This window comes from Anopheles bellator, chromosome 2, assembly GCF_943735745.2.
Source record: "Anopheles bellator chromosome 2, idAnoBellAS_SP24_06.2, whole genome shotgun sequence".
Taxonomy (NCBI): domain Eukaryota; kingdom Metazoa; phylum Arthropoda; class Insecta; order Diptera; family Culicidae; genus Anopheles; species Anopheles bellator.
The window spans coordinates 23,534,653-23,782,534 of record NC_071286.1 but is presented as its reverse complement, the minus strand read 5'-3'; the positions used below and the strand labels follow the sequence as shown (position 1 = coordinate 23,782,534).

Below are 247,882 nucleotides of genomic sequence, written 5' to 3'. Positions count from 1 at the left end.
GAAGGCGCGCTATAGATCCGTTACGGAAGTATGTACAGCACCACTAACCATCTGTCACATCTCGCCCTCCTTGCCGGCCAGGTTTCTCGCCATCTGGTGGCCACTGAAGCTGCAGATCACGAAACGCCGGGCCCGGTTCATGATCGTGTGCATCTGGATCATTGCGCTCGGCTCGACCGTCCCGTGGGCCCTGTTCTTCGAGCTCGTCCCGATCATCCCGGAGGCGCCGGACATCAAACTGTGCGTCGAGGTGTGGCCCCCCGGCACGGACGGGGCGCTGTACTTTCTGCTGGCGAACCTTGTTGCCTGTTACCTGCTGCCCATGACGCTTATCACCATCTGTTACATCCTGATCTGGATCAAGGTAGGCCGCGGGCCACGCCGTGTGTGACCTGACTGACCTGGTGACTGGGAAGCTGACCTCTGTCTCTCTCTCTCTCTCTCTCTCTCTCGATCTCGATCCCACTCCCCCCCCCGGGTGGCAGGTTTGGCGCCGCTCGATACCGGGCGACTCAAAGGACGCCCAGATGGACCGGATGCAGCAGAAGTCCAAAATCAAAGTTGTTAAAATGCTTGTTGTCGTTGTTATACTGTTTGTCCTCTCCTGGTTACCTCTGTACGTTATCTTCGCCCGCATCAAGCTGGGCGGTGCGCTCGAGAGCAGCGAGGAGGAGCTGCTGCAGATCGCGACACCGATCGCCCAGTGGCTCGGGGCGTCCAACTCCTGCATCAACCCGATCCTGTACGCGTTCTTCAACAAGAAGTACCGGAAGGGCTTCGCCGCCATCATTCGGTCGCGCAAGTGCTGTGGCCGACTTCGGTGAGTTTCGCGGGAGCGGGAGTCCTTGATCGCTAATCGGTAACTGAACGTTTGTTTGTCTCTTGCACTGCGACAGGTACTACGAGACCGTGGCGATCGCCTCCTCGTCGACCAGCACGCGCAAGTCATCGCACTACCACAACAGCCAGCGGCGGGCGGGCGGCAGCCCCTCGGTCAAGTCGGCGGACGTGGTGTCGTACATCTACGAGGAGAAGGGCGGCCGCAGGCACCACGCCATCTCGAAGCAGAACAGTGACCTCTCACGGCACATGCTGCTCAAGCAGGACAGCAGCATCTCGCGCCAATCGCTGCTCCTGAAGCAGGACAGCGTGGCGTCGCGGTCCGGTAGGGTCTCGGGACGCTCACGGGCAGCGGCCAGCCCACACTAACTTCTTCCTCCACTTCCGCAGCTATCCTGTACCGCCAGGACAGTGACAACTCGCGCCAGATGCTGCTGAAGCAGGACAGCAACGGCTCGCGGGACATGCTGTCGAAGCAGGGGTCCGCGTCCGGGTCGATCTCGCGCCAGGACTCGCAGATCTCCTACATCGATCCACCGCTGCGCCGGGGCATCCTGTGCAAACAGGACACCCAGATCTCCTACATCGAGCACAGTGTCGGCGGTGGCACCGGTGGTGGTGGTGGTGGTGGCGTCGGTGGCACCGGTACACCGGGCAGCAAGAAGTTCTCGGCGTCCCTGTCGTCCCAGGACAGTGTCCTGTCGATCATCGAGCACAAGCGCCACAAGCTGGTCAAGCAGGACTCGATCTTCTCGTTCAACGAGCCGAAATCAGGTAAGCCGCGCGTCGGAGCGCCGTCGGCCATCCGGCTGCGGCTCGGCGCGCTTCCGCCCCCGGCGCGCGCCCTGGCCCCGGCCTCGCTCGTTGTTGTCACCTCCTCCGATGTATGCACGCTGTCCCCTGTCACCTCCGCACCGACGGCCCCGCATCCGCCCCCGGCGGCCTGTCACATTGCACGATTGCACGTCTCACCCTGCACGCCTCATCCCCCCACGCCATCCTGCTCAGGGCCCTCGGGGCCGCCCGGGACCCGCCTCCACGCGTGTCACTCATCCACAGGCGCTCACACCACGCAGTCCGGCGCATGCAGTAGTAGTAGTAGTCGTATTGCCTATCGTAGTGTCTGTGATGCTTGTCCGGTCCCGAGTGTCCCGGCGGCAAAAGCGACGGCGGCGGCGACGACAGCGACGGCGGCGGCGACGACGACGCGACGCCATCGGCGGTGGTGGTTCCCGTTCGGGTCATCGCCGGCGCACCACCGGCCACGGTGGTGGCCCCTCCAGCAGCAGCAGCAGCAGCAGCGGCCCGAGGACCCGGAGCACCCGGAGCACCGCCGGCGGGAGTTGTTGTGCGCCACTAATCAGCGGCATCCGCTGTTGTTCTTGCTAATTGTAGTGTACGAAAGTGCGACCCCGGCCCCGTTCAAGCGGCACCAGCTCGTCAAGCAGCACTCGGTCATATCGTTCGCCGACCAGAAGCGGGGCGGTAGCCTCACCAAGCAGGACTCGGTGACCACCATCCACCGGGCCGGCAACGGCGAGGGCCCGTACATTTCCTCCATCCTCAAGAAGACCGACTCGCAGTGCAGTTCCGCGTCGCCGGTGCGCAAAAACATCGGCTTCTTCGACGGCTAGACCGGTGCACACCACCCCCCGGTGCGCTGGTTCCCCCCGTTCCTTTCTTCGGTACACATAAACACACACACACACTCACACATCATTCGAAGTGTCCTTAAAACATCAATCCCCGTAATTGTGCCCCGGCGTGCACGGGTTCGTCGCTGACCCGTTCGCCGGAGTCTTTCGTTTTAGCGCCTGCGACTGCGTGGTGCTCCCTCCATTGTTCGCATTTGTTCGTGCGTGCAGCCGTAGCAGTCCCAGCAGGCCCTTTTAGCCAGAGCCTCCTTAAGGCTCTGGCAGGGTGCGCTGCCAAAGATCCCCGCGATCGAGAGCAGGCCACGCCTAGGGAAGGGGTAGCAAGAATGGGTTCGCATTCGCCCACCCCACCCCAAAACCACGCACACACGACCTCGAATCGACATTCATCCCCTCCCCCCCCTTCCCCCCGACCCCCGTCTGTGTGTGTCTCTCTCTCTCTCCATCCATTTGTCTCTTACTCTCCTGTTTAGGTTCGTTAATTGTTGAAAACCTAATCGGTGTGTTTTGCTGTGCACCCGCGGCGATAGGGTAACCAAACGGAGGAAGAAAACTTTAACAAAATAAAAAAAAAGGAAGGTAACTCCCACGGGGTACCGTTGGGCATTTTCGCGGTAGGCCGACGACCACCTGCCAAGAATGAGCGAAAAGAGAAACAACAAACGAAGTAAAGTACCACTATTTTGCAGATCGGTTGAACGGAGCAGTAGGTAGCTTAGCATGTCGGTAAGCTGGCCGCGAAGCGAAGAGAAAGAAGCAAACATGGAACAACAATGGCAAACAAGGCCAAATAACCCAAATAACAACTAAACATAGTCAGTGCATATACATATATCAAAAACATATATTATATCTATATACAAAACGGAAACCATTTGAAGAGGCAATAAAACGAAGCACAAACAAATTAATTGAAAAGAATATGGCTGTTTTTATGTGTGAAGAAGCTCTTTCTGCGGATCGATCGCGTTCGCGATTCAGAACGGACCGCAAAACACAAAACAAAGGGAATAGGAAATTTATAGACTCCGGAGTTCCAGGTGTTGGTGTGCACGGCAGGCAGCAGGTGCCACTATAGGTTGACTAGGGTTAAGCTGAGTGTTGTTAAAAAGCATAGACGCAGACGCAGACGACCGTATCTACTCACAGCAGCACGCAACCTGAACCACCATCCTCCATCCTTCGCTTGTTGCAACGAGACTTTTGTATCGATGTGGGAGAGGACACACGCGGCCACCAGTACTAGTCGCACGCGATAAAAGAAGATAAAAGGAAGAAAAACAAAAAGCCCAATAAAAAAAACGAAACCCCATCACCGTGTTAATACCCGAAATAAAAAAAAATCAACCCAAAGGACCAGTGTTAGGAACATAGCGTAACGAAGGGTAGCGGAAGCCGAGGAAACCCGTACACGCGCGCGTATCATACGTCTAGTTTGCTGCTGGTGCAACGGAAGGTGGAGTGGAACAGTGGGTGGAATTGGGCAGAGCCTGCTGCTGCTACGTGGTACTCCGAAGTGATGAAGGTTTACGAACAAAAGCGCACACACTAAGCACAAAGACAACAACTAATAAACTTATAAATGGCTGTAGCAGAGTGGTTATATTGAAAGGTGGTCGAGCGGGAAGGAGCGGCGTATGAGAGAGGGGTAAACTGAAAACTGAACTGCAAACCGGAGTACAGAGAATGGATACATATTCTTATATATATTTTTATATGGAACTAATCCTTAAAGAAACTAAACGTCGAAACAGAACTAAATGCTGGAACTTTAAGCTAAAATTGACAAACCAAAATACTACCAAACGTACACACAAACACTCACACAAACCAAACGAAATCGATATCTTTAACAGAACAAGCAAAGACGGTTCTATAAAACGTCTTGCACACCTGACGCGAAGGCAGCATATTGAATAGTAAACAAAATCATCAGCAAAACAAAACAGAAATAAAAGTCCGAAAGCATCTAGAAGAATCTATGAAAATAATAATAATCACACTAATAATAATAATAATAATAATACTATCGATAATAATAATAATAATAATAATAATAATAGTACTATTAATACTGAAAGTAATAATAATAATAATAACAAACAAATTGGTAATAATGGTAAGCGTATACAGTAATAAGCGTAATACTTCTGTTGACTAGTTTCTCATTTCGTTGTGATCGTTATGTGAGCAAAACTGAAACACAAATGAACGAGCAACTCATAATTGTGATAAGAATAGACCATTAAATGTATTAAGGCATAGTGTAACTCAATGGATGCACACACAGGTCTCTCCGAGATCGTGCACGAGCAAACACAGCTGATCCGCAAAGCTGTGACTTTGCTCGGAAAAACGTGCGCAGCTACAGCTACTTGAGCAGCTAGACGCGCAGACGCGAGTGTACACGCCGCAACGGGCGCATTGAGGGACATTTGTTGCAAATCTTGGAAACCTCCGCGGAACTGCACCGCATGGGAGAGTGAGTTTGAAATTACCGCATCGATAGCGTATTTTTAACGGATTATCTCTTATACACAGCCGAACCACGGTTCTAAAACTTAACGCAAGAAGCAGCCAAAGAGTGTTAAGGAGACCAGCTGGCTGGCAAACCGCGGGCTGGTGTTTTGTGCTATCGTACCAAGCAGAACATAACCCGCTAGCGCTAGTGAAACTAAACACAAAACCGAAACCAAACCAATTGTCCATATGTATGTACAGCCGTCAAAGGGAAATAATGCAGGTTTTTAATCATCTATTTTACGAAACATGTGCGTGCGGCTTGAAGAAAATAACCGACCGAATAGTGATCTTCGCGTTCGATCTCCTTTCGTCCAGAGCCCTTTCGTTGTTGTGCTAAAATAGAACAAAGGTTATGATTTTTCCACACTCTTACTTCAATGCTGATGGTGCAGGAAAGAAGTACGCTGCGTAAAAATAACCAAGACTTTTAGAAGCTGGTGCGCATCGTGCACATTTGTACGGCGTAACGTAAACAACGAACGGTGGACGGGCAAAACGGCCACTGGAAATTCATTAACTTTACACACAACACATGTTTGCTGCCAGAACACGGACACACGTGCTCGTGCGGGCCGATCACAAATGGCGGCCGATCAATTTTAGCGAAAACGAACCGAAAGAAGCTCGCGAAGAATCGTGAGCACACATTTTAACATTCTTCTACAAAAAATTACGATCGCACCCACTTGATTCACAATGTCTGAACACTGTCTTATGCTTAACGGTGCTCTGCCACTGACACATTTTGGCCACCCTCAAATCTTTCTCTCGATGACCCTACCTTACTCGTCCGGGCCGGCCCAACATGATTCTGTGAACGATTCTATGAACTTCAAACGTCCCAGCTTTCCTAAAACAAACCGGCCGGCCAACTCATCAGATTGCCGTCAAATACCTTCACCACACGAAAACCACGCACAATGAAGGTGGAAAACTAATGTGATGCCCTTGCGCCATGCCACGGGGAAACAGGCGCGGGAAGATAAGAAAACCCTTAAAGCAATATTGTTGTAAGAGAACAGGGGAAGGCCGCTACACGGTTGAGCCGTGCCTACGTTCGGTGAACGCACAGATTTGAACTTTGCTCATTTGGTTTACATTTTTAGCGTCCTTTTGTGTTCACTTTAAGGCGATGAAGTAATAGGTCTGACGATAATCGGTGGTTAACAATCGATTGGTTTGGATTCTGCTTTCATCGCTGTAGCGCGATGTCACTCGAAGCACAAACGGTACCGGCGGAGGCCGCGTTGTTGGGGGCTGCGCCTCTGTTCGCAGGGTTCGCCACCAACCGTACGCGGGCCGCCGGTCGACGCAACAGAAGCACAAATTTACGCCATTTTACAACGTAGCGGTACGTACAATAAAGTCATTTTCCTAGAAAGATATTCATCAACACTTCGCTTTGTGGGCCTTTTTGGAGAGCAACTCTACTACTAACAATCGACTACTTAATCCGCGCAAGGCGGGCATGCTGGCAGAATGTTGCCGATCCATTGTTACTACACTGCTGTCGGTAAGGGAACCGATCACCCGCCCGTTCGGGGGGGTTCCTCGCTTTGAGTCTTTCGTATCATATTTGCTTTGTTTGCGCGCCTCTCAACATTGTGGGGAACTAGGGAAGCTGCTGGAAGTAGTGAAAGCCATCGAAAAGCACCAATTTCTCAAAATCATCACCACTGACTTAGGATGATAGCCGAGCGAACTGGGCGATCGATGATAAGCAATAACACACACATCGCCTAGGCATGTGTAAAAAATGCGGTCCGATGTGTTGGTGGTCAAGCGATTGTCGGGGGTTTTTCGGAATACTAAACTTTCTCGAACCTGGCACAAGTTTCCAATAAACAATTGTTAGGAAGAGTGCACTGCAATCGTCGCGCAACGGAATTGGCTGATCCTTGTAGAAGATGGCTGAAGAGAGTGATCGCTGAGGCACTAGGTACAATAATGTAGAGCATACGTGTAGCTAAATAACAACGGAATAATTTATTGACTGACGCCTGCCGCGGAGATTGCAGAAAACGGCCGGCCTTCGGTGTACCACACAATAATTGAACGGGCTGCAGTGAGACAGCAGTTAGTTATAGGGACGGCAACGCAAAAAATCGTAGGACAGCTTCCACGTAAGGGTAGTAAGAAATAATCGGAATGTAACATAGGCTTGCCAGGGCCAAGGACTGGCTTGCAACGCTTAAGCCAGCCCGTTTGCAGGGCTGCAGGGCTAGGAATAGGTAGCTACAATTGTTTAAGCGTGCATCACTGCATTATGGCCATATGGGAAATGCGGCAAAAATCAATAAACCAACCAACGGCCAAGCCCGCAGAATGGAGTGAACTAAACACGTATTGGCTTCTTTTGGGACGGGTGTGTATAGTTATTGTAAAATATAGGGCACCATCCACCAGTAAATTCCCGCCCGAAACCCCGCACCACAAACGGCCATTGCACCCGTCGGCCCACTGGCCAGCGGTTGTTTGCATAGTTATCTGTTGATGAATGTATACCCTTGTAACTGAAAATGCTGCGCATGTAGCAAATAGCCGAAATAGAGTCGCAAGCAAAATTGAACCGGTAAACAAAATAGTGTACTAAACGCATATATTAGAGCAAGCAAAAGAATAATAAAAACATAAACATTTAAAAAGTGAAACTTAACTAAAGTAACAAACAAACAAACGAAAACAAAAAAACACAAATAGGAACAGTACGGGAAACGGTAGGTCAACTGCAACCACGGACGCAAGGACCCGGTCACGCGGTCAGTCCAGTCGCAGACTCTACGCTACTATAGTTGAAATAAATAAAACAAACATCACTATACAAACTCATTCTAGCCACATTAGAGCCCCTCAACAAAACCGGCACAGTCATGTGTAAAAAAGAAACACCCAGAAATTAACTGGACCGCTTTGGACCCATTCAATCGCCCATCAACCACATTCGGCACGAAACCCTCTGTAACTGTAGTGCCATGTTCAGAGTAGGAAACCGGCAGACACCGCGATTTTATGTTTAAGTTTAGGTGTTGAAGATTCGATTCCATCGTCTATTGTAAAAAAAAATCGATACGAAACAATATCTCACCAAAGCGAACTCAACTGCTTTCCTCTGTACCCGATGCCCGATTGTATCGAGAGGCCGATATAAACCGAAATGTAGCTGTAAGAAGCTGTGCAGTGCATTAACAATAGGCAGGGATTGGTAGTAATCCTTTCACCCGGTTAGTACCGGTATTGCAGAACGTACATCACAAGAAAAACCAAAAACAAAGAAACATTACGTCATAAATAACTTGTCTGCAAAGGCCCCCTTGTTATAGCCGAAAATAGGGAAGCATTATTCATGTGTGCATGTGTGCATGTTCAAAACCCTCGTATGTATGTCTGTAATGTGTGACTGTTCGTACATTCAACCGTATTAGCAGCAGGACAGTTTTACTTCGTTCGGCATCCCACCGGAGCGTTAGGAGTCTAATTTATCATTGGTACCCTTTCGAGCAGCCCATTTTCTGAGGAGCCCGAGTTTCTTCTTCCCATCGATGGCCATCGTTTTAATCTCAACCCGTTGTATGTGTGCATATGTTGACGAAAAAGGGGGGACAAGGCACAATAAGCCAGCTAAAAGTAAAACGAACATATGCAAATCCACCACCACATTAGTACACTATTTGATAATACGTGGCTGCTTCGCGAGTTCGAAGGCGGTATGGTAAAATTGTTATAGACATTACCGGTCATTAATATAAATATCCATCGAAGAATCGACTTTGAAGCGCACATAATGCGCAAAACTAGGACCTGGGCCCTGTGAGGGACATTAGCCACGTGGCATCTTTATACGTTTGCTTTGAACGGATAAAAAATAACTAACCACAACACATCACTTACTCCTGAGCGGTAACAAACAGTGTACAAAACATTCGTGTGTCGTGTATGTACAACAATACTCTAGTGACACCATACTCCGAGATGGAAAAATGGTGAATAAAATACAAAACAAAAAGAAACAAATGCTACGTGAAGGAAGCGCTGAGCAACTGGCACAAAATATGTGAGAACGGCTAGAGAGAAAGTGATTAAAGAGATAAATAACGATTATAAAAGAAATCGGTAGCTCATCCGGTTGAGGTTTTACCACGAGGCCGTGGTTTGAACAGGTTTTAAGCGGCTAGAAAAGACTTAGAGGAACGTATGTTTTCACATTCCATATTTTAATCGATCCATTGCGCGCATTGTCCACCACTGTGAGAGTGTGCATAAATATCACTTTTGAGCCGGTTATTTAATCAACAACAAACAAACGAGCAAACGTTATATGCACCGATATACCGCCATGCGACGGTGGCAGCCGGGCAAACCCTACCAAAGGAGGACGATCGGGTCAGTGGTTTACTGGTCGAGCAACAACGAAATACCGAACACTATGCCGTCGAGTTACAATGTGTCCATTTCAGACTGATACGCGTTGGAGGGCGTTCGGAGCGCGCTTGTGTAGAGCTGCACGTGGAGACGAATATAAAATACGAAACATAAAGCATCTTACACCACCGCCATTAGAACGGACTATCGCATTCGGATCGGATCCGGATCCCGGCAAGGCACGGTTGGATTTTGAAAGCAAAGCTACCGAACGAAGCGAGTAAAGTGAGCGAGCGAAATCGTTTTGGTGGTGGACAGTTATCGGCAGAGTATATGTATGATCGCAATCATATCGTGGCGATCGGAATAGTACCACAACTCCGGGTTTGTGCCAGGGATGCGATCGTAGTGCTCATGCAAAACAGGTCCTGTCCGGGACGAGAAAGGGACAAACGGCTCGGCAATGGTTTGGATGTATGATTGAACGACGGGACACGATTGTGATCTCGCCACCTGAAAGGTGCAGGACACGCAGTGTATGGTGTATGAACATGCAAAATGGAAATGTTTTTAAATGTAACGTAAAAAAGAACAATAAAAAGAGAAAAATATCTCAAAATCTTTAAACAGAGCAACGAGTGGTATTGAATAGACTACTATGGCGGTGTTTGTTGGTTCCATATGAAACAACCAGTACGATTTATTCCATTAAAGGCAATCCCATGCTCTGCCAATAAATTCCCTGCCCGTTATTCGACTGTCGTCTTTCGGACTGTCGATGCGAAGGTTGAGAAGTTTAAATTGAATCAGTTATATTCGAAAGCTCAAAAACCCTGAGTTGGACAGCATGAGTTAGTAGAATGAGCCCAAAGTAGACTTCTCGTTTAGTAGTAGTCTCCTGAATACAGTGAACTGGGAACATGCAAAGCAACAGAATCGAACCTTTCAAAACGTACTGGCAATTTCTAAAATAAACCTAACCCATACCTAACCCTAACCTAACTCATACCTAACCCATTTTGAACAGAAAAGTAATTGCTTCTCTTTAAACGAACAATCACTCACAGTAAACCATCAGTGCGGTTAACACATTTTCAAAAAGATCTTCTCATTACTCAGAACCTTAAAAGTGGAACGTACGCAGCCTTTTCCTTAAACACCACTGGAACGTACGCAGCCTTTTCTTTGTTTTGATCACTAAACGTCAAAACGCACTAACGTCAAAGGCAAATTTATTTGGCTCGCTGAGAAAGGAAACTTTTACACAGTTTATTTACACGTTGTTTTTGAACATTAAGCCGTGAAAACGTCCTGAACAGGATTCTAGATGAATAATAGTGGAACCAAACAAGACACTTCCAAGAGTGACGACGAGCAATTCGAGGACGCACGGAGTAAACATGATTCGAACGAGCGGTCCGTGGATGAAGTCATTGAAAAGGTAACCGGAATGTCCATGAAACTGCCCAACGAATCCGATACGGAAGAGTTTGTAGATTGCGTCAGCGGTGACGGGGCAGCTGGTTCAGATGAAAATCTTTCCGCAAGCAAAGCGGTCCAGACAGCTGCTGAAGCAGATGATTTCATAGATGATGAATCACAGCGTGACTACGAGATGGGCCTGACGGAAGAGGAACTGGCAGCGAACAAAGCAAAAGCGGATGAACTGAAGCAAGAAGGCAATGAGCTGTTCAAGCAAAGCGACCACCATCAATCGGCGACCATGTACACGAAGGCCCTGAGGCTTTGTCCCGTGGACCGAAAGAACGATCGTGCAATTCTGTACGCGAACCGTGCTGCAGCCAAGAGTAAACTGGACCTAAAGGCTTCCGCCATCGAGGACTGCACCAAAGCGATAGAGTATAATCCGAAATACCTGAAGGCGTTACTAAGGTAAGCGTTGATTCCGGCGAACAAACGATTGCATCCTAATGTACCTTCCATCGGTCACCACAGGCGAGCCAATCTGTACGAAGAGACTGATAAACTCGACGAAAGCTTAGAAGACTACCGAAAGGTGCTAGAACTGGACCCTGGCAATGGTGAGGCACGGGCAGCGCAAGTCCGATTGCCACCGAAAATAACGGAGCGAAATGAGCGTCTCAAAGAGGAGATGATGGGGAAGTTGAAGGATCTGGGCAACATGATACTGCGACCTTTCGGGCTTTCGACACAAAACTTCCAGATGCAGCAAGATCCGCAGACCGGCTCGTATTCCATCAACTTCAAACAGAACGCGGACCAATGACCAATGGCGCCCGATCGCCAGTTTTTGGCAAGTGATACGTGACGAAAGGCAGCGATGCGTGATAGAATCATGCCTGTTTGTGGGTTGTTGGCTACATAAATGGAAAGGAATGAATACTATCGATAGTAAAAACAATTCGGGCATTGTCTTTAATATAACCGTTTTTTTACAGCACATGCCCATGCACGGTGGGGCGTGCACCCAACAGAAAAACATTGTATAGCCGTTCCACTTTAAAAAAACACCGTGAAGTCCAGTCAACGATAATACTTGTACTCTGTTACAGCCGATGCATCCCCCAACGTTCCTTCCTCAAGTTCCTTTCTCTGACAGCATTCCGAGTGGTTCAAGCTTCCTTCGGAATATCGAACAAACCACACTCCCGATTGGCCGGCACAGCTTTGTCTGTTAAAAATATCAACAATGAATTAGTCTGTGTGCTGGTCAACGATTTGGCGGTTTTTCGACGGTTGCCACTCCAATTACCAATCATTTTCGGGTACGGTAAGTTCAAGTTGTTCATCAGTTCTACAAACGCCTCGATGTCTTTAGTGAGTCGTGGATTGTAATGCTTTTCTTCCGCTACGGTCGTTTCCATGTTGCCCCTAGAAGATGATAATGGAATGTAACGTTCGATTAGAAACTGCCAACACTGCTGTAGGATCACCCTTTCCACTCACTTGTAATCGTGGGCCGGAAAAAGGCGAAAATTTTCCGGCAGCGTAAAGATTCGCTCGTGCACGGAACGATAGAGCGATCGTGAATCGCCCTCCTGGAAATCCGTACGGCCGCAGCCTCGTATCAGCAGAGTATCGCCCGTGAAGGCAACCCCCTGCTCATCGACCACGAACGTCATACAGCCGTTAGTGTGGCCCGGGGTACATAGCGCACGAAGCTTATGGCGACCGAACTGCACCGTTTCGTTGTCCACCAGGTGTCGGTCAGCCTTCGCGCCACTGTTCTGCGAGATCACACTGACGGTTCCCGGAAGAAGCTGCTTCAGATATCCGGTGCCAGTCACATGATCCGCATGCATGTGTGTGTTTACTGCAGTTCACAAATAGTTTTCTTTTATATCCGCTAATCACCCAAGCTACAAACTAGTACTTACAGGCATATTTGAGAGTAAAGCCCAGCTCCTCGATCAGTTTGGCATCGCGTTTCGCCTGCTCCAGCACCGGATCGATCAGAATGGCCTCCTTGGATGTAATGTCAGCCAGCAGATACGAATAGGTGTGCGATTGTTCATCAAACAACTGAAACGAGATCAAGAATTGGAAACATAGCAGTAATTTGCATTTTGCAGCAACCCGTTTGTCACTACATGACATTGCGGTTTAATAGTATCTCCAACATCGTGATAACAGTTGCATCAGCCTTTGAGTGCATTACAGTTGTTGTTTATCAACCATTTCAAATGGAAGGCCTTGGCTAGTGACCAAAAAACACGTTTTGGGGTGATATTTTCTGAAGATACGCTCAGTAAACGCGATACAATTGACGATATTTATTATCGTTTTTACTGTGGCAAAATATAGCATCCGTTGAAATTGGAAACTACCATGGCAACGTAGAGGCCCACAACTATTCGTGCCTTTGGCTACAGATAAATCGTCAGATTTACCTTCAGATAGTTGCGTCACACAATCAAGGTCTTGAAGCATGACACAGCACAAAACAGACACAAATTACCAAAGAGTTCATTAAACCGTTATAAGCACGGCCTGCTCGGACGCCCAAAACCGAAAATGATGGCACAAACATGAAAATAGTTCGAAATTCGTGTGGAGAAACTTACTTACAACTTACCTGCCGGAAGAAGAAATCGGCACTGAACGGCTTGCGGCATTGAACTGTGTCCAACATTTTAACACTCCTCGAGAGAACGGAGGTCTGATCGAGAGGACACACTTTTGTGTTACTTATGTATCGCTGCCCACCGCTAGCGATCAATCGTCGAGTTGGCCACGAAACAACCGCGGCCGTTACTGTTGATGCTGATGCTGGCCGCAACAGTCTGGTTACTAATCTCATCGTCGGCTACGTTTTGGTGGTGATGCAGGGTCGGGAAAAAGAACAAAACAAAAAGTAAGTGACGAAGGATATGCACTTGCGTCCTACACCTTATCGCAGGCCTGTGCTATTTAATTAAAAAGTTATCTATAACCGCACGCTCTAACTTATCGCTCCGTGGGTAACGATAAGAAATACCGAAATACTGAGGCTCAAACTTGGACCTCAGACCCATCAATCTGTCGATTCGCAAACTCCGCGATGGATGGAAAGCTATGCGTACAATGCAACTTATACATACATTAATCTTCGACAACAGACCTTTCTCTATTTGTCATTGTAACTTTTTATACCACACGCAATTTAGCATCTTCTGTTTGATAACGATGATGTGTGATATCGTTCATTGGTCTTGTCCTGAAAAGCACCACAAAAGAAACCCACAAACAGACCAATTCGTGAACTGATTCCTTACTTGAACACTTATTAACACAACACCAAAATTGACGAAGAACCAAGCAACCTGCGCAACTTTCGACAACGAAGTGCAACGACGCAATGATGCAACCGAAACTGAGCCGGATTCGTGATCATTCGACGTTAAATCAATCGATTCATTCGCGATAATTCGTTTGCCTCACCTAATCCCGATAAGAGTGTGCACTGAGTGCTGCTTTGGAATCAATCTTGTCGATAACGCAACTTCGCCTGGACAGCTGATTCAATCGGCAAACCTAGCCGTGGACGAATATTTACAAACCTACCGGTTCTGCGATCAGTCTGTTCTAGCTGAACTGCTCAATAACTGCTCGAAACAAGAATTTATAACCAATTCTACGCTAAATTCGTGGTTAATGCGGCAAACAGCGGTACACATGCATTTGGTGCATCAAAGCACCAAATACAATGGAATTTTCAACTGCATCTTGTATCCTTTCTGTGCCGTCGTCATTATCAAGAGCCAGGCGTGATCGTTGTTACCCTTGCATCCCCTACCGACTGCTCGAGTCCAGAGAACCGTCAAAAGCTGGAAATGTCAAAATGTCGAAATGTCAAACACACAACCCACTTGAACTGCTAAGCAGCAACACAAGTCGTTCTTCCCCCGTATTAAAACCGTGGCCATATCAATGGTTTAGTTAATCTTTTCGTTCTTACGTGCGGTTATTCTAATTTACGTGTGACCCATTTGTTAGCTAGTGTTTAAGCGTTGCGTTCTGTTGTGTAGTGAAAGTCAAAGTTTACGTGTCTACTGTAGGATCCACTTTGGCGGAGAAAAACAAAATAACCCAGCAAAACATACATAAGGTTGGTTACCAGCGCAAGGCTGTCTTGAACATTGGGCCAGAACGGACAAAACCAGTGTGCTTCGCCTGCAGCGTGCGGCTTGTGTGCCATAACTAGGCGCCAAACAATTTATGTAATGCAGTCGTAATAAAATAAATGTCTCACTGCGTGTGATTAGCAAAGTCGCCGATACTGTCTCCGGCTGAGCGGCACAACGCATGTGCTATAGCCGCAATCTATCACGGGTCTCTGTTTCTCTTTCTTCCTCTGGCTATCTTTATCGCTCTTCTGTCTGGTATCATCCCGCAGCGATAACACAACAATGCTCCGTATCTTTCGCAATGCCATCCTTGGCGAACGCATCATCCGGAAGACCTTCTCGTTTTCAGCCGTCGCGGCGAAGCGCTTCGTCATAAAAGATCACTACGAGTTCGATCAGAAGGTAAACAATGCATCAGCTGGGCGAAGGCCATCCTGGTCGCCGGTGCTCTTAGGACCTTGAAAAGTTTATTAACACCGCAGTGTTGTGCTTTGCCACTCGCAGGTAATCAACAGCGACAATCCAGTGATCGTGAACTTTCACGCCGAGTGGTGCGATCCGTGTAAAATATTGACGCCCAAAATGACGGAACTGTTGGAACCGTCGGAGGAGATCGATCTGGCAATCGTCGACGTGGACGATAACGCGGAGTTGGTGCACACGTTCGAGGTAAAAGCAGTTCCCGCAATATTGGCCTTCCGTAACGGCGTCGTGGTGGACAAGTTCATCGGTCTGGTCGACGCAAATATGATCGAAAATCTCATCGGAAAACTAACGAAAAAGAAGACATCGTAATACGTCGTAGGGATGCGTTATGTGCCAACACCGTGTAAGCCTTCGTATGCTTGGGCGCTATAGTTTTGGTGGGTGGATTGGGAGCGTGCTAGTGCCCCGGTTGAATGCGAAAGGCGTGTAGCAGCACGCTGGTTTAGTGGGACCGAAGAACTTGTAATACCATTTCTCCTCTAGACATTGTGATGTACTGTTATTGATTTTTTTGTTTTCCCCTCGCACGAGAGAGAGCGCCTGATGAATCGATTTTATTTTGTAACGACGAATGAGAAAATATATTGAAAGCATAAGTAAGACATCATAACTACGCTTTTCTTTTCATTAGTATGATTGCTTTGCCAACCGAATACATTTTTTTAGTCTTACACGCATGCCTTTGCGACACATCCTAGATACCGGAAGGGTTGTTGTTACCAGGGACAACGATGTAGTTACCGCTACTGTTAGTGGCAGTTTCGTTTTTCGCAGTGGCGTTGCCGTTCAGAGTGCAAACAGTTTGAATATTTCAGGATTATTCATCAGAAAAATCAACTCTTACATCATGTTGCGCTGTTCGGGGCTACCCTTTCTTCCTGGTAACACATTCCAAGATGTAAGTTACTTTCAAATACAAAAAAATCCTTTTTAACTGTGGTACTTTTTCACAACCTCTTTTTAAAGATTGGTCGCAGAAAGTTTCACAAGTCGCACCACTTTGATCAGCGCAATCGCGTTTGCATTCTAGTCGATGCAAAACGGCCTGGCATCGGTGGCAACCCGTTGCTAGAAACGGATAGTCCCGACTACGAGTTGCCCTCACTCTATCCGCCCCGTTACGCGCCATCCCGTCCGTCGTGGCTCGAGTACGATCGACAGGTACTCTGCTTCCACGGTTACTTTCAGGAGACACTGACCGAAGTCGATCGCATACCGCACCAGGTGCGAAAGGTGCGCATTCTGTACTACCTCGAGGATGAAACGATGCAAATCAGTGAACCGCGAACCCTAAATTCGGGCATCCCACAAGGTTGCCTAGTGACGCGTCAGCGTATACCGAGACCACCACCGTACGACGGGGAATTTACTTCGCTACTCGATCTCAACATCAATCACACGGTGCAACTGTTCGATCGCGTTTACACCGTTACAGGGTGCGATGAGTTTACGCGCCGCTTTTTGAACCGATTGGGAGTGTCGGTGCCCGGACCGGTCGAGCAGCCGACGTAAGTGTGCGTTACCGGAATCACGAACGCCCTATAATTTACCACCCCTTTCTATTTTATCAGTGATCCCGCAACCGAACTACGCAAGCAACAGGACTCGGCCAAACTGGCAAAACTGCCGGCTTACAAGATCGACACATTGGGTAAGTTTTTGCAGTACGACCGGAAAGTGCTTCGCTTCAAGGGCCTGTGGGACGACCGAGCGAGTGTGTTCGGTGGTGTCCACGAACTCGAGGTCCTCTACCATCTGAGCGACGAGACGATTGAAATCAAGGAAAAACTTCCCGTAAACTCGGGCCGTGATTCAAACGGGATGTTTCTGCGTCGGGGTCGGCTCCCTCGCACATTCGAGCGGCTTCCAACAATGGGCGCCAACATACCGGTGACGGTCCTGAACGTGATCGGTGGCGGATTGCGCGGTGGGCGCTATCTTACCGATTGTGTAGGGATCGGTAAAACGGAGGGCGACTACTACCGCGATGCTGATCTCCGCATCGGAGCACGCATTAACGTCTACGGCCGGGCGGTGCTGCTCACGGGATGTGACCAGTTCACCGAAAGCTACTACCGTGAGATGTATGGATTGGAGGACTTTACGCCTATCTACGGATACAGTGCGTCCCGGGAGCAGTTCGTCAGCTCTCGTCGAACCGACCGCGAGCTGCCACCGTTCAATGGCTGGGGTACGCACGAAGACTCCGAGGGTAATTGTTTAACGCTGGAACCGAAACCACCCAAGATTGATTTCCGCAAGTTCGTCGCTTACGATCGATGCAGTCTACGGTTCGGAGCGCAGATGATATCGAACGTGCGAGAAAACAATGACCGCTTCTTTGTCATCAGCTACCACCTGAGCGATGATACGATCTCCGTATATGAAATACCGATTCGTAACTCTGGCTTCCGCGGAGGTGAATTTATTAAGCGGCGCAAACTGGCCCTTCCCAGCCAAGAGCGGTATAGTGCGGCGCGTCCCGCATGCTACCGTCCGGAACACTTTTATCTCGGAGCGACTGTGCGGCTCCAGGATCACCAGTTTCGCGTTACGAATGCCGACATCTACGCACTGCATTTCATGGAGCAACACTGCGAGGAGTTTCCCTTGTCCAACGTTGGCAAGATTGTGCAGAAACTGCGGGACGCGCTTCAGCCACAATACAAGCAATACATCGCGCGTCACATGGGCAAAGTGGTGCAGACGAAGATTGATGGACGGCCAGTCAGTACGGTGACATACGAGTCCCTGCGCGATATGCTTCTGGAGCTCCTGCAAGACGGTATCGTCGAGCAGGAGATTGTTACGCTGTGCCGCATGTTTTCAGCCGAATCAATCGAACCGGCTCGGTGCGATCGAGAGCTCGTTCGTTCAGCTGTCCATGCCCAGCTGACACGGGCACTCTGGAGCGATCTTGAGCGCACCAAGGAACACATCTACCATCTCGAACCGATTAACCCGGATTGGGTTACGCCACAGCGACTATGCACTATCATAAAAGCATGCAAACTGCCACTGGATAACGCACTGATTGACAAAATGCTACAAATGTAAGAACGTTAGCCATCAACACAATCTGAACTAAAGGTTTTAATTCTCAATACTTTTGTCTTCAATTCCACAGTTTAAACAGAAATGATGCCGGATTGATTTCGGTGGAGGACTTTTTGACAATGATAGATCCATCGTCGGTGGCTAGCAAACCGATACAACCGCTCAACATTAAGCATGATGTGTGCTTCTTCACACCGTACCGGGTAACGGGAAAACTCGTGAACTGGGACCAGCTGTTGGTGCACATCGATCTCGAACGGACGCTGACCAATCAAACTACGTAAACAAAGGACACGGATGTCGCGTGTATTTTTGGCCCAAAACTTTTCTACACAAAGGATAAATTAATGATAGGAGTGCTCACAGTTAATAAATTGTATGTTTGTGTATGTTTTCACCATGACACAAAATATTCTTAACACAAAAATTGTGCATAATTCAAAATGTTCTCGAAAACGCTTAATGGTATCACCCAAAACTTTTCATGTACGCACATTTTATAAAACTGGAAATATGACCGAGCGAACCAAAGTGCCCCCTCATGAAGGTGCGTGTGTTTACGACTAAACTAAGCTTTCGAAATGACCAATCGAATCATCACACGACAACGAATCTAGACACCATGAGCATTTAAACGTTTGATGGACATGAATATTTATCCCTGCACAAATTTTGGCAGTGAGTGCTGGAATAGGAAATTCCATTCGATTTCCGTTTGCCCATCGGCTAGAAAGAAAGCTGCTTTTCCGTTAGCTCATCCTCGTCCTCGTCATCGTTTCCATTCGCCACTAAACGTGCGACATGCTCATGATCAGGACTAACACATAGTTTTGCTGGAGGACTTCGAGGCGATTTGCCGGACTCACTGCCAGTAGGTGCGTCCATTTCCTCTGCTAACTTTGATATCGGATCATCACCACTATCGCCGGGTATGTCGGCGCCGTTGTCCTCCTCGTCTAATATCAGATCTACAGCAGCTCCAATCGATGAGAGTTCTTCATCCGATAACTGAGCAGCAAGATGGTCGAGCAGATGGATCGCCGAGTTGGGGCCAGCGTGCTGGTGTTCGCGTTGACTGAACGGCTGATGAGGACCATTGCCGGTTAGCCGAAATATATCACAGGTACGTTCATACGACGTTATGCTAATGTCGTTGGTTGAGGTTACGGAAGTTCCAGTCAGTGAGTGCTTCGTGATGCTACTTCCGCCGTCCATATCTGAAACTGTTGGGAAGAAGGTATTGAAGCTGACAACTTTAGCGGGAGTTTTTAGCATTTTAACGTGGTCCTTACTTAAAATGTAGCATGTAGCTCAATGTAATTTTCAAGCAAAAATATATCAAAAAATATTACGAACCAAAAAAGCTAACACACTGCAAATTCGAAAATTTCGTGCAAAGATCAATTCAATTACAAAAAAACTACGTTATGTCAAACAAAACGGAAGAAATCACGATTTTGATTTTCATTTAAATTCTAAAACGGTCATGCAAACATAATTTTACAAACAAAGTTCCTAACTACCGTTAATTTAATACAACAGTTATAAAATTACAACCGTTACTAATTTTATTCAATTTTCCCACTTTGTTCAGTTTCTCATCATTTGATTACAAGGCAATATTGCAGCGTTTGGCCTCAGCAAACACTTCGCGCTTCATAGCAGAGACACTCCGAAATCGGTAGTGGAGGAAACGGGTTCTTGTAACTTTCCGAAAACGACGGTACCGGTGCTAGCAGCCGCTTGCAGTCCCGTATCGGAATTGGTGCATCACATTTCGGAGGAAACTTTACCTTCCCACAGCCTGGTACCTGCACGCGCATGCACAGATCTTCCTTAATTTTGATGCAATCCGGTGCCTCAATGCTCGGTGCCGGTGAGGTGCAGCTCGTCTTCTTCAGGACCGGTTCCCGCTTTCGTCTTGGCATCTGAAGGATGTTCGCATCCTCACATCGGAAGGCAGAAGGTTGCGGTGGTTCCGGGCATGGACGCCACGTCTTCGGGCTAGACACCATCACCGACTTTCCAGCACCAATGTCTGCGGCGGCACTGTCTTGACACACCTTGTGCTTGCAATCGTTCTTACCACCGGATCCGGAGCGGCGATTCACCATGGTACGGGAAACCATTGCCCTTACTTTCGGGATCGGGCTGGCTTGGCCCATGATTTCTTTCACAATGCGAAACATTTTTCGAATAAATCCAAACGCTGCAAAAATGTCAGCAAATAGTGTTACAAGTGTTCACAAATTCTGTGGGGAAAATTGCTTACGAATTTCTTTTTTTTAATTTTTCAAAATTATCACAAAAAATTTAGCTTCCGCACTGAACGGCAGACCAAACCACAATGGCAATGTTCAAAAAAATAGCCGAATAATTTAATCATTTTAATATGGTTACTACGATGGCAACACTCGCTGTAGCAACAAGAATACAGAGGGGACCAAAAGTACGATGTTCTTTGAGTGATTTATTTGAGTATTTTCATGGTTTTTGGATGGAACAACCGGCCAAAAACTTAATTTATAATAGTTTAGCTAATGCGTTCCACGGCGCGAATGCTACATTTTCCTACAGTCGAGTGCTTTCTTCAATAATATTATCATTATCACAATACTCATCAAACGAATCGATGATGACGAGAGAATTTAAGCTGGTCGCCAGTGAAGTTCCGGTATCGAAGGTGGTGAAACTCTGGATCGTTCTAAGCGAACCGGTGCTGACGCCTGTTCCGGGAGTCGGGCAATTTAGGTACGACCAATCGGAGAACCAAACGAAAAAGACAAAAATACCCCAACATTTTGGCATCCGGAACACGGAGTAAGCAAACAAGTTGCGGAACATAAAAATAAACAAAGAAAATAAGAACAAAATAAACATAATTCACGATTGGTAATTAGAGAGGACAAAGAGCAGACTGTTAGACGTCACGATGGTTAAGCGGTGATCGTTAGACTGTTTACCTTTGCCGATTGGCGAGTGTTTAGGCAATCTTATCAAGCCTTTAAAGAAGTTCCATTTCATGGTATTAGGAGAAGAAGAAAACATGATAGGAATTAGTTGAAGCCGCTCAACTTGAAATGCTTTCTCATGGGATGTTGATATCGACATAAAATGTTGGTCCTATTGCTTAGGTTGATTAAAAGATCAATGGTTTAGGATTACGGAATTCTTCTAGTAAAAGCAACTGCTAGTCTAAGCAAGTAAGAAGTAAATTACATATCGGAGCGTAACAGAAGCGAATTCTTCTATGATCGTTACAAGCAATCGTCTTTCTAATTATTCATCGACCCAAGATACAAAGAGTGCATAAGCCGTATATAAGAGATTCAGCACGCAAACTGTGCAAACACCAAACATACTAATCACCTTAAATTATGAATGGATCGAATCAACGAAAGCAACTAAAAACTACCATGCCGATACTTCTGTAACAAAAATAATTGGTTCAACACTAACCTGTGTGCAGCTGACTTACGGTGTCCTCCGTAATATCATCGTAGTCCTTCTCCGTGCGCTCGTCCTCGTCCTCTTCTTCCGCATGTGCATCGCCATTGATGTTATCATTATTGTACTGTTCTTCTTCGTCGTTCTTCGACTCGCTACGATACAAAACCTTCTCCTTTAGGACAATTTCACGATCCGTGAACTGTTCGTTTCGATGGCCAATCTAAAATGGAGAACAATGCAATGATGTTACAGCACTTTTCGCCCATACGACCACAAACACTTACCTTCACTTTCGTCGATAGTTCAACCGATTGTCCACGGGGTAGGGATGGCAGTTCGTTAGGTGCGGCTGGGGGCTGCAACGTTAGCAGTTTCAGTCGCTTCAGCTCGTCCATCGAGCTTTTCAGCATTCTTATCACAGTGTCATCATCAAAGCCAAAATGTTTGTGTAGTGATGTCTGATTGCGATAGAAACATGAAAGTTTCAGTATTATTTACGCGATGATTATTAAAAAATTACACCCTCAGCCAACCTGCAGGAAATCGGTTATCTGGTCCATGTCCTTCATGCGGCGAATTTTCGTTTGGTGCATCTTAAGTATCGTGTAGGCCATTCCCGTAAGTACACGCTCACCGAACATCATGTAGATATCCCAGACGCGCAGGCATAAGCTAAATGGTATCTTCGAAATAAAACAAAGCACAAACTTCAGGACGTTTCGACAATCCCTTTTTAGTATTTTCACACCTACCCGTTCGACAAAGATGACAAAAAACCACTTTAACGAGTATAGCACGGAATGTACCTCATGTTTGTCGAGATGCTTCTTCAGTTTTGGCAAACACTTGGTCAGTATCCGGTCGTGGTGCGCCAAAAAGCGCATCAATTTCGGAAATCCGACAATATACAAACCGTGCATGGCGTACCTAGCGTTCGTCAATAGTATATCCAAAGCCCAGAATGCGTCCTCCTCGTCGAAGTACATCAGCAGAACGGCTGCCACAGTCGACATACCCTGACAATAGCCCACCTCAGTGTTGTACATGCTATACGCGGCCAGCACGCGAAATAAGCTCTGCTGCTTCACACTGTACCGTTCGCGGTAGAAGATGTGATTGCGAAACTGTCGATTCACGTCGAAATCTATCTGCCGAATGTCGGGACTACACTGACGCGCCAGTTGCAGCATTCTTTCGTAGACGTGTTTATTTTCTCCAACCACCTGTTCGACGTCCAGCAAATTGCGCCATATTGCTGAACGCATCCGATCGGGAATACCTTTCATGACGCGTCTCTGCAAGTTTTCCTTCGTGCTGGCACTGTTCCAGTTCCGGTGCATTTTGATCCACTTCTTCACCCGTTCCATCTCCAGTTGTGTGTGGTGTTTGTCCGGCAGCTCGCCACTTCGGTTGGTTGCTGGCTGCTCGGGATGTAAAAACCCATATCGATCCGCCTGCGTGTACACCTCAAAAAGCGGGTCTTCCCACGAATCAATGTTAGGATTCTCGCGACCACGATCATATCGCTCGAATATTTCGTCTCTTTCGGCGTTGGCACGCTTCAACAGTAGTGACTCCTCGTCAGTCATCGACGCTGTCGTTGTGGCCATACATGCATCTCCGTTCATCATTGTCGAAGAGGCCTGCTGATCTTCGCTGGACACTCCGTACCGATCGTATCTGGTCATGGACGGACAGCTGCAGACAGTAGATTGCCGCTGGTAAAGGTACTTTGCTCAATGGATGGATCTCTAGAGAAGCGTTGCTCAAAAACTTCAGCATCGCTCGATCATACATTTTCCCATTCACCGTGCGTTTCTCGCCACGAGCAGCTTGTGCCTACGCGACGGATTGATCAGGCACCGAGCTCTGTACTGCACAACAGTTATTTGTATTTCAGTCTGAAAAAAATAAGCATTCTTTAGTATATTATTTTTCACCAAGGCTTATAAAAGAAAAAAGGCCAAACCCCATAAAATAGAAAAACTAATTAAAATTACACGAATTAGGTTAAACAGTAAATTTAAGCATGCGAATATACAGAAAATAGGCTAACAAAGTATTATTGAATGCGGCCACAGCAACAGTGTTGCATTGTTTAAACCTTTATGAAGAATACTTCATTTTTTAGCCTATAGCTGCCTTCGCATTCGCTGGCCAGTGAAGCATTCATTTCGAGAATATTACAATGAGTCAACAAACGAAGTATGCATTATTTATTACTAGTTGACGCATCAAAAACAGCATCGCACAGCTTATTATCGTATGCAAAACGACAATGCTGAGACGATTAACAAACGATAAAACGTTAGAATCAAAAGTGAAAAGACCATAAAATATTAAAAATAATTATAAGATGATTTTTTATTTATTTAGTACATCTATCCCATTTTGCAATTTCTTCAAGACAAACTGGGCAATTTGTATCCATAAAAATATGGTAATGGCTTGAATAATAAAAGTAACAGTAAACTGTAACTGTTACTTTCCTGTATTACAGTAAAGTTAACTGTAAAAAAGAAATCACGACGAACCATAAAATGTTTAATTGTCTTCATACGATAATCTCATATGGTCTGAAGTTACAACAAACAGCTCAAATTTTCTTGTATATATAAAAAAATCATCTTCAACTCCGGTGGCACGCTGTGTTCCCTCAGTTGGAACATCATCCATTATTCATCAGGTCAAAACTTCGTTTTTTCGTTGTTTTAAGCAAGGTGTACAAATAATTAGGCTTCCCAACTAAACAACTCATCTGAGACGGTCGCATCGCAGTCTACAGATGCTGAAACTATCGGTGAACGAGCCGCAACAGCGCGAGTAGCACTATGACCTATCCTTCCTGTAACTCCCTTTCCACATAATGCCTGCACCGAAAGAGTTGATTTGAAAGTAATTATCTTTTCCCCCTGCAAACAAGCCCACAGCGTGTGTTTCTGGTGTAAAAATAGTGCCCAGCTAGCAGCATAAGCGGTCACCAGTTGCTACCTTTCCCGACTTTCCCGGCCGTCATTGGCAGTGGGCCAAGATTATGCTTTGCACTTAAACGAGTATCACTTTCGTTTCCGCCTGTCGTAGCCGCCCAAAGTCGATCTGGGTAGTCGGCTCTACCTAGAGAGACCGTCGGCGGCGAGATTTGTAATTTCATGATTCGCACGTTTGGCGTTTGGCCGTTTTTTGTTTCTTCTTTTCGGTCTTTCGCAGTGCAACCCACCGGACCGTGAGAGCTTTACGCCAAACGGATTTGCTGCATCGTTTGCTAGGTGTGCTCTATTCCATACGACTGAGCTGAACCGGGTCGGCTCGCTCGACCGACCGCTCGCTCGTGGACACCGGCCGCCAATTTATCATGCAGTAACCTTGACTGCAACGGAGAAGGAAAATGGAAACGAAGACAGCGTGCTGGGAAAAGCGCCAGTCTGCAAAGCGTTGGAAAAATGTTTAACACCAGCAGTTGTACGATGATAACCGGTAATGGAAGCCTTGCCACGCGACGTGTTGGATTTATGAAAGCATCTAAAAAAAGAATCTTAGCAGCCGGTTGCTGACGAGTTATTGGGAAGTTGAAAGTACCCACAAAGTTGGCTAGAAAATGATACCACAGCCAGTGTCAACTTCTTTAGCACAGCCATCGTAAGAACGCTATCTGTCTTCTCTCATATTCAGCAGATTTTCGCCACAAAATCGACCACTCAGGAGTAAGAAAATAATATGGAATTTGTAAAAGGCAGAGGGGTAACATATTTTATCAAAACTTAACGAAATTAGAAATCAAACACGAATAGCGGGTCCGATCGTGGATGCCTTTACAGCCTGCGGTCCGATTGTAAACCTGTGCTCCGATTGCTGAACGGTGTCCATCAACTTATCATCAAGGGATCGAGGGCGGGCTACGGCGTTTGCTACGAAAAGGTAAACACACTTTCAAGGTAATGCGCGTGAAAGCATTTTTTCTTACGCATCGCTTGGCAGACTTCAATCATAAATATCGGCCAAAAGAAATAAAGGCCTCAACCGATCCGGCTTTGGAACATTTTGGTAGGTGATGGCTTCCATAGTCGATGGTCTCAATGTTTACGCTGCTGTCGCAATAACGCGATTCCACGTTCACTGGTAAGCTTCTCCAATCAGAGGAGACGTAGAAAAATGGTCGGAAAAACCAATGGTGGCACTGCTGGTGCGCGCGATATGCTACGTGTTGTTCGCTGTGGTAGACACCGTCTCTATGTAGGGATTCAGCGAAATCCGTGCCACAACACGTCCCCGAGCACAAGGCCGGCTACTTGGTCTGTTTTTCTATTGAGTGTTGCAAGATGTTTTTGTTTACTTCACACAGTAATACCGGAGCACTTGTGAACATTTAGTAACTCGCACACGTACACATCACCGACCATACCACCTGCGCATGGGATTTCTCTCGTGAGTCGTGCCGCGAAGAATGCTTATCTTATCGGAAGCCGATAGCACGACGCACGACTGGCAGGTGGAGCAAAAAATGCGGAAACATATGATTGACGACAAAATGCCTTCCGCTAATGCCACCACCGCGTGATGTATGTGTATCATTACCGTGCACTTTCGTTTCTTCGAATTGAAATCTTACATCCGGTTATGTAAAGTTCAATCTAGGAAGCCGTATCACGTATCGGAGCACCCCCGGCGATCTTTTCGCTTGAGAAGTTACCCAACCGATCCGTGGGCTGCCCCTTCGGCGAAGCTCAGGTAACAATAACTGGTAGCTCGCACTGGCAGCAATAACGCACCACGGCGGATGCTAAGCATTCCCGCTTCCGTTCCGCAATCCCCCACTCAGCTTCCAACAGAGGGTATTTTAGAGCACACGGTTCGGTTCGTTTCGATGGGGAACAAATTGTGGTACTTGTGAGTGGTCGTGTCGCTGCCTAGCATCCTAGCAACCGCATGATAAACCATCGCGTTTTGCAACCACCTTCACGGCCGTGCTTACCTCAAAACGAGCAAAATCGTGTCGCTTCTGCTACTTCAAACTTCCACTATTCACTGTGGCGTGTGCCGTTTTTCTCTAACACGACACCCAATGCCGTTTCGGTGGTGCACCACCACTCCGATTATCTTACGGCATTGACACGCACTTTTCACAATGTCATCACATCGTAAATGCGGTAGGATAAACAGCGGTAAACCACCAGTATATTACACTGCTAAAACCTTTTAAATTTGCTCAAATGCTTCACCTTTCTCCACTGTTTGGCACAAAATCTTTCCGCACACCGTTCACGAGAAGCGAACGCCAAATAAAAGCTTGTTTGGCAAACGCGCAGAGCTGCCGCTGCGAATCACTCACCACAAGCCACTCATCCGATTGTCAAATGGCCGAGGTACACATATGAACGCCAAACACTGTGGAGACTTTTCCACCAAAGAACGCACAAACTCCGATCCTCCATAAAAACTGTATAAATGATGCCGTTTGAGTTTTCAATGAAACAACGGAGAGTGTCGGTTTCGCCGAACCATAACACAGCCTCTTAACCGTTGCCCGTACTTAAATTCAACTTTCTCCCCAAAACAATGGACCTCCACAAATCTAAACTTGTTCCATGTTTCAATCAAAGTTTGGCGCCCTTTTTGTGTTGCGCGACTGTGTGCGTGTGGTAGAGTGTCGGCCGCATCAGATCGGCATCCTGGCGTCCTGTAATTTCTTGTTCAGTAGAGTGTGTTGTGTTTTCCGTTCTATGCGAAGCCGGCAGATTTCTTAGGTTCGCAGAAAATGAGTGATGAGGAAAAAGATGTTACCCAGAGCGAGGAAGAAGAGGCCGACTTTTCGGCCAGCAAAGACGAATGGTTACCTTCGAAGTCGTCCCGAAACCGCGGTAAGAAGCGTGGCATCACCGTGGATGGGAGTGATTCCGAAGGCGACGGTGATGAGGATGATTCCGATCTAGAGGACTTCGAAGTGGGTTCAAAAAAGCGGAATAAAAAGAAGTCGTCGTCCCGAAAAAGGTGTGTTTTGGAGCCAAGGGAAGCGATCGTGCTTAACTTACGTGTCGGATGTCCTTTTTCAGGCCCACTCCTTCATCATCGTCAGCATCACGACAAACCAGTGGACAAGCCGGAAAAAAGAAACGTCTCTCACCCGGTTTGCGCGATCGTCTCTATCAGCAGTACAAAAAAGATCTGCTCAAAGAGTTGCACCCCGCCAAGGCTCCTCTCAACAGCAGCGTGATGGAAATTTTACAGAAATGTCAGTTCAAACGGAAACCAACGATTGGCAGCAGCGAGAAAAAATCTGCCGGCGCCGAAGACGATTACGATTCCTGTAGCAGTGGCGACGATCATCTAGTCGATGCGGAAAAGCTAGACTTGCGATCCACTTTCTTCAACAAAAAAGAATCCAAACAAGCGAGCGGCAGCGGCCAGGCAGCGGCCGCAGCCACCGCCACGGCACCGTATTTCGATGTGAATGCAGGTATGCAACTGTCCGATAGCGCCGAGGGTGAAGATGAAGAAATTGGTGAGGGTCCACTGCCAGCCTCGATTCCGAAGCAGGCCGCTGATAAGCTGATCAGCCACATTAACCAGCAGTCGTGTGAATTTATGAATTTTAACAATCTCGATCAATTTACGGCGAAGGTGGAAGAGGCGAAAAGGTTGCTGAGAAACTACCAACTGAGGGAAGCATCGGAGAAACGGCAGATGACGGATGAGCTTACATCTGCTTCCGAGCGGCACCAGGAGAGCATTTCGAACCTTCTGGCCCAAGGTGAGATGACTGACGGTATCTCGCCGTCAAAGGTAACACAATCCGGCGCTAGCACAGACTCCGAGTGGGAAGAGGTGGAAACTGGGGAAGCCGCAGATGAGCGGAACGTTGAAAGCGAACAGAACCCGGGAAAGAACGAAGAAGGCGGCTGGCAGATTACGATTGAGCTTGATAATGCACAAAGCAGGAAAAAACGTAGGGAAGAGCTTGAAATGGAACTGTACATTAAGCGACAAATTAATAAGGTGAAGCGAGCGAATCAATTGAACTATCACAAGGTTAGCGTGCTGTTGGCCATCGCCATTGGGCAACGGTTGAACCGTACCGCTGGCAGTGCCCGTGTCCGGGGTCTATTGTTATCAACCATGCATGAAATAGACTGTTCGCTAAAGGCGAAGTGGAACACAGTGAGAGTAGAAAGGTTGGCCGATCGGTTCTGTGAAGAATTCACCTTACAGTCTTCCGATATGGTCGAACCATGGACGGGAGTTGACACGCGTTTTGCGCTGTCACTAGCGATTTACACGCGGAAGGTACAGTGTGGTCGGGACTTTATACTACTGTTTCTGACATATCTACGCCTAGCGGGAGCACAAGCCCGTCTCGTATTTTGCGCCACTGTACCATCAAAGAGACCAGCGATGAGCGATCTTTGTCCCATGTCCGAGAGACAGATAAAAGAAAAAATTGAAAAACGCGTATCGGCTGGTACCGAAAAGGAGCAAGTTAAAACGGAAAACGGTTCGACGATTAAATCGACTTCGCCGAGAATACCACCAAGTAAGAAAGATAAAAATGGCCAAAAGTCGTTCGACGATGTGAAAGAAGAAGACGGTTCAATTAAACCGACAATGGAAAACTCGGCAGTACCGAAACGATCGGCCCGTAATGTTAAGAAAGCTGAAGAAATTTCCCCTCCTCAGAAGCGAACCACCCGAAAGGCACTAGCAACTCTCAATATACCACAGCTTGACGGTGGGGATGATATGCAGTGTGGAACGGGTCAGATTAAATCTCTACGGCGCTCGACACGCGCTAAATCAGCAACGGAAGCAGCATCTCGTGGAACATCCCCATTCGCCAAGCGAGAATCCAACACAGCGAAAGCCTTTCCAGGAGCGAAAAGCATTTCTACGTCGCAAACAACGACTGCAGCACGAAAAAAAACACTTTTTCCAAAAGAAACAGCTGAAACCGAGAAAACCCACCAAGGTGCGGGAAAACGAATTACTCGATCCAGCAGTCAGCAGCAGTCGCAAAACATGGATGATGGCACGGCCAACAAGGAACCACCGGCTAAGCGAAGAATCACACGACCTCGCGAACCACCATCTGATGATGAAGCTTTTGAAATACCCGTTCGAAAGCAGCAAAAAAGCCTCACGGAAACGATGGTCACGGTTGAAGTATCCAAATCCAAAGAGGACCATGCAGATCAAAAAGACGATAACAATAATGGCAAAATTCCGGTGGTTGTCCTAGAAAATAAAGCAACCAGAGGCAAGTCAAAGCGAACAACCATTTCTGCCAAGACACCTCGGAGAGCCACGACTACACAAAGAGGAGCACGAAAGAGAATCAGCGTTCCTGCACACAACTCGGATGCTGATAGCGATTTTGACGTAGCAAAGGTATCATCAACTCGTAAACCGAAAAGAAGCACTGCCACCGTGGCGAAAGCTAAGAAATCGCCCATCGGCAAGCGCAACAAGACGGGCGAACAAGGGGGACCAAATAGCAAGAAGATGGACCTTTGGATTGAGTTTTACTGTGAACAGTCCAAACGATGGATCACCTACGACATTGGAAGCGGAAAGATGGATTGCATCGATTATATTGTGGTGAGCAAAACGTAGATAAACGAAGATTCGTCAACAAAAATTGTTTTCAATGTTTCAAAATGTTTCCAACTATTCCATTCCAGCGAAACGCACCTAGCCCGATTTCGTACGTATTCGCCTGGAACCACGAGGGCCACGTGAAGGACGTGACCGCTCGGTACGTTCAAAAGTGGAACACTGCTTGTCGGATGCTGCGTGTCGAACAGAGCTGGCTCGATCGTGCCCTCGCATCGTTAATTGGACCCAAAACCGAACAGGATCAGCTTGAGGACGTCGAGCTAAACAAATTCGATGCCAATAAGCCATTGCCAAAGACTATCGGTGAGCTGAAAAACCACCCTCTGTACGCTCTGCGGCGCCATCTGCTCAAATTTGAAGCCATTCATCCACCGGAACCGCCAACGTTGGGGTTCATCCGTGGCGAGGCCATCTATCCGCGTGAATGCGTGCATACGCTTCAGACACGAGAAAAGTGGTACAAGCAAGGGCGCGTCGTTCGCGCCTTCGAGACGGCATACAAAGTGGTGAAGTGCTGGAAGTACGACCGACCGACCAACACGTGGCTGAAGGATCAACCGTGTGACATTTTCGGCCTATGGCAGACGGACGAGTACGACCCCCCGACGGCGGAGAACGGTATCGTGCCACGGAACGAGTATGGCAACGTGGAACTCTTTACGGAGAAAATGCTACCGAAGCGCACTGTGCACCTGAAATGTAAGTTATGGCCCTACTGACCTGGTGAAGTGATGTCGTGAAAAATTTCAATTTCGTTTTCTCTTCGTTTCTTACTCTCTTTGTAAAATATTAGTACCGGGATTGAATCGAGTTTGCAAACGCCTCCGGATTGACTGCGCTCCAGCACTAACCGGATTCGATATGGCAAAGATGCGCATGGTGCCTGTGTACGATGGGTTCGTAGTGTGCGAGGAGTTTGCCGAAAAAGCGGTTGAAGAGTGGTACAAAGAGATGGAGGAAGAGGAGCGGCGCGAACAGGAAAAGAAGGAAAAACGGGTATACAGCAACTGGAAGCGTTTGATTAAGGGGCTGCTGCTGCGCCAGAAGCTTCAGAACAAGTACAATTTTGATAACATGGCATAAAAAGACAGGCATTTAAAATGTATGTATCTTTGGAAAAGGGAGAGCATAGAGAGAGAGAGAGAGAGAGAGAGAGAGCAGAGAAAATGAGAAAGTTTACCATATTCATACAAGTGTGTAGAGTACAATTTTAATATTTTTTACAGTTTTAGGTGTTGGACATTTTTACTACTAATATTGCAGCCAAATAAACTTTTAAAGTTTTAGTATTAAACTTCATGACTTTTTGACCCAGTTCCTGTTCAATCTATATTATTCTTCTCCAAAACCATACATTGTTATCGCAACCATACAACCATACATTTCTTGCTCATTGTAACAAATGAAATTCTGCTTCACTTTCGTGACTCAATTCATGTCAGCTACACGTACCGAATTGGAGATAGCCTTATTTGACCACGAAACGAATGCTTCTTTAGTGGACCATGGTCACTGATAAGCAAACGAAAAATTTTTGTTTTCCGAAATTCAACAAAAGGCATTAAAGATAGCCTTATTGGTGCCGCTACTCCATCAAACCAGGCACAACTAATCTGCCACGTGCACCGCTGGACACGCATACATATAATATCGTCGTAAGCCTTAGCAAGACGTATGTTTTGTTTGCAATTGTTAGGTGAGATTAATTTCATCTGCCATTGTAACAACATTTCGCATAGAAGCAATGAAAACATAAGAGCATGCAGTACGATATCCGGCCTCTTTTGAGACAGACTGGAATTTTCGGAACTTTTCGCGATGCTCCTCAAGATTACGCTTCTCGTAACAGCGTTAACGTTTATTTACTTTTATCTTTCATGGTACCGTACCTATTGGGCGAAGCGAGGTGTTCCAGGCCCGGCACCAATACTGCTATTCGGAAACTTTCCCAGTTTTTTCGTACGCCATCGTCCATTTGTTGAGGAGTTCCACAAAATTTACGAGTTAGTTGTTGGCCTCGTAGATCTGCGACATTCACATATATTGACCCCTGTAATATCTAATTCTAGCAAATATCGTTCCCGAGGTAATTTTGTTGGAGTTTTCAACGGCCGGCAACCGGCAATAGTCTTGCAGAATCCTTCTGTTATCAACGATGCGCTGATTAAAAATTTTAAGAACTTCAAAGATAACGAGGTCGCTGATTCGATCAATAAGGAAACAGATCCTATTTTTGGTCGCAATCGTTTTGTGCTGAAAGGCGAACAATGGAGGCGGAAGCGCTCGGAAATTAGCCCAGCATTTACCAGTTCTCGTATAAGTTGGATCATCCAGCAGTCGTTACTTGGACTAATTCGTTTGTATGTTTCTCAGATGGAGGCCCTTTTTCCACTCGTAGAGGATGTGTCCCATCGCATGAAGTAATGCATCGATCGGAACGCGAAACAACCCATCGAGACACGCGAAATGTGCGCCAAATTTACGGGCGGCTCGCAAAGTAGACGGTTCCATCGAGTACAAGACACTGTTGGAATTGCCTTATCTCGATCGCGTGCTGAACGGTAACCTACACCTAGAACGGTTGTGACATCACAGATTAACGTAAACTATTGCCTAAATTGCAGAATCCTTAGGTCTTTGGCCTCCATTGGCTTTTCTATCGAAAGTATACACCGTACCGACGGAAATGGAGCTGTGCCACGGTAAAACTGTAACGATCGAGCAAGGAGTACCTGTAATGATCCCGCTCTGGTGTATACATCGCGATCCTGAATACTTTGACGATCCACAACATTTTAATCCAGATCGCTTCGCCCCGGAGGGTCTGGGTACTGCCCTTTATCGCGAAAAAGCATGTTTGTTGCCTTTCGGCGAAGGGCCTCGTCAGTGTTTAAGTATGCGCTTTGCCCTAATGCAAGTAAAACGCGGATTGTTTGAAGTTATAAGCAAGTTTGAGATTTCCGTCAAACCGCAACCTATTAAATAAGATTCAAAAACATTCATTGTGTGCTCAAAGGATGGCTTGTGGCTAGATTACAAACCCTTCGTATCGTAAAATATTCGTAAAAAATATAATGGAAGTCAGTATGTAATATTGTATTCTTTCGTAGCTTTTAAAATGTCTTGTATCAAATTAATAGTCACAAAACAGATCTTCATCATCAAAGTAAAAAAAGTCGAAGTAAATGGGATGCGAGTTTTCGACAATTAGATGAAATTGGTTTTTGAATTCGGTTCCGGCAAATATATTTATTGCCGATGCTCACACCACAGGGGTTTTAATCCGCGACGGTTTTACTTAGAATAAAACAAATAAATACTCTGTTATACCAATCTTACCTGAGTTCGATTAACGAGAGCTAGAAATATCCCGAAATGCAGATAGCCATATTGGTAGGGCACGATATAATCATGTAATGCATAAACACACCAAGGTTTCTGAATAACGATCGACGGCGATAAGACCTGCAAGTGATAACGAAAGATAGCCATATTTGCCACAACGAAAGATAGACATATTTGTAAGCGCCAAGAACTCCGTTGGGCAAGGTGAGGTAATTCTGGGCCAAATGTACCCTTCATGTGTTGTTGCAATCACAAATCACACATACACACATCGACAAATTTGATCAATCACTAGACCGCGAATAAAGCATTCATCGAATTTATGCGACGGTCATTTGGAACCTAACTGGAACTGAGATTACACTCACCATCGCACAAACGCGCTACAGAGCGATATTTAGACGACCTCGGCACATAGCCAGCATAGAATCGCGCAGTACGCGTCCAGATCTTCATTGAAACAGACCGCAGTCTTCGGACAACCGTCCACGATGTTCCTTACGATAACCTTGCTCGCGACAGCGCTCACGTTTATTTACGTTTACTTAACATGGTACCACAGCTATTGGACGAAACGGGGTGTTCCCGGTCCGACGCCAGTGCTGCTATTAGGTAACTTTCCCAGTTTTATTCTACGCAATCGACCATTCGTCGAGGAGTTCCAAGCAATTTACGAGTAAGTAATGGACGTCAACAGCCTCTTTACCATCGACTCTAATATCCTTCGATACCTAATTCCAGTAAATACCGCGCTCGTGCCAATTTCGCCGGAGTGTTCAATGGTCGGCAGCCGGCAGTGCTGCTGCAAAACGCTACGTTCGTCAAAGACGTGCTGATAAAGAACTTTAAGAATTTTCAAGACAATGAGTTTGCTGACTCAATCAACAAGGAGAATGATCCTATCTTTGGTCGTAATCCTTTCATGCTGAAGGGTGAAGAATGGAAAGAGAAACGTGCGGAAGTCACCCCAGCATTCACCACTTCGCGGGTATGTTTTAGCTTACCACTAACGGTATTGGCTTGGTCGTTAACACAATCCTTTACATCTATGTTAGATGAAAGCCCTTTTTCCTTTCGTCGAGGATGTGTCCCAGCGCATGAAGCAGTACATTGATCGTAATACTAATCAACCCATCGAGACCCGCGAAATGTGTGCCAAGTTCACGACGGACGTCGTGTCGAGCTGCATCTTCGCGGCAGACGCCCAGTCGTTCACGAAGGAAAAGGCCGAAATTCGGGAGATGGGCCGGAAGCTGACCGACCCTAGCTTCAGAGTTGTACTAATATTTTTGCTGATCGGAATTGTGCCCGCTCTTAAAAAACTCATTCCAATCGCTTTTGTGCCAAAATCGGTAGAGCGATTCTTCACCAAGCTGATGGAAGATGCTGTTGAGTATCGCCAGAAGAACCACGTGAAGCGCTCCGATTACCTCGAACACCTAATCAATTTGAAAGCCAAAAAGCAAATAAGTTCATTGGATATGGCGGCCCATGCAGTGACATTTTTCATCGATGGCTTCGAAACATCCAGCCTAGCGATGAGCTTTGCACTGTACGAACTAGCCCGGAACCAAGCCGTACAGGAGAAACTCCGTGGTGAACTGTTGCAGGCCCGTAACGATGACGGTTCCATCGAGTACGATACGCTACTGGAATTGCCTTACCTCGATCAAGTGCTGAGTGGTACGTTGTGTGTTTGCCGATTACGATTGAACGAAAAGAACACAAGAATTAATGTTAATCGTATTCTATCTTTTTGTAGAATCACTTCGCCTCTGGCCGCCAGCGGCATTCCTTTCCAAAGTGTGCACAGTTCCAACCGAGATGGAACTGTTCCATGGCAAAACGGTATCAATCGAGCAGGGAATGCCCGTAATGATTCCGGTTTGGTGTCTACATCGCGATCCGGAGTACTACAATGATCCCGAGTGCTTCAATCCGGACCGCTTCGCACCCGAAGCCGGGGGTACCAAGTTGTACCGTGAGAAAGGATGCTACCTACCATTCGGTGATGGGCCCCGCCAGTGCCTAGGCATGCGGTTTGCCCTAATGCAGGTTAAGCGGGGCCTATTCGAAGTCGTGACCAGGTACGAGCTTTTCGTCAATTCGAAGACACTGCAACCATTAAAACTAGACCCCAAAACATTCATCACGGCTCCTTTGAATGGATGTTGGCTAGATTACAAACCGGTGGCAGCATAGATAAGGTTTACTGATAACTGTTAACAGCAAACGATAAGAGACAGTCAGTCAGTAAGTCAGTAAATCATCGTTTGCAGAAACTGTTATGGACAGTTGACAAACATCCGAACTGCGTTTCACTGCAACGAAACTTATACACGTATCAGTTACCTCTATCATGGAATAAATATAACGTAATGGTTTGAAGAGCTCCATTTGGTAATGGCTTTATCTTCGAGAATCAACATGATGACACCCAGAGCCATCACTTTAAGTGCAATGGTAGTCATAAGTTATTTACCTAAGGGAAACAAAGTACAGGACGGGAGTCACCTACAATACCTTACGAAAAAGCTGGTCAATTAAACTCAATTGAAGTGGCCGTATGAACCGTGAATGACTTGAACGATGATGAGGCAACTTTTTCGACTGCAGCACATTTCAGTTAACACACCGAACTCGTAAAGGTTTCTCAATTTGTGAATTTTGTATTTCATAAAAAAGGGAAAATTTTAATATCACTCATTGGATAAGTACTTAACGTTGGTAAAATATTCTGGCTTTTTTCTCGAAAGAGCTACAACTTATCTCTCCTAGCTCTTGAGCGCGTCATTAATGTTTGCCAACAGCATTGGTTCGAAATACTCCACGATTACGCCATATGAATACGACCTTGAACGTGACCGGCATCGCGGTGCGGTGCCGGTTCAAAAAGAAGCAACAACAGCAATGAGCCATCACGAGATTAAACAAAACTTCATCAAAAGAGTTATATCATTGTGCATTGTAGAATCGGTACGATAATTCAGTCCAATCAAAATGTTCAATATTTCAATCACATTGTGAACAGTTCCGTTTTTCTACTCTCAATTTTCTCCTTTAGACAGAAAAGAAGTAATTTCCAGTAAAAATGTCGGCTTTGAGCTCCTCCGATTCAAATACGCTGAAATTCTATATATAGAGCAGCACGGTGGTCACCGATAAGAAACCAAAGTATGCGACTCAACATTCTGGACTGTGCCGAAATCTGGCACGTTCTCTATGTGTGAGTAGTGCGCTATAGAAACATGATTTACTGTTTACTCGGATCGAAAATGAAATGTATATTAAAAATGAAATTAAATGCAAAAAATAGCGAGACATTAATTATTATATGTCTATCAAATACAAACAAATATCCTTGTGAAAGAAGAGAACAGTGTTACAAAATGCAAAGCGCATTACTTTCGCGCCGACAATTAAAAATTAACTGACGTGTCTACGCCCAAACGAGACAACCAATACACCAACGCAGTGGCAGGTTGATCTCGTGTGCTGAGGTTAAGCAGATGCCAAAATCGTAGAAACATGTGTAGTGCGGTCTCACAGCTCTCCGTTGATTCCGGCTAGTCGCAGTGAAACCGCTGAAAATGATCCTCACGATAACCTTGCTCGCGACAGCGCTCACGTTTATTTACGTTTACTTAACATGGTACCACAGCTATTGGACGAAACGGGGTGTTCCTGGTCCGCCGCCAATGCTGCTCTTTGGTAACTTTCCCAGTTTTATTCTACGGCATCGCCCATTCGTTGAGGAGTTCCAGAAAATTTACGAGTAAGTCATTGCACCAACAGGTCATCGACATCCCGTCCGAAGATGCTGACCTCTTCCACATCCGATTCTAGCCATTATCGTTCCGGTGGAAACTTTGTCGGTGTGTTTAGTGCTCTTAAGCCAACGATTTTAGTTCTGCATCCGTCGCTCATTAAGGATGTGCTGACGAAGAATTTTAGAAACTTCGGCGATAACGAGTTTGCTGATTCGTTCAATAAGGAAACAGATCCTATTTTTGGTCGTAATCCTTTTGTGTTGAAAGGTGAAGAATGGAAACAGAAGCGGGCGGAGATCACCCCAGCATTCACCAGCTCTCGTGTAAATTGCAACATCCAGCCATCGTTGCTTGGGCTAACTAGTTCTTATTTTCCCCAGATAAAAGCGCTTTTCCCCCTCGTAGCGGATGTGTCCCAGCGCATGAAGCAGTACATCGATCGCAACCCAAAACAACCCATCGAGACACGTGAAATGTGCGCCAGGTTCACAACGGACGTCGTTTCGAGCTGTATCTTCGCAACGGACGCACAGTCTTTCACGAAGGAAAATGCCGAAATACGAGAGATGGGACGAAAACTGCTTGAACCGAGCATGAAAACCGTAGTGATGTTCGTACTGATGGGTCTTGTGCCCGCACTTAAAAAACTCATTCAAATCGCCTTCGTACCGAAACCGGTCGAGCAATTCTTCACCAAGCTGATGGAAGATGCTGTTCAGTATCGCGAGAAGCATAACGTTCAGCGGTCCGATTACCTCGAGTATTTGATCAATTTGAAGGATAAAAAGCAAATAAGTTCGTTAGATATGGCGGCCCATGGAGTGACATTTTTCATCGATGGCTTCGAAACATCCAGCCTGGCGATGAGCTTTGCACTGTACGAACTAGCCCGGAACCAAGCCGTACAGGAGAAACTCCGTGCTGAACTGTTGCAGGCCCGTAACGATGATGGTTCCATCGAATATGATACGTTGCTGGAACTGCCTTACCTCGATCAGGTATTCAACGGTGAGTAATGCTTTGGCAATTAACATGAACTAGACCAAACACAGCTTTTTTCATGATACTGACCCTGATTGTCACGCAATCCAAAGAATCACTTCGTCTGTGGCCACCAGGGTCATTTCTGTGGAAGGTATGTACTGTTCCTACGGAAATCGAGCTACACGCCGGAAAGATGGTGCCGATCGAGCAGGGAATGCCCGTAATGATGCCGCTCTGGTGTATACATCGCGATCCGAAATACTTCGATGACCCAGAGTGCTTCTTTCCGGACCGTTTCGCCCCGGAAACTGGTGGTACCAAGGTCTACCGTGAGAAAGGCTGCTTTTTGCCATTCAGTGAGGGGCCACGTCAGTGCTTGGGTATGCGATTTGCCCTAATGCAGGTTAAACGGGGGCTCTTCGAAGTCGTAACCAGGTACGAGCTTTCCGTCAACGCCAAAACGCAGCAACCACTGAAGCTCGATCCCAAACACTTTATCTTGTGTCCGCTCAACGGGTTTTGGCTAGATTATAAGCCAATACCACGAACAACTGAACTGTGAAGGAAAGCAGGTAACTAATAGATAAGATACAGTCGGTTGATGATTGATTCTGAAGAGTGTTATTCAAATCCGGACCCATTTCTATATAAGGCACGTGTCAAAAGACAATCAATAAAAAATGAACATAATGAGATATGCTGTTGTTGCGTATTAATTAGTAGATTAGGGAACACCCGTCAATGAAATTGGACTAAGGAAGGAAAGTAGCGTATGCATTGGGGAGTTCATCAAATCAAAGGCTTTCAGACTGAGTGGAGAACCTGCTGTCCTGATTACTTTCACAGGCACATGCAAATGGCGCTCTATCTTTCGTTAACCTTACTTTCATGTTCAGTTTGCGCGCGTATCATGTCCTTACGTGTTTGCACAACCGAAAAGAACCGCCGAAACGTAACATCAGCGGTCCCCGATGTCGCTTCAATTGAACTCAATTGGAATGATGCCCACTGTGCCGACGATGATGCTGCATTTATTGTGGCAACAGTAGAGCCGAATGCTAAGGGACAATGATTTAGCAGAAAAGAATGCAAGAATATGAAATTCTGTCATCAAGAAATTATTGTCGACTCCATTTACCAATTTTGCAGTTTTTCTTATTTTTGGCTTAGGACACGCACTTTAGTTGCTTTAGAAAAAAAAAGAATTGCTGAAAATACGGCTAGAGATTTGCCACATTACAGTGACTATAGCGCTAACCAACGGATGTTTGCCATATAGACTTCGAGCAGACGGTAATCTTTCCTTTTACATTAATTGCTTCCCATGCAACCGAAAGATATGTGTTAATTTAGCTTATACAAGAATGTGGTTTGTATGGCAATGATAGGTTTAATCGTTTAAAATACACCTTTGGCGGCCCCACAAAAATATTTTAATTCAATATTGAATTCCAATCCAATCCATGTCCTTATGTCATCTGACCTTATTTTGCAAAATGCAAATTTAATTACTTAAAATAGTATAACCTTGCGTTTCAGTGCGATTTAGTGCGAGTGCGCCAATAAATCAAAAATATTAAATAAACAAAACGACCAGTCACAGATCTATCATCAACGTATCGCCTTTGCAACGTTTCGTAATGTGGAATGGCAAAAAGTTATTACTTCATCTGGAAGAACGGGCCGTGTAGAAAAACTTTCACTGACATAAATATTTATTTTCACATTAATACACTGGCATGGTTCGATTCGCTAAGTTCACACATGCTGAAGGTTTGGTGCAAGTATCTGTTCGTTACAAGGTCCGCTATCACTGATTGCGCATCCAGCCGTTGCCGGAACGCGGAGCCGACTTTGGGGCATCGGTCAGTTCAAATTTAGCGATCGTTCCGCACAGAGGCAGGAACGATGATTCTCATTGTGCTCGGTGCCGTTGCCGGGCTGCTGGGAGGGTTGTACCTGTTTCTAGCCTGGGAATTCAACTACTGGGAGAAACGTGGAGTGAAAGGACCAAAACCGAAGCTGCTTTTGGGCAACCTACCGTACCTGCTCACCCGAAAGCGCAACATGGTCTATAACTACGAACAGTTGTACAAGTAAGTGATTTCTAATGTTGACGTGGCCAGTTGCTCAAATGTTTTGTCAGTGCAAGAGAGGAGATGGAAATGATTAGTGTCGGAGGATGGTGTCAAATTTTAATGTGTTTAGTGTAGCTGATTCTGCTCTTTTTTATGTCCACATAGTCCACAGTCCACATAAAAGTCCACATAAAAGTTCACATCTTTCTTCAGCGAACTGTTTCTGCCAATCAATCGATTACGATTTCTGTTTCGTCGAAATTTTTCTGCTCCTGATGTTGCTCAATTTGCAACATCAAATGAATCGTTTTTCTCAAAACTGCTACAACAGGACTTCTCTCGCCTGGGCCTCCAAAATTTACCCAAAGATACAATATTGCTGTGCTGTGAAGGTGTTCTCACGTTCTCAATGTTCTCACGTTCTTTTACGATAGTGACTACACAAATGAACCCGTCATCGGTTACTTCAGCATTCGAACTCCTCAGCTGCTAGTGAAGGATCCGGAGCTGATCAAGGAGGTGCTCAGCAAGAGTTTTCATAATTTCGCCGCCAACGAGTTTTCGGACACCGTGGACGAAAAATCGGATCCGCTACTGGCACGAAACCCATTCAGCTTAAGCGGCGAAAAGTGGAAAAATCGTCGCGCAGAAATTACGCCAGCTTTCACCAACAATCGGGTAATTCAATAATGAAACCATCAAACAAGGAACTGCATGAGACGTGTATATACGAAAAGTGACTTTCGATTACCAAACATTTTCTTGTGTCTGGATAGATTAAATCACTCGTGCAACTCATGGATGAAGTTTGCCAAAACATGACGAAATATGTTGTTGCTCAAACCGATTCTATTACCGGAGTAGCCAAGCTGGACACGAAGGAGGTAAGATCGATAGGATACGAATCTTGTCGTGTTGGCGGAAAGGTACCCTGTCATTCGTATTTTAATTCGCTCTCAGCTAACGGCCAAGTACACCACCGACGTTGTGGCCAGCTGCATCTTTGCTATCGACGCACAATCCTTCGAAAAGGAGAAGCCAGAAATCCGCGAAATGGGAAGAAGCATAATGAACTTTAGCTTCGTTGTTCAGCTTGTACTGCTGACGACGACGTTCATTCCATCCATAAAAAAGTTCTACAAGTTCACTTTCATACCGAAGGACACCGAGGCCTTTTTTATCCGCATAATGCGGGACGCGATTCGCTATCGGAGGGACAATAAAATCAACCGCACGGACTATCTGGACTACCTGCTGAATCTGCAGGACCGGAAGCAGATCACCGACATTGATATTGCCGGGCATGGGGTCTCATTCTTTGCCGATGGGTTCGAGACGTCTAGTTTGGCGTTAACCTATTGCCTCTACGATTTGGCCTCAAACCGCGACGTGCAGGATGCCCTGCGTAAGGAAATTATTTCGGTGAAACAAAACAAAGAGGGAGGCATGTCCTACGAGAATTTGATGGAAATGCCTCTGCTGGAACAGGTACTTTGCGAATCGCTGCGCATGCATCCGATCGTCGCAGTCATGTCTAAGCAGTGCACGTCGGATACAGTATTGGTCGCACCTAACGGTCAAAAGATTCCAGTGGAACAAGGAACTACGGTTGCAATACCATACCATGCGATTAACTTCGATCCGAAGTTCTTCGACGATCCGCATCGCTACAATCCGGAACGGTTTTCTCCGGCAAATGGAGGCAGCAAGGCGTACCGCGAGCGTGGCGTCTACTTTCCGTTCAGTGAAGGTCCCCGGATGTGTCTCGGTATGAGGTTTGCTCAAGCGCAGGTGAAACGGGCGATCGTCGAGATTATTGAAAAGTTCCAACTGACAGTAAACAGGAAAACGCAAGAACCGTTTGAGATGGACCCGACGAATTTCCTACTCTATCCAGTAGGCGGCATTTGGCTGGACTACAAGCCTCTCGCCTAGAAAACTAATTCCCCAAAATGATGCCTTCGTAGCCTCCTTTAGGAAAATTAAGTGTCCTGCGCCCCTTTTCAGAGCGAGTAATGGATAAATATTTGGACGAATAAAAGCTTGTTTTGAAATATTTGTTTTATTGCATTTCTTATATTTGTTTAAAACAACAACATGTTTTATAAATACGACCCGGTCCGTTCTTCTAAAATTAAAAAAAACAACATACTTATTGAGAAAAAGTATTATAACAACAATATTTGATAAAATAGTGCATGTATTTAGTAAACATGGCAGATTCGCACATTTGAGCGATTGCAGTTTAATCTACACACATCAAGTTGAACAGAATAACAACATTTAAAATCAGTCAACAAATTTGAATTCAATCTAATGTAACTCAATTAATTACTAATAGTTATTTGTTTTGTTGCAAATACATTTCCCTTATATAATTGATAAGTAGAGTATCGAAGCTCTTCTATAAGACGTTTTTTGATTAGTACGATATACGATATTGTACGATATTTGTTCAGTCAAACATTTGCTGCTGAATAAGGGTTTTAATAATAATAAGGGAATAAGGGAATAAGGAATTGCTATTGAAACTTTCAAATCAACATTTACACAACTTCATCAGAGAAAAAAGAATTCAAGCAAACATCCCGAAGAAAAGTGCATCGTTATCGCAGCCTACCTAGTAGGTCGTTTTAGACACAACGATACCATCAAATGTATTCGCCCCTTTAAATTGACCACAACGACCTAGTCAAAATCAACGTTAATTGATTCGAATGGCCTATGCATCTGCTGGGTGCACAACCCGGTACAGTTCCAGCCGTTCATCGACGTGTAACCCAAGTAACGATCGGAATCGAATATGATCGTCGAATGGAAACCCCGGCGATCAGAAATCACACCCGCCTTCACCAACAATCGGGTAGTTTCGTCGATTTTTTTGCGTTGTTTGATTGAATTTTTTTCAATTACTTATTGATTTCGGTTATGTTTAGATTAAAGCAGTCGTTCATCTCATGGATGAGGTTTACCAGCGGATGACGAATACGAATACGTGAATAATGAAACTGATCGAAACACCGGGGTTGCCACATTGGACACCAAAGAGGTACAGTATGAGGAGTGGCGCAAGTATCTACACTAACGTATGCGCCTTAATGTTTCCACTAGCTTACAAATAAATATACTACGGACGTTGTGGCCAGCTGCATGTTTGCCATCAACGGCGAATCGTTCGAGAAGGAAAACTCAGAAATTCGCGAGATGGGCAAGCGCATTATGAGCTTTAACTTTGTTGTCCAGCTGGCTCTCCTTATAGCAGCCTTCTGTACGTCGTTCACGCGATTCTACAAGTTCACTTTCATCCCGACTACTTCAAGACTACGGAAGAATTCTTCATCCGTATTATGCGAGATGCGATTCGCTATCGAAAAGACAATGAAGTAAACCGAACGGACTATCTGGACCATCTGCTACAACCGGAACCGGAGCAGATCACCGACATCGACATGACTGGACACGCTGTATCGTTTTTCCTGGATGGCGTAGAAACGTCTAGCTTCGTACTGACCTACTGTCTGTATGATTTGGCGTCCAATCCTCACATACAGGATAGACTACGAGCCGAAATCCGTTCGATTAAGCAGACAAAACAGGACAATATTTCGTACGAGAGTTTGATGGAAATGACAATGCTGGAGCAGATCGTTTGCGAATCGCTCCGTGGGCATCCCTTAATTTCCGTGCTTCGTAAACGATGCACCGCCGACACAACGTTGATTGGACCAAAGGATCGCAAAATAGTGGTTAAAAAAGGGCTGACGGTCGTTTTGCCATACTATTCGACCAGTTTTGATCCCAAATATTAGTGTATAGAGCGTGGCGTATATTTTCCGTTTGGAGACGGTCCCCAAATGTGCCTAGGCATGAGGTTCGCACAAGCGCAAATTAAACGGGTAATCATTGAAATTATTGAGAATTTCCCATTGACAGTAAACCGGAAAACCCAAGAACCGCTTGAGATGGACCCAAAAATGTTCATACTTATGCCGAAAGGAAGCATTTGCCTCGATTATAAAACCATTCCTTAGGTTAGAAATCGGCTTCAATTTTATGAATTAAAATCGATGTGCACTAAAATCATTTGGTAGTATTCTGTATTTTAGAGTTTTTTTCTTGATTTTGGCATTACAACGAACGTTCAGCGTTCAGAAACATAGAATTTTATTTCAAACTTCAGGTTTAACTTCAGGATCAGCCTTTCGACTCACAGTCGAGTAAATCAACACAAACGACACAAACGAATGAGTAAATTAAATTAAAAGCACTCCACCCTCTGGTCTACTGACTAAGGTTGTCGAAATTGTACTTATTTTGCAGCCTCTGGCGTATCAGCAGGCCCTTAATCAGCCGCTTCCAATTGCCGTAAACACGTTTCTCGTACTTCTCGCGAGCCCGTTGCTGCTCCTGATGCCAAGCGTCCACCACCAAATCGCGGTTCTCTTCGCACACAACGAACCCATCGTACACCGCATGATTGCTGCCACCGTGAAAATCGAACCCGGTAACTGCATGTGCGCAGTCGATGTGCAATTTTTTGCATATACGATTCAGGGCAGACACTAGCAGAAAAAAGAAAAAAAACCTCAAATAGGATGTTAAATATGGCATGGTTACGTGCAACATAAGTAAACGGGACGTACAGCGAAGATGAACAGTTTTCTTCGGCAACATGCAAGGTTTGAAGAGTTCCACGTTGCCGTATGCGTTGCGCGGAACAATGCCATTTTCTGCCGTCGGTGGATCGTATTCCTCCGTTTGCCATAGGCCAAACAGTTCCAAAGGCTGCGACGGTAACATTTGACCGGAAGACTGCAAGAAAAGCCGTGATTCAAAATTTCCGAATAATTGCGAATAGCATACACGTACCCTGTCGTACTTGGGACGGCCGGAAACTATTTTGTACGGCGCTTCGAACAACTTCACGGTTCGAGCCTGCTTTAGCCAGGTTTCGCGTGCGCGAAGTGTGTGAACGCATTCTCGCGCGTAAACCGGTTCCTTCGTCGAGGTGAAGCCAAGTGTTGGAGCATCCGGTGGATAGATTGCTTCAAACTTGAGCAGATGACGTTCCAATGCAAAATATGGATGACACTTGAATTTGGATATTGTGTTCGGTAGCGGACGCTCCTCCAGTATGCGATTCAGCTCGCGATCCTCAACGGTGTCGCGTGCGCTCTTATCACCGCGAAACTGCAGAAGCGTGTTGTCCATCCACGGTTGCATTATGCGCAACTTCTGTGTTACAGTTGAATACTGAGCACAGTAGCGTGCGGATACATCCTTAATCGAACCATCGTTATTCCATGCCAGAACGTACAACATTGGACTGGATGCGTGCTGAACAATTTCTTCTACACACTGTAGTTTACCACAGAGTACATCCATGGGTATCCAGCGTTCTTCTTCCTCGGCGAACGCTTCAACCCACTCGTTGATCGCTTCAGAACCTTTGCAGGTTCCATCAGCGGTCGCTTTTGCTCGATGTTGCTCATCGTCCGAGGAAAGAACACGGCGATCGAGTGCGCGCTTGGTTTTTGCACTAAGCCTTTCTATTTTAACGATCTTTGATCCAGGGGATGGTTGCCAAGGTTGAGTGGCTCCATCCAAGCTACACTTTGTTTGGATGCCCGATGGGTTGGCACTATTGATAGAAGCTTGATTCGATATTTTGTCATAATCTTTTCGAACCATTGTAGACGTGGAGGGTTTCGCAGGTACCGGCGGGACCTTTTTTACTCTGTTACTTTCCTCAGATTTCCTTCCCGCCTCTGTTTTCGTAGAAACCTAGAAGTAGGGAACGAGTTGGTATCTTTGATCATTTGAGCAAAAATACTTGAACCGAACTTGCCTCAGAAGTGACTGTCTTTTGAGACATTCCTTGCAACGGTTGTTTCCGTGTGTTCCTCGGAGAATTATTGACTTCCGGATAAACTGCTACTGTACCACCATGAATTCCGTTCTCTCTCGCTGATCTGTTGTCGTCGTTCTGCTTCCCCAGTTGCTGTTTCGTATTTTTTCTGGGCTGTCTTTTGCTTTCCTTGACTCCATCATCGGCCCCATCAAGCTGAGGTAGAACCACTGGAGATGATTTACGCTTCCTGCATGTAAGTCCGCTTGCACCCGCATTCTTCGCGACACTATAATCATGATCATGCTCAGAATTGTCCTGTGTGTCTTCCAAACTTTTTTTCTTTTTCGCACCGTTCTTAGCAGGTACCTTGAGCAATTCCGAAGTAGGAACCAGTTTCGGTGCCACTTGTAGCGAAAGTACCAACCGGCACTGGATGCCAATGGAGCGGAGCACTATGATGAACAGATAAACAAAGTCCCGCTTGCAGTTGGCCATTTGAGAGATTAACTGCAAGCGAAGTGTTTGCGGTAACGTAAGACGCTTCCAGCTGCGACAAAACACGCGTGTATCTTTTAGCGTAACAATTTCCCGGAAGAATGTCATGATTTGCTCGAGGTATTGAAGATTCGTTCGGCCCTTCGGATAGCATCGGTTGGACGGTATCAATCCGTTGCCGATCGTCAGCAGTGTTGGGTCATTGAGCATACGGTTAGCGTAATTCCCGTGTGCAATGCCCATGATGATCGTCATTTTGTGCAGTACGAGCTGATCATCGCGTTTGTCGCGGTTGATCTTGCGTTTGATGCAAGCATCCATATCTACTTCGGCAGATTTTCGCTTCTTCCTAGTAGTGGCTTCCGGATTGAGTGTTATCTGTACCGTATTCGGAACAGGAGTGCTAGCCTGTTCGTTCTCTTCCACCTCTTCCCAATCGGAATCGGATTCTGCAACTTTCTTACTCTTCCGTCCACCTTCCGGAGCCTTTTTGTGTGCAACAGGTTGCTCGGTAGCAGTGTGTTTCGCTTCACCCAGTGCCAGCAAATTGGAAACATCCTGTGCGCTGCCGCTAGCTGCTTCGGAGAACTGCTTTTGCTGCTGCTGCATCGCTGCGCTCTGCAGATTACTTTTAGCCATTTCAATAGTTTGAGTAAATTTCTGGAAATTCACGTACGACGTTGACATTTCGTTGATTTTACTGATCAATTCTTTGCCCCCTTTTTCTTTCTTCATGCCATGGTGAAACTGTTCGATAGCGTCGCCAGCCTGATCATCACTTTCAGCCTCAGAACTATCGGAAAGCTGACCAATACCGGCATTGCAATCGAAAAATGGAACCACATCGTGGCCGCTCATCGCACTTTGCGTTTGTATTGCAGATACTCTATCGAAAAATTTGGAACTGAAATCCAGCTTTGCCGGATCGACCAGGTGCTCATCGCCGCTACTGTCGGATTCATATCCATCATATCCAACAGCCCGATTTACCGAACTTGGCCTGTTCTTCGATGTTTGTGTCAAGGTCAATATGTTTCTAAAACAATGACAAATACGGCATAAAGCATAGAAAGTAATAATCTCCAACGGGAAACAATATTCAAAATAGTTTTACGGTGTCACGCACACCTTTCACAGGTTAATAGGAGGATCAGAATTTGAACCAAGGTTGCATGGAATTCAAAAACCCGAATTAAACCGGTTTCTTCTGGCCCTTACCTTTTCTTGGCTGCGATTCCTCTGCGAGTTTTTCTGTTTTTTGTGCGACCTTCGTAAAGTTCTTTCTCGCAATCGCTGTCGGAACCACTGCTAGTTTCGCAAGTTTCGGTTTTCTCATCCTTAGATTTGGCCGGCAACCATTCCTCTTCAATGGTGGAGGAATCGCCGGCATCACCCTCAGACATTAACACATCGCTCATCTCGAAGACCAAGGTAAGTCTCCTATCAACAGTCTATTGCCAATGCAGGAATAAGTATTTTCAACACGTTTTTCACGGCACAAAACAAGTCCAAACTTGTCCGAACAATGCAGGACACAATTGTGCCAGTTTGTAAACACACACTATGCTGTCAGCTGTCAGTTTGCTTCGCGGCATTAAAATTAACAAAACGCAGAGTTACGCAGTGTGACTGCGGGGCCAGACGAAGCGCAACGTAACATTTTTGGCATTTCAGATTAATGGCAAACTGCTGCGCTCCTGTCAAAACGTTTATGTGTCAGCCGACCGCAAATTCGACCGCAAAACCCGTTAGCAAACGCTTTGTATACAAACAGAGGATAATATAAGTTCTTATTTGCTGGTATAGCGACAAAATAGAAAAAACAGAAAAAAATATTCAGAAATCATTTTATTTCTCTTCTGTTTCTGTTTTCTCGGACAAAAAACACGAATGTAAACACGTTTGACATCTTGTTTTTATTTTTGCTGCCACACGAAGAGCAAACGAAATGACGTTTTTGTGGTCCGACTTGCGCTTCGTCTGGCCTCGCAGTGAGCGCTTGATTGAGTGCCCGTCACATCAGCTGTTGTTTGTCATTTTCATTTGTAAAAAGTCCTTATGGCGCAATTCACTGAACCCTTGCTTTATTTTCATCAACTTAAATAGTAGCGTTTCTGTTTAATCTTAGTATAACCTTTAGTATAACCTTAGTATAACCTTAGTTTTGATTTCACTGTGATTCATTCACTTTGTTCAATCCTGTGCTTCAGTTGAATATTGTTTGTTTCAGTTGTTTTTTCGCGCCACGCAATGCCGGTGTGTCTTATCAACGGGATTTCGGTGGAGTTCCCATTCGAACCGTATCAAGTGCAGAAGAACTACATGGAAAAAGTAATCAACTGTCTACAGAATGGTACCAACGGTGTGCTGGAGTCACCAACCGGCACCGGCAAAACGCTCAGCTTGTTGTGCTCCTCGCTGGCATGGTTACTACAAACGAGATCAAATGTAGGTTGCAAACATCTCGTCGGCTGATCGTGTTACTGATGGAATTTCGTTTCAGCTCCCTTCATTCGATAAGCTGGAGCCTCAAGTGGGGATCAATCCATCACGCAAAAACTCCAATATGTCGACAGTTCCTAATCAAGCGTCCCACTTCGGTGAGCCTGAAGGAAAGAATGTGATGAAAATAATCTACGCGTCCCGGACCCATTCGCAACTGTCCCAGGCAATGCAGGAGCTGAAAAACACCAGCTACAGCACAGTTCGGGCCATCATTTTAGGGTCGCGTGTGCAGCTTTGCATTCACCCGGATGTTTCGAAATCTGAGGGCAACGCAATGACTACAAATCTTTGCAAGGCCAAGGTGAATTCGCGCAGTTGTTCCTTCTACCGGCGTGTCGAACAGGTCAAGGATAGTGGCGAAATCGTGAAAACGCCGATACTGGACATCGAGGATCTGATCACGGTCGGTACGAAAACAAAGTCGTGTCCGTTTTATCTCTCGAAGGAGCTTGTCGATCGGGCGGACATTATCTTCATGCCGTACAACTATCTGCTCGATGCCAAGGCGCGTAAAGCGAACAACCTTAACTTGCAAAACACAATCATCATCCTGGACGAGGCACACAATGTGGAGAAAATGTGCGAAGAGTCCGGTTCGTCGCAGATCAGTTCAACCGATATTGCGCTCGCAATTACGGACATCACGTACGTCATGGAAGCTATGAGCGATTCCGGCGGTCTGCCGGGTATGGATGCGGAGGACGAAAAGAAGGATTTCACTTTGGAGGACTTAGTGCTTCTGAAAGAAATGATTATAAGCTTGGAGAAGGAGATCGATGCGATTCCAATCGAGTTTAGCAAGGGCACTAGCTTCGCTGGGACGTACGTGTTCGATCTGCTAGAAAAAGCCAACGTACGTATTCCCGCGCCAAACGTGCCACTCTCTCTGTTAAATTTCCATTTTTTGTTGCAGATAAACTTTGCCAACAAGAGCGTGATCCTGCAGGTAACGAATGCCCTCATCTCCTATCTTGCCACCGTATCGGAGAAGAACCATTTTTCGCGACGCGGTGCTGGTTTGCAGAACTTGGCAGATTTTCTGGAGATAATTTTTTCGGACAGTAATCCCAACTACCGTGACGCGGTGGAGCGATGTTTCAAGGTGCACATCAGTCCCGAGGACTCAAAACCCGTGAAAGGCAACGCGAAACGAGCGGACGGGTGGACCTCGAAGAAACAAAGTGACACCGCAGCGAAGAACAATGCGAAAATCGTTTACTTCTGGTGCTTCAATCCCGGTTTCGGTATGCGGCAACTAACCTGCAGAAACATTCGTAGCATAATTCTTACCAGTGGCACACTGGCACCACTGCGGCCGCTCATCAATGAGCTTAACATTCCTGTCGGCGTGTCGCTCGAAAATCCGCACATTATCGATCGCAATCAAGTGCTGGTAAAAGTCGTTAGCCAGGGTCCTGATAAGGTAATGCTCAACTCGAGCTACAACAATCGGAACAACCCGGACTACATCCTATCGCTTGGTCGTACCGTGCTTGCGTGCTGCCCCGTTATCCCGAACGGATTGCTCGTGTTCTTTCCCTCGTACACGCTGCTAAACAAGTGCGTCGAGGAGTGGCAGAAGAGTGGCATTTGGGCACAAATAAACCGAAGGAAACCGATTTTTATCGAGCCACGCGGCAAAGATTCGTTTAACAGCACGATGAACGAATATTACGCCAAGATCAATGACCCGGAAACGAAGGGTGCCATTTTTATGGCCGTCTGCCGAGGAAAGGTTTCGGAAGGGTTAGACTTTTCCGACAATAACGGACGCGCGGTAATGATCACCGGGCTGCCTTTTCCGCCACTGATGGATGCGCGTGTCGTGCTGAAAAAGCAATATTTAAACGTGAACCGCACGCGGGAAAATGAAATGATTACCGGGGACGAGTGGTACTCGTTGGAGGCGGCCCGGGCCGTTAATCAAGCGATTGGACGGGTGATACGTCACCGGCACGATTTCGGTGCGATTTTGCTATGCGATTCACGATTCCAAAACTCCTACCAGCAGATGCAGTTGTCGTCGTGGATCCGTGGCCATCTGAATGCTGCTACCAGCGGTGGAGGTTTCGGTGTTGTGATCGGCGAGCTGGCTCGCTTCTTCCGCGCTGCGACCATCTCACCGGCTGTCAGACAGAAAAGGGAAATTTGTTGCAAACAAAAACCCGAAAGTAATCAACCAGACGAAGGATCCACGAGCATTCAACGGACTCAAAGTGTAACCCCTTCGGTTGATACCAACGCTACAACCGGTCAGCTACAAGAGCTTTCGCAAAATTTATTCAACATAGCAGAGTATCTGGAACGTCCCAACGCGACGCAGTCTGTCAACGGTGACCAAAAGATTATTTCGCACCTTGACGCTCACACACACTCTGTGAACTTTGGCGACGCGCTTTCGTACGACAGCCAACCGCGGGGCGGTCCAGCTGGAAGCACGTACAAGCGAGATCGCGAGACCCCCAACGAAGGAGCCTCTAATTCGAGGACGAAAAAACCCAAAATGGTCCTTGTACCTTCGCGTGGCATTAAATATGAAGCAACTGAGCCAGAGGAAGCTCACAGTGAGGTATCTGCTTCCGGTGAACCATCAACATCAACGCAAGTGGCACCAGAAGATCGGACGGAGTTTTTGAAAACCGTTAAAAGCTCCATAAACACAGAACATTATAAACTCTTTTTGAAAGCGATCGTACTGTACAGTAAGGACAGTGACTTCACATCCTTCTACGCCAAGCTCAACGACTGCTTCCAGATGTCCCACGTACACTATCTACTGAAAGGTAAGTTTAAGTACTCTGCAATCTACATTGTCTAAATCGGACAAAACTTCCGTATTTCCCACAATCCGTACCCATTTTCTTGTTTTGCAGCGATGCGACGGTTTGTCAAAGCAGAACATAAACCACTATTCGATGCAAAATTCGCTCAATCGACAATGGGAGACAATTTGAGCACTACTGGTGGCACATGATTATAAATAAGATCTGAAAATACTATACGATGAAATTAGAAAATATGTAGAACCTTTGAGCATCCGACGGTATAGCGTTCTATCGATAAGTACTTACCATGTTAGTTCTTTCATTTTTTCATAATAAATACAAATAAAACCGAACTTGTTTCTTCTCGGCGAGCCGATTAAAAATTATACCAATAGTGTCAGTGCTTTCATTATAAGGTTTCAGAAAACATGCTTTTCCTTAAAGTGTCAGCTTACAATGCACACACAAGAACTGGTTCATTCTATCCGCTTCCTGCTCCAGTTCGCTGACAACTCCGCGATAGTAGTGAAGTCCTAATCCTACAACACAGACCTTTCAGCGCATCTCTCTCTCGCTCTCGCTCTCTCTCTCTCACGTACACACTCTTTCTTTGCTACGCTCCACACTCTCTATGTCTTTGTGAAATTGGTTCTCAAAAGGATGGCCTTATCATAGAGGATGATCAAAGGATCTTAAAGGATGATTTAGTTTACTCGCAGACGCAATAGAAAAACATGTTGAAAGTCCCCTATCTGCCTTCTATTCAAGCGCGGATTGAGATGGCCTACGCACTCGTTCTTTTATAAAATGGACCCCTGCGGTAGCGTTCACCTAGGAATCAGTGATCGTGAGCTTAATTGTATGTGAGTAGGTATGCTGCTTCTAATCCTAATGTAATTACCCACTACTGCTGTGAGTGTCCCGGTTTGCTCTGTGGCTGCTCTATAACATTGATCAGGGTGTAAATCTAACGAATGGAGAAGCTTGAAATGTACCCATCCAGGAATGCCCTTCGAATCATGCCATACCGCCGTATGGCGGCTTATGGGTTGGTCTACTTTAGGGTGTAAAAGTTTGCAGCAAACACAAGAAACCTCCTTCTTCCATTGCAGTGCCACACTAACAGTACACTCAACATGACTGATAATTTTTGATCGCAATGAGACACCAGTGGGCGCAGTGGGTTAGAATACGCATAGCAAATAGAACCTTACACTAGCACCCTCTTGCACTGCGTTGCACTTTGTGGCAATATTTAACCTGGCATTACTTCACGAAGAAAACGTCATTAAAGGATCTCGTCCCTTTGTATCTTAAGCTATGTCTTGCTTTCGCTTTTCTCCTTACAATTAGCATCGCCTTACGGTGGTTCGCACTCCATTCAGCGAAACAATAGGGATACGTACTGCTCTGTCATCTCCTCCAACGATTCGAACGCCGTGCTCTGATCTCTCGCGAGTCCTAACCCGATCGTGAATCCATCAATGCTCTCTTGTCATCTTCGTTAGTCACACTAATCCACCTCATCGTCCTCGGCGTTGCCGATTAGCTCACCGCCGTTGTAGCACTCGTTAGGAGTTGTTGCCGCGCTGGGAAGCTCGTCTGTGACGTCGCAGGTGTCGGTCAACAAGTGCGCTTCGGTGGCTGATGCTTCCAGCGCCGGTTAGCTGGAGTTATTGCCGCCGGTCGCTATTTCCGTGCACTTGTTGGCCGCCAGTTGCTGCAGAAGGCTAATACTGTTCTCGTGAGTCGTCTTCAAAACGGCTCCCTTGCCTCGCCCATCGCCAACTTCTTCAGTATCCTCATCATCTTCTAACAGAGCCGTTTTGCTGCTGGTCACTACCTTGGGTGAATGTTGCTGCAGATTGTACTCGTTGTTAAGTGCAGCCTGTATCGGTTGGAAGGTGTTTTCTTCGCCCGAAGCCGTTACCCGCCCGCCGACTCCACCGGTCAAGTGATCCGGCGACGAGGAGGTCGACGATGTAGACCGTTGAACGTTCTGTAGTGCCGCTCGCAGCGAGTTTTCTAGCAGTGAATCAATGTTGGCGCGAGTCTGCGGCACGAACGTGGTCCACTCGTTGGTGCCCGGATCCAGATATTCCACCGTGCTGAGGAACGTTTTGCCCGAAAACCCGCCGATCGCATACAGTCGATTCTGGACGACGGCGACCGACACGTTCGAGCGGGGCGATGTGAGATTTGGGCCGGCAATCCAGCATTTGCTCTCTTCATCGTAGCACTCTGTGGAGTTGAGCGAATGCGTTCCATCGCTACCGCCGACGGCGTACAATTTGCCGTTAAACTCTGCCAATCCACACCCACGTCTGAGTTACGATTGAAAAAATAAGGTTAATTTACCGGGACAACTCGGGAAACAAATGATTAGTTACCTCGCTGTTAATAGTGACGCCGTATAGGTCCATTGATTCACTTCCGGGTCGTATACTTCCACCGAGCCGAGACAGTTCCAAGCGTCACTACCGCCAACGACCCACAGCCGACCGCCGAACGCTGTCACTCCCGCCTGATAGCGTCCCGTGTTCAGCATGGCAATCGACGTCCAACGGTTCTCCTCGGGCCGCAGCACATCGCACTGTTTGATGCCGCTTTGCCCATTCCAGCCACCGATGCAGTAGATCTGTCCCTGCAGTGCGCACACTCCCGCGTTGCTCCTGGCCAGAGGTAGTTTGCACATCTTTTTCCACTTCTTGTCCTGCTTCGAGAGACACTCGACCGAATCCAGCTCGGTGGTTCCATTGCAACCGCCAACAGCGTATACGGTTCCATCGATAACGGCGATCTGAACGCGTCCACGAGCTTCGCCCATGTTGTTCTGCTGCGTCCAACAGTTTGTCTCCGGACAGTAAACTTCGACCGATCGGAGGCATTCCGCACGGTCGTACCCGCCACAGACGAGCAGCTTTCCGCCGAACTCGGCCACACCAAGACCGCATTTCGGCCCGGACATGGTTGCCACCTCGCAGAACAGCTCCGGCTGCTGACCCTCATCTAAATCTTCGTCCCGGCTCACGCTTGTAGTCATGACATCCGGCGTGTTGATCGGGGATGGTGTCGTCGGTATGTTGAGACGCAATTGGATCGACAACCGTGTCAGATTACCGTTCAGCGTAACGAGTGCCACGTAGGAATGATCTATAAAGATGGCGGAAAGACTCATTGGATAAGAGGATCGCCACAGAGCGGGTGTTGAGCAGCACCCACCCGACAGCTTGCTGCATCCGATCAAGTTCCAGTCCATCTCGATCGTCGCCTGATCGTTGGTCTCCACCCGTTCGCCGATATCGCGGTTATAAAGTATCATTCTCGGACGGCCCGGTGTCTTGAGCGCTTTACGATGCTTCTTATTGCTGGGACACTTCAGCACCAACCGCTTGTAGTCCTGCACGAGGTCACTTTCCGACTCCTGGCCCGGCGGCAGATCGGCACAGTCCTGCAGCGTATTGTCCAGCGCCAGATACAGCATGTGGGAACGTTCCAGCAGTGAAGAGACCTGCGTAAAGTGGAATGAGTGTTAATAAGGAATGTTTGGAAAGGGGCTTGGCCCCGGACCGCGGACCGCGGTTGCTGCTTTCACAGTATAGCAAGCTTACCGAAACATCTTCCTCCTGGATCTGTCGCCGGATCCAGCCAATTACGAGCCGACCGAGCGACGACTCCGCTACGAGCGACATCTCTTGACGGGTCTGGTACAGTACCTCGATCAACACGCAAGGCAGCTGAAGGAAGCCTGCCGTCTCGGACACGAGATGAAAGTGTTTCGCAATGTAAGTGTCCACTTCCTGCACGAAGCGCCGGTTGCGCTCGATGCCGGGCAGTGAGCGCGTCTCGATACAGATTTCCGGCTCCAGTTCGCCCACCAGATGGCGGGCGCACTCCTTCACCACACTGTCGATCTTAAGCTGCCAGGCAGCGAGATAGACATCGCGGATCTATAGAGAAGATGGCCACGTAACAGTTCCGTGTCGTTTGTTTTTCGCGGGAGAATGTGTTTTGGCATTGGTCGAGATTGTGTGAGCTAGTCTGTGATTCTGAGAGTTACGGAAGTTACTCGTTCGGCAGCCGAGTTAAACAAAACTGCCCTCAGTGCGGCATTATTTTCACATTCACGTTTTCTGGCTAGAGTTTGTTCTCCAACAACCTGGCGCTCCGGAGGCCTCTAGGTGTCTGGTGTCCTGAAGGAGGACGCTCGCTCGCTCGTTCCAGTTGGCTGTTGTTGTTGCAGCGTTAACGTTGGTCAGCACTCAACAACATCAGCACTCAACGTCTCCCAAACGCCCCCTCTGGCTGGCCACAAAGTGCCAATTGCAAATGGGTATGCTCTCTAATGCTCGGATTTGCGCCTTCCTCGAGCATTCGGTACGATCGGTTCATGCGCGCACGAGACGCAACCTATGGGGCTGTCTTAAATGCGGTTCGTGCGCATTTTACCACTCACCATCTCATCTGGCACTTCCAGTGAACCGGTGTAGGCGTACTCGACCAGAAACTTCAGGCCGTGCTTCGTGACGAGCCCGTTCAGCCGGTAGCACGGCAGCTTGCCATCGCTGGCCGCCGCAGCACCGTTCAGGGTGCCCTGTGAACGCAAGGAACAAAATGCGGAGTGATTAGAGCTGTTTACTCCTCCACCCTCGCACGATGGTTGGTTGGTTCCGTTGGTCTCGGCTCAGCACTTACTGCATCCGTGCTGAACAGTTCCATCAGGTGCGGCGAAATACAGGCCAGCACGTTTCGATGAGCGTGAATCTCCGTGTTGTCGACCTGAAAGGATAGAGCGCATTTGCAATTAAGCTCATTGAGCCACAGGGAACCCCCAGGTACCAGGCCGTTCCGGTCACCACTCACCAACAGGATGACGTCGCAGAAAAGACGATTCTTCCGCATCGTGCTAAGACTTTGCAGGAAGTTGGACTTCATGGTATCGTCCGTAAACTTCAGGTAACCGCAACTCTCCATGGCATCATCTGCGAAAGGGAGAAAACGGCACAAAATATAAATTGTGTTCAATTCATTACATAATATCATTTACGTTTGCCAATTGTTATCTGAACCTTGCGTTTATTTATCACGTCTGAAGAATTCTTTATCGAGAACGGGAATGAGGTGGAAAAAAAACCGTGACTCATCTTCCGATGGGCCGCTAGACCACTCTAATCGGCTTCCAGTGCGGGCTCTCAAGCCAACGCGGTTTACACATTGATTGCGAAGTTTCAGAGTGATTTATTTCAGCTCCGTGCCTTATCTACGGCACGATAACGATGCAGATACATTTGCATTTGAAAAAATGCGCTGAAAAATGGCGTGCCATGAGTAACGTGGGCGCGCTGTGAGGTCTCCTGTTGATCATGTGTTGTTTTGGGGTAAAACAGACGTAAAATGTATATTTATGAGACTGTTTATTGCCATACTCGACCCTAAAAAGCACAACTGCACCAAGCTACACAGCACGTGGTCAGTGGCTGGTCTAAGGTGATGATCATTCCAGACCCAGCGTTTTCTCCGCAGTGCTGCTACGCACGTGAATGGCCGCGTGTGCAGTTCACAATCCCTTACATGAAGTCTTACAAGTCTTACAAGTCTTACACCTAGTCTCACCTCGTCTTGGATCGTCTTGGAACTACGATCGGTGTTGAAACTAACAAAATAAAGCATCTTCCAGAAGCAAACAACAATCCAAACCAGAGTTGCTTCGTAAAATGCACTACGCAATAGCGTATTCTTCGTTGCGTTTCGCCTGATCGACAGTTGACCTCGAAAATTTCTGATTTTTACGAGTTTGGTGGCCTCTACTTTGGTTACCACATTATGCTTCCCTTTTCCGCTCCACAAGCGCGAGGAAGGAAGGCAAACCATAACGTTAACGGGAAGGAAAAAAACACTCAGCGCCATGTTTACTTCCACAAAACAACAGCCCAGGGCCGGACGGCGGTTAAAACAACCAACTCGACTCAAATCAAAACAAAACACGCCCCAGAGGGTTTCGCGGTAAAGATAAATGGGTTTGTGCGCCTCCCGCGGCCCGAAAAGTATCTGACCGTTCCCCGTGGCCAACGCACGTTCCCAACCCCCGGAGGCACGTGGACCGGCCCGAAAGTGCAATGCAATTTTTTAACTTCACCAACCGATTTAAGATTATTATTCTAAAGCTGACATTTGCACGATGCAATTGACGTGCCGTTTTGGCGTTCATTGCCTTTTTTGCCTCAGAAGGGCCCGAGCAGGGGGACAGGTGCCAGCTTGTAGGACCGACAACCGAGCGGGAAAGTGTTTTTTCGGTGTCCTAAAACAAACCGATTAGATAACATGTACCAACCCCGGGCGAAATAGATAGCAAGGGGCGCAGATAGGGCAGTGAGGTCCCTTCGGTACTGCCCAACCCGTCACGGGATCTTATCGATTAAACAACTCGCTCGAGCTAGGGAGCACAAAATTCACCAAATGGTTCGATCGTGCGATTTGTTAGCGCAATTCCCCCGTATGGATTGTTTTTTACTTCTTCGCTTTTTGTTACCCTTTTCGAAGGACTTTAAACTAAAAGTTTTGCCAACGAACGAACGGAACGAATGATGGATTCTTAGGGCTACTTAATGGAACTTTTACGACGACCGGCTGTTTGGCGGGGGTGGCTTTTGCGTGATCGACAATCATAATGCACGAACGCTGGAATTATTCCTCCTCAAACTGTGCACCATCGGACTCGATTTATGTTCCCAATTAAGCAACATTTTGGACATTTTAAAGTATACAAGAACTTTTTCTACATCGCCAAAGACGACCAGACAAGTGCTAGCAACGAACTAGAACTCGGATGTCGGTTGTGTTTGCTTATATTTATGCGCTGGCGTCGTCCTTGAGCAGTTCGATTGAAACATGATGACCTCACCGTACCTCGCCCGACTTTTCACGGGAAGCGGCTTGATTGGTACTTTCCCAAACTGCGACGCGTCGTGATTAGATGCCGCGCCGTATCACCCAAATGCTGACCAATCTTGATACCGAATTGGACCAAAAAGTGTGGTACAGTCATGTGGTAATCAATTAAACAACAAGTCCCCAATTGACCAATCACGCACCGACAAACGAAGCACAACTCATTCAGCACTCGGATCTGGCACCGGGGATCTGGTGTTCACATTTCTTCCGCAAGCCTCTTATCAAGAGCTCAACAAGGGTGGCCCACCCTCGAGATGATGAGGCGTGAGGTGACGAAAGCGTCACGCGGAAGTCACGTTCCTGTGACGCCGTGGCGGCTACCGGCTAGCCGGAGAGCAATACAGTTGACACAGATAGTGTTGGAGTGCCGGTGGTAAAATCATAAATCGTACTCATAAAGTGTAGACATTGATGACGCGGATCCAAGGACCATTTTGGATACATGTGTTTGTGCCTGGCGCCGATCAGATAACTATATCCGTCGTAGAAGAAAAAGTGAAATATGGACGATTGCGCAACTCAATTAAAATGTGAAGCGGTTTAAGCACTTCCGCGGTGCTACAGTGAAACGTGGGCACCGCCCAATGGGACACATTTTCTTTCCGATGTCATCCAAATGTGCAATCTCACCGAAGCTATAATTATCCCACCGTTAGACTACCGTCCTGTTCGGCCTACCGCACAAATCATTAGTCATGCCCGTACGCACTTGCGTTCTACACGGCTCAGAACATAACGCCTTGAGCGTGTGGGTTGGTTCAGAAGATGCACTTGCACCGCCGCAGCAGACGACAGCATCGTACAGCATCGTCGTGATCTGCCTTCGGTCGTTGAACTCACGAGTGGACTTTTTTTCGAAAGCTGCCCCAAATTCGCCAAAAACGTGTTACGAAAACGATTTTTTGCCAGCCCACGAACGGGTACCACAAAATTTTTGGGGCCATTCACTGTGTTTCTTCTTTTGGCAACCGCGCATTCTGGTGTAACATTTTATGTTTCTTCTTCTTTACTGCGTGTTTTTTTTTTCTATTGCATTCCAACAATCGCTTGACAGGGTGCAGACGTCCCGCGCCAAAAACAGTGTCCCATTCGGCAGACCGTCAATCTGACCGATTGGAACGATGCCAAACCTGCCGCCGGACTTACCGGCAGTCTGTGGCCACACGCTAGAAAGAAATGACGGATGGGAACACGATTTCAGTGACAATTCAAAATGAAAAATTTCAAAATCATCACCCCGGCACGTCCAACCGACGGTAACGATTTACTGCTACGTTTAGTGGGCACTCAATCGGGGGTTCTATCAAACGACGGATGATAGCTGCCGCGTGTCGCACGAGAAAAAGAACAGCCTGTCACAGGGGGGTCACAATTTTTCCGTGTGTTTTCCGAACGCGTCACGGGAAAGACTCGGTATCGAAGACTAACGAAACCTTCCATTTCGATACATCATTGGCCACTGTGTCTCTATTTAGCAGTCCAAAAACCCGCAAAAGAACAGTTCAAGGCACGTAATAAATCACGTGGCCGAGCATGTTTATTCGATGTTTCCCATTCAGTTTAACACCTTCCTTGTGTGTGTTCGTTTCGTTTTTTCCGTTTTTTACCACTGTAAATTCCGGCCATTCGCTCCGCGCCGATCGATGAGTAATTTTATATTTCCAGTATTGTAAACAAACGCGGGGCTGATTGTTTAATTGGCAAGACCAACGGCAAGAACCGCCAAGATATACTGCAACCCGTGCAATGATCCGCTGACGCACGTGTTGCGCCGTACGTTCGGAGCGGAGCTTTTGGCGCAAATTTTCCCCAGCCTCTGCGTATAACGGGGCCACGTGGGCCGCTTAATTGAATTATTGGTCCCTTTTTTCCGGCGAAACCAGTCGTGAAAATTGCTCCCTAATTGGGCCTTTGGCGGAAAGTTACAACTGATAATGTCGCGATTGCGCCACTGAGGCACTGCGCTATCTAACCTTGCCATCAGAACAGCACTCGGTGTTTGGTGCGCTGCAGCTGGAACTGGTTGATTCCGGGGTCGAGGGGACTAGACCGGTGCACCCATAATTACCCCAACACTTACTCCCTTGTTATAAGGTGTCTCCACTGATAATGGTGCACCTGCAACAGCTTCCATCGCAACACCGGCTGATCCAATAAGGAAAAGACTAGTTGCGAGTGTGTTGTTTCTACTTAAAACTTTCGCTTGTCGTGGAACTAGCAATTGAGAACAAACAATTGTCACTTTGTGCACATTCCGGAAATGCCCCCGACGACAACACGTGCCATCGCACACGCTGGCACGCACGACGATCGCCATCAGAGTTTGTTTATTGAAAGAATGTTGGGCGGTGATTTTTCCTCTTCAACCACCATGTAACCATAATAATTTACAGTGACTTTATTGACTCTGGAAACCCGTTCTTGATCGCCCAACGTTTCCGCAAGCTGGAGCAGACGAAACTGTCGGTTCACCAAAAATAATGATGACCTACAGACATTCCTTCACAACAAGACGCGTGGGTACAAAACAACCCGATAATGGCGCGCTAATGGAGAGCGAAACGGAAAACATATCTACTTTAGCGTTTCTGGGGAGCGCGTGTTTATAGACCTTCTCCACAATCAGTGCCGGCCTCGAACAAGAGCGTGGTCGCGGCGACTTCTGGTTTCGGTTAGAACCCGCCTTGAGTCGTTGCGCTCGCCGTCCTCCATCGAGAGTGTTTACAAACAAACATCTTGCGATCGCAGAAGATCCAGCTCTCCAGCTGCTGGGAGCTACGAAAAATTTACCAATTAAACGAAAACTGCACGGATTTCCAATTTTCGTGCCCCTCTCGTGTTTCATTTTGGGCCACCACCAATCTCGCGCCAAATTACTGTTCCCCGTGCGGACTGCCTCTGGCCAAGTGGACGCCGTTTTTGACGTCAATAGATAATCTACGGCTGGCCGAACCGTGTTCGTGTGGAAAGCGTATGCATGCACCGCATTTTTCCGTAATGCAATTAAGGCAAATTGTTGTGTGCCCTTCGAGCGGTGACGCTACCGCGACACTACCGATTCGCTGAAGGTTATTGCAAAGAAAATGATCGTAGTGGGCTAATTAGAAGTAGTAAATTATTAAAGTTAAAAAATTCGCAATTCGCAGTGCGAATCGTAGGGAGATCCAACGTTCACATTTACTCACCACTGTCGTACGAAACTCGGATGATATTTTTTCGTGTCATTTTGCTTCACACGCAAAAAAACTAGCAGAAAATGTTAATCTCACTGCACGCACCTTCGCAGTAAGCGGTATTGTCACTTACGACTGGCCCTTCTTCGACAAACTTAGTAGCCGTTTTAATTTTTGTTTTTGACGAAACGACACCGACGGACGGAAGATGGAAGCTAATTAAATTGCATAATATCACACGGTGGCGGCCGACGACGACGCGCTTCGTTTCGCTATCACAGATCATCAACGGTTTCTCAGCGACTTGCGTCGATCAGGACGCGGCCTAAGGCGCTCCCCAACAAAACAGTGTACTTCAACCGTGAAGACACCTTCACCACAACCGGAACCGGATTGCGGTTGTTTTTCACCAACGGGCCAAGATCCATTCCTGGAGGCACACGGTTCGATGGGGAGACACCGTCCTAAGTCCGTTCTCTGTTGTCTATCTCTGAACTGCTGCACGATCAGAAGCCGACTGACAGGCGGGCGCACTGTCGAACCTACTTTTGGCGTTCACCTTGGACACAACAGTCACAGCCATAATCCCGCACGTTGCTAAGGGCAACCGCAACGCAAGGATGTCGAACGTCACAAGAGCCGTGCTGCCTCTAATGCCACACAGCGGCCATACGCCGATTCGGACAGCAGATCGAGCCGCTTTGAACGATTGTTTTGGTTCACCCGTGGTGACACGGCAGACTTCCGCCGGCACAACGGACACCTTGTACTGCTGCCTATTTTCGGTCTGTTTCAAACGTAGAATGAGTGCGCCCAACCGAAACTCGGCGGATGCCGCTTCCGGAAGATTCGTTCGCGTAACGCCGCTGCCGCACCAGTCTTCCGCTTGGAGCGGCGTGGAGCTTGAGCAGAAAAGTAGGCCACACAGCCAGCTACTGCTGTTCTGTTCGGAGGCCACCTATCGACTGACACACCGGCTTTCGAGCATTCGCGATTCCCGGCGCTCCTTGAGGAAGTGTATCGGAGAACCGCCGGTAATTTGCTGGCCCTCCGGGTGGGGGCAGTAAAGCTGTGTCGGTTGTCCCGTCTGTCGGTTACTGTATTGTTGTTACTACGACTTGCACCACACACACTGGGTCAATGGTAGTGAGAGCTTAGAGATGGTTGTGGTTATCAACGAACCAACACACAGACACAGGGGCTTAAGTGCCTATTGGCATTCGGTTGATTGGAAGCACGTCATCTATTGATTCTTTCACTTCGACGTCGGTGGCAGTGAACGATGCTATCTACCACTACACACCACCCGACGGTACTGCCAGCCACTGCACTCGGTTCTGGATTCCGTGCGCACTGGTGCGAGGTCAAGTACACGCGAACCGGGCCGCCCGTCATCTCTCGTGCCGTACCACGGCAACTGTGGCGCTCCTTTCCCCGGAAGTGGAGCTCCTGCCAGAGGTCAAGAAGTTTGACAAGTCTTACGGTAGTGCCGCTCCTAAGTTCTTTAATTGCTTCCATCATGCCATGCCTTTAGCCGCGAGATGCACTTAATCAATTTTCTCGCCTAGTGAAAGGAGCGTGTCCTTGTCAGTCCCTACAGCTGCCAAACGCTGCCGTAGGGCCACCACAGAGGCTAGCATGGTGGCCTCTGGGTCCATTTAGCTTTCAAAGTAGCAATTCTCGAGTGACAGAGGTACAATTATCTTCCTTTTACTTTCCTTTGGGAGGAAGTCGTCCATTTTTTTTTTGTGAGATAATTGCTGAGCTGACGGATTTCTATGTCGCTCTGTATCCGTCACTTTTTGGATAAAATATGGCTATAATTTCAATGGATATAACTTTAGCTCATTTGCTTAAAGTGGTCTTTAAAGCATTCACACCGCCACAGTACGTAACTTTTCAACCTTCAGGTACACGATTCCTCAAGGACGTTACGTATACTCTTCCTGAACGAGGCAAATTCTGCGCCATTGTGCTTAACTTAATTAAGAAACTGCACGTGCTGTGCATTCTTGGTGTTCTTTCCGTCTTTATAATCTTTATTGTACAGGCCATGATTTGCGGGAGCCTGGTGGCCGTAGTTTTACGTAACGCTACGCAAAGGAATTTTGCTATCCTACATTGAACGGATTCAATGCCTGGTGGTGAACCTGTTTCGCTAAAATCTAGTTGATTCTCGTTTCTTTTTTCTGAAATTCATGATTTTTTTTAGATGCTTTTCGCATGTCTCGCCTCCCAGCGTTTCACGTACCATCGGCAAAACTTCAACGGACACGCAAAATAATGTAGTTTCCATTAGCAAACCTATGCTAGATCGAGCGTTACTGAGCGTGACATAAAGGTGGACACAAAATTAATCATACCATGCCCCGAATTCGATGCCGCCCGGTAAGTCCACCGTTAAACCGGGTGGATATTAGCAACAAGTGATAATTTTATTCGTGTGTTGAAAGGAAAAGACCAAGAACGGGGGCTTACAGATAAGAAGATTAACACTGCTTAGCGAATTCAGCGAACTGCTAACAGTCGCTTTGCGGTGTGAAAATAAAAATAAAATTAACAATATATTCGTAAAATCAAATGGACCTTTTCTTGAAAAAACCTTGGTGGTTCTTTAACAAAAAAAAGCACAATTGTGCTGTCGGACGGAGCAAATGTCGATCAAACCTTGTGACGCGAAGCGACCACGTGGTTCTGGTTTTTCGCCGCCGCACATTCACGCGCGTTCCAAGAAACTTGCCAAAGGGGCTTAAGTGACGCTACACACCCTTTGCGCATTAACAGCACTTCCTGCTATCTGTCGTCACCCGATACGCTACCCGAGCGGCGGACCCCGAGCGTGGATCCCACTGTTGCGTATGTGTCACTGGGTGACATGTTTACACCCTTCCACATGACGCAAATCACGCGCAAAACGCTCAACGGGAACAACGGAGCGGCTATCTAGAACGATCAACCAAGTCTTGCTTCTCAGGGCTCTAACATGGCGTGCGGTGAGAACAAAGATACGCAACTCACTAGACCATCATGAAGCAGGGAAAGAGTCGTCCGAATTATTGTAAGGCACTGTCTAGAGACGCTAGTGCACGTGTTCCCGACCAACAGCAATGGCCGCGCAATCAATGGGTCCCCAAGGACGCTACAATATGCTGTTCCGAAAAGGATAACGAACACGCCCCCAGCATTCGTGAGGCTCTGGGTCGCCTGATCTGTAAGTGTTATTTTACGGAAATGGCTAGATTGGTTGATCAAAGCGGAGCGTTGAGTGTAGAATTAGGTCAACGTAATGGACCATGATTAGTGGCAAATAGAGAGTTCACACAAAATGGCAAAAGGCTTGAGTAACGTGTATAGAAACGGAACTGTTGATTACAAATGGGAAACATCATCATTTGATGATGCCCGAAATGTCAAATGTGACTTGAGGTCTGCGAAACCGACACCGTGTGCCATCTATTTTTACCAGTTCAAACTAGCCATCTTATGTTTGACCCACAAACTATTCATAGCATTCCTTGCGATGCTTTGCTACGAACTCAGCTGTTAGACCCAGATAGTATTTTACCTAAAGCATACAAGCTTTCTAAATAAACAGAATATCACAAAACGAAGCTAGCTTCGGAAGAGATTTGGGTTTTAAATCGTTGACCGTAGATTAAGCAAAATTGCTATAGCCAGTCGGCGGCCCGATATCGGCTAAACCACGCCAGTTCATCTCTTGGAGTGGTCCTGTCGCCAGTCTGTTACAACCGAATCCGTCATCATCTCAAACGTTCTGGCTCGACGGGCTCGCAAATGGAACAAGAAAGGCCCATTTGGCAGGCATTTTCTACTACTTTTCGTGCATCACGTGAGCCAGTGTGTTCTGCGAGTGTTAAAAACTGTGGCAGACGATGACAATAGGTAAGCAAATTTTTGACCACGGATACAAGACTGGTGATCAGTCAGCGAGCGGATCAGGGAGCACATTGTTGAAATACGGCCCCTTTTTTTGTGTGTCTTCTTCCCCGCCAACTTATCTCGCTTTCTTTCTTCCTCAAGTATGTTTCCGGACCCCAATGCCAACGCATTGTGGGTGATGGATGGGTGTGGCACAATTGTTGAAATCCTCCGCCGGCGGATGTTCGTTCATCTTAGCAACTAATCTCAGCCGTCTTTCTTTTTTTTGCGATGGGTCGACAGAAAGAAATCCGTATTTTTAGTCGGTCGATGTTTCAAGTTATAAGGTATGTTGTCCCCAGCCGGGCACCAGATTGAAGCAGATAAATGATTACATTCATTGAGGGCGGTCGGCAACAATTCAAGGCTTGACCCCTGCGCTCAAGGTTAACCTGAACGGGCTCGGAAGGACAGAGAAGCGCTATCATCGGGATGATGTAGTTGGCTAGCGGATGCCACACTTTACGTGATCGTCGTCCAAGAGAAGATGGCAGAGAGTAGGTAGGTTTGCGCTTTTATAACCCTTCACATGACGGTGGCAATATTAACCGCACGCGATCAATCATAAAATGGTCCGTTAAATACATTTGTTAAACGCACGTAGGTGAATTGCAAACATAAACCACCACACTCAACGAACCGTAAACGTCCATCAATCGGATCTTGTGCGGTGAAGCTTCCTACTTCAAAAGTATGAATTTTTGCAGCTGAGTTGTCTTCCTGTGTCAGCAGCAGTCAGCAACACATGTCGATGGGGTAGAAACGTGCCCCTAGTACAACCCAGCGCCAATGTGTACAACAAATAAACATTTCCAACTGGCCTGATTGATCGACCAGCGCTCCCTGGCGCCATTGCCGTAATTTTTGGGGCAACGGTTTTGTGCTGTCCCGCATTTGGTCGCCTTTTTGGGGCTCCTTCATGTGTCCGGAAAGCATGGTTGTCACTTTCCCAAGTCACCCAAGGTTAAAATACACGTTCAGTGAACGAAAAAGGGTCTTACGATGAGTGGTCAATCTACTAAAAATACTGCAAGCACGCCGTCGTACGACAGCTATTCTCGCGACTCGTCCGCCGTAACGCCAAACGCTTCGTCCAAAGATAGCTCTTATCTTGGACCAGTTACCCGCCAAAAACGGTTCACTCTCGGGGCGAGGGATCGAACAGCGCATAACAATGGCGGTGGTGTTCGCGCCTCGATCAGAGTTCGATCTGAAAGAGAGCGATTGAGAACAACAACAACCTTCCGTCGATCAACAATGGATGCTGCAAATAGAAAGTGCACGTGCGTTGTGAGTTGTTGTTCCGTTCGTTCCGAGCACGATCGATCGGTCGGTTTCCGGTTTGCTGCGCCATCGATGCAAAAACACCGGCCACTATTGCCAGCAGAGGACGTGCATAGAAAACTACTTCCCGCGAAACCCCTGTGGGTGGCGCTGATGAGGTACCGGCTAGCGCGTTACGACAAAACAGCCCCCTACGCCCCGATAGCGGGGATCGAGGGCACGAGGAAGCAGTTTAGTGACGCAAGAGCAGACGGTTGAAGGTTACGAAAGTAAAATCGTTGACACACCTCCAAACGCGTCACCAAAGGACGGCTCAACGTGGATACGCAAAGAACGCAGTGTTGGCGACTACGTCTGAAGGCGCACCATGCGGTTTAGAACAAAATTCACCACTAGACACTTCAAGGACTAGTACATTAACGCATGTTCGACACTTACCGCCAATGGAGCACTCGACCCGGGGACGCATTCTTCGGGGAATCGGCGAAATACCGTTGACCGAGGACGTTTTGGAGGAGTGATTCGCGACGTTCGATGCGTTCGGCGACCGTAGGGAGTAAGGATCGTATGTACCGGAAAGATGACCGCTGAAAGTGATTGAAGGTAAAGAGAAATAGTTTTAAAACATCCCGCTGAAAATGAGAAACTTTTTCGAACCATCTATTGAAATTCTTATAACTTATTTTTATTCTGCATTATACATGAAAACGAATGCATGAAAAATTGAAATATTTTTTTTGAAGTAAACGAAATTCATTAAAATTTAAATAAAACATTATTCACGTAACTACGGCCATGTAAAAATCTCCCCTCGGCCTATAGCGCTTTTGAATCACACCTACAGCAGAGCGATTACTTCCGGGACGAACCCGTATTTGGCTAACTAACTAGAGAGCAAAAGCAATAAGAAGCCCAACCGTGGACGGCCATGGTCACATGAGATCTCAGCTTCTTGTTTGCGACTACACACGCAACAAGCGAACGCCATTTCGAGAGTGGTTCAAATTTGTAAACCAAACCCAACGTGACAGCGATAAACGAAACAGTTTATTGACCAACCTAGGCGGTGCTAATTTTATCACTTCATCATCACTCTCCTCTGACCTGGAAATCAAATTGATAATATCACACGTCGGAAAATAAAATATTTGCCTCAATGGTGAACACAGTGGACCTTTTGGACGATCGTTGAGCCATCGTTCGACATCTTCAACGTTCGGAGCGTCAATGTCCGTTATGCTAACAGTACTAGAATCATCTTCAACGTTTAGAAAACTGTGGCCACCAGGTTGATTGATTCCCGTGACCCACAGCACCAATGAAACCCGATGACTAATAACCCTCCGTTGCGTCACCATATGCTTATTCGGACTGTGTGAGTTGTGCTTCTTTCTTTCTTTCAAGTTGCTGCTTTGCATGAACATTTCTTCCTTCACCAACCTCCATTTAATGAAACTGCCATGACTTCCTGTCGGCAGTGTCAACGTGTTCGTATAATCTAACAATTTCTGTGCCAATCGGAATCACTGTAGCTCGGCTAATTCCAGGTTGCAGTAGACCATGATGATGATGATGATGACCGCATGATGCCTGCAGCTGCAGCGAGTTGCTCTAGTTTGGCTCAGTAAAATAGGTCGTTCAAACAAACTGAAACAAGCAACAGTCCTGACGACGTCGCATTTGTGGCCTGCTTCCTTTTCATGGAATAAAAAGCTTCATGGCTATTACGACTAGCAAGACACGGCCAAGAAAGATTTTTTAAAAAAAGTTGAAACAATCTAATGGTTCACGGGAGGTAAAGAAGGACAAACATAACTGTTTTTTGTTGCTTGAAAAGAACCATTATGGTGCAACGTACAATGCTGTACCGCGAATCAATCGATCGTCACGCCCCTGTAATGTGGGGATTTATCAGAAGCTCAAAGTATTGATCCCGCCGCCGTTGTATAACGTTGTACATCCTGGCAAAAACGAAGCTCCATCCTACGTGTCTCTCTGCTGTGCTTTACATCTTTCTCTGTGTCCCAGGACAAGGAACGTCACGATGTGCGCTGAATCCCCATGCTTATGCTTGCCTTAAATCCATTTCCTGCGGATGCTCGATGCTGCTGGACGGTGTTTTGTTGGAGCAAAACAATCAATGATATACTATAATCTACATATAGCCATCGAGGGTGTGATCCAAATGGTTCGTCCACTGTACACAGCGATTCTTACATTCAAGTCACAGACACACTTTCTTTACAGCTTCACAGAAAGCCAAGATGCGCAGAATAGGACCGTTCTGAGTTTTATTGAATGGACTTTTACTGAACACCATTGGGCATACTGTTATAGCTCCACGACGCAAAATATTAGCCACCGTGCAGCCATGCGAAGGCTCGCTGGTTCCGTAAGAAAAGGGAGTGTGTCCAAGTGCCGTCTAGTGCCTTTTTCACACACTTTTCTTGGTCGCCGTTCATTCATTCGCGCTCACTATTTGTGCCACCAAAGTCACGTAGGCAACCAGGCGGCTCCACCAGCGAAAGGACTCGGGTCCTGTTACTGCACACACTATTACCACTAGCACCTGAAAACGCACAACGGGCAGCAGTCTGGCTTGCAAGTAATTTGACACAAATAGCCTGACGGGTGGTTTACTAAACGAGGAATTTTTCTAAACTCGACGCACGCCAGGCACACGTCACGAGAAGTGCACACGAGAGACAACCCGAAAATGAGTGCAAACCGTAGTGCTCGGGTGTCGAGTGTGAAGGAAAAACCCAGATTTTCTCTCCGGGGAAAATTTCGTGAGTAAAATGAAGCACGAACGAGCGATACTGTTACGGTGAACCGTGGCGAGAGAACTCTGCAACGCGACTGGTCGCTCGATACTGTGGGCTTCTTTCTTTTTGTCGAGCAACACATGCTTTTATTGCTCAAATGCACCCCGATACGAGCGAGAACAAGGGCCGATCATTGAGTTGAGCATCAAGAAACATCCCACCCAATGTGAATATAATGGGACGGGTTTGGACTATATGGTACTGTGGGTTATAGTGGATTTAAAAAATTACCAACAAAACGCCTTCGAGAGCATTTATCGTATGAAGCAATTCGGTTTTGGGTTTGGCTACTATTTTTGCACACGCCATAATTTAATAAATTAAAACCAACTATTTTTTTCCCTTATGTCAATTTGCTTACAGTACAAACTGTCGCGACAATTCTATAAAAAAATTGTAAAAAGTCGCTATATTGGTACACTGACAAGAATTATCTTTCCAATCAACAACCCCCACATCGAACAGGAAAATCGATCAGAAGCAAGGACAAACAATTACACTTTCATTGGGCCGAAAAAGAGATAAATAAACAGAGAGACAGTCGAGGCACGAAGAGCTAAAACGCGAGCAGAGCATTGTTTATTTTCCACCGTGAGCATCAGGATCACAGTTTCGCTTACGAAACATTCGGCTAGGCTTACGATTGGGACTATCGCTCTTTTGCAGCGGTTTGAAGAGAAATAAACTATTCTTTATGAATAGAATTGAACTAAAGACAACATCGGAAGAGAAAAGATGATTACCATTATTAGAGATCAATGAGATTATACTTTTGAGAGCAAAGTGAAGATAATTCCATCTCACGGACACAACACTGTCTCACTGTCTAGCGGTTCGATTTGGTCAGTCCACAAATTACTGCCACTAATCATCGATTACTTTGGCGCGCATAATTCGCATATTCTGTTTAACGTATCACCATACGTAACCATACGGCTTACGGAAGCAGGCTAAATAAATAATGGCAAAATATTATATGTTGAAGGTGTAGGACAAAGCTAAAAGTTCCAGAATACCAAATGCTATAAAATGGGTGCGAAAGATTGTCACGTCTTCGTATTAAGAATTATGGAAAACGAACGGAACAGCTGCTGGGTCTGATCCGCTACCGCAGAGGACAGATAAAAAGCACGAGAAACTCATCTTAGCACAAGATTTATGGTTTCGGAAGAAAGTTCGAAGGTGGATGTTTAGGCAAGCAGCATCCGTGAAAAACGATGTTCGATCGAATTCCACACGAAGACAAATCGAGTTGAAAGAGAGAGATAGAGAGAGATAGAGAGAGAAGAGAGAGAGAAGAGAGAGAGAGAGAAAGAGAAAGGGAGAAAAAAGAATGAAAGAAAGAGATGCCATTCGATGACATACTTCAAAGCCGGTTCCTGTTACATGCCTGTGTAAACCAGAAGATCAGAGGTTATGCAAAAAAGGATCGTAAGGGAGTTGAAACTGAACAAACAATAATTTCTAAAAAGAGGCTCAAAACTATGCATTTCTGCAACTAATGCTAACTCTGCTTAGACTTAAACTCTTTTAATTATCCTACAGAGAAATCATTTTCCGTTTCATGTTAGATGCGCTTTACGATGGAGTGAAAGCCGGTCGCTGTCGAAACTAGACTCGATCAGCTAAATCTGGAAGATACCTGACGAACACCTTTCACTCCGACGAAGATCATCTCAGCAGCCGTCCACCAGATCAGCTACGAAGGTAGCGCAATAAAAATGCCGGAGGTTTGATTTACGACAGAACAGTAGGTCGGAAATTATTGTATCGCATCCTTCATGAAATAAATATCAGTTCCAAAGGAATCAACGAAGTGGTAACTCTAAAAAAATAGTCCAAATGAACGTAGGGGACTAAATTGTTGCTGCATACCATTTAGGTTATGCTATATTTCTAAGTATTTATTTTTCGAATTAAAATCCACTCCACTGTTGTGAAGGTGTTGAATATCATAGTTTGTCACCTAGCAACAGAGGCTCTCAGCTTTTTGCGACGTCAACTGGGGTCAAAAAAGGAAGCAGTGCGTATGGTACAGGAGAGAAATGGACCGAACCGGTCTGCGTGTTTTACGTCTTTTCTCGAGGAAGCCCAACTCTCTCTCTTCCGTAGAATAATGGTGGCCACGTGTTTGAGATGTATGTGTATGTCTGTAGAACAATAAACAGCACGCCAGTTGGTGAATCCGCAGTAATCAAAACTCGCGTCGACATCGTCATTGACTCACATCATAAACGCTTACGAACGCACAACCAAAGTGTGGCCACTGTACGCATTCGTGTATCGCAACCCGTTCCCTGCGAAAAATATGTGCAAATAATAATGGGGTACAATGCCTGGACTGGTGAATTCCGCACAACTCACGCACACACAACCGTTCAAGCCCACAAAACACACACGCACTCACGTCGATGCTGACAAAAGCGGTAATCTATCAAGGTAGTGTGGAGCCGCCAGACGGCCTCAAACGACCTCCACGGAACGCGGTGTGTGAAATCGAGATGCCCAATTAACCCTGGATCCACGTCCCGTCCATCTTGTCAATCGTTGCTTGGCTTGTTGGCATTTCTATCACTTAATTTTGCAAGAAAAATGCTTCTGCTTGGTACACAATTGTAACCGGAACATTGATATTCCCTTCCCGATAGCTACCTACCTGTTGTCTGTTGTTGGAAAAGGCGTGTTGCCGGTGTTGCTTCACGGGACCGTGGTGTTCGGCTCCACAATCGTCTCAACGGATAGAAACCAATAGAAAGCCAATAAATGCAATGTAAGCTGCGCGGCTATCGAATGTTACAAGAAATGTAGCATTTTCGAGAATGTTTGAGAACGATTCGGATGCCGGTTCGAGAGGATTCCGCCGGTCCGGGCGATAGTGTTGGTCAAACCACAGCGAGGATGATTCCTTTTTTACGATTTTCAAACGGTTTCAGAAACTGCGTAGACTTTAACAAATGCGGAACTGAAAACTGCAACTGATGCTACTGCAAGAACGAGTGCGTTCAAGCCACTGCAGCGCAAAATCCGCCTCCGAAGCGTACGGACACGCGTTCACGAATGGCGTACGCGTACCGGGTTTGAGAAGGGAAGAAGAAAAAAGATGGAAGTGGCGAATGGATGAACAACGCGTATGGTTGGCAGGTTGAGATGGCCGGCTCCCTGAGTTTCTGCCGGCCATGTGTCGTATCATTGCGATACCCTTTCCTATGCTGCGAACACTGCTGATCGTGTGAATGTGCCCGTGTTTTATTTTGCAACGCTTGGACATGACTTAATGAGCATACACCGGTGAAAATAATCATTTTTAAATCTGTCTGGTTCACGGCTTGGTCGATCGACTTGGTTGGATTTTTATTTCCGCGCTTGATAAATGTCGCCGCTGCGATTTTACATAAACCAATCGCACTAACAGTAATGTTCAAATTACGCGCCATCATATTCGATCGGTCAAGCTGATTGAACAGCTGCTCACCGTTTCTGCTTCGGTAATCCTTTGCCTACGTGACTTTTAAGAAGTGTGCCTATAGGCCGGCTTTCCTTTAGTTTTGCCGTCTAACCGATGGATTCGAAACGCTTGATGTTTCTATTTTTAATCCACCAAGGGAGAAACATTAGAACACGTGGAGCGTAGATAAAGGGAGCTTATCTGAGAATTTTCTAAAGTAATTTAGATTAAACACTGTAAGTGGGTCAGCAGATATGATTAATCTAAATCAGTTGCCCGTGCAACACAAACAATATAGACGGCACGATAACAACAATGAATCAGTTGTAACACTATTTCACCTACATTTGATTTCAAACGTTCAGCATCAGTACGTTGTCCACTGTAATTGTCGAGATATTTGCGGTTTTCATTCATAAACCGTCACCATTGCAAATTGTGGCTGTATCTGTGTGCGAGAGCTTGTGTACTTTGGTATACTTTCGACAGACAATTGGGAAGAAAAATAATATGTGGGTTTAACGACAGAATGTAGTTAGGCCAGTGAGACGAAACAAAGATCTCGATGATGATGATTTTTTTTCTTCAAATTTTGTTTTCTTAACATGTTTTATTTTCACTCAAAATACGCTCACAGAAAGGGGAGCTTCCGTCGCGAGGGATCTATACCCATCTATCATTTGCTGCAAAATGGATACAACTGAAAACGTCTTTCATCACCGAGAAAAAAAATTATTTTAGAGGACATTGAGCTTTGTGTCCAACTGGACCAAGGTACGCCCAGCTCACTCCTCGCGTTCCTCGTACTGGATATAAGATGATTGAAGGTACTCACGTAGAATGTGTAAGACCATAGGAGTTTATCACCACCATATATCGATTATCTGTTTCGGTGCACTGCAATTAAACATTACAAGAAAACAATATACAACAGTTCGGACTGTTTCCCACTGTTCGGAAAACGAAGTTAGAAAAAAAAACATTTGTCGTTTCGTTTTCTTTGGAATTCGTAGTAAACTTTGTAGTTTGTAGCTTTTATTACTTGCACATTTTTTAATGCAACTCAAAGAATGTCATCCTGACATTGGTAGCGTTTCTGGTAAGCATTAATGTCTCATTTTTCTCGCTCTTAAGTTGTTCTTTCAAAATTTCCTATCAATCACTCATCGCCGCGATCGTGCCCTCTCTACAAAACCCGTAATTGGTCCACTGTCTTCTTACGCGCGTTGCCCTTGCTTACGTGCTATGTGCTCTCATATCGTTTGCCGAAGAAAGGTAAATAACCCAAAAATGCTAGCCTTTGTAACACGATTGCATACATAAATTTAAAGGAAAATAAAACGAACAAAAACTAGAACATTACCCAACAATTCAAAAATGTTCAGAATCACAAGTGTACACATAAAGCAAAATAATAATAAAAAACATAAGTAAACCATTACTCTATTATTTGTAAACTCTTCCAACAGATGTCAACGAGCTATATTAAAGCACCGACTAAATCTATTTAAGGGGTGTCAATATGCGCACCCATACAACCCGGCACCTTCCTATATCTCGACAGAAGAAAGTAAGAAAGTTGATCAGGAGCGTTTTATAATTTGATGAACCCTATTGCTAGTACCAGCACCGATACCGATCAAATGGTGTGCTTTTATGTAATTCGTAATTGGTGTAATATAGTTATTACAATAATAGAACATCACCCGGTGTTTTGCTTTCTGTTAACAGTTTTTGGCTTCACTCAATCTCACAGAATAGCTTATCCTTTACCCCTTTCTCGTACAATATCGGTCTCTGTCCGTAACACAGGGTAACACGAGGTTTCATTGCTTACGCATTCATCCCGACTTCAGCTTTGCGGCGACGTACGGATTTCGATTTCATCAAACAGTCCCACATAATTTAACTGCAAACGAAACATATTCGAGCAAACTTGCATAAAACAAAGTGAAAAATGATGTCAACATACGCATCAAAATAACTTACTCCAGAGAGACGGAAAGCCAATCCGATTATTGCATTTCACTTAAAAAGAAAACAAAAACCATACTACTGCAACTTCTGCCAAAGCATCATCCGCAAAGAAATCCTCAGCAGGAGGCATAAATAACTAAACCCTTCCCCGAAACCGCCTAATGCTAATCACATTCTGGTATATGTTTACTGCCTGCTGCCTTTCTATGTTTCAAACCATTCACTTCGCAGCGAAAGCGAAGCGATAGCAATGGAATTATTCAATTGTCAACCTTCACCGTGAATCTTTACGTGCGCACCGCTCCCGAAGGATGGGAAATACACTGCCATTGCCCTTGAGCGGCCCGAGATCAAATCATATCCACTTCTAGTCGTGCTATCGGAATGATAGAAAGCGAAAACGATGTTGCCTGTCTCATTTCACCCCCTCACTGTGCTCACTGACACCATTCATGGCCACTACTCCAACTCCGTCAACAGAATCATCATCCGGGCGGCCGTCTACTGTTCCGTTGTTACGGGAACTGCGCGAACCACCTGCACGAGCGGCCAACTTTTTCATATATTTTATCTTTAGTTTACGCCGACCGAACGACATTCCGCCGCCTGATTTTTCAACAGCCCCCGAACCTTCCTCCGTTGATCCTCCGTGTCGTCCCTTGCGATGATGGTGGTGGTGATGATGGTGCGATTTGGCACTTGATGTCGTTAGTGACCCACTACTGTCAACGTTTCGACTGTAATCATCAGTCTCGAGGGTCGCCTCAGATTTTCCACCGTTGCCCACTGCTAGAAGTGGAACTACTTCCTCGCTACTTCTATTCGAATCAACTGATTCCGACTGATGAGAGCCAAAGGTGGGAACGGAGTAAGAGCTGGCCAATCCAGATGTCGTCGATCCATCGTTTATACCACCACCAGAGTAAAAAGATTGGTAATGGGAAAACGATTCGGTTCGCGGTACACCGGTAGTACCTTCAGGTGGCACCATGCTGTCTGTTTCGTCGTCCCCATTGGTGTAATCGTTCAAAGAACTTTGGTATTTACCTGCAAGATGTAAACACAAAACAAAAACATCAATGATAAATGAAGCATTTTACCGTCTACAAGATTATTCCAGTATAAATAGAAAATATACAAGATGCAGAAATATGTGAATCTGTCATAAGATTTTCCCCCGCTCCAACTCAGTTTACGAATGTAATTTACCTTCGGGACCAAAAAATCCGTTTGCCTTCATCTGGCTAGCCTTGTGGCGACGGTCTTTCTTGCTGCCGATTTCCAATCGCTCCAAAACGGGTACTGTAATTGCATTATCCAAACCGTTGATCAGCGGCGTACCAGCAGCATCTGGTTGTTTGCTCCCACCGTGCTGATGTTGCTTCCGTTTAGAGGGTCCCGTGCCAACATCGCCACCTTTGCCAGTATTTTCACTATTCCGTCGAGTTGAAGAAGTCGTGAACCCTTTGGAATAAGCTTTGCGCTTTGACGTAAAACTATCACTCTTCTGCGAGGACAATGGTACACCGGAACGATCCGATGGAGTCTCTTCATCCACCAGTGCATCCTCACTGCTGTCGCCGTCCCGATAGCCGTCGTTATCCTCGAACGATACACTTTTTTGTGGGCGCGTGGCAATGTTTCCATCGGAGGCCCCGACCGCAATCGGCACAGTATCGTTCGATGTCGACTCCGACACTGTAACTTCGATGGCTGAGTCACGATCCGCATGATTGGCCCCAAAGGAATCGCTACGCGAAACGGTTCCTAAACGATCCTCTTCGGCGACGTCCATCACTTCCGCCGAATGTTCCTTTAGGAAAAAACCACATTAAGATTCTCGATCTGCAGTTCTTTTTATCGATTTGTTGGCATTTATACACATACCTTCGGAGGTTTTTGTTTCGGTTCGTCAACCGTAACGGCAGGTACCGGCGGTGGTGGTATTGGATTGCCTTGCAGCACAATCTCTGGCCCTCCACCATATAAGCCGTGGAAGAAGTGCCACAGATTTGCATTGATTTGCGCATAGTCGGAGAATGGCCGCACGCTGCGCAGTGGCACACTGTTGTCACCCTGGATTGCGATCGTTCGGTTGTTAATAGGTCCAGGATCGTCCGTCGTTAGCCCACGAGCAAACAGTTGCCATTGCCGGAACCATGCCATAGAAATAGCGTAGATTGTAGTCGGTGTATCATTGAACTATAAAAAAGACCGAGAATTAGTTGAATCTCAAAGGCAGCTGGAGTGAAAAATCGATGCCAAAAATACCTGAAACTCGTCGTTGTACGCAGTGAATGTTTCAAGCTCGTGGCGTTGACGTCGCGACAGTAGTTCGGCCGCCTTCTTGCAGATGTGGCACGGAAAGATATGATTACAGACGGGGCCACCGCCAAACTTTTTGTACAGAAAGTCCCATAGCGTTTGTGGGAATGGCACGACCAGCTTGGAGAAATGCGACGCTTTGTTTGGCGGAAACGCACCGTGCGGACAGAGTAGTGTCCAGTTGTCGATTGGTCCCGGTTCGGCAAAAGTATTGAAACTACAAAATGGCAACAACGAAAGGATTTTATAGTTGATACTAGACAAACTAATAAAGATGAAAATAATCTACACACAGACCCCTAATTGGTTCATAAGCAACTATTATCTTACCGATGCAGCCAGTTACGCGACACGTAGAACCGTATGTCCGATGCTTGTTCCTCCATGGTGAGAATATTGCTTGCCTGGGCCCGTACCGTGACCATCTTGGCGTTGTTTTTGCGATAAAACAGTACATATGCCTCGCAACTTTGCACGTACTCAGGCGTAACTTGCGTCACGAGCTGATCATCAAACTCGAACCACTTTCCGGTGGGGTCATGTTTCGCGAAGCTCGTGTAATGTCCACCACCCACCGTACCATGGTGGCAAATCACTGCGCACAGATCGTACGACGTTACTTCTGACCGACAGTCCTTGTGCAAATACGGTCGCATATCGAGCCCGTAAAGCGGAAAGTGCACAGCGCTCGAGATCTTCGAGCTGTACGACAGATCGTGCCGGAACCGCTTCAAGTGCACACACAGCATCTCAGGCAGGGCGAGCACACGCGAATACTTGACACCATTTCGCAGCTTGTTGCATCGTTCGCAGCTGTACATATTGTCCCCCTTCAGTTCGTCGGCACTGAAAAACGCCGCCATACAGTCGTGCAGCGTGACAGCTGGACCCCAGAACCACGACCGCACCCAGCTCCAAAATGGCGAGTTCCAGAACCACCACAACCAAGTATCGCCATTCACAGAATAGACCGCATCGGAACATGTAATCCCTCCTACACCGCCACTGCTGCTGCCACTGCTAGCGACGGAACTAGCCGCACTGCTGGAGGGTCCTGCCGATGAAGCGCTACTTCCTGCAACCGAAGCTCCGGAAGCGGTAGAAGGGGACATACTTTGTGTTTGGTGTAGAACGGCCAAGTGATCCTTACCCGGGATGGGTAATGAAAGGTCTTGGAATGTTTCCTCACGTGTCGAAACTCGATCACACGTCAAACACTGCACTGAAGACAAAAGTTTGCCATCGAATATGTCGCTTATAATGGACCGCTGCGACGACTTCTCCTTCGGTGGGCTGGTGCCAGTACCCGTGTCTGATGGATCCCCGCCACCGCCGCCACCACCACCACCATTGCTGGCACCTACACCACCGGAAGAAATGGTGCTACCCGTGGTGGCAGATAAAACGCTACTCGCCCCAGATCGGCTGCTTCCGACCGGCGATTGCTGTCGGGGAGAGGTGGTGCTTCGAACACGAGTACCGCTAGCTGCTGTCCTTCGATTAGTTGGCGGGCTTGGTGTGCGGGAGGAAAGCGTTCGAAATCGATTACCAATCGATTGACCGTTGGGCGGTACACCGGGCGACAGTTGATCATCGGAAAGACTAGACCGTTCAGAAACACCACTGTCGCACGTTTCGTACTCTCCCTCCGACTGCGAAGGCGATGGCGATGAACACGGCGACGGATGACCGTCCGAAGCGTCATCATCGTCATCGTCTGGTCGAGTCGTAAGAACATCCGGCGGTGGTGGCGCCATCACTTCCTTCAGTTCTTCGTGAAGCTGATCCATGAAGCAACGTAGAAACTCCTGTGTATCGTGCTGTTGATAGCCGCGGAACATCGGATGTACGATGCGAATTCCACACAAAATGCTCCCAGGCACAACGTAGCGTCGATTTTTGCACCACATTTCGCGGATCAGCTTGTGGTACTGCTTCGCGAGCCCAGGCTTGGTACCGCTCGTGTTACTACCACCTCCACCAAGAAGATCGGTCTCAAGAATAGATCCGCAGTCGAGAAAAAAGCCGGTAAGCGGAGGACTGTTGCTGAGTGCCTGGAGTGCCGCATTCATGTAGCACGTGTTGGCAATGTTCTGAAGCCCCACCAAGCCGTTCCACTTTCCTTGCCGCTCGAAATCGTCGTCCTCGCCACTGCTATCGCAGGAATCACCCCCCATTCCAGCCCCATCAAAGGTGGCCGCTGTAACCAGCTTGTCGGCGTGCACGATCAACTTGTCAGTGTTCGCAGCCGACGATGAGTAGCGGCTGGTTTCGCTAGAATCGTTGCTTACGATCGACGTGCGGCGGTAGTGGTAATGCTGCTGCGGCTGTTGTAACAGCTGCTGCTGGTGTTGATAGTTTGTGAAAAACTGTTCCGATTCGCACAGATAGCACCAAACCCTTTGTGATGATAAGTTCATGTGGATACAGTGTGAGCGGTTCGCTTGAAAGTGTATCGTGCTGTGATCTTTGCACTGCTCGGAGCACCCTATGTGCAGGCAGCTCTTCTGTAAACATATCCAAAGGTTCGGCCCGTTCGCCTCACAATCCGTGCACGGTTCGTCCTGCAAAAACGGAACGAGATAGAAATAAATGAGACTACAAAACAAACAACAGAAGGACTTGTCAATACGAAACGCCGTTTTTCAGTGCCTCCGAATAAGGTATACGGATAGATATTCTGTAAAGTCCATAGTGTCACACTTCGAAAAGGAAGGAAAAAACTTATCGTTACATAGCTGTGCAGAAAGGTGAAACAAAAGAACTCAAGTCAGACAAAAACGATGCTTTTGAATCACAAGTGCATTGGACTGTCGAAGGGAATGAATCGGCAAATAAACTTTGACAACAAACTTAATTTTTCATTGACATTTTAATTCTGCATACTTTCCTCTATTCTTATGACTCAAGAGGTCCGAACAGCACTAAATGTACTTCAGAAACGCTTTTAACGAATAGTAAATATAGCGACTACATGTAATTAAAGTCTGCCTTTCTTCCGATTGAAAGTTGAATCTTCTTGCACCTTCTTTGTCATATGAAGCGAATTACTAGCAAAGGGAGTAACTGAGCTTGGACTTATACGCAAGGTGGTGCACAGGGATGAATGTGCGACCTTAGCTTTACCTTCTTCAGCTTGCAGAGCTCCGACAACGAAAGCTGCACGACGTTTTGCAGGTGAGTGCACTTCATGGCTGAAAGGTTTAGCGCCTTGCAGCAGGCTGCGGGTCAGCCGAGAGGAAGGTGTCTGCGAATGCTCTTCCGAGGCTACAATGAGCTGGACGTAGTAGGTGCAATCGCAATCGCAAGCCGCACGTCCAACGAGTTTCTTATGTAATGTTGGTGCCACTAATGTTGCTTCTGCAGACTGCCTACCGCCTCCGTCGGTGGTGGCGGCGGTGGTCCGGCCGACTTACGAAACATAATTTAACACCAACGACGACAAGAACCGTACTGCCAGTCCCCTGAGGAAGGTGGAGACACGTGGATGGGTTACTCTCGACTGTTTCTACTAGTTTCTCCAGCTTCCATCGAATGGTGTCAACTCCTGGCAAACGCGACAGCTAATTGGAAATGTTCGACGCAAATGCAACACTGCTCGTTCGTTCTCTCGCAGTTCAGCACTAGGGTAAGGGTTGCGTGCGATGGATAGGCAGAGTTTAATTTCACTTGTCGCTCAATTATTTTGATCGATTTCAATCACGCACATCCCACACTGGAGAAAAATCCGCAGCGCAAATCATTCACAGCCTATACAATCATCAACAAATCATCTTCGCCAGCTGACTACGGAATGTGACGTTTGGGTGATGTTTATGAAAATTATGATGACGATGACGACAAAAAAATGCACCACTAAGAACGCAAGTCACACAGGAACGCGGTGCCGGAGGATCACCGGAACTTCTTCAAGGGGCAACGAATGCTGCCGTACCAAAAATGTCCTTCCAGCAATCGTATCCTACTCTCTGCGTCGTTGCGCAAACATCACAAACCTCGAGCGGTAAGCTAACTTTCTTTGGAATGCACTCTCACGTTGCCTCTTCATGCAAAGATGTTAGACTTTCGGTACGTGTTCACACCTATAGGCTGCACACGCGCCAAAGCACCTCGTTGAATTGCGGACCAAAAGTACGGAATGAGCCCAGGACTCGGGTCGGAATCGAAGCTGACCGTGCGAAATTTATAAATTTATGACGAGGACGAAATGGTCGATTTTTCGTCTTCTGCATCACTCCGTTTGTCAAATGTCCGCACTGACAGGTGTCAGCTGGGGATGAATGTTCTTCTTCTTTTTCTTTGTAAGGTTCATTCGTGGCCATTTGAAAATCAATCATGTTAACGTTAAAACAATCATGATACTGAGGCGTTTTTCCTTTTTTCCTGTTCCTGTTTTGTTTTTACTTATCACTACCAGGATTCTTTTTTATTTTTACTGCACCTAAACAGCAATTGCTATTATTTTCTAATTTATTTTCAGGTGTTTGCAGTGTACGCCAGTGTTGCCAGTCGTAATGTTGATCTTTTATGAGCTGACAGCGACGAGCGTCGAGCGAGAGGGACGAATGGTCGTGTAAACAGTGCAGCAACAGTGCAAAGTAAGCCCGTGCCAGAGCAGAGTAGCATTAAAAACAAAGAAAACTGCGTAAAAGAGTTACGGAGTGCGAAAAAATCAGTTTTAGAGTGTTTCTAGCGTGCCAGAGCGATCAAAAACATTGCTGGTCGACATTTTAAAGGTGTATACTACAATAACTCAACAGTACAATGCTCGATCTCGAAGTGATTCCGGAGCGTTCGCTCGGTTCGACAACCGAGAATTGGGAGTTTATTCTCGGTAAGCCTTTCTTTCTTCGGAAGTACGAGCCAACCCAAAGCCTTGTTTATCGTACGAGACCCCGATGATGGGTACTTTGTCATTAGTCATCCAAGGATTGGAAAACAACATGTGTGATGAAATTATAATCGTTGGCGAGTCATGTGCGCCAAGGTGTGAAAAAAGTGATTAAAGTGCATGGTTGCTGTAACGAAGGACGACAGTATCTAACGACTTAAGTAATGTGCTCCTTTTTTGGAAAGCAGGAGCGCCAAACAACTCAATTTTTTTTGTTTAGCAGTGACCTTGGAAAAGGGAACGAATGCTTCACGTAATACGACTCTACGAATTTCGAAGACAACATTGGCATTGAACGATTCGCAATTGCGTGAAAGGAATCTTCGTTATCCATTTCGCATCTTCGTCGCTGCTACTCCGAATAACACGATTCCTTTTGTTGTGTGTTGTTTCTTGGCGATTGCTAGTGTGTGGGTGCTTTTTATTAAGCTCTTTGCTATGGTGTGCGTTTGCATCCAGTGTAGTTGAGTTCGCCCAGCATTGCATAGTAGCATGGGCGAAAAAGCATCAACATCGAGCACAGATGGTTGGGCTTGATGGTGTGCGTTGCACTGCGCGCAACTGCTTTGTTGTTTGGAGTCGCACGAGCACCAACGCAAAGAATCAGCTGACGGTTTGTTGAGATTGCGTGATGATTGCAAGGAAAATAAACACACTTGCAACGCGAGTAGTTTTTCGCGTTACTTCCGAAATTTGTTGACATATGATTAGAATCCTTTTTTGTTCAATTAAATATCTTGTCTTTGTACGAAAACATGCGATGCGTTGGAATTTTGATATAAAATGCTTTGTGTTGTTACTTTATTTTTGTTATTCATGTACAAATTAATTTCCTCTCAGGTATGCATTTCTCGCAAGCAGTGGCCATTATACAATCTCAAGTAGGAATTATTAAGGGTGTACAAGTACTTTACTCGGATACGGTAAGAAAGCACGCCCCGTTATTGCAGCGCTGCAATGAGTCACACAGAGTCACCCTTAACCTTACTTCCATTCGCAGAATCCGCTGTGTGTCGATATAATCATCAACCTGCCACAGGACGGCATCCGTCTTATCTTTGACCCGGTACAGCAGCGGTTGAAAACGATCGAAGTTTTCAACATGAAGTTGGTGAAGCTCAAGTACTGCTCGCTGCCCTTCAACTCGCCCGAGGTTGTGCCATCGATCGAAGAGATCGAACACTCGTTCGGTGCTACCCACCCTGGCGTGTATGATGCAGCAAAGCAGCTCTTTGCGCTGCACTTCCGTGGCCTAAGTTTCTACTTCCCGGTCGACAGTAAACTGCAACCAGGTTACGCCCACGGTCTTGGCTCGTTACACTTTCCCAGTGGTGCTTCGCCGATCGTTTCTAAAATGGCCATCTACTCGGGCGTTAGTGTCATCGACAGTCGTCCACCACCACTGCCCTTGTCCTGCTACCAACAGCAACTCTATCTAGAGGCGGCCACTGTGCTGCGAAACGCGCACGGTACGCGTGGCCTCCGGTTGCAGCTTTACACCGAGGGTTCGCTGCGTGCCCTCGAACCCCGAAAACAGTGTATGACGCGCGAAATCATGTTCGGGGACAGCTGCCAGGATGTTGCCAGCAGTCTCGGAGCACCGTCAAGGTAAAGAGAAGAAATATTACATACGGTTTCTGTTTCTTACTCCGTTTTAAACTGTTTTAGGGTGTTCTTCAAAAGCGAGGACAAAATGAAAATTCATTCACCGAGCGCCCACCGCCGCGTACAGTCAAAACGAAGCGATTTCTTTTTCAACTATTTCACGCTCGGTATCGACGTACTGTTCGATGCTCGTACACACAAGGCGAAGAAAATCATTCTGCACACCAACTACCCGGGACACTACAACTTTAACATGTATCATCGTTGCGAGTTTCAGTTACAACTTGCTGCCGACAAGTATGTAAAAAACTCTCTTCATATTGAGCGCGGGACACTGGAATAGGAGTTTGGTGGATAAACTGTCGCTATTTTTAGGGTAACCGAAGATGCGCCGCTCGATGCACCAGTGACGATAACAGCGTACTCAAAGTGGGATACAATCGCATCACGATTGGCTCCGGCCGAGCGGCCCGTTGTGCTGCATCGTGTCGGTTCAACCAACACGGCCAACGTTTTTGGTTCGACATTCAGCTATGGCTATCAGGACATCATTTTCGAAGTAATGCCTAACAACTTCATCGCCTCAGTTACGCTGTACTTTCCACCGACCCCCTTTCATGTGGTAGACTGGAAGTCTGCTAGCTCCGGTGGTAACAGCAGTAACGTAGGAAGTAGCAACCGGAATGTGGCACTATTGCAGGAGGCTAACAAACAAAGCAACATTCGCATAACAGCATGACCATCTAGAAACAGTGACCGCAGCTCATTGGTTTAGAGATCTTCGGTCTCCATTAAGCGTGGTCACCAACTAAGTCCACCGTTTTAGCGACCCCTCAAAAACATCGAAATCGGTTTTTGGCAGTGCTTAGAAGTGATCTGTTTTCCAAACAGCAACAGCATCAGCAATTTTCCGTTGAAATGTTCAGCCGGTACACAAAACTAATCGATCTGCCATTGGCGGGCAAAAGAGTTAAACACACTGTCAGTAACTGTATTTACGTTCATCCGTCATCCTTATCCTGCAGGCGACTCTACTCCTCCATGCCTGCACAGTTTTTGCTGTTGAAGATCATCCTGTAGAAACGATGTTCTATTTGTGTTTTTCTGTGTATCTTTATGTTAACTTTCTCCCTATCTTCTTTTTCTTATATTAATAATCGAATGCTAATGGTTAAGAAAGATTTTTTAAGTGTTACATCGCTTGCGGTACTTCTTTATGAATTACACCAGGCACGGGCTGAGATGGGTGACGTTGTGAACGGATTCTAGTTGATTAATTTCAATTTATCGGATAGCTTTAAGAGTGAAACAGCATAAACAAATATACAAAAAACACACGAAACGACAAAAAAACACACAAAAACTTGAAAAAATCTAAGTTATAGACAACATGGAAGAAAGGAAACGTAAACAAAAACAAACGGAATCAACTATGCAACCAAAAATGTACGTAAAAACATGTGTAAAAAGTTTCTAATGTAAAGTGAAAAAAGCATCTACACAACAATCGGTATGTTGTCGGGCTCCTGAACCGTTCAAGTTCTCAGCAGCGAGGTCTCAGGGCGTTTCCACCGGTTTCGGGGTGCGAGACGTGTTATGCGCTGACCACAAGTAAAACTAACACAAAACCAACACCGAAACGGAAAAAAGCGATAAATGTGATTTAAAATATCTTTTTATTTCCCCACTGGTAGGAAGATACCATAAAAATACGAAAAAATTAATAAAAGCAAAAAATAAGTTTATCATTTATAAGGACACTCAAAAAGCAGAGGTTTTATTCATTTATTGCGGCCCAAACGAACAACGGAGTGTATGGGAATGCTCACGTGTAGGAAGTAATCCCGGTGAGTAATTGAGAATATAAATAGAACGAAGCCGTCTTTTCCGTGTCTAACAACTAGGCAACTCTAACTTTATTATGTACACATTCGCAAATCGATCTAACGGATTCTGTGTTAACGTTTACTTATCGGACACTTCGAACGTTTTGCTAACCGATATCTGTTTCCTCATCAGATCGTCCTCCGTCAGACGAATGCTGATCGGAGGGATGAGCGCGGCCGCCACGACGCGATTTTCGGCGTTCAAAAAGTTAAAAGTAGCACAAGCCTGCTCGGTACCGAGTACCTCCACATTGATCTTGTACTGCTTCATGAAGTCGATAATTTTGCGCGAAAAGGCCGGTGTTATGGTTTGGTCACCGATACCAACCACCAAAACGTCGATCTTTGGCTCGATGGCACAGAACAAGCTGAGCGTTGCGTCGTTTATGTCCTCGTAGCTTTCCACATTCCACGAAAGCACAGTCCGGGAAAAGATCGCCATTGGACCCAAAACTACCATTTCGTTGTTCAGTCTAAAACCAAACTGACTGTACGAGTTGATCATCAGCCCGGCGTCGGCCTCCTTATTGAGAATCGTTACGGACGTTTTGCCGTCGCTTTCATATGTGGATCGTCGTGCGAGTGTGGTGCTGCCGACAAGGTAATCAAGCTTATTATTCGCCCAACCGCACTTAGGGAGAAAAGTGTATTTTACCGTACCAGATGGTCCTTCGAAGCGTTCGCTGCGCAATTTGTCCTAATTCGTGTAAAACGTTCATCTTTGCCAGGTAACAATATCCTTCGTTCCGTATCCTTCCTTCGTTGAAACCGCCTGCTAAAAATGATCAGTTTCAGAGAAATTGTTTACAGAATCCGCGGAGAACTGTCAACAGGCTATGCTCGGTCACAGCTGATATGGTTGGTCGATTGTAGTACTTTCGACGAAATGGAAAGAGAGATTACATTTATGCTCAATACATTTTGTTTTAGAAATATTTTAAATAAACGCGTATTATATTACCGCGTATTTTATCAATTAGATGTAAAAGCTATAAGTTAGTGCAGCATATCATTGAATGTTGGTCTTTAGCTGTGCTTAGCAGCTCTTGAAAATTCTTTCTCAACATTAAACTAGAGAATGGTTCGCAATTTTTATTACGTGATTTGGTTTATCCTGAGCAAATAAAATTTGAGCGGAATTTTGAAGAAAACAAAACACAATCGACGAAGCTAAAGTGACAGCGAACGACCGAATGACAACCCGTGAAGGAAAGCACAGAGAGCGCACCTGTGTGTGCGTGCGGCCAAAAACACTCCGAAGCATTGCGTGAAAGCCCATGAAACATACCGAATAAGCCGAAACAAGTTTTTTTTTCCTTCGCCCCAACCTTCCGTAGCGCTCTGTCGCTTCCACAATTCGGCAGCAACATTAGATTAAACATTAGGCATTAGATTGTAGGTCGTCCACGCTCGTGGTAGTAGCCGTGGTCGTCATCATCGTTTCTCTCTAATTCTCTCTCACTCGCTCTCTCCCTGCACGGTGTGTCAATCGATTCCCAGAGTTCGTGCCACGACAAGTCCCACAAATAGTAGTGATGGATGAGCATAAATAAAGTGATGAATGCAGCTGTACTGCTAGCGATGTGGTAAAATAGCTAGTGAAAACGGGAACGGAATGCGTTCGATACAAGGCAAAGATAAATAGCGCAGTTATCGGATCCACTAACTAGAGAGCTTGCAAAACTCAGCGTCCAAAGCTGTAATCTTGCCAAGGGTCCGTGGCACTGTGTGCGAAGAGAAAACTCAAAACTGCCCCCGAAAATCGTTCCCCAAAAACGGATGCAACGTCAACGTTATAGCACACCCGGGCAAAAGGAACGGTGTTTTTCCCTTTCTTTACACGAAAGTTGTCTTCATCATTTCACTCGAACCCACCGACGATGATGGTATTACCTCCGGTCCAACCGTGCAGGGCGTCCGGAGGCGATTTGGATTGTTTCCGGACCCGGCCCAAAATGGGTCAGTGGCTAGTGGGTTACACGGCTACCACGAAGCAAACGACGGTGGCCTAAGAGCAAGGCGTAAATAGGCGTGTGGCTCTCAGAAGGTGGCGCATCGGCGAGCATGCAGGTGATTTCGAGCCAGCAGCATAAGTAACGAGTTTGCCATTCAATCGAAAGCGCAGCGCGAACCACGTTAAGAAAGATAAGGACACGCGTCCGGTCCGGTGGCCGTTGCTGGTTGCGCTATAGTTAGTGTAGTCATTGTAGTTATCTCTGTGCTTTCACTGTCGCGAACGGTGACGCCTAGTTTGCTGCGATCTTTCGGTCTGGCCCCAGGTGTGGGCAAAGTGGCGCACTGCTGCATTAATTAAGTTTCGCTAAACGATTGGCGAGTGGAGTGATTCTCATTACTATGGGAGGCTGCAACTGACACTTTTCGCGACGATCCGTGCTGCAGTGTTCCAGCAAACCAGGGACGCTGATGAGTAGTAAAAGCCTGTTTATCTTCGTAGCAACCACATTCCAAGGGGAACATGAAAACCCGAAATGTACCCATTTTCGCGTAACATCATGATATTAGGCACTGGAACACAACGTAGCGCAGCAGACGCTAGAAGTAGAGATGTTTCAAGCCACCAGGAGCTGTTGATTGAGTAGTGACGAGTGCTTCGCTGCATGTAAAATCGGAAGGAACGTGTTAGTGTGGACGGGTTTCGATGGTCGCGACGGACAGTGAATTGTTACTCAAGCGGAAATCGCTGTGAATCATGAACTTCACTTTGTTCGAGAAGAACATTTGCCAACCGGAGCCCTGTAACAGTGATAACCGGAATAACACCCAAAACAAAAACCAGCCCAAAGCAACATAGCAAGCTTTGGTTTTTCGTTTTGACATTCGTTTTTGGCCCATCATTGTCCACGGGCTGGCACATAGAAGCGACTTGGTGGCCACACAAGCACCAGAGGCAGCAATATCTTCACGACACCAACGAAAACGAAAATGGACGAGAATGCGCTGATCGCCCGGGCGAAGGAGGAGCGGGAGAAAATTTTCCAACGCTACGAAAAGGGCCGGGAAGCAGGCGCCGAGATTGACCCGTGGGAAGATCCACAGTTCGAAGTATATCATCAGACCGATAGGTAAGGGGGTGGAATCAGTTCAAAGGAACAGAGAGGGAAATTCTACACGCCTCCGCTCTGCCCAAACGCCCACCTAGTCCCAGCATAGGCATACTACTACGAGGTCACGTTTTGCGTTTCGCAAGATTGGAATTGGTTAGTTCTTTGATGTCGTTGAGTTGTCGCCAACATGCTTGCCATCGAAGGAAAACAACTATGTCCGTTGAGAACCAACAAAATGTGCGTGGGTGGTACGTGTGCGTGGGTTACTATGTTTGCTGAACTGCACGTAGGATAGGCCCCAAACCTCCGCTGCCAGCTGCTTGTAGAGATTGCCCCACTTGACACTACGTTTCATTCACCGGCCTCCAATACGTGCGTTACGTGAATCATGTTAATTCATCGTTGACCTTTGCTTACACCAAAGCATCCCCGCACAAATTGTGAGTTCCCATTACAAACGCTATGCGTTTTTTTTCGCTTGAAATGTCTTCTTCGAAATTTCCAAAATCACACAAAAGATGATTTCTCTTTGTTTAGAGAGACTTATGCGTAACATTTTTTTTCAACAACACTAATAAGTTTCAAAGGAAACTAGATATTGATTCAAAACAGGTAACTTCTAATGCAATATTGTTTTTTTTACTGTAACCCAACACACATATTAAAATTCGGGTTTTAATTTTCCGTTTAAATTTCGGTGAAAGTAGCAGGACAACCAAACAAGGGGATAAACAACACGCAATCCTATTGCATAACGTCTAGGTATACTGGCAACACGTTTAGTTGTTTCGCAGATTGCCCCTATGTTGGTACAACTTCAGGAAACTTGTTCAAAATTTCATCGCCACTCATTTGACATAGGTACTCCAGACGGTTGTAATGAAAATTGTAAATGATCCCTTCACGTTTTCATCTATTTAAAGTTCGATTGAATATTCTGCTTCAATGTAATACGTTTGCCGAACAATTCAACCACTGTTGCGTTGGCAGTATTTGGGCATCATCAAATTCAATCAACCAAACTGGAAGCAGCTGCTTCCTTTTTCGGTGCTTCGATGGATTCGTGCTCACGTTCACTTAGCACTACCCCACAAGCCTTTCGCCCACGGAACTCTTTGTCTTTGCATGCCTACCGACAGTGCGGTCACTTTCAATTTCGATTGCGTGTTACCCTCTAAACTACGTAACAGCATCGATGGTGTACCGATTGGGAATCTAGTTACCGCCAACTGCTTGGGGCAACATGCAGAATAATTTATAAATTTCATTCCGGGCGTAGGTGCCTGAAAGCAAGTATACCGAACGGCGGTCATTTTGCAACCCGGAAAAACGGTTCACATTCTCGTTGCGCTTGGTTTACGCGAAAAGATTGGCTTCAATTAAAAGCACACGGTCAGAATATTGTTATTATAAGGCAATTTTACAACACCATGATTTCTGTACTCATTTTCAAAATACTTTCCCACCAAACGCAGGTATGGATTCATACACGACAAACGCCTACCACGAAAGCGCGATCCGCACGAAGCCAAAGCGACGGAGATCGAAATGGAACGGGTAAAGAAGTGGTTGAAGATGCTGGGCAAATCCCCAATAGACACGCTACCACCCACCAAACCCATCAAACGTGCCCTCCAGTGGGAGGATCGTGCGGTACAGGCGAAGGTACGGAAGCGAGTCTACAAGGGCATCCCGGAGAAGGTACGCCGGCAGGTGTGGTGCAAGCTGCTAAACCTCAAGGAGGTTATGGCGAATAACCAGGATAAGTACCGTGAGATGCTACTGTTGGCCCGCCAGTGGAGCACCGAGGCCCGGCAGATTGATTCGGACGTCAATCGGCAATTTCGGGAGCACATCGACTACCGGGAGCGTTACAGTGCGAAGCAGAAAAGCCTCTTCAATGTGCTGGTTGCATACAGCATGTACAATTCCGAGGTGAGGACGAAGGGATGGCGCGCGGTGTATTTGGTGAGTGGCGTAATGATTGATCCTTATATGGGTTACTCGCCCAACAGGTTGGCTACTGCCAGGGCATGTCGGGATTGGCCGGAGTGTTGCTGATGTACATGGAGGAGGAAGAAGCATTTTGGGCGCTCAGTGTCCTGCTGGCCGATAAGAAGTTTGCAATGCACGGACTGTTCATTGAAGGTACGATACCTTGTTGCAGTGAGACCCAACTGGATGATAATTACCCACCGATTGTCCCCGTTTTACGCAGGCTTCCCCAAGTTGACCCGCTTTCTAGCGCATCACGATAAAATAATAACCAAATTCATACCAAAGCTAAAGAAACACTTCGATCAGTACAATCTCGACTCGATCCTGTACTCGTTGAAGTGGTTCTTCGTAGTTTTCATCGAACGGGTAAGTGAGCGGCAAGAGTTTTCCGTACCTTCACGTCACCCCTTGCTCTTCTGTTCTAACTGTGGCGTTGTGTTTCCCGTTTTCATTCTCATTTGACACGCTAATCGGTATCGGCACCACCAATCCCATTCTTACACTCGGTTACTCGCTGTGCCAATAAATGTCATTGCTTCGCGTGGCACGTGTATGTCTGTCTGTGTGTGTGCGTTGGGTTGTGTGCTATGGCACCGTGTGGCGCTCCGGAACCGGGTGAACGTGGTGTGCAGATACCATTCAGCTTATGTTTGCGCGTTTGGGATGTGTATCTTCTCGATGGCGAAAAGGTGGTCACTGCCATGGCCTACAATATACTGCGTTTGCATAAGAATCGCATTCTCAAGCTCAAAGATATGGACCTCATACTGCAATACATTCAGGTAACCGACGAACGTTCGTTAATAGGTCCAATAGGCGGCACTACGGATTCTATCAATGACACGCAATTTGTTTTCCCCTTTTCCCCCGTAGACGAAACTGTACGAGGATTTCGGTTACGATGACGATATTGTGCTCAAAAATCTCGAACAGTGCATGGAAGAGTTGCGGAAGGCCGGTCTGGAGCTGCCGCCACCGGCCAGTGAAATAGAGCTGCCGAAGAAACCTTTCGGGGTGTTCGTGGAACCGAGTACCGAGGCCAAGGTTGTAGTGACCATTTTGATGTGTTGGGGCGAACGGTTCCCGATGCTGATTTATTTCCTTTCTCCACTTATCCCATCGTAGATCGGTCGACGGAAGCAAGAGTTCACCGAAACGGAAAAAGATGTTACGGAAGCGGTTAAGCTTAAGTATGTGGTACACGTTTTTTGTTGTGTTACGGAATCTAATCGATCGTTGTTGTCAAATGGTTTCAATTTTAGGCGTGAAATTACGGAACAGGAAATTGCCACCCTCAGCCAAGTTGCAACAACATCCGGAGGTTCCAGCCAACATCTTAATACGGGTATGATTGGATTCTACTAAGATCCGTTTGTTCTTTTTTCAAATAGGGATTCTCGTTACTATTTTACACTAAACACAGATGCACTGCCTTTTGGAGTGTTGGATGTTTGTTGCTTTTCAATTGCTTATCGTTGAACCTGCCGATCCTCACTGCCATACGTGGCACAAGATACTAAACAGGCACGCAAGCGGTGTATTAACACTCACCGAAACATTCTTTCCATTGTTTCCCCCAGTACTACCACGGGTTTGCATTTAAAAAGGACGAATTCCTGAACCGATCGTATCTTGACATCGTTACACATTGTGCTCAAAAAGAGAAGAACGATATAGCTTAATTCTTTCTACGGCAACAAAGAGTAACGAGAAGGTGTGTGTGTGTTTAGTTCTGTTTATCAATTTTGCCAGCTCTTCAATCCGACATTCGATTCTTGCGCTGCGCTGTGAACAATGCACAAAAGCACACACAAACAGAGCAATGTGTTGAAATGAGCAATAGATTCACCCCACCGCCATCAGCGTACTGGCCATTGATGCTTCTTAATTTTTGTTCTGCGTTGTCCACTATAGTTACTGCAGATGTGGAGGAGTTTGCACTTAAAAATTTCATTTGTTTTCTCCCAACCCGCTCCGCAGTGCACATTCCAGAGTCGGAGGATGGAGGTTCGCTACTGGGCAGTTCACGTAAATCGCTTGCCGACACCTCGGTCACGTCCACCGCCGATCTGAGCGTCCTTTCCGGTGGCCAAAGTCAGCGATCGCACCAGGCGTTCGATTTCTACGTCGAAGATCAGAAAGTGATCCCCAGCGAGGACGAAGGTGACGGTGGTGAAAGCAGTCCGGTGTAAGTAACATTCTGAATGTTGGATTGTTGAAACAATTTCGTCCGTTTGTTTCGTGTACTCCCAGCGTGATTTATTTTCCCATTTGGTATTCGAAAGTAGATAGGGCCGACGTACGCGGCAGTGATCATTCTAGCAATCCGTGGTTCCATTGTTCCTAGAAACATCGGTTTTATTCGTTCCTTTAGACGATCTAGCCTTTGCTTCTAGCCATCCTCGTAGCACGGTTTAGTGTTCGGTGTGTTTCTGGTTCGAGTTCCCTAGAATAGTTTAGCGCTTTCTGTTGGTACGCTAACCGATTCTGACCGATTGATATGTGCGCTAGCGCGTGTGTTATCGCCGACCACGGGTGCGGTTGACTTCAATCGCCAAAGGAGTATAATAATGCCCCTTTTTCTCTCTGTGCATTCTTTCTCTCAAGTCGTCGTTTTGTTTCAGATCAAAGCCAACTCAGTCTTCGGCATCCGCGAAGGTACGCTACGAGGCCTCCGTTGGCTGTTCCTCCACCGCCGCCTCCACGAAGAGGCAAACGAAGCTTAGAAGTGCCGCGTAAGTTGTGTGTTGCTTCTAGGCCACTCGCAGGCGTGAGTGTTTCACAGGTGCAGTGAAAATTGGAGCGTGTTCTTTGTCCGAACTCTTGCTAGTTCACCCGTCTCGCGCCACAATCAGCCAGATAGAGTTTAGCTAGAAATCGGATTCACGTTTTATGTTCTGATTGTCTCTTTTTTCAAGAATTTTCCTTGTTTAACAATAAGGTGCATTCCAAATGTAAGTCAAATGCTAAAAGTAGTACTTGGCGTGCCTAAAGAAGTCCAATGCTACTCTTTCTTAATACGTGTGACAGGTTTGGAATACATCTAATGTTTAGTGTTCAGTAATTAGAGCTCTTTTGGACTAAAACTTTTAATGTTTTAATAGAAATTGATAGTTTTGGAGTTGTCTATTGGTTGAACAATCGAGAATATAAAGTTGCGGGAATAAAACATGAGGAAGAGCTGTGTAAACTCCTTTTGGCGATCGGTAATTGGCATCTGGGCTTTGTCTGCGCACTTGTTTTGTGCTGCATAGCACAGTTTTCCTATAGTGCGTCCGCCCAAAACCGAGCATGAAGTTAATCATTTCTTTTCTTCTTGCTCTCTTCTCACACAAACTCTCAAGTTCTGCCATCGGTTCCACAAGCGTCGTAGAGCGTAGCCCGTCAACGCTGCAACTGATGACACCGCGGGCCATGTCACCGCATGATGTCGTGCGAATCTACGTGCCTCCAGCACCACCGGAAGAGCAGCGAATGGCGGCCGGAATCGCCAACGGTCGACCGTCGATCGATCGACAGAACGGTGAACACGACACGGCCTCAAACGAACAGCACGCGCGACGACACGATCGATCGTCAAACGGCGACGCCGGCGCATACGAAGGGGCGGTTGACGACGACGACGATGATGGCGAATCTCAAACAAGGCGAAATAGTGAAATTGATCTGTACCTGCAGCAATCGGCTGGTGCTCCCATGACCGGACCATCGGCACACGGTAGTGGACGGTACTGCAACGAGTACCCTAGCGGCGACTTCCAAAGCGTACCGGTGGCGGCATCATCAGTCACGTCGTCAACGCAGCATTACGCCTCGAACGGTCGTTCCAGTTCGTCGTCCCGGCGGGGTAGCATGTCGCGCAAATCACCCGCTCCTATGCTGGACAGCGAGTTCATCATCGAGTGTAGTCACGTGAAGAACCGCAAGTACGTTCCGGACCATCACAGTAGCCACAACAGTCTGGTGCTGGGGGGAGCAGCAGTACCTGGCGGAAGCCGGAATGGCTCGGAGAGCAACATCCACCGGATGACCTCGTTCGAAGAGTTGGCCAAAGCAAAACTGCAGCAGCACCTGTCGGGTAGCGGCAGCAGCAACAGCCTGCTGCGAATCACCTCCGACGATTACCAGCGAAGAACGGCGAAGTTGATCACGGGTGCCGGTGGTATGTCATCGCTGAGCCGGATGGCGCGGAGCGAAATGTACGATTCTGTCGACCGCGGTCAGCAACGGTGCGACGAACGAATCGAGCTGCATGCTGGAGGCGATGGTTCGATTCCGTCTCGCATCACCTCCCGGGGACACAAGAGTGACTATAACATCCAGTATCGCAACCTGTCGCCCCAGTTAGGTCCGGCTTCACCGTTCAGCGACGGTGGCACGGGTGACGGAGCAACGACGGAGTGGAGCAGCGGAGGAGGTGTCGAGTACCGGGCATTCAAGGGCTCGTCCCGACAGAACAGTGCTAACGATGATAGCTCACCCTTCGATTACGATCCACTCCTAGATTCGGGAGTTCCTTCGAAGCGCTACAATCGGTTCTTCAATAACGACGAAGAAGACGAGGAAGAGGACGAAGAGAGACCCGGAGTGGCGCTCGAAGAAACCAACGGGGGACGAAATGCTGGAGCGCACCGTGCCCGTGAACGGCGAGACGACGAAGATAAATTGTTGGGTAAATCCTCGGATGATTCATCGACGAGCCCACCGCCAAATGGAAGCTTCCGTCCTTCGCAGTTACCGCAGTACAACCGCAGTACACCCGGCAGCCAGGCGTTTACCGGCAGTCAGGGACGGCAGCAGCGTCCGCGACAGCGTCAACCGCATCAGAACGGAAGCAACACACCGACGAGTGAAACGGTTCCGCTCCTTCCCGCCTCCCCAACGGATGGGTCGTCCCCTGGAAGTACCTTTTCCTCACGCCGAATGCACCCTGCCACTGGTTCTTCCACTCCCATGGCGGCTTCCTCGTCCATTCCCGTTAGCAGCGCAAAGCGCAAGCAATCGGCCGATACTTCGTCGAGCCACCGCCGGCGAGGTTCGAACGCATCGGGCAAACATTCGCAGCAAGCCGCCATGGTCTCTCCACCACCGTCCGTTGTCAACCAGTCCCGCATTCCGGTCGGTATGAAATCGCCCACTTCCCCGCCCGGCTCGTTGCAAGGTTCGTTCCGATCCGGTTCGAAAACGAATCAACGACACACTCCGCGTCTCTCCGTTGAAACCGGTGGTGGCAGTACAACAGTGTCCCCAACCACAGCCGACAGCCGGTTGCCGCACTACCAATACGGAGGTCCTACGTCCCCAGAGGAACTGCGTTCGCCCACGTTGGGTTCGTTTTCGTCCGGCACAGGAAGCTACTCGTCGCGGCTTGGATCGTCCCGCTCGGCACACCAGATACAGTCCGACGCGAACAAAATACGTATACAAATCAATCCCTCCCAATCGTACACGACGGGCTAAAGACAGGCAGTTCTAGGAGAACTTTTGCTGCTTCCAAAGCTGTCCAACAAATGTGCATCGAATTAGTAGAATATGCCCGTTTTCCGATCCCTGGACCCTACCACTACTTAATACTCATAAGAAAGGGGTTATGGTTAAGGCCACGAGCGAAACGACACAACAGTAACCGAACCATTCCAATCGTTTTGATGATCTTTTCCATGCGACATATACAAAGTATAAATACGCTGAAATTGGTCCCAAATTAGAATCTTTTATTTACCAAAATCTGTACCTCTTACAGACTCCAAGAAGGCGGCCGTGGAGGAAAAGCCATCGCCGTCAACATTTACTTTCGAATGTTTTATTGTTACCTTAGAACCGACACTATCATAGTAAGCCGTGTGGCGCATCTCGGTTATCGAAAGAGGTACAGTGGGCAAAAAGAAACGAGGGAACCATAGTTTATGACCCTTTTCTGCAGCGTACCTTCTTCTTTTCTATCAGAGGATAGATAGGATTGGTGGTGAGTACGAAGCTCTCTCGACACCTGAATTGGGCATCGTTCAACGAGATCCCGTCCACTCGCCCTCTTACTGCACCACGAAGCAATAGAATTTGACTGATCGTTAATGTCGTGCTGCACGGTGGGCAAAGAACAAAACACGTGCATTTATGAGATTTATTTTCATTCCCATCGGAGTCGCGTAGCAACAGAGTGTACTCTAGCGACAATAGCATTTCAAAGAAAGGATATTTCCCCACAGCCTACTACCGTTGTTACGGCCCGAGACTTCGCCTTCGAATTCGATATGCCCAATCGTTTCGAGAGTATCGAGAACCGGAATAGCGAAACAGTCTGTGTGTGTGCGTGTGCTTGTTAGGCGACTGTTTATTGTTCGGTTTTGTTTGCTTGTTGACAGAACAATCGATAAAATGCGAACGTTGTAAAGATGCTATTGATTTTATGGGGCGGTGGTGGTTCTGATGTCGGAACGAAAAACAACACCACGAATAGAGTGCACGTTGTGCGGATTTAAGGTTTACAAACATATAGCTGTTGAAGATGCGCAACGTACGTAGCGAAAACGAAAACCAATCGATCGAATTCGAAATGGAAGAATCGAGAGACAAACAACCGGTACTTGTTAATCATTGCGTAAGCGAAGAAGTGGTGTAAGCGACAAAAAATATTCGATTAAAATCGTCAAAACCGAGCAGGTATGAAAAACAAATCGAAAGCCGTTCACATGAATGCAACGGTTGTCCAGTGCAAGGCATTTATCAAAAAATATAAACACAAAAATCGAAAGATATTAAAAGCAACTTGCCAAAAACATCCTTCTTGCTTGGAAGACTGTTTCGGTATCCAATCCTTATTTTCATTTGGTTCCTTTCTCGCCTCTCGGTTCACGCTATGGTCGTGTAAGATACCCGGTTGACAATTTCTCTGCTTTCCGCCAGAAACTGAATCTTCCATCATCCGCTCGCACATGCGCCCAAACTAGTGCGCCAGGATGTATCTTCTTTCAAATGTACGGTGGTGTGCAAAGTGCGCGCTTTTTTAATAAAACACAACTTAAAAACAAAACACGGTTGTCCCGGTTGTTCTTTCCGAATGATACGCAAACACAGGCTCGTGATTTTAGGGGTTTTATTATTAATACAATTTATTACGATGTTTTGTTCATTTTCATCCTTACATTGCTGTTGTGTGTGTGTGTGTGTGTGTGTGACCATTCCATTGATTTGCTTGGTTTTGTATGCTTTTACTGTATACTTTTTCTTCGCACACAGGTTCTTTTCTGCTACTGCGAACCGTGTTCGGCAACGCGCTATTCCTACATCCGCTTTTCCGACGTTCCATAGTTCGTTCTGGTCTTTTTCCTTCGTTCCGTCTTCGTATGTACACCGGATGGGGCACAGGGTCCTGTGCACAACACACAGCTTCTATCGGGTGTGCTTCTAGCCCATTTGTTGCATCACCATCGTTTCACTCAATCCTTACTTGCTGTGTACAATTCTTCGTCCCTTGTACGCGGTTTTGTAGGCTTATCGTTCCACACTCCAAATATCGTTTGTCCTCAGAACACCACGATTTTCCGTTTTATTCAGTGTGCCAATTCGCGTTTTGCACAATGCACACACTTGCTATGTTTTTGTCGAGAAAATCCAACTTATGCGAATTTGCCTTCTACCGACCGATCGAACGCGGTTCACAACCAGCGCCTACTGTTTGTTTCCGCCCAGTATGGTTGTTTTACTACTGGCGTCCGTTAATTATACTAACCTCCTTTAATATATTTGCTTTCCCAATGCATTTTGATCCGTGCGCGTCGCCGCTGGACGATCACTCAATCGTTGCGCCGGGGCCCTCACTTTCAGTTGTCGTCCATTTCGCGTACCGTAACTAATTGTGTTTACTCGCAAAGTTCGTGTCATCGCCCTTTTTCTATCATCTCGTTTTAGTTTCGCACATTATCCGCTCCGCGTTGCCCAGTTATGAATGAAGATTCAGTTAAACTACGCTGCAATCGCTCCCTTCCAGAAGCCAAACAATTACGCCCGTGATCATTTGTTCAAAGTTAATGCCTTCGATGGTGCCCCGCCAGTGAGAGAGTGTGCTGTTATTTATCCTTTATTATCGTTTAGATGTAACACGTATAAGAGATTGATCTATTGTGGGTTACACATCTTTCGTTTTTTGTTTCTCTGTTTAATCTTCCGCCCCTATCGGGCCCAGAAGAGATGACACGCCAAATGTCGTTTTATTTACTTTAATTAGGATTAAAAAATTCACTAGCACTGCTGTCGTTCGGTACTAGGCATTCGAGTTTCCAAACATGGGATTTAAAAATTAAAACAAAAGTGCAACCACACGTTTGATACTACATGCTTGTGTGTTTGCGTGGTGCCGCAACCCAAGCAGGCTGGTGCTGTCACTGATTTCCCAAAAAAAACTGTGCTCGACAAAGCATTTCTCTACCTTAATGAAAATTAAACAGGTAATGTTCAAACATAGCAGACAAAATTTCATTCGAAGGAACATTTCAATGGTTTTCTCCCTTTCCTGTACAGACTTTTCGAAAATTTGCGTGATGAGTGAGTGTGACGTGCAATAAATGGAATATAGTTTTCGGTGCACACCTTTTGGACCGTAATTTCAATTTAGCTAGCTCGTGTCATCGGGTCTTTCTCTGGGTGCCTCTGCTGGTGAGTGTTTAATTTCGAGTTTGCCGCAATTGCCATTGGTGTCACCACAAGCGCCATTTTCCAGTTCTTCATTGTTCGTGATGCGTCTTGTGTAGGACATTTTCGTACAGAGAAGTTGCCTGCTAAACTGTCTTTCTTGCGTTTAGGTCTATCGAGTTTCAGTTCGTCCTGAATCCGCGTTCTGAGCCTATTATGGGCACCAGCACCAGGCGGTGGCGGCTGTTGGCGAGCGACCGAAAGGCAACTTATATAATTGGCTAACGTGAAGATCAAAGCCGCGTCCGTACACTGCATCGCTCTCGCTTTTCTTTTTTGTTAGTTTTATTATCAGTCCCACACGTCGGTTTCTTAGTGTACAGCGTTACCAGAACAAATCCAATTGGGGTTGAAAAACGCACTAACCGAAACCATAAATCGTGAAGGTCGATTTTCTACGGCACTTTTAGTTGACGTCACAAAATCGGAGAACCAATGCATTTGCATATTTCCGTTCACGTTCACGTTTGCAGAGCAGGCCATCTATAGTTTTGAGATTTTCTCATACTTTTAGTGGCGTTTATTTGACGCGCGCACGCTCGGTGCGGGCGCAGACTGCTGTTTGTTTTAAACAAAAGCCTACGCAGCAAATAACCGAGTGGGCAGTGGGAGTGGGCGCCCAATGGCTACTCCACTTGCGTCGTCGTGGTGTTTATAGTGTTGTGTTGTTTGTTCAGTTTACGTTACTTTTCGCCTAAAATCATATTCTAGTGTGTGTAGCCGGTGGTGTAACACCCAATACACGTTTCAGTCCATTTGAATTCAATTATGTGCATAACCGTAATGCTTTTGTAGCAAACTTTGTTTCCTATATTTGTTTGTTGCTTTGTGTCGTCTCTCTCTCTCTCTCTTCTTGTTCTGTGTTTGGTCACCTCCAGTGTGAAAAATGATGGCGCGCCGTCGATGGCAGCGCAACCCAGTGACACACACCCGGGCTTAACTTAGATAATTTAATTTTATAACTTAACAGAATATTCTAATTTATTTATATATATATATATATGTATGTTATGTTGTATTTTTATTCTTTTTCTGCTTATCATTTTTGGGTATTATATAGTTTTCGGGCGTGTGTTACATGTTTTCCGTTATACTTTTCAATATAATTGTTTGATGTTTGTTTTCATTAGCGCATTAGCCATTTGTATTCACGCCACATCTTTCCCGGTGGCCAGTTTTACCACTTTCTCTCTCTCTTTCTTTATCGCTCGCATTTGTCTGATTTTCTGCCTTTACTCTTCAGCACTTTTTGACATACATTCTTAGTATTAAAATGTAACTTTTATTCACTTTTGTTATCTTGTTTTCATTTGATTCTGTACATCAATGTTCTCTTATTATTTTTTCTTTTGAATCCAAGATGTTCAATACACTATTGCGATCACTTTTTTACCATTACCGTTCGCAACTACATTTGTCTCAACAGATTTGCGTACTGATGAGATGGGTGTAACTGTAAAAAAACAAAACAATCCTGTTACATTCTAGTGGGCAGCATATTTGTAATGATGGGACCTCTCATCTGTTCCGTGCCATGCGCGCGCGGTGCAACTGTCAAGTTTTGATTATACAGATATCTCTCTCTCTCTCTCCGTCTCTCTTTCAAAGGTTACGGCCGTAACGAGTTTCGTGTGTTAAAAGTTGTGTGGGGTTTTGTTACTTGCACGAAGGCGTCTGCGGCGGCTACTTATCTTACGTCTTCTCATTTTCGGAAACGTGGTTCGATTCCGCACAACAGCGTGCCGAGCGGCTTTTTGTGAAGAAGCGCAGGTGGACGAACGGAGGGCGGCCACGTGAGGGGGTCCCACCACCACCTCTTTTGATGCAGAACCGAACCGTACTCTCTTGATTACTCCAACAAGGTTCTGCTTCTCCATCGGGAGAGTGGTAATCAGTAGTCGGCATCGATTGTCGTCCATCTCCGCTGCTTACGCGACGCACTTTAGTTTGGGTTGCGATAAATATTGGAGGCACTACCACCGGAACCGCTGCCACGGTGCTGTTGATTATTTGTGGCCGGCGCACTGCGCACGTTACGGTCCTAGAAGTTCGGGGAAACGAAATCGATAATTTTAATTCTAGGAATTAAAATTAAAGTTGAAAGATAAGAATACGTTTAATCATCTACTTTCATCGTCGGTGGTGGTGATGAGCTCATGTATGATAGCAATGTGATCACAACAATTCGAATCGATTCGAAATTTCGGCGCCACTTTGTTGCGCGCGCGTTAGAATGGACACAATGGATGCATAACTCACCCTGTAGTGATCTCTCGAAGAGCCACGATCACGATCGCCACCACCGCCGCCACTCCTGTAGATACCACCACCATCGCCACTGTCGCGACCTCCGTCGTAGTCGTTGTTGGAGGGCCGCGGACGTCCGTAGTCATTCGGGCCTCGCCGTTCCTCGCGGTAAAAGTCTCTCGGGCGGTTGTTGTAGCCACCGCGCGAATGATATCCACCGCCTCCGCCACCATTGCCCGCTCCATTGTCGTGATGATCTTCTCCGTTGTTGTTGCTGCCGCCTCCACCGCTGCCGTTATTGTTACGGCGGTCATAGCTCTGATAACCCCGGCCACCACCGTTATTGTCGTGATGGTTGTAGTTACCCCGATTGTTGTAGCCGCCTGGTGTCAGAAAAGATCGCAAAAGGTTAAGCACAAAAAATTTCTGCCGACTCAAAACAACGTACCGTAGCTGCTACTGCCGCCCTTGTTATAGCCTGAGCCACCATGGTAGCCACCTCCGCGACCGTACCCATCGTAACCGTCATCCCCTCCACCGCGATCATTGTACTTGCCGTACCCGCCACTACTTCCGCCGCTGCCGTGATACTTTCCTGGCCCATCATAGTACTGGCCCTGGTTTTCACGGCGATTGTGGTACGAGTGGTTCGACGGTGGTGGTGCTTCGTGTTTGCGCGTGTCCTCCTCCAGTTGGCGCTTTTCGTAGTGCTGAAAGTCATCGAATATCGATGACTGGTGCTCGAAGCTGTGGATCACCTGCAGCGCCTGGATTCCCTTGGCGTTCGGTACCTCCTGCGTATCGCGCGAGTTGGTCATCGATTTGTTCTCGTTGTTTTCGAGCCGAATGTGACGCAGGTGCGAGTTCGGCACATCCTTTACGTAGATCCACCGCACCTTGAACGTGCCCTTCCACTTGTCTTGCGACCAGACGCTCGAGTTGGAGTTGTAGTCTACGGCGGTCATCATTTGCGCCACGCCGCAGAAGTGCCCCGAGCCGTTGACGGAGAAGAACAGGTACACCATACCGTCCTTCTCTTCCCGTTCGCGGAACGCCTGATCCAGCCGCTGGTTGCCGTGCTCGGTCGAGCACCAGATTTCGTACTTGATGCTACGGTGAATGTCGTCCTCCGAGTACGATTTGATGACGAAGAATCTGTCGAAATAGGAAGTGACTCGTCATTCAGGAATTTTTCGAAACTGTCGCACACCGTCCCCTGGTCGAATGTTCTTCACTGGCTGACGATTCCGTCACATGTCTTACCTAGCCAGGTCCGCCGTTTTCAGAATGTCCAAAGTAGAAGGGTTGTAGTTGTTTTTGGTTTTCAACTGATCGAGTATCATCTGCGACTGGAGCAGCTTGCTGGCGAGCTCGGCATCGTTCGACGGCGATGGCGAGCGTGCATGGCCGGACGAGTTGGCGGATACGGATGGTGTAAGGCCTACGCCACTACCACCAGCACCACCACCAACGCTAGTCGAGCTGCTGTTGTCCACACTGTCGGATCCATATCGGACACGTTCGGTTGTTGCCGGAGGAGATTGATAGTTACCTCCCGGACCACCGTGATGATTTGGGGGGCCGCCAGTCGGACGTCCCGATTGGTTGTGGTACGAAGAACCCACGCTAGGTTGATCCATATGATGGCGCTGTTGTGGCTGCGACGACGCACCACCCCCATGATGATGATGCTGGCCACCGTGATGATGGTAGCCACTGTTGTTACCAACACCACCGCCCATATGGCGATCACCCATCGCCGATCCACCGGCAGGTCCGCCGTATCCTGCGTTGCTGTGGTTTCGAGACAGGCTATGGCTATTGGTAGGATGTGCTGGACCCTGCGGATGCGACTGATTGTAGCTGTGCGATCCCAACGAGTGTTGCTGTGGCGCATGCGGCGGATACTGCGACGAGTGGTTGTTGCTTCGCGAGTTTGGCGCCTGTTGCTGCTGTTGCGAGGACATCGATCCGCCTGCAGTGCTGCTGTTGTTACCAACGGAAGATCCCGCTCCACCATTGTTTCGATCGCCACTGGATTGCTGTTGTTGTTGATGCTGCTGGTGCTGGTGCTGGTGCTGCTGTTGCTGCTGCGACGCGTGCTGTTGCTGCTGGGGTTGCTGCTGGTGCTGTTGCTGCTGTTGTTGTTGCTGAACCTGTGCCTGTCCGAGTGTTGGCCAACGAGAGCTTTGCATTCCTGCCGGTCCCGTGTTCTGACGATGCGAATCGTGATGAGATGGGTGATGCAGTTGCGATCGATCACCTCCTGGACCTCCTCCTCCCGACTTCAGTTGAGCCGATTCGGCCAGCGGCGATGGTTCGATCACCGGTGGTGGAATGATTGGCGGTGGCGTCGGTGCCACCATGGCCGAACCATTCTTCGACGGCGAATCCCAGGTGCCAATGTCCATATTGTGCTTGCCGGGAATCATTGGTGGTGGTGGCATGCCAGGGCCCTTCTTCTTCACCGTGGTACTGATGGTGTTCACTTGCGGTTTTGCCGGCTGCGAAGCGATCGAGGCCCAGGTCATCTTTTTGGGAGCTTCCTTTTGCTGCTGCTGTTGCTGATAGTGTTTCGATGTGGAGTTGCTGCCCGCCGAATGGTTGCTACTGTGCATGGAACCGACTCCAAGTCCTTGCATACCGTGCTCGACATTCTGTGGAACGACAACAAAACTCAACAGATTTAGCACACGATTTTAACGAACATCGATGCCTCACTCACCTTGACACTATCGTGGTAAGCCCCATGATTACGGTAGTAGTCATCGTTCGACTTTTTCTGATGTCCGACGCCACCTGGTCCGTGATTCACTTGCGCACTCCAAGAATTATAATCGCCGTTTCCTGTTTGCAAGAAAAGTAACATACAATTCGCTTGTAACGGCCAACGAACCCCCGTGCATCTTCCGTTTTGTATAATTGTTGTCGTGTCTTGTACACGATCGAACCGAACGTGAACCGAAGAAAGGACTCGTCACCTTCGAAAACACGGAATGCAATAAAAGTCCTATTTTTGGTAAATAAACAGTTTCAACAAAGCAAGGCGTGGGTGACACGACATCGACATGTGCAGATCACAGCGGTGCGGTTCGCAGTTGGCACACGATCAACCAAAGCCAGTCATGTGTATTGATCGGTTGTTTTCATCAATTAACCACCCTTTAGTCGGAGGATAAACTAAGCGTCAAAATTACAAAAAAAACATGAACACACCCTTTTTATAGTACCGGCACAAACGAGACGTGCGTAAAAAATGCCGGTTCCCGCACGGTGTCGGTGAACGTTCGGCAACGCCGAAGCCAAGGTCTGAGACCCTCAAACTGGTTCAAAACCCAAGTTCATCGTACTTTTCTTCTCCGCCCCGTTTCTTACACCGCAAACGGCGGCGGCCACATAACGACGCAACGATCTCGTATCTCGCGGAAAACTCCAATCGCACCAACACGACAAACAACACACGTAGAAGGCTTATGGGAGTGCGCGCGTGTTGCCGTGGAGAGGAAGATCGCGATGGGTATTATTCTCTTTCATTCATGCTTCCGCTCATTCGCTCTCGTTATTTCTCTTTCTTTCTCTATGCATTACAAATTTCTCTCTTTATCACTCTCTCTCTCTTTCGTGCATTAAGGCGGAATACTAGACAATGATTTTATGTAGTGATGTGGCGCGCCCCGTTCTGATCGTCGACTCGCGATCGATACGTTATGTTCCGGAATGGATAGCCGGCAAATAAATGCGTAGAATAGTGGGGGGGCTCGCAATGCACGGTTTGCACAATCGCACACAGAAAAAGGTCCTTATCACCCATCGGTGTCTCGCGGTCATCTCACGACTGGCTCTTTTGATAAGATCCAGATTTCATTGGTTAACGCTCCGAAACAAATAGGCAAGGCACGCGACTCGGCAGACGTCTGGCAAACATTCCTACACAAACACACGTGCACGAAAATGCCTCTTCAGCACTCTGTGGGGATCCGCTTTGTTGTAATGTATTTCCGCTCTATGCTGGCGGCGGGCCGTGGAGCCGCTTTGTGCATGTGTGAGTGTGTATGTTCCTCGATCGCTGCTTGCTATGGAAAGTTCAATGAAACATGCGAACTGCGTAGTGAAACAGTCTACTGTCTGCGCGCACGACAAAGAAGAAACAACGGTATGAATGAAGAAATTCGACCATTAAACATTCTCCTGGCAATCGACATTTCTAGTGACAAGCTTGGTAATTCCATTCATTCATGATTTTTTCTAAACATTAAATGGACAGTCTCAAAGACCAAAACACAAGTCTGGCCAACAATAACGCTGTATCGTACGCCAAAGGATCGTTGTTTACCATTCTACGCATTCCGTGGCGCAGTAGCAGAACCTAATGGTTAGCAAACAAATACATAACACACACACATACACGGGAAGGCAAGCTTTGGCCCAATGTGGCACCGTGTTATCACAAACCAAAGATTGTGTGTGGGAGTAGAAAAGGTAGGTGCCGGTTGAAGGAGGGTTGTTTTTTGGGTCATGGGCAAGTGATACATTTTTCCCACTTTCAACAAGACGAAGCCGAAAACTGGCCGACAGTTTGTCATTTTCCATTCGCCATTCGATTGTTGTGTCGAATTCTGCCAAAAATGTCCGAATAGTACACGCTTGTGGTGGCCACGCATCTGGCGAATCCTCCCCACACGAATTGGAAGATGATGGTGGAAGGTTGAGCTGAGACAGAGTAGCATCAAATAGCTATTTACCATGATTTCCTGATCCTTTCATCCGCTACAGGGAGAGAAAACGAAACAACGGAAACAAAAACAAGAGTTTAATTAGAATTAGATTTGCAATGGCCGGAGAGATAGTGGCTGTGGCCCAGATCTCATTTCTGGGCGACCTCTTTTTTATCGTCAGTTTTTCCGTACCTGATCTGACACGGTTGACATTGGTAGTAGTTGTAGTAGGCTGCTGTTTTGCACTCAAAGCTTCTAACCAGTTGCCTCTAACCCAATCAAGAGCAGTAGGAGAGTCACAATGCGCCGGGAGCTGCACTGGACACACACGCACGCAATCGCACACACAGTAACACACACTTACACACCGGTGTGCACACTGCAGAAGTTCCGTCTGCCGCTCTGTCCCCTGTCCCGGCAACCGGTCTAACCACGCAACGCAGGAACGCGTCCGGAAGAGATGCTTTCGAGTGGCACGAGATGACGCTGGATGGGATGCTGCTGAAAACTATTGTTTTGTAGTATTCTGATTTTTTTCGCGATTCTTTCGCGCAACTTCGGCGGGTGTTCTAGCACCTGAAAGAAAGTTGTGTCGCTGCTGCTTTTTTTTCTTGACAAACTTCCAGCGAAATGCACACCTAGGGGTGCTGTGGCGCAGCCAATCACGATGGTGTTGGCGGCGTCACGGCAGGTGAGTACAAGATCGAACCCAAAACCGAAGCGGGATGCGGTCCAAGAATAACCCCGCTTACTACGCGACGCACTCGAATGGCGATGCTGGTGTGGTGGTGGTGGTGATGATTTTCTTTGCTCTCCCTTCGCCACCGCAACAATGATCACTACTCCTTTGAGCACGCTTTTGTTACGCTTTACTCTTTGCACGGGGCTGCACAACGATTCGCAATTCTGTTGCTGCCGCACACGCGCCACCTCCTGCACAGCGGTGTGGAAAACTTTTTTCTTTTCAATATTTTTCGACACCTGCACTGCACCGTCTACTGAGCCGTACGTGGATCTTTCAAGCTAACTAGACTGGCGGTTCTGCTGCTTTCGATTTATCGCGAACAATTTAACTTACTGTGTGGCGTCGTCGGGTGAAATCTCACTTAGAACTGTGCTGGTCGCAAAAGCAAGAAAAAGAAGCCCTTTCTATCCCCGTAATGGGGATCTCTGTGCACCGAGAAACACACTTGGCTTCCGTATGCGCCGCTCTTGGCTAGAACGGATCACCTGTAATCTCGTCCGTGGGCGGAGAGCAGGCACTTTCGCTACGGCCAAGAAGTCCTTTCGGCAAAAACGCAATCAATAGAGAAAAATTGAATTCACGGCACTGCCACTGTCTCAGTTCAAGTCTTTTTTCCGGCAACGACGACGACGACGTTTCACAATATGGCCGAGCCAACTGATGGAAGGTACCAGCAAGCTTTGCCAAAGCTACAGAGTGCAAGCGGGAAAGAGGGACAGAGCGAGAGAGGCTGAAAGCAAGACTGCTTCGTGTTGCTCACAAAGCCAATCGAGCGACAAGGATGGCTAGCGAGAGCGTTGTGCAGAGCTTAGAGTTAAGCACACTTGACGCTCCATGTGTTTAGTATGCTGGATTCACTGTAGTTTCGAGCGCTTTTTGCTGCAAGGAACGCAAGCAACATTTCATATACGATAGTAGAGCGCTTAGAACGGACAGAATAGCCGTATGTTGCTATACAGAGATTAGGTTACCCCAAACATAGCCATTGGCACGGACGCAGATGCAAACACACTAAGATATTACACGATTTTTCTTACGTTTTTCGCGGCATGGACAGTCGCACTGTTGAGAACTACTCGATCGAGCAGCCGCAGCGTATGTCAAAACGCTTTGTTCCGGCGTCGAATGGACTGTCATTCTGATGGTTTCTTTTCCGCTAAAGCTGTTGATCGGGTAGGACGTTTCTCATGGGTCTCGCTCCATCGGTGCTGGCCACGTGCCAAAGGGGATTTTCTAACATGATCTTTTTACAATTATTTCAGGTATTAACCGCATTCATTCTTCGTTGATTGTCCACAATGGTGACTGCCAAGAAACAGGTGCGTAATTTCAATGTGCCTAGATGTACGAACCCGCTGAACGACCAAACCCTAACCTCACTGTTTCTTGTTCTACAGAAAAAAGCTCTGGAGAGCATCAACTCCCGCCTGGCGTTGGTGATGAAATCCGGCAAGTACTGCCTGGGTTACAAGCAGACCCTGAAGACCCTCCGTCAGGGAAAGGCCAAATTGATCATCATCGCCAACAATACGCCGCATCTTCGGTAAGCTATCTGAGGACGAGCGATTACTGAGAAGTAGAGTTTTCCATTCACGCTCGCCACATTGCCTGTGGAACCATATGGAGTCGATTGAGACTGAGAAGTATGTTTCTGTGGCGGCCACGATGCATCTGCCTCTGTGCCCTGCTGGAAAACCTATGGAGTAATCTCATACTCAGTATTGTGCAGTAGCACCTGGTATCGGTTGCGTTTGTCGACGTCCAATCGTCCAAATGGTTTGCAAAACGGTGTGACAAGATTGGAAACAAGAAAGCTACTCTCAGGTAAGCGTTTATAGTTAACGATAACAATTGTTCTTTCATCATTCTGCGCAACAATAGCAAATCGGAGATTGAGTACTACGCCATGTTGGCCAAGACGGGTGTGCACCACTACAATGGCAACAACATCGAGCTCGGAACCGCGTGCGGTAAATACTTCCGCGTGTGCACCCTCTCGATCACTGATGCGGGAGATTCCGATATTATCCGCAGCCTGCCGGAGGCCCAGACTGGTGGACAGTAGAAAACATTTTACTGTAAATATTCCGCTTCTCGGTGCCAGAAGTTACTCATACCGACTGAAATCACCGACGATGTATGAAAATAATAAAGTCTTGGTTAAGACGTAAAATCTGCCACGATTTCACGTAAAACCACGCTGAGCTGCCTACTGTTTCCACTTAAACGTTCGTGATGACCCCATGTTAATGAAGTGATCTTGGCTATATCTTGAAAGAATCGTCTGAAATTAATGACAAGATTGCACAGCAAATGAGTACTAAGTGCTTAGGCAAATAGTGGCCTCTCGAAGATTTGTTCCCAATTTAATAAGATTTCGTGTGGGGTACATGTTAGTAGTCACAATCTACAATATTAAACTCAAACATACGGGTTCAAAATAAATGTTTTTATATCGACGCGAATAATAATGTCGGAAGCACATTGCTAATACTGTTTCAAATATTCTGACCACCTTGATAGATCGGGGACTATTAAACTATTATACATAGAAAAGTTTGGCTGAATTTGAATTAAAAGAAATGCAAATGTTTCCATGCCAAAAACGTTCATATTCACGTTCTCACCAAATTCACTCGAGTTCATTCTTTTGGTGCCTTCATTCATTCACAAATACTACGATGAGTTTGAGTTATCAATCGGATCTTCCTGCCGCGGAACCGGTAAACTATTCATTGGCAACAAATGTTGGGCTCGCCTAAGTACACTTTTCGCGATTCAGAAGTAGTCACACACAGAACGATATCGGACTCGGCAGGAATATGGCTCAGCATAAGAAGAACGAAACATCGCCTGCAGTGAAAGCGTATCTTATCATCTACAATTCGACGCAGTTGGCTGGGTGAGTTAATGTTAATGTCCTTTGCCGAGACGGATCGTTCTGCTTCGCAAAAAAAACAACATGAACTACTGCATTCGTAATTCGCTTTACACCCTTTGGACTCTTGCAGATGGTCGTACATTTTTGTTCAATTCGTAGCGCACTTCCTGCTGCACGGTCATGGATTGGACACACTGTGGCGCGAGGTGGGAAGCGCAACCTTCTTTTTCCAAATGCTGGCTACACTCGAGGTATGGTTTCGTTGGTTTCGTACGTCGATAAGGAATTATAGATAAACTTCTGGTTTAGGTTTTGCACGCAGCTACGGGTATAGTGCCGAGCAACGTACCAGTGACGTTTCTGCAAGTTTTTGGCCGGTGTATGGTTGTCGCCGGAGCTATCAATGGAACCCCGACTGGCCAGCGATCGCCAGGGTTACCATTGGCATTGTTTTGTTGGAGTTTAACCGAGATTGTACGTTACGGCTATTACGTTGCCCATCTGTTACTGGCCAGAGTACCACGGGTGCTGGTGTGGCTTCGATACACTATCTTCATTCCCATGTATCCGTGTGGATTCATCGGAGAACTTCTTTGCGGCTACTGGGCCCAAAGCTACATTGGTGAAACGGACATGTGGAGCCTGAAACTGCCGAATTCGGCCAACTTTACATTTTCTTTCTACTACTTCATCTGGATAATGGCCATCGGCTATTTGCCCGTGTTTCCCAAAATGTACCTCTACATGTTTTCGCAGCGACGGAAGATACTTGGAAGGGAAGCTGCTGTTTCTCAGGAGAAATCTAATTAAGTGAAGTGAAGAAATAAAATGGACGTTTACACATAGTCAAACTGATGACGGATGTTAAATAAATTTTACTTTTTCAATCCTTCAACAACCCAATCCACAAATGCACTCTTTTAACACATTGTAAAGAAAGGAAAGCAAACTTTCACCACGTAGAGCTTAGCAATAAATTAAACCGTTAACATTAAACCATGCCTCGTTGGAAAATTATCTCTAGTTCTCAGTCTGTAGTAGGCCCTGAAACAAAAACAACTGGTCGCTCGCTCATATGAGTTCGAATCAAACAGGAAATCCGAACGCCGCTAGTCACTTGGCTTTCTGCTTGGTGCCGGAACTGGCCGGTGTCTGAAGAATCTTCTTGCGCTGAGCAAACATGTGAAGATAGAGTTGAGGGAAGAGTGGAATGTACAGCAGCATCACCAGCCACAGGAAGTAAAGGTACGAGAAGGTAAAGTTGTACTTGTTCGGCATCTCGATACTCCACTGCTTCGTTTCGGCCACATGTGACTGGGCCCAGTAGAAGCACAGTAGCTCACCGGTCACGCCGGTCGGATAGAGCGCGATGAAGGTAGTGTAGCGCAGGAAAATAAGCAAATGCGGTACAGCATCGACGAGATTGAGCGCATAGTAGCCGTACCGGATGATTTCGGTGATCGACCACGCCAGGATGGCGAGCGGCAAACCCGGAGAAACTTTTCCTGTTGGCGTTGCCATGACAACGCCACAAACTACCATCACGCGTGACAATACTTGGAATGTGGTGATGACGGGGTTGCTGGGCACGATACGAGTGAAAGCGTGGACGATCTGTTGGAGGGCATAAGCAAAAAACGAAACAATCTGTGTAATCAACCTCCAACTTGGTACACAGCCGGGAACCTACCTCAAGGACGGCTGCATTCTGGAACAGGATTACAGTCGCGCCCAGATATTCCCAGAGCGTTTTGTCGGTACCTTTATCGACGGTATAGTACGCTATAAGCTGATACAGCATATACGACCAGCTGTGAAAAGAGAAAGTGGACAGGTTTTCGCTGAGCTCGCTACACAACGTTGGCAATTCTGAATCTTCTTACCCCAACACTTGTGCGGCATTGTAGAAAATTAGATAAAACTTAACTATTGCCGATGGTTCCTTGGCTGCCATGACGTGTGCGTTCTTACGTAAGCAATCGAGTAAATAACTCGATTCGCACTTGAGGTATGAGCGTGATCAGCAAAAAGTTGGAACTTCGCTACCTTTGCGCTGCGATCGCGAACGAAAGCGTGATGGTAAAATCGGGTATTCGACCGCGGTATACGATTTGGTTCACCTTTGACAGCAGCCAATGCACGCACACACACGCGCATTCAATGGAAACGCTTGCCAATTCACCAAAGCGGCAAGCGTGTAACCGTTTCCACCAAGCGTCCGAAGTACAACATAAATAACAAATGAATGACCTGAAAGAGTTCGAATTAATTGATCGCCTGAGACACCCAGATCACTGTTTTTCATCGATGAAACAAATGATTGGCAACGGCATTATGATTACCGGTTTTTATTACAGCTATTCAACTTCGGTGCAGCGAAGTGGCAACAAGGCTCATACAAATTTAAGGGATTGATAAAACTCTTTCGCCGTACTGTCCACACGGTCGGTATTGGTAGTTTCGACTTCGACAACGTTTGCGCTTTCGGTCTCTGCTTGGTCTACTTGCAAAATTGGCGCATCGAAAAGGGAGCGGTATCGGCGTATTAGACTGTCTCGATTAGCTTCCAGCATAGCATTCAGTGCGACCGTTTGCTCTTTGTCTTTGCGCTTGTACAATTTAAACTCGTAATCGTACAGATCGTTCCACTTTTTGCTGAACTCTTCGCTGTTATCCTTATGCGTCTTGGCCAATTTATTCATTATTTGACTCCGGATTGTTTTCGACGCACGGCCGCGCCGCTTCTTCACAGGTGCTGCGAGAATACCAGAAGGTTGAGTATGATTGCTCTCGCCATGTTTCACAGCAGTACAACTTACCGGGTGTTCCGTCTTCCAAAATTAAGTTTTCTTGAAAACAAAAGCGGACATAGATTAGTGTAATATTGATTTTTATGCGCGTATGAGTCGGACATACCTCGTGCCTGCTCCTCTATCTCTTGCGGTGTGACGTACTTCTTTTCGAGTATTTCCTTCAGCTCGTCGGAGAATTCGCAGCATGCTCTGCCTTTGTTTACTTTTTTTGATACGAAAAAGCTTCTCTTCAGATTTTTCCACTTATGATATATCTGGTTGGCGTCTTTGTCAAGGAACCCGTTTTTCTTCATTTCGTTTTCTATTTGCTTGTAAAGATCGATATCTTTTCGATGGCGGTTGGCAACAAACACTTGCATTAAGTTCTTCTCCTTGATGATTTCCAGCAGCTCCATCGTTTCTTCCCCCGTCCACACATTTCGTTTCGACATTTTACTATATGGTAGATGGTTTCGTCGATGATTACTTTAACTAACAAGCTCCTCAAATCAGCTTCTGCGGTTGATTCATTTGGAAAGCGGCATTGTTTACGGTGCCCTTGTTTACAGTAACGGATATTTTCACCACTGTTTCACCACGGTTGTCATTGAAGTCATCGACCACTTTTAATCGCGCGGTGTCCTTTTTCTATTATAAAACACAATTCGCTTGTAGACTGGAAAGATATAGGTAAGTTTCTTTCTCAGAAGATAAATTCACAAAACTCGTAGTAAAAATACGCCATTTGGCAATATAATTGTGGCTAATCTCAAACACCGAGCAGCGAAAACTTTTGACGTTTATTTCCCCACCACGGCAGCTGGGCGAGTTATGAGCCCTGTTTCAAGTGTACGCTTCCTTTTCGACCGAGTGAAAACATTGAAATCCTATTGAAGCTCGAAGCGATATTCCGCCTCGTTTATACATCGTAATTTAGTGAATGGGTTCAATGGCCAATGAGAAAAAACGGCAAGCGATCGAGAGTCTCTTTGCACTGTACGCGGTCAAGCAGGGTGAGCTAACGAAGCAATACGACTCGAACCGCAAAAAGCGGTGCAAAATTTTCCTCCAGCGTCTTCGATACACACTAAAGCGCAATGGCGAGAGCCACCAAACGGAGTGGAACCAAATGCTGGAAAATGTCCTGCTCGATAGTGTACCGACCCGCAAGTTTTGGAAGCTAACCCGAAACGACAACTGGTTCCGGAGTGTGTTTGAGTGTGAGGACAACACCGAAGTAATGCTGCAGAACTTCCGGATGGATCGGGAAACGTTCGACATGCTGGTCGAGACGCTGAAACAGGATATGGCCCCACACCCGCTGCTTGTGTCGCAGTCGTGCAGCACCGAGAAGAAGGTTGCCGTCGGTCTCTACAAGCTTGCGATGGGAGGGGATTATGCCACGATCGGGGAGCATTTCGGTGTGCACAAAGCGACGGTGAAAAACTGTGTCTTTCAATTCTGCAAAGCCATGGTGAAGTACTTCATGGATTCGGAAATCTCGTTGCCGCTGGGCGAAGAGATGGTGGAAATAGCTCGCAGCTTCGAGGAGAAGTGCGAACTGCCCATGATTATGGGAGTGCTCGGCAAAATTCACATTCCTATCACACCGTCGGCGGCTGATTCCAAAAACTACATCAATCCCAAGAAATGGCATTCTCTTATACTTCAAGGAGTGGTCGACAACAATTACGTGTAAGTGTTTGGCTCCTAGGTAGGTGATTGGATGATCCATTTTCCCGATTGACTTGTTTAGCTTTAGGCATATCACCTGCGGGCATGTAGGCTGCACCGAGGAAGGTTCCGTACTGGGAGACTCTGGCCTTTATCAGCACTTCAATAACGTTGAACTGGTGAGTATTGAATCGGCAAAGGGCACTGACTGGTGCGTAACTTCCGAACTTCCTTCCGAAACAGCCCTCACAGGTGATAAATGAGAACGTGCTGCAAGCGTACATCGTCGGAGAACCATCCTACCCGTTGCTGCCGTGGCTCGTACACGGATATATCAACACACCGCTCTCGCAAGAGGAGGAAACTTTCAACGAGCATCTTGCGAAGGCTCGCCGAGTCGTGGACGATTCGTTTAATCGGTTGCGTGCCCGTTTCAAGATCCTGCAGAAGAAAATAGACATCGACGTCAACTTCGTGCCACAGATTTTGCTAACGTGCTGCATACTGCACAATATAATCGAAAAGCGCAAGCTACCCATGAAGGACGAGTGGCTGGAGGCGGTAAAGCTGATGGAGCCAAAGTACCCCCAGCCTGACAGCGTCCCCCTGAACAACTACACCACCACACTCGAGGGCGATGCGGCTCGCGACGTACTGAAAGATCATATTCAGTCCAAGTATATGCTCTTCCGAACTTTCGAGTACGGTCAGGTGTACTTTATTAATGAGTCCAATAACTGAAGTGCAGCAATTATATGTTACAATAGTTTGGCATTGAGTTAATTACATAATATCACCATTCACGATTAAATGAAAATGAGTACCTGCTTTTTTCGAAAAAGTTCGGACTGCGCGTAATGGTTTGAAAGACAGTTCAATTCCGGCGTCCGCGGATCACTCGTCATAAACGCGCGAATGTTTCCGTTTAATTTTCACTTTTTGTACCGCTTGTTTATAACTTATGTTTTGGATTAGAAACGATCTCCAACTAAGCACAACTAAAATGTTTTTTGCAAGACACGACCATCGATTTTTTCACAAATTTCGGTCATCTTTTATGCTGCCCAGTAGCTGCTTTGTAGTTCGAACAACGAAATTTGATTTTTATCAATGAAACTGGAATGTTGATTAATAGGTGTTAGATACGAAAGCTAAACCAATAAATGCGGTCCTGCCGATTACTCTATAGAAAATAAACTAGCACCTGTGCGGTGCTAGGATTACTTTATTATCACTTCAACCTTCCTCTTCCTTCGTTGATCTCAGCTCTGTTAATGGTGTTGCGCTCTGATTTTTTGAAAAATGAACTGATCGTTTGTTCCATCGAGCATCCGTTCGAAATGGCGGTAGGACGAATTCTTGTTTCTGAGTAGCACTTTGTTGAACCGACTTTTGCGGCCTTGCGACAACATTCCGGACAGTGTGCCTGCGTACTCGTTCAGTTGTTGGCATCGCTTGTAGTAAGTTCCGTCGTTTGTGTTGCGAAACTTTTTGATTTTCCTCATCACGGCATTGTGGCATGTTTTTTTCGAAGAGTGGGATTCTTCGTGGCCTGAAAGGAGCGAAAAGTACATTCAACAGTGAAAGAAATCTACAGTAATGATAGCTCGTACCATTCGCGGATTCTTCCGGTGATTCCCCAGTGGTATTGCTGTCATTTGTTGGGCTCTCCCTTTTTCGCTCGCCACTTAGCAGTTCATGGAGCTCCTCGTAGAACGGCCCAGCAAAGGTTGAATCTCCCGAGAGCTCCGCCTTGATGTAACAGCGCTGCAATTTCTCCCAGCGCGCCTGTATATCGTGCCCGTTCATATGGATGTGTCCGCAGAGCCACATTTTTTTCGCGATATTTTTGTAGACGCTTTCGAAGTTTTGGCGTGCCGATGGGCCGCCAATCAGGAACTCATCGGTCACAGTTTCTTTGGCTATGATTTCTAACAAATCAAAAGTTTGTTCATCACTCCAAGCGAGCTCTTTCGGCTTCCGGTCCATCTTTGAGCACAGAGATTCAAGACGTACACGACGAAAACAACACCGCGGAAGACTGAAACAATTGTCAGGTAGGAATGAATGGGTTTGGCGGCGCTTTGACAGTTCCGTTTGAATCGTTGTTTACAAACATGCAGATTTTCGTGGATTCCCCCGCTGAAAAAACTTTAAAACTGTGAATAACGTTTGCGATTTAGAAATGGACCGCTTCTCTGGCAGCTCCCGAATGGCTCCTTTGCGATTCCGGCGCGAATATGGTTCGCTGGCCAGAATGTTCGACAGTGAGCTGGCAGAGCTGTGCGAAAGGTTTGAGTCTCAGCGCCGCCGCCGGCACATAATATTCTACAAGCGCTTGCGCTACAAGCTGAAGCGCAATCTTGACCAGCACCGGGAGGATTGGATTGAAATATTGGGCGGCACGCTGCGGCAAAACATTCCGACGCGAACGATTTGGCGCGTGAAGCGTGACGATAGCTGGTACCGCGAAGTATTCCAGGACGGTGACGACGACACGCTGCTTGCCACCATTCGCATGAACCGCAACACGTACGAGTATCTGGTGCGACTGTTACAACCCGACTTGGCACCAAATCCGCACCATCCTCGAACGCCCCTCGAACCGCTGAGCGTCGAGAAGCAGTGTGCCATCGCGCTCTACAAGCTGGCCACCGGCGAGTCCTTGGAACCGGTGGGACGGCGGTTCGGCGTCCACAAGCTGACCGTTTCGAAGTGCTTCCATCGGTTTTGCTGTACGCTGATGCGGCGACTCAGGCGTAACGTGATTCGTCTTCCAACGGAGCAGGAAAGTGCTAACGCGGCGACATGGTTCGAGGCCACCACCGGGTTGCCGCGAGTGATGGGACTAATCGGAATGACGCACATACCGATCGTCAACTGCACTACCGATGCTGCTGACTACAAAAACGCGGCCGGTTGGCCCTCGATCATACTGCAAGCGGTCGTGGACCACAGGGGACGGTAAGTAGCATCTTCTAGGTGGATCGGTATTGGGCCTCCTTGTCATGCCGGTTCACTTTCGCAGGATCCGGTACGCCACTAGCTCACACAATGGCAGCACAGACACGTACACGGTGCTCGAAGATTCGGAGGTACATGACCACCTGGAGAACTCGGAATTGGTAAGCTGTTCGAAAGTGCGCCCTGGCGATAAGTGCAACTAACATTGACTTCTCCCCACCGCTAGCCATCCGATTTTTATACTGACCAGTGTAAAGAAGCGTCGGTGAAACCTTACCTGCTCGGTGGCCGCGAGTATCCACTTCTTCCCCGCCTAATCACACGCTACACGTTGCCAATAACGCGAGAGGAGCACCTGTTTAACGCACGCATTGAAAAAGCAATGCTCGCCTTCTACAAGGCTATAGAGCGTTTGAAATCGCGCTGGCAAGTGCTGCGGCGCCGCATAGACACGGACATTGGCACCGTTCCGCGGACGGTCATCTGTTGTTGCATTCTGCACAATATGCTCGAGCGGCGCTCGATGCCGTTCGACCAGCAGTGGCTGATGGAAAACCTCGACTCGATGAAACGTTATTCTCAGCCCGAACCGATACTGCCGGACCGCACGGTAACGCTGCCCGAGGGAGAGGTGATACGCGACTGGGCCAAGTTGCAGTTGGCGCGACGGGTGTTCTCCTCGTGTCGAGGTAAACAATAAAACAGGGCGTGGAACGGTGGCGGTTGCTTGGATCGCTATCCGGTTCACTCGTTCACACTGGGTCGGAGCACCAGATACAAATGCGCTTCGATGACTGCCAACGGTAAAAGATATCGTTTTCTTTCTATCATTTCATTTTATATTTCCTTATTATTATGCATGTTTGAGGTCGACGAGTTTTTGTGACCCGCGGAGGTAGTTAAATAAAATGATTCACTGCGATCAGATCCAATCGGCATAATTTATTAACGTTCCAAGTTTCACACAGTTTCAGGTGTCAAAGTTTCGTGGGTGATACGATTCAAAACTGCTCCTCTTCTTTCCAGGTCTGATAGAACTCCTTGACAATTTCTTTCTTCTCGTACACTTCCTCCTCCGCATCCTCTTCCACGACCTCATCAACGGTATCGACAGTTTCTTCCTCCAGCTGTTCAATGATTTGGTCCGCTGGTTCCTCCATCTCCAGCACTCCATTATCTTCGACAGCATCGGATTTTTCCGCTTCCGCCAGCCCCACTTTCTCCGCTTCCGCCAGCTCCAGTTTCTCCTCTTCTATATCGACCTCCGGCAAGGTTCCCGCGATCACGCCTTCTTCAATCAGTATCCGCTGGGCTCGGTTACAAAAGTCTTCGGCGCTCTTCTCGAGTAGCTGGGACAGTTTCTTCGCGAACAACCGCTCGTCTTGCGTGTACAGCTCAAACTCGTAGTTGACCAGATCCTTCTGTTTGCGGAAGAACTCTTCGTTGTTTTCCCGCTCGATGACGGCTACCTTTGTCAGGAGTTTGTCAAAGTTTTCCAGCACCGCACGGGGTCGTTTCGTCTCGCTAGAAACTGAAAAAGAAACCCCCGGTCAGGAGTGTTTTTCCTACGTTTGCCAATAATCGAAACGAGGCTGACCTGGCCTGGCATACCTTTCGCTTTCTTTACCGGAGGTGGTTTCATTGACATCAACTCGTCGAGCTCGTCGAAAAATTCGCACGATTCCGTTAGGTAGTCTTCGCGTTTCGTTTTGTAGTAAACCCGCTTCAGATTCTTCCACTTGTGCTCGATCTGGAACGCGCCCTTGTCCGGGTACCCGCGTCTACACATTTCTTCGTGGACGAGGTTGTACAGTTTTTTGTTTTGCTCCTCGCCGAACGCTTTGATCAAATCTCGTTCCTTGACTATCGACAGCAGCGTTCTGGTTTCCTCCGACGTCCACACGTTGCGCCGTGCCATTTTCTGCCAGGACGAGGTGGTCGATTGCTTACGCACCAACGCACATAAATCCGCTTCTCGGGTGCAAAATCTTCTGTTTTTACCAACGCGAAGTTCGCGAAGTTCGGCTTCCAAAACAATGCGCGGATAACCAAGTTGACAGTTGTGCCAAGGTTTATAGAAGCATTGGTGAATAAATTGTCGCAAGCGCTATTATGGTGCCGTAGTCGTCGCCACAGTTTCACAACACAAAAACAATATTTTCTCCCATTTGATTTGCGTAAAATGTACATTTGTTGAATTGTTTTCTTTGATTGTAACGAAAAGTGTTTTCGTGTTGTGCGGCGCGGGTTCATTCAGTGGTTCATTCGCGCCATTCATCGATGCTGCGAGCGTCCGAATTCAAGCAATTCCAAATAGTCTCATCGCAAACGTCAAAATGGGTGCAAGCACAAGGACGGCAAAGTTTGCGGTCGGTTTTACGGTGTTTGGATTTTTATTTATCCTCATTGCCTTCTGCTCGCCGTACTGGCTGCAAACCGATGGCAAGCTCACGCATCCCAAGTTCACAAATCTCGGTAAGTGCCGCGGCCAAACGCCCCCCAATCGGAGCACCCCCTTCGTCCCAGCACCGTATGGGGTGTGTCATCACCACGCTTGGCACGTTTGTCGGGCGTGTTCGCTGTGTTTGTTGGCTGTGTAAACAAACATTGCCTGCTAATATGTTGATCAACGAATGCGATCGAAGCGTACGAAATGACTAATTATGGCCGCCTTTCGTTTGTCTTCTCCGTAGGATTGTGGGAATTGTGCTTGAAGAATTTCCAGGACATACACCGATGGTACGATTACCCGTTTAATGGCTGCATGTGGATCTTCGAGGAAGAGTACTACATAATCCACGACTACATCCTGCCCGGGTTTTTCATTGCGGTGCAGTTCTTCTTCACGCTCTGTTTCACGCTGTTGCTGATGGGTGTCATCATGACGGTGATGTTTTTGAGCTGCTCTCGGGACAACGACCGGTACATCATGTTGCTACTGACGAACGGCACGGTGCTGTTGCTATCCGCTTTCTGCGGCCTGATCGCGGTGGCGACATTCGGTTGCTACGGTGACAGCCGTGACTGGATGCCAAACTGGGAGCACAACGATATGGGCTGGTCGTTTGCGTTCGCCGTCGTCGGTACGTTTGCCCTCTTCCCGGCCGGTGTGCTGTTTATCGTCGAAGCGCGCCGTGCAACCTACAGGCGCTTGAACAACATTGCCAACTCCGAAATGGCCGCGGCGTACACGATGGATGAGCGCAAATATCACGGAGGTCACACGGATATCTAGACGAGGCCGCGAAGGCCCCATTCATTCCATCCCAACTCTCTGACGACAAATCTATCGTTCGGGGGAATAGATTAAGTTTGCTTTTTATACAATTGACGTAGACCAACGGGCTTTTAAAAAAGGAACGGTAAGCATTACATCGTCCATATCATCAGTACTCGAAGCGGCAAGATTGGGCAGGGCAACTTTTGTACGATAAAAAGAATCGAATTCCGTCCACTAGCACTAACCATTTCCTCCCATACGAGCGCGGCAGCGAGTTTTGAAATTTAGCTGCAAATGGAAGCGATAGCTCATTAAAAGCAAATTAGCGTCTCATTAGGGTGCACACGAAACCATTTGGCACCGAACCGATGGAACCTACGATGATAAAATATGCACAACGTTTTGGTCGAGCAGCAGAAACAATAGTGAAACAACACAAATGCGAAAAACTTGGTATGGTTTTCGCCTACTGCAAGTATTACAAATCGAGAAGATCCGGAATTTTCTTACAGTACGACAATAAAGCTTTTAATAAAATTCAGTCGCATTGTGTTTTCGCCAGTTCTGTGTTCGAAACAGTGCAGAAAAGGGTCAATAATCCTGCGACGTCCAACAAATATATGAATTTGAACCGGATAGGATGGATTTCGTCGGTGAGGAAAATTCACTCGCACGGATCATCGTCTCACGCCTCACGCTGTGAGAAGGCATCTCCACGCTTGTGTATGTGTTAAATACGTCATTTTCGCCCTCTTTTTCTTTTCTAGTGACGTTAGGACAGGGAGGAGCGAGAGAGAGATACATTCGTTTGTCGACAAACGAATGAATGACTGTTCTGGGTCGACAAACGAATGACCGATACATAACTTCGTTTTTCGAAAGCTTGTTTATTCTTCGAGAACGGGGTGAACAAAGGAGCGTCGCCCAAATCGCTTCTCAGTAGGCGAACGATCGCAGAAGGCGGGCACACGCACACACGCAGACGGTCCCAAAGTGCGTTCACCAGCGTGTTCGTCGGCCAGCTTCTCATTCTCACGCGCAGTGTTGGCGAAGTAATGCAACAAAATTCGGATCTATTATCTGGGCGCGCCAAGACCACAGCAGTGTAAGTGTTGACCGGAGGGGCGCGGTGAATGGTGGCCGATTGTTTTCCCACCAGCCGCCGTTCAGTTCGTGCGTAGGATAGTGCGGGATCTTGGTGGCGTTTAGCTGGGAACGTGCCGTGCGTGAGAAGGTGTGTCGCTGGCGTACGCCAAGTCGCCAGCCACTAGGGGCGTGTGTGAGGTGCGATAGTTGCGTTCCGAGCTCGGAGACCAACACCAACAGTGTCCCGCGGAGACGAAACACAAACGACGCGCGGCGATTGTTGCTACCGAAAAACCAATAGAATATTTCTTTATCGGGTTTGTCTTCTGTTTTGTGTAATAATCGCGCTTGCAATATATTCCCCCTGCTCGGGGAACTGGTGCTTGTGAGAAAGCCGACGGTGGAGGTGGTAATGCGGTGGCGGGCGGTGGCCAATATGGCGTTTCAAATGGATGTTTAATGAGTTTGGTCCTGCAGAAGACGTTACGATTTGTGAGTGGCAAGAAGTGCGAAGGCAGCATTCGAAGGAAAACGATCAACTGTTTGGCGTCCGCAGACCCAAACGCGGTTCATCGCCGTGTTCGCATACTGACGACAGTCGAATTAACATCCAGGCAACGTAATCACAGCGCCAGAGATGCAATGGACAGTCGAGTCAAGCACCCGGAGGGAGGGGCCCATAGCTCTGAACGTTTAGTCGAGACACGTCACCGGAGCGATGACTAACCGATGATGCTGGGGCCAATCGTAAAGATCGCACTCGATCGGAATACGAGCATTGCAGAAAAGCCGCACCATACGGGCTTCAGAGATTGACCGCTTTTCGCCAGCAAAGTGGGGACACTTGAGATGCTTCCACTGAGACGACTTCACGTTACGGTATCTCAAGAGACGGGCTCGAACGAGTTGTAACGGTTTGGGTAGCCATTAGGCGAGGTTTGTTTTATCAACAGCCCAGCAGTTCGGGAGCGGTGTGCCCGTTCGCGTTCGGTCTGGCTGTGCGCGCTAATTACCAGAGACCAGCCCGCGGAATGTGCTAAACAAAACAAGTTGCAAATGGTCGCGGTGGCTCCCAAAAGTGTCGGTGGCGAAGTACAGCAAACAGAAGTGATGGCTTTCAGTGCGAGAAACAGTAAACACACCGTGCTGGACCCACCTTGCGCAATGCGGGTTATTCCCCAACCGGGTTCCCCAGCAACTATGCGAGTGGCTCATGGAAAGTGCATGAACTTGTGTCACTATGGAATTCTTCCCCTATACCCAAATTTGTCCCCGTTCACACTATGTTTCGGCGAGATCTGGCGAACCGCAGAAAAATGCTGCTGCAAAGTGTTCAGAGGCAAACACAAAACGTGTTTGTCTTCTACCGTGAGCTAATTGGAGGGCCCACCAGTCCCTGGGCTGAGTTTTTGTTTACACGCAAAGTATATTTACTTAAAATTTACATACTTTCAAAACGTCCCCACGTTCCCCGGGGGCTTCACGCTTGGCCTTTTGTGAGTAGGAACAGAGAAACCCCCTTTCTAGTTTCACGCTGAAAAAGCGCACCACACGGTGCTTTGTACTGTTTCTGATTGGTTAGGCTATCGGTATTTTGTTAAAGCTGTTCCCCCCCACGATACTATCTACTAGTGAACAGGGAAACAGCAGACTTCCGGCGTGGCGTGTCTTCGCGATTGCGACAATTTGTGTATGGCTTTCAAAAGAGCAGTCGTCTTACTGCGGGCAGAGTCATACCTTTTTTCTATTGCTTTTATGTCCCTTGGGTGATAAATTCCGTTCCGTTATAGTCATTTCGTTTATCGTAAGTAACTTATTTTAAAAACAGTCCCACATGCGGTAGTCGTAAAACCCCAGGGTAAAAGTATGAGGTAGAATATGAAGCTCTTGGCTGCTCTGGGAACTCATGGAAGAATGATGGTGGTGGCGCACTGGTGCCGTGTCGAAAACCTCCAGTGGTCGTAATTTATAGATGCAAATTATATATTGATCCCGCAGTCTGGATGGTGCCGGGCTCTAGGGCGCGATTGTTTGCCCTACATTCGTGACAGCGTGGCTCCTCCTAGAACATCCTGAAGGGAGCTCCGTTTGCGGTCGTCCAGCAAGGGTGCGTCGCGTCGAAATAGCGTTCGGCAACGGCACCTTGCGTCCCCAGCGCGCAATTGGCAGCCTCGAGTGCAACACTAATGCACACTGGTTCCGGCTGGCCCGCGATAGCTGCCACGATGAAGCCGCTCGTAAAACTGTCACCTGCACCGGAAACGTTCACAACCGGCAGCGGCAGCTTGCGGGCAGGATAGAAGCGTGCCTGAGGGGGCTGGTCCTCGGTGGTCCGAAGCATCCGATAACTGCCGTCCGGCACGTTGAAGAATGGAACGGATGCCGAGCAGCGCCGGAACACGGCCACTCCATGCAGACCGAGCGTTACGAGCACGTGATCGATGCTTTCGCACACGAAGCTTCCGAGCGGTTTGATGTCGGCCAGTAGATCCTCCACGGAGCGGTACTTCTCCAGCGGGGTATCCGCAATCGGGTGCGGGTAGCCCAGCACCTTAGCCAGCTGCCGTAGTTCGTACAGATTGGGCGAGCTGAATCGAATGGCCTGACGGGCGGCGTCCGTTAATGCTGCGCTCCCGCTGAACGGTTTGGCGGCAATCCTCATGTCGGTTGGTTCAAAGAAAACTGCAATTGGCGTGCGTGGAGAAAGGGAAAGATACATTTTAATTGCCGTTTGTGGCCATTTATTACGGTAGCTCGATGCAACAACAAATAGTGAAACGATCCTCTATCGCGTGATCACCGCGTGTCCTTGGTAGCCAGAGTCCTTCGGGATAACAAGTAGGTTAAACGAACCGTTTCGGTTCAGAGTACCGGGAGAACCACGGAGGTGGCCGACACACGTGGGTTCCCGTGTGCAACGAAGCATTGCAACAATCGACAGACGCTAATCGCTACGCGATCTCGCGGACCTAATGCGCCTTGCGCCGTAAAAATGACGGTCCCCGCCATTTGAGGTTAACCGGGGGCCCGTAGGGGACCGGCGGCAACGTGAAATTGTTTTGCGGTCATCATAATAGTGAGAACAATACGTGTGCCGAGTGGTCCACGTGGTGCACGTGTCGTTCATGCAGCGTCTTAATTGCGGGGCGCCACTCGGAAACAATGGGACATTGCCGGGTATATCGGGCGGGCCGGATCTCGTATCACTAACAAACAATATTTCTTTCGCCATATGATTCACATGCTGACGGACGTACGATTGTCTCTTTGCGCGTGGTGCAGTGACGAGGAAAGACAAAAAATCTTCAAGGATACGCACACGCTAGGCATTAGATTGGTTCTGTGACATTGACGATTTGGCGGACGCTCAACGACCGGAACCACCCGTCCAGCCCGACGTCTATTCGAAAACCTACTTGTATTGTGAGTAATTACGCCCGTGCGACAAATTTCCACCGCTGCGGCCGAAAATTGAGTTTGCAGCATCGGAGCCCCTCTTCACTGTGGTGACAAAATCCGTGGCGCCTATTTAGTGACCTTCCTGGCGTAAGGCTTCACCTAACCACCATCACACATCGTGTAATAATAATTCCCCGTTCGTGATCCATCACTCATTCCAAGTACTGCAATAAGCCGTGGCAGCGTTATGCATGATCGTTGCCACTAAAGCACCTTCCGCAAACTTCCGCTTAATAGCGTAGGAAAATTGCTCACCCGCTTTGGGGGTCACATTAGCGAAGCACTACCATGCCACGAACTTAGAGCCACCTCTTTTCCCCCCACGGTACTTAAACGACACAATTTGTGGCCACTTTTCGCGAACTTTGTACCACACGTCGGTAAAGCAAACGGCAAAAGTATGAGACGAATTATGAGGCTTCTTAACGCGTTCGTGACAGGGTTCGGTTTCCGGTGTGGTTAAAAAGTTTTTCGTTCGTTTCGTTCGGTAATTGATAGGGGAGAGTATCCCCACAGTGGGTCCACGGGGATAGAGTTTCGAACAAGTTGCTTTCGAAAGTATGCACGAAACACTTGAAGAAAATATTCCAAATTTCAAACACAATACCAAAAATCCACAAATAAAGTTGTCATTTTCACAGAGCTCGTCCAAACCTTTCATGTTACGTATGGCAAAATTAAAACTCGATCCCCAAGATCCTTTCGGCACTTGGTTCGGTGTGAATGAATACGCGCCATTCGCAGGGAACCCTTTCCAGTATACGTCTAATTGAATATCGTTGTTGCCCAACTTTGACTCACGTCGTCGGAGAGGGGACGTCCGTCCGTAGGTTGCGAATGTTTGTAGAATACTTTCGTTTGCATGTTTCAGTTCCCCGAGTGGTGGCACTTCACCAAGTCGACTGTGTGGGAAACGTGACTGATGCATGGTATGTTGTCGTGTCCGCCGGGTATGGGGACCCGCAGGTGTCTAGAATGGTGCTCCAACGTTTCCGGCAACAGGTTACCGGTAGGGTGCAAAAGTTGGGTATCTGCATCGATTGCAAACAAACTTTGCACGAACAACATTCTCACCGACAATCAGCGAGAACGATATGCACTCGGAAAAGCCGCGCTAAATGGACAGTCGGTTCTCCACTTTGTGCTTGTACTTAGCGACACGCTGCCGGAGGCAACTGCCGCACGAAAGCCGATCGGCTCTGCACTCCTGCTGAGGGTGCGCAATTATTTGCAAACTGTTTCCTCGCCCGCATCCGCATACACCTGCATCCTTTCCCAGGACCTGCATCCAGGAATCCTTTTTTTAACGCTAATCACCGCTTCGATGCTGCTTTGCATGCCCTACAACGTACGCATTTCTCGTTCCAAGTTTTTAAACTGCAATCTTTTCCTCGACCCGATAGCGACATTGCCACGATGAAGCGTCGATCACTGTCCGGAAACTGTGGAGTCGGAGTGTTCGTGATCGCGCTCGTGACGGTGCTGGTCGCGTTTGCAACGCCGAGCTGGCTGGTGAGCGATTACCGGATCACCGGGGCCAAGCTGGACCGGCTGGGCCTGTGGACACACTGCTTCCGGTCGCTCCCCGATGTCAACGATGACTACCAGCGCCGGTTCTTCGTCGGCTGCCGCTGGGTGTATGATCCGTTCACGACCGGTTACGACGAGATCCGAGGATTTCTTATCCCGCGTAAGTATTCAAAGTGAAGTGTCGAGTGCACAACCGTAAACATATTCCGGTTACGGTAGATCGTGAATCATCTACACTTGAGCATCCCAGTTTATCTTTCGTCGGACACTGGCCGATTGTTGAGTGTCGCTAGATGAGGGATGCTGTGTTTGTGGTAGCCGATTGAGAGCGAGAGACTTTTAATTGAGTTAATTAACTGTAGCCGTTCCGCGTGGCACTGGTCGAACGAATGTTGACATCGATGGCCAACGGTGGTTACCCACCCAGTGAGTCACGAACAACAAGTGTAGAATCATGTTTTCGTTGCGGCAAGATAAAGAATAAGAATTGTGTGGCTAATAAGCTATCCAGCAAATTGGGATTTTTTTGGATTTCCATACAAAATTGATGTCATGCTGTACAACTATTATATGCGCCTCTAGTGCTGTTCGCAAAGGTGTCAAGGCGAGAAACGGCTTGACAAAGGTAAATAAAATAATGCATCACGCACGACATAAACATGGCACGCTCCTAACGCCAGCAAACAATACACGACCATTCATAGATCTCCGTTAATGGTTGGTTGGTTGGTGGGCAGTCGAATGAATCAACCGCTGAAAATATGGCCTCTAGTGTGCGGTTTGGGGTATGTTTAAGGTGTGGTCATTACGGAACATGGATGGAAATCAATTGAAAATGCGGCACCGGAGTCGATCTTTTTCCAACCCCATTGGCACCGAACAGAACGGTGGTCGCCACGACATATCACACGACACGACACCATAAAGTGTATAACGCACGGCAAACCCTCGCAGCTTTTCGTCGCTGCCCCTTTCAGCGAGTTGGTTGGCCCGTGAAACACGCAACTAGGACCGCCTGTTTATGCGATCGCACGAACGATTCTGGTTGGTGAGAGAAGTTTTGATGGTTCAGTGGTTCCGAAAAGAAAGCTTTAGACGCACATTAGGCCGGGTCGGTTGGTGTTCGAAGAACATTGTTCTGTTCGGAGGATAAAAATAAGATAGGAACTATAAATCTCCGCAAGTAAACAATGCATTAACAAGTTTAGCCATCAATTTAAAGTTCGCCGTTATCGCCCTAAGCCCTAAGAGCAGCAAACAACATAGCAGCAAGCGTTTCCCTCATCGGCCAATGTGGCAATCGATTATTAATGGAACTCAAAACTTTCTTTCACCGGTTTCTAGCGTTCATGGTGGCGACACAGTTCTTCTACACCCTCTGTGCCATAGCCGTCATCCTGGCGATGGTCCTGGTGCTGCTTTACTTCCTTTGCGCCGGTCCGGATCAAAAGTTCTTCGTCAAACTCATCAAAGTAAGTGCGCTCAGCGAAAGTAACTTTCTTCGGCTCACTTTTAATCCCCTGCCTACTTTGAACGCACTCAGGCAATCAGCTACATCACATTGGTGGCCTCGGTATGCGGCAGCATCGGCGTCATCGTGTTCGCCTGCTTCGGTAACAAGGACAAATGGATGCCGGAGCATGCGAACAATTGGTTCGGCTGGTCGTTTATTCTCGCCTGCATCGGGGTCGTGGCGTGCGGAGTAACGTCTTCCCTCTTCTTCGCCGAAGCGCACGTGCAGGCTCGCAAACGGAGACAGCTCAAGGAGTCGCAGACGCAGTTCCAGATGGACAGCGAATCGAAAGCATAAGTTGCCACCCAGCAATTGTACGATCGCACATTTTGTACGTCATTCCAAGCACAACATCGAACGATCGAGAAAAACACATACAACTGATTAGTTGGACTTCATTCGTCTCCCATCCCATCGAACCGCACCACAAAAATCGAGTACGTCCAGTGGTAGAAGTACAATAGTTAACAACGGGATGAGTGGATTTTAATTTTGCTGCTGGCGCTTCCTCAGCGCCTTCGACGAGTAAAGCGCAGTAAAGGATGTAATGATTGTCATTTGTAGAAGATTAGTTTACGTTTTAAGCAATCTCAATCAAAGTAGGGACCGTCCATTGTGTCTTCGCGTAGTTTTAAGCAGAGTTTTCTCATTACAGATACGTTACAAAACTCTAAGCGAAATCTATCCGTCCATTTTAGTGTTACTATAACAACTTTTTAACAAATATAATACTAGCCGGCTGGCTGGGCCCTTAGTGGGGGAACGTATTTTAAATGCAAAATTAGCCTTAACATTCCAGAACTGTTACACATCATTTTTCTTTCTGCTCTGTCATATCAACCGATGAAAGGTCTCTTTCGGCACCTCTAAGTGCTGCCTCAGTTAAGAAGGAATAGGGCAAGCACATCTTCTGTAGAGGCGAAAGGGCCTATGGCCCAAAGACTCTTAAAACTTTAAAACAAACAAGCACATCTTCTCGAAATTCAAATTAGTTAATCGGCCCACAGTTCCGGCAAAAGAACAACAAAGAAGAACAATTAGATGTACCAGTTACAACGAAAAAGAATAAAAGGAACCGTGCCCTTTGGTAAACTGCAGCCTTATTAGTAAAAGCAATCATTTAGAAACCTGTTGGAAAACAAGTTTACAATCAAAGTCGCTAGTGAGGTACGGAAAAGAGATGTGTTCAGAATGGCGAAGTTTTATGCGTTAACATAATGAAAAATAAACATATCGAACTCAATGCTTGCCGTGTTTACTTATACCATTCAAATTGATGACATGTTAATAAAAGTGTTTAGCGCAAACGAATCGTCGTCCTGCACAAACTCTGTGAAAAGGGCTAATTCATGTAATAGACTCGTGCCACGACGTTTCTTCGTGTTGACAAGGGCAAGGCGGAAAAATCGTAGAAACATAACAATTTGTTTACGTACGTAATGCCCTGGCAACGGTAGGCATTTTTTGTTTTTTTTTTTTGGTATTGTGAGCATTGTGTTGCGGGAAAAGTAACAGGTTGTTGTTTTCCAGCTTTCGCGCAGGTGCCGCAGTTCAAAGTGACAGTTCCTGCGGGTGAACATCTTACTGTTTACGTTTACGTTTGCAATGTTGGCAGCACCGATGTTGACGCTGAGAGGTGAGTGAACGCTTGCGATGAACACTCACTCGAAAAGGGAGGAGTTTCTCACCTCACATCACAAATGTGACGGAGCGTTGCTGGAGTGGAAGTGCTGTTTTATGTAATTAGAGATAGATTTTGGACCCATAAATCGTTCCCCGTTGGTTCCCAGTGCCTTGTTGACACGATGTCTTCGACAGTGGAGAAAAACGAGTACCCGAAGGCCTCCAGTAAGTTGCACAAATCTCGCGAATCGAAGGAATTTGTTCGCTCCGTGAACCCGTTTTGGCCCCATTGGTGGCATTGCTGCGGTGTCGGTCGTGACACAGTAAACAAACGCACGAAACACACCCATTTGTTATGGGCGCAACGTGCAAAATGCATCGCATAACGCTCCTGTTTCGTTTGTCTGGTCCATTTTAGATGCGCTGGTGTTTGGAGCGGGGCTCTCGTATCTCGCGGCTGTGTTTCTGCTGATGAGCTTTTGCTCGCCCTACTGGATCGTGTCGTATCCGGAGACTTTCAGCACCTTTAAAAACATGGGCCTCTGGGAGTATTGTTTCCGTGAATTCACCTACCCTTACTATCAGTTTCCTAAGCAGTTCAACGGCTGTCACCACATCTTCAGCCACGTACGTCTGAGTGTGAAAGCCGCCCAGACGCGGCCGCTAATGATGTCTAGAGCGTGTCTAATTGCCCCTGTTGCGTTCCGTTGCAGGAGTACTACGTCATCCGAGAATATTTGCTGCCCGGCTGGCTAATGGTGGTACAAGGATTTGTGACCGTTTCCTTTCTGTTTACCTTCGGTTCGCTGGTAATTATGGCGTGTGAAATCATCAGATGGCCACTGAAGTTCGTGCTGCGCTACGAATGGCTGCTGAGTAGCATCTCCTTTGCCGGCATCGCATCGTCATGTAAATGATCTCCGAGGGTGACTCGTCGAGACCCGAAGACTGATGGAAGCTTTCTTTTTCTTTATTCTCGTAGCATTCTTCATGTTTCTGGCTGTGGCCATCTTCGGTGGAAACGCTTACCGCCGCGACTGGCTGATGTACCCGAAGTTCAATGTGCTATCATGGTCGTATGAATTGGCCGTTGTTTCGTTTATGATTCTTGGGCTGGCCGCAATGTTGCTGTACAAGGAGTCGCGCAAGTCGTACGAAATGCGACGCGAAGCCAAGAACCTGGTTATGCAAATGCAGATGCACGAACCGGGATACACTCCGTCCCACCACACCAGCCGAAGCCTGCACAGTGGTGGCTACATATAAAGATCGACCGGCTTACGAATGGCTCCTCATTCCTCTTTCACGGCACTCATTCAAACATATCTTTGTCTACCTCTCCGTGTCGCGATAATGGAGAACAATTAATCGTAACGCTTTTGGCTTTTTATACACAGCGTTAGGAAGGGACTGACTGTCCCTGCTTGCCTTACTAAATTGGAACGAATTGGACATATTTTTTGTGAAACAAATGTGAATTTTGAAGCAAAATTTTAGAATATCATACACGAATGCACGTGGCCTTGAAGTAGTTGTTTAGAGCAAAAAAACAGTGCCTCCATGTAACACATGAACGAAAACTAATTTAGGGTACACTACCGAACTAGTTCTACCGACCAGCGGTGGCCCCGATTATATGCATACAGCTTTTCCGACTTAGGTTTAATATCATATTGTCTTACTTCGTCTTAGAATGACACGAAACGAACGCTATCCGTCCGGTAACTCGAGTATTGTTTGTATTGTTTAAGCATATTCGTCATCTAATTTTTTTACTCCAGTTTATGGCTGGTGTGCTGAATTTAGCTCGCTAACCGATCGATGAATTTAGCAACCAGATAACAGCCTCTCGGAAGCAACGAATAATCTCATTTAGAACTCTTCCGTCCACGAACGTATTGTTTAATTTTATTCATCAAATGGCGCTAGATAGCTTGACGTTATGTGCGTATCTACGTATAGTTTATAGCATCGACAATCGGCAATGTTCGATAAAAGTGGTATATACTTGATGTAATAAAGTGATTAAAAAAATAACCAAACCAAATTGTAATTTATTCTCATCCCCACGCAGGCATAAAACGCAGACAGCAATTAATCGGGTAATTTTCCTTCCGATCGAATGATAGGGCGGCTCATAATCGGTCGTGACGAGAGAGATAAAATACGATTGAGTCATAAAATCGTTGTAAATTCGTCGTTGATGTATCGCGATCGATTGAACTGCTCTAATGGAACGGATCTCGAAAAAGTTGATAACAGGCACGATGGAAATAAACTGCGTATAATTTTAGCACAACCTTTAGCCATGTCTTAGTTAATCAAGGGCATCTTTATGACATATTTGAACAGCGAAGGATGTTCTCCTGTTGACCGTGGACAGAGTCTGCATTATAGGAAGCGAGCAAATTCCTTTGCATCAGCTATTCGTAATTACTCTGGACCCAACGTTGCGAAGAATCGCCAACAATATATTCGCCTTTTTTGCTCCTACAGAATGAAGTGCTTTTTTTGAAGGTCCAATATTGCCGGCCCGTTGCGAATGTTCAAACGAAGGGTTCAAATAAGTTTGTGGGAGGAGGTCGGGAGGTATCCTCCTACTTAGCCGGTTGAAAGCATTGAATAATAATAATAATATAGCCAAACCAAATTAGCCTAACCACTGTCTCCTTCCACGAAGGAAACGGCACCTTAGGTTCAACGTGACGAGGTCGAGAGAGAATGCAAGCTTTAACGCGAGTAGTTAGCGCGACTCTTGTGCATTAATTATGCTGTGCAATGTTTGTGCCACAAATAGCGCAGACTCTTAGGCTTGTTCGCGATGCCGTAAAAAAGCACTTAAATTAGTGCCATCTAGCAGCTACCATGGTGAACGAACTTCCTCCGCAACTGAAGGATGAAGGAATCTGGATTTTGCATAAATTTACAACCGTAGTTTACGAAATTTCAACCCCAGTGTTGTCAAATAAGCACCAAGTTTTGCGAAGCCTTGAGGCGAGGAAAAAAGAAAACTAAAACAACAGGGCAAGAAATTTCGAATAGGGTTTGAGTAATTAACATTAAAAAAATCCCTCGTGATGCAGAATGTTTCCAGCGAACCTTAGTTCTAGTAAATGAGGGACCTAAAACATAGTTTGTTAATGTTTCGGCAACAAAGGAGATCGCAATTGGATTACACATATGTACAACGAGTGACTTACCAGGTCTATTGTGGCGCAGGCACTCCTGGAAGACGGTCAACATGGCAGCTTCGTTGATATTCGCATCAATTACCGTTAACGGTGACCGCTGGATCAGATGTGCGTTTGACTGAATCTACATACAGTTCCGATCGAAGGCAGAAGAGAAAGAGAAGATATTTAATTAATATGGGAAATTCACAAAATTTATTCCAATCGAACGGAACTCCCATGTACCGCTTCCGTACGTTAATGCAGTTCGAGGAGTGCTCATATTGAAAAAACCTACAGAAACATCAGATTTCTCCTGATTTTCCCCGGTTTTTCCCATTGGCTTGAAATGATAATGGAGTTATTTTTTATTGCCCAACACGTTAGCGATGAATCGAATTAGCGGTAGCGTCTGTGATGTGATTAATTTAACAATTAATTCACAAAAAGTGACAATAACATCCACCAGAATGTTACCCCAATCTCAGTGAAGCTTGAAATTCGATCACTTTTCTACGCGGACCGCGAGGCTGATGGATTTCCATGAAACGACAGTGAAGGAAAATGCAATGGAAAATGGTAAAGCACAGTGCGAAAAATCCACATGTCCTATCTACCATATTCTAGTTTTTATGTTGCCAGCACTACATCGAAATGGTGTGGAGTATTTTAAAGCAAATCGAATTGTGCAAATGCCAGAAAATGGAACGGGATTCGTTTCGATTTATTTTAATTCCGCGGACACTCTAATATTGGACAGTGGCGCCGACTTTGAGAGGATTATTCTACAAAAAAAGGATTTGCACAAAAGGGAACGCATACATCCATCAATGCTTTATGAGGCCATTAGGGGGCAAAAAATCAAGGCCGATATCATTTGAACACCATGTCACACAACCATAGTTGGCCAGGACTAGTTAAGCATTGCAATATAAATGTCTCCGATGCCATGCCCTGCCAATTGGCAGGGCGTGCACTACTTACCCAGCCCGGGGTAATGGTCTGATGGGCGTCAATGTCGCCTACGATCATCCGACAATCGCCGGGCCGATCGAACAGCAACGTAAAGCAGGACGTTGGAAAGCTGCTCGTTTGAACAATCGACGAGGAACAGTGCTCCGGCAGCAGCTGCCGAATGTAAGCTCCATTCTAACGGGGATAAAGAATGCACATTTTAAGTAAAAGAAAAAAAAATGCCTTCGAACTCCTCTCTCTGGAGGAAGTCGTTGGGCGTGCCAATTAGTTTCGACCCCTTTTAAGGACCGCTTGTTGGGAACGGTTGGAATTGGGTTTGGCACCGTGCAGCCAACGTTCTGCCGGTTCCTACTCACTTGATCATCGCCAACCGCAGAAATCAGATTAACGTTGCCATAAATTTTGTAGATCCCTTCGGCGATGTTCCTTCCCACGCCACCCGCCGTTATGGTCTGTTTCGCGTGGTATGTTGCGCCATCCAGCTACAAGGATAAACGATAAAAAGGTCGTATTATTATGTTTGGCTTTTTTTAACGCTTCCTACACTCGTAGTGCACTAGATCAGAACCAAGTCGGGATGGACTATGCTACGGAAAAAGACGACTGCGTTTAATGAAAGTCCATGGTTGCAATAAATTACTATCGTTCCGATGCAATCATGATGGTATGTTCTTCATTTATGATTGGAAAGCTGTATAAAAGGATAATAATGTTAAATTCTTTGATTAGGAAGCGAAAATATCAAGCTTCACAGACAACATCGTGAAGTAACTTAAAATATTGTACACTTCTCAACCATCAGAGTAACCAATGGTTGGTAGATCCTTATTTTAAACTCTACTGCAATTTGTGCGCTCGTCATTGCATCGGAATATCCCGGATCGTTCGGTCGCCTTATTTTTCTATAGAGTCTTTCGCTCAAAGGTTTTGTAATTTGACGGATTTGTTGAAATTGTGCCCAGTTACAACATGAATCGAAATTCCAAATCACGCTTGAGTGGTTCGCGAGCAGGCGGTAAGTTTTTTTGGCACCAATCTTATAGACTTAATCTTACTTTGTTCGCTTTTTTCACCCAATTGTGCCTTGTAAAGAAAATTGTGTAAAGCGCAATGGACTGCAGGTAATGTGTCCCGGTCATCAGTGTGCTCTTCCATGCCCACCAGCTGCGTTGAGTGTCGCTCCGAGTCACCTACAGCAACCTGGACAGTGTCAAGAGGAACGGCCAGGATACATTACGGCGGATCCTTCTTCCCCGATCACGACACATCAGAGCTTCGTACCACAGCAGCAGTCGCAGCAGCTTCTCCAAAATTTAAAGTGCACTGGTGCGTCATGTTGTGGCAACATGGTCAACGATCGGACAATCTCGGAACCAAGTCCGGATGGCTGTTCCGTTGGCTTTCCCACTCAGCACCAGGTTCAACGACAACAGCCATCGGTACGATGCTGTCACCAGCAGCACCCGATGATGCTGATGGCCAACCAGCCGTGGGCTAACGCTCCGCCGGCTACGATAGTTGGCTGCGCGGAGGGTTGTGGGCTCACCGGACAATGCCAGCAGCAAGGCTGCAAACATCTCTACCAACAGCAACATCAGTACCAGACACTGCCGAAGGGAGACCAGCAACATGCACCGGGGTACCATCAACAACGACAACACGTCCTTTCCGAAAGTCAACCGTCCGAGGCGCAGTATTTCCTTGGTGAGTGGCATGGGGCAGCCGAAACGGATTTCCTCCATTCAGGTCTTTGATTTACGCCTTTCGATTTTGTTGCCTGGTGCTACCTTCTTGTCCGAACAGATCCGAACTGTACGGTGCCAGCGGATGCAATGCAACAACCTGCAGTGCCTGCAACCGGATGCAGTAACCCCAAGTGTACGAAATGTAAGTCTTTTAAATGAACCTGCTTCCCGCACGTCACCGTCGGCCGGAAGAAAGGACGACAGCGAATAAATCTTGGTCTACCCTTACTAGCGCTTGTTTAATTGACTGCGTGTGTGTTTGTGTGTATGCCATATTTTGTATGTTTCCGGTTACTGAATTTAAAGCGACGGCCATCTGTCCTGTGTTCCCGCTTTAGTTTATTTTTTTGCCGGATCCAACCGACTGCAAAGTTCGACGACCCCAGGAAGCGTTCAGATGCTAGGCTGAGGTTTCTATAAGCGTCGTTTATGCTAATTCCAAAAACTACCGACCGGAAAAAGGACACACCCAACCAGGGGATTCGGTGACGTCGTCGGTGCCACCGGTGGTGCATTGCCTGCGGATCCTTCTTTGTTTTTTCGCCATCCGGCCATGTGTGCCGGCCGTGCTACGGTAGACGTTGGCGCAAAGGGGAACATAAATGATCGAGTTCGGATACGACGGAAAGCGGGGTTGCTGTGGGACCAAAAAGTTTCCATACGGAGTTCCGGTGTTCGGTTCTTTATGGGTTTCTGATGTTGGCCTGCTTTGGGACAATCAATCACCCCCAGTTATGGGGTCTGCGAACTCTTTGTTCGTCGGTGACTGGCTGCTCTCAGGGCAGAGTCAGAAAAAAGGGCCATGGGCCGTGTAAACATCGATGTCGATGGTAACGGAAGCCTTCGTGTGGGAAGAAGTTCGGTGGGGCTCAGCTAATGGGCCATGATCCAAGCCCTTTGATTGATTTGTCCACAGAGAATGCGGCGAGCGATGGTCGAAAAGTGAAATTGGTGCCAAATTTGTCATGCAACCTTACAGGACAGTGCCTTCAACGAATCATGATAGAACCGTGGGCTCATTATCGGGATGTTGTAGCGTTAAGAAAATCGATAAAAAATGTTACTGGATAATGCTGCATATTAAAGCTCAAATTTACTTATTTGAATATTTTTTACTTTTACGATATTTTTTAGGCGTAGATGTAATAGAAGAATGTCTATTTATTGAGCAGAACAAAGATAATATAGACGAATATTATTGAACAAATAAAACGTGTAACCAAAAAACCTTTAACATACAAACCGGCCTAATCCAAAAATTGGAGTTCTTACTGATCTACCGTTATTTGATTTTGTTTGCTGATATTTATGCTCAGCAATAGTTATTATCCATACCTGAGGTTACACACGATAGGTTCAGCTTGGGAATTCAAATGCGTCCAAGGAGGTGAAAAATGAACCAATTTTTCCGATGGCAGCTGCATTCGAATGTAGGCGATTCCTGAGAAAAACTGCTGCCCATTAGGCTGCAGCTGCTAGCAGGTGGGTGGTCACCAAGCGAATTGAAGGTTACTTTACTTCCAACGGTTGTGGTGCAGGTGCCTACGTAGGTCATGTCACCACATTCAGTGGACCGGTCGCAACTGGCCCCTGAAGAGTAATTTTATTCCAACACGCGTTGCAGAAGGATCACTTGCAGAGCATACCGGTGCAATGGTGTGCCCAGTGGAGCACCAGATGACGAAACCGGGACCATTCGTGGGAAGGTCTAGGTTGCAGCACGTGGCTCAACCCTGTCAAGCGTTTAGCAACCGGAGGCACATTTATCTGAGTCCGTTGCACATATGTCGCATTTGCCATCGTCTTGTTTCATTTGAAATTCCATCAAGCGCCGACCGTACGGGGGCACCCCATTTATTGAGTTCACCAGACGTTACGGGAATCGCAAACGGGACGAAGTGGATCCCTTCTTGAGATTGTTTAACGTGAAGAAGAACAAACGTTAACGGCGAAAGGCTGCCTGTTTATTAATTCATTTTATTGTATAAAATTAAAATTCCGTACAACTACGAAATATGGCTGTGGCCTCGGGGCGGAGCTCTACCCTAGATGTCCGACACAGCCACCAGATGTGCCAACTAATCCCCGAAAGCCTGTAACGTTTAAACGGTTTAACTTTTTAATTCAGGCAAAACTGTGTTCCCTTGTACCGAAAAACTTTGAACTTAGCCCGAATCGATTTCGCAATGTAATCAGAAACGGGGACAGGATGCACTTTGGCTCGGGCGTTCTGCAAGCGGTCGGGCAATCTGTACGTGTGCTAGAGTGGGCTGAAACATAAAGATGGGGGCGCTCCCAGTGCGCGCGCCCTCGTCCCTACGGTGCTTGACTTCCGGAAAGTTTTGGGTTCCGCCGGGCATTAAGCAAACATGTGTACGGGTGTGTGTGCTCGGGTTTTGGCAATCTGCATCCGCATAATGCAGTATGTGCGCAATAATTTATATTATTTCGGATGGTAAAGTGTTTTCGCACCAACCAACCCAGTGCCCCGTGGTTTGGCTCAGAATGAGAAACTTCGCAATCGGAAATCGCGCCAAGTGCGAAGGAAACGGGCAGATTGATTAAAATCGCATCTGCGGGCACTAGGGCGGCGCCGGAGTGTCCATGGTTTTTCGTGGCGCATGCCACCAGCTTAGTTGCCCGCTTAGACAGTGAACTTTTAGCAAGTGCAGAGGGATTTTGGTAAATAGAACTAATAATTGTCGACCCGTGGCCGTGAGATATTTGCGTAACAAGATTTGCGAGTGAGCCACCCTTGCACATTGCACTCGTTACTGTTGCAGAGACTACGGTCAGTTGCGCTTAATCTGTTGATCTTGGTTAGGGGTTTTAGCTCGCATAAACAAAGTTGACACAAACTTACGTAAACAACATGTCCTATGGCTCATCCAACATTGAGCAAAACTGGAAACTGTTCATCCACAACAAAAATATGATTTATTACAAATAAACAAGAGTAGTAAAAAATTTTGTCGAGTCGATTAAAGTTAAATGTCGAGAGAAAAATCGTTTGCCATTTTTCAGGCAATCGAAAAAAAAATTAAGTGCGTTTACAACATGACTACGGCCACAACAATTGAATACGCAAAGCACAAGAATTAATTACTAATGTTGCGCCGAAAGGAAGCAAGATAATGGGGTAAATATGCTGGAACACCGCCGGTAAAGAAATCCGTCTCGATGATTAAAGCGTTGTGGATGGCTGTTGTTCCGCTAAAATGTACCGTACAAGCTGTTGGCATTAAAAAGCATTACATTATCCTGGCAAGAGGTTGAAAGAAATGGAAGAACAACACCAGAAGAGATAGCTCCGACCACGGGCAGCTGACAGGGCATGGCATTCAGTAGAATATGATTTTAAAATCAACATCACCAGGGCGAACAATTGTGGGTAAGGCTAATAAAACGACTAGCTTCGCGGTGAATGTAGCGTCACGTAAAGCAAAAAAGGCACAACACACAGTCCGCACATAGCCACTGCAAAAAATGTGCGGAACCCGAGAAAATGCTTGGAAAATTGCACGGAACGTAGCAGCGCCAAGCAAAGCCACTCTAGAAAATGCTACATAAATACTCGTTTCAGGCGTCTATTTGTCCTGCGCGTTCGGATCATCCATGCGGCGGCCGGGTTGAATGATCTTACTCCGCATCTTGTGTTTATGAGTTTATGTTTATGATTAATCCATTGTTTTAAAATTGTGAACGAAAAACAATCATTTCATTAAAGCCTTTAAGGGAAGGCGGTGCACGAAAGTTATTCAAGTCGGTATCACGAGCCGATCCAAATGACGGAGAAGGCAATAGAATAAACAATAATCAAAACTAATACATAAAATGAACCTATTAACTAACACAATCATCAAACGATCGACTCAGGTGGGTCGCCAAATTAAATATGCTCCCGAAAAAGCACCTTTTGTCGCTCATTGAGAAAGCTCATTTTGCACAGTTCAGTCGAATTAGGGACAGACGACATTACGTTGAAAAACCACGCCATTCCAATGGAGAAATGTGGCGTTACGGTTTTAAAACGAGTTTTGTCGTAGACAAAAAAACCGAGGGATTTATTACCATTTGCAGGGTTTTTTTGTTCTGGTTTCGGTGCAGAAAAGATTGTTTGCCGTTCTCGTGGGGAGAGCGTGGGCAAACAGTCGTTGTTTAGATTGGCCTCGGTGCACCACCGAAAGGCTTCGGGCCCTGGCTGGATGAGCGGCTGGGGCGTGTTCGCCTTTCGCAGAAGCACCATCCGAGCAGAAGCCAGTGGAAAGAATCTGAATGAAACCATCACCCGCCGACCCGGTGCCCGGTGACTAGTTGGCGGTAATTTCTTGTACCATCCACTTGGGCAACGAAGACGAGCACCATCAGGGCGGTAACATAGAATATTGTTATGGTAGCATGGCATTTATGCTTTTGCCCTTGGGGCACACGTGGCTGCTAAACTGTAGGGGTAACGGAGGCAGAAAGTTACGAAAAGATGCGAAACAGCGGGCGGTATAGCCCGTAATATGTTAGAGAAATTGACGAAGGTGTTATCAAAGCGCTTGGCTTTACGAAGAAAAGATTTTTTTGAAAAATAGATAAACTGCATCTAACAAGTAGTGTAACATTTTACCCATTTTTTGTACGGCGCACTAGTGTACAATCCGTCTGACGGGTACTTCGTTTAAATTTTCGTTCACCACCACCAAGCGTTAGAAAAATTCCTCCTAAACGGAAGCGGGAAAAATGTGGACAGCGTGTGTGGATGAATGAAATTTTGCACCGGAACTGACGCTCCGTACGGGTGCCATCCGGTGGCATCGGTGAGCAACTTTTGGCGCTGCGCCTCGACAAGAATTATGATTTGGCGTAGCGTGTGCGGCGTATGTTGATGGCCACCCAAAACCGAGCCAGCCTGAACTGCGTTGATGCAGCTCTACGTATTCCTAGGTTTTACAATTTTTCCAACCCGTGCGGAGCCTAGAGCAAAACCGTCCGAGGATGGAGTATGTGCGCAAAACTACCCTGAAATGAACAAATATTATCTCACGTTTCGGTTCAAGCAAGATAAAGGCAATTTGTGTGTTCCCGAGCTTGCCCGATTGAGACATTACTTTGAACATTTAGAGTCTAATGATGGCATGATAAAAGTGCAACGTTAAACAAATATTTACATTTGCCTATAAAATGAGTTTAATATTTTGCCGTGTCGCTTGGCTGTCGATTATGTTTAAAACTCGATAAAGCGTGACCCAATGAGAGATGTGGCTTTATGGAAGGAAAGAATTCAACTTTTAATTTGAGTGTTCTGATTTGAAGACTTCGAGCCACAAAGTTCGAACGATGCGCCTCTACTTTGTGTACGAGGTCTAATAAGCTGTCGTCCGGTAATGATTGCGTCGATCAATTTTTTGTTCGAAATCGGATGTCCTCCGAGGACGCGGGCAAACGGAAACGGTGCTGGCACGCGAGGAAGAGTGCCACGGCCTTTTAAAAGCGTCAACGTCAAGTGAGCCCCGGTGCAACTTGAGTACCACCCGCCCATCCTGGGCACGGCCGTCCGTTTGATCGGTTTCTAATTGGTCTCAAGTTACAGCAGCACAAGAATGTTGCAGCGTCATGGGGATGTCTCGCGTCGCACAATAAAAAAGGAGGTGTGCGCGTGGGGGCGTGCGATCCCTTTTGAAACATGACCATCACACTCCGCATTACAATAGGAATCACGCCAGCCCATTCCGCGATTAAGCATTAATTTTCTCACCGTTTTGCTGACATCAATCAATAACAACCCGTCGCTCCCTCCGGGAAGGAGGAAGGAACTGAAAAATGCTGCCACGCCATCGTTAGTGGCGAAGTGGCCCCGGGTGCCACCAAGTGGTGCTAATTTTAGTAATTGAAATGCACGTGCTCACTTCACGGGGAAGGAAAATGCACCGCAAATCCTTGCCAATCGCTTCGTGTCACGAGCCATTTGTAAGTATCTACTTCCTTCACCAGTCCTTCGCCTTCGGCCGATGGCCAGCGTGGTAATCGCAAGGAACAATGCAGTGCAGTTGCTGGGCCGCCTTCGTCCTTATTGACCCCAAGCGGCGAGGCATTAATATTGATTACAACGGGCAAAGATGGCGACGGCGGACGGTGGGATCCGGTTGCGAAGCGACACGAACTGCAAGCGTTTTACAAAACCAATCTCGGCCAACTTCCCATTAGTTCGGTGCGCGCCAGTCGAGCCAGCCGCTTTTCCGGGGATTTGTTCTCCTGACCGGAAGTCCGGCAGGGATCGGATTAGAAAATGAAACGGGAGGGGTTGCGGGGGGTGCCGTACTGTGGAAGCGAGCAAAAACAGATGAATCATCCGTTCGCTAACGAAGCACCAGCTACTTGAGAGCAAGCGGAGTGCACCCCAAGAGGGCTCAAAGTTATTGTCATGTGGAGAGAAAGCTAACAAAAGCACACACACCGGGGGAAGCATAAGAGCTGGCACCATCTTCCGGCTGTGGGACCACAAAAGGAAGCCGGTGCGGTTCAGGGTGCGGTGCGGGCGTCGATAAGACGAGAGAGTGATGAAATGAAAAATTGATTCGGAAAGCATTTTCACTACAATGGCACCATGGTATCGGGATTCCTTGGAAAAAAAATCCCGGCGACATCGACAATTTAGAGCGAAATAAAAAGCCAACACAGGACGACGTTAAAACTATGTGTGCCCTCTCCCCGGGTGGACCAGGCTTGAGGTGACTGTATGTCTCATTCGTCGTCGGTGTCCGTGCCGGTGTCGGTGGTATGCAATTTTTATTCCCTCGTAACGGTCGTAACAAACTAAACGAGCTCGAAAACGGCTTCTAATGGGGTTTCGGGGCTTTTCACCGTCTTCCGTGGCTTGGACGACGCGGCGGGGCTTTATTGAGAACCGGATTTTCCGACTGAAAACCCATTTTCCAGCACATCACCATCACCCACAGGCCCACACACTCTGCAACATTGCATGGGAGTAAACGGAATTTACGGTACGATCGGAGGCCACGTGCAGTGTCGTGGCCTGCCGGCGGAGAAATTGCTTTCCGCGAGACCAAGCACTGTGTTGTGTTGTTGTAAAAGTAATCCTTTCATTAAAACAAGTACTTAACGGAGCGGTTGTGGTCCGCACCCTACGAACAACGGTCGGTGGATGCCGGCGCTGGTCTGAACTTTAGGTTCCCGCAGAGAAAGCTTCAATGAACCGTAAGCAATGAGAATATGAATGGTGCCAATTTGTATTGACAAAATACTGTATCCTTTTGCGGGGCCGGCTTGAAATACACGTCATCTGGCTCTTCTGTAATTTTGAATTGATAAGGTTTGAGAAGTGCCACAATTTTTTTATTTTAAATTTTATTTCATCACCTTGACCGTCACCAAACTACTAGTCCGAACTAACTAAATAGCAGTACCTAGTCCGACCTTGGTTCTGAGAGACGTCGGCATCCCCAGAAGCTGTTCATAACACACCGAAACAAGGCAGAATTAGGCACGGTCCGGAAGGTACACGTTATAATTGTATGGATACGGTGTGCCCTCTCTCCGCCGGCCGGGACCATTGGCTGTATGGGATGTTCGCAAAAAAAAAGTCAAAACATGCCCGTAATAATGCCCGGTTCGAGTTGCACAACCCCACAGGGAATGTGCCGGTGCCGGGAATGATGCCGGACAAAACCAGGAACCAGGGCAACACTCCGGTGCACGTACTGAGGAGCATCGCGCTCCGGTGGCCCAAACTTTGGCACTCAAATTTCGCTGCTGCGCAACTCGCGTGTTTATAATAATGAAAACGAGTGAATTTTCATAAATCGGACTACGCTACCGGCGGTGGTGGCAGCGGCAGCGTTGGCACCAGGCCAACGTTCGTCCGGGCAGGCGATACGGTGGCCAGAACCATGGCTCCCTCAAAAATGACTTGTTTCGCCCGTGGTCAGCCCGCCCGCCAGTGTTTCATCCTGAGCGTGGCACCCGTGGCCTGGGGGCGCCAGCTCAAACAATTCGCCGATTATCACCGAGCGGATGTAATTTATGTCGTAATTTAATCAGTCTTCTTCGCATCGCACCCTGGAAGAGCGTAATTTTGAGTGACATTTTTGCGCTCATCCGTAGTTTCTGTTTTTCTGACACGGACACGCTGGAAATGTTGGTTCGTTCTCATCAAAACGTGTCCACTGGCTTGGGTTTGGGAATTGGTAAACATTATCTGGGAGGGTTGGCCAATTTGTACCCTGGAATGTCAGAGTTCCATTTTACGATATGGGAATAAGCGGAACATGTACAAATTAACTGTTTAAAATATGTAGTCTTAAACAATGAATAATTTTGGGCAAAGTTTTAGAAAATTTCCATTTCTCGCTGAAACTTCTGCCCATAAAGCAACACTCAACCAATAGTAAAGAACACTCTTCCAGTTCGCAACCTGCAATGAGTAATATAAATAAATTAACAAGTTTTTTCTCTTTTTCCATTATTGTGACACGAACTGTGCCATTTGCAGTATTTGCCTCCTTTCGAGCGGTGCCAGAACCATTACACCATCCGAACGTGGACTTCTGCGTCAAGGACAATGTATCTCATTGGTCCCGGTCCTCGCCACCGGGGGCTTAGCGATAAAATACGACCTCCAGACGAACCCGCGAGTTTAAGATGCCCGGCGGGAAAAGAACGAGCCGCGCATGCGAATGTGGCACAGCTTGCGACGATTGCATCCCTGGTCTCCGTCGAGTTGCTGCCAAGTAAGGACAAGGTGGGCTCACATGTCACAAGGACACACATTTGATAGGTACAATTTTGGCAAATAAACTAGAGTGCCTGATAAAATGTGCATTTTCTTCTAATTTTATGTCTTACAACGCGACGAAGCAATCGAGTGGTGTCGTGCGGAATTGAAGTAAAATAGAGTACAAAGCCACTAATGGCAACACTTTGCACCTGCTCCAAAGCCAGCGTCGCGTATCGTACGCGCTTGGTTCTGATGATGGAGGTAATCTACCATCTCCGCCGGATGAGCCATCCATCAAAGTGCCAAACTATTACGCGATCGTAAATCGTCCTTGCGGCGGCGATGCTTGGACAGGCCGCCAACATGGCACAACTCGCTACAACTCACGAGCCCTGGCCGCCGTGGTCACCGATCGGCCCCGTGTGCCTCTATCACGGAGTGGCATCGTTGTTGTTTTACGATAAATTTGGATTGGATCGTGTTTATTCTCGCTCGTCCACCGCTTATAGTGCGGTCGAGCAGCGCCACGAGACAGGTGTTGTTGTTGGGAAGAGGCGAGACAACAACAAAAAATCAATCAATATAATGGTGGCTAGGGATGGCACCTAGCGACGATGGCATCCTCGGTGGCTGGGGGACACTTTAACCTGATTCGACATCTTGTGCATCCTGGGTGTGAATTGCGGTCACGACCCGACCGTGATGGGTCGCGGTTACGTCAGCCAGCTAGCGTGCGGTCAGTCAAGGAGATTGACGGCGGCCACCAGCTAACGGACCCGACCCGAAACCCAAACGTGACGGTTGGCAGTGTGCCAAACTTCGACCGTCCTAGCACAAAGCTTCGTGCAAAGCTCCGGAAAAGAAGCGCTACAAAGCGCTGTCTAATCCAAACGGCCGAGCCACGCACGGATTGCACCGCAGGATGCACCGGGACGGACATAAATTTTATGCGATGCTCGAAACAAAATAAATAAAACAGGGAAAATAACCGTTAATCGATACGCTTGATCGGACAATAGCTTCCACACGTTGGTGTTGCCCGAACCCGCGGCTGTGGCCGCGGCGAATGGTCTGGGGCGGGGTTCCGGATAGTTTGTAGAGTAATTTACGGTGAAAATTCTACACCGATGCTAAAACATGCCGTGCCATTATACTAGTGCCACCACCGCGTTTCGGGATGCGCACTCGCTCTCTCTCTTTCTCGTCGTCGGCACGCTATACCTATTTCGATTTTATTGACATCGTATCGGTGGACAAATTGCTGCCTAAGCTTATTCTCATTAACGATGATAGAGAACGGTGGCCCCTAACGCCGGCATACTCTGGCACCAATTGCGGGTAAATCGAGGACGGATTGACAGTTGGGCGGGTCGGTCGAGCACCGAAGGGGTGCATTTGGAATCGATGTTTAACTAGCTTATTGCATTTTAAAACTGAACCACATCGTGGACCAATAACTGCGACCCACGTTAGGCAAATAAAAAGAGTCTGTAGTGTAGCTGGGACCTCCATAACACTACATATCCCACCGTTTTGGCTTTGTTGCTTTGGAAATGCTTTGGCTTTGTTTAGTAAAACTATTTTACAAACTTTTGAAGTAAGAATAAGATTGAATATTTAGTTTTCAATTTCACAAAGTGAGTAGATGTCTTCTGAAAGAGCCTTTCCACGTTTGTGGACTGATGGACTTATTACATTTTTTTTGTTTTCATATGAACCTCAGCAAGCTCTCCAAATGCGACTGTTCACTTCTTCAGTCTCGAATTTTGAACCATTTCAAAGAGAATCTGGTCATAGCTGGAGAGCATTTGCATGCACATTTATGCACAATACGTCTGGCCCGAATGGGCAAGAGTACTGCAATTTTGCGCTTTGATATGCGTGCAGCAGCAATTTTGCCGCACCAGAGACGAAGAACTGCCAACTTTCTTTTTCTTGCGTTTGCCTGTTCAGCGCAGCTCCGGCAACGATTGGCCCTCGGCCAAACGGGCATTGCAAGTTCAAGGATGCAGCCGCTTGGTTTTCTGCTACGTTTCCGTTCGATATAGTTCGAGCGAGCTCGAGAAATCCGTTTTATGGTGGTTGGCGAAAAGGTTCCACCGTGTTCTCGATGTTCATTTGGATCCAGCTTTAGTGCGTGTGCACAATCAAAGCTAATGGAAAACTCAATTAAATGTAAGCTGGTCAAATGATTCACCATAGGAATTAAATCAAACTCGGGTTTGAACGGTTTCTGCAGGATCGCAAAGCAATGTCCTAAACCGCAAAGCAAAGTCGCATAAACTTTGATTGAACTCCAAGGGTCCGCGCGGGCAACTTCTAAAGATAATTTTATTGATAACCCAAAAATCGTTGCTCCAAAAATAACCCTGCAAAACTGAAAAAGAACGGTTCACGGTACACAGGCAATCAACGGCTCATTAGCACATTGAGTACGTCTGAGTATCGCTCACTCACACCAACTATGCCCCCGGCAGGTCCTGCGACCGGGGTCCTTCCTTTCCCGCAAGCACGTGGTCGTGCAAATTATATACCCATCCGTAACCCGAAGGTTTCGAAGCCGAAATCAATGTACCTATAAATAAACCGCCCATTACCGTGTTCCCCTCCTTCAGCGAGTCCTTTTCTATGGGTAACCGCTGAGGCGGTTGCTCCCGCTCCGGAATTAGTACATTTTCCCAGCGTTAACGGGACAGCTCCGTATCAGCCGAACGGAGCGACGCGCAGTGAATTAGAGCATCAGCATAAACACAATAAGGGCACGACCTTCAAGGATTGGCCCCAGGGTGTTGGCTGGGTCGTAGAGGGGCTAAAGTTGGTGCCGCTCTACCGGTCGATGCGGCCGCCTTACAGGAACAGGAGCACGCTGCGTCACAGCAGTTGGGAAATTATTTTGCCCAAAAACAAAACGTGAAGTGAAGGGCTTTTTCGGCCCGTGGACAAGACGCTACCAGTGCCGGATAAGTGGTGGATACTTTACCCGTTTATTCATAGCGGCTCGAGCAGAGGCCGTAATGGACACTCTCCAGGAGAGCGCAACGTCGCTGCAGCCAAAATGGCGCTGATTCGGAAGAAAATCGTTGTTCGCCCGTTTCTTTATGATTGATCATAACGGGGCACAGTTTTTATGGTTCATTAAAGTAATTGGATCTGACGCTTGACCTGCACCGGCGTGCAGCACACTTTTATGAGCTAGTGGGGCCCCGGTCACCGCCGTGATGGAAGCCCATTGCTTATGCAGTCGCCGTTCGCCCACGAACCCCACCGGATGCCGCAGGTGCCGCTGATGGCAGTTTTATGTTGGGCTGCTCTGTGCCGCCCTGTTGGGCTGGGCTGGGTTTTCGGTGCCCGTTTTATTTGCCGTGCCCCGAACGGGTCACACATTAACAGTCGCAAAAGAGCTCGGGCTTGGAGCAGCATAATTTATTCGTTTCAACAGCCTGTCGAGCACGGTGCGTTCGTAAAAAGGACTCACTTGGGTCGGTGGAAAAAGGCGAGACATTCTCGCAGCCCAAATTGATATGTCTGAAGCGCGCTCGAGTGGCTCTCGCCTCTTCTGCGTACAAGCAACATCAAAGTATTACTCCATCGGCATCCCACCAGCTGTGGACGTGTTCTATTTGAGCCGTCGGATGACAGATGGCAGCGAGCGGACTACGCCTTACAAACACCTGTTGCGGGCGCGCCCTCCCGAAACTTCCCGTTCCAGCCGGACGGAGTTTTCGCCGTGATTTCGACGGGAAAATATAATCATGTTTTTAACCTACTCGACGCACGCACAACGGAATAGCAGCACGCCAGGCGTCGCGTCGACCGATTTGGGCGCAGTTGGGCGAATCGAACCGAACGGGCAAATGCCCTTAAACGGCGGCACCCGATCGATAGTTGAAAAACAGAGTAGGAGCAAAAAAGAGGAAAAATAGCAAAAGGTTGATCAGCTTCCAAGCCCTTGGCCATGAAATGCGAACCGCCACCCATTCATCATAGGCCGAACGGGACGAGTTGAGTGGCGCACGAAAATCTCTCACAAGCACGCATCGGTTCTCTCTCTCTCCTGCTCGCTCCCTCGCTTTTCTCGCTTGCTCTCTTGCCGTTTGCCGGCTAGGGGCATGGCCACCGGTCGTCGCAGGAGACCGGTAGCTGAGGAACAGCTGTTTCACGATGGCACACTTTGACCGCGATCCTGCGATTATATCCCCGTTGCGCTGGCGAAGGCTGGGCTATTCTCTCGCAGCCTCCCAGTAAACTCAGTACACTCTCACGCGCCCACTTCACCCGTATAGTGTCATTTTCGTTTCTCAACTCTCACCGATCGGTGCTCACCGCTCACGAGAAATGCGAGCGTTTGCGGATAATGTTGTTATCGTTTCTTCGACGACCGTCGCCATCGGTCTCTAGCCAACCGCTGCTATGGCGAGGTTAAGAAGGAGCAGAAGTAGATCCGAAACGTTCAAACTCTGCATCACTGTAGCTATCGCAAGCACCGAGCAAACAACATATTTGGGAACACTTGGAGCCGCGTTATGCTCGAACGAGTCTGCACCGTGATACAGTGCCTCCGGCAGCCGAAACCGGTCGCGACCGGTCCTTCGCAACGGCAGCAAGTTCAGAATGGAATGTTGATTTTTTCCAATTTCTCGCCTGGTTGGGCTGCAAGGGTTTCAGTTTTCGTCTCCCGCCTGTCACGGTGGCCGAGGGACGAAAAACAAGAAGTCGAACAAATGGAGGCATGTATCACTCGTGGCGCGCGGCATGCTGAGGCTGCAAAGATTTACCTTGGTTATGTTAAACCACCGGCACCGGATCGAATGGTTGTTGTCATCGCAATGCTAAGTCTTATTTTCGACCCAAACCGAGCCCTGCATACTTTGATGAGAAAGCAAACAATGCAAACTCCAAATCAACATGTAATGACGAAACTGTCCACATGTAAACTAATAAAGAAAATTTATGTAACACGTGCGATCGTTTGTAGAAAGTGTAATTATCATGTTTCAGTTTGTAGCCGTTCATCATTAGCTCAGTATCGGATCCCGCCCATATGGGCCGCGACCGAGAAGGGGTGATGACGACGTGTATTTAACCAACCATCTCTCATCAGCACGGACGACCGACGGTTGCCGACCTCTCTCCACATCGGAGCATCGTCATCCACGAACCGTTTATCAACCGTTTGCAGCGGAAAGTTTTGCTCTTTCCGAACGAATCTAAACAACCGCACGGCCCAGGTGGAGCAGACCACCGGTACGCCCGTAGCCGTCGGTAATTTTCTTTCCGCTCCGATTGATTTATTGACACGTTGTGACGGGCACACGTCGGGTGGGGTAAAAGTTTTCACCACCCACCGGTTTTCTCTCCCTGCAATTCCTGTTTTTGTGCTGCCGCCACTCACAGATGTGCAAAAGGGGCAGAGAAAAAAAAAAACCGTGCGCCACCATGCGCCTCCACCAAGAGCGCTTTGAATGAGTTTTGATGATGTGGTCGGTCGGCAGGTCGCTGTTTGTCGTTGTTTGGTGGTGGCGGACACGAGTGAATTATGGGTCGTTCGGACCTGCTGGCTTTAAATCAAAACAATGTTTCAACCTTCCGGTTCCCAGTTATTGGTTCACATCAGGTTTGTCACCTGTAGTTTTGGTGTTTCGTGCGTGCGAAATGTTCGCGTTAAATTAATTTACAATACATCGTTACGACACCATCAAACTTCGCTAGGCAGGCGTGACGTAAACGCAGGCAAATTGCAGTAAAAATCGTGCAAACCATTCACTAATTAGACAGCCGGCCCAGCCGGGAGAGAGAAAGAGAGCGCGAAGAATCAAGGCACAGCATACAGTGCGGGGAATAAGTTCCAGGTCGTTCACAAACCACTGTCAGAGCAGAACCAGAGCGAGAAAATATGATAGGAAAATGTAGCGAGATAATGCGTGCTTATTTGGAGGTGTTTACAACGATTTCCGATTGCTGCGATTAAATCATTGACTCAACCTCCATCCGGTATAGTTGAAAACGGAGCCGGAAAGAGTTATTTTACCTTGGGAAAATGGGGCAACGGCCAACAGCTGAACGCGCTAAGCTTCGAGTCTAGGAGCATAGTTCTCACACGGTGTACAACGAACTAGCAGCAGCCGCCACGAGACGAGCCAACTTCATGTTGACCAACAAACTGTAATTAGCTGAAGGTGACAGTGAACCGGGACGCAAACCTTTCGCTTCTTTTCCCATCGGAAAGGTAGATAACAACACCTTTCGATCCCTTTCTCTCTTTTTCACTCACGCTTCCTAGCACGGTGTGGCAGTTAGAAGCACATATTTTCTTCACATTATTTCCCAACTTCGAATGAGTTAACTTTTCACACTGCGGCTGTCGTTGTTATGGCGATGGTTTCGAGCCGCGCGGTCGCGGCAAACGCTGATGTACACAACAACGTCGCGCCGGTGGGCAATCAGTGAAATATATCTACCTTTTAGAAAAAAGTAGCTGTGAAACTAACCGAAACTAAAATGAGGACGGCGCTAATGATGGTTTGTGGGATTGTGTTCGTTTTGTTTTTCTCTGCTCAGCTCTGCTCTGTGCCTTTTTCGCTCGTTCCGTGTTACCCTTCTCGCTCTTTCACGCTCTGTTAACTCGACGTCAAGACTGACGTTTTGAGCGGTGGGTATCATCACGCAGCATGTTGCCAGCACGCGGGGGGTGGCGATTTCAGTCCGGCGGTCGCTGCCTTCAGTCAGCTGCACAAGTGGCATGCGGGGCCAAAGAAGGGGGGCAGGGCGCGAGGAGCGGAAGAAAAGAAAATCCCAAACGCAATCCCTTGGGATAAGCCACTAAAATCTCGAAACCAGTAAATATTTACGCCAAGCATAATTACGATCACCACGGGGAGGGTTTTACTTGGTTCACCTTGTCCTGTCTCCTGGTCGCCCTTCTCCCTCCCGGTCTCTCCCTCTACGCGCGATGTGCCGTCTCCTCATCGTCGCGGTCCCTTGGCAACCCCGCCACGGCGGGAGGCCGCTGTTGCTCATGGGTTGAGTGAGTTGTTGTTTGTGGCACGGTTCGAAATTAAATGAACAACGCAACGTGCGCCATGACGGTTTTCTTCTTGGGAATCGCTTGAAAGTTTTTCCTTAAAAATAATCCGTATTTCCCACCGTTTATGCCCGGCCGGACAGACATTAATGGACGTTGGCCTGGAGGATGGGTTTTTAGCTGCACTGCAGAAGAAATCTCGACCAACACATCCAACAACACGCAAACTGGAAGAAGAACTGCGGCTTTTTTGCTTCAAGATATCCTCCAACATCTCGGGGCGGAAACTCGGTAATCACGAGTGCGATAAGCGACGAGAAGCAGTAAAAATAAGGTGGCTGCTTTTCAGTGATGAACAGAAAACTTTATGCAACCACGAACAAAAGTACCCATTTTCGAATCATCGAAATTTGATACCCCAATCGCTAAAGAGTGGCCACTAAACTGGTTGAACCACATCACACCTGCCAAACGCACTTTGAAGCGGATCGTAATTAATTTACCGTGCGGTTGCCGTTCGGCTCGGCTCCATCAATGCCCTCGCGGCACGAAAGTACGCAGAAGAAATGGTTCAGATCGGGGCGGTCGGTTTTGCGTTCCATCGGTGTTCTACATCATTGTAAGTAATTGCAGTGTTTGAAGCCACATTACGGGTTGAAGAAGCGACTGCTATACAAAAATACACAGAGCGATGGGATACCGACCAATTTGCACCTCTGATTGAAGTGGTCAGGGTATGCCCAAGCTTGGCCCATACGTTTCGACGCTAATGATTGTTGCCTCGAAAGCAGTGATAAATAAAGAGAAAATTATTTCCAGAAACCCGATTCTTGGCATGCATTTTTTACGATTCTTTACATTCAGTACCTGCTTAGAAACGTTTGATAATAAATTATGAATTAATTTAAAAAATCTATTTATAATCTATTAAAAATTTTACACGAAAATAAGGTATGCTGTTGTTTCTGTTGAGGCATTTAAATTAAAAGCTATAAACTATCAATTTATTGGATGCTTGTTTAAGCTTGTAACAAAAACGAGAAGAAAACAAAACAATTATTCGCCTTCGAACTGGTTCAAAGAGGGCATCCTTATGCCACGGGGCATCCCTATGAAAAGTACAAAACAATCTATCAGCAAACGCGCATCGTTTATTCACGAGCTCTTATTTATAACCGATTTCGAAAGCCATAAACACGTCCAATTATGTCGTGCCCATCTGGCCTACCAGAGGGACGGCGGACAGAATTAGCATGCAACCCCGGTCGGACCCACAGCCCTTGCTGATGTGAAGACGTTACCGCTCGGGCGCATTGTTGACCCAGGCTGATGATTTAATTAGTGGCATGATTTTATTAATATCACCAATACCGTTGCAACTACTAGTGTGCAGGTGTGTACTTCAGAAACCGGTTGGCTCGGTTCACTACTTCCTAGCATCTTGGGTCCGCTCGGGTAATGCTGCCAATGGCTGCTGTCATCGTGACAAACGATCGTATTTCGAGCATGACATATGCTGATATGTTAATCTATCAAATGCAAACGATGGGCGAGACGTGATGGTGTCCAAGCGAGTTTTGTCCTAGAATACGGTTCGAGGCGTCGCACTCAAGTACGGCCAAACGTGTAAGTGCACAGCAGGAAATGGATCCGCCCCATATTTAAAGCTGCCCAGTTTTTCCCGGTCACAAAGGTGCACTCGTAATCGTTTCTCGTTTCTGTTTCTCGATGGCGACGCCATTTGTTTGCCTTTCCGGACCGGACCTGGCAGCGAAAGAAAACCGATTGCGGTAAGTACCAAACCACAGAGAGCATGCTTGCGAACGGAAGAGGAAATGGTGTGGGCTGTTGCAACCGAGAAAGGTTGCATTTCTGTGCCGCATTGCATAACGTTCAGCCTGCTCAACCGTGCCATCAATCGGTTGCATCCGTTGCACTGGAGTGAAATGGCTAGCTGGTTGTCGGTTGCAGCAGTTCTAGGGCCCTCTTTGGGCTGCAAAAGTGTAAACACTTTCAACCTTGTGTAGGATCGATGACGAACCCTAATGTAATAAGGAGTTCACACCGATCAACGTAGTCGTCGGTAGTTAACGATCATGAGTCGTCGATTTGTGACTTCTTGGGAGCTTCTTGCCTCATGTTGATTCCACGAATCGAACAATACCCATAATGTCAATACAATAATGTCTCATTACATGAGTAATGTCATGTGGAATCGGTCGAATGAAACCCGTTAGCGATTGTGGCCAACGTACTCAGCAGAACCAGCAAGCTACATTGGCATAAGATGGTGAAAGCAAAAAAGAACGAAATCAAGTTTTCGTCATCGTATCCACTGTGTCCTGGCTGCCCACCAACGGGGGACCGTAGACCGGGCAGGAACGCGTTCTAAAATATTCATACACTGATTGATTTATGCTCATTGCCGCGCACGTCACCGGGTCGATTCTGGTTCCGCTTCCTGCGCGCCCATGAGTGTTAGTTGTAGTGAGGAATTTTCCGAATGCTTCAGGCACCGCCCGGGACGGCCTGTTGCGGTTTCTCACTTCCTTCGCCTGTGCGATAGAACTAGTTGGGACGTTGTGTGCCATTTCTTTGGGGAAAACTTTACGCTTGATTGCATTAGGAAAACGCGTGCTCTCTCGCTTTTTCTCTCTGTCGGCCACTGGTTGGCAATCGAAATGTATTACTCGCCGGTCTTACACCATCATTGCTAATGTGCATTATTTAGTAGCGATGGCCAATGTTTTTTTTGCCTCGAAATTCCACCGAGACAGACGTGTTTCGGTAACGAAAATATCATTTTCAATTATTTAAACGAGAGAATCAAAGCAAATAGGACGTCTGCAGGTCCTCAGCGATATATAGACCCATTTTGGATGTACAATTTGCCACAGCTTCCCGTCCCGTCGTCGATTCCAATCGTGTACCAGAGGCAATATCGCAAATGCAACACTCCGTCGGTGGGAATTTATTTGAATATTTTAAAGTACTGTGACTCTGACAGGGCTGCAAAAACAAACTCTGCACCGTTATCAGATTTGCACGACTGTGGTGCAGTATTTTTTCCGAGACGCCTTTTCGCGTTCCGGTTTTCATCGAACTTTACGAACAGGCGTATTGTTTTAATTTGACGGTTTGAAAAGAATTATTATTTTTCCTTTTTTCGAAACGAAATCCCCAGCGCATTGAACAGCGGAATAATGTGCGGTTTTGGTTTATTCAGTCGAATGTTTGCTTCGGTGGAAAGCTCAACCACATTCCATTTGATTTAGAGATCTCGTATAAATTGATTGAAAGGGAAGTTTTCGGTGGTACTTAAAGTAGTTGAAAACATTTATAAATATGAAAAGTGGTCAAACGAAACATATTTTATGTTTCATACCTTTAGCTGTGTAAAAATAGGCATGGCGTCATATTCTTCACTTAATACTATTGTGTTGTTGATGTTTTTCATATAATATTTCATTACACTTGCATAGCACAACTCAAATTTCGTAATGATTTTTATAAAGTCTCAATAAAAGTGGATTGAACAGAATGCCAACAACATTAAAAAGTAAATGGAAGAAATTAAGTTTATTAAGTCTGAAACATGATCCGGATCGCAAAAGTTTTTAATGCTGAAATTAACCATACGGAGGAAGGCGGAACAAACAGGGTACGCTTTACAGTTAGCGCCTCGTTTCCGGAGGATCCCCGTCACGAGTAGAAACTAATGAGTCCATCTCACTAACAGAAAAACACACACGGGTCAACGTTCACGTTCCGGCAAACTTCTTTAGTGTACAAGGCAGCCGACCGCGTCTACCGCCTGTGGCACCACCCGCCAGCATCCGGGCCGGCGGTTTCGGAATCTTCTCCTCGGCGATGCGAAAACACTTCCACAGCCCGTACCGGATCTCGAGCGTGTCGAAAAACAGGCCCGGCTCGTACCAGCAGACGTGGTGCGGGGCACACTGGTACCGCTCCCGGAGCGGCGGGTTAAGGAACGGGGTGTCGTCGTAGCGTGCGTGAAGAATGCGGTTGATGTACGCGTTCATCGAGCCGGTCCGGTGGATCCAGTTGATCAGGGTCATCACTGCCATCACGGTCCCATGGACACGGCGGCCATGATCTATCTGCTCCTGCTGCTGCCGATACGAATCGCCGGCACCGTCGCCCTCCGGTGGACTCAGGAATGCCTTCTGCACCTTCAGAAGCAGACAGCAGACGGCCGAAGCGGTAAAGCCACCCGGAGCCTCAACAAGCAGCACGCAGAGCAGCTGGTAGAACACTTCCAGATTTGTCTTGCGCAGGCTGTGTCGTTGGATGGCCGCGAGCAGAGCATGCTCCCACTGGGGTCGCGCATCGATCAGCAGTTGTCGAAGCCTTTCACAGCCGGTGCCCAGCACGATGTCGTAGTACGTTTCGATGTGGAAGATTTGGGGCGACTGGAACTGGGTAAGATTGTGGCCACTTTCCAGCAACTTCGTCAGCACCTTGGCCGCCTGGATCGATTTGGTGACATCCGGTCCGACCACGTGGCTCAGGAGGTAGTCGATAACGAACGACCCGTTCGTGGTGCAACGCGGATCGCAGAGAGACATTTTCGATGCGGCGTACTCGACGATCGAGCTAAACTCGATCCGTGCCTCGTCCGACATGTCCGTGTCGAGGTGGAGCGGAAGTATCATGATGAAAAACGAACCCAAGTCGGTCACCGAGAGCAGCGAGGTAAGGTTCTTCAAACACGTCTCGAAGCCACGCCTCAGTTCGTAGATCTGGTTCCGGCTGGTCCCAATCACGACGCTGCTGTGGTAGAATCGGAGCAGTTTGGCGAGATCCGAGTAATCCATCATATCCCAGTGGCGAGGCTCGATGATGCTTTGCAGCACCGACAGCACGTGCCGCACCTGATCGACGTCGGCCCGTGCGAGGTACTGTTCGACCTGATCGATCAGCTTCGATAGCAGGAGGGCCGACGGTGATCGACCTTCGAGCACGAACAGCAGTATTTCGACACAGATGAACTCCACCTTCCAGAGGTTTTCGTGCTGTAGAAAGCGCAGTATAATGTCGATCACCTCGTCCTGCTGTTCCGGTATCAGCTGGTTGATGATTGCCTGGAACAGGCTCTTCGCCTCGGCAAACGCCGGCTTCCGGCGGCAGTGCCACAGAGCTCTCGGCCGGAGTCGTAGATGGGCGACATAATTTTGGACCAAAACCAGCGAACACTCCAGGATGGCGTCCCGCTCGGGGATGTGCTGGATAATGTCACGCCGAGATCTTCTCACCAGGGTCCGGAGAATCTGCGGAAGTAAGCATTCGGCCATGTTGGGCGTTCCTGGGAAGACGTTCCTCTTTGTGTAGCGCATACCTTCTGCGCCCGGTCCTGCTGGATGTTGGGCGACCGTATGGTGGGATCCAAAAATATACCGCAGCACGTCTTCAGCTGGTCGGCCAGGTGCCGCGTCTTGGCCGCTGTCAGTTTCTTGCGCGAAAACATGGCGGAAATTCGGCCCGATTCAAAACCAAACATTGTTGATGAGGAGACACGTTTGTAATTTTTATCGCTACGCCTGCTATGCTTTCTGCATGAAGCCTGCCGATGCAAGCTCCTATTGGCTCACGCGATGTTCGATAAAAAATATGTTCAAAAATTGCTGATCTTAAATAAATTTGACTGTTAATAAAGTTTTTTATTCAAAAATATTTTGCAACAAAGTTTGACATGTCTGAAAATGTTCATTGCGCCTGACAAACACTTTTGCTACTGTCGAACTTTGCCACTACGTGGTTTTCTTACGAACACCATAATAATTGTATGGTAAAGGTCACTGAGTGATTATCGTCCCGAGAATTAAATAATTATACGTATCATTCAGTGTTTGGCTCGAAACGGTCCGATATTCGCCCATCTGTTGTTCTGTTGGTAGTGGTGCTGCGAACAACCCAAAACACCGGTCTCTGCACACCACGTTTCGAGCAGTTTGAGTTGAATTCGAGCAGCCATTAGGCAGGGGAGTTGGTTGGTCGGAAAAGCGTGAGAAATGCTCACTCTCGGGCGTAACATTTTCCGCTCACGCGCTCAGCTCACTGATGTTCACCAAGACGTTTTTGCGAGCGACACGTTCGCTTTGTGAGCGAATTTTCTCGCAGCTCACGCAGCACTCACCGATTCGCTCCAGTTGCCGAAATTCTCGCAAAACATTCCAATGCTGCGCTGCGGGCGCCGGTTAGCAGCTTTGGTGAGAGAGTGAGAACACGGCTGATCTCGGCGAGTGGCCGAGGACTTCGATGTGCGGTCGTCGGCCAGCTGCACGACGTTGGCCACCATCAGTTCGATTTCAGTGACGTTCAGTTTCGGTTCGTCGTATGTAGTCGATCGGTTGTGGCCAGACAGGAGAGAGAAAAAAAAACCAACAGCACAAAAAAACATATATGTATTTATATACATACACCAGCATAGTGAGCATTCACAGACTTGTGGTGAAAGTTTTTGCTTTTCCGTTCTTTTGTTTGCCCCGGCCACGCCACAACATGCGGCTGCACGAGCTGTAAAAGGGAACGGTGCCATTTGCAACGCTATAAAATAACAGTTTTACAACGGCCCGTCAGACGGAGCGTGCGGTCGGTTACCACAATTAGCGCGTGGAAAACAGAGAAATTGAGTGATTTGTGGTCGACTAAGTATTTACCGAAAATGGTCGCGTTTCAAGTGAAGTCATTGAAATCTGTCTCGCCGCAAATAACTTAAGAATAAGTTCACAATAGTTCAACAGTGCACGAGTGAATGATTGTGGCGGTAGTTGATACAATAGTTTCAACGTACAGAAGAAATTTTAAAATCAGATGCCTGGTAAAAGTGTAGCGAAATATGGAATGTAATGCATAAAGTGTGTTGAATTTCGGAAAATCTACCACCCAGCCGATGGGGTGCGGTGAAACCCGATTCCCAATCCGACGAATTCGATTGCAAGTGCGCCGTGTGTGCTTGTGTGAGGGAATTAAATTGTAACATCACGGGAGGCCATTGTACTGAGCCTGAGCTGACAGCACTCAGTTCGGAAGCTGCTGGGTGCGGTGGATGAAATTCGAAACGAAATAAAGCATCAAATATTCAACAATTATCGACCGAAACCAGTGAAACCGGTGTAGCAGCAGCAGCCGTGCCGGTTACCGGAAACGGATCGCGTACGGAAGCTGGCGACGTAACAGTTCCCGTTCCAGTTCAGTGGGTTCGTGATGGGAAGTGAAATCTTTGTGAAACGTACAACGAACCACCAACCTTTTCGCTGGGCACCAGCAACGAGCTGCCTGTTCCTGTAGGGCCGTCGCCGGGCAGAAAAGGATTCGAAAAGGTGAATTTCAACGACCCAATATTTTCAGGCACACAGTCATGTGGGAGTGGGGGGCAGGGCAGATTAAATGTGGACCCGCCACACCGGGAATCAAGAAAGTATCACCCAACTACCCTGCGTCTTACAGCCAAGCCAAGGTATCCTTTCACTAGGTTCGCGAAGGTTCGAAGGACGGAAAGGTCCCATCACCTGCAAGGGAAATGTGATACTAATCGTATACATAAATGACGGCATAAATATGAAGCCACCGGTCGGTAGACATGCTTCCGGCTACAGTGCAAGGAGTCTAATCCGGGTTCAGGCACAGCCACGGTACGATCCGTCTCACTTCAACAAAGAATATCGTCCAGGATGGGCGTGTAATGTGTTGAGACGAGAAAAGGACACAAACGGTTGCTTTGGTTTCATATTACAATTAGCCAGGCAACGGTGCCCGACTGTCCGACAGTCGCTCAACAGCTTCCGGGCGCTTCCCTGCCCCCGCGGGACCGATACCGTGGGTCCGACACGGAAATCTCTTCAATGGCTGGCTCGTCTAGCGATGCGATGGTGACTCGGCTGGTCCGTGAACCGAACCAATCGAGCATGAGACGGCACTCCTAAAGCACTCCGTTTGCGTCCGGGTAATCGGGCGAAATGAAAATTCATAACCCCGACGACGGATTCAACGTTCGCTTAGTTTGTGGGTGGCGTACAATAATGGTCGGGCCCTCGCGTAGTGCTCGAAGCACCGAGAAACAGCTTCTCGGCGGTGGATCAGCTGATAAAAGGGATCGAAAAAAGCGACCAGCTCTAAGTAGAGGACGGTGTTCACTGGGCTGGTCGTCGTTGCAGCAGCGTTTCGTAGGTTCAACGATGTGAAGGTATCGCTCAATTGTCCAGAAAGAGCACTCTCCTGCCGAAGGGCCCGTCAGCCCGCCAATGGCACGAAGCTCGCTCTGTGTGTGTGGCAGGGCGATAAAGACGTAGATAATGAGAATGGGGCCCTGTCCAGACGCCGCCAGAGGGCGTGCGCGCGCGCGCTCTTAGAGTTGGTCTATTCGGGTGGGCAGGACACGCCGCAGGCTCCTGAACCGATGGGTTGGTCGATGTCGGAACAAGGTCACACCTCGGGAGGGCGCGGGACCCGAAATGAGGTGATTTGTATTTTCCCAACAATCTTATCTTCCCGCCCAACTTATAAAAATGTTAGTGTTACAGTGGACTGGTCCTAATCAGAGCCGTCTATTGTGGGAGGATCTGGTTATTGGTGATCCGAGTGCAGTTACGAACTGAGAATTCTGGAGCATTGCTTACGTGGGAAAATCTGTACGAACTCTGTAACATCTTGGGTTATCGGAAAGTTGTGTGTTTAGTAGAAAAAGTGTGGCCATTTATTGTGCAACTGGTTTAATAATTTATCTTAATTTTTTTCAAGAATCCCAACATATGTTTTTACTTTTTATCATGCACCACAGATAGAACAGAAGATTTCGAGGTTGTCCTCTATGGACCATATTGACGATATTCAATCCGAATCCGAACAGTGTATTGTTGATGAATACAGAGTTGGTTTTTGGTAGGAAAATAAATACCAAAACCCCGCTTGGATTTGCACAGCAACGAAGTAACACAGCCTGTGGAAAAAATACGGAACGATGGTTAAGCATAAAATATACGATCTGATTCCCCTTTTTCATTGTTCACCAACTTTTTCACGATAAACGATGGCACATTTAATGCACTGTAGTGTGGCACCCCATTAAATGCGAATTTCCCGATCGACGACAGTCCGCTTTCAAAGGAACCTCGGTGACAAAGGGTTTTTGTGAGCGCAGAAAATGGTTTGACAAAGTCAGTCCATTTTATCCCACTCAATACAGGCCTGATTGCTCGCTCTGTTTATGCAATAAGTCATCCCCGTTGTGTGCTTTTGCCTGCCGAACGACCTGACTACTCAAACCGTTATTACGAACGAATAACCGAACTTGAGTCGAATGACGTTCTGCCGATTTGAAAAAGCTTTGTCCGATTCGATGAGTTTTCATAAAACTAAATAAAACAGACGAGATGCCAGGCAGCAAATCATTTTCGTAAACGATATTACAAAACTATGCTCTGGCCGATGCATGCCGATGTAACGGGTTCACCATCGTACTTCGCCAGGCTTCGTTCGGCACAACTATAAAATGCGATACACGGTTACACAAACTTTATGATGCGGAATTTTTTTATTTGCCCTCCATGTTGCACCCGCTCCGGTCCGGTGCAGGGCGGTCCTCGCCTGATGGTATTAATCTAAAGTTTATTGAATCTACCCGGCGCGCGCATAAAAGAAATCATGGCGCGCATCGTAAAAAATGGCAAGAGTTTCTTTTCCGCGTGCAAAAACGGGTAAACTTTTCGTTCTCCCACGACCTGTGCTGCTGAGCTGAGGCCGGGGCTGAGGCTGAGTGGCTGCAGAGAACAGAGTTTCAATTTTTAAGATGGCCGTAAGATGCACTCGACTTTGCGTCGTTGCCCATGCCCATGAGGCGGCTCCGGTCACTATTACTTCCGGGAAGTTTCTAACGCGCCGGGGTCAGTAGAGCGACCTTATTGTCAGGAAAGTTTTCCCGAAGGCAGAACAAACGATGACGGGGAGATTGTCTTGCCGAAAGGATCCTCTCTCGGCCACCGTCCGGTCCTCGGCAGCTGCACAAAGCCAGCTAAAGTTATTGATTAAGTGGGTGGCCTTTGGAGTGCATTTGGTGATAGTGCTTCGTTTGGAAAGTTTCCCCCGTTGCGATGGAGACATACTCCAGGGGAGTATAGTTCGTAATTGCAGTATGCCGCTTCGAAATTAATTGCGTTAGAGCGCAGCCATTGCTGTTTAGATAGCAGTTTAATGTAAGCTCTGCAGTTTAATTAACAGCTTGTAGTAGATGAAGTTTTATAATTTACTGTCAAAATTCAATTGACTTGACCAGGTGGACTTTATGCGGCCAAGCTAATCGTGCCGTCCACCAACGTGCGTTCTTGAATCCAATTTACGTTTCTAGCTGGCTCTTCTGGCCATATCTAATTCACCGAGTGAGAAACGTGGCTTCCTCCGAAACGGCCCTGATCCATTTGATTTGCTTGCTACATGAATCGAATCCTTGGAATAAATGAATAAAACAGCCATAAAAATGTGTTACACTCATGTACACGGCAGCGTGTAGCCGGCGGTATTCTGTGAAAAACGTTTGGACACACGCGGAAAAAGCAAAAACAGGAACGGACTTCAAACAGAAATTGAATGATAGGAACACCCGCCGGAATAATACGTGCTGGTGGCAGGTGGTGAGCGCAATAAGATGGCATATTTACCCTCAGAGATATTAGTATTCAACAATTGTCCAATAATGCGTACAGGTGATATTTAAACTTTTATTGCCGTGGCCAGTAGGTGGGTATGTTTATTTACGATTGTTTTATTTAGCGATATTTATTATGGAGACGCCTGGTGCTTCACAATTTTCGGACGCGCCCGGAAAAGTATGTGAGAAGCATGATTTGAATTTGAAGCATGATTTGTTTCTATTAAAATTGAAACTTTATTAAAGAATATTGCCTCAGTTGTCGGTAGACGAAACTGTATTATTTTAACGAAACTACAAACCACTGAAGCGACGGTTAATCCAGTCTAATGACATAACGAGCCAAAAATACGAGAAAGCGTGCGTAATTTAAGCCTCGGAGAGCAATTAAAATTATACCAAAGCATTACTTGGACGATCGGGAGAAAACAAGAGCGTTCTGTTGGGACCTTCGTCAGCAATAATGAAGCCAATTCGCTGCGTGTGCTTCAGCTGTGCCCCATTGTCGTCGCCGTCGTCGTCGTCATTGCCATTCGAAGGCGCGCACATGGCTCCATCGCTTATCTTTTCAATCGAACGATTTTTCTTCCTTCGTCAAACAACTCGCCTTCTCGTTTGGTGGGCTCGCAGGGAGCGAAAAAAGGGAACTCAATTTGCCGGACACGAAGCAGGAAAACCAAATGTATGATAAACAACATTATCCTTACCCCGGAACGGCAGCAGGACTCGAGGACCGCGAAGCTAAACGTCAAATTGCGCAGGACGGATGGTCCGGACCGTGGGCATCACCGACCGCCGACCAACACGTTCGTTAGTTCCGTTTCCACAATGGCTAACCGAGAATGGCCCCCCAAGAGCGCGCCTGGCGGCCCCATTAAGTGGCAGCAGGTTATGTTTATTACACAATATTTTTACGATGATGGATAACGGACCAATCTGGAGTACGGCCCGGGTGGTGTCGCAGGGCTGAACCCAACCCCCACCGGTGGGACGGATGTGCCAGAATGCAGTACACGGGGGTGAAAAATGTTCTATTGCCGTCGGTCGCCGGTCGATCCCTCTGTTTGCATAGTGCTTCGCATTTTGTGCATATGCGGCCGCACAAGGAGGAACCGGGACGGGTGTTGATTGATTTATTGATTGAAGAAGACCCCATGAAGAAGGGTGCACACACGTAACCTTACACTCCACGGCCAAGGGCAACAAACAAGAACCGGAGGGGCGCCGTTATTCCAGCGCAAAAGTGAGAGCCAAGAAGTTGGCCATTAAGAAGTTGACCTTAAAAGTTTTTGCCCTTTTCCCCCGTAAATTTCATTATCAAATCGCCGGCCCCGGACAGACCGGCCGAAAACACGTGTTAATTTGTGTGATTGTGTGACCTTCGCTGGGAACTATAAAATCTATTTTCGAAATCGGATTTATTGACGAGCCCAAGGCGTAGCTGTTTTACGATCCGAGCCATTGAAACGCATTCTTCAACCGATCCTGCCACTCGGTACCAACGCCAGCCGCTCGGTGGAGCTGTGCCTCCCATCTCATATGGCCGGCAACAAACTGTAACGAGAGTTTGATTTGACTCCCGCCACACTGTAATGCCTTTTGGCACCGGCACCGGCGGCCACCATCATAATGCATAAAAGCGCGCGCGCGGCAGCCGTAAATTTATTCCACTAACGAATTGGCCAGCCGGCCGGTCAGTTAGTTGTAAAATTGACTTGTTCATTTCGATTGTGGCCCACTGGATTGCGGATGCTGCGTTCCGTTGCCAGCACCGAACGTTTGGTGGTGGCCCACGGTTATTCTGGAACAAGGTCGACCGACGAACGGCTAATGATGTAAAATTTAATAGTTTCTGCAGAAACGTCGTAAAGGTCCGGGCCGTTCGAGAGTGCGAGGAAGTTGGATGTTGTTTAAATTTAAGTGACCTACGCCATCGGGTTTCGGTTGAAATATAACGAACAAAAGTAAATAATCAATAAATAAGGTATTTTCGGTGGAGACGCCTGGTGCTTCACAAACTTTGAACACACAGATAAGTTGATCCCAACATTAGTCAGGTTGTAGTGGTCCTGACATATATTAGCCTTTGTTGTGGGAGGCACCCTTGTAGTTTTTGCCGACATCTTCTAGCATCCGCTTTGACGACATCCTCTAAATGCTTGTAACACGAAGTTCAAGGAGCAAGACATATTGCGTGATGTCTACCGACGTCTGGCCACAATGCTCGCATGAACCCAGCCTACCTGCGGAATTCATCCCCTTCGTGTGAGGTTCATCTCGATGTTGTTGAATCTGCAGGAGTTTGGTTTCACATGGCTGTCCACACCAGTCACCATCACCACCCATCATTATTATGATAATCTTCGTAGGAAAATCCCACCACTTGCCATCTCCGGATTGGCCGCCCTAGGGGCAACTCTCTGATTGGATCCCGCCGTTTCCCTTGGGTCCCCGTCGAGGATACCTCCAGACGGCGACGGACCGTGGTGCCAAAAAGTTGGTGCAGAAAATTAGTTTCCCGTACTTTAGGTTCGCCATCTTTTGTTTTCCCACGAGAGACAAATGCCCAAATCCCCGACCCGAAACTCTGGTCCCCGATGAGGGCGACCGATAAACCGGTGCTGTCGGCGGCGGCGATGGCGGCCGAAAACCCCTTTTATCCTTCATCAAAAGTCGTTTTCTCATCGCGCGACTTCGCTCTCTGTCAACACCATCGGGTCGTGGTAGTGACCTTTCTGGGCCGGCCTCTTCAGGCTTGGTGCGGGTCAGCTAAATACGGTGCAGCTGAGGCGGGCGCATAACAATGGTCGGTCGGGTAGCTTTTTGCGGGACACAGAGCTAATGCTCGTTTGAATGCTGCCTGGGTGATCGAAAAATATCGTTGTAACCTCGGTCCGAGAGCCGCTCTGCAGGTTGGGCTTTGCAATCAGCAGTCGGTTTAATCTGTCAAAATCGGAGCGTTCGCATAAATTGAACATAAATCTTACTGTTTCAGCTAGCGGGCGCTACACTTCGGTCCATCCTGCGAAACACTGTGCTCCGGATGGTGAGTACGGTGAGCGATAAGCGAGTTTTAGTAAGTTATAAAATTTGCATATTTATCACTCTTTGGTGCTCGGTTTGGCGCAACGACGAGGTTTGCTCGTCAGAAGCGAGCGGTAGCTGCACTGATGAGATGGTACCATCCTTTCTGAGGGGTGTGCAGGCACTAAATCAATGATAGTCAATGTCTTATCTATAGTGATGCTGGTAAGAAACGTTCCGCACGTTGGAGTTTCATGCAAATTAGCCCAACTTCACGTTGGTGTGGCCGGCACCATTCGCACCACAGCTCGAAAGCTGATACCCGGGGCCGGCCGGTCGGTCGGTCGCTCGGTTGTATCTCATTTTGACCGCAATCATCTTATCTCGACTCTCGGTTCGGCTACCTCGACGCTTTTGCTCATCACGCAACCTTTTGGCACCGATTCCTGACCGGCCAACCTGCGGCTCCGAGCGGTCAAGTGTAGTGACCAGATTTCAGCAACACCCACCGCAAACCGTAGCCTCAGGAGTGGATCAAGGGTTGATCCTCTTCATTAGCGTGACGACGACGAGCACTGAAATGTGTGTGTGGGTTAGGGGTGAGGGGTAATGAGTCCCCGGGTGGTCCTAGCTATCCTGCGCTATATTGTCTCCGAATCGAAAAGATTCGGCAGTATCATATTACCGGACTGGTCAGTGACCTTTCGCCAATCACCAACCTCCTGCGGAGCCTTGGGCCCGAAGAGATTTTGGGTTTACCACTAGGGCATAACGAGGGCAGAAAGAGTTCCCCAACAAATGGCAGATCTCTCCAAATTTACCCAAATCCTTCGATCGATTCCGGTCCGAATGAAGCCTGGACCACGGTGGACCGGGGCCGGCACAACCCATTGTGATCCAATTTCGTGCGCTTCCGGCAGGTGTAAGGGAGAACCGCACACACTCTCTCTCTCTCCCTCTCCCGGTCCGTGCAGGAATATTGTGTTTGGCAGCAGATAAGAATGAGAACGCGATTCACACCGGTGGCCAACTTCGGGGGGGTCGGCCGACCCGAATGGTGGAGGGGATGCTATAAAAAGATCAAACCCCATTAGACTTTATTTTTAGCACAAAATAAAACTCTTTCCACTCTTTCCAAGCCACGCGATTCTTGGCCAACAAACTCTCGACGCGGTCGGCGTGCGCTGCGAATCCGCACGCTCCTTCCCCGGGGTTCACCGGTCGGCCGAGTTCGTGCGTGAAGGTGGTTAAAAATAATCCAACAACCCATTAGTGAAAATAAAGCGCGGAACAGGCAGGGTGTTGCATTTGGGGGAGAGGGCCTTCTGCACTTGAGGTGCCTATCGCCGGAGTGCGCTTGCTGGAGCTCGGACCGTCGGACCGTCACCGGCCCGACACTTCATTTCCCGAATGCGCTCTCTATTCTCGCACAATGACGAAGACCTGGCGTTAGGATGATGCCGGGTGAATGGTTCCGCAAACAATAGGTCAAAGCGCTGTTGGCTAAGTCGTTGGCCAATGAAGACTTGGAATGAAGGTAAATGTGCGCTAAATCGATAATAAAAGTGTAAAATCTGTGTACTGGATATCTGTGGATATCCAAATCGGTAATTTCAACCGTTTCGAGCAGTTTCGAGTAGTTTGGAGTAACATTTTAAAATCAAGTAGACGTTTTGAAAGCAATCTGTTACATCGACTTGACGTATTGCTTTCAAAAAGGGTGAAATTATTATCTAAACAAATAATTGTTACATTATATTATTTCAATGTACACTAGTTAATTCAATTACTATTTATTACTATTTTAATTATTATTTATATTTGAGTTAAATGATAGCGCTATTTCAATTATATTTAATCTTCAATTTGAAGTCGGCATTTGAATCAATGAAAAAATTTATAAATTTATATCTCATTTATAACTATGCAAAATCTCATAAAACTATTCAGGGAAATACTTACATGAGAATATATTCTGTTATAAGGGCTTAATTTCCTCGCGTCGACTTGTATTACCAAACACATGCCGAAGCGGAATTAAAATTGTACAAAAGATTCCCTCCGTTCAGTAGACCGTCGTTGATTGCACTCGCAGCACTAGATCTCATTAATTCTGTTTTTGAATTTGTTGGTCACCTGAACTCTCCGCTTACGCCCGGTTCGGGAAATCTGGGAAATTCCTCACCCACGGAACAGGTGCGAACCGGTCGGGTCACCACAGCCAGGTAGCCGTTGACGCTTCGCTTCGTCCCAAGCCAATGGGAAAAACGGAAGGAAACAAGGAATTCTAGCATCCATCTGTGTATGCTCTGGTATGTGTTTCGGTGGCATGATTGGTGAGTATGTTGTCAAACCTCGGGCAGCTTGACAGCGGCCGACGCAACATGTGTTAGTTTGGACAGGGAGATGTTTTCTTTTTAGGTAGATTTGTTACATTTTCATAACCCCGTGCCCGTGTCAGCCGGCAGCAATCAATGGCACGGGGTTTCATTTCGCCGCGAGACGGATTCAATTTCCTTGCCAATTTGTGGCGAACGCATCGACGACGATGACGGAGCCAACGGAGGAGCGGTGGCCGCGAAGGGCGTGCTCATGAATTCTAGGATTATTTTGAAATTGGTTCGCTTAGTTGGAAGATTATTTTCTCCATCGCCTCCGCCTGCCAACCGAGTGGCTGGTGTTGCAACGTGGTCTCTGCGGTGTGTCATGGAACCGGAAAAGGATGGTCGCGAGTGGACAGTGGTGCGATTTCGCTCGTCGCACACACCATTGGTTGTGCAAAGGCTTTGTAGAATTAACTAGCGAATCGGTTCGTTCCACTTCAAGCGACCGGATTCGCTTCGACTGACACGGACACGGTCGGTCCAGTCGGGGTGAACCTGCTGCATGAACTGTGTTGAGGGATCACCGGTGGCGGAGCGAATTCTCCGGAAACGCTAGGACTTATTTTTATCGACAACGTCGTATCGAAAAGCACCGGAATGGGTACTCGTCGAGTATATCTCGACACGGCTTAAGCTGAGTGTTGCTGCTGCTGATAGTTTGTGCAACGATGTATGCATTTAGAAAATTGATTAGATGGAAAAAAAACGTTTATTCGAAAAGCAAACCACTCTCCTTGGCATGTCTGGCATGGCATGGCTGAGTCTGAAACATGATATCCCCCTTTGGTACAACGTTTGGTCATTCTGGACATGGATGGCCCATAAAAAGCATAATGATAGCGAGAGCACGAATAATGCCAATCTTGAGTGGGTCATCTCAATCATTCACACTTGATGAGGCTTGCTTTTTGTCCGCCTGGCCGCCCCACAGTGCTTGGTCGCTGGCCGGCACGAAATTGACCGATCGGCTCATCATGGCAAGATAAATAACGGACGCTTCTGCGCATTCTGCTAACGTTGAAAACTGCAGTACGGCGCTTCTAATGCTCGCATTGCTGTTACATTTCGAAGGCGTTTTGCTTTTTGGGAGTCAAAAACGTGACCAATCCTTGCCCGGTTTTGCTGTCGATGTTGACTCGCAACCGCAATGGTTTATCCCATCGCTTCCGGCTAGTTTTTGTGGGCTCGAAACGTTGCACTTTTCCAACCAACCGGTCGTAGGCACGAAACTTTCCTACACACATTTCGGACGAACAGTTTGACCACCGAGGACCCAGGGAATGACAGAGAATAGTTTTATGTTCGGGCGAGTCGAGGCGAGTTTATTGTGGCGCAGGCTGCGGTTTCGGTACTCCCGCCAGGGAAGTGGTTACTGTAGTACGTCCGGGAGAGCTGGTAGAAACCATTGTTTCAACCATTGTGTAGCAGGGTCAACCCTTCCTATGTGGCGGTTTTGGGCCATGGACTTGAACTCGTCGGCAAATTAGAGAACACTGATCGGAGTTAGCTGCCAGAGGCAAATAAAGTGACTACATTCGGGTACGTGCATGGCTGACACGTTGTGTGTATATAGTTTCGCATTGTTACGTGTCAAAATAAATGGCAACTCCATTTTTGTCATCCGAGCAAAAGCAAACAAACGGAATGACCATGATTTCCGTCAACGGACAACACGGATTGCATGGAGACATGTTAGGATGCACAAGACGCAATCAGAAAGTTTTATTCTGGCTGGCCTCTAGAGATTACCTTAACGGAACTAGGTTTTTTAGGCGTACCCTAAAATAAAGTTCATCCCCGAAAGGTTAGGTCTGTCAGTGTTCAGACAAGAATTGTACACAATTTTGATTAAACCATAATAATGCTTCATTCCACTGCTCCAAAGTGCCTCGTACTTCAACGCAGTTTAAACACGGCATCGAGACCCAAATTGGCTAACTCCAACCTCCTTCCTTGACACCGGGAAGCGAAAGCAAGTCCCATTCTTCCGGATGATGTTTTATTATCATTCCAATTACCGGGACACCTTTGGTTCGCTGCTAACCCCAGGCGGTCTAGGCACGGTCCTATTCCGCCCAACGCACGCCCACCATTCGCACTAATGAGTTAGTTAGTGTCGTCTATTTCATGTGTTGCCTCCACTTTCTAGGGCCAATCAGAAAAGCCGTTTTTCACACCGAAGCTAAGGCTGCAAGTGCGGTGCAAGCCGTGGGGTGTTATTTATTTAACAACAGGACAACACTGGTCCTTTGGCCATTTGGCGGCCACCGTCGCCTTGACGCCTGGAGGAGATTGCTTGGCAAACGTGTATCCCTGTAACGGACACCGTTTTCTTGTGTATATTGGATTTTTTTCGCCAACGGGAGGCCACGTGCCAACCCGATTGTGTTTGGGGTTGTCTACGGGGCTGTACCGTGAGGGCTGTATGTCTTGATTAGGGCCCGTCACCGGCCTTCCAATACACATCGTCAACATTCGGAACACGGCGCACGGTTTGGAAGATGAAAAACACCCCAAAAAAGGGCGCTTCATATGAATAATGCAAGCGTAGTTTTGCCGGTTGTACCGTAGCAGCAGCAACAGCAGCAGGTACGGAACCCTCAAAATGCCAATCGGAAACAAGTTCGAACAATGGCCGACCCGAAAAGAAGATCGTTTGTCGCTGCGAAAGAAAATGCGATAGGAAAAGAGGCATGCCACAGCCACTGTGCTGTGGCTCTCTATTTCTCTTTCTCTCGCTTTGTGTCCTTTTTGTCGCCGAGAAGCGGAACACACAAAAAGCACACCCAAATGTGCAATTGGCTCGAAACCTAATGATCCCATTTCGCTTCCGGTGCGCCGCTTTGTTCGGTATTAAAACCGTTCACAGGCTGGGCAGCTTCAGCCGAGCCCTGCGTGACCCACCGTCAAATGGTTTGACATTGACAATCTTTGACAGTCGACGGCTACTGGAGGCTGCCTGTTCCGCTTGTTTGCGACGTCGAAGAAGGTAGGCAAAGCTGACTCGACTTTTCCTTATCGGCCACGGCAAAATCTGGTGTATTTGCTTCAGCGTCAACGAGTGGCACTGAAATTTGAATGGCCACGTGTCCCATTCCAACCGGCTGGCTAGCTGGCGGCCTGGTGTGTGGGGTAGATGGAACTTGGCATGTACCGCAGATTAAGCAGGCTTTCGAAGGACGGCCCCGAGTGCGGCCCTGAGCATCGGCCGGGACGAACAGAAACGAGAGCAACGAAAAAAAAGAGCGGCAAAAACGCTGCGCTGGTCGATTGGTCGTTATCTAAGGCTCACCAGGGCCACCAGGGCGTCGTGGGAGAAATCGTTGCAGAATGTGCTGCTGCTTCGGTACCGACACTGCAGCACCATCTCCAGAGCGCGCCGAGGAAGAGGTTTCCACTTTTAACGAGGTTAGGTAACTTAGAGCGCCGAGTGTCTGGCTTACGAAAGCGCTACCACGACGCCGGTGGGGACAGCGTTGGGGAAAAGGCGAGATAATGATATGGAATCATCTCCCGGTGGGTAGCCCGGTACGGTCATCAATACCCTTTCCAGCGTGAAACACTACGGCAGCGGTCTCTCAGCAACGAAACTAGGCCAACTATTTGTAGTTCGTGAAGGATTTGTGGATTGTACGCCGTGTACTGGGGTTTGACAGCCTGATCCTTTCACTGGCAGGTGGCTTGTGTTGGTACGAAATACAGTATGCCCTACTTGGAGCCCTATACTTAGGCAGAGAGATACTGTGACGTAATTTGGTCTAACAATATGAACATTCTACAACTATAGTTTGGGATCTTTTTAAGTTAAATTGGAAATCGTAATTTAATAAACATTGAATCTACAAACATATAAACATTGGTGTGATGGGAAACGACTCATGGACTTGGTCACCGTCCTAAAAAATACGTACGTACGAAGGATTATCAATTAAAATCGCATCTAATGAGCTCGCACAGACCAAATCACTTCCCAAAATATACCACCGGCAGCTACGATCCCGTTGGGACACAGGGCAACGCAAAGCAACAAAAAATAACGCCAATCATTCGGTCCTCTATTTGTGTGGGCATTTGTGCTCCAGCGGCCACCGTCTAATTCTGTCATTCGTTCAAGGACACGTATGATGACGCATGCAACCACGGGCCACGTGTTCATTTATTTTCCTAAGGCATCCATCATTTGCCGAGGCTCCAACTCCAACCGAAAGCCCAGCCGCCTGCCGACAAACGTCACTCGTGCGCTGCCGCACCTGAAAACGGATTTCTCCGCTCGGATTTCGGAAACGGAACCCGGGGTCGGAACAGCATCATTATCATACAGGGTCGACATCTTCATCGGCACCATTCGGTGCGCTGCCGACCACCGACCACCGCCAACTAATCTTTTCGCCATTCACTGACCACCCGGGGGACAGGGTTAACAGGATTAAAGACAGGATAGCCGCATTCGTATTTCACTCGATCATCGTCATCAGGCGCGCTGAGTGTAATCTTCCCATACACACAAGCAGGCAGGCAGGAAGGCTGACGGGCTCGGAGGGTCTGGTTGATGCTGCGCCGTTATGTTGATTTAATTCATGCTTCACATGCCGGACCTAAGCAAACAGCGCCGGAAACGTTCCAATCGCCAAAAAACTTTCCCTGAGGGTTCGTGACGATGTACTCGGTGCAAACCTCAACCCTCTAGGGAATTTGAGAAAGAAGGGCTTCAATACAGTACGGTGTGATGAATGAACGAATGGGAAATCTGAGAGTCACTCGTGATTCATCACAAAGCGGTGCTCCATCGACATCCAACATAAAACTACACGAGAGCTTTTACACATAGCTCACGCTCATGGAACAGTAAACTCCAATGGTAGCACAATTGCCCTCCCAAAGACACAATCTCGGCGACGGGCAAAAGGCCAATATAAACACCGATGTACACACTCGATTGGAGTGCTCTTTTCGTTAAATTAAACGCAGCGCAACGTAGCTCATATCACTTGCGCGGAACGGGAGAACAACAACCACTGCAACTGAAGTTTCACTTGGTTGATCCCCGAAACCCGCGCGCCCCTTTGCTACTCATCTTCATTACCCGCACGGTCGCCCGGGCCAGTCGAGGGCACCGAAATGAGGTGGACCAAAAACACAGAACTGAAAACGGGAGCCAAATGTTGCTGAAAGGATCATGAAGTGTACAGCGACACCGTGGACCCGGGTTGCCGCGTGTGCCCGGTAAAGTGCTGTCAAATATTTGTTTTTGTCACGCAAAAGCAAAAAGAAAGAAAAAAAACATAACAAATTCATCACAAAGCGTAACGCAAACCCAACCTTGGCACATGTCAAACGATCGTCGCAACCACGAACCGGGCCGGGGACACGGAGATGCAACGTCACGTCCACATCATCCGGCGGGCGCGCCGGGTCCTGTGATGTTGATGTATCCTTTGCATAACCTTTTGACCCATGCGTGCGTGCGATGGACGTGCCTGACGCCGTATGGTAGCAGTCCACAGAGAGAGAGAGAGAGATGCGAGAGAGATGGAGGGGTGGGTCACGCGAAAACAATCTGGACTGTGAACGGGGTCACCAAGAGGTTAAATCAGACTCAAGGGCACCGGGCAAAAACAGCTCCCCGAGGCACGCGGTCGCGCGAATCGAGCATATAAATGAATGCGTGTTGTCACTGTCACAAACAATAGAAAGGGCCGGGTACGGAAAAGTGAAACAGAAAACAACCAAAATCGCCGACGGCCAATAGACGCCCCGTGTGCAAAATAAACATAGGCAGCGCCGCCCGTACCGGGTCCCGCTGGTCCAAAATCTAATCAGCGTGTGACTAACTGGTCGAAAAATCATCCGACAATCCGGAGGCGCCGGGTGCCGAAAATCGGAACTGATTGACTAACGGATGAAAACGGACGAAAGGAAAGCCCCCGAGGGCAGGACACCAAAACCCCGCTTTTTCTGCCTATCTGCCCCCTTAGTTCGCCCCATTGTCGACTGTTTGATGAGTTTGATGAGCAGCATCCAGTCAATCAGCCAACATCCCGACCGGTTGTGGTCGCCCGGAAGATACGCGCGGATTGTAGATTGAATTATCCCCTTTTTGCTGCTGCCATACAGCGAGGAACGCGCACCTGAAAGATGAATTCGTATTAGAGCTGATGACTTACGGGTGAAGCAGTTCCGTTCGTCCTTTGATTTTTTTTTTCCGTGAATCGATTACCGTACCAGGTAGAGTTAGATTGGCTATCGGCGAAAATCACGTTCATATGGGAGATTCACTACTCGCATGCACGCATATCAGTTTGGCACGCATATCGGACGCATCAGCACGCATATCGGATGTACTGATCGGCTTTTCGTATATTTAATCTTATATTAGTAGGCTAGCATAAAAATTCAGCAAAAATAATTCAGCTCAGAACCGGTTCCGAATCGGTCTAGAATCGGTCCAATGGAATCTTGTGCACAGAAATAGTCAAGGAAGTAAATTCGAACGAGGTTTAGGATATTGTCTCTTCATTTGACGAAAATCTGTGTCCTTCGAGTCTCTATTAGCAGTCAACTGTTTGAATTGTATTTTTGTTTCGGACGTATAACGGACGTATCAAAGATTCATCTGCAGCAATTAATCGGGGATTTATTTTCGGTTTAACGTGAATGACTCTCGGCCAAAAACGCGAGCCTCGTACTTCATTCAATTTATACTAATCAATCCCATTTATATATGTTCCAATTTTGTTTGTTAAAATCATTCAAAAGTAAGATCTATTTTGAAGATTTTTCATGTATTTGGTTAAAAGCATTTCAAAAGTTCGCCAGAAATAGGAATATGGATTATAACGATTAGAGCGTTCGCCAAACATCATCAAGCATGTTCTCCAGCGTTTTACTGCAAGAAGCCAAACATTGGATTGGTTGGTGGTTTGGTGGATTTGGTGGATTTCACCCTATGCTAGGTACTTTTCGGTTTGCAAACTTTGTATCATCATCATCAAGTTTTTTTTTAAATATTAGGTATGAATAAAACAACGTCGTTCAATGTTAAAGTGTGTTATCTAAACATAATCAAGCCTTTAATGGGTTATCCGTTTCCCATGCATTAATAAGAAGTGAAGAAGGGGCACGAGCTATAATTATACGTTTTTAAGCCTGTACCCATGTAAGACGCAAGCTGGACGATGGAGAATAAAAACGCACAAACCCCCAACCTTGCGTCGGATGTTATGTCAACAGTGAACTGTGGAACGTGAAGCCGAACAGCTTGGCAGGCAGGTAGCGAAAGCTAATAATAATACAGGGTGCGATTGAAAAGTAATGAGCCTTATATTTTTTAAGCAGTTTTATTAAACCTTTTGGCTTACACCACTAATATTCTTCAAAATAGGACCCTTGAGCGTCAATACACCGCTGGTAGCGGTTCTTCCACTGCAGGAAACATTTTTTAAACTCATCCGCCGGAATCGCGTTCAATTCGGCTGTCATAGCTTTTTGGATCGCCTCGATGGAGTCGAAGCGCCTTCCCTTCAGCTTCCTTTTCACGAGCGGGAACAAGAAAAAGTCCGGGGGGGGACAGGTCTGGGCTATAGGGAGGTTGGGGAAGCACCGGAACCCCCATCTTAGCCAGTGCAGAGGTGCAAAGGAAGGCGGTGTGCGCCGGCGCATTGTCGTGATGAAGGGTCCAATTGTTGACGAGGTCGGGCCGAACCCGGGCGACGCGGTTTTCAGCCGAAAGAGCACTTCACTCTTCACAGGAACTCTTCATTGATCTCACGCAGACTAGCACGACGGTCAATGTTCAAAAAATCATGAACCCGGTTCACATCTTCGTCTGTTTGCGTCGTCGAAGGCCTTCCAGATCGCTGTTCGTCTTCGACGTCCTCCCGGCCTTCCTTGAACAACTTGTGCCACCGTTTTACCTGGGCACTGGACAGAGATTGGTCCCCGTAAGCCTCCTTGAGTAGCCCAATGGTTTCGGTACTCGTTTTGTTCAGCTTTACGCAAAATTTGATCGAGTAACGTTGATCCAACGATCGCTGCATTTTCGCCACTGCAAAATCCTAACACACTTTTAAAACAACTTTCACGCGCGGAGCGATGTTGACTGCACCGCTGTTGCCAGTGAACTGGGATCGGTTTCCCGTGGAAGGGGAAGGTCCAACCTACATTTTCCCCCACCAGCCGATTCGGTTGGTCGCTTGTCGGACGCTCCGCGCGGGAAGGCTCATTACTTTTCAATCGCACCCTGTATACATCCGCGCACATCGTGCAAACTTTCACCGCAATTTCCCGCAAGCATTATCATGCTGGGCGTCACCGTCGTCGTAGAATAGCGCCCTACCCTGCCACTGGGAAAAAGCCACTCGCCACCATTTTTTTTGCACGCCCCCAAAGAGTGTCGAGAGGCGTATCTGACTTTGTGATCAAACATGAAAGCAAAAACGCCCATCAAGAGAGCGAGGCCCCCGCTGCCGTTGCTGCTGCGGCGACGGCGGCCCATGGTAAAGTCACTCAATTTGGCACGTAATTTTGCAGACATGCCAAAAACTGGTTTTTATTTCATATCACACACCGTTCGGTGCGCTGTTAAAAATGTCCCCCTGACCCGTGCCGGCTGCTCCCAGGTGTTGTATGAGCCCTCACTGTGCCGAAAGCATCCCGGACGCGCAAAGTATGGCACCATTCCGGCGGAACCATACCGTGGCGAGTTTGATTGTTTCGCGTATGCATTGGTTTTTTTTCGAGCACCTCTCAGAGTTCACGGGCATTGCCGGAAGAAGTAGGGAACGTCCGCAGAGCGGCAACAGGGAAAGTTGATTGGGCAAAAATGTTCCGTTCTTCCGGCGCACACTTTCGTACCTTAAATTCCGTGCACGTGTTTACAGAAATCAAGAAGCGGTTATGCTTCCGTCATGCCCCAACCAACGGCGCCATTCCAGCGTGTTGGCCCAATGTTTAGCTCAGACACCCCCCCACTAACGAAACACGAAAACACAGACCCTGTAATGTAAGTGAAGAGTGTCTTATCAATTTTTAAATTTTGCTCCTACCGCCTTTTTAACGTTCACTCCAACGGGGAAGCCCCACGCCTTGACGCATCGTGCTGAAACAAGATGAAACAGGCGCCCTGACTGGCTGCTGCTGGCTGCTTGGCGAGCATCGCAACATTATGGTCGATTTTCGAAATTATGTTACGCGGCGTTAGGGGCGCTCTGTACTCTTCGCCGGCAGTGGAAATCAATTTGCTTCCCGTTAGCAGTGGCGCCTTTTTTTCGGGTTGGCCAAAAGTTTATTTTCTTATTACACCGTGTACGGAGTAAATGATACGCCCTCTCGGTTTTCTGCAAAAAAGTTCTCCAAAGAAATATTTGTTAGAAGGCATATCATTTGGAGCGTCGGTTGGTGTGCTTTTTTTTCAAAATTACCTTTAATATTAGGTCTCTATTATAGAAATCCATTATGTTTGCGTGAATTCCGAAACTTTATTTAAGATGGTCCGATATGGACGACCTTGTTCTTATTGGAGAAAAACTCTAGTAATCGATTTTCTTCTCTAGATCTCAATTTCTTACAATTCAGGAAGTTTAGTTTAGTTCAGGTCCAATTATTCACAGTAGAGATCATAATTTAATATTTGTCCATACGGAAGCAACTCATAATAAATGATTCCTTTCAAGTCTCACGAAATACACGGTAGAACCTTCTTGCCCGTTAGTTCAAGTTTGGTCACTTTGCATTTTTGTTAAAAATTAAAACTACAAAATGAATGGAACTTTCTCTTTGTTGACATTCATTGTTAACATTCTGTAACCATGGCCACGAGCATTACCGTTGTCACGTTGACAACGAGCATTAATTTTAAAGTGGTCTATCGATTCTTAACAAGATATTGATCACTTAAGCCATCTACCTAGATAATGGATTTCTTTTTCACCAACCAAATATAATTATTATATTAATTACTTTAAAAACACATTTATGAGGTTTTCAAAAATTAGCTCCACAAAATAGAACTTTCTGAAGTTCTCCGACTCTTATCTCGAGCTCGAAGTTTAAGCCCACAAACCAAAGTAAGAGCGAAGATTCTCATCCGACGCTCGAAACATGCCGCACTTCACTGGAAGGTCTGAATTATGAATAAAATGTGTTCACAAATTGTTTCGTCCAAGCGACGTGTAATTTGCAGAACCCATGACATGCCGGCACGTGCGTGCATGCAGTACAAAGTCTCATGTAGAGTCTGTGGCCCTTCAACGAAGTACACCGTCGCCGCCCGTCTGCGAAGTGGCTTGCGGAGGCTGTCCCGACCACCGTCTCGGGCGGCATTACGGTTGTGCAACATTTTCCCAGCTTTCCGAGTTCGCTGTGCTTCGTCGTTAAATACATAAACGGCGCGAAGGCGAGGACGCGGCGCTACCATAAAACTACCATCTTCCTGCTCTTAGTTGCCGTGTACGAAAGAACCGAAATTCACACGAACCAAGATCTTCCTGTAGGCGGCCTACCGGGGGCTTTCTCCGTCGTAAAGTGGCCACGGCTCGGTGGTGCAATCCCGTGCGCCTGCCGATCTGCCTACCTGCCCCCTACCAAATGGCGCACTTTCTTTCGAGACCAGCTTTTCTGAGTGGTGCCGACCGACGGCGGTGCCATTGCTGGGGGCGCTACTTCTGCGCGGCTCTTGGCTTCGCAATACTTTCCAACCGAAAACGCGGAGCAACAAAAAATGTTGCGTATTCATTCCGCACCCAGCATAGCTGGTGTTCTTTCACGTTGGCTTGCGACAATGAGCGGCAGGCGCACGGCCAAAGCAAGCAAGCCCCGAACGGTGGCATGAAACTTGTGGTGTCGTGTCCCGTGGGGACCCACCGTAAGGCCTCCGTGAAGGTTTTTTGGTGGACGATGTTTTCGACGTCGGCCGACACACTGATGTGCCGTCACCCATCCGGTAAGAAATATGATGATGTTTCCGTAGTCCGTTCCGTGTTCACTTGGTTTCGTCGGGTTGGGTTCGGTCCGGATCGGACACCAATCGGGGAGCGCTGGCGAGCTACAGCAGCCCAGCAGTCGCAGAGGACTGGACACGAAACCGTACGTCAACATCTTCCAGTCGGTGGTTTCCGATCGTCGTCGAATCGACAACCGTCGTCGGTGACAAAGGCCGTTGATGGACTTGACGACGACCACCATGGCAAGACTTGTCGGCGCCGAGGGGTACGCCCCGCCAGGTCCCGGAAGCCGCCACAGGATGTCGTCGGAAGTGATCCAGCATGGGAAGGAAGGTGGCACAAAAGCACTGCTCCGCGGGGACGCTCAAGGGCGAATAAGCGCACAGGACCATGGGCTGGTGGCCGCCTTTTTTAGGGTGGCGTTCGGAATGATGATTGAGATTAGATTTCATTCTTCTCGCAGACATTCCACGCCGGAGAAGCTAGTCGGCAACTCACCGGCCATGGGGCATTGATAATCTGGGAGCGAAGTCGAGCGCAAACTGAAGCCACTGTTCCCGCCAGCTCTTGAATACACAATATCGAACACAATCGAATCGACAGTTCATAATAATGCCCCCTTCCCATCTAATGAAGTCGCATTTTATGGCGCAAAAGAAATGTAGGATGGCCCTAGAAACGACTCCCATTGTAGGATGCCGGTTTTTGCCATCCCACGAATCTACTTCCGGCGGCGTCACAAAATCGGAAGCGCGGAAACATCTTTTCTTGCATCAGTCGAAAGCATGACACTTTGAAAGAAAGAACCGTGTCGTGTTGTCGCGGTGTCCCGAAAGCGGATTGTTTTAATTGTTTTTTGATTTTTCCGCCCGACGATGATGACTTAACTTCAACAGACACCATCATTAGCCGCAGGCAGTTTGACTGTTTGCGCAAACGTACGCACACGTGATGAGGTTGGCCATTTAAATTTCACAACTCTGGGACGCAATAAAAAGGACGCCATTTACGCCGATAGGCCCCGGTGTCGTTTACTGCGTGCAGTGTCAAAGTAAGAACCTTCCAGGGTCGTGTGTACGATCGTGTATCGTTTACAGCAGCACCAAACGACTGTCGACATCAAAAATCATCACCAACCATCGTCCGAATGGTGTCCGCGCGGTGTCACATCGGTAATAGTAAACACAGCAGCCGCTGGCTGTGATCACGACGGTTGACACACTCGATCAATGGCTGGCGTCGTGCCAAGTACACCACGTTCCACGTGAGAGATGTTTTCCAAATATCGCCAAAAGCAACCGGCACCGAAAAACCACTACCGATGATGATGGCTCGGAATCGGGCCCAGTGAAAATGGTAGGCCCAAAGCGGTCCCGAAGACAGTCAGCCAAACAATGTCATAAAATCGTGAACTTGCCAGCCTTCCGAAGGCCAAAGTGTCAATAATTTTTATAGTTCATCATTGCAATTTCTTGGGCCATCGTTTTATGTCGGAGTCGGAGTCGGAGTCGTGTTTTTTGGAAGTGTCACTGCGCGCCCTCTTTCAAATGGGCTCCATATTTTTTAATAAAGTTGCTGCCGTATACCAACGACGTCATCATTCGGCGATTAACGGGCAGCAATTTGAGTGAAATATCTTCACTTTTAATTTCAATCTCGCACTTCAGCGCCAGTATTAACTAATTGTACCGACGCTCCATTCTGAGCCTGCAGCAATGTTCATTAGTGCAGCGTTACCGTCTATCCCGGAAGTCCGGCGAGTGTTGGACGTTCGGTTCGCAATTCGCTCCGCTGCCTAATCAATAACGCGCTTGCCTCATCAGCCGCTGTTGGGCGCAAATTGAAGATTCGACCCGTTAGCCCGCACTTTTGGTGCAAAGTGAGGCCATATTTTTGGGGCTCGCTTGTGTCTCTGGGCGCACCTAATGAAGATATTCCTTCATTATGTTTGCTCCGAAAATTAAACTAATGAACACACAAATACTACGGCCGTCACCGGACCGGGTCGCCGATGCCTGAGCTCCAACGGACAGGATCTGAGATGATTATAAATTACTTCCAATCTCAGTTGACGATTAATTATTGCCTTCGCACTGGCTTCTTCCAGCAGACGGTTGCCTGGCGGATCGTCGCCGGATCGTCTTCCTCAGCAAGGGGCCGGGGCTTGATGGCTAATTCTTGTGGCATACAACATAAGGCACGGAAGACGGACGGAAGCTACCGAAAACGCTGCGAAAGCTGACTGGCGTCTGTCTGCATCCATCACTTTGGCCAGAGTTTCACTTTGAAGATCCAACGTTCGTCGCTGGATTGAAGGAGAGCGAGCATTTTGTACCTTTGATGTTCGATGCCCCACGATACTAGTTGCCCAACGTAAACGGAATGAATTGGAATGCTGTTAGTGAACGAATTAGATATTTCCGAAATATTTACGAGGTATTTTGCTCCATCATCTGGGATTAAAAAAAAGATTGCAAAATAATGAATTGTCTGTAGTGAGAGCGTGTAAGGAAATACTGAGATGAAATTCAACACTGGATAAAGTGCACATTCATGTTCATCACTTTAACACAATGATTCTAGCAGGTTCTGCCTTTTGTGCCCGAACCACCGGGTCGTTGTCGAAGGTTCTGCTTAGAACATCACTGTATGTTACCCCTTAAAAAGTGGATTAAAAATCTGTTCCCTCAAAGATCGAATTCTCGTTTTATTGCGTAGTCATAGGCAAGTAATTCGAGCGTTTTCGGCTACCGAAAAGAGGCACAAGAAACTCTTACTAACGAGACCGCTTTCGTGTGAAAAATCGGTTGTGACCGCATCGTCGTTTTTTGTCTAACGAGAGATTTTTTCTGTCTGCGTAATCAGGAGACTTTCTGGTTATTGATGATGATCTTCATTTCGAGCGCCGCATAAATGATTGTATTTTTCACGACAGCAACTGGCCACGGTTCCGTGCGATGAGTAAGTGTGTTTTTATGTGGCTTATGCGAATTCGTTTCAACGCGCAGCACCGTGTGACCTTTCGTGTCCATGCTCCTTGAGCGCGTTCTGTTTGTCTTGAGTTTCTTCTTTGTTTGATTTTTTTTCGCAAACAGTACAACAATCGACGAAATTTCAGTAACATCAATCTGGTTTTCTAGAAAAGCCAGAAATGGCCTGATTTTTTGAATTTTACGTCACGCATCGGTTGAATTGAGTTTTTTGGCGATACACAGCACGTCGCCGTCGCGTAGGACTCTGCTCAGATCGCAGCTGTTTTACTTTCAGCGCACCCAGTGATTTTGTAAGGCGATGACCACCGCCAAAGGTCGACCCCTATCAGACAGCCGATCGTTACTTAGGTTGATTTGATTTTAGTTTTTGCGTTTCCGACGTGACTCCTTCGGGTGAACCTGCGGCGTGCTAGTTTTTTCGTTCGGTTGGCCCTACGTCCTTTTTTGCCTGTCGCAGAGCATTTTCGATCTGTTATTTGACCAGCGGCAAAGGTACTGGTGCAAAGCATGTTCTGATAAAAAAAATGCTCATTCGGATGGGTCTTCGGATGGGGAACGAAGCTGGCCTTTTTTATGGTCTCACGCAGTCCCGAGCATTCACTACGACTGACTGACCGGTCCCGGCTCACTGCAAGGATACTTCTTTTATTGTCTTCTAAAACATGAATTCCGATGAGCGGTTGGCCGCCAGCAAGTAGACGCCCCATCTGTTTCGGCGGAACCGGGCCCGACATGGATCGGTCCACGGCTCGATGCGTACTACGTGAGTGCGGGTTTACTTTTCGAGTGACACGTTCCATCGTTTGATTTATGATATCAACTCTCCCCGGGTGACACGTTTCATTAGCAGCAGCCTAGAGTGACGCAGCACCAGGAGGCTGCTGGCTGGTTGCTTGCGAACTACTGACCCGAGCCTTGCGTGTTTTTGCTTTCGCTCTCCCAAGCAACAAACGGCTGAAGTATGGGAGTCAATGAGGCAGAAGATTTATGCCGTCTTCGGAATGCTGCTTCCTTTTGTAGCACGCAACGGTACGTGATCGGTTTTGATCACGGTGCCGCCCATTGCCGACTGCCGCGGCGACGAAAACGAATCGATATTCTCAATCACGGTACCATCTAGCGGGTCTCCGGTTCGTCGATGTGGCACTGCAGTGCGTTTTACTCGGCACACAAACACACCATGTCTGCGCTCATTGACGCCAGCGAAAGTGTGATGGGAAATTTATGTCATCATTTGGTGGTGGTGGCAAAACAAAATGTTGGTAAAAACTTGGGCAGAACCCCTCGACGGCACGCAACCCTCAGAATGAAATCAGAAAAATCGTCCGGTGATGCGAAAGTTGATATTACACGGCTGAACACGATAGCAAAATCATGAGCTACCAGGCGTCTCCACCAACGGAAAGGCCGAAGGATGTTGAAATAAATGAAAACAACACACAAAAAAACCAGCATCGGAGCACCACCGAACCCGTTGAAGCTGGAACCATGTAGTGTTGTCCGTGTCCGGTGGTGCCGTCGGGCTGCTGTGGTTGCAGAATAATTCAACTAAACTTCCGGGTTGTGCTGTTTGTGCAGCGCCGGCGCGTGTTCGAAGTGTTGGTGGTGGAATCGGTCGGTCTTTGCTTACGCCGGTCAACCTCCCCACTGTGAACGGACGCTTGTCAGCAAAGTAGAATCCTCTGTTATCGGTTTTGGGCCGAACGCCGGACGGTGCCGACCAGCGGCGCGCACTGCTGCTGATAGCGATTTTTCCGAGCACAAAATCAACATTATCCATGCGGGGAGCCTACATCTGGCGCATGTACATGTTTCAACCGCAGCGAGCAGCGATGGGAGAGCCCCGAACACCGTCGGGATTGTAAGGAACAAGTAAACTTTTTTGTTTTGCCAAATACTTGCCCGTGGCAGCAAATAATGCCGGTGGATCCGTAACCGGTTTTCAATTACGGTTGTGTAAGCACATTTTAAGCTGCTTAGCGTTCAGCGTTCACGATCATCCCTTTTATCGGTTTCACTACATAGAATCATGCTCTTCGTTGCCCGATGATTATAAATTCGATTGCTGTACCGGGTGGGAAAACTAATTATGGAGAGTAAAATAATTTCCAGCAAGTTCTGCGAACAGGCTCGAACCGCTCAGAGTCGCTGGCAAGGCTAGGGCTAGGAATAAAAATAATAAGTCAGGCTTATTGAGAGAACTTCAAACTAACGAGCAAAACACTGAGGACCAGCAAATGGGGACGCCACTCGCTGTTCGCTACTTGTTACCATAATTTGCATCCCATCCCGCGTCGGCGTATTGTTGAGAATATCTTCATTAGCCGGCTCCAGCTGATAGCGGATGGCGCGGGCTACGCCTCGTCTCCGCTGTATCATTTATCCGCTTTCGCGTATCTATCGGCCGTATTTCTGGTTTCTTACATTTTTCATCACCATCACCAGCTGCTGCCACCGGGATTGTGACACGGCACAGCATCCTCTATCGTTCACTCGTTAGCGCGGGTTTTGAACGAATCGGTCGATGATTACGCGCGGCCGGAGACGCTAGTTTGTAATGAACCACTTTCCTCGTTTTGCATAATTTACAATCCCGTCCCGTTTTGACTACGTTCGTAGCCGCCTTTTTGGTACTGCGAACATCCCCGAACAGGGCAAATTATGCGCCTAATCAATGTGCCATTTCAATTTATTTTAAAGCAATAACTCGCCAACTTTCGCGTGCAAGCTAAGCCTCCGCTCTTGAAGTTTGGCGCCTGCCGCCACGTGGGACGAGAGCGTGAAAAAGCAGCATTCCCGAGGACGTCTCGGAAAAAAGACGAACACAATGGCGGTGCACGGCGGGGAGCATGAATGTAAAAAGCAACCCCTACATTAAATCCGGGCACGCTTCGTTGCTTCGCTTCGTTGAAGGTTTTTTGTTCACCTTATTTACTTACGGCGAAGCCAATTGCGACCCCACGATTCCAGTGGTCCCACTTTTAAAGGCGAACGTAATTGGTCGACCGGGGTGGCCAGGCTTCTTTGGTGCTGTGTCGGTTTTCTGTAGAGGAAAGCAAACACAGCCACTGGCCGTGCAACGACTCACCACAAGTTACACACTAGCCGTAATGTAGCCATCCACTTCTCCACAATTAAGCTGATGGTTAAGCCGATGATTGTCGGTGAGGTAAAACCCTGCACGGCCGGTTCAGTGGAATGGAGACACACACAGCACAGCTCCGGTAAAACAAAATAAATGGAAATCAATATCTCGACGTCGTCGTCGTAACGACAGGCACATGGTTTCCACTGGCCATTGCTGCTCGACCCATTTGCGACTACCGTTCGCGGCCTTCCGGCTGATTGGCGCAGGTTTCAGTTGAAATCGATTTTTCGTTGCACGATCGGTCGAAAAAACTAGTAAAAACAATATTTGCTCGGACGGCATTAGGCAGGCACGGATGGATGTTTCGGGCGACCTGCTATCGGTTCCCGTGGATCGCGCTACTGCAGAGTCAACAACGGCGAGCGTAGATCAATGGATAACAAATAGAGCGGAAATTGTAACAAAGTATTACGTGAACCGCAAGGCTTTCGGCCTTAAGGGGGCCGATGCCGCGAAGGAGCTTTTCTTCAATGTTGCGCGCCATCACGTGCCTTCGGTGTGCTGTTGCTGCTACCGGAGTGCTCCGTCCCATTCATTCATTATCCAACGACCAAATTACCTGCCACTGTGAATCGCGTGTCCGGTCAGGCGACCATACCGCGGAAAGCGTGGAGGCGCCTGGTTGTCCGTAAGAATCTCGATGGAGGCGCCTGGTGACTGGTGATTTCTCTGTCGCATCTTGCGCGGCATTCGTGGACTCGGCTACTTCATCTCGGCGCGCCGAAAGGAGCACAGATTTCATCGAAAGAAACGATGAAAAATAAAGCCCAACAGGACACGAGACGGAGCAGCCATTGAGACACCACGCAAGCAACCCTTGTCAAAGTCGGTGAGAACTTTGCTCGGCCCACTGACACGTCGGTTTCGTAGCGTCACCATAGCAACACCAGTGGCGCAGCAAAGTGACGCTCTCCTCACTGCCACGTGCATCAGCAAAACGGACGATTTAATTTCGTGGGATTCCGAATGACAGTAGCCGCCGGAGAACCGCGTAGGTGTGATTAGGGCGAAGGCCGAAAATGAACTTCCCGGTATTTACTGCCGATTTCTCGGCTCGTCGTCCTAACAAAATTGCTTTTGGGCAAATTTTGGAAAGCTCATCAGAGCAGAACAGAAACGAAAGTCGAACCCGAACCCTGTGCTCCGGGCGTGGAGGTGTGTCGAACAGGGTTGGTTGGCCGGTTTAATAATAAACTCGAATCACCAGACCCACCATAGCCACGGTGGTGGAATCCCGAGCGGTATTGCTGAATGTACCGTCTGTGGGTTTGGGGTTGTGGAGTGTGAGATGTGGAACGATTCGAGCGCGAACGGTGAAAATCACCAACAACGTCGTCGTCGTTAAAGTTACACGCAACACGCTGACAGCTAGAAACTGGAAAAACTAAACTTTTCGTTGGGAAATTCATTCGCTGCCGGACGTAGGTTGGAGGTGGCCCGTGAATCACATTTTGGTGCTGTACGTGTCAAGCTGCATTTGTCCTGCTGTGACAGTGACGGTGTCACGGCACAGATTTAATCGTCTTTAAATTATTCCGTCCAAACGGAAGGCGTGGAAAACATCGGAAAACAGCACGTAATAAGCGGTGGAACGTTAAACTTGTGGCCCGTGCGAAGCAACTCATTTTCCATGGCAACCACGTCGCTTTGTTTTAACTTTCACTCTTCCGTCCGAGCGGCGCTTAATTTTGATAGCTTCCGCCATTGTTTGGCTGGGGGTGGTCTGTTAAAACGTTCGGCGGACGCGTTCGATGATTAAATGAAGGCCGGTAAGGGATTACCGGCCGCATTCAGGTGTCGTTGTTGATTCTATTCCGTGAATTCATCGAAAAGGATTTTGAAATAGAGAAACAGAGTTCACCAAAAATGCTACCGAAACACATTTGGCGCTGATGTGGACTGGCTCTTTGCTGGTGGCAAAAACACTAAAAAGGACTATACCTTTTTAGGTAAAAATAGTACATCGAAAATGTATTTTTTGGCAAATAGGAAAATACTGATTGACTTTAAGAGTCTCGCGTTTGTCGGTCAGAGGTGCCAAAGCCGTCACGACATGAATCGTTATGAATGGTTCACTCCACCATAAAAACACTCAAACACACACCACGCAAACGCGAATTGAGGTTTACGGCATGTTTCGTCCAGGATTCGGTAGAAATATGTTGCTATTTTCGGCTAGCATAAAATTGGCGGATAATTAAGGTTGCACTAAATCATATAAAATGTAACGTCACACTACGACGTGATTGTTAAATGGGCCAATGGGAAGTATACCAAAATTAATCTATCGGCAACTTTAATACTTAGTTTCAGTATTTTGTAGCGTATCAACGTTATACTAGTAATGAATAATATGAACATAACCATGTTGTTCATGAAAGACACGATGCAGCGTTGAAAATAGGGGTAGAAAGTAATAAAAAAAACTTTAAATTTCAAACAACACCCACGTCAACATTCGCCTCATAATAAATCCACGTCCAACAGCGGCTACCCGCGGCGAGTCAATTCCAAATCAATTCGCTTCTGATTTCATTAGATTCAATAAATAAACATTTCTATTGGTTGTCGATTGCAAACAACTACGCTACCGGCGCCACAATCGAACGGCTGGCCACCGATCTAAAGTTCACGGTTGCAGCAAGAAGCAAAGGAAAAAAATGAAACACGACTTTTTCTAATTCTCCCCTCTAACTTTGTTCAGCAAACAATATTAAACAGCAAACGCGGCGCTTGTTGACTATGTGTTTATTTATTTCCATTTTCATTACGCGTTCTCTCGCTCGCTGTTGGTCGGAAAAGCGAAAACCTCTCACACACAAACGCTCCCACACCGATGGAAAATCAAACCACACGCGAGTTCGTGTTTCGATTAGTGACTTCCGGCAGTGGGCGCGATCCGCGAGGGAAAACCTGGCAGGGCAAGTCAATGTCATGGTTTGATGTGCACGTAAGCGGGAAATTGAATTTGAATACCATTCAAAGCAGCCGTCTCCGATCCCCGTTGTGTGATCCCGTCGTCAGCATCCACATTCGCAAGGACACGATCGTAGCTCCAGCTCCGGTGGGTTGAGGTGACCTTTTTCCAGGATCCGTCCCAAGCAGCAGATCCGTTGCGAAAAAATGGGCGAGCAAACGATGGCTCGGCTGAATGGAAAATTCATGCAAAACAATCGCAGCAAGCATCGAAAATGAGGGTCGCAACCATCGCAACCGGTTCTCGGAGGACGGCAGATTTTATGATCACATTTTTCACCAACTTTTCCGGCGGCGACGAAGACGACGACGAGGACGGTTTCCGATCGTGTCAGCAATCGGTAGCGAAGATTTATGTTTTTTAATGAGCTCAATGTAATCTTCTTACGCCTAAGGTGAACCGTTGATGGCACCGGTTCCCTCGCACGTCAGTTGGGGTGCCCTGCCACAGGGTTGTGCCCTGATTTTGAGCGTAGGCACCGTAGGCCGTTGTTGGGGATTTCCACCAATCAGTGGTACGTTTTCCAATTTGCCGAATCTGAAATCGAACGTGTGGCCCATTTTTAGATTCAATTTTACTTTAATTTATCCATTGCAATTGTTCTTCCGTTGGCCACCATTCGGCACGAAGCGTAACAATTGCAAGTTAATTACTGAATCCCGCCGTAACGTTGCCAGAGACCTGCAGCCGGCTACAGCCTCATAAATATCGCAATTATGCAACCAATTATTGAACGTAGGTTCATTAAACATTCAAGCGCCGCAATCGCGAGCGCTGATGAAGTTTGTTGAAGCGAAGCGCCGATAGATCATTTGTGATCGATAACATCACGATGGTCGATCGGCAGAGGAGGTACTAAATAATGCATGTAAAGAAGTGTGTTCGCGGGCGTACGAATACGTTGGCTTCGTACGCACTTATGTTCAAATAATGGTGACATTTTGTAGGTAAAGACCTACGGAAGTTTACAATAATGGGCAGGCAGTCGAAACAGTGTACTCGAACGCCAACAACAAAACGAGGGTGCCCTCCACGAACATTCTACGACGGGAATTTCGTATTCGCACAGAAAAAAAACAAGATAAATGAATGGCGGTAATTTGCTGACTTAACATGCCAATTTTTCACCCGTTCCCTGACTTGTCGTGGCGCACTGCCGACCGCGGCGTGCTAATGTGCTGCTAACCACCCAGCAGCAGTCGCTTGACGAATGAACATTTGGCCACGGAAATTAAAATACGCTAGGGGTTGCGAAATAATTTGGCCCTCGCAATGCTCACCGCAGCCAACGCCAATTCACTCACGAAGCACGTCTCACACGGTGGCCCAAAACCGCCGCCCAGAGCACGCTCCGGATTGGGCGCTGATGGGCCACCCGAGTGAGTAATGAAAAACGCGACCAACGACACGAAGGACGACAAAAAGGAATCATAGGACAGCCAGCCGGCAGCGGTACGGATGAGCCTGTGCAGTGGCCAAGTAGCAGGATGGAATCAAAAGCCACCCAGAGACACAGCAAATTGTTTGGCACGGAAAATGGGACCCATCCGCCTGTCAGGAAGGGGTTCCGTCATCGTTCGCGCCGGGAGCTTCGCTTGCTGTCGCTGTGTGCGTAAACCACGCCTTGGGAGGGCTAAAGGGGTGGAAAAATGAGAACTGTACTGAAAAGCAAAAGGAAGACAGGCAGCATCCTTTCTTCCACCGTGTTTTTGGTTGTTTCTTTTGGAACGAAATGACTTTTGGCTTAATTTTCTTGGCCTTGGGAGTGTATTTCTTTGCCAGCGTTTTGTACTTCACGCGAGAAAAACACGGCGCACACCAGGCTGGAAGTTTTGGGCCGCGGTTTCCCGCGGCGGGTCGGTCACGGGAACAAGCAAAAGTGGTCCGCTACCCGAACCAATCACAAAAGGCTAGGGCGCCACCGAATGCGCCTCTCGTTGTAACCAACTCATTTACCGGCGTAAACAGGCAGATTGAAACAAAGGACCCCGTGGCCCTTGTATGTGTGTTGTGTGTGTTTGGAATGGAGCGAAAATGCCACAGTTTTCGAGTGGCCGCCGTCGAAAACCGACGGTCCCACTTTTTACGCGTGAATACTGATGAGAAATTAGCTGCGTACGTGGGAAAAGCCAGTCCACAGGCTGGCACACGCCATTTCCATCGTGTTTTTTGTTGTGGTTTTCGTGAAAAAACTGGCGCCCGAGCATTTTGCGAGGGCTTGCCGGGCGGCTGGGGAGTAAATAATGGAGCCTTTTTTTGGGGGCTGCTACCCGGGGCTATTCTAATGGCTGTCGGCCGGCTCCCATCGTCGTTGGCGTCCACGGCCGAGTAATAAATTAGTTGGAAATGATAATTGAAATTCGACCATCGACAAATTTAGAGAATTTCCTTTTTCTTGCGAGGAAAAAAGGTGCAGAAAATAAATTGAAAGAAAAGAAAGACGACAGAAACAGTGGCGGCCTCCGAGGGGCCGCTTTTAAGCCGATAGACAGGATGACGGCTGATGAGCTGTCTCATGTTCTTTTGCGTGCCCCACCAGGCAGCTATTAATTTTTTGAGTGCTCGTCGAGTGATCACACGGCACGACTCAGCACGGCACCATCATTTGTTTAGTTCCGCCGTTCGTCCTATTGCCGCGCTGTCATGCGTCCGTCACAGTGACACATTGTAAGGCTCCGGCCATTCGCTGAGGACGACTCCGGGCCTGCTTATTAGAGCGATAGAATTACGTTCGAGCACGTTCGGACAACATTCGAAGTAATATTTCTTGATTAAAACTTTATTGCAATACACCCCGTTCTTTGGGGCGTCTGTACCGCATTCGCAATCTTGGTCCAAGCCATCGCCCACATGTCGCAGCATAACGTGGGAGGTAAGGTGGGAGCTGAAGCGATGCGCCAATAAAGCGGTTCTGTTGTGCGCCGCCGACCGTCAATTCGTGGAAGGCACAATTTGCTCACCAACGACCGGTGTATTTGATTCTCGCTCGCCGGATCCGATCCGAGTTGCGCTGGACGCGTGCGTGGTTGTGTTGGTTTCCGGCGAGCGGTTTTTGGTCCCATGGGAACGATACTTTACGGGACGGTACGATGCTTTACCACCCGCTCCGTATTTCGCACCCTGAGTCCGGTGACAGCATCCGTCCACCACAGGCCGGAGAGACAAACACGCAGTCGAGGACACCGGTCGAGAAAGTTCGCTCGCCTGCCTTCATAGGCTCGCCGTCGTTGGACGTCGCCGTACGACGAATCGCAACGCAGCATTGCATAAATTTATCATTCAAATTGGAATAGATGGCACATTCTTGGTGTAGTTGGCTCGCTCGCTCGGCGCTAGCTACGTTGGCGGTCGCCACGGATCGCTGCCGGTGAAGGAATGGGTTTGCACGAAGGTTTGGGTTTTTTCTCTCTGTCTCTCGAGCAGTGACCAAGCCGAAAAATACAAATTCTTTGCGAAGCAACAATCGGCTTGGTTTGTTGGTTTTTCGTCGAACGGCGAACAGATGGACGGGCAAACAGCGCCTGATGGAAGAATGACGGCGAAGGCCTTACATTATGACCTCGGAGGGTTCAAAATGTAAATCAGGCACATCGTTTCACTGTTTAAAGGACCAGCAAATTCCCTATAACGTGCTTCGTGCTATGTGCTTTAGTTCCGTCCGTTCTTTGGTATTAGATTTTAAAATAGTAACTCAAGAATTTGATATTAGCCCAAAAAACGCCGCAAGGTATGCATTAAACATAACACAATACTGTTTCTTTCCGATATGTTTTCTTGTCAAATTTTCAAATGTTTTACGTCAACTTTGTTGGCAAAATAACTTCCGAGAGGACATAAGAGGACATCCGAGAGGAGAGGGTGGGTTTTTAGATAATTTTGATTCCAAGCGAATCACAGTCACGACCTCGCCTTGAAAACTAAGTTGCTACTAAAGAGAACCACAATACCATTTTTATCCAGCAGTTAATAGAAAGCGGGAAAAGATAAATGTCCGCCACAGGCCCACAGTAGGGAAAACCCTTTTTCGTTTGTAATTTTATGACACCAACGGGTTCTGTTTCCTTAACGTATCTGAGCGGTCCAAGGTAAATGGAAAGTTATTAATCACACCCAATAACACATTGGCTCTCGTGCGATCCAACAAGGGCGGCTCCGCTCTCCGCTCCATTCGCAGATGGGACACGATAGGCTAATTAATTATGCTCAATTTAACGTTCATCACACAGATACTGAGACAACCGTGCCACCGAAGAAAGTTACAGCGGCGCACCGGTGCCCAGAAAAATCCTCTAATCTGATCGCAAAGTGGAAGTCATCAAGTTAACCGGCGTGATGTATGGTGGCCCCCGGCGCTGACCTACCTCACCCTGTCACCGGAAGGCCGCCCATTAGGGGTGGCAAATAAATATTGATTAATGACGCTCATCGTATGCACACCAAACGTGGCCGATCATTTGATACCAACCAACCGTCGGTCGGGGCTACAATTTTGCTAAAGTGTCGTCATTGTTGCAATCAAAAATGGTGTACGGTTTTTTGTCCGCCTTCGAAGCTGTCATCAAGATTAATTGACGTGAAAAGTGTCGGCCAACGGTTCCGGAGCCGGAGGGGATGTGATGGTGGCCAAGCAATTAGAGTCCGGTTCGCTGGCTGGGGGATGCAATTTTCACACTTACCTTAACATGGATCGGATCGCAGCAGGGCAGCAGGTCCGGCCGGTGTCGGGGGAGTTTTTGTATGTGTCAAGTCAAGTGTCGGTGAACATCGCTCCGCACAACACCCTCGAGACATCAGCAGCACAGGGCCTTGGGAACCCTTGGGAACTTCTTGGGAAGCCCGAGTCACCGCGAAATCGATGACGGAAGCAGGATAGATTAATTCTAAGCTGACAAATTACTTCGTCATGGACTGGTGGTTACATTAGCCAAGGCGCTCTCTACAGTTGCGAGAACCGGAACCAAGTGGGACACTCGGAAAACTATTGCGCCCCGTCTCGCTCGGTGACGCAGACCACACCGGGAGCCGGAAGCCAGTGAATATTTGGTGTCCGAACCGGGCGACTGCGTCCTGTGTGGTAGCGAGTCTACCGGCCCCGGAATCGGCTACATCCGGGCCGGATATCGACATGGAAACGTTGGCTTCGGCAACGACCACCGAGACCGGTACCGGGACCATATTCCGGAGGTGGCGTAAAATTAATTCTCTGTCTTACTGATTTATGATCGTAAGCTATGGGTCGTCCTTGCCGTCTGCTAGAAGGATGCTGCTCTGCATCGCCCCCACAACGTGGCCTCCAGGAGCCTTGGGGCAGTGAGGCTAGAAAGTTGAGGTAAAGTTTCGGAAAGTTGTTGCCAACGTCTCGAGGAGGCCCTATGGGGCCACATGGGCACATTTAATAGGGGACATTTTTAGCATAGCTTGCCAGACACTAACACGCTCGACCATATCCGGCCGGCCATACATCCACCTTGTCACCGTGGGGGTGGATGCGCTATGATTACAGTTTTATCCAGCGGAACGATTTAATTAAGGTGTCGGCCTACGATTTCTGACACACGGGTGCAAGGTGTCATACCAATGCTGTAGGAAAATCTTCAAAAAGTCGCTTGGATCAAGCTTTCAGCATCCTGACATAGTCCTACCTGAAAACGAGAGAAACCGATTATTTATTAGAGAGTTAGATTGTTTTGCTACTTGCATAAGTTTGATTTAGATAGATAAATATAGAGCAAGAGAGATATATGCACCCTAGCAACGTGCATTTTCAACAATGAATACCATAAACAATTTATTATGGAATGTTTCACTGGATTTCCACAAAATAGTTGAATTCCTGCAAATCCTTAATGATTCATGATATAATTCACAACATAGTCCACGCCAGTTGCTATGGGCAACTTCCCGGAGCGGCTAGGAATTTGTGGCGCCGAGATTTGCAACAAATTCATTAATATTTTCACAACAACACAATATTTTCTCTGGCAATGCTGAACAATAGGGATGCCGAATAATGCTGGATCTGCGCCACCAGCATATTAAATTACATTCCAGCTCCGGCAGCAATCTGCAGCCGACAGAGATTGGTTGGTGTAGTGAGCGAGAAAAATGCGACTAAAAGCGCCATTTCATCTAAAGTTTCACGAAAATTGGATTTTCGTCGGCTCTCAACGGTTAGCCGGTAGGTGTTAGGCGGTAGGTGTTGTGTGTGCGGCCGCCAGAGGCAGAAATCAACACCTCACGGCACTCATCGAATGATCTGATGATGTTCTTTAACGGCTGTTCATAAACTTCGACGAAACAGTTTGATCAGCAGGAGCCCAACTTGTGTGTTGATGAGCATCGCCGTGTCAAAAGCGGGTCTGGTCAAGGAATGTGGCATTCAGGCGTTCGCTCGCTCAAGGTAAAACACTGGCCCAGACTGGTTCGTAGCTGTGCGGGGTTGGTTGTTAGCTTTGCACTAACCCAACACCAGAACATCCAAGATGGCCGACGGCAGCATGGCTTTCAAAAACTGAATGAAATAAATTTTCTAAACCTAATTAAAACTTTTCTCTTCGTCCACGAAGCGATCGCGCGCGCGCATCCTAAGAAGGTCGCTCGCAACCCGGAAATCCGGCCGCCGCTAGACACACATAAAATGGGACAGGGACACTTGCACACATCCGACGCACGGTTTCGGTCGGCCAAGAAAGTCGATAAAAAGTGTGGTTGCCGGCTAGCCAGCTAGTCGCTGATGACCACTACTGTTGTGCTGGTCGGCGGCACCTGTTCTATCCTTTTCGCCGTTGGTGGTTTATTGATAAAGTAGAAATGTGTCTTTGCCGAACTCAATTATGGGGTCGCCAGTTCGCTGTTGGAAGAAGCGCGAATCCTGGGACGTGGTGCGAGCGATCGATTGCAACACGCTTAAAGCCAACGAATGCCAGCAGCTGGCATGCGGTAAGCAATGCTGGCCGCAGCCGATGCCGCTAATTAACATTCCTCCCGAAACCGGCCACAACTTCGGACGAAAGTAGTTTCGCATGTACCCGGTACCGTGCGAGAAGCGAACCCGGCGACGGCATAAACTCCGAACAGATTGGTTGTTGCATTATTAATGAAGTAGAGTAAAGGACCGACCTGGCTCCCGGCCTTCGGTCCCTGGTGGATGGTTCGATGCGGCGGCCGAGAAGAATCGATGGCTGGTAATCGATAATGCTAAGGTCATGCTGGAGGCGCGGCCAAACGAGGCGATTACTTGCTCGTGGTGAGTTGCTCGAAACCTGCGCTGCGTTAGGGGAGAGCACAATTCCCTTCCTATTGCCGTAGAAGGTTCGAGCTTCATTCGACACTTTATGGCTGCGTCAGACATTCGAGAGGGAACCATTAACCTTCGTGGACCAACGGCGATAGTTTCCAATTGATATCCAAAATGCTAGCTAGTAGCTAATTTGATGCGGAGGTCACATATTTATTAAAGTGTATTGAAACGGTACCTCAGGACATTGTTCGGTAAAGTTTCTAAAAACCTTTATTTAATCAAAATACAATCCACAACATTAAGACACATTGTGGATTAAATTGTGCAATTTGTATACGAACACGCACAGCCAAATTCTTTTGTCCAAAACTTTCGTTTTAAACTGCTTCGTTTTAAAACGTTTTTCCAACCGGCCCATCTTACAGCCAGAAGGCAGAAGGTAAAAACGAAGCTATCCCGGCGCTCCGACTTCCATTTACGCATCACCGCGTTCTCACCGGAAAACGACACATCGTCGGACCGGGGAGCGCTAACCAAAAGTTCCGATCGTTAGCGTGGTGCGGCGTTGCGTCCGGTATCCAAGTTTTTGGACAACAAACACACTCTCTCCTAATCGGACTCGGCACAACTTTGCCCTTCTTCGTCCGCAACACGTCGGTGCGGGTGCCAAACTTCCGAGCGAAGAAGCGACGCACCAACGGACCGGAACTAACGCGCGTGTTAACGGAACTGTGAAACACCGGCAACCATATCTGGCATTTTGTATGATAATTGGCCATATTATAATGCTAATCGGTGCTAGGAGCATCCGAGCCTCCGGCAACACCGAACCTGACTGGGGAGGATAAGCAACGAAAAAATAACCGAAGGACCGTTCCGTTTTGGTTCGACCATGAAAGGACAGTAGCATGAGTTGAGGGTTTTCTTTCGGCGGGCCGTTCCACTGCTACTCGTTGCTTGACGCAGACCGTTAGGAGCAGATGAAGCGTGAAAATGCCGGATTTCGGAAGTGCCGTGAATGTTTCCTGAAACACTTCCAAACTAATTGTTTGTTGCAGGAACGGTGCCCGTGGATGGCTGGACTGACGAGGGTTCTTCTCACAGCAGGATGCGCTCGATTGGTTCTGTCCGGACACTAAGCAAACAGCTGACAGTCTGTGTCCTCTGCATCACTCTGTAGCTTGCTGTTGGAATAGGAAATTCACACAAATCCACAATTTAAAGTCATTGAGCGATTCTTGTAACCGGTCCTAGACTAGTCCAACACATGTGCGGACTATGCTTCGGCGAATTATAATAACAGATGCCATCCAGAGCGTGGCTATTCCCCAGTTGCCTTCCCTAAACGCTGACAATTAAATGAATCGGTCGCGTTCCGCATGGACTCCCCCCATTAGGCCTCGTCAGCCGTTCCGTCCGGGAGTTGCAGAAGATGCATAAATGATTTATTTACGGGCCAAGAGGCACCGGCGATACGGCAGGAGCTCAGCTCGGCCGAGCCGGACCGGACCGCCGTCCAGCCCAAGTAACTTAATAATCATATTTATGCACCAGACCAGCTGGCAAAGGCTTTCCGCGTGAAGTGAAGCGCCTGCCGAGGCTCGGGGGACTCGTGGAAGCAGTTAAAACATTTGCTGATATGGTGTGCCTTCGCATTGACCTAATTGACAGCCGGCCAGCCGTGGAGCGAGCTGCTGCTGGTAGTGAAGTGGTAGCAATTAAATGAGACTTCCACCTCGACTGACGTAACGAGACGGCAATGCAGCAAGACGGGGCAGCATACTCCTGTGCTTTCAATTACTCGCCCCGGTGCCGGCCCTAATTGTATGATCCACAGTTTATTAGCAAGGGATCTCCGATAAGGAGCTGCTGCCGGGCCCTATGGGAAGGGACAGTAATTGAAGTTTAATTTTCCATCGCACTCAAGTGTTAAGGATGAGCAGGTTAATCGCCGGGCTCGGACTGGCTGGCTGTGAAGCACGGTCACCAGTATCGATATAATTTATTGCGCAATCAATGTACAATTTACAGTCCAGCTCGGCACTCCACCGCCGCTTTGGTCGCTTTGAAGCATCGGCGTTACATTTTATAGCCCAACGCATGGATCGTACAATAAAGCATTAATTTTGATCGTGGCGCAGATGCAACATTCAATTTTAGTCGTCTAAACAACAGGGTGGTTACACTGGGGCGTAGTGTTTACGCTCCATGGGCGAACTCTATTTGTCACGCGCCTGCGAGTTGCGACAAGGAAAACCCGCAGCCAAGCAGAAGCACGAGAAGGAGACCGTCACTTTGTTTAAATATTCCGTCGATGGAAATTAGTCGCTCTCGTAGTTTCTACTTTCGCGCCCGCCCGGGTGACAAATGCGGTGTACGTGCCGCCCGAGCGTTTGCCCGTGCGGAGCAGGGCTCCCGTCAGCCGTAGACGACCACGGACGGTGGCGCCGTTGCGTGCGTGCTAGGTGCCCATTAATCAAGGCGTAGTCCGGCTAGAATCAGGAACAGGAAGAGCCCCTCGGCGCCAGAAATCAACAATCTGTCCGCGCGGTTCCCCGCGGATTTCTTGGAGTTAGATAATGTCTAATGTAATTTTGCGGTTTAGTTTGCCTTCCTCGACTTCGCTTCCAGCGAGACGCATCCATCTTGTTTCCGGGGCAGCTTGTTTGTGTTGTCAAATCGTTTGCGGCGCTAAATGAGGCTTGCCGGCCATCGACACACAAGGACGCTCGACGAAAGATTAATTTCGATAAGCAATGAGTCACCAAGGGTTCATAGCAGGATAATCATGTGAATTTGAAGAATTCAAAGAATCGCAAAGTGGACCAATAAACGGGCAAAAACTTATGGCAACATTTGGCTTATGAGATATAGTTTAAACTTCTACTGTACGGCAGATGGTCCGAAAATGATACGTTATCGCTGACACATTCGTTGCCCAACCGGACTAACATCAACAGGTGCTTTATCCTCTAATTGTCGCTACATTCTAGTGGCTTTTGAATGCATCTTAGTGCCTCCATAGACTATTAAAATTACATTACCCACGTGTGCGCAGTGAACGTTTTCTTATCGCTCAACAAAGAGACGCCTTCGCTAGCGAGGACTCCGGTTGAAAGATGATGGGAAAAATATGCGGGAATTGCGGACACAGTTTTCCATTTTTAGTGGCTGCGAGGTGCATCGTAAATTTCGTAAAACTACTTTTGCCTCCCCTGGAAACTGCACAACGGCGGCACAAAGGGCCAGCTGTCTGATTGCAGGTTGTTGCCGCCACAGGGCGATGAAGTATGGGCCGAAATGCATGACACCGAGTGCGTCCTAAAGATACCTATCCATTACAACATACATCAAGGATGGAACCGGATATTACGTTCGGTGCGGTTGCGCCTGCATGCGCGAGAATGAATACTAATTAGCAGGAAGTGCACCCGAAGCCCTCCTGGTGATCGATTCCTCAACTTCTCTCGCTCTTGAAGCTTGCAACCTTGAGTAGCTTGAGTTTGATGAAGAACAGCGAATGGCCACAATTAGACGTCTTGATAATCCAAAACAAAAAATTGAAACGACCCATTTGCCCTTCAAAAACTTCTTTGTCCGTGGGTCATCTCAATTCCGATGGACAGCGTGCCCTGGGCGAGGTGATAGTGAAGCTTTATGAATGTCGCGCATTTCTCCGGACTGATGGCATCGAAACAATGGCATTTGAGTTGAAAAAAATGGCACCACAAAGAAAATGGTGTCAAGTCTGTCTTGTCACGAGAACAAAAATGTCCTACATCGTGTGCCCGAGTAGCTGATTGCCAGTTTCGGCCAGAGGCGTGAATTATTCAGCCGCGGCTGTTACGAATAAATTTAGATCATTTCGAACGCCATTCGGCTGAGGTATGTGAGATGCTACCGGCCCAATGAAATCAATATCATTTTGACGTCATTCGTGGTGTGTTCCGAAGCATCCGCTGCTTCCGATTCCCTTTGCGATGCGGTAGAAGAAAAAAATGATGAAACACTTCTCCTGAACCGGGCGGGCAGAGTGATGACAGATGTCACCGATGACAGCCACACGGAACCGGTTTCCCGGTGAACTTTATTATCTGTGTCACCGTATTGTTGTTGAGTGGGTGGCAAGGGCGCGGACGAAACAAAATGGGGGTGATTAAAATTTCACAACCAACCGAAAAAAAACAACCCGTCCGCCCGTCGCAATGTTCTACCGGGGGTTCAGCGGGACTAGAAGGAAGGATTCGGATTCGTGCGGTGCGCGGCTTTTCGGTAGCAATAGAACAAAAGTGAAACCCCCACACCACCCATCGGTTGGCGGGTGGCGTGCGGGTGGAAAATGGGCAAACTTTTCCGACCCGCGGCGCCCGCACAGCGAACCGGGCAAGCGTGAAAGGACTTGTGTAATATTTCTTTCGCGGGATGCCAACTTCTCCGCGGGATGCCAAGCGCCGGGGCGCACCCAGACGCAACCGGGTTGCGTTTCGCGCGATGGTTTTATGGTTTAGGTCGGCGTTGCGTCTCGCGGAGGAATGTGGTTTGCTGGCGTTCTTTGTTTCCTGCGCCCTGCGCTGAAGCGAGGCTGTCTTTCGCCAGCACCATGTTCACCCGTTCCGGGGGCTCGATCCGGACAATTTATATATATGCGCCACGACACATTTTCCACGCCGACGACGATGACGACGAAGCCGAACAGCCGCGTGGCTTTACGGTTCCGGTCCGAAAGATGAAAGGTGACACACTCTCGCGGTCGGCGCTGTATTAATGGCCGTCGCACACTTTCTTCAGCCGCATTGCTACGGAACTGCACACACGCACGCACACACGTGGACCGACATCTTTATGTCGCTGTTGAATATTTGTGTCTTCGGTCATGGCCCAGCAAGAGCAACGGGACGTGCCGTAGCAGGACGTGCCGTTAAGCTTCAGGTGAACTTTGAGACAGCAAAGTGTACCCAGTTTGAGTAGGGTGCTACTAATTATCGAATAATTAGTTCAAAGAAATTGAACGTGTTTGGGCACGAATTTCTCATTAGGCATCTTTTGGAAGCACATTGGGTCTACAATTTACAAAAAGCGACATTCGCGACGAATTGCGATACGTGCTGTTTGCGATTACACAAAAATCACCGATTGCGATGAAATGTTTACAGTAAGTTACAGGGATAACATCTTTCAACTGCTGTGACATGTAAATATGTAGGCTTGAAAATAAAAATATATTTTACATTTCGATTTTAATATGGTACAGACAAGGGTAGTTTGATAAATTTCCAACCTAACATAGATACTTTTTAGTTTAGAAAAAAAGGTTCACGAAGGAAATAAATTTTTCATCATTTTACCATCCGAGGGAACAAAAAAACCATTTGAGGTTTATTCGAAGACCGTCTAGCTTTTCGACGGTAGTTTATCATCATTTTGTTTGATTTTCACGTATTGCCTTTCAAATATTAAATAACAACCCGATACTCGATTATTTTGTCTATTTTCACAAAAAGACTTACAACAACTCACTCAAACGATTGTTACACAAAACCTATATAAAGATTGACAATCAAATTTACTAGCTTTCATTTACTAATGTTGCCAACTTCAGGTTGAAGTCAGAAACTTATCAAACCACATAGTCGAGTTTCGCTTAAGCCGCGGAGCCGCGTGATCAGGACCAGGAGGTCTTCAAATAATTTGAAAGTCCATTAGTGTGATAATTTGTTCTTACTACACTCCATTCCTACACCGTGTGCCATATGCTGGCGGTTAAATCGATCGCCTGTTATGACGTCCCGGCACGCGATCGTTTCATTAATGCTATTGAAGGTGAAGAAACTTGCATCAATCAATAGCGATGACCGTTTGTGTGAGAGAAAGAGAGAGAGAGAGAGCGCGATCAGCAACAGTGAAGGCACACAAACAAATTGCTGGCGATGGTAAGATTGTGTGATTGAACGTAAGAAAAATAGCATTCACTTAACCAGGTACTTCCGACCGGAAGGCTCCCGCAAGGGGACCGCCGGAAGAAAACCATACGTTAAAGATGCATGCACTTTTAAGGCACACATGCACAGGCACACGTGGCTGGCAGTGATAATTTATGAGCTTAATTTTTCTGCAAAGCACTTTCGAAGCGACTGAAGGAGGGTTGTCGTTGCTCCAGCCCTCCCCGCTACACGGCGCCGTTTCCGGTGACGGATGGTCCTGGCATTAGTTAGCGAGCATTACTGGAGCGCTGCACGAGCACCGGGCACGTCGGTTGCTAAACTTACCCACCCATCCACCCCACCGGTGCTGGCATCGTATGTAAGCCCCCTTTAAAAGCTCATGTTTAGTCACATGTGGGAAAGTGTGTCGCTTTGATGTCTTAAACATGCGACCAGCGACTATGTGACGGATTCATTTCGAGCTAATGCCACGCGGCACAGTATGGGGCCGACGGCAATGTATGGGCTGCGCGGTACAATACGAAAGGATACTTTACAAATGAGAACCATTTATAATAACGAAATCTGTCACCTCAATAAATTAAAACGATGAGACCCCGGAAGTTTCCGTTTTCACCATCGCGGTGTGCGCCAAAAATTAGCAGAGAAACAAACGGACCACTTTCACATCCTTCAACCGGCGCTGTCATTAAGGATCGTTAAAAAGTCCCAATAATCGTAAATCATTGGCCGCACTGCGACCCGGTAACATTGTAGCGGCAGGCCAAACAAGTAAGCAAATGAAACCGTCGGTTATATTTGTCGTTTTTCGGGCGCAGAGCAATGCACACGTTTATCAGGCGAAACCGTTGAAAGACGCATTCAAACTCGCACAAAAAAAAAAGAAAGGCAAACCCACCGTGCGGCCGGTAATGGCCACCTCGTTAGAGTTTGGTTTAGAGCCGGGTTTTTTGCTCCACGGTTTCGGCTGTAATCTGTTAGTCAAACAGCGTGAAGCTTTCCACTGAACGGAGACGCCGGCCCGCCCGGACTACAGAAACGCGGAATGGTGCGAGGAAACATCGATCCGTTTACATGGAAATCATCATCCGCGATCGCGGGCCCGTTTTGTAGCAGCTCGTCCATCGTTTCGGTTGCTCCGTGAGTCGGGCCAGCGGATGGAAAATTTTGTTCGTTGCTCATATTTCACCAACTTAATGGTGGTCCGGCCCCGTGCCCATACGAGCGTCTGCGTTGCGGGTAATTTACGGGAAACATCACTTTTACTGAAGCTGCCTTTAAATGGTTCGTGCCATATTTGGGAACCAAAATCTGGACACCTTAATGTGTGTGTGGAAATCAGTCATCTGTGCTCGGTTAATGAGCAGCGGTCCAAAAGCGGAAGCGGACGTAATGTAGCTTAAAGAGGTAGAGCTTGACCCAATTGGAGAAAGTCCAGCAGTGGCAGGGCTCCCCAGCACACAAAAGGTTTAATTTATTTAAATTACCGTGCGTGTTTGATGTGGAACCGGGTGTGATAAAATCAAGCACCAACTTCACAGAACCGACCGAAAAAGACGGACCCACGAGAAGCCCATGAATTACCGGCAAGCAATTGGCCGCGGCTCGGGGCGAAATTGCGAAACGGCAAATGAGTGCCGGGCCAGAGAGGTCCACATTGGACTCGCTCGATGGACTCGCGCGAAATAAATAATCACGGATCCACGCAATTTACGGTTGCGTTACGCGCCGCTCAATTGGGTGCGAGCGACTCTGCCCGACAGGCCAGACCTGAGTCCCGGGCACCTTTCGAGAGGGGTTTTCGAGGGTCCGCCTCAGTAGAAAAAACGCAAATCCCGTATCAAAGATTCCACCTGAAGTGGATTCGACGGTCGGCAGGTGGATTCGGTGACCAGCGGAGTTCTCGATCGCCTTCAGTAAGTTTTATTCGACTCACCCGTCGAAAGTTTCGTCGAACGATTAATTCTTGATTTAAGGGTACACACGGCGCCACTGCTGTTCAATCTAATGTTTTTCGCCCAACTCTGGACTTGTCGGTTTGTTGCCACAATCAATAATCGGCTCCGGTTTTGCGGTTCTCGTTCCAGGTATGTTTGGATAGTCCCGGGTTGCGTCCCGTTGGGCCGGTCCATCAGGTGCCGATGGTGGTGCCGATGATTTTGACAGCGATATGCAACCACCGCTAGTGAGCGAACGAGACCACGCGGAACGCGGTTCGATGAAGATGAAACGAATTTTGAAAGGCTCGTTAACGCTCGGCAGCTATTTACCCGGTACACGAACCGTTTACTACCCGCCAATTGCGGCACGTCTTTCGTCGACCGCCAGCACTTCGCCCGAACGAACGGGTCGGAGGAGTGTGAACATTGAAATTATATCGCCGCAACCCCAAACAGCACCAAAATGGCAACATTAATCAAACAAATGATTGGGTCTCGTGCAGACCGGTGAAGAAAGAGAGACCACTTCCACTAATTGCCCATGTCAAGCTGACCATTTGGCAAACGATTTTGCTTTGTGTGTGCACGCTAAAGTTTGACTTTATTCCCCTCCCCGAACCAATTCGAACCTGTCAAATGACTTGTGGTAATGAACAGTTTCGATGCGGCGGACTCCCCGAGGGTAGAACATTCAGAAACCGGGCGAAACTTTTCCATCAAAACATTCAACCAGGACCGTCGGCCAAATCGGAATACCGCCGGGGCGGGTGAAGTAATCGAGCTCTGTCGCCGACTCCGAAAGGGTTTCTTGCGGTGTTTTGAAAGCAAAACTTACACGGAAACGTAAACGTCTTCAGTGTCATAGCAGGATACCGGCAGACTGGCATTTGGTGCTTCATTTTTCTGTGTTTTTCATTCTGCCTTTCCTTTAAAAACTCTACCATTGATGAGTTGACAAACAAGTCATTCGGGGCACGGGCTTGTTGATGTTAGTCAAAAATTCCAAGAAACCCCTGGATTAAAGGGACAACTTTCGACGGCCCGGCTCACAACCAGCCGGGGAGCACCGCACATCCAGGGCTGGGTAAATTCAGGGTTTTGCCCACATGAACACGGAGCGAAAGAAAACAAAGCCTTTCGCCAAGATTTACGATGAAAGCAACTCATCCGACCGCGCCAAACTAGGGCAGCAGCACGGCCAAGATCGTCAGGACTAAATGTGCTTATCTCGCAACACGCTGAAAGAATGTTGCTCCTGCTCCTGTCAGTAGTGAAAATAGATTTTAGGGCAAAAGTTCCCAGTGGCCCGTTTCCTGGTGCCGTATCCTGTTTTTCGTCTCTCCCACCGACACGGAACGGACACGTGGCAGATACATGTCGCTTGATAAGAGTCGGATATTTAATCATCATTCATGTCCACGCGTTGCCTCCGGGATGCGCTGCGTCGAGATTGTTGAGCAGATATCCGTCGAAGGATGTCGAAGGAAGTTGTCGTTGGCTGTCGCATGTGGGGTTTTATTGGCCAAAATTCATCAGTTTCGTGCATTTAAATTCGAAAGCGACGACCTGTGGCACGAGGCGACGTTCAAGATCAAAAGCGTTGACGTTCGTGACATTTCGGGAACATCAAGGTAACGAATAACGAGGCGATTGAATGCCATTAAAAACAAACAGGCTCCATTCAAGATTCCTTTTCCGAATTATTGATGGTGTCGTCAGCATGGCAGATTTGGTTATTATTAGTCGGGGAAAGGCCATTTTAAGGCTGCTGAACATTGCGGTACTAATTTATGGCTACGGCTAATTTATTCAAATAAACCTCCCGCCGGACAAATAAGTCGGTCGAAATATTTTGAATAAGCGAAAAACTATTTATAAAAACGTTAGCAGTTTACGACTAAGTAAAATAGATAAACTAATATCAAATACTTACAAGACAATCGTTGTGTAGCTTCACGAAAATGCCAATTGGCATGGAAAATTTGCTATGAAGCTATCAAAAATTAATTTTAGTTTAAAATAATATTTTAAGGAAAGTAAAGTATGAGTTAATGCCATCCATTGGCATGTTTGTAATGTATCCTTTGTCGGAAATATTCACACATAACGAAACCTGCGACAGCAAAAAAAAAAAAATACATAAAAATGCGATGCCCGATCCGTAGCAGCGGCGAGCTGGACCGAAGCCGACACGGCACGGCACGGCCATTTTCATTCCGACGCGGAATTCCAAATTCCACACAAACTCAAGTAAACAAAGCTATCAAAAAGGTAGCAAAACCAGTACATTCATCACGGCGATGTTATTGTTGTTCGGTTGGCCACGCCGGCGGCAATGCAACACCTAGCTACAACAACAATAACAGCACCAACCACAACAACAACGTTCTCCAGAGTACATAAAAGGCAACTCGCACCAGCAACTGGACCCCTGCGTCGAACTAATGAACTTCCGAGTAGTTCTCGGCGCGCACAGACACGCATTCACTACTGAAGACAATCACAATAGTGAAGAGAAAGTAGTGGGGCTTGTTGTCGAGGGCCACCACCATGCCAATTGAAGGCCAATCGACGGCTGTTTGTTTGTTTACACAGCGGAAAACTTAATTCTTACCTCGAGAGGCATCGGCCATCGTTCTCGGGAGCGTTGAGGTGGATTTGTTTTGCTAGCCATGTTTCGTCCACCCCATATCTGTGTGCGTCATTTTGCAAGGTTTTTGTGTTTCTTTGGCCCCCTTAAAACAGGTGCCAGGTTGTTGCCGGCCAGAAAGGCGGAAACAGTTATTCGTCGTGAATGGTTATTGCATCTCGTGTGCCTCCACTCGAGCGGGTTACTCCAGCCCACTACAGGACTGCGTCCGACCACTTGGTCCGGATACTGCGTCCTCGCACGCGTTCGGGAAAACTGTCTTTTGTTTTCACCGCCAGCGCGGCAGAACGAAAGGCCAGGAAGGACGGGAAGTTTTCATCTTGTAATCTTACCAGGGTTGGAGAAGTGGAGCAAAACCACTTACGACTTCCATGAGAGCGACGCACGAACGATGGTCGTGTGTGGCCGCCTCGGTGGAAAAAAGCTTAAGGATTCATGGAGATTCATATTTCATTCGTAACTGTCACACGCTAGGTTTTGCTATCTTTCGGCGGGCCGCTTCTTGTGCCATGTTTTTCCGCTTTTCTTTGAGCGTATGGCGCCACCGTGTTGCCGAGGCAGGTGGTAAACAACGGGAAACTTAAAACCCCTGAAAAGATGAAAGTCTTTCGTCTGTGTTGCTCAAAAAGTAGTGTGCACATCTTTTCGATCCAACCGACCGTGTATGTGGTCGAAGGATTTAGTTTTTGAAAAAACTAATGCGACCTCAGCGGAGAGAGAAAACTTTAAGTAAAACCATCAATCTAAGCCATAAAGCATTGTGGAAGACTGCAAAAATAACACGAAACTAGCCAATAATGTTTGAGCAACGTTAAGGACACTGCAACACCTGTCACTCGTGCCACAATACATAGGAAATTCTGCACATCTCTCAAAAAGAATGTAAGCCGAGGCGGAAGAACGGAACGTATATCGTCGTGGCGAACTGGTTCTCGACGTCGGCAGTGAAACTTTCGGCAAAAAGCCGAGCAAAACTTTTTTCACAAATCAACATCTTGTTCGCACCTTCCCAAGAATCACTTCAATTTAAAGTTGACATTTCCACGAAGCAAGATTAGGTTGGCAAGTTCTTAAGCCAAGCAAAGCACCTTAAAAACTATCGAAGGAGTCACATCCTGCGAACCCGGGGTGGCGAAAACTTGCATAACTTTCAATATGTATCACTTTCTTCGCAATCGAATCACGCGCACCGGACACGGCAAAGAAAATCATCACCTTCACATACTTTGTTGAGAATCCAACGAAACGAATCGTACGTGAATCAGTTTGCTACAAAAGCGAATCGAAAGTTTGCTACCACGCCAGAAGAATCTGCTGAAACGTGTGGTGGCAGAAGACGATCTTTAAAGGAAAGTTTCGGCACAGAAAAAGTCAATCGTGCCAGGAAGTGGAAGCAGAGTTTCTCAAGAAAAGGTGTTTTCATCCATTTCACATTCAGACGCATGGGAAACTCGTAAGAAAAATGGAAATCGGGAAGAATATGCCATGAAAATGTTGGTTTTCTTGACAACATTCACAACAAACAAGTCTATAAAGGTGTTAAACTGAAGGCATAATTAACGTTTGAACAATTCCGTAAGTTCTGTAACTCTTTCCAAACTAAACACCATAATACTTAACACTGTTTGAAGATGCATAACATAAAAAAAGCTTCCACCAAAATAAGAAAACTGCCTCAGCAGTTTTGGTCAAGAAAGCTCGGAAAACTACGAAAGCCAAGGCCCCGGAACTACTAACTTCGTTCCAATTCGAGACCCTTCACCGATCGGTGGCGTAAGTTTTTCCTGTACAAGCCTCGCAACGGGCCTCGATTTTCTTTATGGGCTGTGAAATGCATCGCCTAAGCGCGCCCGCATGTGTGTGTCTACAGCGGGGACCGGTGTACCCGATAACTTTTCTCACGGACGTAGTTTCCGTCAATCGAATTTTCATGGCATTCGGGAACCGGAAGTGAGCGCAGACGAACGAACGAACGAATGAACGAACGGTAGCGGTAGCGCAGGTTGTGATCGGCGCGGGACTTTGAGAAAGAAAACGGTCTATTTCGGGTTGGTTCATAAATTTTGCAGCCCACCGGTATGTTTACAGGGCTTCCCGTTGTTGCTGATATTGCATTCTGTTTCAAATGGCGGCGTCACTAAGTTTTACATATTTCAATCGGTGACCCAAGGCAGGAACGAAATTACCCAACGGAAACGAAGCAAAAGTTTCTTTCTTTTGGAATATGTAAACATTTTGATTACGTTTCGATATATCGACACTAAACTCTACTTCACTAGCACTATAAACTGTTTGATGGAAAAATTGGTCGAAGAAAAGATCAATTTCATAAAACAAAGAAATAGTTTCAAAAGACCGTTTTAAGGGCAACACAAAAAGTGCTGAAAGTTTTGAGTATAAGTTTGTTTTAGTAAACTAAGTTTTATACAATTCTACAAAAATAAATTAGAACGAATTACCAACAAAGCCTTAAATCCAAATATCACCAACGCGTCTGCCGACCACTTTACGGCTGGAAATGGATCAATAAGTCGGTTCAACGATTTCAACTTCCGAACCCTGCCACAGTCGACGGCCACCAAGCCACCAAATGTCACAAAGGGTGTCCAGAAATAAAACAACATCGATAGTTTAAAAAATAGAGTAGAGCAGGTGCACTCACAAAAGTGCAGCAAGCCAGTCGCATACGTTGGCTGCATTGCTTCCGGGGCAGCTGTGAAATTCCCACTTCCGGCCCGTTGCTGGTCGACCCGACCGGAAGCTTGCCGGACAAATAGTTCAGGCGCACTAGTAGCGAACGAGTGCGCGATGATAAATAATGACAGCTGGGAGCGATTTAAGCCGCTTCTATTTGTCAGTATTCTTGAGTAAATTTGCCCGTTTTTTACACCAATCTTTTGCGTTATGTCACGGACTCTCAGTACTCTAAGTACAGTGTGCTCAAATCGGTACACAACGATAGAAATTCAAAGCAATAAGAGAATATTTTCAATTATCCCCGTTTTTGCATTCCACTCTAACGTGCTACCGACAAAAAAGGGCCCAGCAACATTTACAATTGCAAATTGCTATTTTCAATTCAGCAGGCCGTAAAGTAAGTGTTTAATCACTTCGCTGGGGGCCGGTGGCTGGTTATGGTGCTGCAGTTGCAGAGAACTGCAGGGCTGTGGCCCGGAAGGAGACGGGAGAGCTTACTTTACCGCTCGGAAGTAATCCCATTACCGGAAGGCAGCAATTTCCCGTTTTATTGTGAAAACTTTCTTTCTAACTGATTTGAACCATTTGAAGTGGATCGCTTCACGCAGCACCGGAACTGAAACAGCATTTAGCGCCGGGGGCGCCACGTCGCGGATTGGCCACACGATCTTATCTACTGTCGCACAGTGACTCCAACGGTGGCTTAACTTTTTCCATCAGCTCCCGACTGGCGTGGAGAACGAAAACCGGCGGACATTAGCACAAACCCGGGTCTCCTTTTTGGGCAGGAGCGTGAACCGAAAGATGGTGAACAGTTTCAATTAAAAATTATAATGTGCTGTTAATAGATTTCGGTTACGATTCCTGACTCGGGGGCCGTCTTTCTGTTTGTCTTTGGGCAAATTTATGCTAACCGTCGGTTCGGTTGGTTCCTACCGCCTGGTGGGTTGCCCACGCCCAGGAATGGCAGCGAAGCGTATTATATCAATCCCGTGGGCGCGCGAAGGACACACAGGGCACCGGACTGGGTATCAGCGTGGATCGCCTCCGTTCTGCTCGCTTACGTCACGCGGCCAACGGCAGGACTGTGAATTAATTAATTTGCCTTTCGTACCTTTTTGCCGTCTTACCCCGCCGTGTCGTCGAGTGAGAGAGACAGAGAGATGGAGAGAGTGAATAAGAAATGACATGCTTTGGTAAAAGTATTCGTGCCCTGGAAAGAGCCAAACGGAGAAATTATAAGACCTTCCCCAGAAGCCCAGCTTTGAAGCCCCAAATCAACCGAAAAAGGGGGCCCGTAATTCTTGATCCCTCGGCTAATGGTGACATAGGGCAGCATTAGGCGCGATTTTCAATCAACACAAAAAATCTCTCACCTCAAACGTCACACGAAGCCAAATATTTGATGTTGCTCCGAGAAGAGCCAAGCCTGGAAAAAGGGTATTTCCGTCGGAAAAATGGTGCTGACAGTGGCTTCACGTGCTGTTGCGCCGGCTGTATCAGTTACCAGGCGCCTCCATCGATAAATCCTCTTCCGACAACGCCGGCGACGGGCAGAGCTTATCTAGCGTTTACTGATGATGTAGTAGATTTCGGAGCTCCAAAATTAAGCGACAAGCGTGACGAAAGATCGATCCTTGGGCTGAGCAAAGAAGAAGCGAGCGAACGAGCGAGCGAGCGCCAGGGTGGGCTTTTTGTTGTCAAGCCGAACAAATAGGGAAACACATAACGCCGTGCTGTCGGAGATAACCGACCGAGAGGATGCAAACTGCGGCCCCCGATGGGTGCTTGAAATTCTGTCATCTCATCAGCTTTTCGAAAGCCCGACTCTAGTGCCGTGCGGCTTGCGGTCTCTCTTCCAACCCACGCACCAATAGCTATTGTTTTCGCTCGTGTGCTCCTTTCCTCTGGTAGTCATTTTATCGCTCAATCTAAGCTCTCGTTTCGGTCACCCTCTCGTGCGTTGTTAATATTAACACAATGGCAGGATCCGGCGGCCAAAGGATCATGGCGGGCCTGTTTGAGGATGATGAAAAAGTCACTTACCACTTCAGCTTTCGGTCACCGAACTTCAAGTTTGTGGTATTGTGCGCCACGTTGACGGCGACCGGGCGCCCCCTCCAAAGCATAGCCCGACCACACGCCTCATCGAATACATTTTTTGCTATTTTTAGAAACGATTGCCACCCGATTTGCCACCAGCAACGATAACGGTACGAAAAAAGCATAGCTATGCTTATGCTGTTACGAGGAGAACTGAAAAGAGTGAAAACGTTATTCTTTCTCTCTCCCTCTCTCTCTCGTCATTAGTGCAGCAGTATATTAACGCGACTTTATAGACCTCTCAACGGCGGGGTCTGAAGCAATCGGCTTGCTTCAGAGAGACAGACGGAGAAGGAGAGAAAGGCCGTCTAGCCGTTTTGAAACTCGTTCGTGCGTAACCTAAATCGTTTCTAATTCTGAACGCAGTCTGGATTGGGACTCTAATCCGTCGGTGAACCGAAAACAGTCCACCCCCGCTCTCTGCCAGTCACTATTTGGGACTATTTAAAAAGCGCCCCCATTGATAACAGCGATAGTGACGGTATCAAATTCGATTACATTAGGGTTGCACCGATGCTCATGTTTGTGTGCTAGTGGCCGTACAACGATACTGTTTCAAAACTTACGAGCCAAGGTGTGGCTCGGAAGCCTGGCCGGATAGCGCTGGGACGAAGGTCGGGCTAATTATAATCGAAAACTATTCATTTGCTTTGGCTAGAAATTACCAGCCCACGGCAGGTGGCAACTTGCCCTAGCGAGGGCGTCGGCGGCAGTGATTGTAGCTTGGGTTCGAAGGAACCCGAGCTGCTGCCATGTTGCTGCGTGCCTCTATGTAAGCAGCTAATTATACTATAAGCGCACACACCTGGACGCACACCGGCTTATGATTAACTCGGAGCCCAACTACAGCACCGGCCTTTGCACGGCCGTTGCGTCGGCTGGCCACGTGTCCTGACCCGACACGGCGGACAGAGTATCGTAATAATTCACAAACTAACAATAATAATCTAAGCGAACCGAGGATATGTGAGGCTATAATCCGATCCTCGCGATAAGATCTTCCCGCGTTCGTTGGGTCCCGCTCGAACGCTCGAACACCGGAGCTGGGCCCGAGTTGTTTGCCAGCGGAACATGAGTTAACCAACGCAACATTGTTTATTAATATTGGCGCGCCAGGAGCAGCTCCTGGTGCTGGCGTGTGCGAGGGCGACGATAGCACCATTCACGGGCTGGGAGTGGAGAGGGAGCCAACACTAGGGGTGTTAGATAAACAGTGTAATCGGCGACAATGGAGTAGTTACGGTACGATACCGGTGCGTCGGTCGTGCCGTTGGTGAAAAGACAATAAATAGCGTTCGGTGTTGCAGCTTCGTGTTGTTTACGGTACGGATGATAACCTCCGTTTTCCATTGTGAAATAGTCTTTAATTTTATGGATTAAACAGGTATGCTACAGGGAAATGTTAAAAGCGGCTTCTGATGTGACCATTGTCAGGCATATTTATGTTAGTGAGTGGTTTCATTAGCAAATAGTTGATGAAAATATTTGAAGTTGATTGAAATAATTAGCAAATAATTGAAATAATCATCTATTTTACCCTAAACAATGTCGTATTAAGCAAAATCAGCAAGCGAATGGAAACGATTCAACATAATCCAACAAATGTATGACGAGAACACCTAGATCATCCAAAAACCTTCCCGCGACGTGCATAGATCACACGCTCCCTGGTTTATCTTTTAGCATTTTTCTTCGCCACCTGCAAAGGAAACGTCTTTCGACAGCCAGTTCGGGCCCCCGGAAAGGGCAACACTCGAAGCCTTCGCTCCATAAAGAGCCAGCTCAGGACTGCTTAGCGTAGAGGCGAGCCAACATAAAACTGGTCGCCGTTCACTCGCCTAATCCACTTTACAGCCCTCGCGGGAGCGGTAACTTTTGGCATTTTTCGGCCAAAGTGATGCTGCCGCTGTCAGCCCGGCCACCATTAAAGCCGGGAGCACTCTGTGGGCAAGTTGCCGACGTCCGTATTTTATTCCTTTTTTAAAGGGGTCTTCAAAGAGTCGATGTTTCAAGCAAGAAACGGAATTACACTTTTTAGCGCGGCCCGGTGGCACTTCCCCGTTTGCTAACAAAACGCTAACAACTTCAGAGCCTGCATCTTATTCGATCGGATTTGGGCGATTCCGGTTCAGCTTCTCGGTCCTTTTGAGACCTGACGGAGGTTCTTTATTCGCCTTTGAACGGCATGCCCGCGCTCTCAACATAGGCCCGATGACAGCCGAAGGCGGAAATAAAAGCAAGAAAAAAGACGGAAATCGTAAGAAGCGGTAGCGGCTGTGTTCGGAAAACCGCGACGAAAATGCTTTCCGGTACATAGCCAGATGCACGTACACGGTGGCATTTGAATAAATTCAACAACACACTGGGCTGAGAAATATTGAAGAATAGCAACTTTAAGCCAATGCTTTGTTGGACACAATAAAACACTACAGATAAATAAACATTACAGATATAAATCGTTTGACCAACATTTGGATATTGTTTTTATCCAAGAACGTAGATTTTTCCAGTTCGCATTTAATATTAATTTTTTTTTCATGTGTCAATGTTTCATTTAGTTTGTTTCAGGCTGACCGGCTCGGTATTAAATTGAATAAATATCTAAAAACACACGAAATCGAAACCCAGGTTTGGTTCCGATATTTTCGAACACCAAATTGAATTCCATTAAATGGTCTTAGCATTCAACGTAAGACAAAAGGTTTGTGTGAGAGAGATCGAGAAATCGAGAGATAGAGAGAGAGACGGAGAGAGAGGGAGAGAGAAAGATAGAAAGAGAAAGAGAGTTGTAAAACAAAAGCGTAACACAATTCTTTACTATTACTGCTACTGCCGTAAATTGATTACGGCCCTGCACGGCGGTTCAAGGAAGCATGGTATGGTATGGCTGCCGGATTCAATCAAATCAAAGCTTTAAAAAACGACCGAAGAAGAACCATTCGTCTTGCTTCTGCTCCTCTGTGTCCTCCCAGGGGAGGATCTGTAGCCTTTTGCGAGTGTCGCGCAGTGCTTTCTTCCAATCGTTTAAACGCCAATCCGGAGGACGCCACGCTACACACCGTGGTATGGGAACCGCCACATATTTCACGTCGTGAATCACACAACATACCGCAAATCGTGTGAAACTAGTCCCAGAAGATCCGCGGTACAAGCAGGATCTATTTTCTGTTATGGCTTTCCGATTCCCAGTGGAGAAGCTTTTCGGTTGATTCCCTTTCTTATGTTGTGCTTTGTTCATCACAACCGAAAAAAGATGGCGAACCATACGGGATCCAAGTGCCGTGTACGGGACGATGCTGTGTTGCACAATTCCCCAACGGAATGAAAAAGCAAACCGCTGCTTCCGACACTCGTGTGTCGCTGATGGCCGGGTTGAGGCTGGCCGGGACCAGCACATTCGTTTATTTTGTCGAAAAAATTCCATTACTTTCAGTGTCAATTTAATGCCATTTTCAATACGACGTCCGGTCGGCTTGCCTCGGAATTGTTACATAAAATGAGGTGCCCTCCGTTCGCGTGACGAAAGTTGCGCAACAAAAATTTTTGAATATCGCGCCTTCTCAACGACTCGGTTGATGATGCGCCTCAAAATCGAACGAGTTCGGTTCTCACATAAGGTCCTTCTTTTACTTAATAAAAATTTCTCACTGCATCACTTAAACAAGATTATCAAATAGTAAGAGAGACAAACAAGAGCAGTATCTCTGTGCCATGCGATCGGAGCGGAAGTTGGTGGTTTATGATGGGTCCACTTTCCTTCATTTCCGGAACCGAACGAAACCGGGAACAGCTGATTACGCGCCGTTGCTCGGGGGTATTTCACGAAATCGGAGAAGCATGATGACGCACAGGCTCTTTCCTTCCGTTCGAGACACACGAGTACATAACGCAGAATTTTGGGTGCTCGTTTTTCCCTTTTTTTAAATAATGACAATATGAAGCCACCAAAATGGCATTAAACAATTTCGCCCTACGCTACGGAACACGCAGCAATTCGTTCGCTTCGTGGGCTATATTAAAGCATAAATCTGTTCCGTGCTGCGTGTGGTATATAGAATCCTTAGGCTCTACGTGCTGGCGGACACCTGCAGCTGTGGATCAAATTCCAACGCAAATTCAAGGAAAGTTTAGAGTTCAGTCTTTCCAACAACGACCCGAAGCCTACACTGGTGGAACATGGGTCCAGCAGCAAAGCTCAACAGTTAAATTACTTTTTGAGCACCTTTTCTGTCCATGGCTCTATAGAATCAATTTTCGTTTGACTTTTGCGTCCTTTCTACCGTCCAACATGTCCCGTTGGTGACCGGTGAGTTGACTTCGGAAGTATGGAATGTTGAGGAGCGTGTTACAGCGTATAGTGCCTTATAATTAATAAATAATAAATTTTGGTTTTCGTTGGCCGTAGAATGGTGCCCGCATTCCACATCGTCCTAATGGGTTTATAATATTTTGAAAAATTAAAAACTCATTCCTTTTGGAAGATGATGACACAAAGCAAAAATTTTTTGTGCTTCCTCAAAATTCAATAAAGGTTAATTCGGGGCATGTACGAGGTGTATAACGGAGACGAGAAACGAACATAAGAAGCGACGTAGGCCACCATTAATTCGTTGCTGATGGATTCCCATTCAAAAAAGCCTGTCTTGCATTGTTAATGATATGTCAAGATACGTTCGATATACTTCCAAGCTGCATAAATACAAATTATCTAAACATTGACTTAGTCGGTGATATACACATTGTCACGTCATTTGCAGAGTAACTGCTTCACAAGCGTACCTCACAAGCTGTTAGCAGTTATTTACTAATTCAGATTCGAGTACGCGCCTTCAACATATGATGTCTACCCTCTTATCTGCCGCCGTAGGCCGTATTCGGCGAAATTCGATCAAAAATGACGCATGGGCGAGCATGCAGCAGACCCTTACGGATGGCAGGCCGTGAACCGACTCAGCATTTCATTAATTGACTCGGGCGCACTTATCTAGTCCGCTTCGTCGTAGCCGAAGCTGTCATGAGGTGGAAAACTAGCCAACGCAATGTGTATTTGCGCCACAATTCCCAGCAGTAAGGGTGATTGCCGATGGCATTGCCGATTACCCCTTATTATGTGGCCACAGCGATCCAACGAGCCACATCGGTAAACATCGACGAGTCCCGCTGACTGACCGCCGCGCCACACAGTTTGGTGCTTGATTTTGATTCAGTGTTTAACCAGTGCGTCGTATCAGCCCCAAAATCGGATCGCTTAATTGATGGTACGATGCTTACGCAGCAGACCACCACAATGTAGGTGGTTTGGAACGGCTCATCCGCTCACACTTGAGTGATTGAGTGAGAAAAAGCTCTCCCACTCACGGCGTGGCCATTGGCAGTCAGACACATTGCACACAATAATAGTCTGTTTCCGCCAACGAAGGGCCAGTCAGTACCGAACGATTCCGAACCCGCGAGGGATTCGCTTGGAGCAACGAAAGGTTCCATCAACGGCCACTAAACGTCGTGTAGGGCCGCGAACGACAAGACACTCCGATTTTATGGTACGCAGCCAAAGCATTCGGGAAATATATTAGCCTACTATCGGGGAACCGTGGCCGTACGCCCTAAAAAATACTACCATCTCACTGGGCGTGAGCAGTGCGCTGTAATAAAAGTCGAGAATACATCAAACGCAGGACTTCGCGCCGCCGATAATCGCGAGAAACATCTCATCACCAGTAAGCCCCGCAGGATGGATACAAGCCACTACCCGCCACTACGCCATGTTTGGCCGCTTCGTTGCAATATGAGCATGTAAATCGAATAGATGGCTTGTCACAGAAGGTTTGACACACAACATTCGCTCTACAGCAAGTGTCGGCACATTAGCAGATAAATCACTGGCCGCGCTGGTGGGACAGCGACGGCAGAACACGAATCGGACTTCGGTTCGAATCGAAAGCATGATTAATGGAGAGCCCCGAGCCGGTTTGGACTGATTGCCGGAAGCACGGGAGTTTCCCAATTTCAGTAGCCGGCAGCCCGATGGAAAAGGATGTTTTTGGTTCACGCAGAAGCCGCCACGCGTTTGGCACGCTAATCGATTCGTTCCGTGTGCGCTGTTAGAACCCGGTTAAAGGTTAGCGGATACGCTGAGCAAATCATTTATCAGTCAATTAGTGGAAGTAGCACTTGCGTGGACCTCGGGCTAGTCTTCTCGAGCCTTCGAGCTCGAGCTGAACCGAGCAGCGAGGAGGCGTACCCTAAGTGCTGTCTGTCGGCTCGCTCTCGCGGGACATCATTAAAATGTTTACTGCGGAGTGCTTCAGTTTCCTGACGGGAAAAAGCGCGCTTGGGATCTCTAGATCTTCTCTGCAGCACTCCAAGTACGTGGGTCCAGGATATCGAGAAGTCGATGCTGCTCGGTCCTTGAGAACTATCTTTTAATGGTCTCTGTTTCCAACAGTTTCCCGTCTGGCAATGGAGCCGGAGGGATAAAGTCTTTGCAACAAGGAGATCTTTTTTATAGTTATGAAAGAAAAAATCTGGAACATCAAGAACAATTTGTGTCATTTTGAGCATTTAAAAGAATGTCATGTTTGTTAACTTTCATTACTTTATAGCACTATCTTCTCATTCTGTTCACCTTTTGTTTTCCAATTGATTTAATCATCGATAATCTCGAAAATTGTTAGCATAAGAGTACAGCTGGCTGAATAGTGTAGCGAATAATAATAATTGAACCGATTCCTCGTGATTTATTTTTAAAACGTATTTTTTTTTTTCAATCGATATGATTTAATATGTTTGACACACACTTCGAGTGCGGCACGGGCCGAGCAACGAGGACTAATGACATAATTGTCCTTCACTCACACCCGTCATAAGTTTCAATTAGAGCGCACTTTTCCATGAGTCATTAAATAAAATGGCCCGAGAAAATTAATCCCAAGGCGGGAAAAGAAAAGCAAAAAAAGAAAGCAAAAAAGAAAGTAAAAAAGGCCCTGATGACGCGTTCATGAGTACCGTTCATGCGCTCGCTGACAGGATTATTGGCAATCCATAAGATACCGTGGTTTATGGACAACCCGGAATCCCACAAGGCTGCCCACATCATCAACCGGGAACACGGATTGCAATTCGCTGGATACGAACCGTACGACCGCTTGGCTTTTCCTGGGCCAGCGTGACCTTTGAAATGGAAATTTTCCCATGAAGAATACGGAGCGAAGGTAAGAGACGCGAAGCCACGAGAGAAAAGAGAAAGAGAGAGAGAAAGAGAAAGAGAAAGAGAAAGAGGGGGGTTTGGGCTGCCGAGGACGGTCATAAAAAAAGTTTGCCGCCGTGTGCCACTATTTCATCGCCACAGCACCGTAGTAATCATAACTCACGCTGCCTGGAGAGTACTTTTCATAAAGCGCTGCTAAACTGTCCTGCCGTGTCAATGAACCATCAACCCTCGCCGGAAGGTGAGCAAAAGGACGAACGGGAACAGGTCATCAGTTAAGCCTGCGCGGGAACATTGCTGCCGTATCCTTGATCCAATTCCGTGGCGATAGGCTTTTACGGTCGCCGCCGAGCTTGCCGAGTCCGAATCGTGGGCGACTGAAAATCAATTTCTTAATCGAGAGATGAAAAACTTACGCAACACACCCGGCGTATCACGAAATGGACGACAAAAGCTTCAAACAGAGCTATTAGAGAAGCTCCATCGTCGTTAGAGGTGTAAGGAAACCCAGAAAAACAGCCACAGAACGGGTGAGGATAATAAAGTAGCTACGAATAAATGGATCGAGCTAAGGCCAACGAGAACCTAAAATACAAAAAAAGCTTCGGTCAAAATTGATTGTAGGCTTACAATGAAATTGTCGATTGGCACGACATATTTCCCAAAGGCTCACAGCAGAATGCTTTTTACTTGGGCTTGAGGTCAACTTGATGCACATTAGTTTTTAGTTAGAGCGCCGGCAAAATGAAGCCACGTAACGATGGTATAATTCTCTCTTTGCTTCCATTTCTGTGACCTAATTGTGGATAAATAAATTAAGCTTCCGGTTTTATCGGTTTCTTACAATCGGGCAGCTAATCGAGAAGAACGGAGCACTCTATAATTATGCTTCGGTTTGACAGTTCCACAAGTCGCATTTGCATAACAAACTTCTATCCAACAATCTATAGCATTTAGCGTAATAAATTATTAACAACAATCTAATCCATTCTGCTCTGCGAAGAGGTTAGTACCAATGTGCAACCAAATGTGATTAATACAAGGCAACATTACTGCATAACTGGAGTCCATTGAAACAACGCGATAAGCACGTGACAAACCGTGACAAAATTTCAAGTTGCACTTCAAATTAGATTTTTTTATGCATCGATCGTGAACCGTCACCATTTAACGGCGTTAAATTAAATTTATGCAAATTAAATTTCGCTCACACATCGCCGACTTTTAATGCAATTTTGCGATCACCAAACTGCACCCGAGGGCAATGCCAAAACGGAGTCTAGTAATTCGATCGGCGACCGACAAATCAATTGGGTTTTTCGCGAACTAAATCGAACGCATGCTCATCGGCGCTCGGTATGTCGTGCTCTTGAAATAGTTGCCGGAAGTGTCGTGCCGTCTGCACTGCCAATTGGCACCATGATTGGCTGGCTGCAATGGCAAGCGGCACACTTTGCGAAAACAAAGAAATCGGATCATATGGTAGCGTGCGGCGCAAACATAATCATGCACCACTGAATGCATTATTCAGAGTTGACCAAACCCTAATTCGATTATTCGCCGTTGGTCTTCCATGTGGACTAGGTTTTTGAATCCTGAAGCTCGGCTAAGTCAGGATCGCCTCTGCCTGCCGGCTATGCAGTGGTCGGGATTCCGTGCGCAGCACACTAGAGACTGAACGCCTCGGTTGCCTAATGCAAGGCGACGTGCTCCTGTTCCTCCCGAAAGGCTCCATGTTAGAGTGATAACGAAGGTGTGATGATAACGGAAAGATACCACATTCGAGGACATCCTTCGAGGCAGGCGCATCGCAACGAGGGAATCGTTTTAAATAATTTAATTTCAAACACACCCGGGTTCGCTGGTCCGAGCCCGAGGGCCAGAGGATCCCGGTTTTCTGCCGACGCTTCTAATGTTTAAGCAAACATGGATAATGAATAAAAGGTCTGCTGTGTGTGGCGAAGTCCACCACACCCGGCAGAGTGTGAGTCCTGCGGCAGTGGTACGACATCGGAACAGTAATCCTGCTCGTTTCCAAATTTTTTTATCAATCAGCGATTTCTCTGGACGTGCCTGGCAGTTGCAGAACCCAATAAAACTTTTGTAATTAACAAATATGGAAAATCTTTTTGCCGTCCACATGTTTTTGTTTCATTCTAAACAATCAACCCCAACGCAGGAGGTGGAATATTTCGTATAAACATCTAGGTTCGTTTCTGGCACTCGTTCCCTAAACAAACCCAGTCCGAAAACTCCGTCGTTGGGCACTAGGTGACGCTACTTTAAATCGAGGGGAGAACATCGGCGAGTTCCAAAAGTTTTGTTGTTGTTTTTTTGTTTTCCATAATTAATAAGGTACCGAATGGAGGACAGCCTTCAAAATCACGATCTGGCCACTGTTATTGAATTATCAAAGCATATTAAGGCGGTTCCTCCACTGGCAGAGGTAGGCATCCCATAAAGGCTCGTAATTAATTGCAAATGCTTGCGGTTTATAGGGTGCCTTTGAGTCGATTTCAAGAATTTTGATCCCCTCCACGGTGGATAATCATTTTAAAGTTCCGTCCAAGGTGGAGTGCCAACGGCAGCCCATCTGGCATTGGGCCACGGGTTGCCGCCATCGGCCGGACAGGACCGGCAACAGGATCGATACCACTCTGTGGATACCACTGCGTGTGGATTAGGAAACCGGAACGAATCGAAGAAAAGAAAGCAAAACATTAATGGCACTTTGCCGAAACTTTGGTATCCATCATAACAATATCGATTGGTCATCGTCGCTTCCGGCGAGAACCGCCCGCCACATTGTCGTAAAAGGTCAAGGTGAACCAAGGCCTGGTGCCGAAAGTCTTGCCCTTGCCCTTGAGTGCCGGCTGCGTGGAGCGAGCGAAGAACCAACTTTCTTACACAACTCATCTGGAGTGGTGGAGATGCTTCAGCTATGAGTTGCCAAATTGGCTGGGTGATAGTTCAAAATCATGAAACCGGAATCATAAACAACAGTTATCTTGTTGGGCCTTTCGTCAGTCAGTGCGATCGGTTCAAGGCGAACGCTTTGGGTTACTGTTTATTTTGTTAGGAACCGAAACCATTATCATTTACACAATTCAATATTTGTTGAAAATGAAGAAAAGAGATAATGAAATTTTAGGTAAAGCTTTACTCTTCACACTGCTAGGATAACGACCAAACATAAGAAATAGATGATTTGGAAACTGTTAAGCGTTAGGTTGTATAGCAAAAATCATTAAACATTAATTTCCCGCAGGTCAAGCCACAGTATGACCATTTAAATGCTCTCGAGGCATTTTATCGGGGCCTAGTGTAAGCCAGCCAGCCTGCCATAAACTGGACACGAGACTACAGGCCGAAAACTGAGAAAAATCTGCTGCTTCAAAGCCAAAGAGACCCTTTCTCGCCATTAGGTTTCGCACATTGCGTCTTAGTGAATATGTTCACTCACTGTCCATTACGACGAGCCACCGGAAGGATGTAAAGCTCCGAGCGGCCATAATAAACTGATCTTGACTTAAATCGTTAAGAAAACTGCTTGATCGTACAGCTACGAAGGGGAGATAACTTTTCACCCCGGTACATGATTTCTTTCCGCCGGTCCCAAGATATCCCGGCCATTCGCAATCTGGAATTCAGGTTTTGTACTATGCTTTTCTTTACAACATTTCGATTACGCCTCTCGTAAAAGGCGCCCAAGCGGGCAGCTTTCAATTTTCCCGACCATTCATTTACCGGGACGAGGCCATAAAATACGGCCCTTTTTACTGCCTCCCGTAGAGACCTTAGGGGTAAGAGGCAACTCCCCTTGCATGAAACAATCATTTCTTTACGCACCCAGCCCGCGCATCCCACATACTGCGGGCTCTGATGTCATGCATTCGAACGATGATAATCATCACAAAGCAACATAAAACCGCCCCCGTTCCACATGTGTCTCGCGCAGCGGCAACGATAAATTTGGCCGCAAAAGGATCACACCGTGCCGCAGTGTGAAACGAAATGGCCCGAAATTTGTCTACAGGCACCGTTGATCCGTTTCACTGCACACCATTGGCCCCACCGAGCAGGGATCCGGAATAAGAAATGAAAAATGGACCACGGCACTGAGGAGCCCGCGGGAACAAATTTGATCGCGCCTTTAGTAATCCACTTCGTTCACCGCAACGTGCTTTAGGGAAATCAATCCCCACCGAGCCAGGGTATTTCGGATCCTTTCCGTCTGTGCTACGGCAAAATCACCGGCCAACGGGTCCAATAAGTCAACCGATCCCAGTGGCCAACCGAACCGGCTGTTATCACATCATGGGTTAAGGGTTATAAAACCGCTGATAATTACGGTGGCCACGCTCATCAGCTCGCGGCCGGCAGATCGCGGGCCCCTCATAAACTAAAGCATGGACTGCTGCGGCCAGGCATGCGGTCTTAAATGCAAACGACGGTGGCATTAAAATCGGTTAAGCGAAGCATAAAATGTTAACTTTGGAACGTGCAACCGAATTGCGTTCATAAATATTTATCATTCACTTAGGCGCGCGTGATGTGCGGTGATCCACCGCAACCTCCTGTCGTTAAACCCTCGATGGTTCCCGCACAAAAAACAGGCACAGGGGGCCAAAAAGCCCACAGCATAGCGGGACACAGTGTGACGTGTGTGTTTTAATGCCTACCGGGTGGTGGTGTACATGTTTCCTAGTTTGATGGCGGATATCGATTTATGATAACGCTGAGAGAAGCAAAAATAAAAATATTATCCTTGCTTCGGGGAAGTGTCAGAGTTGCAGTGGGTTGACCAGAGTGTTCACTCAGTGCGAATCAGTGTGGCGCAGTTTTGCAAATATGCTTATTCCAATTTCCTGTTTCTACCATTACAGATTTTACGCAACCAATCTACGAGCATATCGAAAACCCCCCGAATGGCGTACGGGACGGACCGCCGAGCAGGACGGAACGTTTGCATGAAAGTAAGCTTCGCATTACGTAGACTAAGCCAACTTATAGCAAAAACAGATGATTCTCGACGGTGATCTTACTCTCAACAGTTAATAAAAGTAACATCCTTACAGGACAATACCCTTTAAGCCATTCTTTAGACGAACGGCTCACTGATGGCGTAAACAATGCCGAGCAAGCAATTCTGGGAGTACGCAAAACATACATTATGATGCCGAGAGCAAGCCACGACCGCTAACTAATGGATGCACCAAGAATAGATTCATTAACCTATTCGCAAGAGCTTAGCTGCGAACGATGAATAATTAGTTAAACAGCGCAGCTAAAACACGAAGAAACCACCAGTCATGGTTCCAAGAAACGTGGGCATGGTTTGCAGCACAAAAAGTACGCCATAACCATCCGTTCGTTATCACGGTCTTAAATTAGTAAGATGACAACCCACACACCGTATCCGTTAACCGTTAACACCGTTAACATATACCCCAAGGGTGGCTCTCCGTTAATCCACACTCTTGACTGCGTCGCTGTTAATAAGATTGAACCGTTTGAAGCCTCTCGAAACGAAAATTGAAATACGGGTGCACGGATTATGTGACCACGACCGACGGTAATGAGTTTAAAATGAAGCATTTCGAGGACCTCAAAAATGGCAAACCACCAACATTTGGAAACAGCAACAGCCGTACGTGATTGTTTATTGCCATAAGCTTCGCATAAGCCCCGAATATTGATGAGCAAAGAAGTCCACCGGGTTGCTACTGAGCTACGGTACACTTTGCTTCAATTTTTCAGAAAACATTCCTCGTGCAGACGAGGGTACTCTCCTGGCGGTCCCTCGACTAGCGGTGGCGGTGCCAGTGCCCGAAAGGATTTCCTAGAAATATATCAGCATTATGACGGCTTATGCAAACATGGGTCGCCCCGCTGGGGAAATCTAACATGAAGGGTCCATGTTGATGCTGTGCGTCCCTTGCGTAACTAACCGGCACTGTAAGGCTCCGCCCGGCCCGGGCCTGCCATGGTGAAATGTTTTCACATTAAAATGTGGTAGCATCGGGTTTGTAATGTTATGAAACATAACGTAGCAGATGTAGATCATAGTGTTACAACCGACCCATAGGCTAGGGCAATCGAAACCAGATTGGCTTGGTCGTGTTGGGCGCAGTAATAAAACCATCAGAAGCCATGCAGGCATTGTTGATGTAGTTTAAATAAGAGCTGGCAAGATGTTTGCCGAGTAACACAGGAATCCGATTGCAGATCATCATGGATCAAAACTGTCATAGGTTATCATAAATATAACACACAACTCGGGGCACAAGTTCCACTTAGCGTGACGTGGAGATTACGAAAACGTCACTGTCGACTCACACTAGCTGGACGGTGCCATGAGTTGCTGCTTGACTTCCTAAACGGCGAAAGACGTTGGTAGGTCGTGAATGGCATCGATTGACTAATAAAATCGTCGCCAAAGGGCTGCTATTTGGTCGTCAATAAACCTACCGTCGCTACCGCTGCTATCAGTAACTTTATGAGATACTAATAAGGGTAGGTCAGCGACTTTGAGATTGAGCTCCAATCATCCCGTCAATCGACGGTGCAAGTGGAGAAACCCGTGTGTGTTACACATCGTCGGGCAATTAGCGGCCATAAATGCCGCTCTGTTCCGATATCTTGCCAGTGAGGTGGCATATAAAGTAGCGTGCCGTTCACAGGGCGCACCACTGATTCCGACGGTTCGGTTGTCGAAAATGGTGGCCAAAGTGTTGTTTGCCGTCGCACTGTGTCTATCGCTCGTGGCCGGAAGCCGTAAGTTGAACTGCTGATCCACGGTAGACCGTAAGGGTTAAGTCGCTGGTTTCCGCTTATCGCTGGTTTCCATCGCCAGATAGTTTGCCGCGTGCCGTAGGAAACGAATCGAAGGGAAACCGAATCGTCGGAGGGTACGATGCGAGCGCCGGCCAGTTCCCGCACCAGGTGAGCTTGCGGCGGCCACCAAACTTCCACTTCTGTGGCGGATCGATCATCGGGCCACGCTGGATCCTGTCGGCAACCCACTGCACCATCGGGATGTCACCGGCCAATCTGAACGTATACACCGGAAGCGTGTCGCTCTCGTCCGGTGGCGTCTACTATCCGACAATGCGCATCGTCAATCATCCACTGTACGATGCAGCCACCATCGAAAACGACATCAGTCTGATCCAGACGGTAGATCCGATCGTGTTCAATGCAAACACGCAATCGATCGGCCTCGGTTCGTCGTACATTCTGTCCGCAACGGGGGCCACCATTTCCGGCTGGGGTCGCTCCAACGTAAGGATGCTGTTCCTTAAAATTATAGGAAATTGTTATTTGCTTTCGTTTCTCATATTCGTTATCGGGTCTCCGGACTTGTCTTACCATTCTTGCGCTAGACGATGGACAACGAAGTGGCCCAGGTGTTGGACACCATGCAGTGGTTGACTGTGAATATTCTCACGATGGCACAGTGTTACGAGGAGCGCGAAGGATCGAACAACATCTTCGACAACGTAATGTGTGTGTCGAGTCCGGCAGGGCGGGGTGCCTGCTCTGGGGACTCTGGAGGGCCACTAACGTACGATGGTCAGGTGCACGGTATCGCGTCCTTCGTGCGAGTTCCTTGCGCAACTGCCGTCTCCGACGTGTACGAGCGGGTCTATTCGCATCGATCGTGGATCACGTCGGTCATCATGTAACTGTGACACTGTAACTTGGTTAAGTTTGGAGCAATAATTTAAAAGCCTTAGCCACCAGCCGAATTGCCTGGACTGCATGAGATTTTGAAAGAAATCTAACGTCACCATAATAAACATTCTACCTGACTGTTACACTTTGATGGGTTAGAAGAGTGATTGTAGAATGGAGAACTTCTTTGGTTCTATGAGGTCAGTCTTTGGCTCGTGTTTGGAACATTGTCAAAGCTCTTCAAACGAGGCTGTGTTTTTGCTAAGTATAAGTTTTTACGTTAAAATTTTCAACACTCCGTAGGATAATAAAGCTTTTGAGGATCCAATGTGTGCTACGGAAAGCGTTTTGTTACGTCATAACATTTCAATTGAATAAGGACACCAGTGGGCGTAGCCAACGAGGTTATCGGCGTTCTTTTCGACCCCATACATGCGCTCCACATGCTTGAAAGAAACACACTGATTGATATGGTCAACTATTTTCTTCACATTCCATTACAGTGACGTTCGTCCTCAAAATGCCCCCTAGCCCAGGCCGAAGGACCAGCTCATGGTTCAGAAGTGAATATCCTACGTATCAGAGCGGAAAGGGGCCTAGCCGAGGGAGGACATTCGAGGGACGATCCTTCAACCGGGCCCAAAACAAATCATCCCTCTTCGTAATTGACAAAGGAATACGGGACTACGGGACGGAGCGCTGAACACGCTTCGGAGAGTAGCTTGGCAAACAGTGCAAAGAGAAAAACGGAAGGTAAGACCTACACAACAAAATAGATGTTAAGGTAGCCCGCCCATCTTATCAACCTTCATCAAGTGAAGTTTAACGAACAGAAAGGATGGGCCCGCTTACATTGACTTTTAAAATATGCAGAAGGATTTACTGAAACAGGACAGAAAAAGGTAAAGTAAACACAACTCAAAAGGGGAGTTCAAACTCACTGGCGACAAACGCAGCTAGCGATGGCACCATCATTAAACACCATAAACCGATTAGAGGCCCACCTTCGATTGCCTTCTACACGACACGGCCCAACTAATGGGTCGATAATTATTCCCATCTGATCTCGATTTACAACGGAACGGGAGCAATCAGCGTGGAAAATCGCTTAAATGAGACACCTGTTGCTACTACTGCCGGAGCACAAACCATTACAATAATTGGCGTTTTGGCAATGGCGACAAAACAGTCCACTCCTCGCATTTGCGAATGTAACTGCCAACATCGTGTACGGCTCCAATTGTTTGGTGTTTGAATTGATGAAGGCTACCATCCACAATGGATTATATTTTAAAACGTAAAAGTGCACCGTAATACATTAACCAATTGATCATATTTTAAAAAAACTAACGACTTTTATGGCGATAACTAAGAAGGAAAAAACATATAATTCATTTCCCTGACCAGACGATTATCTTGGGAAACTCAGCCCATCTGCAGGCCATCGTCACCGTAATCCTGTCTTTTTCTGCCGTGATGATTTATGTGGCTGTCGTCGACTAGCCACAATCACAGGGGCGGCCATCCGTAGCAATTCGTTTAAGCTTTTGAAAAACGATTCCAACATTCAGGGGGCCGAGAAAGAAATATCATGCTTCCAATGTCGGAACAGAAGCCAACCATCATATCGGTCTCTCAGCAGCAGTTCGATTGTGCCATCATTGTCTCTAGTTCTCTGCAAATCAATGCGGCTCATTGTGGCCCACCGGCCCTAAAAAAATCATTGAATGCCGAAAGACCCAATGGGGATACCAAAAACACGTCCACATGTCCCTAGAAGGAGTGCATTTGATAGCAGGATTGATGATAAGGACATGGAATAATGAACGTTGAAAGGTCCAGGAAAAAAAACAGGTTCCCTTTTTCCCTATAGTACCTTATACTTACTTGTTTTTTTTCATCTCTTCAACAATCTTTTACGCTGTCTCTCGGGAGCTGCACGTGAGATTGATTGATTTCCGTGCCGGCGTTGACTCGTGCAGATAAAAACTGTGTAAAACGACAATCGACGACGACCGATAAAAAGCCAATCGATGTCCGGGGAACTAGGAAAAGCGGTCCATACACACGAAAGCAAACGAAAAAGTACAAAAAATGGATCACTAATGGCTTTACAACGGAAACTTTGCGCAAAATACCTTCACCGGAGTGGATGAGCGATAGTGAAAACTTCGATTAGAACCAAGAAGGATAGCAAGTTTGCAGAAGGAGCTTAGCATCTCAAAGGCAGTGATTCCGGGAAAATTGATGCTCAAGGTCAGTACGCTGGCAGTGGAGGAAATAGGACTGCAAACGCTGGGTACTGGCGTATACAGGTCGCCGGGTCGAAGAGAGAATGGCAGGATGGCGGAACCATCAGCCCATGCACCAAGAACGTTCCCCATGGATCGATCCGAATCCACTTCCACAATTTTTTTCGTAACAGTGGTGCCCTGAGCTGTACCACCCTTTTTGCCCTGTAGCAGTAAGCAATGCATTCGACGAGTGATCGCGCTTCCTGTTTGCGGTGCAGCCATCGTCTTTGGAAAAACAATCTCCGTTGACAGCCAATTCAAATGGTTGGTATGTGAGAGCAAAAAGGAAAACTCACTTCACCACTATAAACACACCGCAAAAGCTCATCCGCTGCCGGATATGCGAAAACGATGAGCGGAAATTGTTTACAGCACATGTTCGCACACGCAGGCGACTCTTGACCTTGGAAGAAAAAACCCATTCGGAACACAGGAAGGAACGTAAGGATTATACTTCAGAGTTTTTGGGTCGGAAGTTGAAAATTTTCCACCCAAAGGGCAAAATTAGAAAAACGATGCTTTAAGCTACTGTCGGGGGAATTGTCGATTCCGACCCGGTACGGTTATATCGATCGGGTGTACCGTTTCGGCCCTATTGACTGACGACTCGACACTCTGGCTGGGGTCGGAATTGTCATAGAGTTCGAGGTCGAGGTTAGATTATGGTCTCCATATGGCCGGCAGTAAATACCGTGGAAGATGGTTATTGCTCCCTAATCGCTAGCCATTACGATTAGGAGGGTTCGTTAATCATAGTCGATAGCATGAATTGGTTCAAACGCATGGAAGATTACTACTCAAGGCACGTGACCAAAAATAATATAGATTTTTCTTTCCTAAAAAATCATGCGGTGAATTTTGATTAGTCTGCCAAAAGCACTAGGACATACTGGAGAGTTTCTAGAGTTAAAATAGTACAGGTGAACTGAGCACATGAAGTGCGCCTAAATGTAGGCAATTTGTGTGAAGAATAGACCAAAATTATGCACAAATGTTTCGAACATGTTTTCGAACTCATTTGACGTTACACATCGGAAATTCTATACGATAAAAAGCAAAATAGATAGGAAAAAGTAATTAAACAGTGCAGGATACGCAACATCTATCTTTGTCATAACACTTAGGAACACTTTGAAGAAAACATAGCAAGGCAAAACTGAGACGCCGAGGCGTCCGTCATCATCAAGTGAATAGGGTTCATTAACACATTGCACAGACTTCAAGCATGCCGACGGCCGCTTACAAGAAACGCAATAAAGGTGCAGTGAATCACAGCAGTCAACAACGCGCCTAATTAACTAGTCCATTAGAATTAGCCAAGCGAAAGGGCCATCCACTGCCACCGCCGTCATGGGCAAACAAATCTGGTGCTGGCAAGGCTAGCGTTTGCAGTAATTGCAGTTTGTTTGACTTCTGCTACTCCTGCAACGGAATGAAACCATCCGCGGGCAACTGCTTGAACACGCAGTTTTCGGCAGCATGTTCGGAGACCGAAACCGGTAATCGAATTGGCACCGCAGCCTGCCGGCCCGATGGAATGCCCTCTTTGAAGTCTCGAGCATACCGAAACGTGAACAAGGATGGGACTTACGCTGGACAGTGGCATCGCCATTTCGTGATCACCTTTTACGATGCAATCGATTTCCACTTCATGTCCGCGTTGGTGTCGTGATGCGTTTTGGACCGCGCGCCTGAATGTGTGCACGCACTGATGGAGCACGCACCCATATTGGTTTCGCTAACGGAGCCATATTGGCTTTTAAATTGTGAGGTTTTCTGGTTTCTGGCTTTACCGTGGGTTATCGGGTGATGTGAACAGTTCGTGAGACCAATGACTGCAATGATCTGATCGGATTGTAGCGATAGAAGTTGTTTAAGATTCTGTTGGCCCATTTGCATAAAACTTACGTACGGAACGTTTAAATAATAACCAAATAGTATAAGTATGAAAATACCAATTATCGACGTAGAAAAGACATCAGTTTATATTCAATCACCGTGTACAACCTTAGCACCATCATTGAAAAACCAAAAGTTCTTCCGAACAAATATTGGTCAAAAACGAGTACACGAGGCGTAGAATTCTGGGAATGTGAAGATACCGTTTTAAAATTCACAGAACATGAAGCACACTCTTGTGCTGGGCGAGGCATTACTTCGTTACACAAACTTTGATGAGCTCAGGAAACTTTCGTCGCGTCGCGCAACGCAATTCCCGGAGCTCGCTAAATAGTAATGGCGGCAGCGCCGAAGACGAGAGCCACCAATCTGTGGAATGGAATGTTATTCGCCCAAAAAGGGAACACGAAGCTACTCGGAGAAGATTCGAATATGTTGTAAGAGAATATTTTCATCGCACTTTCAGCGAAAGTTTCCCCCACAAATCTTCTCGAGTCGGGACACCACTAGCCGTGTGGAGATAGAGTATCTGATCTACGCAGATACTGCTGGATGGCGAGATTTTGATTTTGAAGCACTCAAATTAGGGCTTTCCTCAACAGATCGAGCGAACTACCAAACTAACTATCCAACTAGTGGTCACAGTCTCTGTTCAACACTGCACGCCATCGTTTGCACAGTATCTTCTGGCAAGTGAAGAAAGTGGGCACATGATGGTTCTATTGAAGCTATCAAATATCGTATTACAATTTCAGTTCGAAGCAACAAACTGTTGAAGGAACTAGTGTTCCGAAAGTAATACATTACCATAGAGAACCGAGCTAATTGCCCCGAGTGAGAGCGGTTCGCAAGTCGGAAAATCTCTACACAGACGGGGCCGCGAAACCTCACCCTCATAAATCAGCTCATTACGAACGCTGACACACGAACACGTCACACATAATTTAAATAAATGAAGACAAATGATGGCGTCTTCGAAGCGCCAGCTCGCGGCTAGGCATGCTGCCGCCTGAATCTGGCCAATCATTTGTTCAGCAAATATAATCCATCAAGCGGCTCCAGTGGCGCCCAAAGATTGAAGAAAGCGACCGGAGATAGGGGTTATTGCAGAAAGTGAGATTATGCAAATTAGCAGCCTCATGCTTTGGCGTTCCTTTTTGCATCCTGAAAGCATGTCTCGCTCCTAATGAAAGATCATAAAGCCGCGCGCCAGTGCTTAATGCTTTCGGAGGACAGCTCCAAGAATCAATACAATACATCCAACTGCACCAGCGCATCCCATGATGTCACAAGAACCCCATCACCATGGAACGGCGGGTTGCGAGTGTAAATTGACGCACTTCGCGCGTCGGAGAGAGCATAATGGCGCAACCGATCCGTTCGTTGTATAAATAACGAGCGGTACCATGTGCGAAGTACGAAGAGGAAGAAACCCTTCGCCGTTTGCTCATAATCATAATCCTTACCGGTGTCCCGATTTAAGTCATTCCCTTCGCCAGGACCTCATCTTCCGGTAGCGATTGGTTTTTTTTATTGGTTGATACCACACTCTCGAGATTAGTCCAACGGTGTCGACGTTGTCGGAGGCGAGCCGGAGCCTGTCATCAATAAATCGAACAGCGAACAGCAATCAAATATTAATGGGATTACACGGCCGTCGCCGCTTCTGCCGGGGGACGGTAGGCCGTACGATGGTAGACGATAAAATAATTTCATCATTTATTATTTATCGCACAGACGGCCGAACTTTCCTCTTGTACGAACGTGCCACGACTGTTTAACCGTACCGAGAACCGATAAGAATGGGTGAAGAGAGAATAAAAACCCAGCCGAAGCAATAGGAAGCCATTTCCTCGCTGAAGAAGCCAGCCTTTGACGAGGCGACCTACGGAACGCGAAGGCCATGATCTACGTTCTCCTGTACGCCGGCAGGCTCGCGTGTAGATAAAGTGATAAGTTCTCATAAGATTAGGCGAGCAATTGCTGCGCGCATCGCGTTAAAATGCCACCGCGCCAGGGATGTGTAATTTTCCGTGCGAAATGAGTTACTTCCTGGGTCGGCGAGTACCTTCATTCGCTCCGGACGATGGCAACGGAAACAAGACAACGGAATTACGACATGGTTTTTCATAGTGAAAATTTAAAGGAGAAAAGAAGAAAAGAAAGAAAGGAGAAAAGAACTGATAAACATTGCATGAGCCTTTCAAGTTATTTGAAATATTTCATGATATTACGCTAACGACGGGGCGACCTCAAGGCCTGCGTTTTTACAACAAAGGGTCGCTAGTCGCTACACTACGCAACATGTCCAATTACATTAAAAACTAATATTGTAAAACAACATCGTTTGTTTTATAACAATTTAAAAATTTAAAGCATGTCTACTTATTCGAAAATGTTCGCACCTTCCTCGGATTACATATGCACCGATCGTTCCTCGATCGATTGGCGTTAATGGCATCGTTGAAGAGAAGCGAAACCCGTTAGCATTTTCATCCAATTAGTTGGGAAAGAAAAACGACACCAAAACGGAATTGAACTCGGGATGCGCTCGAACATCAATCAATTTCAGATTTCATTTTCGTTATTGCACGCCATGATCTGGGTGAACGCAGTAAAGGCACTAACTTTTCCGAAGCACCCAGGTCCAGGTCGTCCATCAATTGTCGGGATGGGCGATCCAACGAATTATCATAGAATTTCCATAAACGATCATCGCCCAAAAAAGAAACTGGAGAATTCCAGCCAGAATTTTCAGCGACGAACCGGTCAAGTGTTTCATCCGCAAGTTTCGCTCAGTAATCGAATTTCCGGTGAGCGTCGGGGTAGCCAAAGTCCGTCCGAGTAGCACCTCACGTTGGACGTTATCGAAAAGAATCCTTCGTCACTCCCACTCATCGCATGACTGGCTCCATGACCAAACATTTCCCGGCACAGTTTAAACTTTTTTTATTTGCTAAAGACCCTTCAATCTCTGGATGCGGCACTTCACCTCAACAGCAGTAGCAGGGCAAAAAAAACCCAGGAAACCATTTTTCAACTGACAACGGCACGATCCGATTGAAGTGAGATTTATCTAGGGCGTCCATCCACCTACAGCCGTGTCTGAGTGGATGAACTTTTCCAATCCCAACCGAGCCGAGTGAGTATGTGAGTTGAAATATTGACTAGAAGGTGGTTTTGCGAACCCAATCAATCAACGGATGGTCTTCTGGTAGTGCACCGTTGGCACGTGTTGACACCGATGGACGGTTCATCGTCGTAGCCTTTGGGACAGCAGTTCAAGCCAGCTTCATTGCCGGGTTTCACGATACAGCCCAGAGCAAGTTCGCCCCTAAACCGGATCTGGCAATTTGAAAAGCACCTGTTCCGGTTTCCGTGGCCTGCCAGGTAACCTCAAGCATTTCCACGTTGATGTTGGGTGTGTCTTTGTGAGCGACTAGCAGGTCACATCACCTCACAAACAAACAGATCCTGAACCTATGTTGTGAGGAAAACGGACACTACCCGAGACCTTACATCGTTGAGGATCTTCTTGACTCACATACGTTTTCGTTTGGACCAGCATCACTGTAAGGCTAAACCTCATTCGAACAATAAGGTCCGGACTTTCGTCACATTTAATTACACCCGGGGGACGTTGTCGTTGGCACGGCCACCAATGTACGTCAAGTCTCCGGTCCAATCACAACCGAATCCCTACGAAGGCTCGCCTGATCTCGCCCCTGACTGAGTTACAACGGCGCTCCCTAAATCCGCAGCCAATAAGAGCTATCCGGTTACGCTGGGCTGATGGAATTTCAACCTTCGTTGAGCTGCATCTGCTGGTGCAACTTTGTGACACGACCACGGACTAATGCAAGAACAACCTCATCTCCAGGGCAGGGCATCGGAGTCTCCCCAGTCACCGGCCCGTTACTCTATTTTACGGTCATCTCACATTACCACTTAGGAGCGCCCCAGCAGTGGCGTCCGGCGGTCAGTGTAGTTTATGGTACGTCGTCTCATACACTTTGCCCCCGAAAGGTGCGCCCCGCTCGCCGTTGCGGACCAGGGAACTGGAACCATAATCACGGCACGTTCCGACAATACGCCGTCAGCCGCAGCAGCATCATGTTTGACAGAAGGTTACCGAGAGAAGATTGTAAGTTTTATCGTCCAATCCACGGCCACCGACGGTTCGCTCCCTGGCCGAGCTGTCAATTTATGGCAAGATATACAGCAGTGGCGAAGAAAGTTTCCCGGCCAGTGGCAGTAAAATCTCCAAAGCAAACGATTACACCGTTCGTCGGCCAAGGGTCACTTTGCGTTGTCAAGCGGGTCGTCTCCGAGGGCAACAAAATCTGCATTGCCAGCCCCTCCTGTTGTGTTTGCGCCGTCGGTTTTGAGTGAAGAAGTGCTGCAGAGGTCAATTAACCAACCAGATTATTCGTGGAGGCTGTTGGAGAGCGCACCACTGCTGATTGTTGCAAATCACCCTGTTTGTGGCCATAAATTTATGGTGTCAACTATTAACCAATGGGTTGATCTGTTTTGTGAATACATTAACTCCCAAATGTAAAGTTTGACGAGGGATTTGTGAAGTCAAAGTCAGTTTTGGTGGCGTAAAATTATACCTTTTACTGGGGAACTCTCAAGTTGTGTATACCTATTATCGAAACGTCATAAGACATAAAACAGTAATCGAGAGTACTAAAGCTGCTTGATGGGATGACATTTTACGATCAAATCTCGCTCGAAGTTGTGCAATTTCAATGGAGCGCATTAACGTGTGTTACTGTTTTTACAGAGATTTAAGACCATTTTCACCACCCAACATGGTTACAAGCTGCGAAATGTACAAATGCTTAAAGCAGTAAAATGCAGATTTGTCCAATAGATGGCGCATAAAAAAATGGGCATTTATGATGTGCCATCAATGCGCTACTTACACAATGCAAAGAGCAACATAAGGAGCAACATAAAAAGAGAGTTGTTTGGACACCGTGTCATTATTAGGGGAAAAAGTGGATTTACTTCGAGAGCGCAAAAAATGGTAAAACCGTAGGTCTTAGTCGTAGGTACTGGATCTACCATCCACCCGATCGCAAGATCAAATTCCAATGTAAAATCTATTTATGAGCTACCAGAGGAAAAGGATAATTCTAATCGCTATAAACAATAACTTAACATTTGTTTCAATTTCAACAAATTTTAATTGTAAATATAGGGCGGTCAGTTCTTCCGTGATTGTTCTTCTTTGCGAACTTTAATTTGTGCTTGATCACCTGTCAATAGAGAAGAGTAATCATTTTAAAGTATTGCTTTGTATCGAAAGTAGCCCCCGCTTCTTGGCCGACATTGTTTGGCACTAGATCTCCTTCAAATGGTTTCCCTCAAGTTACTCAACTCACAGAAGAACTGAAGAGCGTAACTTCGAAAGCACCGGGTCCGTTCTGTTCCGTCTTGCAACGGTGTCTATTCGCTAATGTAATTACAAAACTGGCCGACCTACGTGTCATGCAATCAGAATAAAAAACGGCAAATTCATGTTCAGTTCGGTTGGCCCGTTCCTCTGAAGGCTGCTCCTCTAATGTTGTGACTCACAGCGTGTTAGTTCCCGAACCCGAGACCCCTCTTCCCAGGAAGCCAACTGCTGCCCATTAATTTCACATTTCACGTCCCGAGCTCTATTTTGCTTGAAAGGGAGAGATAGAGAGAGAGAGAGGGGAGAGATAGAGACCGAAAACGACACGCGTATCTGACAGCTAAATCGGTCTGACAGAGAACGTACGGGGCAGTGTTGGTCCCCCGATGGGACACTGTCAAGGAATCTGTAGTGAATCTGGCTTCGTACGACGGCAGACTACTAGAAGCTACTAGCGTACCATAGGGCTGCGTCGCGAAGGCTTTCCGGAAATGACCTATATAGAAGCGAGTGCACGTTCGGTGGCAACCCGATTACAGAACCCCTGATGCAGTGGCCTCAGGGAGGGTTCTACCGTCCCAAGTGGGCCACATAAATCGTTGCTTACCGGAGCTTAGCGTAGGCACCATTGACGTTCACTCCAAGCGGTCTATAGCCATCACCGGTTCGCTTCGCCGCCCTCGTACGCGGTGCAGTGACGCTGCGTGTACTTTACACCTTGGACGACTTAATTAAATATTCGGATCCTGTCCGTTTTCGTCTCTTACGGCAAGTACTATGGCATGCAAACGCTGTACGTGAGAAAAAGTTTGCCTGCTTGGAGAAGCCCATCATCGGTGCTGCTCCATGCTAGCTCGCTCGGAATGCGCGCTACATTTTTTGTCCTGCCCGCCCTGGTTCTACGACACGCTCATGCGAGTGCCAGTCAGCTGGAAGATAAGAATCGTTTATCCTTGAACACGTACGACCGTCGAGGATGTTAAGCTTGGCGTTTCGGCTTGTGCTCGTCCGTCGGTTGTCAGAAAAGGATAAAAATGCTATGACAATGAATATTTATTAATTGATATCCGTCTTCTGCGCAATACAGCGTTGCCTTACATGGCAGCCTGCCTTTAGCGTTTGCGGATTATGTGACAACCATCGTTGCTAACTCAGCGCTTTCATGAGTTAGATTAGCGTTGTCACTTCTAATTGATCAACTCTCACAATTGCACATAAATTATGCTTTTTCGATACAAATCTCCTTAAAAATCGGATTCTAAAAGAGTTTACTTAAACGAGTCACAGAATGTTCAAAACGATTTTATTATTTCTTTTCTCTTTTACTCTAATTTCTATTATTGATCGATCTATCTGTCTTTTATCATATGATTGCTTATACATTGGATGTAAATTTTATATTAAAAGATATTTCAAAAACTAAAAATGTATTATTTGTGCGAGAATAAACCGATGAAACTGTATGGAAGCAGCGTTCGTTTGAGATATAGAACATCCCGATCCCATCGTAGTCATATTAAGTTTCACTAAAACCCCGCTCAGCGGCCCGGGCTTAGTTTCCGTATGCCCGTTTCACCCGCCCGCGGTGGTCGCACAAGTAACGAGAAAAAATCTCGGGGAAAAATGTGATGATTCGATAATTTCAAACCCCAGCGCACTTGTGTTCGCAGCACTTTTCGGTGCACAATATAATTTTGGCATCCCAAAAAATAGAAAAGAAAAAAAATCAACCAACGACGGGGCCATTTCGGGGAGCCATTCCGTGCTGCATGGCACAAGCTGGAGTGTTGTAAATTATGCATGCAATAACGAAACTCATCTCTAACGCCCTACACGAAGCCACGGTTACATATTCATGATCGTTTACACGGTCGATGGTGCGAGGCCGGTGTCGGGAACCTAATAATGTATGTAAAGTGAAGCCCCCCTGGCTTCGTCGGTCACAGCGACGATATTATGGCGTTGCCGCTGGCGAGAATTTCATCCATCATTTGTCGGCCTGGAGGCGGCCTCCGCCTGTGCTGGCAGGTTTAAAAATCAATCTGTAAATCAAAGCGCTTAATCCGCACGACTGTTTGCGGTGCGGATGACGCGAGCCACTACATTCGATCACCCGGCGACATTGGTAGGCAGTTTGTGGTACATTGTGGCGCAAAAGCCAGTCTCGTGTGAATGGAAATTGCAAATTGCTATCTGAAAATGGGTCATAAAAATAGGGAGGTGCATCGGCAAACAATCCTGTGAACATCGGATGCAGTCACGTAAGCAGCATTGCTGTTAACTTTCGCTGTTTACACAGCAGTGCGGCCTCGGAAGCGGATGAGTGGGCTTTCCTAAGCCCACCAACGGGACGCAACCTTCGGCGGGCTTTGCGTGCATCGAGATGCGGTAGCGATGGGAGGACGCGTTTGGGGGACGCACCGGACAAGACACGAAACCAATCACATTCCCAGCACGCCAGTCGTCATCTGACAAGTTCCCACCAGCTCCGCATCGCTGGTTGCCGTCAGTTTGTTAATTGCATTTTCCACTGATTGACCTCCGCCGATAGCGTAAAACGGGGCCACTGGGAACTGTCCATAACCTAGGCAAATAAGTATTATGCAAAGTCGTTACTTTTCTAAGCTCCCGGTGCGCCGCACTTTGCTACATAATGTAGGCGGCCCTAAGAAACAACGAAACAGAACTGAAAAAAAGAAAAACTATTCAAATTGCACACTTTGCATTCTTTCGACTTGAAAACTTCGATGCACGAGCTGCACCTTGAAGGATCCGCGCGCGGTGGTCCGGGGGACGCCCCCTTCGACGGTCGTAAGTAATTTTAACCTCTTTTTCCGGGCCACTGCAAACAACGATATGACTTCTGGCCCAGTGACACCGACTTCCGCTGCCCGGCTTTGGCCTTTGCGTGTTCGGACGATGTTTGCGCAAAGTTTGCTATGCCTCGCGGTGGCAGCTTTGCCGAACAATTTGCTCGTCGTCCCTGCCGTCCCAACCATCGGTCCGTATCGCGATGTAACGTGGCCAACCGAGGGTCTACTAGGTCGGGGTCCGTAAACAAGGTGTGTGTGCGGTTCTGTGCAATTTCGTGCATAATGCAGTGTGGCGCGCTATGTTTGTCCATTTGCGTTCACCTCCCGGAAACCGGAAGCCGATGATGAAGGAGCAACTCCTATAGCCGCCGCTGTGTGCGGGGTTTTGTTTGATCAAACATCGTATCGCTGAACCGGCGAGCGAATGGCCGAAAGCTGTGATTGATGGAAACACTGTGACGTTCGGCAAAAGTTTTGCCCAACCACCGCCGGGAAACGCAGCTGCACAACTGGGTCATCGATATGCTACTCGGAGGACACATCAGTCAAACGCCGGAGCCGGACGGGAAGAAAGTTCTCGTCCTGATTTTCCAGGTTCCAGGTTTCTTGAAGGTTCATTTACTTAAAAGGTTGAAGGTTGGACGAAAAGCACACTTTGGCACACTGCGCGTTGATTGAAAAATATATCAAATGAAAAGGTGCGATGCGGAAATAGTCGTACTCTAGGAAGAACGGAACGTTTCAGAGGATATGATAAACACACAGAAGCCAAAGCCCAAAAGATATTCGAGGCAATTCAGAGGCAACATACGCTCCCATATGACACAACCTACGATTAAATCAAACAAACCGGATCAGGAGACATCAAGGAGATTCGTATATAACGGAGATTCATCGCAAAACGGAGAGTCATCAAATATAATTTAAATGCACCAAAACCCCGAACGGAGAAGATAGCATGCTGTTTGACGAAATCGATCCGTCGCGGAACTAAGTCACGTCTAAGAAAGAAGGCCACTGAAATGAACGACGGATGGAAATGGGAATATCGGTAGCAAAAACACTCGGAGTTCATGAAACTTGTTTCTGCGCAACCCTCGGAATTGACATTTTCGCTATGAATATGAAACGGTGAATAACTGTGGACTGTTGAGACGCACGTTGAAACGTAAAGGTCTTCTGAATTCAAGGTTCATCCTCGCAGTTCAACTACGGCCACGTTGTGGTAAACTTCAAAGACTCAGTATCGAGTCCGTTGAGATGTATTTTTAATTTCAGTCGTTCTGTCCAACCTTTATAGTCACAGTTTACGTAAATAAAAATATTGTATCATGTCAACAGTATCATTTATCAGCACGTTAGACTTCAGACAGCCTTTAGAACCAGAAACATGGTAAACCAGATCACACCAATACGGACAACAACAAACTTAAGTAAAACTAAATAAGCAACTTGCAGATCAACTTATTGATTCTGCTTTCTGAGCTCCCTTCTTATGATTTCTTACAACGATTGGATTACCAATTGCAGCTTTCTGAAACATCTACACATTTTTGGAGCAAAATTCGAATCGCATTAATTCAAAACATTAAATAAGCTCAGGTTTGCTACTTAATCCTTGTATTAATATCAGATTGACAACACATTTCAACCCATGCAAACAAATCTACAAATCTGTGTATATATAAAAATGGATGTTTGTCTGTCTGTCTGTACCGCTTTTTCTCAAAAACTACTGACCCAATCCGCTTGAAATTTTGCACAGCGTAGTTTTGTGACCCCGGATTGTGAATAGGAAAGTTTGACCCTCCCACACCTCCGGGAAGGGGGGGCTACCATACAAAATCTAAGCTCATTTCAGTTAAACTCAGACAGTTTTCAAGCAATTTGAGCCAAATTCAGCTGGTGCGAGTTTTGACATGTATCCAACGGGAAGCGGGAAGGGAAGCCGATCGTGTGCGTCACCGGGAATCCCGATTGTCTGAAAAGGATGAATAACGGAAAATGAAAAGGGAAGCCGATCGTCCGAAACGGAGGAATAACCGGGGGCGGGAAGGAAAGCAGATCGGACGTCATCTGGAAGTCCAATCCTCTGAAACGCCGGATAGTCGAGAAATGAGAATGAATGGGGCGTGGCGAAGCTCGCCGGGACCTGCTAGTTTGAAATAAAATCATGTAAAATGATTAAACAACAATTTAACCAGATTGGGTTATGGGTGGTATTAAAATGTGCTATTAAGCATATTATGCAATCTACAAAGCAACTACTGTCGTCGCCACCGCCGCTAGCGCGGTAAAACTTCACCCAGAAATGGAAAACTTTTCCACGATTTCACTGGGGCTGCTGGGCAGCTTGTCCACAGCGGTCCTCAAAAACATCGCATGACCTTTGCATGAAAAGGGACAAGCAAAGTAAAGATGTAAAAATTTTGTGGGAAAAAAACAATGCCAAACCATTACGTGGATCAGTGAAGGCCAGCTCAAGGGGACACAATCCGTTGCAGTGCGGCGAAAGTTGGCTCCTCCGTGAAGCAGCGCGCTTCGAAGAATTTTAATTATTTTAGTTGCCATCCTTCGGCAGCGTGCACCAGAGTGACCAGAGTGTCCAGCGAGCACCGGGATCGCCGAGAACACAAGGATTAGTCACGGTGCAGCGGGTTGAATATAAAAGAGATCACGCCGACTACCCAACGAGGGCAGGAAGACAGAGAGCGAGAAAAAACGGCCAAACAACTACTTCGCCATGAAAACATTTATCCACGAAATGTTCCCCGGCCACGGAATGGAAGGTCCCGCGGACCGTCAACATGGCCGTAAAAACCGGGCTTCGTTCCGTTTAAAAACTTCATCATCCGCGATGTGTGTGTTTTGGTGATTGCGCACAACTCACACAACTCGCCGGGCCGTATCATCTGCTGCACGGGTTCAGTTCGGAGAAGATGAAAAATTTTTACACATTCAATCCTCGTCGTTCATGTGTCGAAAAAAAGGGACAGACGGGGCGGCGGCATCGGTGCAGCAGATTGTTAAGTTGTCCTCATTTAGCGACGCCAAAATCCGGTGTACAAATGAAGAAACGCGCCGAATGGTGTGCCGAAACGGGGTAGCTTTTATAACTCGGTCTTAAAAATTCGGCACTCACGCAGCCGTCACTGACTCGGACACGACTTAATCTTTGAACCTCTTTCACTGACCACCGTCCCGTCGTTCCGCGTGTTTACTTTGGCACGCCAGCACTTCTACGGCGCTGGGGCCACTTGTTTTATGCTCCGGCCATAACATGCTCTTTACTGTCACTGCTAAACGAGATGCTCGACCGGTCCGGTTGTAGTTGGCCGACGATTGCACCGAGCCGCGCGATATTTACACGAACCAGAAGCTGTGTGTGGGGCAAACTAGTTAATTAATTTGTGGCACACTTCCTGGCGCCCGGTTTTATGCGAATTTTATTTAATTTTGGCTTCAAAAGTTGGTTTGTTGCGACTTCCATAGCTATGGCGGATGTTTAAAAGATTCACACTCCGAACATTGCAGCCTCGAGTAGAAAAAAAACATAATTGCAGGGTACCCAATCTGCCTGTTGTTAAGTATTCAACGCTTAACATTCTATATTGCCTTACTCCAAAAATTGCCCAGTACGACATGTGGCCCAAGGTTCGCTCGTAAACGGCACGCGGGAAAACATGTTACAATCTGTGAAACAATTCACAACACTCAGCTTAACAGGTACCGGCATCTGAACAATCGGTTTAATCCACGAACACCGAATTCATCAATTGTTGGGTCTTTGAAAGGCGAAATGAAATTACCTGCTAACGATCGATCTGTGCAAAACCCACGTTGGCCGATAAACAGAAGCGGATGTTAATGCGGTAATTGCAGCTGGGAGTGCATTTCGCTGCATCACTGCACGTGCTGCACGGAATTCACCGGCCGTTACAGGGGATTACGGTAAGCACCTGGATTAAGCACCGTCCGCGTTCCGAGGAGATGTTCTCGAGAGCGTGCAGCTCATTTCAACGGACTATCGGGAATCATCGGCGCCTTACATACGGAGCGTGTTGAATGCCGAAGTGCTCTTTTTACAATGTGCTCAGGTAGGAATAAAAGTGAGCACAGATATGTGCCGCCTATTTGATCCCAAACACTACGTACCTAAAATGTTAGTGTTTAGCTTTAATGTATTACAATTGTAGGTGTTTCAAAATGATTTTCCAAACTAATAGGCTTTTTAAATTATAAAGCACATCAAATGCCGTCTCTCAGCTCATGTCCGTATCGTGTTCATTCAACTATACACTGGTCTCATATTTTCGTTGCTGCATACGTAATCGTGGTTCAAGTAGATGGCGAGTTATGGGGCATCTGCACGGCATTCATCCGCGGCCATCGAAAAGGGATAAAAACCCCGGGGAAAAACTGTACTAAAGTAAAGTCGAGTTCCATTAAAAGCGTTTCGAAAGTCCTGCCCCAGCGGAAATCCACTTACCTCTCTCCCTCTCTCTCTCCCTCTCTCTCTCCCTCTCTCTCTCCCTCTCTCTCTCCCTCACTCTCTCTCCCTCTCTCTCTCTCTCTCTCCATCTCTCTATCTCCCTCTCTCTCTCTCCCTATCTCTTTCTTCCTCTCTCTGATTTTAGGTGGAACAAAATCACTCGTTTGGTGAGGATACAGATGGTCTGTTTTAACCGTTGTTGGAAAGTTTAAATTCCTAGGAATGTTCCGCTTTCTCTGAGTGCACTGCACAGCAACTATTGACACTCGAAATATTGGTTGTGCCGTGCCTTTGTGCTTCCAAAGACTGTGGTGCAGTGGTTTGGTGTTTTAAGTTTGCGTGTGTTATACATCTTTTGCCTTACTCAACTGGACTGGATGACGCGGAGTTTTATACTTCGCATATTTTTCTACTTCCGCTGAAAGTTTTGTGCCTCAAAAAGGGAACGAAACGTGGCAGAGGTGATTTAAAAATAATTCAACCAAATGAAAACCACAGAAATTTTCCTCCCCGGCAAAAAAGATGCTTTCTTCAAACAAACGGCGCTACAAAGAAAAATCTTGTACAAAATTCTGCGGTTAAGTGGTTCCCTCGGGCACACCACACACTCATTTCCTAATTGCATTTTCTTGTGCAACGAGGACCGCCCCGGTTTGCGATGCTATAGAAAAAGCCATAATAACCAAGTCTTGGGCAGGGCTTTTTCCCCCAACTCGTCCACAACAGCTGCTTGAAATCTCAACAGTAACTCTTCAGCCCCGGCAACCATCGCCAGCAGCATGCTGCGAAATGAGAGGCTCCCTGGCAGTGTCATGGTGCCTTCGGTGCGCTGTGATCTATCATCGCCACACTCGCCGCATCATAAGCATCATTGGCCATCATCATTATCGTCGCACCCTACAAACTCGCGGTGGTGTAAAGTGACGGCGAAATTAAAAGCTCATTACGATACCGCGGCGCAGCCAGGGTCCGGTAGTGGCTAGTGGATCTTCTCCCGGATCCCGTCGTCGACGAGAAGATTCGTGCCGCAATGAGTGCACACTTTGCTGCGAAACTGTGCAAACTCCGGTCAGTCGCAGTCACGCGTGAAAAATCGATTACAGAAGGGCCTGCAGTTTTCTTTTTCTTGGATACACGAATGGAGATACTGTTTTCCATTTGCATTTCAAATGATCGATGTTTTTTGTATTACTTTTTTACACTCAATTCAGAAATGTGCGGTGCTGACGCCGCACATTATTCAAGAGCGATCTCTAATGGTTGAAGATTTACTTTATAACGACCACGTTCTTAATGCCACAAAATGAATGCATTCTTAACGAAAGCGAAGATCCAAGAAAGAGGAGCGTCCAGGATTGGCCATAATCTAGAGTAGCGATTTTTATGATTTATTTTAAATGTACTAAAATCGAAAAATAAAAATCTGAAAACTTCTTGGCTTGAAGGTTAGGAGTACGTTATGTTGAGTATTGTCTATAGTGATATATATTCCAATCACTCAAAGCGCTTTGTTAATTGTTCCTTTTTGATATAATTAGAAAAAGAACGAAAAAGAATTTAGGTAGAAAAATATCGGAATATTCCACTGTGATCTGAACATTAATGTTATATATTCACAATCGATTGACCACAAGATGAGTGAAATTTTTAAAGGAACATGATGTGAGTTGAGTCACTCTGTTGTAAAACTTTTACTTAGCAAACTTTCTATCTCAATATTTTTCAAAGAACTTAGCTAAGTTCCCCATTGACTAATTTCGTACTAAATAAATAAATAAATAAACTGCAATTAGTTGCCATACATGGCGTGACGTTTATAGCAACTATAAACGAGTCGAGCTTTAGTGTGAACTTTCAGGCGAACGACGATTAAGCAACATTTTGCTAATGCTCTTATCATCAAATTTAACACATTTAAGCCCACGTCGCTGTTCTGCAGTGGTGAAATCCATCGTTACAACACCCTGCGCTCGTACCGGCGCAAAAGAAAAGCAATTCGCCTCTGCCAATCAACTGTTACATGCCCGACACTTGCAGCCTTTTCCCGGCGGACATGCGGCGGAAAATGTCGAAAAACGTTTCGACACCCAAAAAAACAAAAAAAAAAAACGCCACCGGAACCGATCTGCGCTCCCGAAGTGAGCCGTGAGTTTGGAGGAAATTTGATTGGAAAATCAAATACCAGCCTCGAATTGTGCCACGAGATTCGCACACTTGTTCACGTTGGCCAACGAACGGAAATCGAACTACGCTAGCCCCGGTACACCAGAGCCGGTCAGTATGTGCGCCCGCCGAAACGCCGGAATAGACAAACGAACACTTGTCTACTGGCACATCTGTACCGGCGGGTCGATCGGAATTTACGGAATTTTAACCATGATCGCTTGTATCGATTGGTGAACATAAGCCCTCCGGAAAACTCTCCTTCTCTCTCTCTCGCTCGCTCTCTCCACTTCCGTCAAGCCGCCGGGGTGCCGAAATACGGCGTGTGCTGTCAAATCGGTTTCAGTTAACTAGCTCGTTGACGGTGCGCTTCAAGTTTACCAACGTGCGCCTCTTGACATGTCACGAGACTCACGAGGAACCCGGAAGTGACCTGCTATAGGCCAATTTTCCAGAATGTCGGTTTTGGAATTGACACATGGCTTCATCCGTGTGCATCGTCCGTTTTGCAAGAACCCCGACAATGTTGCTCCTCGTCCGCTTTCCGCCTTTCGCGAAATCTTTTTGGGACGCGTCACGTGGGCGCGAATTTAAATTTGGCGTATCCCGACAAGGGTGCAGTGACGCGTCATTAAAATGGCACTCGCCGCGAAATGTAGGATACGACTCCGCTCCAATGCTTCGCGTGCCACGTGCTGCTGTTGGTTCGGCGTGCACAGCGACGTGGGCCAGGATTCCCGGGCGTCCTCTCTGCCCAGTCCGTGGAGATATGTTCAAGGTCGAGCCTCGGATGCCAGTCGAGATTGCTCTGTCGGGAGATGTTGGTCACATCCTTGCTCGCGGTCGATGGTGCAGTATCGATTGCAATCGGTTGGCATGCGCTGCCTGCTGCCCTTGGCCGTGTTTGCGTGTGGATGCGTGGTCGAGAATTGATTGCATCCGACAGACAGCAGCATGGTACACGTGCACCAACAAACCACGCAGCGCGCCAAATGCAATTTATGACGGCGACGTCAAAACTGTAGCGACATTATTTTCAGGCGCTCAAATGACCTTTCGCATTATGAGGCTTTCTACGGAGCTAACAAGAAGCGGTTTGTAACGGGCCAAATTAATGTTGCTCAACACACTGTGACTTTTCATGTTGGGTTTTGAGGCGGGTCGGAAATAATAGTTTTCCAACAGTCAATTACAAAGCGATACGAATAATGCAGTTTGTGACGAATATTTTGCAAACCATGAGCAAACAAAAAGCAAATAAAAAGGGAAAGCTAATCTTCGAGAAGAGCGTTGAATATTACCGTATTTTATATTTATTTGGCAAACAACGGGTTGTGCACAACCAATGCAACCTTTTCAACAATGTATCGAATGCGGCTCAAGCAAGAAAAACAGCCAATGGTATCACTAAAAAGAAAAAATAATACACAAACACTGTGCAATGTAACTTGGAGTACCTGCTGTTATGTAACTGTGATGTAACTTATTAAAAAAATATTACAACCCGATTTTTTTCTCGATTTTAAGTAACCGAATCATAATCACTCACAATCATTAGATCAACAATAAAATCATTAAATAGGAAAATTGATTTTGAAGTGTCATGTCCAAGTGTGGCACTTCTAACACTCAAGCCACTCGATTACAGTTCCTCTAAATTCGAAACAAACCCCTCTCCCAATGCAAACACAAAGTAACATTAAAAAGACCTTGTGGACTAAAAATGAAAACAGTTTTCAAATAAAAAGAAATAACTGTTCGGTCAACAACAAACAAAGTAAGTAAAAAAGAAGAGAAGTATAAATCAAGCGGTGAAAATTTACATTGCCAAAACAGCACTTTCAACTCTCCAAAGGCCAGGGCAGCCACAAGGGGAGTTGTGAAACAAAACAACAACAAACATCGTAATTAAATTCAAACATCACAGATTGAAAGACGTGCGCAGCCTCCCGTGTAAGCAGCCTCAAGAAAAGTCAAACAAATCTGCTTTATTTAATATTATTAACACACCTTCGGGAGGCTGGAGAAGTTCACGATTCTTTTCACCAGATTGCAGCATAAATCATTGCCAAGCTTTTAGTTTTTTCTGTTGCCGTTAGCCGACCGAAGGGTCTCCGAAGGGAAGAGTTTCATCGTTAATTCATCGTCGGCGTGTTTGGGAATTAAAAAATAAAAGGAGACACCGTGTGTCTGTGAAGAAATACTGCGCCAAGGAGAAAGACAAATCGCCCCATAAAGCTATGAAGCAGCCGGTAAGCCAATCGGCAAACAACTCTCGCCCGTAGGGCTCACCATATTGGACATTGAATTTTTTTTCCTGTGTGCCAAGCGACTCCCAGTGAACGGCCCAGTGACGTCCGAATGAGACATTCCGAAGAAATCTGATTTCGCTTCTCCGCACGTACCTTTTAATCCCGTCCCAGGAGGGATGATAACTTGCTCAAATATTACGCCAACCATTGCGCGCCCGACAGACGAAGGACCTACTACTGTGACCGTTTTTTGCCGTTGACCGCAGCGAATTACTCTCCCGGCTGGGAGAGTTCGGTTGCCGAGAGTCGCGGACGACGCACATAATACGATCTCCCGACACCGGAAACCACGCACCGCAGCGGAAGACCACATCCCGGGAGCGGCCTCGGTTGGGGATGGTTTTGTTTTATGGTCGGGCCTTCGGGCCGAATTTCAGACGTCGCCGCCAGACGAGGCCTTCGTGTGGTCTCGAGTTGCGAAAGTTGGT

General features: G+C 47.3%; 30 protein-coding genes and 1 pseudogene across 36 annotated transcripts in view; 19 read left to right on the top strand and 12 right to left on the bottom strand.

Annotated features, from left to right (window-relative positions):
* The window catches only part of LOC131208612 (neuropeptide SIFamide receptor-like), a 76,820-nt gene extending 74,346 nt beyond the window's left edge, over positions 1–2,474 (top strand). Inside the window, exons 4-8 of the mRNA XM_058201412.1 lie at positions 82–364; positions 486–820; positions 897–1,165; positions 1,231–1,614; positions 2,236–2,474. Coding sequence (XP_058057395.1) covers positions 82–364; positions 486–820; positions 897–1,165; positions 1,231–1,614; positions 2,236–2,474 — 1,510 coding nt within the window. The remainder of the gene's footprint in view (positions 1–81; positions 365–485; positions 821–896; positions 1,166–1,230; positions 1,615–2,235) is intronic.
* Positions 2,475–10,637: 8,163 nt separating this feature from the next.
* LOC131208654 (tetratricopeptide repeat protein 1) lies at positions 10,638–11,752 on the top strand. The gene is made up of 2 exons (XM_058201464.1): positions 10,638–11,270; positions 11,334–11,752. Exons 1-2 carry the CDS (start codon positions 10,705–10,707, stop codon positions 11,623–11,625), a joined length of 858 nt encoding a protein of 285 aa, XP_058057447.1. The 5' UTR covers positions 10,638–10,704; the 3' UTR covers positions 11,626–11,752.
* A 3-nt stretch (positions 11,753–11,755) lies between these two features.
* LOC131208653 (persulfide dioxygenase ETHE1, mitochondrial) lies at positions 11,756–14,226 on the bottom strand. Its single transcript, XM_058201463.1, has 6 exons — positions 14,114–14,226; positions 13,435–13,665; positions 12,737–12,881; positions 12,306–12,672; positions 12,112–12,230; positions 11,756–12,030 (listed from the first exon to the last, which is right to left on the bottom strand). The coding sequence occupies exons 2-6, from the start codon at positions 13,657–13,659 to the stop codon at positions 11,972–11,974; spliced, it is 915 nt and encodes a 304-aa protein (XP_058057446.1). The 5' UTR covers positions 13,660–13,665; positions 14,114–14,226; the 3' UTR covers positions 11,756–11,971.
* A 469-nt stretch (positions 14,227–14,695) lies between these two features.
* Positions 14,696–16,079, top strand: LOC131209614 (thioredoxin, mitochondrial). Its single transcript, XM_058202719.1, has 3 exons — positions 14,696–14,946; positions 15,235–15,367; positions 15,470–16,079. Exons 2-3 carry the CDS (start codon positions 15,248–15,250, stop codon positions 15,758–15,760), a joined length of 411 nt encoding a protein of 136 aa, XP_058058702.1. The 5' UTR covers positions 14,696–14,946; positions 15,235–15,247; the 3' UTR covers positions 15,761–16,079.
* A 219-nt stretch (positions 16,080–16,298) lies between these two features.
* On the top strand, positions 16,299–18,792 carry LOC131210930 (EF-hand domain-containing family member C2). The gene is made up of 4 exons (XM_058204254.1): positions 16,299–16,349; positions 16,418–16,959; positions 17,023–18,504; positions 18,579–18,792. Exons 1-4 carry the CDS (start codon positions 16,299–16,301, stop codon positions 18,790–18,792), a joined length of 2,289 nt encoding a protein of 762 aa, XP_058060237.1.
* Positions 18,793–19,234: 442 nt separating this feature from the next.
* On the bottom strand, positions 19,235–23,852 carry LOC131207221 (USP6 N-terminal-like protein). Its single transcript, XM_058199831.1, has 5 exons — positions 22,711–23,852; positions 22,492–22,641; positions 22,243–22,416; positions 21,968–22,178; positions 19,235–19,731 (listed from the first exon to the last, which is right to left on the bottom strand). Exons 1-5 carry the CDS (start codon positions 23,644–23,646, stop codon positions 19,235–19,237), a joined length of 1,968 nt encoding a protein of 655 aa, XP_058055814.1. The 5' UTR covers positions 23,647–23,852.
* Positions 23,853–27,710: 3,858 nt separating this feature from the next.
* On the top strand, positions 27,711–31,645 carry LOC131207220 (DNA repair protein complementing XP-C cells homolog). Its single transcript, XM_058199830.1, has 5 exons — positions 27,711–27,945; positions 28,029–29,838; positions 30,316–30,544; positions 30,628–31,261; positions 31,356–31,645. The coding sequence occupies exons 1-5, from the start codon at positions 27,711–27,713 to the stop codon at positions 31,643–31,645; spliced, it is 3,198 nt and encodes a 1,065-aa protein (XP_058055813.1).
* Positions 31,646–34,377: 2,732 nt separating this feature from the next.
* Positions 34,378–39,223, top strand: LOC131207219 (uncharacterized). Its single transcript, XM_058199829.1, has 9 exons — positions 34,378–34,583; positions 34,649–34,895; positions 34,963–35,590; positions 35,670–36,097; positions 36,976–36,982; positions 37,478–37,682; positions 37,754–38,000; positions 38,058–38,685; positions 38,772–39,223. Exons 1-9 carry the CDS (start codon positions 34,399–34,401, stop codon positions 39,221–39,223), a joined length of 3,027 nt encoding a protein of 1,008 aa, XP_058055812.1. The 5' UTR covers positions 34,378–34,398.
* A 1,324-nt stretch (positions 39,224–40,547) lies between these two features.
* On the top strand, positions 40,548–42,797 carry LOC131211769 (probable cytochrome P450 28a5). The gene is made up of 4 exons (XM_058205374.1): positions 40,548–40,757; positions 41,174–41,417; positions 41,516–41,623; positions 41,700–42,797. Exons 1-4 carry the CDS (start codon positions 40,570–40,572, stop codon positions 42,672–42,674), a joined length of 1,515 nt encoding a protein of 504 aa, XP_058061357.1. The 5' UTR covers positions 40,548–40,569; the 3' UTR covers positions 42,675–42,797.
* A 745-nt stretch (positions 42,798–43,542) lies between these two features.
* Positions 43,543–44,770, top strand: LOC131207218 (probable cytochrome P450 28a5; annotated as a pseudogene).
* A 163-nt stretch (positions 44,771–44,933) lies between these two features.
* On the bottom strand, positions 44,934–48,503 carry LOC131207217 (DNA repair protein complementing XP-C cells homolog). Its single transcript, XM_058199827.1, is given in 5 exon segments — positions 44,934–45,301; positions 45,383–45,551; positions 45,609–46,523; positions 46,588–48,121; positions 48,304–48,503. Coding segments are annotated over 5 exon segments (3,186 nt in total).
* An 802-nt stretch (positions 48,504–49,305) lies between these two features.
* LOC131212264 (regulator of telomere elongation helicase 1 homolog) lies at positions 49,306–52,724 on the top strand. Its single transcript, XM_058206058.1, is given in 4 exon segments — positions 49,306–49,536; positions 49,538–50,443; positions 50,504–52,373; positions 52,464–52,724. Coding segments are annotated over 4 exon segments (3,078 nt in total). The 5' UTR covers positions 49,306–49,335; the 3' UTR covers positions 52,565–52,724.
* Positions 52,710–70,524, bottom strand: LOC131212265 (influenza virus NS1A-binding protein homolog). Of its 3 annotated transcripts, none has more exons than XM_058206059.1 (9): positions 69,778–70,524; positions 68,141–68,289; positions 57,219–57,337; positions 57,051–57,134; positions 56,812–56,949; positions 55,967–56,305; positions 55,578–55,866; positions 54,746–55,508; positions 52,710–54,679 (listed from the first exon to the last, which is right to left on the bottom strand). In XM_058206059.1, the coding sequence occupies exons 1-9, from the start codon at positions 69,786–69,788 to the stop codon at positions 54,019–54,021; spliced, it is 2,553 nt and encodes an 850-aa protein (XP_058062042.1). In that variant the 5' UTR covers positions 69,789–70,524; the 3' UTR covers positions 52,710–54,018. The 3 variants fall into 3 exon arrangements, with proteins under 3 accessions (XP_058062042.1, XP_058062044.1, XP_058062043.1); XM_058206061.1 differs by lacking the exon at positions 69,778–70,524 and adding an exon at positions 69,561–69,626; XM_058206060.1 differs by lacking the exons at positions 68,141–68,289; positions 69,778–70,524 and adding an exon at positions 62,492–63,426.
* A 4,551-nt stretch (positions 70,525–75,075) lies between these two features.
* LOC131212796 (ubiquitin carboxyl-terminal hydrolase 20) lies at positions 75,076–81,466 on the bottom strand. The gene is made up of 6 exons (XM_058206819.1): positions 81,401–81,466; positions 78,605–80,838; positions 78,221–78,491; positions 77,837–78,151; positions 77,159–77,762; positions 75,076–76,996 (listed from the first exon to the last, which is right to left on the bottom strand). The coding sequence occupies exons 1-6, from the start codon at positions 81,464–81,466 to the stop codon at positions 76,365–76,367; spliced, it is 4,122 nt and encodes a 1,373-aa protein (XP_058062802.1). The 3' UTR covers positions 75,076–76,364.
* Positions 81,467–82,908: 1,442 nt separating this feature from the next.
* Positions 82,909–86,512, top strand: LOC131208575 (PHAF1 protein CG7083). 2 transcript variants are annotated; one of them, XM_058201367.1, is made up of 5 exons: positions 82,909–83,108; positions 84,006–84,088; positions 84,166–84,773; positions 84,834–85,067; positions 85,146–86,512. In XM_058201367.1, the coding sequence occupies exons 1-5, from the start codon at positions 83,039–83,041 to the stop codon at positions 85,507–85,509; spliced, it is 1,359 nt and encodes a 452-aa protein (XP_058057350.1). In that variant the 5' UTR covers positions 82,909–83,038; the 3' UTR covers positions 85,510–86,512. The 2 variants fall into 2 exon arrangements, with proteins under 2 accessions (XP_058057350.1, XP_058057351.1); XM_058201368.1 differs by lacking the exon at positions 82,909–83,108 and adding an exon at positions 83,214–83,261.
* Positions 86,513–86,544: 32 nt separating this feature from the next.
* LOC131208574 (NADH dehydrogenase [ubiquinone] 1 alpha subcomplex assembly factor 3) lies at positions 86,545–87,437 on the bottom strand. Its single transcript, XM_058201366.1, has 2 exons — positions 87,317–87,437; positions 86,545–87,246 (listed from the first exon to the last, which is right to left on the bottom strand). Exons 1-2 carry the CDS (start codon positions 87,373–87,375, stop codon positions 86,736–86,738), a joined length of 570 nt encoding a protein of 189 aa, XP_058057349.1. The 5' UTR covers positions 87,376–87,437; the 3' UTR covers positions 86,545–86,735.
* Positions 87,438–89,599: 2,162 nt separating this feature from the next.
* Positions 89,600–98,720, top strand: LOC131210911 (mucin-12-like). The gene is made up of 11 exons (XM_058204231.1): positions 89,600–89,739; positions 91,197–91,656; positions 91,737–91,869; positions 91,940–92,085; positions 92,352–92,501; positions 92,593–92,763; positions 92,845–92,909; positions 92,982–93,064; positions 93,700–93,907; positions 94,344–94,454; positions 95,064–98,720. Exons 1-11 carry the CDS (start codon positions 89,600–89,602, stop codon positions 97,177–97,179), a joined length of 3,783 nt encoding a protein of 1,260 aa, XP_058060214.1. The 3' UTR covers positions 97,180–98,720.
* Positions 98,721–102,227: 3,507 nt separating this feature from the next.
* LOC131207216 (YTH domain-containing family protein) lies at positions 102,228–107,761 on the bottom strand. Its single transcript, XM_058199826.1, has 8 exons — positions 107,562–107,761; positions 107,397–107,421; positions 105,380–105,501; positions 104,791–105,311; positions 103,918–104,640; positions 103,103–103,809; positions 102,667–103,037; positions 102,228–102,448 (listed from the first exon to the last, which is right to left on the bottom strand). The coding sequence occupies exons 1-8, from the start codon at positions 107,580–107,582 to the stop codon at positions 102,350–102,352; spliced, it is 2,589 nt and encodes an 862-aa protein (XP_058055809.1). The 5' UTR covers positions 107,583–107,761; the 3' UTR covers positions 102,228–102,349.
* Positions 107,762–109,223: 1,462 nt separating this feature from the next.
* LOC131210912 (large ribosomal subunit protein eL30) lies at positions 109,224–110,312 on the top strand. The gene is made up of 4 exons (XM_058204232.1): positions 109,224–109,287; positions 109,377–109,433; positions 109,512–109,657; positions 109,996–110,312. The coding sequence occupies exons 2-4, from the start codon at positions 109,413–109,415 to the stop codon at positions 110,177–110,179; spliced, it is 351 nt and encodes a 116-aa protein (XP_058060215.1). The 5' UTR covers positions 109,224–109,287; positions 109,377–109,412; the 3' UTR covers positions 110,180–110,312.
* A 509-nt stretch (positions 110,313–110,821) lies between these two features.
* LOC131212732 (very-long-chain (3R)-3-hydroxyacyl-CoA dehydratase hpo-8-like) lies at positions 110,822–111,893 on the top strand. Its single transcript, XM_058206712.1, has 3 exons — positions 110,822–111,016; positions 111,126–111,246; positions 111,305–111,893. Exons 1-3 carry the CDS (start codon positions 110,937–110,939, stop codon positions 111,803–111,805), a joined length of 702 nt encoding a protein of 233 aa, XP_058062695.1. The 5' UTR covers positions 110,822–110,936; the 3' UTR covers positions 111,806–111,893.
* Positions 111,851–113,098, bottom strand: LOC131212733 (very-long-chain (3R)-3-hydroxyacyl-CoA dehydratase 2). The gene is made up of 3 exons (XM_058206714.1): positions 112,879–113,098; positions 112,686–112,806; positions 111,851–112,609 (listed from the first exon to the last, which is right to left on the bottom strand). Exons 1-3 carry the CDS (start codon positions 112,947–112,949, stop codon positions 112,109–112,111), a joined length of 693 nt encoding a protein of 230 aa, XP_058062697.1. The 5' UTR covers positions 112,950–113,098; the 3' UTR covers positions 111,851–112,108.
* Positions 113,099–113,333: 235 nt separating this feature from the next.
* On the bottom strand, positions 113,334–114,394 carry LOC131212731 (uncharacterized). Its single transcript, XM_058206711.1, has 3 exons — positions 113,912–114,394; positions 113,815–113,844; positions 113,334–113,750 (listed from the first exon to the last, which is right to left on the bottom strand). Exons 1-3 carry the CDS (start codon positions 114,237–114,239, stop codon positions 113,389–113,391), a joined length of 720 nt encoding a protein of 239 aa, XP_058062694.1. The 5' UTR covers positions 114,240–114,394; the 3' UTR covers positions 113,334–113,388.
* Positions 114,395–114,693: 299 nt separating this feature from the next.
* LOC131212730 (uncharacterized) lies at positions 114,694–116,648 on the top strand. Its single transcript, XM_058206710.1, has 3 exons — positions 114,694–115,482; positions 115,544–115,640; positions 115,705–116,648. Exons 1-3 carry the CDS (start codon positions 114,728–114,730, stop codon positions 116,200–116,202), a joined length of 1,350 nt encoding a protein of 449 aa, XP_058062693.1. The 5' UTR covers positions 114,694–114,727; the 3' UTR covers positions 116,203–116,648.
* LOC131212734 (uncharacterized) lies at positions 116,644–117,483 on the bottom strand. The gene is made up of 2 exons (XM_058206715.1): positions 117,075–117,483; positions 116,644–117,013 (listed from the first exon to the last, which is right to left on the bottom strand). Exons 1-2 carry the CDS (start codon positions 117,448–117,450, stop codon positions 116,733–116,735), a joined length of 657 nt encoding a protein of 218 aa, XP_058062698.1. The 5' UTR covers positions 117,451–117,483; the 3' UTR covers positions 116,644–116,732.
* A 163-nt stretch (positions 117,484–117,646) lies between these two features.
* On the top strand, positions 117,647–119,217 carry LOC131207213 (uncharacterized). The gene is made up of 3 exons (XM_058199825.1): positions 117,647–118,425; positions 118,490–118,586; positions 118,652–119,217. The coding sequence occupies exons 1-3, from the start codon at positions 117,647–117,649 to the stop codon at positions 119,123–119,125; spliced, it is 1,350 nt and encodes a 449-aa protein (XP_058055808.1). The 3' UTR covers positions 119,126–119,217.
* A 139-nt stretch (positions 119,218–119,356) lies between these two features.
* Positions 119,357–120,443, bottom strand: LOC131210563 (uncharacterized). Its single transcript, XM_058203828.1, has 2 exons — positions 120,037–120,443; positions 119,357–119,956 (listed from the first exon to the last, which is right to left on the bottom strand). Exons 1-2 carry the CDS (start codon positions 120,341–120,343, stop codon positions 119,427–119,429), a joined length of 837 nt encoding a protein of 278 aa, XP_058059811.1. The 5' UTR covers positions 120,344–120,443; the 3' UTR covers positions 119,357–119,426.
* A 317-nt stretch (positions 120,444–120,760) lies between these two features.
* On the top strand, positions 120,761–122,165 carry LOC131209788 (uncharacterized). The gene is made up of 2 exons (XM_058202928.1): positions 120,761–120,900; positions 121,119–122,165. Exons 1-2 carry the CDS (start codon positions 120,762–120,764, stop codon positions 121,658–121,660), a joined length of 681 nt encoding a protein of 226 aa, XP_058058911.1. The 5' UTR covers position 120,761; the 3' UTR covers positions 121,661–122,165.
* Positions 122,166–122,615: 450 nt separating this feature from the next.
* Positions 122,616–130,463, top strand: LOC131211194 (uncharacterized). 4 transcript variants are annotated; one of them, XM_058204579.1, is made up of 5 exons: positions 122,629–122,750; positions 126,014–126,154; positions 127,594–127,880; positions 129,065–129,192; positions 129,264–130,463. In XM_058204579.1, the coding sequence occupies exons 3-5, from the start codon at positions 127,607–127,609 to the stop codon at positions 129,528–129,530; spliced, it is 669 nt and encodes a 222-aa protein (XP_058060562.1). In that variant the 5' UTR covers positions 122,629–122,750; positions 126,014–126,154; positions 127,594–127,606; the 3' UTR covers positions 129,531–130,463. The 4 variants fall into 4 exon arrangements, with proteins under 4 accessions (XP_058060559.1, XP_058060562.1, XP_058060561.1 ...); XM_058204578.1 differs by lacking the exon at positions 126,014–126,154 and adding an exon at positions 126,472–126,480 and having other exon boundaries at positions 122,701–122,750; XM_058204576.1 differs by lacking the exon at positions 126,014–126,154 and having other exon boundaries at positions 122,616–122,750.
* A 482-nt stretch (positions 130,464–130,945) lies between these two features.
* LOC131211193 (uncharacterized) lies at positions 130,946–132,869 on the top strand. Its single transcript, XM_058204575.1, has 4 exons — positions 130,946–131,081; positions 131,275–131,483; positions 131,570–131,765; positions 131,839–132,869. Exons 1-4 carry the CDS (start codon positions 131,039–131,041, stop codon positions 132,120–132,122), a joined length of 732 nt encoding a protein of 243 aa, XP_058060558.1. The 5' UTR covers positions 130,946–131,038; the 3' UTR covers positions 132,123–132,869.
* Positions 132,870–156,250: 23,381 nt separating this feature from the next.
* Positions 156,251–158,010, bottom strand: LOC131207212 (uncharacterized). The gene is made up of 2 exons (XM_058199824.1): positions 157,849–158,010; positions 156,251–157,780 (listed from the first exon to the last, which is right to left on the bottom strand). The coding sequence occupies exons 1-2, from the start codon at positions 158,008–158,010 to the stop codon at positions 156,251–156,253; spliced, it is 1,692 nt and encodes a 563-aa protein (XP_058055807.1).
* A 67,106-nt stretch (positions 158,011–225,116) lies between these two features.
* LOC131207211 (chymotrypsin-2-like) lies at positions 225,117–226,085 on the top strand. Its single transcript, XM_058199823.1, has 3 exons — positions 225,117–225,174; positions 225,254–225,681; positions 225,783–226,085. Exons 1-3 carry the CDS (start codon positions 225,117–225,119, stop codon positions 226,083–226,085), a joined length of 789 nt encoding a protein of 262 aa, XP_058055806.1.
* The last annotated feature ends 21,797 nt before the right edge of the window (positions 226,086–247,882 follow it).

Excerpts from the sequence above, each read along its gene's own strand:
- LOC131207212 (XM_058199824.1), bottom strand. The coding sequence starts at position 158,010 with ATGTTTGGTTTTGAATCGGGCCGAATTTCCGCCATGTTTTCGCGCAAG. Across the intron at positions 157,781-157,848 it reads AGCAGGACCGGGCGCAGAAG|ATTCTCCGGACCCTGGTGAG; the intron begins GTATGCGCTACA and ends TTACTTCCGCAG.
- LOC131207220 (XM_058199830.1), top strand. The coding sequence starts at position 27,711 with ATGAGTGATGAGGAAAAAGATGTTACCCAGAGCGAGGAAGAAGAGGCC. Across the intron at positions 27,946-28,028 it reads GTCGTCGTCCCGAAAAAGGT|CATCACGACAAACCAGTGGA; the intron begins GTGTTTTGGAGC and ends CATCATCGTCAG. Across the intron at positions 31,262-31,355 it reads GCGCACTGTGCACCTGAAAT|TACCGGGATTGAATCGAGTT; the intron begins GTAAGTTATGGC and ends GTAAAATATTAG.
- LOC131208653 (XM_058201463.1), bottom strand. The coding sequence starts at position 13,659 with ATGAGATTAGTAACCAGACTGTTGCGGCCAGCATCAGCATCAACAGTA. Across the intron at positions 12,673-12,736 it reads CTTTACTCTCAAATATGCCT|TAAACACACACATGCATGCG; the intron begins GTAAGTACTAGT and ends TGTGAACTGCAG. Across the intron at positions 12,231-12,305 it reads TTTCCGGCCCACGATTACAA|GGGCAACATGGAAACGACCG; the intron begins GTGAGTGGAAAG and ends ATCATCTTCTAG.
- LOC131208574 (XM_058201366.1), bottom strand. The coding sequence starts at position 87,375 with ATGAACGTTTTACACGAATTAGGACAAATTGCGCAGCGAACGCTTCGA. Across the intron at positions 87,247-87,316 it reads ACGCTTCGAAGGACCATCTG|CACCACACTCGCACGACGAT; the intron begins GTACGGTAAAAT and ends CCTTGTCGGCAG.
- LOC131211769 (XM_058205374.1), top strand. The coding sequence starts at position 40,570 with ATGATTCTCATTGTGCTCGGTGCCGTTGCCGGGCTGCTGGGAGGGTTG. Across the intron at positions 40,758-41,173 it reads AACTACGAACAGTTGTACAA|TGACTACACAAATGAACCCG; the intron begins GTAAGTGATTTC and ends CTTTTACGATAG. Across the intron at positions 41,624-41,699 it reads CCAAGCTGGACACGAAGGAG|CTAACGGCCAAGTACACCAC; the intron begins GTAAGATCGATA and ends ATTCGCTCTCAG.
- LOC131207216 (XM_058199826.1), bottom strand. The coding sequence starts at position 107,582 with ATGTCAACCGTGTCAGATCAG. Across the intron at positions 103,810-103,917 it reads AAAACGGCGGACCTGGCTAG|ATTCTTCGTCATCAAATCGT; the intron begins GTAAGACATGTG and ends CTATTTCGACAG. Across the intron at positions 102,449-102,666 it reads CTTCGAGAGATCACTACAGG|GACCGTAACGTGCGCAGTGC; the intron begins GTGAGTTATGCA and ends CCGAACTTCTAG.
- LOC131211193 (XM_058204575.1), top strand. The coding sequence starts at position 131,039 with ATGTCTTCGACAGTGGAGAAAAACGAGTACCCGAAGGCCTCCA. Across the intron at positions 131,082-131,274 it reads CGAGTACCCGAAGGCCTCCA|ATGCGCTGGTGTTTGGAGCG; the intron begins GTAAGTTGCACA and ends GGTCCATTTTAG. Across the intron at positions 131,484-131,569 it reads GTCACCACATCTTCAGCCAC|GAGTACTACGTCATCCGAGA; the intron begins GTACGTCTGAGT and ends GTTCCGTTGCAG.
- LOC131211194 (XM_058204578.1), top strand. The coding sequence starts at position 122,701 with ATGCAACAAAATTCGGATCTATTATCTGGGCGCGCCAAGACCACAGCA. Across the intron at positions 127,881-129,064 it reads CCGAGGATTTCTTATCCCGC|CGTTCATGGTGGCGACACAG; the intron begins GTAAGTATTCAA and ends ACCGGTTTCTAG. Across the intron at positions 129,193-129,263 it reads TCTTCGTCAAACTCATCAAA|GCAATCAGCTACATCACATT; the intron begins GTAAGTGCGCTC and ends GAACGCACTCAG.
- LOC131210912 (XM_058204232.1), top strand. The coding sequence starts at position 109,413 with ATGGTGACTGCCAAGAAACAG. Across the intron at positions 109,434-109,511 it reads TGGTGACTGCCAAGAAACAG|AAAAAAGCTCTGGAGAGCAT; the intron begins GTGCGTAATTTC and ends CTTGTTCTACAG. Across the intron at positions 109,658-109,995 it reads AACAATACGCCGCATCTTCG|CAAATCGGAGATTGAGTACT; the intron begins GTAAGCTATCTG and ends GCGCAACAATAG.
- LOC131212733 (XM_058206714.1), bottom strand. The coding sequence starts at position 112,949 with ATGGCAGCCAAGGAACCATCGGCAATAGTTAAGTTTTATCTAATTTTC. Across the intron at positions 112,807-112,878 it reads AATGCCGCACAAGTGTTGGG|CTGGTCGTATATGCTGTATC; the intron begins GTAAGAAGATTC and ends CTCTTTTCACAG. Across the intron at positions 112,610-112,685 it reads AGAATGCAGCCGTCCTTGAG|ATCGTCCACGCTTTCACTCG; the intron begins GTAGGTTCCCGG and ends GCCCTCCAACAG.
- LOC131212731 (XM_058206711.1), bottom strand. The coding sequence starts at position 114,239 with ATGTCGAAACGAAATGTGTGGACGGGGGAAGAAACGATGGAGCTGCTG. Across the intron at positions 113,845-113,911 it reads GATAGAGGAGCAGGCACGAG|AAAACTTAATTTTGGAAGAC; the intron begins GTATGTCCGACT and ends TTTGTTTTCAAG. Across the intron at positions 113,751-113,814 it reads TTTGGAAGACGGAACACCCG|CACCTGTGAAGAAGCGGCGC; the intron begins GTAAGTTGTACT and ends GTATTCTCGCAG.
- LOC131212734 (XM_058206715.1), bottom strand. The coding sequence starts at position 117,450 with ATGGACCGGAAGCCGAAAGAGCTCGCTTGGAGTGATGAACAAACTTTT. Across the intron at positions 117,014-117,074 it reads ACCGGAAGAATCCGCGAATG|GCCACGAAGAATCCCACTCT; the intron begins GTACGAGCTATC and ends CGCTCCTTTCAG.
- LOC131210911 (XM_058204231.1), top strand. The coding sequence starts at position 89,600 with ATGGACGAGAATGCGCTGATCGCCCGGGCGAAGGAGGAGCGGGAGAAA. Across the intron at positions 91,657-91,736 it reads ACAGCATGTACAATTCCGAG|GTTGGCTACTGCCAGGGCAT; the intron begins GTGAGGACGAAG and ends CTCGCCCAACAG. Across the intron at positions 91,870-91,939 it reads GCACGGACTGTTCATTGAAG|GCTTCCCCAAGTTGACCCGC; the intron begins GTACGATACCTT and ends CGTTTTACGCAG.
- LOC131207221 (XM_058199831.1), bottom strand. The coding sequence starts at position 23,646 with ATGACCAGATACGATCGGTACGGAGTGTCCAGCGAAGATCAGCAGGCC. Across the intron at positions 22,179-22,242 it reads AACTATCGACGAAAGTGAAG|ATTGGCCATCGAAACGAACA; the intron begins GTAAGTGTTTGT and ends TCTCCATTTTAG. Across the intron at positions 19,732-21,967 it reads CGTAAGTCAGCTGCACACAG|TTTCAGATATGGACGGCGGA; the intron begins GTTAGTGTTGAA and ends TCTTCCCAACAG.
- LOC131209788 (XM_058202928.1), top strand. The coding sequence starts at position 120,762 with ATGGGTGCAAGCACAAGGACGGCAAAGTTTGCGGTCGGTTTTACGGTG. Across the intron at positions 120,901-121,118 it reads TCCCAAGTTCACAAATCTCG|GATTGTGGGAATTGTGCTTG; the intron begins GTAAGTGCCGCG and ends TCTTCTCCGTAG.
- LOC131212265 (XM_058206059.1), bottom strand. Across the intron at positions 57,338-68,140 it reads GGTCGAGTGCTCCATTGGCG|ATGATGCCATGGAGAGTTGC; the intron begins GTAAGTGTCGAA and ends TCCCTTTCGCAG. Across the intron at positions 55,867-55,966 it reads TCCAGGAGGAAGATGTTTCG|GTCTCTTCACTGCTGGAACG; the intron begins GTAAGCTTGCTA and ends CACTTTACGCAG.
- LOC131207219 (XM_058199829.1), top strand. The coding sequence starts at position 34,399 with ATGTTCCTTACGATAACCTTGCTCGCGACAGCGCTCACGTTTATTTAC. Across the intron at positions 34,896-34,962 it reads CAGCATTCACCACTTCGCGG|ATGAAAGCCCTTTTTCCTTT; the intron begins GTATGTTTTAGC and ends CATCTATGTTAG. Across the intron at positions 37,683-37,753 it reads GAGTTCCAGAAAATTTACGA|CCATTATCGTTCCGGTGGAA; the intron begins GTAAGTCATTGC and ends ATCCGATTCTAG.
- LOC131212796 (XM_058206819.1), bottom strand. The coding sequence starts at position 81,466 with ATGAAGTGCACTCACCTGCAAAACGTCGTGCAGCTTTCGTTGTCGGAG. Across the intron at positions 78,152-78,220 it reads CGTACAACGACGAGTTTCAG|TTCAATGATACACCGACTAC; the intron begins GTATTTTTGGCA and ends TCTTTTTTATAG. Across the intron at positions 76,997-77,158 it reads CGGATTTTTTGGTCCCGAAG|GTAAATACCAAAGTTCTTTG; the intron begins GTAAATTACATT and ends TACATCTTGCAG.
- LOC131207213 (XM_058199825.1), top strand. The coding sequence starts at position 117,647 with ATGGACCGCTTCTCTGGCAGCTCCCGAATGGCTCCTTTGCGATTCCGG. Across the intron at positions 118,426-118,489 it reads GTCGTGGACCACAGGGGACG|GATCCGGTACGCCACTAGCT; the intron begins GTAAGTAGCATC and ends TCACTTTCGCAG. Across the intron at positions 118,587-118,651 it reads ACCTGGAGAACTCGGAATTG|CCATCCGATTTTTATACTGA; the intron begins GTAAGCTGTTCG and ends CCCCACCGCTAG.
- LOC131207211 (XM_058199823.1), top strand. The coding sequence starts at position 225,117 with ATGGTGGCCAAAGTGTTGTTTGCCGTCGCACTGTGTCTATCGCTCGTG. Across the intron at positions 225,175-225,253 it reads ATCGCTCGTGGCCGGAAGCC|ATAGTTTGCCGCGTGCCGTA; the intron begins GTAAGTTGAACT and ends TTCCATCGCCAG. Across the intron at positions 225,682-225,782 it reads CCGGCTGGGGTCGCTCCAAC|ACGATGGACAACGAAGTGGC; the intron begins GTAAGGATGCTG and ends TTCTTGCGCTAG.
- LOC131212732 (XM_058206712.1), top strand. The coding sequence starts at position 110,937 with ATGGCTCAGCATAAGAAGAACGAAACATCGCCTGCAGTGAAAGCGTAT. Across the intron at positions 111,017-111,125 it reads AATTCGACGCAGTTGGCTGG|ATGGTCGTACATTTTTGTTC; the intron begins GTGAGTTAATGT and ends GGACTCTTGCAG. Across the intron at positions 111,247-111,304 it reads AAATGCTGGCTACACTCGAG|GTTTTGCACGCAGCTACGGG; the intron begins GTATGGTTTCGT and ends CTTCTGGTTTAG.
- LOC131208575 (XM_058201367.1), top strand. The coding sequence starts at position 83,039 with ATGCTCGATCTCGAAGTGATTCCGGAGCGTTCGCTCGGTTCGACAACC. Across the intron at positions 83,109-84,005 it reads GAATTGGGAGTTTATTCTCG|GTATGCATTTCTCGCAAGCA; the intron begins GTAAGCCTTTCT and ends ATTTCCTCTCAG. Across the intron at positions 84,089-84,165 it reads AAGTACTTTACTCGGATACG|AATCCGCTGTGTGTCGATAT; the intron begins GTAAGAAAGCAC and ends TTCCATTCGCAG.
- LOC131209614 (XM_058202719.1), top strand. The coding sequence starts at position 15,248 with ATGCTCCGTATCTTTCGCAATGCCATCCTTGGCGAACGCATCATCCGG. Across the intron at positions 15,368-15,469 it reads ACTACGAGTTCGATCAGAAG|GTAATCAACAGCGACAATCC; the intron begins GTAAACAATGCA and ends TGCCACTCGCAG.
- LOC131210930 (XM_058204254.1), top strand. The coding sequence starts at position 16,299 with ATGTTGCGCTGTTCGGGGCTACCCTTTCTTCCTGGTAACACATTCCAA. Across the intron at positions 16,350-16,417 it reads CTGGTAACACATTCCAAGAT|ATTGGTCGCAGAAAGTTTCA; the intron begins GTAAGTTACTTT and ends CTCTTTTTAAAG. Across the intron at positions 16,960-17,022 it reads GGACCGGTCGAGCAGCCGAC|TGATCCCGCAACCGAACTAC; the intron begins GTAAGTGTGCGT and ends CTATTTTATCAG.
- LOC131208654 (XM_058201464.1), top strand. The coding sequence starts at position 10,705 with ATGAATAATAGTGGAACCAAACAAGACACTTCCAAGAGTGACGACGAG. Across the intron at positions 11,271-11,333 it reads TACCTGAAGGCGTTACTAAG|GCGAGCCAATCTGTACGAAG; the intron begins GTAAGCGTTGAT and ends CGGTCACCACAG.
- LOC131210563 (XM_058203828.1), bottom strand. The coding sequence starts at position 120,343 with ATGGCACGGCGCAACGTGTGGACGTCGGAGGAAACCAGAACGCTGCTG. Across the intron at positions 119,957-120,036 it reads TCCGGTAAAGAAAGCGAAAG|TTTCTAGCGAGACGAAACGA; the intron begins GTATGCCAGGCC and ends TTTCTTTTTCAG.
- LOC131212730 (XM_058206710.1), top strand. The coding sequence starts at position 114,728 with ATGGGTTCAATGGCCAATGAGAAAAAACGGCAAGCGATCGAGAGTCTC. Across the intron at positions 115,483-115,543 it reads GTGGTCGACAACAATTACGT|CTTTAGGCATATCACCTGCG; the intron begins GTAAGTGTTTGG and ends TGACTTGTTTAG. Across the intron at positions 115,641-115,704 it reads ACTTCAATAACGTTGAACTG|CCCTCACAGGTGATAAATGA; the intron begins GTGAGTATTGAA and ends CTTCCGAAACAG.